Genomic DNA, 264,723 nt, shown 5'->3' with positions numbered 1-264,723 from the left:
AATTCAAACCAATAATAAAACTATAACTAAAAAAATATCATATACCATAAAATATTACACATTCAAAATAATGAATGACTTTATTATTGAAGTGTTTCAGTGTACTCAAAAGAAAACTTATATTAGTAAATAATCTTTGATTATTATTAAGATATTTAATCAACTTATAAAGTAATCAATGTAAATACCGTTTTTCACATTTATTTTTTCGATTTTGTTGCGACATGTCAGTAACTTTTGACAGTTCGAAGTTTATCAGGGCTGTTAATACAGAATACATTTGTTTATATTAACAGGATAACAAACGATTCGGGCCACTCGTTTACAGTTGCCGCAGTCTGTGGACACTTGTTACACATTGATCTTGAAAAAAACATTTCCCGACCTCTGCAACTACTATTATATATATTCCAATATCACACCCTAGGTGGTACGCATAGGTCGCTGCTGCTCATCCTGTGGAAAATTGTTGGTGAGCAGTAGTAATCCTTTATAACGCACAAAGTTTGACACAATAATTATATAACATAATTATTGTGTCCCGAGAATCGAAAACGCGACCTACGATCGCAGGTCGTAGTCCTCAACAGCTGGCCTACAACTGCAATAATTATATATATGTACTTTACCGTACACACTAAGATTTAATGGTTTCTGATATTAAATTTCATATAAAATATATATTTAACTAATCAACTTATATTTTTAACGATAAAAGTATATATTTTATAGGTTGAATTACTTAATTGTTCCTGGATGTAAAATCTGCCAATATTCTTATAAGAATAACACAAGTATATAAAATAGCTCTTATTTGCCTTTTTCTTTTTCATTTAATCCAATTGACATAAATTACAAACAAAAAACAGGGGATTTAATTTTAATAATAAAATGTAAATCGATGCCTACAGAGTGAGATAGCGACTGCTATAATATTGATTTAAAGACCAGCTTGGACTTAATTAATTAAATATAACCCATTTTCTGTCAAAACGTTTGGCATAAAATTGTATTTTTATATAAAGTACAAATACTGTTACCACTTTGATGTGCCACCGGATGGTGTCAGTTTTCTTCAAAGCAACACCCGTTCGATTCGGCAATAAAAAACTGAACATATTGCAAAATTAAGGACATTCTATTAACCCACATTGATCAAGGTGTTAGGATTATCGAGTTCCATACCCGTTATTTAGCGAACATTCGTTCTTTAGACCTTTGTCAGTAGTTTTTTATATATTTCGAAAAAATACTCCGTTTGCCGTTGTCCGTGAAACCTAGTGAGCTACTAGTCCTTTATGCGGGTAAAAAGGTAAGTTGAAGCAAAAATTACTTTACCTAAACTAATTAGATTAAAATTTTTGGATGTACATGTAAAGAAAACATGGATGGATAGATGGTCAAAGATGGACCAAGAATATTTGACAATAATAAATTGTTAAATAAATTTTTTTCGACTACTTTTTTTTAAATATTAGAGGTTAATTAATGTAAATAATGATTAATAAGACGAAGAAAATTGCAGACAATTTACAGTATTTTTTGTAGGCTACGATTTATGTAAAATAAATAGAACATTTAATAGTTATTAATCACTAAGAAAAACTGAAAAATTTAAATAATATTATTACCTTAATATTGATTTTGTGATCTTCATAATAATCTAAGGCGGATCTATTTACATTACCTCACATAGGAATTTTATGAAGATTTTTCTCTATTAAGTCTTGTCGGATTCGTTTTCGCACGGGTAAAGTTTCATCGGCAGACAAAACATTTCTAAGAGTTCTTTTTAACTACCATCTAAAGTCACGAAAACATTCCACGAGTAGTCGAGCAGATAGTAATAATATACCTATTTTTTCGGTATTAAATTGTATTAAATACTGATTAAAATAGATAATAGGTTGCCGAATTATTTTATTGAAATTTGTAGTTGCGTTATTTCCGAATCCATTTTTTTTCAATTGCGAATTTTGCAAAAACTACATTCATTACATGGTCGGTCAAACACTTTGTTCCTATTATGCGAACGTCTAAGAAGGAACATCACAAACGGATTAAATGCAAACAAACCCGGTAGCCGCGTGTTGTTACTTTAAACAATTTCGCTGCGGACACAAACAGACTCGTTTGTTCCCTATCTTTCGGCAACTAAAGTGTGGCGGAATACTTTTGTAATTCCAGTGAAGATTAGCCTTTCTTGCAAACACGGCAACAGTAGCGATACTTGGCAGATTAAAGGATTAAAGGCGGGCAGCAAATAAGTTTTACTAAAATATTTTAATAGCAAAAGAAACAAATTTCAATTTCTGATTTCTTTTTTGCAAACGGCGATAAAAAAGACAAAGATAAAACTCTTAATTGTGTTTATTTTATTCATCTGAATTAATGTAAAATGTAAAATTTTCCGAGAATAAACTTATATTTTGCCCTATTGTTGTAAACTAGCATAGTAGTATTAAATAATAAAAAGAAAAGGAAAATTTTTCGTATCTAAACTGACCTTGAACTACTATGAATGTAAAGAAATCTTAGGCTGAATTTAAATAATGATCTAGACACGCAAGAAATGTGTCACGTCATCATTTTTTAGTTTTCTTAACTAAATTTTGCTATAGAATGATAATAAAAGTTGGATGACTGTCTGAAGTGATACGAGCACTGAATCACGACAAGTTCTATACTCGTTATTAATGACACTGTGGAGCTTGATGCTTTTGTGCTCCGAAATATTTTAAAGGAAGTTATAATTGCGTTCAATGGGGGTGTTATAAAAGGGAATATTTAGCGTAAAAATCAATAATCAAACGTCTTCCTGACAATGGATGTCGGTTAACCGAGCTCACTATCAAAATAAAAGCTCCCGGGCGACACCACTGGTGAATTTTTTACTCCGCCAACACCCGACTGAAGTGCTGCGACGAATCCGCGACATCATTGCTTTTAATCCCGAACGTGTAAATAAATATTCAGGTAAATTCAGAGAGTAATAAATAATACTATGTTTATTATTAATTCTATAATCATCTATACAATGATTCATATTATTTATATTTTAATCATTTTAGTTTATATTTATTAAAATATACGATAAAACAAATATCGTATATTATGCAAAGAAAACTGTTAAAGATAAAATCGATTCATAAATAGATTTTAAAGAAAAAGTTGTGACAAAGCAATAGCACTCGACAAATCTCTGATCATTCTGTATAGAAGCTTTGCTAGAGTTTATTCCGTCAGGCTCTCCCTGGAGTTGTCGAGCTTGCTACCTTAAAAGAGGTTTTAGGTTAAACGTCTTCTGCGACCTACCACGTCGCACCTGCGGAATCGTCAAATGTCACTCGAGCAGCAGAGAAAATTAAGTTAAAAAAAATCTCGACAATTGAGACAGAACTTCAATAAAGGGTATACAGAGCGCAATAATTGATTGTTGCACATTCGGGTTTAGCCTCTCGATTTCTTGAGATCGTTGCACACGTGCGTCGCATCACACAAATACGAATAATGAAACTGTGTCAGATTCATCTGATTCATACATTTGCAAACTTCGATAGTTTCCTATTCATCCAAATATTTTTTTTGTCGATATTTATTCTCGGATTTAGTGTTGTGTCACTATTCTAAAAATTTCTTAATGTATCAACAAAGTAAATATCTTATTTCCAAAACATAAGTGCGTATAATTTCAATTAATGATATAGATATTAGAGAATAATAGTCCTTTGTTTCGGATTTTTTTGATCGGTGCGTCAAATAAAAAATATTTTGCATAAAATATGTACAACGTATAGGTCATCATTTGGAACCTTACTTTTACTCTAATTCTTGTAAATAACTTTTCCTTGTATAGGCAAAGTAATATTCGAAATAGATAAACTGATTTTCTCATGTAATTTATTTCGCTTTATTTGTTTTTTGAATGAAACCTAGAATGAAATTTGGTGTATTAACGGCGAAAATTTACAATTAATAATAAATAATATTAATTAATGTGATTGATTACTTATAGGTGTAAAAGCTTGAAAGCAGTTAATTTTTGGCTTATTTGCGGTCAATTAATGAATGGTACACCGCATCCAAAAATCAATGATTTTTGAGAGAAGAAAATCATTTTAGAAATTCGGATTATTGCTTTCTTAATTTAACTATGGTCTAGTATCTGTCCCGGCAGGTTTTCTACTGTCACAAGTTATTGCCTTTTTGCATTCCAATAGATAAACGGTGATCAAAGTAACATATTTTAGAGTGATCACATTATATGGGGTGACTAGAAATAGGTGAAAATTTTAAATCTTTTTGCTGAGTAATGAAAGTATTCATTTATAAACAACTTTTATATATGTAAGCAATCACCCTCTATATTTAGGCACATTTATGTATTTTTTATTATTACGCAGTTCGAATGCAGAGACAAAAGTCCAGCCGCCACCTGTCACTAGCGGACGTATTTTAATCAATGGCATGGTTGGGTTTCCGCTAAGACACAAAAACAAATGAAGACTAAGTTATTATAAAAAGTAACAAAGCCGAAAGTGTTCCGTGCGGCAGATTATGAGCACGTTCATTTATTAATTTATACGTAGCATCGCGGTGAAAAAACTCAACCCCTCGTGAGTAAAAAACGTAGCTCGCGACGCCCTGAAGGGAAAGGGTGTCTCGTGTACGAACTCGCGTGCTGTTTAAGTTTTTTACCGCACTCTGCGGTTTGTTTTTTCTGGTGCATTTCTGTTTTTTAAGAACACAATACCGTTGTTAAGGTATATTTTTAAGAGCGTCGCAACGGCGCGAGCTGCTGTCGACTGGAAGGCGCGATACTGTTTTTTCGGGAGTCGTATTTCCAAATCACTTCAGGCGAACGGGAGAGGAACCCTTTTCAGTGTTTAGTCACGGGTTGGTGTGGGGAAGGTGGGTGTTTTACGGCGCATGTGTTGCTTGCTTTAATTATGTAATTCCGCGACGGAGGCGTTAGTTGGGTATCCGTAAGCACGAGCTGTGACATATGGCAGCAGACGAGTCGGGCTTTAAATACGTGTGTACTAAATGATAAATAAACAAATATTCATATTTTATGTAGCAATATATAAATTTAATAATTAAATTTTAAGTGAATAATCAAATAGAAGTACAAATAAAAAAGTTAGGTACGGGGGAGCTTTAATGTTATGCAATCGTAACTTTTGATAGAGCGTCATCGGACAACAATAACGCCGATAAAACATATTTCAATAATGTTGGGAATTCGTAAGTGCGCTATAAAACATGAGCCATGAAAATGCTATTAAATATTAAAAGTGGAGAAACGGAGAGCTTAACAAGAAATAAAACATCGTTATAAGAGGCAAGGAGAGGCGAAGTCGCCCCCGGCCGGGCCAGCTATCGGCGCGCCTCAGTTAATGCCTACTTATACCTTATTATATAGCGGAGTTTGCGTTGAGGAACAAAATTAATTGGTTAAAACTCCTCTCGGTATCCAGGGCGGGTCTCCCCCCGACTCCCTCTTAATTCCGGACTCCCCCCGCAACGCCCGCGTCCCGCCAGTTCCTTTGAACGCAACCTACCTAGAGAAAAAACAGAAAAGTATAAAGTTGCGAACCCAAGTGTTGTAACTTAATTAATAATTCGCTTTTAATTGAAAGTATTTTAGACATACAATGGTTTTAATGAATTTAATTATAAATTCAATTCACAATTATACGTTCAATTCACACTTTATTTTATATTGAGATTTTTTTAATTTAGTGCAATTTAAACTACCGATATAAATGGCACTTCAAGCTTTGGTATACAAAGCGTGCGTGTATGATTAATAATATTTAAAATAAATTTAATATTTGATTTCAAAAATTATATTATATATTGTTTTTCAATGATATATTATGAATATTTGAGAAACAGCCTGGCTTAAAATTTGTAACAAAAATGGGACTTAGGATGAGGAAACAAAGTTCTTCTTAAGATATTGTTACGTGACAGAAAGAGAAAAAATTGTATAGATTATTTTGTTAAAATAAACGAGCAAGTCAAGCCTGAAAGTCTGAAAGCGTGCTTGTTTTTAGTGTGGATTGCAGTCTCACCCATTTGTATTTACTTTATTATAAATTATCATAATTTCTTCATGTCGCGTGATTTACATGGAAATAAGTAATATTACCTTTGCATATATATGTAATATTCTTATATTTCAAAAGTAAAGATTACAAAAAATATCTCTAAAATATAAGAGTATTTTTCGAGCTACAACGTTGTTCATTTGCGGACGTAACGAAGGGCGAAAGCAAAGGGTAGGTCGGGCGGTAAGCGCGGCACGAAGTGAAGCGGGAGGCAGGGTACGTTGCCACTTCTCCAAATAAATTATAATTCGCCAGCTTTCGTCCGCTTCTATATTGTGCTTCATCACTACTGTTACTAAATTAGTCGAAAACGTGTCTTGGAACATACGTGTAGTGATATAGGGAAGTGGGCAATGTTAGACTTGGTGTTGGTTTCGAAATTGATTTTTGTCAAATTTTATTTTATACAAAAGTATAACTTGCCACTATGTCTATAACATTTGTGGACTATGAGAAAGTCGGTCAGAAGATAGTGGGTTCTTGAGTTCCTCTAGCGATGTCGGCTGTCGTTACGTCGAACTGTTTAAGTATTTGATAGCGACCCGCATCCTCATTTACTTGTTTGATATTATAATGTGTTTAAAAAATTGTCAAATTTCATTTAAAAAGCGCAACTGTTCAGTTCCTGAACAGCTCTTCTCATCATAACAACATTCCGAGCCGGTGGTAGCTTACTACTTACGATATTAAAATAATCGACGATTTAAAAGAGTATATAAAGGCATACTCGAATAAAGATATTTTAAATTAGAGTTTGTGTATTAGGACATCCCATTGAAAAGGGACGTGAGACAGTGAGATGTTTTAGCTCCGAAATTGTTCACAGCCTTCATGGAAGATGTCTCCAAGATCTTGGAATAGAAAAATTTGACATCAACGATTACAGCGAATCATCGAGGTACTCAGCGCGATGCTCGAAGACCTCAATCGAGTTTCAATGGAGGGCCATAAAACTAACACGGATAAGACAAAAACTATGTAAAACAGCCAAGTTGTTGTCCACTCAGCATAAGTTGCTAGCTCGTTTCTTGAAGTTATTTACTCGTACCTGAAGTAAATAATCAAACTATGTCAGTCCAACTTACAGAAAGAAGTCAAGCGCCGATTTTAACTGGGCTGGGCAACGTTTGGGAAACTAGTAAACATCTTCTCGTCCAATGTCTCTCAGTGCCCCAAGAGGAAGGTTTGCGACCAACCAGTGCCGACATGACACTGAAAGATGGAGGTGAAACCTTTTAGGTCTTATTTACAAGTTTACAGTCACTGGAAGTATGCAAAAGGCAATGCTCAGAATTTTTTTTATGACATCGAATCTGGAATGAGGAGATCCATAGAAAGTAGTAGACCATCAAGAGCACTGCCATAGGCGGCGTTGCGCGCAGTACTAATGGCTTCCCAGCCATGGATACTTCAGAACTACGTACTTCAGAACCTATGGAGGATCCATAGGTTCTGAAGTACGTAGTCCAGAATATCTACTTATAAGATATACAGACGACGTTCTTTAGGTTGTCGAAAGAGGTTGCATGCAGGCTGCTTCCGAACGGTCCTGTAGGAAATCTATGAGGTAGGCCTGTGTTCACGGCTACACGGACGTTCTACGGCTAAAATAATTAATTTCTACTGCAACTCACATAAAATATGACCTGAGATTAAAAATCTCTCATCATATTAATACAAAAATATTCATGGATTTTTAAAATTAACGTTGATTGCATTCAGAACAGATACACTATAGCAATCGTATCAATCATGATTAGAATAAGCCAAGGAAAAACCAAAGGTTCATGACTGTGCACATGAATTCCAGTATTCTAACAAAGTCTTGAATAAACGCAAGCATTACTGAATGCTAATAGAATAGGGCTATGGGTAGGAAAACAATTAATAAATACCATTGGATTCCTGTGCATTTGTCTCTTATTATGTGGCGTATAACTATCATATGTAGAACTTAGTTTGCGGCGAAATCATTGCTATGTAGTACAATTAAGAATAGTATAATAATAGTATATAATATTCAACGCAATAATTTTATCAAGATTATCTGTAATCTGTGCTCTTAATTATTTTTTTTCCATATTTGAACTTTAAAATCGCCTCGAACTAAAATTTAGAAGTAAGCACAATATTTTTTATCTATTAATTAATTTTTATATCACGGTAATTGTTTTTACGAAAATTCCGTCGTAAAACAAGCGGTTTGATGCTTTTATTTTAAAACCTAATCAAATACTATATTAAATGCTATTAATGTTATTTAATATTATTGAAGTTACACCACTGTGAAGTTGTTACGTGATAAATTATTATTATTTGTAGCTAAAGTATGTCACGTTACACGCTACCAATAATGTGACACCTTTTTCATAAATAGAATAGGAAACAAATTCAATAATTCCTAATATTAGCTCTTTACATAAATAAAAAATTAAGCTAATTTTAGGTACAAATAATCAAGAGAAAATTATTTGTGTTCTATTAGTGTACAGTAGTACAAGTTTAACGTGAACTCGGTCTTTAAGGGTGCTTTATAAAGCACGTAATTGTCCTGTAGGCATATAAACATGAGCTTAATGAAGCTTTATTTGCTTAGTATACGAGTATGTATTTTAATAGAATAATGTAAAGCCAGCGACGGTGTGCGTGCGAGATATAATAGCCAGGCTGTCGTTATATCGCTGGGACAACTCATTACTTACGCTCGATCTTAGATAAATTACACTCCTCCCTCACTACTTAACTCCTGAATAGAGCTAACTTACCCACATCACACCCTAAACCTTTGTTATTGCTGTACCCATTTCTCAGATAAATTCTCTCTGTATTCTTTGGTAATCGATGAGTACGGGGTACTAAAACAAAACGTATTTTTTGTCTAATTAACAAATCCACTGTTAATATTTTATCCGTTACATGTAGCACAAAATATTTATGGAAATTTATAATCGTTTAATAAAATATAATTGTTTTTTTTTTCTGTTTTATTTGCTTCATGATTTTGATCCTGTCGGCGATCTACGACGGTCGACGTTTACTAGGTATTTAAATAGATGTTTCTGTTGCATATAAATAAGTACACTCTTGGCGACGTCATAGTTGTTTGCATGGACTGGAAAATTGATTCAATAATAACAATTATAATAGCTCTGGTTAATTATTATATGTCAAACCGTATTCAATAATTAATGGAAAAAATAATGTTATCTAATAATGATAATATTGTAAGAAAGAGAGTTTTCTAAATCCGGGTTAACTACATATTGAAATTAATTATTGTATGATCGGAATGTCTGTTCTTAAAGACTTTGTATCGCCAGTCGTTGCTGACCTATTGCATTTCAACACAAAAAATAAATGCAATATATTTTACAGTAATCACCTTATACAAGTCGATTGGAAATAGTGTAGAAATAAGTTTAAAGTTTTTGTCTGACAAATGCCTTCTACCCTTTTGTAGAGTGTACACCCATAGACGATCACCATGTACATTAACTTGTATTCCATGCTTTTCTATTTATCATATGTAGTATTTGTTTAATAAAACTACAATTTTTCTGTAGTAGTGCGGAACCAACTACAGTAGAGTATAAAACTACAAATGAAATTATCTCCACGCAACGTTTATCCGATACAAGTTACTTATCACACAATTTTGGAATTTTAAAATAATAAAACCTCAAGAAATTGTGGTTTCGCTTTGGAAAGACAGAACAATCAATAAAAAATCTTAGCACACAATTGAGCAAACTAAAAATAAAACAAGATAAATAAATAACAAACATCGCTCTTTATTTAATAGTTATGTACTGGACATTGATAATGAAATACATATATATATTCGTCGTACAATAACGATGTCACAATAATATCTTATAATAATTTGTACATTTAAAACATTTTTTCGAATCTATACTCGCCTTTCGATAGAAAGGACGCCTGTTTTCCGAACTTGAGGTAGTTTGTGGAGCCGACACTCGCTCGATTGTTGAACTATAAATCACATAACATCTTCCAAAGAGTTGACAACAACGCTTCACTGTTTTACATCGACTAACTAATGAATATAAACAAATATGAAAAGAAACAATATAATCTAGAAATATCAATAAAATAGGAACTCAAATCGATTGCGAATCATACAATCAAAGCAGATTGGCGCAAATTACTGCATAAAAATGATTGGCCTGGTTAAATTAATATTAAAATGGCATTGAGAGGAAATGCGGTGACGTTAAAATTGACCTAAACAGTGGTTACAAGTTAATAAAAATCACTTAACAATACCTAAAATAAAATCTATTTTATTTTTTTCTTTGTTCAATACACACATTCCAACTTCTAGAACTTGCTATTGCATTAAAGTACAGTATTTTATATAATACAGTGGAAAGCCAATAATTCAGTCAAGTTTTAGATTTTGGATGTCCAAAAGACACCTGTTACGGCTGTTTGTACATTTCAGTAATATTACGCGAACTTTGGCTTCATACCCTGACACAGTATACGATTCAAATGAGGTAGATAATGGCACCGTCTAACATTACACTAACTACTGTAATATTACAACATTTTAACATCAAATTACGACACCTAATCGAAAGTTTTAACTATTTGTACACATTTATTTTTGTACCAAGCATTTCTTTGGAAACATTTATTTCGTATGTAGATTTCTATATCAAAATTCTACGATAATCTACAGCCATTGAATACTTATGACTAAAAAATAAAATAATAATAATCAACAATGAATTCTGCTTAAATAGTTTCGATAGATCATGTGCCCGAAACATTTAATCTGTGTTGCGAAATCACAATGAAAACGAATAAAATAAACACTAAAACTAGTAGGAGACTAATACCCGTAGAACAAATTGCAATAATGCTCAGAACTCCTCTGCACACCCAGCGGACACTGTGCCGCTATATTTACACGTCGATAAAAACATAACAAGATCCATGTGCACTGAGAATTGAATCTAACCACTAAATATATACATTTCCGACATTAAAGACTGTACTTTATTTTTAATTAAAAAGAACAATTCAGAGTGTACATGAACTCGCCTTTTTATTCAGAAATAGTTATCATAACACCTATTACGGTCATACAGCTTGTCATAACTTATATAAATACCCATCTGTTAGCTCTTATAACTACCGGAAATATTTACACAAAGTTTAATCTGACCACAATATTAGTTTCATAAAACGTTTAGGTACATCTAATTGATAAATAATAAATAATTTATAAGAAGAAGATAGGCATATGTACAGAAGCACGTTGCGCGCGGTCGCCTCGGCCATGTCAGGTCCCGCTCGCCCGGGGGCGCCTCGTTTTCGACGGTAATTACCTACTGGTAAAGCTCCATTGATTCCAAATAGGCATCCCCTATAATTGTACTACGGGAAAGTATCAGTTACGCATTACTCGATGTTTGTGAAAATGAAATAAATGCGCTTTTATTAAGAAACAAGTAAAATTTGTAAAGAAATCTGTGAATTGGGTAAGAAAGGGCGAATATGAACCGGTTATCGCGAGTCAAGGCGGATAAGGGCGCGCACAATAGCGCGGGACCTCGGCCTGAATCAATACCTAATAATCACCGATTGTTAACCAGTCTCTGTAACCGAAGCAATGAGCAATGTCGCGGCCTTCCCGGTCCGCAGGCCGCTCGTACTGCGGCGGCTACAGGCCGGTGCGCGACGCCCGCCGTCCAAACGAGATCGATCAACGTGAAGCATAACGAACGTGTTTTTCTACCGTCCACGGACAAAGACGCAATAAATCAAAAAATATCTTTTGTGTAAAGTATTCTATGTTCTATAAGTTGCAAAACAATAGAACAAAAATAGTCGCGTTTTTTGCAATGTCTCGCCTTGCGATTATGCAAATGGCACAACAATAAAGTTTTAAACTGTAACACGATGAAAAAGCGTTCTTTTTATGACGTTGCAAATGCGAAGATGTAAAAAATCAATGGATGACTAGCTATCGCGTCTACGGCAGTAGTTTTAGAAATAAGAGGAAAAAAATGCCCTTTTGAAATATTTAGTGGAGCAAATGTTACAAGTAGGCAATACTTCTACAATCACGTTGTAACAAAACCGGGCGAGCAGGAATTGCAGGCAAGGTGGCGACGTTGCGGAGTCTACGGAGAAGGAACTCATATACCGGCTCGGCGGCGCGTGGCGCGAGGCGACTACGCCGAATGCACGCGAAGGTCGGTGGGGGAGTCCGGGGTGGCCGGTCTCCTAGGTAGTGATAGGTCTTCGGGCTCAGTTTGCTCGGGCCATTCGTCCCAGCGCCAGTCGGGCCCGGCCGAGGGCGGCGGGCTCGCGTCCGCGTCGCAGCGCGCGCTGGCGCAGCGGTGCAGCGCGGCCGCCTGCCGCCGCCGAAAGCGCGCTCCGCAGCGGCAAGCGAACGGGGCGTCGCCCTCGTGCACCAGCGCGTGCGCTTTCAGTTGGTTGGAGTCGGAGAAGCGCGCCGGGCAGCGGGCGCACGCGTAGGGCCGCTCACCGGTATGCACGCGGAGATGCCGCCGCAAGTTGGCGACCTGCACGAAGTGGCGCGGGCAGTGCGGACAGCTGTACGGCTTCTCGCCAGTGTGGAGGCGGAGGTGGGTCTTGAGGTGGTGATCGCGAGTAAAGCGTTTATGGCACTCGCCGCACTCGAAAGGTTTTTCTCCGGTGTGAGTGCGCTCATGGTTTTGGAGAACGTGTTTGTAACCGAAAGAGCGAGAACATACTTTGCAAGTAAAGAGTTTGTCTCGCGGGGGGTCAGTGGCTCCGGGCGATGACCCGGAAGATGGTGGAGATGGGGGTGCGGTGGTAGTGGTTTCATCTAGCTTCGGTGTGCGGCGACGTTTGCGTGATCGTTCTAGCTCTGGCGGCGGCAGCAGCGGCGCCGGCGGCGAAGGCGGCCACGCAGCGAGCAGGGCTCCCGAGTACAGCTCTGCCGGCAGCCCGGCCACCAGCGCCGCCGCGCGGCTGGCCAGCAGCCGCTCCGCTAGCATCGGCAAAGACTCTTGACGCATACTGGACAGCGGTCTTACTGACACACCTAAGAAAAAAAACATTCTATTAATAATTTATTAGAACTTTTTACTAAAGCTTGGATAAGGAATCACTTCAAATAAACAACACAATGATTTGAAACAATTAAGCGTTTGTGAATCTTAAATTTAGCAAGTAGGTGTTAATATTGAAAGTTCACATAAACGAATACCCCAGATCTAAAAAAATATTTTAATTGTCATTTCACTAGCAGAGTATAATGAAATCGCCTTTGTGCATATTATGAAAAGTTATTAATATACGTAATATTAAAAAAAAATTGTCACGATCATTTCCGTCGTGGGTTAGTTTCGGCCTAAATAAACACCCATTCGAACCTATCGATAGCGTACTTATCAGCGCGAAAGAACAAAAAATAGAGCAAAAACCGTAAGCCAGACGTCGCGGAGGAAACATTTGGTCGCAATCACGCCGCTGCAGGTCGCTTCCGCCCCGACCTGTTGCGCAAAATGCCGAACTACCCGTTTCCAACTACTGCCTTATTTCATTGTATTTAAAACTCATTATCATTAGTGTTCAAATATAATAGGAAAACAGTTCGCAACGGGCTTCATTTCGGTTGTGCCGGTTGAAATAAATGTTTATGCACAAAGAGGCATAGCGATATATTTATAAAACTTGTGTTAGATCGATCGTGTCACACATATGTGTATCATTAGCTCAAGCATCAGAAAAATTGTCATTTGAATAAACTACAGATAATTGAGAATAGATTTAACTGCACACCCACCGGTGGCCGGTGGTATCGGAAGAGTATAGATATTCACCGTGACCTTAACCTATTGGTCATAGCAGAATATATCCGTGAAACATCGTCACGCCACGGCTACTTAGCGCGGCTAACTATTAACCAGATGCGTGCCTTACAACACGAAAGTATCGAGCGAATTATAAGCTCATCTCGTCCGCTTCAGTCTCTCGGCACGAAGACAATAACCGAATCGTGCTGAACCTATCCTGTCATCTCTCAACTCTGATATTGTTTCAGAATGAAAGATCATCGGAGAAGAGGTTCACGCTTTTCTCCGAAAACCCAGTAGATATCAATAAGTCAATACTACAAGGTCGGATGTCACATCTGAAGTAGGTTTTTTTTTCAAAAGTTTCTAGCTTCCAGATTCCAAGCGATTAGTCCGATAAAGCTATAAAAGCTGGATAGGCTAACAACACCCAGCACCAATCAAATATAGCCATAGCACAGAGACAGAGGTGGCGCGGTGAGGCGGTGGAACGGTGCCGCTAGCGACCGGACCACTTGCCTACATAATGGAATTAATTATTCCTCCGGCGGCAGGCCCCGCCCGTCCGCTCCACCCAAATTATATTCAAATATTAATTTCGGCGAAGAAAAGCCTTTTTGAGAGCACTTAATTAAAATTAGACAAAATCATAATTGAAAGTTCTCCTCGAGGCGTGAAGAACTCGGAGGAGGGAGCTCCTTCCTCATATTATCTACTTAGCCGTGGAATTAATTCGGGGCTCTGAGCGGCGACTGCGCTTAATTGAAAGACGAAAGTTTTTTTGTCGTTTCTTACCGTTTTATAGGTGCGCGTAATCCCAATTAAAATCAAATTTATTTACACGTATTGTAGATGACAAAAGAACCAGAGGACGGTCATCCACGGTTCCTTAAAACTTTCACAAAATAGAACCGCCTGGAGAAGAATGGTAGCGGAGACAAATGTTTGACGACCCTCAGTCACCAGGTAGTCATTATGAAGAACATTGTATTGTGGGTAGTAAATAAAGATATCGGATGGTTGTAAGTTAGCGGGTGGCTGTATTTTAAAGTTTGTGATTGGACGAAGGCGTCGCGCGTCACGTACCGCGAGCTTATCCCATAACTTTTTAATAACATTCCTTGCCGTTCCGAGGGCGACAAGCGAACCGCACTCGTGATGTGCTTTGAATTACAATACTTGGCCTAAAATAAACCATTAAACGAGCAAAGCGAGCACGCCAAATACAAAAAACGGAAACTTATGAATATTACTTTCTTTTAAAGTGCATAATGCTGTAGATATTATATAACCAAGCCCCGAGTTTTGAAAATAGTCCTAAAGTATATTTAAATTTTACGACAGTTAATAATACACATTTCCAAAAAAGTAATAGCAAAATTTATTGATTATTGATTTATATGATATAATTGAATTCAAAATTTAATAAAAATGGATGTAGAACGACGGAGGCAAATCGACGAGGGTGGCACACGTCTTATTTTGCAACACAATGGATTTAAACCTGGGGTGAAAGATAAATCTTACTAACTACCTGATTAGTAGGTGCTAAACATTATGAAATTAAACGGTGACTAGTTTTGAAAATTATTGCAAAAAAGCTCTAAGTATTTTCATCTCGACTAGGCCTAAATAGGAGACTTAAATAAAATCACGAATAAAGAATAGTGTTGGCACTAGAGTATAAGGATATGACTCTACTACCGTAAAGTGGACATACATTTAGTCATTACGTTTATTGCAAATTTCTCTGACGTAAAAAATTATTATCCTTTGAAATAGGATTTCGCGAGTATTTTTTAACGAGTAGTGAATCTCTTTTTTCTTATTTTTTCAAGATAATATCATTTTTACCGATAATCTCCGAGTGTGGTCTAGATAAAAGCACTCTTGTTACTTACTCCGCAGTCTTTGTTAACTCCAGCTTATAATCTTTTATCATCATTAGAATTTCGTCGGACTCAAACGTCCAATGCTTAAGTAACCTCTGATGCTTGAGTCACATAAGGCCAGCTTCATTTACGGTCTCTAAAGTTCAAATCTTTAATTAATATTTCACGACATAAGCCTCAATGTTGTCTTAATTTTGCACAAGCTTAAAAATTACAGTTAGTGCGTAAATGCTGCCTTGCATCAGCATAATTATCGACTGTAACATCTTTATTCCACGTTACTATTTATTTAAATGGTAAAAACACAAACTCTTATATTAGGGGGACCGGAAAGTAATGTTTCTGTCGATATATTTTACAAAATAACCAAATAATTTTTACCGCTCCGGCATTGATAATTTGTATACTAGATGGCAAAAAGTTGCTGATAACGAAGATGAATATATTGTCGATTAGAAAAAAAAACTTGTTAAAAATGCAGTCGTGTGAATTTAACTTAAGAAAGCGTCATTGCTTTCCGTAATATTTTGCTTTTGAAGGTGAATTGTTTTTTTAATCATCAATTCAAACACTTCACGTTTTAATTCAAAAGGATTCTGTCGCTATTTGCTATTCGACTAAGTGATTATTACAACATAAATATGTAATAAAATATGACTACATTCATATAAATTACATTCTGAAGCTTTTCCATAGTTGATTTCAAATTAAATGTTTGTTATTATATATATTTCGTATCTTATTTTAGTATTTATTTTGCAAAAACAATGTTTAAGGAATACGTAGAGAATAATCTTTTATATTTCCGACACAATTTCCAATTCACTTTTAGGGAATACTAAAGACATAAGCTTTGCATAGTACCTCCTAATTGAGTAATCAGACTTCTGCAATCTATTTTACATTGATGTATCCACCTTTAAATTTAAATATCTGTGTTAAGTTCTAATATGTATTATATATTGGTTGTATTATTGTAAAGATTTTTTTTCTACATTATTTGTAGTTCTATCGATTCCGGTGTAAAAGGGAGTTAATAAAGCGGATACAAAATGCATTGATTTTATTGTTGGCATTGGGCCCGTCGGATCACAGCATCGGTAATAAATTTTTACAGTGGCGCTTAAACCCGACGCACCCTTCTAGGCGGCGTTTTTTACACACTAAAGAGTTGTAATTATCCCCTATAAATATTTGTCAGTAAACCATACTCGATACTTTTATGGACTCGCTCGCGAACGCTTCTCCATAACTCATCATTGCGTTAGCGGTTCATATAGCACGGGCGTGTTAATGTTTTTTTTCATCTAAAATTGTGTAATTTGTATTAAAAATTAAACCTACATTGTCGTCGCTCTTTTAATAGTTTTTATGGTATGGTATTGTAAAAAACAAATTACATTGCGCTCATTCATGTAAAGTAGGTATATGAATAATCAAAAAATTTAGCGCAAAATTCTTATATTGATTCAGTTTTAGAAAATATTATAGAGTTTGGTAAAAAATTGTTATTCGATTAATTAGTATATCAATTAACATATTTTTTATTTTATAAAGTGTACTTTTACAGTTGCACGAGAAGATAATTTATATATTTATTTAAGTATGACTATTTTTTTACTTATATTAAGTAGTATTTGCTATTAAGATTTTTTAATGAATACTTTTAAAAAGGCATGTATACCATTAGCATATATACCATTTATCAACTAAAGTTTTACAATTCTTTAGTTGATTTACATATTTTGCAATATTTCTAATAATTTGTGCGATAAAATTTAACATGGAATGTGTCCTTTCATGGTATATTGAAGGAACTTTGTTTTTATAGAAGAGGTGAATCAATGTGATCGTTAAGTATGGTCAGAAAATTTTAATGTCATTTGCAATCTTTTTTGTTCGTTAAATAAGTGGTTACATGACCCAAATTGGTTTAATTGGATTATTAGGCGACACGGTAAGTACTAAAAAGTGGTCAGTCTGACCAAGCACTTCGCAGATTAGAGCTGCTACGGTTTCGGCGGTTTAGGGTTAACGTCTACACGTGCCGAATCTTATGCGGCTTCATTATAATTCGTTACCATTTGTCTACAACGTACATATGTATATCACGACGTAATTACATTAATCTGGACTAGTTCCCGTGGATTAAAAACCTGTGTTCTTTCTCTGAACACCTTAGGCCCAATAAATAATGAAACTTATTTTTTTGCTTATACTGCTGTTTAAGAGACAGATTTCATAGGTTCGAGAGATTTTTTATTATTATTGAATACTATCATAGATGCTATTAAACAAACATTATGAGTCGTTAACTTGTAACCCTCATGGCTTGGTCTATAGCATAGAATCAACATTTTTGTGTTAATTATTGTATAAAATTGTTTTAAACAAGATTTCAAAAGGAACTCCATTTTTTTTCGGTGACTCTTTTGTGCCACTAAAGTCTGGAGTTATAATTAAATAACTTGAAAAGTTATTACTTTTTTTAAAAAAACCTGATAGTTTTAAACTTAAGTAGCCCTATACTTATACTGAACAAATATAATGAGCTAGTAAAATATAACGACAACAAACACTATAAAAAACTATACAAACATCAAAAGTCTTTTATAGTTACACAAATATCATAATAAATGCCTAAAGAATTTAAAAATCTAAAAACCATTTATTAAACGGAATAAAGACATGTTTTTATTAATTTCGTTACAATTATTTAAACTATATAATTATCACCATTACTGTTATTCACTAATGCTCCAATTATTATTAAACCTCATAATGTAATTTACTAAAGACCTATTCGTTTTATTCTAATGATATATGTATGAACAAAAAACAATATTTAAAAGAACTTGTTTCTTGTAATTTATTTTAAAACGATTTCCGATAACTAAAAAGTATCTCTTATAATTTTCAATGGGTAAATGTCTCTAATATGCATATATTATACTTATCTAAGTTAAATTTAATGATTAATTTAAAGGTAAACATCACACGTCCGATAACTACTCGTTTATGTGCAACTTATTACAGTATTCTCAATGTTGTATTATAAAAGTTAGTATGATATTGTTAAATTCAAAGAAAGAGTAATATGAAGGTAAAAATAAAGTTCGCCGCGAAATGCTACGACGAGACGTAGCACACCGCTACGAGTTCAATGCTTACTACGGTTCACTGAGTCTGCAAAGCTCGGGCCGAATGCAAATGAAGCATATGTGTCGGTCGCAATCGCGAGGCCCAATCCCCGCCGCCGCACCACGCATGTCGTTGGCGCTCACTTTTGAAACTTTCAGATTCAACACATCACTAGCAGACGCGGTGAACCAGTAAACAACAAAATGAAAACAAACCTCGAGAGTTCTGCGACGACTGCAGCGACAAGGCCATCTCACTTACAACTTCACGGATAAATCATTGAATTTCACTACTTCTGATGTGTACAGGTACAGCTCAATTAAATAAAAGGTTACAGTCTTTTTTTAATGAAAGTGTAAAACCGATTTCGTGTTCCGTCGGCACGGAGTCGCGATTGCGAATGATGCGCAATGCGGGCGCGTACTGTGGGACCTACCACAACACTGGCGCTGAGCGAGCAGGCCGCCCTCCGCGCGGTAAACACACCCCCACGCCCCTCCCTGTACGACTGCTGTCTCCTCTCGCCCTTCGCCCCGCATCTACCCCTATGCACTCCACGTGCACGCAATGCATTCACTTTTTATTGCCGCTACTACATTATGTTCCTTTCCTACTACACTTTTTAGCCCCTGTACCGTGGCACATAGGCACTTTTTTATTTTTACGATCGACTTCTGTCCGCAGCGAGCGCTGCTTATTTATACTAATTTGAGAAAGTTACTAAAGACGCAATGTCGAAATTAATAAATTCTTGAAACAGTATTGTCTACTGGCTCTTTATTTAAATAATAATAAAATTTGATTTATATAATAAAAGCAGGAGACTATTACGACGTGTTTTTTTTCGGGAAAGTAAAAATTAAAATTAAATTATGCAGAGAAATATTAATTAATAAAGTTGTAGTGAAAACAAAATCAACTTAAGTTTAACATTCGTATAATTAATTAATTAATCATTATTTTTGACTAAATAACTTACTTAACTTTTATATAAATTTTTATTACTTCTCAGTACGCTAAAAAAACGTTTTGTAAATAAAAAAGGTGAACCGTTCAAAACTTGTTCCAGTTTTATTGCTTCGTTCAATGAACAGAAGTTTGCACTTTTTGCAAAACTACAAATACAAAGAAATAATAAGTAATTAAAAAGCCTGCTCTTGCAACATATCTTTTGACTTTAACTTTTGTGTTAAATTTAAAAACGACCTTATTTTCTTAAATTATAATTTATTGACATGATACTAGAATCAAAGATGGTTTTCCTAAGAATAACAGCTAATTCAATGTTAAGTAACGCTTAAATGTTTAAAAGTCGTTGTCGATTTATAAAAACTCGATTAATTATTGCATGAACATAGGTATACTTTCCTGCAAAGTAAAACTAGTGAGTCAAATTATTCTTTTATATTTATAGCGAGCTGTGTTATATCTAGTATATGTGATGTTCGCTGACAGATTTGTACAATTAATATCTCTATATTTATAGAATCTTTACAAATTAGTTAATATTTTGGTTAATTAAAATAATCAGTGTTTGGTAAAAAAAAATTACTTTTTTTAAAAAAATTGTGTTTTTCTCTTTCCACAAGATACGGTATCACAAAATCTTTAGTATGGTTTTAATAAGTTTAATATATAACTTACTTAACGAGAGAATATTTAGTATATCAAGACCATTGATATACTCAAACTGTTACATTTTTAAATAAAGTTGAGTAAAGTATTTATCAATAGTTTAATGCTTATTGCTCATCCGTTGATTCTCATCATCATCTTTTTTTCGTCATCACTATTTACTGCGTAAGCATTTATTTCTTTTTTGAATAATTGTATAACATTACACATCAATGAAAAGAAATGAAAAGAATAAATCAATATAAGGGATCGATTGGCGCATAGATATGAGAGAGATTTAATGTTTTCATTAATTTGTAATAAAGACAAATTATTACAAATATATAAAATTATGAAACGATGAAAGAAATACTTTCCAAATATTTAGATAAACTTGTAAAAAAAACCTTAACTGTATTATTGGTATCTGGTTTTGATAACATTAGGAAGCTTACGTTGTAAATGCTTGTAAGATTCCACAAATTGGTTGATTATTGAAAGTTGCACGTTACTCTGGTCGCCCCGATACCAGTTAAAGATTATACGAGTATGGTCGCCAATTCTTATAGAATAAATAAATAAAAATTGGCTAAAATAAAGAATTGAAAGTTGATCACAAAACTGTTAAGATTTGATCCATTTGAAAAAACAATGGGTATGCAAAAAAGTCAATAGAGCTCGCTAAAAGAAACCTTGTAGTATGTGTATTCATGTATGCAATGAAACTGAATTTTTTGCTGAGGTTGATAATTGGTGATAAAAAGTGAATCAGGTTTGATAAGAAAGAGCCGAAGATCGTGTTCGAAGACAGACTATGACAAAATCCCAATCAACTCGCAATAAGATGATGTCGCTTGTAATGATAACAATGGAAGGATATTGTTTATCATAAGCTTTTGCAGCCGGGCAGAACTCAGATCTCTAATACCAACTGATTAAGAAAATGGTCGGAATTAATCAATGCAAGGGGTGTGTTTTATCACGATAACGCTAGACCACACCTTACACCAACTTTGCAATTAAGAGTTAGTCTGAGTGATTTTTGGTATCGCACTTTCAGATTTCTATCTGCTTAGTGTTAATTTAATATCAAGAGAAATCTGCCGAAACAACGTTTCGATTTTTTATCAGAATCCAAAAATTTCTTCTGCAGTGGCATCATATCATCACCTGCAAAATGACAAAGCCATTGAATGAAATGGCACCTACGTAGTTGTAATTTTATTATACATTAAACTTTATCAGTATATTTTAAATGTAATAATTACACTTTCATTTAACTGTAGCATAGAAACTACTACAGTTATATGTAATTAAAATAGAAAATGTACCAAATTTTTATATAAATTGTGAAAGAATCTTTTTCCCCCACTTACAGAACATATTTGACGTTATTTTATATTGATATAAGTATATTTATTAACATATCTTTATATTAGTAATTGCCTATAAGTAAGCGAGTACAAACTGCCCTCCGATAAGTCTCGTGGCATCTATTGACTCAAAGACAACAGGCATAAAAAGCATAAGTGTCGGGTCGCGGCGGCGTATCGCGTAAATTAAGCGGTTTTATCGCGCCCGCTGTAAACGCTATTTTTACCGTTTTGCTATTTTTACCTTTTTAATGCGCACGCGCCGTGCCGCCCCATCTCCGCTTGATTTCTGTCCAGACGTCAAGAAACAAGACTCGTAACACTATTACAGTATTTTCAATAGCGTTTCGTTGCCAAAGAAAACATGTAGACATTAATTATAATAACACTAACATTGCAAATTTCGAATCATAATATTTTACAACAATGTAGTTTGCAAAACAATTTTTTTAAATATAATGATTTTGTACAATGAAATAACCGGTGTAATACACAAGACCATATTGTCAATATATTATCTACAAACAGTTGATCATCACGTCAGCAAATAAACTCCCACTGCAAGTAAGCCTCCTCCAAAGATCGCCACAGTGACCAGTTTTGCGCTGGTAAACACACGACCAAATCCACGACTACCGGTTCGTGATATCCACTCGAGAAGCTTTCGGCTCCAAAGGCCCTCCTCCACCTCCAAAGTTGCACTAGCGATGTGCCCCAATAAATGTACGTATAGTTACTGAAGAAAGTGTCGAAATCATTATCAGTGAATTGGGTACACGGGAAATATATCGATTAAATCTATGAGTAATTCTAATATCAATTCTTTAAATAAATATATGAACAGCTACATTATGTTAACGAGTATTCCGCTAATGAGAGCCCATAAGTAAAGTTTATTTTAGATGAAACAACAGCGCTCCTCGACAATGCACGGCGAAAAAGATTGTTAGTTTTTTAAGAACCGCTTCCCACCTGCTGCTGTCGCGTGCCTGCGATCTTTATCGGAAACTCTACCTTATTCTTTAAGAGTATTGTCTATAATCGTTCAAGTCAACATAAGTAGGGAGGTTTTTTAAATAAAAAACTTTGAACCTTCTCTCTATTTCGGTGCATCATCATTGTTTAGCAGGATGTTTGGGTTTGTTATCTCGCACACGCCGTCGCACCTTGCCTCGGTTTCGGAAGCAGACCCTCGCTCCTGCAAGATATCTATAAATTAGGCAACAACAAGATCTTTGTCCCGCTCGTTTTCGCAGATAAACATTTGCTATACTTGCAGGTGGCTGCTATAGATTTTATCTCGTCCATACCTAATATTGCTTTGCTATTAATTAGTAAGTTTTTGGCATAGCGACCTATTCATTTGTTGATAAAATCGCCATCTTTTTTTGATTTGCTTTACGTTTTAAATTTCCTTATTTATTGTTGGATGAGTTTATTGACATATATTTGCCATAATTAGATGAATCTACCAAAAAAGTATTAAAGAGAGATTTCTGAGAGAAAAAATCATTTTATAATAATATTGGCGGCCAAATAACATATGCTGCACCACATGTTAAAATCAATAGTTTAAGAAATAATAAATAACGTAATAATAATGTATTATAACAAGTGTTTTCAAATTATGGATGACTACATCAGTATTAAAATTAATTATACTAAAATCTGTCTCTACATACTTTGAACTGCCAGAAGTTATGGATCTGTAACATTCCAAGAGAAAAATATACACATAACGTACTTCAGAGTGATCACTTTATACGTCGTGATTTGAAATAGATTAAATATTAGGTGAAATAGGTAAATTGTTTTTTAACGTAGAGAGATTTTGTATTATTTTTTTTAAATAATTACGTTTATATTATTAAAAACATGTTTATATGTAAAACGATAAATAAATATAAAAGATACAAGTTTTTCTCAATACAGTTGTGCGTACTTAACCAAAATTGCAACACGAATCCTTTTAAAAAGTAAAAAGAATTCTTTTGTTTTGTAGATAACCCTGTTGAAGGCGACACCGTCCTCTACATAGAGCCCCTTCAAAGGAGCCAACTCTTTGAAGACGCGAAACCGCAATTAAGCCTTGCCCATGCAAAATTCAAGGACGCGTCACTTTACAAACAAATGAAAGGGCTTTTCTGAAGTCATCTAAGACTTTCACTTTACTTTTATACGCTTTAATGTTTTGCAGGGGACTCGTTCACAAAGCCTTCTTGAACAATCTAGTTCTTCAACACTAGATTAACTTTTTCAATGAGTAGCGATCAGTTAAGATTTTAAAACAAAGTTATTATGCTGCAAGAAATTTATTTAACAGTGAAAAAGATAATAATTTTTCTTTTTATTTACCGAAGTATTTTGGTGACAGTGGTAGGACCACATAGCGCGCACAACAGATGGTAGCTGGTGCCATAAGGTTTTACCCACGCGTTACCCGTTACCCTACCCACAAACCTATCTAGGAAATCTATGGGAGAGGCCCATATCCAGCAGTAGGCTTTCTGTCGCTGAAATAATGATGATAATATTACGAGTAAAATAACATTACTACTAAAATTCTCGTTCCCGATACCAGAAAATGAACCTGAATCTCCTGGAGTCAGAAGCATTTGAGCTTCGTTATTTTAAAATAGGTCCTAGGCTAGGCGTCTTCTGGGCTCTACCGCCTCAAACCTGTAAATAAATAATTTAATTAATAGTATCAATAATCTGAACATAATATACGTAACTTTGTATAAAACCAGATAAATAATATGAATAAATATAAAAAACACTCATAATATATATAAAATTATCAGACGTAAGTTTTGTCATAGATACAATAAAGTTGCGAATATAACTTTAGAAACATGTTATTTTTGACTTTGTCAAAAAGTTTACTGGACGAATGGTCTAAGTATAGGAATATATATTGAAAGGGAAAGTTAACAATAACGCCTAAAACAAAGTGTGCCGACGTGCGCAAGCCATTTGTCCTATTACATTATTACTCCAAACAATGGTTATTTAGACTAGTTTCGCAAATTGAAGCAACCCGATTTTATGGCAGCGCCCGATGTCTTTGTTTGGACATAAATAAGTCTTTGCAAAACCGGTCGCAATTGCTTCCAATGCGCAGAAAAACCAAGTTGTAAAAATAAAATAAATGACACGAGTTATTTTACCATAATTTTCAATGAAATCTTTTGATGGTTGCTCGTTTTATATTTTTGGCCTTGACTGCTTCATAAAATTGGATATAGGTTTCAAATTACGTTTAATTACTATCTGTGTAAAAAGTAGATTTTCTTAATTAATTGCACCGATTAATTTGAATTGAAATGAGAATATGACTGAAATAGAATGAGAATGATCTCGATTCCGTTCCTTGTTCTTATTACTTAACTTGGTGCTATTTAATTAAAGGTACCAAAAATTAAGTTAAATAATTCGTGATGACTGTTATTAAGGAAAATGACACAAAAAGTGGTCAACTTACTTCTTTTGTCGTCAATGAATTCCTTTTTTTAATACAAAAATATTTCTTGGTAAGTTCTTTAAGAACTTGTGTTTGGCACCTGTGTAGATTAATTAAAAAAATACTTTTGTACATTCGGTAACAAAATACCTACTATAGATAAATATTTGCATGTATTGTTGTTTCCAAAATTAACTGTTATAGTATTAACGTTTGCTTAATTAATATGTGAACGAATGTTTCCAATGTTATAATATTTATTTTCGTAGAACATTGCAAATAACCTAAATCATTTAAGAATACTACTAAATAATACAGTAATAGTATTATCGTTTCATTTTTTAATTATATAACTATAGTTAAAAATTTCTATCAATTAACTGATTTAGATAGCCGCTTTAAAAATCGTAAAAAATGTTTTACGACATTGATAATATTTATTAAATATATTTCCAATAATTTAAGAGTATCTTTGTTATCACCACAATTGGAATGCTTAGAAACATAGAAATAATGTTTATTTGTACTAGATTTTTGATATTGAAGCACATGGAAGTACTCACGTAAGTAATTTTTAAATGAAAGGCGTACACAGGATGATTGGAAATAGGTAGTAAGAGCCTTAAATGCTTAATATGTAGCTCATTTCATGTCAATGAATTGATTACCAGACCATAATTTTAATATAATTATGAATATCATATCACTGTATCCAAAATTAAATGGTTTTTGGTTTCGGAATTTTTTATGTAAAACCTCGTTTATGTAGCAAAATAAAACACTGATAAAAGTTTACTTGTTATTACCATACATTAATTGACAGAATAATATATCCTATATCCAATCACTCTGTTTGTTTTATGTAATTATGTATATACATAAAATTATAATTGATATGAATAAGAAAAGGCCGTATTACTATACGTAACATGACCTTTTGGTACAAAAGATATTTTCGACATGCCTAAATCAAATGACGGGTACTATAACGTACTGTTTACCATGTTTTCCGTCAGTGTAAATAAGACGTTAAAGAAATTATAGAAGTAATATTTATCAGACAAATTATCTTCCAACATCCTCTTGTGTTCAGTGTAACAAATCCAAATTATTTGACTTAAGTCGAGATCAATTAATCTGTTTGATCATGTTTGCGAGATTTGCTGAGAGAAGTATGCTTATTATTTATTCTGCATTGGATTACACAAAGAGACATACGTAACAACTTTATTGTAGAAATTTTCGTATATAAAATTATTGTTAATAATTTTATTCCACAGATTAAAAATTATTATGGTTTAATTTACTTAAACTTCCAAACTTTCCTATTGCAAATTTTTGATGGTGGTCAATGTCCATCAGTGGATATTATACAATTGTAATAAAGATAATGACCATAACAATTAACCTCTGGCATGGTAAAATAGTAATTACAAATAGAGGATTAAAACTTGCGATTGTAGGTCGCGAGTCCGATTCCTTGACTACAGCCTAATATAATTCACACTTTGTGCATTAATTACATAGTATATAATGCCACTGCTCACAAACAAATTTCCGGAGGATAGGCAGTAGCGTTTTTTGCGTACCATAAAGCCACACCGCGATTGCTAACCCGTCTGTCAAGCGTGGCGATTATGGTATATCTCCCACATACACATCTTTGGTGGAGGCCTATGCCTAGCGGTAGGTATCTATTGACTAAAACGGCAAACAATAAAATATATTGCCGTAAAACTTACAGCGTCATAGGTTACCTTTGAATAAAAACATTATCCAGAATAACAAGGTAAAGTGTTCACTGTCTATTATACATTTCGTATAATAAAAGAATTACATTAGACGACTGATAACTTTCAACGGGTCTTTATGACTAGGTGATCTCTTAAAAGTAATGACCACATGGTGCAGATATTGCCGAAAAATTATAAAGGAAGTAATAAGTAAATATTCAATGTAAGTCGGGTAAAAATAAGGACAAGATAATAATTTGTTAATTAGAATAAAGAAAATATAGAAATAAAAGAGAAAGAGATAAGAGAAAATTCCGAAGATTAAACAAATTTGTAAAATCAATATCTGACAAAATATATAACAAAAAAGAAACTCAAAATTTAAACCGTACTGCGATATATCAGAACGGCATGTCGAAGGAAGAGAGAAGAAGAACGGAAGAGTAGAGTGATATAGAAAAGTAAAGTGAGAGAAATAAATAAGGAGATTCTTGTCCTCAATGTAGAAGGGGTCACGAGGGCCTCTCGAAACGGGGCTAAAAAAAACAGTGGTTGTCTTATGACCGAAATCATGGTGACGATGGGCACAGTAAAATCTATATTTCTATATTACATTAATTTGACTTTAATTAAATGTTAGTTCTATGGCCACTTAAGTGGTAAGAACAATTGAATATGTCAAACGGTTTTTCTAAATTTTTCATGTACTATTTTGTCGGTATATTTACTGCCATAAACATTAATCGCACACGAAATTGTTAATATTTGGTAAAATTCGGTGATCATTATTGTTTTTGCACAATAGTATCGGTTCCCTTCCGTGTGAGCGACAGCTGTGCGCTAGCGCCGGTGATATTATAAAATTCGTGAATATCTGGCTAGCGTTATTACGCATTCGGCCGTTACGAATCTATGCAACACAATAGCCCCCCGAGTTTTAGACAGTTTTTTTCTATTTGTTGGCGATTTTAATGTAAATTTTAGGTAAACTCGCTATCCGGTTTTAGCAACACAAAAGAAGGGCGATTGATCAAGAGTCGAAGCGTAAGTTATAACAATCCTGTTATTGATTGGAAACTTGTTTGCTCAGATTGACATGTTAGAAATCCGTCGTTGTAAATGTCGTCTACAAATGTTCGTTAATTACAACTTTTTTTAATTACTATAACAATGATCAAACGAGTTTTTATTTTCTACAACTTTATTTAATATCGACATTGATCGCATGGAATGTCTATTTAAACTGTGAATCGGTCTTAATGAGATCGAAAAATTAAAAATAACGTTTGCGCCGTGAGAAAATGTTAATATTACAATCTGTACATATTTTCAACGTGTGATGGAGATTTTACAACAATGATATAAGCGATATAATACAAATATGTTTGCCTTTTATTCAGGAATCGTTCCGGTACATCGCGCAGGTGAGAGTCAAGACAATGGTGATAGAGTATCGTATAAAATATCGCCTCCAAAGGATTCGCATTGAATATTTATTCCCGGCCGCGCGCATCGTCCGAACCGCCTTTGTTACGGTCGGCCGTTTAAACTTTTGATTCTGCAGCGGCAACAGTCAACTGGACCCTCGATTAATACTTGGAAAGTTACAAGCGCAAAATTTCTCGTCTTGAAATAAAACCTTAATGCGTTGAATTACGGATGAAAATGGCATGTCAGCTACCTTCTCTTAAGGGGCGATTCGCAAAAAGCGGGTGGCTATTTCTCTGCTTGCGTCACGGACTCTCCCCTTCCGGGTGTGATGAATAATTCCTTTTTTCTGTTGGAGAGAATTGTCCTTGTGAACTGTCCCGGCGACTCGATACGCACCGTCGGACTCGCATAAATGTGAGTTATATCCCGCACTATTCTACTAAAAGAGCTCCTCTTTTTATTTCAACCCTAAACCGGGATTTACGTTTTCTCCCAACCGAACATTAGGTACGTTTATACCCTCATATGTACAAATAAGTACAGTAAAAACAAAAGAATTTAGGTAGCCTACTCTGTTACTATGAGCCGGTCTCGATAAAAATCAGTCGTGCGAAATTATCTTACCTTATTACTTTAATAATTCAACGTGAATTATTTGTTTACTAAATTTTATCCAATCAACTTTAAAAAATAATTAAATAACAAATACTTGCACATTATTTACTCTTCTTGGAACGGATCTTGTCCCTTGGTATTTGCAGTGTCACCGGGTTTGAGTGACCGTTATGTATTTATTTCTCTCGATTGGGAGGCTCCCAAAATCTGACATCGCATAAACGGACGCTCTATTGAGTGACCCGGCAAAGTTCTTCAAACCTGGGTGATCTTGTGCACTCAGTTTCACTCAGTCGAATAGCATTTAGCATTCCTTTTTGAAAGTGCCCAAAGCTAAACCTAGATGCGATCGCTTTCTTTAATCGGATTATCCACACTTTTAACCCGAAGTGAACAGAAAACTTTTAAGATGTAAGACGCTGGATGCAGGCTACTTCCATCCAGTCCTTTACAAAATCTTTAGAGCAGGTCTATATTTTGAAGTGGACGTCTTACGGCTGAAATGATGATGGTCATAAATATTATTCAATCATAATGAAAATGTTATTCAGGACAAAAACCATACATTATATTTCAAAATACGGTGTGTCAGCGTTGTAAAATTGAACATATAGATAAAGACAAAATAAAATGTCACGCATGGTCTTTATAGAAGTATAAAAGGATTAATGTGACATCAAGGATAAACGAATGACGTATACAGCGATGGTCGGCCGAGCAACGGGGTGGACACGGCAAGACGCTCGATCACTCCTTCCCAGCGCCATTCAGGACGTCCCGCAACCGTCTCCCGCTCTTTGTGCCCGCCGCACTCCTTCCCCGCCCGAGCTGTCTGTCACCTTTTGTATCATATACGCGACACACGGGTAAGCAATCCTACATCAAACGTCTTGCACAAATTCAAAAATAACAACGAAATACATTTTTTGTATATCCCTATGCAAACTTTAGATAAGTTTAGCGTTTGGACTCTTTGTCCGGCGCAAACAACGGACGTGTCCTGTTTCTTATCTATTGCCATTGATCGCATGAATGGAATCGAAAAGATAACCGTGGAAGGTTAGATTATGACGGTGTTGTTGACGGTCATGTCAATCCTTCATGGACACATACTAAAAATTTCAGTGCAAACACCGGAAATATTTACTCCATAAAAACTATGGTTACGAATTTCAGCTTCCTGAGGTGAGAGTTGGTACAGATGACTTATAGTTGATTAATAAAGCTTTATCACACCTTCACGTTTATAACAATTCTTAATGTAGATAAGTTAAAATTTTTAAATTTATAAACTCTTTATTTGAATAAACATTTAAGAAATCAATAAACATTATTGAAATAGAAGATAATTAGATAAAATGCTAGGCTGTTTTAACAACATCTTTGATAATCATATAATTAGACAAAATAATTACACTTTTTAAACTACTATTGGTTACTGATGATTCATTGGGTTATTTTAAGCTTTGATTGTTATCAATGTATTGACAACATCACATAAATAATCTTAATATTAAGAATATTAATGATGATTTAGAAACCGGAATACCTAATTATCATTAACAGCTAACTCTTTCAAATATAAACTAGAGAAGTACGTTGTCTATCATTAGTCGATAGAACATTAAACGCAATTAACTAATGTAAATCACCTAAACTTGACAATATTATATTAATAGTAAAATTTTAATTGAAACTCAATAGCAGCCCATTGTGTCAAAAAGCGTACGCTTGACGTGGAATCACTATTTTTTAAAAAATACAATACTCATGAACTCGTGCCGCTGCGACGCCGCCATCGACACGAGCTATTGTGATGCACCGAAATGCATAATTTGTCGAGCACATGTCGGTTTTTTTGGGACAAAAACTTAATAAAAAGTGACCTACAGAGCAATAAGTAGCGGTAATCGTTTAAAAAAAATTAACAATATCTATAAACTATTTTTGACCGTGGACACTAAAAGAGAAAAAAAAATCCAGGTGCAACGTCCATTAAAAGAAGTGATATTTAAATATGATATTTTTTGTTAGGGTTTACGAACGTTATTTTTAATGAATTTCTGTTTTATTTTTAATTGCTTATGGCCTTATTTTCAAACAGGATCTAACACGATACTAAAATCGAGACTGTTAACCCAGTACGAATGCAAAGTCATAGACCCGAAACTAGAGTAACTAAAAAATAGAAACTCTCCGTGCATAAAAATTCGTTCTTCGTTCTTCATTAGGCTATCCACTCATCGCCTGCAATATTACTTGGCCGCTGACGAGCTTTAAGCATTTTTAAATTATCCATTACTTTTAACCCGCCTTTCCATTTAATTCAGACTAGTTAACATTTCGCAACAGAGACCAAAATGTATGCGAAGTATTTTTATACAGTTTCTTACTTATATTTTTTTTATTATAAAATAGCATGTTGAAATCCCTTATTAAATTCCTCCGAATCTTTGCAAGAGCACCAACGTTTTATTTTAACTTTTTTGCATAAAACTGTTCAAACTTGGAGTTTTGTGGAAACATTTAATTTAACAGCATATTTGGAATTACACACTTAAATCGCAATGTCAAAGTATTATTACTAACATTTATAAAATCAAAGAAATTTAGTGGTGAAAACTACAAAACAAACGGCTTTTTAATTACAGAAAAAATATTTTACGGTATTATTTACAAAACATTAACAGGTAATTTAAGTTAGTGTTCCTTGAGGTAAATATATCGAAGTAAAAGTATTTTGAATTACAATCGATGTGATATGCTGTGTATGCCATTTGTTGAACAAAAAATCTCTAATACTGCTGTTTTCCCTGGCGCGTTGAAGCAATTTACGCCCTGTGGTGCTAAAGTCGCATTCACGGTTACGGAGAAAAATGAAATTTAAATATCTAATACCACTGAAAGATTTACCCCAACTAAAGCGCGCAATTTATTTATATATTTAATTATATTTTTTGTTTTCGGTTAACATTACATAAACGGATTTTATCGTATAAATGTTACTATTACTATGTTACTTTTAAAGTGTTTGATTAGCGCTATTTTTTTATTTTATTGAATACTTATATGTTATAATAAAACAATAAAGGGATCTACTTTAACAAAATTTGGAAAATAATTTTAAAATCAGAACCTATATGGGAATTTTTTTTCCTGAAAATTTGACATTATTTTTTCTTCAATACGAAACATATGTACGGAATATGATCAAGTTATAATAATATCTATCGTTTATATGTAAAATTGAAATATATAAATTTAAGATACAAATATAAAAGTGTGAAAATCACCTTAGCAGCGGACACAGCAAATCCTTTCCGATTCGATGACGCGATGTGAGTAACGGACAGCCGACCTTTGTAGCCCTCGTTTCTGCCTCTGACAACTCCCGAACAGCCCTTGTAACCTCTCGCGACAAACAACCTTTCTTTGACTTAGAATCACAATTCCAACGTTACACTAAAATAGTAACCTGCGAAATTCTAGCACACGTCTAATATTTATTCACAGACAAACGATAACTTTTTAGCATATTTCTTTGCTAACTGTAATAAAATATCTACATGAATATTTTTTAATCTTGCTGTCCCCTATTTCGCTTGGTCTACAGTACCTTTTGTGGAAGTGTTTTCATAAAATTAAATCTTCGTAATTTTTAATACTAAAAACAATATCTTGACCTAATTTTATATTTCTTACAACATAATTTAAAAAGAATTTTTAAATGAAAGCGTCAACCACAGTTTCGGGTGGAATTTCGTGAAATTCGTTCATAGCTTACCACTACTCCGCGAAATTCTTAGCGCATTTAAGTCTCTAAGCTTTTTGTTCCCAAAATATTGCAATGTATCAATACATAGGTGATAGAAGTATATATATAAAGAGATATATATGTACTTAAGAAGACATGTGTACACAATGACAAGGAATTCTAAATTATTATTAAATTTAAATTAAGATGAATATTTGTTGTTTAATTGTAAATTAAAATATAAATATTATAATAAAATTGTTACATTTTTAAGAAAAAATGTTAACCAAAAAACTTGTCTAAATACCGGACTTGACCAAATGAAACTGTGACTGTATATAACATCACATACTGTTTCATTGTCAGGCACCAGCACCAATAGTAATTCGATTTAGGTGCTACAATTGTAACAGATGAAAGAATCTAATAGTCGAAAAAATATTGATCGGATTACCTTCCACCGTCCATCAATGTGAAGCAGCTGCGGGACAGTTCGTAAATGTATCTTTTTTTAACGCATCGCAAATAAATCCATTGCAAATTGCATCATTCGACACTGGCCATACTTCCGATCTGCAAAGTCCAATTTCAATTCTATAGGAATTGGGATAATTTTAAAATCATTAATCTTGCGTCGTCACAGCGACTCTCTTCGGATGCATCCACTTGTGCGTGGTCAGTTGCTGACAGGAAATTGATTGTGTTTTTTAACTTCTGTTAATTTTTGCCGGTGATTTTTTAAGGATTCTGGGAAAATTAAGCATTGGGATATTACTTTAATTGTATAACATTTTCCGGTTTCAGTTACAAAGTTAGTTGGCTGAAGATGATACTGATGAATTCGATTTCTGTATATGCAATAACTATAACTAACATTTTTATGAATTAAGTACTTTAAGAAATATGATCTCATTATTAGGTATGATATATGTAAATAATATCTAAATATATCTGGATAATGGCTTTTGGTATTAATAAATAAACATCAAATAACGAAAATAAAGAATATTATTAAAAAGAAAAATTGATTATTATTTGCGACAGTTTTTGCCACAAGCCGTAATTGTATTGCCCAAACGTGAAAAATAAATATCTTATCTATAAATGCAGCATCCTTTCTAAGTTTGACATTTAATTTGAAATTTACACAATACGTTCTCGGTAAAAGAGCATTTAAAACCGATTAATCATTGTGTACGTTGTATGCCCACACCTTTGTCAATCATAGTAACATCGATTGAAAATTTTAAGACTTTTGTGCTGTTTTTACATTTTTAAATTTTGGTTACAATTACGCAATACAAAAGTGTTTTGGAAACTAATATTTTTACCTGAATATCAAAAAGTGGTTACTTCTACATATTTTTTAAAATTAAATAAACGAAGTACGTATTTTAGGCAAATACATAAATTTTAACACGCGTTGCTAGTTTAGTATGTATGTATCTCTAAGACATTGAACACAGTCGCAATAAGCCTTCAAGTGTGATTGTGCAATTATTGTACACTAGAAACTTTTTGCTGACGGTCAACATAATGCTGGAATATTATATTTCTCGAAAGAAAATATCCTATTTCCGCATCTTCCCACAACAATGACTGCGCCATCTAACTATTCAAATAGAACAGCGGTGTGGGTACAGCGAAGTATTTTTTGCACGCACGAATTAATGGATAAGCAAAACCACGATAAATAAAAAGCGCATTTATTAAATGTTGGTTCCATGTAATAACACGTTGGTGGTTTCTTTCATTGTTTCCATCGACTCGGAGATATCCGGTTACAGCCGTTAAATATTTTGGCTGCGGATGAAAGCGAAATTCGGTAGTTTTTTTTTATCGAGACTAAGTTTTTGCTCGTCGAACGCGGAAGTCGCGTACTTATGCAAAAGGTGATCGTTCACAAAATTTCGCTTTTATATTTAGCAACCGTCTACCGCAAATAACATACAATTACACACACAGCTATTCAAAAATAACAAACGTTGCAATAATTTTTCTCGTAATAATTTTGAGCGTTCTTTGTGAACTTACGCGTAAATTAAAGTATTAATTGGAATATCTACATTTCGCTGAGCTCAAAGAATATTTCGCCGGGAACATTTATCAATTCCACAAAGAGAGTGAAACCTCTCTCAAAAGAAGCCTGCGCTGGACAGATTTAATTTGTTGCGAAGGCCTTTATAATTGGAACATAAAGATTGCGAGTAATTAATTTTAGCAGCGAGTCAGAAGCAAAGAGCCCGTGCATTGAGTCCGGACCGAACCGCGCCTAATTAATATTAATGACCTCTATTGGCGCCTCCGCAGCGATACCGCCGCACAAAGGATCTTCTTTATTTACCACTTACTAACTTTCGCTTTTTACACATTTGATTCAAAATTAAATTGCCACTTCAAGACAAAATTCGGTGGATTTTTAGTCATAATATAATAAATTATTCATACATACATGAAACTATAAAATATATTTGCTTCATTATTGTTTTAATACGGTACATATACAGAATGTTTAAGTTTAAAAACTAAGTTAACCATTGTGAGAAGCAAAATATTCGCCACTTTTTGGAAGTCTTTTACTCTGCATACTGAAAATGCAGCTACCGCTTCTTCGGCGGTCCTAAAACTATATCTTAAGTTATGTTTTATTCTTGTGAATAAATGAAAGTCGCTTGGTGGTCACCCAACAATTCCACGCCGGCCTTGATCATTTACTTGGTCGATCGTTTGTGGGACTTTGTTGCATGAGCGTTGGCCTCGAATTGCATGGTCTCATGCGGTACATGAAAATATGTACCGCACAACATCGAGATTTAGGACCGCAGTTGTTGGATGACACTTATCGATGAATCAATTAATAAATCAGTTATAAAATAGCACAGCAACGTTCGAATTAGTTGATACAGCTAAAAATGGCTAGCAAAGGCTAACCGAAGTATTTCGTAACTATGCTGCTGAAATTTACAAGGACATCAAAAGTCATACAATAAAAATTTTCACGTAGGAAAATCCAATAGGTTTGTTTTTAATTTACCGCCTGTTTGTTAAAAAATAATACTTAAAATATGTGGAAAAAATTTTGCAATTTCTATTTTTCAATTTTAAAATATTTTTTAACTTAACTTTGTTTAACTAAAACCATTTATTATTTTTCTACGTCTGACCGTATTAAAATGAATATTCTCGCTGTATCTTTTTCTGCTGTTAAGTGGTAAGTATTACCCTATTAATTTAAATGCTCCTCAGGTATCGAAATTGCAAAGGCTATGAGACTTTACCATCGAAAATAACTACAAAAAAGTAATCAAAAGATGATAGATACCACTTTCTGTATTGAGGGATAAAGTTTAGAATTCTGTTTTTTGTTTGTTGTTTGGCCATTGGTATTTATAGTTTCACCAGGTTTATGGTGGTCGATTGCTGGATGTGCTTTGCCTTCTAGACCTCTTTATAGCTAGATAAGCTCAAGAGCTCGCATAGGAGCGGCTCGAGCGATTACATTATTACTTGCGCAGGTCTGGGAGTCTGCGGCCGTTTATTAATAATGTACCGGAATTATCAGATGTAGATTTCTTCATATCCGTATTAGATGTTTATATCTTTTGCGAGTATAACATGTCCAGAAAGTTTCTGCACTTTCAGAAGTGATACAATATTTGGCCTGTTAAGAATAAATAGGGTTTATAATTACTAGATTATATCTAAGTTTAAGTGAAGTTCATAATTGATTTGGTTTAAACACATACAAAGTGAGTTTATTAGGTATCGTTTCTGCGAAATACTTAACAAGTGTGATTTTAGGTGTAAACATGATATGTGTAGAGGCTGCAGGAAAGGTTGTGTGGGGGACCGGGTGGGGTGAGAGGGGTGGGCTAGCGGTGACCGATGAGACGCGGCGCTAAAAGCCGGACGGAAGCCGCGGACGGAGGCTCACGTTACGGGCGTGGGACTCATGCCCAGAAAACACAGGGTTGTGCGTACTATGTTTAAAAATTAGCAATCGATCAGGAATTCCTACTATATATTCTACAGTAATTCCTGCCAAACTGTACAATATAACACAGAAATGAGCACCTAAAAAAAAAACCGTGAATTATAAAGGACAAAACAGGTGTTACATTAGTTTCCAATCCGAGAAGATCCGTGGATGTAAGAAAGTTTCTGACATCACCGAGCACTTTGGTAATTTTAGTTGGTTAATAGCGCGCAGAACAGATAGAGAGACGGATGCACTAAAAACATATAAATTATTTGAAAAGAATTAAAAGCCATACCATAATTGACATATGACCGCTGTGACCTTAAGGTTCTAGAGTGGATATTTAATGGAATCAGGCGTTACCTCGCGGAAGTCCATCCTGAGTAAGAAAAAGACCAATATTTAGCCACTTCCGCATTGTTTGCCGTATACGCATTTATCAGCGGGCTGGCGGGCGGTGCATTTCATTGCACGACTACCACTGCATGTGCAGAAGTGGCTAAATATTGGTCTTTTTCTTACTTCTAGAGTGGAGACTACGAACCAGCATGCGTCTATCCACAAACTGGACAGACGATCGTCTTAAGATCGGAAGACGCTAGATTCAGGCCACTTCCAACCGGTCTAATTGGGAAATGCCAATGCCCTGCAGTAAAATTACTACGGGTGTAATGATGCGGTTAACTTCGTTTTTAGATTTAAAGCGTCGCTCTGATTTACAATTTTATATTTCATTTCACAGTGTTAGAAATTTAATCCGATAAAGATAAAAATTTATCCAGTTCTTTAATTACGATAAATATAACTCTTCATAGCTAAATAATCAAAATGAAACTCTTTAGGTAAATGTCTAGCGTCGTAGCTAGATAAGAAAATAGGAATAACCTGTTTCATAAAATTCAAAACTAAAAAGTTTTACGATAAATATTGTTAACATATATTGAAAAATTGCAAAACGTGCCAGCCCTGTTATTATTGCACAAAGAGAATATTTTTCCGCGAGGTCTCTTAAGCGCCCATATGCGAGCCATCTCTTTCATGGATGTGTAATTATAAACAAAAACTATACACCCGACTAGATTTTTTGTTTATTCTTGATCCCGCTCTGTCTGGTTTTACCCTCTCAGGAAGGAGATAAGAATGGTGACGTTTCGAAGGACCTTTGGTGACATTTTTTTCTGCCTCAGCTATATTTTTTTATTAACGACCTTAACTCTTTTATTATATTTTATTAACACACATATATGGTGTAGTAATATTAATCTACACAACCTTTTCATAATTTTATTACAACAAAAATCTGCCGCGCTTGTCTGGTTTCAGATGTCTTTAAAGGACCGAATGTAACAAAGGTAGACGCAATGGCGGTTGAAGACTGTCTGAACTGCACCAAAAACGCCGAGAAATTCTTTTCATTGTTTATACTATACTTAATATATAGATTTAAGTGCGTTTAAAGCTTGTATGATAACTAGATTATGAAAAAATATCGTAAAGCTTTTACAACTATATTAAAATTAAATAAATAGGAAATTAAACATGCAACATTCTAAAATATGTGCAAACTTTACGATGATGTATTGTACACAAGGTATATTTGAGAAAACGTCAATGTTTAGGCATGAAACCGCGCTCATTTCCTCGCCTGCGTTGAAGAGCTCGCACACGTGCAGATTACACATCTCAAAGGATTTTTTACAACAAAACATGTGCCGCTTTTTGCTTAACCCACTTTAGCCTCGATTATAACCTTCTTACCTACATTTGCAACGCTTTATTGTACAACTGATGCAGGCGGAAAGCTACATATCTCTGATTTTTTGTCTGTAGTTATGTAACCATTGTTTGCTACTGTACTTAGTTTCGTCTTTATAATATATACATGTAAAATTAAAACCAATATCTTAAATCAAGCGCTTCATTTTATTACAGTTATGATTGCAATTTAAGACCCATCATTTAATTTGAAGAGTAATCATTTCCTTATATATTAAGTCAAGGGATAATTATTAGAAAAATGAAAATCATTTTGATTTTATTTTATTATTTGAAATTAAAAATTAACAATGTTAATATTACATGTTTTATATATCATGACATAGAAAAATAAACATGTTCTGTGTACATGTCTTGCAAACAAATTAAAAGAAAGTTCTTTGAATTGAAAGAAATCGACGAGAACATTTTATTTGCGAACTTTTTCGACTAATATGCAATTTTCTGTGGTCTAGTTGTGCAGCAAGGCGGCAGTTTACAAGGCACTTGAATCCACTAGAGTGTAAAATCATCCGTTCACCGACCATTCAATGCGCAGACCGACAAACGTACACGGATACTTCGTAGCAATCAAAGATTCTTACGGATCGTATGTTCATGCGAATTAATTTGCTTGCAGTATTTAAATGTTGTCTTTAACTGTGTATAGGTGTGTTACTAAGTCTAAGGATTATTATAACTATTTTTAATAAAAATAGCTTTTTTATGAAATAAATAACATACATTTATTTTGAGTTATGAAAAACAATTACTAAAAATATGATAGCTGTTAATTCTGTAAAAATGTACATCTTGAAACATGATGTCCGCGTTTCTGGTTCGATATATAGCATACCTCTCTCAATTGCTCTCTAGTTGAACTTCAGCCATCTTATGACTGCTAAAATGTATTAGACAAAGACGATATGTTTGTTGTATGTTTCAGGGCTTCTTAAACGCTGCCCATCAGAGTTGGATTCGGCGTGTGATCTCTTTTTCGACGTAGAATTTATCAAGCTGGATGGTTTGTCCCAGGTACATAATTGTCTACAACTTCGAGCCTAGCGCCTCCAACAACTACTTAAGTGAAATGGACGTGAACATTATACATCAATTTCGTCTTATCTGTATTACTATAAGTAAGGTAGGTAAGTCCAAAGGCTCTACTCAGATCATCGAGCACTGTCCTTAAGTCTTCGACGGTCTAAGTCATTATGACTGTATTATCGGTAAACCGAAGGAGAGCGATATGCTCGCCGTTTATGTTGATGCCGAGTCCAGTCTAGTCCAAGAGCTTGAAGATATCTTCCGGTGTTTTATTGACAAATTAATAACTACTCTGCTATCTGAGGAACACGTGAATCTTTCTCCGATTACTTTTCGCCACACTGGTCAATAAATATTATAATATAAGTACGCATAAAATAAATTATTCCTTTTTAACTGTGTTTTATTTCTCGTTTAATATTATTATTACGTTTATAAATTATCAGAACACCCATTGTTCAGCAGCCTTTTTCGCAGTAACATTATCATCGTAATTTTTTCAATTGTTTTTACACATGCGATTGCAACTTTTTACGTCAATAATGTTTTTTCTATTGTTTTAAATACATATATGTATATATGTATATTGCACATATTCATATTGCATATATCAACCTATAGGTTGAGACCAATATAAATACAGAAATAATCATTATTATAACAGCTGATTGTTGCTCACTGCTAGGCGTAGGCCTTCCCCAAACAGCAGATTTAATAATCAATGATATTTATTAAAGTTAAATTGTTACTTTTAGTGTGTGTGAGAAACAAAAAAATAACAAAACTGAACACGTGTTGTTGAAATCCAGTGAAATCCATAAAGGACGTTCGGATTCGGATTAAACGAAAGTGCAAGTGTTGCAATAACGCTCCGTTTCACTTCTGCCGAGCATTCCGATATTTTTTCTATGCGCTTTGTTTGCCCGTCGAATGTAAGTTATAAATGATCGGAGCTGCGATATCGATTTACATTTTAAAAATTATGCCACAATATTACCGATTCAAAACTTTCAACCGTATTACAAAAACAAGACGATCTAAAATAAAATGTAAATATCAGTCAAAAAATTTACCTGAATTTAAAATAAAATTTTGAGTTTGTGTTTGTGTGTGAGTAAAATTGTAAATGAAATGTTGATATAATACGCAGTCGTTAAATTTTACATATTAGTTAAATATTTCATATTTGAACACATATTGTTTAAATATTTTAATATACCACTAATTACATATAATTGTTTACATTATATGTTGATATGAAACAATAGTTTTTTTAATTTATTATTTTAAAAAGCCAAAAGTATTTTTTACATGACAGATTTTGTTTTTTTTTTTTTGTAAAAACTTATGTATTATATTCGCAAAAATTCCACCATCATTAATAATTTAAAAAGTCTGATCTTTTCATGGAATAAGTCCGAAGTCGAGTAATTAACCCGCTTTTTGTGACTACCCCATATACATTTGATTTATTTTTAGGATCCTTTCCGAAAGAAGAATTTGCAAAACATTGTTGCCTATTGCTGTTCAACCACAACTTCCCAAACTGTAACAAGCAAAAGCTTTAAATAAAAATACTATGTATTTAAAAACAATATTTTTTTAATGTTATACAAATAACTAATGTTATTATCTATTTGTTTAAATTTTTGATAAGAAATATTACAAAAAGTTAATATTAATAAAGTTTGACTTAATATATAACCTCTTTTAAAAAATTCCCTACTATTATATTAAATGCTTATCATTGTGTAAATTATATACATATCATTATGTAAAAAAGGATTATCAGCAATCAGGCGTTACAACATTGCTTGTTTACTGTTATTAAAATCAAACACAACTCGGTTATTTTTAACGAAAAGATATTTAAAGATTTCTTTTAACCAACTGGCTTCAATAAGGTGCTCTTGTAGTTTGAGAAACATAACTGTCGATCCCAACCCGAATGATTCCGGGAAGATAGTAAAAAGTGCAGGTATAAGACGAGAGTGAAAGGGTCGATGCAATTCGAGAACTAGCCCAGTTTCACTTGGAAGCCCGTCCACTGACCTTCTCTACAGTTTTTGTGGCCCTGTGGATCAAATGAACCATTGACTGGCAACGCGATATCGAATTAAGTACAAACACGTGGGTACTGCGCCTTTCATCTCTCAGATCACATATTATTATTGCACTGATATCCTTGCTGCATACTTCTAAGAATCTCCCACATTCAGGTACAATGAGGTTATATTGACAGATTAAACAGTAACATGACGACAGTAAGTGATAGAGCGACAGTTCGCAGGCTTTCTAATGTAGATTCTAAACACTGTTTAATATTCACCCAAGATCAATAGCTATAACAAGAAAATTATGATTTCATGACATTAATTTAGTTAACATCAATTATAGCAATATTTTTACCAAATGTTTTACTTTAGAGTAAAAAAGTTAAAACAAGTTAAAGTCTAAAAACCTTTAAAAAGGTAAAATGACTTTCTAGAATAAAGCAACATATTTATAACAAAGATTCACAAATTTATGTTTAAAATGTACATAATAATAAATGTATAGTTTATGTCTACATTTTTTTTCTTTATATTCTAATATAAGGCAACAAAAATATCGGCTAACATGAAAAATATACGTTTTTAATCTCAATTAAAATGTATCAATGCTTTTCCCAGTAATAATTATTTATTTATATACTAATACAATATCGAGGCTAACTATTATATGACTATTATAAAAGTCTTTTAACTTCTATTCAAATATAATGTAAAGTTAGACCGTCTTACATTTCCCACGCAACAATATCAAATCATCCTTTCACCAAACAGTAAACATGGATCCTTTTATCAAAATTTGAATGTTTGACAGCAAATTTTATTTGCGCAATATTTTTTCATCCCGTCCACGGTTGCACTTTCTACGTAATCGGCATCGTGGGAATGCAGGTGGGGAAGGGTTCTGCCTACGCGTTGCGTATTCTTTGTGCCGACTGCGACCACATCGGAGTTGTACAAAGTTAGAATTATTAGCCTTTTGTACGGACGTCAAGTGATGTTCTCTGATAGATAATTTATTAAGCTGCCGCAAGGTACGTCAGTTTCGGATCTGAAAGAGACTTAAATTATTAGGGTTGTTTGGGACTACTACGATATATTTTATGGTATAAGATTTAGGTAGATAAATTCCTTCGGCTCATTATTAATTTTTTACTTTCAGCTACCGTTTTATGTTCTAAAATATTTTATAACAAATTTAGAACAAATTTAAGTACCTTTTTTTAAAATGTTTGTGTTCAATCTGTTTGTAAGTTTTATAGCAATAATTGATTCGTACGGTGTTGACTTTCACATCTTCTAGATATAACCTTTTCTCTCTCTTTCTTTAAATCCTTGTTTATGTCTAAATTTTAATTCGCATTCGCATTGTATGTATGTAATGTAACCTTTGTAATACAACAACTAATGGAAGACAATTTCTTGTGCTAGAGAAAATAATAATATAGTGTTTTATGTCCACATTTTTCCTTAATTATTTAAATCTTTTTAATAAATAAAAAACTTTGGTTTATCTAATAAATACAAAAGATAATTTCTACAAAAATAATTTGCGTCAGTCTACGTTTTATGTTAATCCTTTTTCTCATCGAATGTGATAATAAAATATTTATATGTGGTCTAATTTCATCGGGAACATTCTTCACCGTCTTAGATACTTTTTTATCAGGTTTGTCTTAACGATAAGGACAGATTATGTTATGGTTGGAATCATCATCACTTTAGCCGAAGGATGTCCACTGCACAAGCCTCCCCCTTGCATCGAGCCTTTTCTGACGCCTTTAACAAGGTCATCAGTCCAATTTGTAGGTGGGCGTTTTACGCTACGCTTGCCGCTCTTTGGTATCCACTCTAGAATATTAAAGCCTCTGTGGCCATCTGCTCTGCGCTTCATGTAGTATGCGACTTCACCACCGATGGGCTATGGTGGTTACTTTCGTTAATCTACGCATCTCCCCATTCGGGATTCGATCTCGTAGATAAACCCCGAGCTTATAGCTTTTTCGATGGCTCGTTAAGCAACTATGAATTCGGTGATAATAGGAAACTGAAAAGTTGTCTATATTTTCAAACCAACTAACAATAATCAAAATCCAACTTGACAACTCAATCGCAGTTACGAAACGTAATCCGTTTATATGGAGATGTAAGCAACGTTGTTACCACCACGTTGACAGGCTTTAAAAGTGTAATGAAATGTGGCAAGGTGTGGCCGTAATCCCGCGGCGAGCGGCTCTCGCACGTAGCGAGCCACGCGCCTGTTTTACGACCAACAGACGCAAGCAGAACCAACAAAAGTTAAATTTAAAAGTCATCAGATTAAATCTAACCCTCTGAACATTGTGCAAATTGTAAATGCCTAAGTTGCGAAACCTTGTGGTATTGTTTAACTTCGTTCGGTGTTTCAATGTAATTGATATATATATAATTGCATATATATATAAAAATCAGTATGATTATTAGACTAAACACATGACACTTAAAGCACCATACGAACCCTCACCCACGCACCTTCGATACCTATATATCTACAATATTATTAGTCTGTTAGGTATTAGTACTGTATATAAATTAATTGTTAAATTTAAGAAAATATAAATTTAGTTGATTATTGAGATAAAGATATTATCGTATATATACCGTGTTTTCTTTCCGTAGATGGAAAGGGGTTTTTAGACGTGACTATAAAAAACTATTTTCGAAAGTTGTGTGTTAATATCAGACTATATCTTCATAAACTAATATGTTAAAAACAGTCAATTTCTTAAATCCGTATTACCCGTCAATATCATAAGTAACAAATCAACTTAAATTTATTACAATACGATTACACAGGGGCGTAGTCAAATGTCACATACAAATAACCCAACCCTTTAACTACTAAGCACCGCCTATTCAACTCACCGATAAACATGTGATTTATTTATATCGTAACCCTTTTATCCAATCGAAACGCAGGATGTGTCAATAAAAAACATAATAGCTGGTAAAAAACGTAAAAGACGAACTCCGACACCGCGCCGTGCGCCAGCGCATCCGAAGAGGGTCTAATAATAACCCTTTGGTATGGAAGGGTTAAACAACCAATAGCGAGCAAGGCGGAGCACGAACGTTCAATGTTTTTATATAATAACGACCACCCACATTCTAAATATAAATTACATGTTTTTTATTCGACAGCAATTCAATAAATATTCTAATTAAAATGATTAAATGAGTTATCCCACGTTTACGATTTTACTTTCACTTTTGCACTTCGAGGAAAATACATATTATTAAGGTATTCTTACAGTTGTTTTGTTATGAAATTCAGATACTTATTAAATAACAGTTGCAGACACATGATAAATAAAAATAACTTGCAAAGCCTAAAATTTCATCTTTAAAAAAATAACAAATCCTTCATGATCTGAGTGTACGCATGTATAATAAAGTTTCACAATATATCTTCGACCTTCTTTTCTTAGTTTTTAATCTACAAACAAAATGTTTTTTCTTTTTAAATCTCACTGTGGTTTACAAAAGGTTTTAGTTCATCGAAGTATGTGGAAATCAGTTTGTACACATGGTTGATGTTATGATGTTGACGCTAATCAATAATTGGTAAATTTCATTTTAAAACAGCAACTGTTGAGTTTCTGGCCGACTCTTCTTAGCTGATCATCATTCCAAGCCGCTGGTAATTTACATTTTTAATATTGTTACAATAATTGTCCACTTGAAAGTGCGTGTCAATGGCAAATTTAAAAAATGGCAACAATTGTAAGTTCTTTCAATAAGTATCTTTAAAGAATTTTCAAATTTGAATATTAAAATAATTTGGATGTGGAATTTTAAGTGATTTCAGATTGTAATTTTTTTAAGAAATAATTTTATTCATTTACTTAACCATCTTTTAATATTGTTTATCATCGGTTTATAATGTTAATTCGGCCCAGTTCCCTCTACAAGACAACCTAAGCCCGGTGTTTGTCTTAATAAGCAGGAACTTTTATTGCAATTTTGATTACGGGATTATAAAATATTATTATATATGTAAATCATTAATTTAGATATATTTCTTTTGTGGTTAGATGCGAAAATTTGCCTCCTTTTACATGTTCCACTGAAAGGCAATTGTAGTTAAAATGTTCCCGCATACTGCGCATTGGCTACAAATGCATTAAGTGTACTCACCCTCTCTCGCCAATCAAAGGCAACTGCCCTATGTACAGCTGGTACAGTCGGAACAAAATAATAACATCAGAATAGAAAAAACCAACTTTGAAAGATATTAGACAACGAAAAACTACAAGGTATGTGAAAATTCTAATAGGGCTATTCTTTTCTTTGTCATAAATTGTAATTAGCGATCGCCCGACATTGAGTTACAGATTTGAGTTCTATCACTAAAAGCCTAACCTATTTACTGGCACTAATTTCAAAAGCTCTCTAAGTAATCTCTGATCGACTCTACATTAATTACTTCACCAAATTAAGAAATCGCCAGTCTCTTAGGCCTAAATGGACGCTCTGTGCAGTGAGCCAGTGCGAAAAACCAGAGGCTATACAACTAAATATAATACAATACATTTAAAAATAATTACTACGGGCACTACATATAGTTCCTAAAACTTTTACCGTTAGACAAATCTGGTTGGCCCATATAAAATAAAGAAGATAAAATTTTAAACATGGAATTCATTTTTTACATAAGCCTCATCGATCGGGACTGTACCGACAATTGCTATACTCGTGTTTACAAATTATCGCTGTTTTGGTAATGAAAGTAATTTTATTTAAATTGAACCCTTGTTAATATCATATCTAGCCAATACTTTAAGTGTAACTGTATACTAAGACATTAAAATAGGATTATGATAATATGATAGTAGAATACACGAATTTCAGATGTCGCCTTATTTGGATACAAAACAACATGTAGTAATATAATCCAATATGTATTAATTTCGTTGTATGTAATAAATGAGATATTTAGAAATAGTTTTAAAATATAATAACTGTGCTGAAAACAATATTCTTTCACAGAGATAATGTCATATTTTATCATAGTTTTGAACATGAAATTATACTGAATTGGTAATTTTTTTTTTCATTTGTTCAATATCTTTTAATACAATGCTATTAAACAATTTGAGGTTTCTTAACAACTATTCCTTTCGGTCAAGGTTTTTTATTCTCTATTTTTGTCATACACGCAAGGTATCAAAGACGCTTACTAGCAGCGATAACATCAAGCCATATAGTTCACCTTAATCCGTCTTACTTTATCAAAATATATGATATAAAAGGTGATTTACAGTAATTATAAGAAAATACTAAATTGAGATGAATAAACATAGGAGTAAATTATTATCTCACTTCATGGACATGCATAATGGTATTTATAATCTTAAATACTGGTTGACTGGTAATTAGTGTTAAAGTTTTAAAGAGGTGAATGTATAACTCATTTGCAATCGATGTATGGTACACTCTATCTCTCTCTCGCTCAATCAATGTATGGTACACTCTATCCAATATTCAATGGTTTCAAAATATCGTAATGATAATACAATAGGAAGAAGCGTTTTCAAAATTCGGATTAGTATTTTTATTACTATTCTAAAATGAATTATTGTTTGCTAACTTTCCTGGCTCACCTTGTACCGCCAGAAATGATAGCCTGTTGCATGCTAATAGAAAAAATTAATGAAAGTTCAAAGTGATCAATTTATACAAGGTGATTGGAAACGGGTGTAAAAACTTTAAAGCTTTTTGTTGTCTAATGCGCTTTACATGAACCTATAACCAATAATCCAAAAATAAAACCACTTACAACGAGAAAAAAATATGTAATTACGTAAAGAATTTTTCTTTTAAAAATTTTTTTTTTGATTGTATTATATGACATACATGCATATATACATGTATACCTGTGTATAGAATTAATTAATCTTTTGCTTTTATATAAATTGCATATTAATATGAGCTAAATTTTTTTACGGTTCACAGAATTTATAAAGTGTTTCAAATAGAATCGTCAAGTCGATTCTGACACCGAATTGAAAGATATTCGAGGAAGTTTTAATAAAAGGGATATGTTTTTCAAATTACTTCAATTTGTTCATTACGAACAAAAGTGAATAACGACCTCCAGAGCGCTTGTTAATTTCTACTAAACCAAATAACTTATGTACGAAGGACACGCAAAGAGTTCCCAAACCGACAATAACATGGCAAACATAAAATTGTCCCCTATACATTCGAATTATAAACTTTGGTCTGTTATTTTCCTTTTTGTGTAATACAGTAATGAGCCTTTTAAAATATCATAATGTGTGATAAAGCGTCGTACAAAAAGCACTACTTTGGACAGATAGGGGCGTATTCAGAGAACTGTTATGGGGGCGATTGTTTCATTTCTAATTGGTCAAGTATCACGATCTAATTGCTCCCCAACACGACACTTTCGCTGTCTGATTTTGGGATTAATATAAAGATCCATCATTTTAATTGACAGTATTCTGTTGGATCCTATAATTGTAACATGCTTTAGTTATTTAAAAACCCAGGTGTATGTAGCTACAATCACATATTTTACTACTAAGATAAAGTTTATCTCCCCAAAGTAAATTTTTGGACTTTAAGTGTGCTAAGTTATTGGTTGTAGTTATTGTGGCCCCTGCAACCTTAAAAATTATTTATGTATAATACGTAGAGGAAAACGTATATTCGCGCAGAAAAGATGACCGCTGAACTCTTAAAGTTCTAGAGTGAAGACCACAGACCAGCCTTCGCAATGTACTGTGTTAGTCTTTAAAATAGACAGACGTTCTTGTTAAGATCGTTAGAAGCCTATATTCAGTAGTCGACCTCTTATAGCTGAAATGATGATGACGATGTCGTTATCGACGCCTACTATGAGGCATAGTCCTCCCTCAAAGATATCTATGGGTAGATGTACCGTAATCACCGCGCTTGGCAGTCGAGTTGGCGATTGCAGTGGTGTGGTACACAGAGGACGCTGCTGTCCATCCTCTGGAAACTTGTTTAAGAGCAGTGGCAATCCTATATAATTAATGCACAAAATATGAATTCTATAAGATCGCATTACGGAAATCTAATCAGCGACCTACTGCTTATGTTGATGATGTATGTATTACTTACAAGCGATACATGCATGTAATCGCTTGTTCGACAGCGAGTAGTTGGGTGTTACGTGTCGGCCATATTGTCGCGGAATAATCCGCTTCAAGTCGCATTAGTCAAATTAACAAGGCATAAAGTTTGGCGCGGCCCTGATTAGTGGTAGGTAGAGCGGGTGCGACTTTGCCTAATTGACCTAAAAGTGCTCAGCACGAATCGGTCGAAATTACTGTTTACAATCCGCGAGGGCTGCCCAAACGGTAGTAAAATATATAACCTACACCGAGTGGCTATTTCATTAGTTTCCTTCATATTTTAATAATTCAAATAGCCATCACTATACAATCGGTTTAATTAAAGACAAAACCGTTTAGTAAAATATCACATTTAAAACAAACTTGAAAAAAACTAAACCTCGAGTCGCATAGTATCAAACTTTATAAATCTTAACAAAGTTTTTTATGATGTACGAGAAAATTTCATTAAATAACAAATCTTTTTATTTATTAAATTATTTATCGCACACCGACAATAAATTTACATACATATATGTAAATACATGCCAAACGTTCTTTTTGGAAAGCAAAAGGAGAGGCCTCTGTTCAGCTGTGTGAGTCCTAGGACTGAAATGACAGATTATGATAATGGTTTACTTATGTTATAAAATGTTACAATATTTAAAAAAAAACCATAAGTTCAATTCACCATAAATTCCTTTAGATATTCGCTTGCAAAGTGGCTCTCTAAACAATAAACATATTATAATTAACTGTGACTTTCGCCATTTAAAAAAAAAACTCCGATTACAAATTTTTAGTAATATTAATAGAGGTAGGTAAAGATCGTTATACTACGTATGCATTATAATACGATATAGTAAGGAAATAAGAAAGTATTAAGAAATAGTGTTTTAGCATCCTAATTTCGGAAGTATTTTTAGAATTTTATTTGTTATTATTCAATGAACAAGCAGTCAAAACGTATGTGCACTATGTAATTTTTTTACAGCGCCAATTCTTCCTGAAGAATCAAATGCTGTTAGTTAATAATATAACAACACTGTTGTGTTTATTCAGCCATTACTCTATTAAATAAACATATGAGCGGGGAAAGACCAGGGAAGTGAAAGGTTTATATAATAAAGCAACAAAAATGCAAAGGTAGCCCTAGCAGTCGATGCGGGCATGCTAATGTGGCGGATTGATAGCCCCGCGCCCACTAACCCTAATCAAATTAATGCGACGAGCTGTGATTAACACCATCGCGTCCGCGATACATTTCCGAGCGCGGAGGTGCGCCTGATTTATCACCCGCCCGCTTCTGTGCCCATTATCGGAAATATTGGAATACTAAAATACCATTACTCAAATGTTGTACCTCAATTCGCTATTGCACCGCATTGTTTAATTACCTGACATCTCCTCCTTACGTCGTATCATTAAGAACCGTGAATCTTTTTGAAAAGTTTGTCGCGCACTATGTTACGCTATCTGTGCCGACCTTTGGCGGGGTGTATTGCTTCGGTTACTTTCGTATAAAGCGTGCTTCGGACCTGATCGGACAAGCGCAAGGAGCTAAGGCCTCTTGGTCGCCGTCCACCTTCATTTTTGTTAATCAAATTTTTCTTCAAGTTGTCACCAATTTTGTTGGCTATGTGTAACCGCATAACATTAAATTCCGGTTTGTGCATATAGTGGAAAGGCGAGTGGATACTCCGAGATCAATCAGCATCGATGCGTTTGTTCTACAAGCAATCCACAACAGGTCTCAAAAGCGATAACATTAGACAACATTACAATATATTTTTTAATTATTATATATCCGAAAGGTATTTAATTACACAATCCGGTAATAAATGAGTATAGAGCCAACCGAACCAAAATTCCTGAGAGGGCACTCGCGCTTCAATTCCAAAAACGAGGTGTAGGCCAGTACCCTCAAAAATGCCAACAGGGTAACAGCGACGGATAGTTAAATAATGATTTGTTGCCTTTAATCAGTTTTTTGTCATCACACATGCTAACGTTTGAAATTAAGGCATTTTAACTCAGTAGATAATCGCTACAAAATATTTCATTACCATAAAACATAAAGAATTTTTTTCTCATAATACACAAAACTATATTTCGAAATCAAATTTAACACTGCTAACATAACATAGTTATTTAATTTATGTAATATTATATACTTTAGTCAAAGTAAAAAATAAAATTGGTCTTCAAGAACTAGTATTCAACAAAATAATTGCCTAATAAATTTTAGTCATAATAATTATTTTTTATTATATTTTATTTCTTCATAAAAAGTTGTGCGTCCGTTCAAAGCGTGAAGATCATTAGAGAAGCACATAACGAGCGTCTGATTGATACTTGTGAGTTGATATTAACGCTATCGACAGACGTCAAGTTTCCGCCAACTTTGTTTGACGTAATTAAAATCCATCTCCCTCAATCTTGGCAGTATAGGCGACGTGTAATTTTCCTTTCAAAGAGAACTTCCGTTTTAGTTCCTCCCCGCCCTAATGAAAGATTACTTTTCTCAGCCTAAAAAGGCTTTTAAGCAACGCCAGCAAAATGACCGAAGTTTTTATACTTTAATGACTTAGTGCGAAATTCGCCGATTTTCGAAGAAATTTTAAACTTAGATTAAGATTTCGACGTTTGAAAGTGCGAGATGGCTTCCAGATATTTACGGAGAGCTTTTAATTTTTTTTATAAATCTATGAATTTCAAGCAAGCGAGTGTAAATGGTTTTTAATTACTTTTCACTTTGCGTTTGTAGAACTTGTCGTGTATTTAATCTTACGTTATCGTTGTCTTGTTTAATGGAATAAAATTCAAATATTTACGGAGATTCTTAAGACCACGACAAACTTTAAGTTTTGTGTGTACAACCGTACTGTAAACACATAGTGACATGGAAGAATAATAAAAGGTAATAAAAAGCTATCAGGTAAACAAGAAAAAGGAGTGTTCGAATGTGAACAATGCGTTGACACTAGGGTGGCCAATGTTCCAACCAAAAATTTTATTCCTAGTAGCATATTTCACACATTATTCTGATATATTATCTGGTATGATCATTATTATAAAGCAAATATAATTACTGTATTATAACAGACGAAATATTGTACATTCTGTCGGAATCTATGTAAAAACTAATTTCAAGTTGTCAATTTCACCCACACAATGTAAGGCCAAAAGTCACAGGCTAGATATGCAACAATTTTGATATAAATAAATCATGTTTGAAATTAAATTAAATAAATTTAATGAAAACAATTATTAATCTTTGTAATAGTAGTCGGTATAAATATAAAATACATATTATGAAAACCTATAAATTATTCTTTTATAGTATTGTCAAAAAGTTAAAAATTTACTTTTAACCTAATAAACGTGACCTAGAGCATTTGTAGTCAATATTCATCCGCAAATTCACAGTCGCTCAACGAGCCATGAAGAAAGCTCTGGATTTCCTCACGAGATAGAATCAGGAATGAAAAGATTCTTAGGCAAACGAATTGTTACGTTAAAGTGTCAGCATGCAGGCCACACAGCACGCAAAACAGATGACCGTTGGAGCCTTAAGGTTCTGAAATGGATATTACGGTTCGGCAAGCGCAGTGTAGGATGTAAGCCCACAAAGTGGACGGATGACCTTGTTAAGGTTGTTGGAGCATACTGGAGATTGTAAATCTATAGGAAAGGCTTATGTTCAGCAATCGTCGTTCTACGGCTAAAATGATGATGATGATCATAATAATTGATACAAAAATATTTTATATGATATTTGGTCAAAATCATCAAGTTTTAAATTTTAAAATGGTGAACCTAGTAGGAGCGGGCAGCAACTAGCACCGGTTTCCACCACCGCACTTATTAATTGCTCGATCCCTTCGTGTAGCGTTGCGAGGGCGCAAAAACGTCCTCCCGTGCCCTGTCAGCGAGGGAAAAAATCAGTGAGCGATCGTCCCCTCGCGAGAGAGTCCATCATATTGATTGAGGGAGGGACCGCCGATGGCCAGCGTCCCCCCAATCGTTCATTTATTATAGACACCGAGATGCTGCGGCAAACGCGCTACGAGAATTCGGAACATGCAACCCATAGAATAACGTACGTAACTACGTCCCGCTCTTTCCTTTTCTAACTCCCTTTATCTATTATCGCATTATTTTTATTATTTTTCTTTGTATTCAGTAATATCATAAAGAGATCTATAAATAACAATCAATACATTATAAAACTTTCTAATGATATGAAAAAAAAACATAATCGAAATAAACCATTTTATCGCAATAACTTTTTACATTCTACATAACACTTTTTATATAACCAAATACTTAATCTTACCTTATAAATAGATAGTTAACTAATAGACGAGCTTAATATGTACTAGAACTAAATTATTGTCATTAATTTTCGGTAAAGAAATTGCTTTATGTACTTCACTCATGAAAAAAGTATAGTAATATTACATCACTGGTAATTATGATCACGTTATTTTAGCACGAAAAAATATAAATACTTAACATATTATATAAAGTATTTACATTTCCATCGAAGAAACAAGAGGCTTATATCTTTTACCCGTATAAATCCCGATTGCTATAAGTTAATAACCTTATTTATTAATATTATTTTATACTGTAAAGTGCACAAAAAGAGATGTTCATGTAAAACATTGAAAGTCAGAACTATGTACTTGCATTAAATCAAAATCAAAACACATCTACAATTCTGGCGCAAATACCAAAGCGGGTGAAAGTTTTATTCTCGTTAAAATATGTAGAGAAAGTGAAAAATAAGAGGGGAGGCGAGGGTGGAGGCGGCGGTCAGCCGGGGATGATGGATCGCCTCCGCACCCGGCCACGGCTCTCTATACTTCTTTTCTCAATTACAACTACAAACAACTTATTTAGAATACAGATTAACTACTCTTGTAATGCTCTTTGAGAAACGTATTCTTTTTAAAAAAATAAATAATTTCGCAGAACAGTACTTCCAATTTTAGTACTTCACACGCCATATTGTTTACCAGTTCTGGAACGACTATTTATGTGCCAGTATTTTTATATTATCGTCAGCCAGGTCTAATAAATAGTATTATAGTCGTACATAATTAGATTGTTTCTAAGTAAAACGTTGTCGGGTGAAGTCAACCCCAACCAAATTTAAAATTAATCAATAATTATACTGATACTTTAAATTTTTTATGTAGTCTGCAATCAGTCACAAAACTATAATTAAATGCATAAACAAATAATGCATACAAAATGCATAAAAAAAATAAACATATCACGAGATTTGTCTTTTCAACCTTTTCATCACATTGGCATCGTCAAGTTTTCCGGATGGTTGAGCTCGGTCACCAGTCGAAATTATTTATATTTTTTTATTATAATATATCAGTTAACTTAACATTATATTATTAACTTAAGTAAATACCGTGTTGACACTGGTTTCTAATTGTTAGATGAAGTACCCAAAGTTATAAAAAAGAAACGTTTAAAAAGGGGGAGATGAAAGACAATTTACGTGCTATGTTATATTAACGAAAACTATTAGCAATTTCCATAACCGAAGAAAAAATTTAAGAAGTTAAAGTGAAAAGGTTTGACCTTTAGCTTTACATGTCATATATAGAGTGCTCAATATTGTACTACGTATCACACTACAATGAAGATCTGTCTACGGTAAAATGATATGTACATAATATCCATATGTCCTTTACACTTATTCTAACATGAGTTTTGTAACAGCAGTGAGGTTTATTTAAATGTTCATTTTTAATATGTTCCATACCTGCTACATTTTATACAGAGATATAATACACGTCCTCTCCCGCAAGCTACTCTGTGTATTTATAAAATAAGTGAGTAAAGTTGTGTGTCATACATACGTGGGGCCGGTTGATGCGGTAGCGGGCCGTGTGGGAGCTCCCGCCTCCACCCCGTTGCCTAGCAACCGCTTGTTTTCGCGCTGCCGGCCGACACTGGGCGGGATAGAAGGGGTAGGCTCCATGATTGATCAGCCTATCCCGCCACCAAATGCCTACGCGTCTCCTCGCATAAAACAAGGGTTTTCTTTTAAAACTTTCTCCTCGGAGTGTCTCCGTGTCCATTATTTCAAATCGTGCCGAGCCGTGTGTCCAGTGGGACTACGCTATTACTTCGAAGTGGTTTTTAAGGTTTTAATACTTTGGACACAATTTGTAACTGACTATTTTCATTAGAATACAATTGAATTTCACACCATAATACGTTATTTAGCACATTTCTACATTATTTAACTTCAGGACTATTGTACACGAAATATTGTTTATATTTCATTCCGATTTTTAATAATTTACGGACTCACCCCAAGAATTAAAAAAAACTAAGTAAAATATTCATGGACTTTTCCTAAAACAAAGCAATGCTAGGAGTACTGCGGCCTCCTCTTTATGTCCTGTTGTATGGTTTTATTAATAGGAGATTTGGGTCCTAGTTCTCGTGGTAAATCCAGTCTGGCCAAGCTGATCTAAGTTGGCGTTATGTCCAATACAAACAAGACATGTACGAGTATGTATCTAAAATCCTTTTTTTTAAATACTGCGTTTATATGTTATATATACCGCTAACAAGTGAACTTCGAGTATTATTGTATATCACAATATGAAATGATTGTTGAAGAAATTTTATACTACATGATATAATAGTAATAAAATAACATATAGATAAATATTTAACGTAAATTTTTACGTATATATTGCTACTTAGGTTTTGCATAAACGAGTGATTTACAACATTACGTCAACAAAAAATTGTTAGCACAAAGGATTTTTAGGAAATTTGGCAATGCTTTAAAACCGTTACTGGCCGCATTTTGCATTGTTTGTGCACGAAATGGTAACATTTCCGTAATAACTGTGCTCCGAGCAAATCATACCTCCCTTTTTTAATTTTTTTTATATATTGTTAAAACAACTACTACGCAGAACCACGAAGAGACAAATTTTTGATGATAAAAAACGAAGTGTTGTAAAATGTTGTTTATGATAAATAATTTGGAAATACTACATAAAGAGCAGCGTATTTTGAAAACATGAACGTTTCCTAATTGATGAATCCAACGTAAATTTAAACATCAGTATTATTAGTCCATCAAATATACAAATGTTTCAATTTCATACTTTATGTACATGATAACGTTTTTGAATTACTGTAGGTATTATGCAGACATTTGCCATTCAAATCAGGTAATTATAATATACCAAACGTTGGGTATTGAATACATGTTATTAGACTGAATTTAAAGCAAAGAAGTAGAGTCGCACTAAAATACTTAAGGATTATACGCAGAGTTATTGAATATTATCATCATATTTAACATAAACACAAAATGACAAAAAAATTTACTCGTAAATTTAAGTAAGGACATATTATATTTCACGAAACACCCTACTTACGCTACTTATAATTAAAAAAAAAACAAAGTTACAAAAGGTCGTCGCAAAAAACTCACCTTAATGTTTTATAACCAAGGTTTTCAGAGGTTTGCTCTAAAAGCGTGTCGGCCATTTTGCGAAAATATAGTAATAAACTTACATTTAAATGTTGTCCTTTTTGGATCGCCTTTTCATTGTCCTTACTGTCCTACATATTATAAGCCTACAAAAGAGTTCGTCCTGTATGTACAAATTCGCAGAAAGAATTCGCTGGGCTTGCATAACCATTTTCTAATTTTCTTTTGTTTGTTGAGCTCATTGTATTTTTTACTGTCATTAAATTGTCATTCGAGATTGCTTAAAAATCAGATCAGAAAAAATACAAACTAAATCGCTGTGATACAAACATAAAATAAAAACATTAGTTTTTGTAAAGTCGAGGAATGAATTTGATTAAAATTGAATTCACTAAATCATTACAGTGCTGGCGAATATACAGCATTACATACATTAATTTTAACTAAAATTATATTATAATTTATAATTTTATAATTTATATATAATATATATTTGAATAAATACTTTATAACCAAGTTAAAATTAAAATTTATTCGGTATTGTAAAATTGATCTTAGTTTAACAGAGTAACACAAAAATTAACATAAAGAAAAAAATCAAAAAGAGATAAAAAATGCGGCACACTTTTAATAAAAAATATAGAACTCGACATATGTATAATAAGCTTATAACAATCAAATTACAGAGTAAGAATTAATTTACATTACCGGCTCCGACTTTAATAGTCGGAAGACCGGGAGAACTAACAAGTCGTAATTACTGTCCGTCTAATTGCCGCAATTGACATCATTCGAGCACAAAAAAATTCTTTAATAGAATCTAATGATAGGGTTTCCTAAGGGCAAAAAACCTACAAGCTAGCTACTAAATTTCAACATAACCCAGAAAGGTGTCCATAGCGATAACACGTGGTCAGTTTACGTAATGACAAAATTGATGCTTTTTACGTTTTTCAAATAACAGTTGAAACAACCGTACTATTGTTTATTCTTTAATATAATAATAATAATGTAAATATCCATTGCACGCAACACAATTATAATTATGTAACTGATTAAAAGTAATAACGCATAGAAACACTAATAATAAATATATGCTTTTTTACAAAAACAAGAAATTATATTTTAATAATTTAATTTTTTTTTTGTTGGTCTACAACATGTCATGATTGCTTGTCATTATTATTGTAAATAATCTTTTATTTTTTGGATTGCATGATATTTGTAAGTAACATTGTAATTTTGTTAACGATGCTTAATAATCAAAAAAAAAATAATAATAGACTTATCAGTTGTCCTGAACGGAATATCAAATGTGTACGTATCTGTTAAAGTATGCTTTTGTGTGTTCGTATGTTTTATCTATATGAATGCAAGACCTAAAGGATGAGCCACGACGCACTATTCTTTCACATGCCCGTTGTGTTGAATGCGCAAGGTCGTGTCACATTAATTGAATATTAAAATTGTAATAATCAAACAAAAACAATGACCGGCGATAAAAATAGACCACCGTCTGACCATTATGTCCCATTTATTATATTATTATTCATAACTTGTGTTGTTTCCTGTATTTTATCAATATTTCGTTAAGCCTTGATCTAGAAAGTTGTAAAAGCTAAATTAATAAACGTAATTTATTTAGTTATATTATATTCAACACTTTTTATACAATTTATGTATAACAATGAACTTGTTCCGAGTATATATTACATTCCAAAAATAAATTAATGAAGGTAGATGAAACAAGAAAATATCATAAAAGAAAAAAAAATAAAGTGATCTCAAATTTTAATTTAACATTTTAAGATAATATTGGAATAAAAAAATCACCTTACGCAAATATTTATGGCTACTACTTACTATATTGAAGTATACTATAATTACTTCTAATAGCTGACATACGAAAACCAACATTTTGTTATCTGCGATAAACAACTGTAGGTTACTCTCTATAACGTTAACGATATATAACGTCAATTAAATCTTTTGTATAAAACAGTATTGTCTTATCGAACTAGAATCCGGGCAGAACTTGGGAAAAATGTAATAAAGCTGAATTATTTCCATGCATATCTTATCAAGACATTCCTGAGAGAGCGGCCAACGGACGCGTGCCACCCCAAATTACTCCTATTATTTTATAATCCCTCCTCTTTACGTTTCGAATATTAATGACATTCCAAGGCATTTTGCACGGGATATTCCTTCAATGGAATTTACGTTACAATCGCTTAATTTCTTAATTCGATAAAAATAATAATAAAGTATTTCGTGTTCGAAACATTGGTTAGGTTAGAATAGCTGCTAAACTGCCTTTAATACAATTGTATAGTTTTAATCTTCCCTCTGAGAGTTTACTTTTGTAAAATCGTTTACATATATAGATACCTGTGTTGAATATGGTAAAAATAATTGCATTACAGCATAGAAGCTTTTCCCTAGAAGTTCTACCTAAAAGTTTACATCATAAGGGGGAGATAATACGGCGTTAACTGAAAATATGAAATTGAATATTATGTAAGAACTACACCACTCCAATTCTTTAAACAGTATGATTAAATGATTTACAAAATAAAACTGCAAATTGAATCTTAATAATATAATCTCATTTTTAGCTACACAGTGACAGAAATGACTATAGCCGGTGGCACGTCGTATGTTCTAGTGTCACTCTATATTGTGAATTATTATATATTTATTACTTATAATATTATACAGAATGATTGGTTATAGGTTTAAAAGCTTGCATTTGATGTGAATCTTGTTATACTTCTAGCCGATTCAGGCTTTGTGCAACTTCACAGAAATTGAGTTCGCGGACCATACGTTTCGCATAAAGTGTACAAGCTTTAAAATGCTGAATGTATAGCTCATTTGATGTCAATTAATGTATGTTACACCATTTAATAATCAATGGTTTCAGAAATAATAAATAACTTAATTATAATATAGTAAGAAAAACAGTTTTTAAAATTCAAATTACTACGCATTAAAATAAATAATGCAGCAGCGTCCTTTGCGTATCATAATAGCACACTGCGGTCGCCAACCTGCCTGCCAAGCATGGCGATGATATTACATCCACCCACAGATATCTATATGGGAAGCCTATACCTTGTAGTGGGGGTCTGTGGGATAAAACGGCAAAAATAAATAATTGTACTGCCAGAAGTTATTGGTCTGCCTCCTTCCAAAAAAAAAAATGGTGTAACATTTTTAGGGTGTAAAACCGCATTGTTTTAAAGCTTTTCACTTATAACCACCCTTAATAATTAGGTAAGTGAATTAAAACTTACCCTATATGTTTTATTAACACCAAGTTTTAATTAACTAATGACTAAATCTTTTCAACACATCGATAGAAAAAGTGTTTATCAATGTAATAAATACTTTTTTTTTACTATAATATTACTAATGCAATAAAACTTTTCAATTAAATACAATTGGTATATAGAAAACAAAGACGTGAATAAATTTAAATAAAATATAAAGCAATTAAGAATATTAACGTGCAACAAAAAAAGAAAAAGATCTAAAAAGAGCCTTATTGCTTCGTAATACAATTTTATGACAGGTTTTTACGTAGAACAAAAATAATAGAGCTCGTGGATGTTATCAATGCGCAACGGTCCGAGTTAAATTATTCCAGCAAACGCGTACAGGAATTCAAACCACGAAAATAGAAGGGCAATTAATAGATTCACTTCAAAGCTTAAGAATAGACGCGTAATTAAAACATTCACCAAGCGCGATCCGACGGAAACTTATAAAAACGTGACCCCAACGGTCGCAGTAAGGTGGATACAGCTTTTTATTAGTTTGGACAAAAAACGCTGCGCACGCGCCTTACAAATCCGATTAAAAAGGGGTAAGGGCGCGTCTTAAAGAAAAAACGGAGATATCGTATAACGTTAATTCGAAGGGATCCTGATAGAGCTATTTAAGCGCTCTCAGGCACGAAACGGTCGATTGTTTCGATATCTACTAATTGGATCATACGGTAATCGATAACCTTTCCATAGCAATGTGTTTTCACATCTGTCGTTTTAAATATTCTGAATTATTACCTTTTTCAAAGAAATAGACACTCCTCGCTAATGGAACCTAAACTAATAATTTAGACAATATCAGTTATTATGTATTACTGACTATTTACAGCTAACTGATTTCAATTTGTAAACATATAACGCCGTATCATGCGTTGTGAATAGCACAGCATTTGAGAGATATTTTCACATTAATATTTTTTTAGTTATTAATGCTGTAGTCTATAAAGTTGATTATGCTCAATTTTATATAGTATGGCCTGCTCTAAATGCCACAATTAGAAGTCAAGTCAAGATTTTTTTCATGAAGATGCATGACTATTTTGATAACTAATGTCCACATCAAAAAATCCTTGTAATAATATTTATGGCTAGACTAAACCACTCAACGTACGCTAACTATAAAAGATGTTACGTTGTAGAATTTTTTCCTGCTTCTTCGCCACAACTTTTGCCTTGCGAAGAGAAGTGAACTCAAAAATCAAATAGATTAAAAAAATAAGTTGACGATCAATAAGAGTTCTTTTAAAAGTTCCAATCATGAATAAATGATTTTTATCTTACTATGATATCTTAAAACAAACATTATTATCAAAGAACTGCGCTATACATATCAAGTTAACTCGATTATACAGCTTTTTGTAACTTAGATTTCATTTGACCCAACTAAAATAATTCGTTGTTTGTGGAGGTGATGGATTCTTCTACAGAGCCTTCTCTAGCTGTTCTCTTCATAGTTCAGAAGTGTCCGGTGAACTTTTATAGAACACGCCAATGCTGCTTGACACAGACTCTCTCTCGTTGCCTGACCTGCATTAACATGAACAAAATTCGTGATATGTTATTCTGTCGTTCTGTTTTAGTGGATGACGTTGACCATGAAATATGTAAAACAAAAGACCTTTTCAGTCGTCTTCTGCGACAAGTAGGAGCTTCCATGAAAACAAGTCTGTGCAAGGAAGCCTACGCTTAATGTACAAATGTACTTCTATTACAGTATAGAGGATCTAGGATATTTGGGACCTTTGCAAGTTTATGCAGCAACGATGTTAAACTTCGCACTATGTGTACATATTACGAAGATCCAATCGGTAGTTTACATTTCTTTGTACCGTCTACATGTACAGTGGTTTTAACATGCCATTCTTAACAAGTCCACGGCACTATCTTTTAATAACATAGACATTGTCTACTTAATTATAAAACCATATATTTTATCGTTTTCTTAATGAGTCTTATTTGACAATAATCTTTTATTGACATAATACTTGTATTTGTTTTATTTCGTAAATAACTATGAACAGGTGACGGTTTATAAAAACACCGTGACCACAGAAAGCTGCTCTCTTGTCTCAACTGTCACGCATATCTGATGTTTTTTACGTTGAAAAAGACCTTTTATATTTGTAAAGGGTTTGAACAAAAACATTTTTGATATAAAAAAATATGATTATACCACTGGCTGTAATGTGGAGATTGATATATAAAATTTGAAAAAATAATCTAGTTCATTTTACGGCAAATAATGTAAGCATATGTTAATTAAAATTTACATAAATACCTATTTAAGTAGTAGTATGTAGGAGCTAGGGCCGACACTTTTCCGGAAGCCTCCGAGTTTCGGTATCTTAAAAGAGATCTTAGCCCAGGTGCCTTCTGCGCTCTGCCACCTCAAAAGTACGGAACAGCAGTTTAAGTTCAAAAAAACTATTGTTGTTATCAATAGTTTCACTAGTTGCAAAGTACCGGTGTCAAAATAAGAGGTTAATTACTTAAAATTAGGTAGCAATCGAGCTGATAATTCATGACAGGTTCCCACTAAATATTAATAAGGAACAAAAGTTGAAAGACGTTTATATAATTCAATATAAAGGGTTCATAAAGCAAGCACTTTGAAAAAACTATTGGCTATAACATATAAATTGAGCAACCTAATCGAACACTCCGTGCGATGAAATAAATTAATACATATGTAAATCATTGAATCACATCTCCAAAAATAAATCTTTACAATTTTCATTATTATAACTACAAACAAAAGCTTTCGCATTTACTTCATCTAGAGAACTAGATGTTTACGTTTTTAAGTATTATACATTGTATATCTTTCTTCGATCATCTAAAGACGAAAATAAATGTAATAAAAATATTTTCAAATATCATTTTTAAAAACGAAAACATTTAATCATAATTACTAGGTTATATGACAATACTTTAAAATTGTTAACCCGTTGGTCTAAAGTAAGTGTTAATGACGAAAAAATCTTTTAATTTCATAATCATCACTTCAGCTATAGGATGGCCATTATCTGGCCACAGCTTCCCTCATTGGTTTCTTATGAGGCTGATACGTAAAGGCCTGGACCTAGCATCTTTAGGAGAAATAATACAGAACCTATTACAATTTTTTTTAACATTAGTTTTCCTAAACTTGTAATCCTTCTTGAAAATATATAAGGACCTGTATTAATAAAGTCCCTTCTGCCCCGTGACTTATACATTTTAATAATTAATTTTTAATTAGGTGATCTAAATTAAATAAAGGCTAATATTTGATGAGCAGGATGTTATTAAATAATTTTAAATTAAAAAGAAAATAGATCCTTTTAAAACACAGTTGCATTGACATTAACAGTTTAAAACATAAGGTGTGCATAATGCAGACAGCCCTTACCTGCCAGTTGTGGTATGTCTGTCTACTTGTCGATCGCAACTCAATTACAGCCGTCCGGTGAACAAGTGTGAGCGTAAAAAATGTACAATGGAAGGGTTGGGGAAGAGTTGTATAGGCATAACATCCGTGTAAACATCGTGTAATTGCTTAAAAGTGAAAGGGTTCTCTTTCTGTAATGTAATAAAATAGATATTATAATATACCGAAGTAAAAGTTATTTATTTTATTAAAAGTAGTGATAAGTGTCAATAATTGTACAAAAAGGAGAATTGGAGTTAATCTTTTATTTTAAAAATACGCATAAAACGTGTTAATTAGTCTAGTTTTTATTATTTCGTAATAAGTACAAATCTTAACATCATCATACGCCTTCCCCAATACTCGCCATGATGACTAGTCTTGCGCTACCTGCATCCTTTGACTTTCCGCGACCTTAATTATGCTGTCGTTCCACCAAGTGGAGGGCCTATCCATGCCGTGTCTACCGGGTCGTGATCGCCACTGCAGAATCTTTCAGCCTCAAAGTCGTCAGTTGTCCGAGCGATATGCTCCCCCCCACTTAACTTCAGACTTACAATTCTTGAAGCTACGTCGGTGACGGTTCTTCTGCGGATATATTCATTTCTATTCTATTTGCAGCGAAGCTTCTATTTTTATAATTATTAATAATAAAAAATCTATAATTTTTTTCAAGTGATATTATTTTTCTGTCTGAAATATAGTATATTTTTATTAGATACCGTCGTGTTAGCGCGTTTGTACATATCAGCCAGTGCTTGATAGCAAACCCACTTTATAAAAACCAGCATAAAGTGCATTTAGTCTGCATAAAAGTAAATTAAAGTTTGTATAATAGTGATAAACTATTCACTCTTTACTTAAAGGCATCTGCATTTAACTTGAACGGAAATACCGGCCGAACATTTCCATTTCTTTACTTACCTTGTAAACATTTATTTTACGAATTATAATAATCATCATTTTAGCCATAAGTCATACACTGATGGAAATAAGCCCTCCAATAGATTTTCATTAGAACTGTTTGGAAACGGCCGGCACAGCCTTTGCCGATCCGTCTAGAACCTGAAGTCCCTAACGGCCATCAGTTCTGCGCGCTAAATACACATAATGATGAATGCATACCGCATTCATCATTATGTATTAGTTCGAGTTTGTATATTTTGGACTAGTGTTAATTTCTGAGTTAATATTAATTAAATAGACGTAAATTGGAACGTTCAAAGTAATAAATTTGATAATAATTAATTACACATCATTTAATAAAATTATAACGCGAATAATAGAACTAAAACCATTATAAGTTCTATTTTAATTCACCCAAGCGAAAAAGAAAAAAAAACCTAAATCGTACGTACATCATATACGTAAAAAAGATAAGAAAAAAACATATCCGCTAACAATTAATGCGTACCCTTTTATTGCGGCACATTGTGAAACCGATAAAGGGATGAATCATATAACTGTCCACGGAACTAATTTATAAATGATTGAGTTTTCACTATTTGGGACACATGCGGCAAGAAATTAAATGTTTTCGAAAAAAAATATTGCCTATGACGCAATTATCGATTGCCTATAGCATTGCATGTATTTGCATTGTAGTGACTGGTTTAAAACAATAGGTTATCATCAATATTTTAGCAGCAGAATGTCCACAGCTCGACAAAGACCTTAACATTTCCAATGATTACAGTTGAGAACGACGTTCATCCTTCATCTTCCGACGATCTTAACAGGGTCGTATATCTACCATATGGGTGGACGCGCTACGCTGCACTCGCCGTCGTGGTCTCCACTCCAATACCTTAATGTCCCACTATTTAAATAGTTATATTAATGTTATGAATAGTACATATTTGCAGTGTAATTGAATAAACTGTATGATAAGATAAGGATCTTTACATCCGCCTTAAGAAATGCACGGCCATATTTAAAGCTCATCGTTAATAAGCTCAATGCCCGTTATTATAAAAAGCAGTTCACAAATTATCGAACTCAGACCATTTCTGGATAATAACGGCAATCGATCGATGCGAACCAGTGATTACATGTAACAAAAGCACCCTTTCTGACCCACTTTTTACCCGTTTTTAACAATTTTTATGTTCACTCTTCAAAAAAGCTCCCCTTGAAAGGCCGGGCGTGAACGAGTTGATGATATTACGATTTTTTTATAAAAAATCATGAACAATCTACTGTATTAACAACAAAACAGCGTCGCGCTTATTGTGAGAACTTTTTTTAGGATCGCGTGCGCTTGCGCGTTGGCGGACCTCCTTGCGAACCCTTCCAAAGCGCGGATTGAATGTGGAACCCTTCCCGTTTGCGCGCACTATGTAAAGGTTCCCCACACTAACCGAAAACGAGAACAGAAATGTTCAAACATCCGTACGTTGCGGAGGACATGTGCTCTTTCAGATCTGTCGTTCGCGCGCTACAATTCGCATGTGTGCCGCACGACAGCTGCATGCAGTTTTTATATACATACTCTCTCGTACTTTTTCACAATGGACAAACGCAACGCACCCTTGAAACAGTTTGCGTAATCGATGACAAAACTAAACATTCCGCCCGATAATTTCCGCATTTCTGATAAATTCTAATGTCGGACTAAAATGTTTAAATGTGAATAAAACTAATAAATTAAAAGTGTTACATTTTTAGATACAAACGAGTTTTGAATTTTAATCACAAATTTGAAATTAAATTACAATACATATACTGTATTATAAGAGAAATCTATTAATATTAAGTTGATTTTTTAGACCAATGAGTCAATTTTAAATAGGCACGAAAAAAATATATGCAAACGATTTACAGAACAAAAGCGGATTATTTTAAATAAAATATATATTTTTCTTCGTATGCATAGAATAAAATAGATCGAGATAAAATTTTAACACATCGACAGATTCAAAAGTGTTATTAATAATGCATTGTTTAAAATTAGAACGTTTTATCCTAAAGAAAAATCTAGTGAATTGTAGCGGATGACAAATATGATGGCGTCAAGCGGCATAAATTAAACATGAATAAACTCGCAATCGAATTCTAATGTGTAAAAAAGCAAGCGATATCGCAATATCCGATCGATATTCCTAGAACTTTGAACACCCGTAATCATTTCGTAGCCATGTTAGCAGGTACCATACAAATCGCGACAAGCCGACTGTATCGAATAAAATACTACAAAATATTGGAAATGTAACAGAGTTAAATTTTGTTAAATTATAAAAATTGAGTGGGCTAGAAATCAAAAATGTTAAGCTTACATATAATGTGCATGCACACAGAAGAAGAATTGCCTTTACAGCAAAATTACTTGATTAATACCAAAGATATATAAATGTATTGTTAAATCTACAACTTATATTTTTGGTCAAAACGCGAAAACAAGGATAAACATATAAACATCAACGGGTATTATCAATTTCCAAGTGTTTATGTGTGTGAACTATTAAATTGACAATAAAGCCATCATTTAAACGTACACACAAGCTTAGTTTTGTAAAAATTCTGCTTAAAAGTCATGCCAGTAGTTTATTAAAAAGTTATCGAACGAAATGTTAAAAAATTACATATATTCTTGCTTTAATAGAAGAGAAGAGAAGCTCTAGCTTTAATAGAACAATAGAGAATTTTCGAATCTGCTTATTAATAAAACTGGAATAAAAGTATAACGCAATTAACTAAAAGAAAAATCATGTTCTTAAAGAACCGCTTAAATTTTTAGATCCACTTAGTGAAGCGGTACATAGTTCAGATATTATTACTCTGCATCACTTTATATCCCAGTTTTATTTACTCCACCCTAAGATCGTACTGTACAATGGCCAGTGGACCCATTGATTTATGCAAAGCAACAACAGACTGCAATTGTCCACTTTTTTTAGAAAAGGGACGAAGGGTGATTGCAACCAGGGGAATCTCTCTACTGCATATATATATATATATATATGTTGTACAATTGTACAAATTTAAGAAAAGCCAACATTGTCTGTTATAATTATAACTTTTAGGATATACTATGGTTTAATTTGTATAGCAGTTTAACATATTATTTATTTACATCTCAAAAAGATCTTTTGCAGTTGATACAACAAAATTTTGCAATTCTTTTGGAAGTTAAATACCAATATAAAAAATTTTGAATGAAAAATAGTTTATGGTTTGGAAACTAAACGCAAAAAAATTATTAAAGACTGAAGATATGAAGCGCAACGATCGCTAATTGGTTGATTATAACATAATGGTCGTCGCGTCAGCCGCCGGATTTCGGGGAACGTATCGATTGAAAAGACACAATTAAAGTTAGAGTTAGGTAACTGCGCACGTTTGTTGTCTCACACATACGTATGTGTTAGTTGCGTTAACCCCACAAAACTTTCATCTCCGGAGACCCTCCTTGCCGGGCGGAGGGAGGCGACCCTCCCTACGAAGGGAGTAAAAACTTCTTACGACTTGTTCACCTCTTTCGGTGTCGCCCTTAGCTCGCCGCACTATTTTTTATTACGACGGGTTGCGCTATGTTTAGAGGTTTTTATTTTATATACTTTACTAATCAAAACATATTACTTTATTAACACTTTTTTAATACAGAACATGTGTCTTAAGAATGCCTGAAAGTTGTTTTAACTGTATTGACCCTGACTTTATGAATATTTGACTTATTTGGGATAATGGCTAAAAAAATTAATTATATAAGCTCGAAACAGATATCTATAAGATTTTTAGTGTTTTGTAGTTAATAGAACTATATGTATTGTGACATTTAAAGACAATCCAACGCCCATATACAAATATTGTTAGCGATTAGCAGGTGATACGTAATGTCACTGCTGAATAATAAAACATATTCCGTTTGTAAGTATTTATTTTTCTGCAATAGCAACAAAAATAAATAGATTTACAGATGTCGTTAAGGAAAAGCCTGAGGCGAGCTAAAACACAAAGCAATGACGTGAAAAAGGGTTCGTGCCACGAGACTTATATCAATAAAGTTTCGAAAATAAGTAAAGAATGACAACGCACGGGCCACACCGCACGTAAAAAATCCCTATTCTTACGTAAAACACGAACGCGTGCTCGTCCGATACGCAACAATTGGATTCGACTGCGGGGACACGTTTTTGGCTACAAATGTGTAATTTTATTTTTAAAAAATACTCTTCCCTCGTTTTAAAAAAGCCATAACGCGTCCCTGAACGACGTGCGCGCGCCGGCTGAAGATTTGACGCGCTCGCGCATGTGTTTATGGACTTCCCCTCGTAATTTCACATTTTTTAAAAAAAATTTAAACCATGCATTGAACCGTTTACCGACTATCTATACTTTGAAAAAAGTACGCGATTTTTTACTAACTGCGGACATCAAAGGAAGAAAAAAATTCGCGGCTGGACGTTATGGAGCCGGCTTAACGGTTTTTGTGTGACCCTCAATTTACAACACAAGGGACACGGTCGTACCTTGACATCTTGGCGTGCGTGGAATCTAATGTAAATTTGCTACGAAAATGGGAATTTAAATAAGTGTAGTGCCCCTTCGAGGAGAATTGAGCCCTTCACATAAGCGACCGTTATTATTAATACCGGTCGTCCAGGAGAACGTAAAATAGGGCATCGCCGATGGAAACGGGATTATATTAAATGAGTGTGAATAATAATTGAATTTTTCGTCCAACAAACTTTGACATGGGATTTTTTTTGTCCCAGAATTATTTTACTGACCTTTACTATGTATAACGTTCGTACGTTGTCGTTTTTTCTTACAAGCGAAAGCGAATGAATTAATCAGCATTGTGTTGAATGCATAAATCGTATAAAAATGCGTACAACTTTCAAACTTACTTCAAAGCAATCATTCTCTACGGAACCAATCACAAAATATCATAAAATCTTTTTCAAATTGTTCTATTGAATTAATAAAGAGTGCGTTACATTTTTCTCGAATAATAGACTGCAAACGTGCATACTTACAATTACATATTACGTATTTGCCCACAAAACATGATGGCTGAACATTACAGGAAATTAACATCATAGGATTCGTCGGAGCAAAGCTCGAGATATCGGCAATAAATAAAATTGCCAAAAAGCAGAGTCCATATCGGCCGGCGTCCGGCGGACGGCGGATAATGGGAGGGAACCGGGTAAAAAATCATCTAGGGAGGTTACTTACACCGAAGTTTGACGAATTATAAATTATATCGATAAAATCATGTATTTTAGAATATTTTCGTTAATGATCTATGACTACAATAAAAAATTAACAAATGAATAGTTATTCAAAGTGTAATAATTTATTTCGAATATTTTCAATTAGGTTAGGGAATGTGGTAAAAAATTTACATGGTGATCTAATTTTTATTTACCATTTTTTTTTTATTATTTTAGCGCATATTGAGGTTGCCTATCACTAAAGTTGCTTTGAATTTACGTCTGAAATTAATTTTATTCACGTATTGCAGCAAATATATATTTCGAAGTCTATTAATAAAACATTACTTTTTCTTTTTTAAAAAAAATATCATTATTTCAGAAATTAATCATTCGTGATCAATATTGACTACCAGAAGGTGTTCAAGTATGCAGTTATATTAAATTTATGCACATTGTGGCTAGGAGTCATTAATATACGTACTTTCTTTACTTATTTTATCTTTCTTTCCTTTCCATTTTCTTTTTTTATGATTTTCTTTAATTTATCTTCATTGTGTTTCCGCAAAAATAGTTAACTAGTAGGAAATATCTTCGGCGATATATTTGTCGTTATACTTTGAATAGTTAACTTCATCATAGTTAACTTTTTCACTTTCACGTTTATTTAAAAAAAAAAACTTAGTAATATCGATATTATAGCGTCACTAAAAAATTAAGTTTAACTACATATCTGTTCGGCCAGAGGGCGAAGGGAGGCGCGTCGAGCTACCACGAGTGCCGCGGCGTACTTCTCCTTCAGGGACCGCATTTACATCAAAGACTCGTTATATCGGTCTTGCGCGTCATCGTCACTGAGATGCTTCTCAGGGGAACTACTGTAACAGCTAATGAGCAATAACTGTTAGCATTCCTGTGATATATGCACTGTTTTCTGTTGCTCCTTCAACTTTTATCTAGGGAAATCTTCAAACATCTAATATCTATCATAACATTATTTTTGAGGATCATCAACGTCGTGTCAGTTGAAAGACGCCCGCGGCAAGCTATATAGATTTCTTCCAAAAATCGCCACGATGACCGGTCTTGCGCTGCCTGCTTCCAGCAACCACCCGGACCTTAGCTATTAAAATTTATTATAAATATGATTCAGAATTTATCAATTTTCTTGATATTTTTCCTAAGAGGTCAAAATAATTTAGTTATGTAATATATGAGAGATACACGATCCGCCATTTTTAAAGTCCTTACACATAGGCTCCGTCAAAAACCAATCGAGACTTATATTAGCGTAAAATGCTTATATAGTGGCACGCGGAGGGTTAGTTACCCTAACCCTTTACCGCAACGGGTGAGGGCGAGCTGAGAGGCGGGCAGCGGAAGGGTTACCGCCCGATAGCGGGGGGTCGCACCCCGCTTTTACTGCGAGCTTTTTTATCGTGCGTGCCGTCTTTTCCTCTTCTATTTTTTATGTTTATTTCCCCGAGATCATAAATTACGTTTGAAAGGAGGGAACTCTCGGACACACGGCGACAGGAACCAGGGTGAGTTGAAGCAAGTTTTCTATGTTCTGTTTTTGTTTTTTATGGCCTCTCGTGGATAAGCGTGGGGCTGCAGCGTCGCCATGGCGACTGCATCGCATTATTCGGAAGCGAGGGCGGCTCTCCTTTACGTTCCGATATAAATAAACAAGAATATTTGTTGTTGTAACGCGATCCGTAAGAACACACGCTTGTCTATATTCATTCGATCTTTGTTTGTGGACAAACTAGCGGGATGGACTCCGCGTCTTTGTTTACACTCATTCTAGTCTCGAGCGCGTAATTTTATACAATAATATGTATGTTTATGCTGCGAAATTTATCTCATAGAAAATAACTTACTATTCTGGAAAATTACAATTAGGTCACAATTGCAATAATGTAAGATAAGCTATTGATCCGGGTCAATATAATACTAAAAATCCAGGTGACGTGTTGCTACGCAGAACTTGTAATTTATAACCTCTTGCAGAAATACTGGTATGAATATGTAGTCACTTACCAACATATTTTAAAAAGTAGATGTATAGCTTATTTGCCAGCAAAAGGCTTTAAAGCTTAACATGTATTACCAAACAACCTGCAGAAAATGATTGCTGAAATACGTTACATTAATTTATAACTTTTAGCAGTACAAAATTTAGAGGATAAGATTAAAACAAAAATTTATGTAACATGTAGCAATCCTACTTTCAAACGCTTTTCTTACCATTTTATTATTACGTTATTTCTGAAACCATTGATTTTGGACAGAGTATTCATAGTTTAATTGAAAGCAATTATACTAAGTCTCCCTGTAGTGAAAAAAAATTGAAAGCAGAAATGGAAAACTTTTATAAACTTTTCAGAGAAATTACAAAAAAAAAATTAAGTTTTTGATACGGGTGCGAATTATATTTAAAACTCAGAATATTTTAAATAGCACAAAATTGTACTCAATAATGCATTGTGAATTTTATAATTACAACACGCAGGTATTTATCATTGTTAAATAATTATGTTTTGAGCGTGTGTGGAATTATTATCGACCATTACAATCGAAGCGACCGCAAAAAGGGAACAAAGCCGGAGTCGTATCCAGTTAATTGCTTACCCTTGCCTTCATAAAAAAAAATGCGCCATATTGCGTCCAGCGGCCTAACCACCGCGAAAAAGAAATTTACGAATAAAAGGCGGGATAGTTACACGCTGCATTGGAAATTAGAACCCTTTAGGGCGCCACGCCGGCAGACAAAGGGGCAAATGGCAAATTGTCGGCAGGTAGCGAATATGCCGAAATAGTTTCAATAATTACTAAGGGCTCTCTAGTTTAATAAATGGCTGTTTTTTTCTGTATTATAAAGGGGCGATCGCACCATACGGACTTACCTGACGCGAACCCTTCTCATAATGAGTAGAGTCCACTCGTTGCCCGCTAATTTTTTATTTCAAATAGATAATTTATTACAATTAACGAAATTTAATAGAAACCGAATGAATTTATTTATTTTATTAAATTATATGTAGTGGTATCAGAAGTTAAAGGTAGATTATTTGTTAGAGGCCGCCACGATATAACACGCCGCATTTTCGACCGCATTGCTTCAAAAGAAATAATTATTTTACTTAATGCTATTACTGTAAAGAACTTAAATACATCTAAACATTTGCGCTATCTGTCTTTGGTTGGTGGGAGCTTGCTTCCCGAAGATTATACCGACGATTAACATTCACATGTTTTAGTCTTGTTAAAGATAAGACTACGGGTTAACTCTACTGCCACACGGACGATAGGTTATTCAAGACCAAGTTTGATCTAATGTGAGCTGACTACTACATGGTGTAATTTTTGCCCTATTTTGTTGGTATACGCTACTGTGTGTTTAATTTTAAGAATACTATCATTCAGTTTAAGCAAGAGACGTGTTGCTACGCAATTTTATATTATGGCTGTTAGCTGTATTCCAAAATACCACTGAATTCTCTTGAAATATTATACGATTTTGTATTACAAAGCTCTGTTTGCCGTACTCTTATGGACTACATAAACGAAGATGTTAAAAATTCACGAACATTCCGTTTCGCTCTCAATGCTATTTTAATTTGAATTATTTATTCGTTTGTTTTAGACACATGGTAGTATATCCCATATTCTCCCAAAACATCTATCTGGAGCAGTTCGCGTGAACGCAATAAAAGAATTCCGACCTGTATGGTAAAATATTTTTTTATTACTGTATGCCAGTATGTTTTTATACTTCTTTACCAGAAATATGTGTATATATATAGTCATATACCACATTTGTTCTAAATAACGCCAACTAATATGTGCATTAAAATCCTTCCTGCTTTACCAAGTTTTAAAGATTTACAAAAACTTTCCGTCACAATAAACGATATCTTAAAGAATGGAATTGTATTGTTGGTTCAATGTTTAGATTAAACAGTATAAAATGAAAGGGTAAGATGACAATAACACCCCTTTGGCCGGAGGCAATGAAGTGGATCATAATGACTTGTAATTCCGATGTTTTCACTGTTAAAATCGCATTTCCTGAACGCGACATTTAGTAAATTCGGTGATGCGGACACCAGAGATGTGCGGGGACAAAGCATGTCTCCTATACAATACGTTTCAGAGACTATTTAAAATCAATCTCTCACCGACACCTACGCACATAGAAATTTCCGCATGGTCCATGTGTAAAGAATTTAACGACTACGAATGAATTACATTACTTCAACTTTCTAATCATTACACGTTCTAAATTTCTACAGGACTTCAAAAATTACGGTTAACTCTTTTGGACACGATGGTACTAAAAACGTTCCACCGTTTTGACGCGTTATAACGTATGGTGGGACATTTGTGACCCACCTCTAAATATTGAAATAACTGTGCGGTCATATCTGTGTGATCCTTTTTATTTAAAATATTTGGCAACACCTTAAGCATTTGTTATAAATATATTCGAGTGCAATGGCAACGTTTATCATCATTTTAAAGGTTCATGGAGTATTAAAATCGAAATTTTTTGACAATTATTTTACGGGATAAATTAACTAATAGACTTGAAACCGAAAAATCAACGCATGTGGTGTATTTAATAAAACGAGAAAAGAAATTGTCTAATTTTAGTTAAAAACGGACTTTATTTTTTTTTTCAAAACGGATGATGGTCATGAAAAAACTTTGTTGGAAATTTCATTTGATTTAAAACTGGTCATATTACTATATTGGCCTAATAAATCGAATAATTTTTTTCAGGTTTTTACAAACAAATACCGTCTAATAGCGCATTGTAATCGTCGTAACATTTAACATCAAGTAAGGACCTAACTCGCTTAAGTAGTTTCTCACATCGAATACAAGAACTTTATGTAAAATCTAGTAACGCTTTACTCTAGTGACTTAAAGCAAGAACACGGAAGCCTGGAGAACGTATAACGCCCGCTCCGTACGGCATAGCGGCACATCCAAGCGTAAAACTGCCAGTAATCCTTTCTCGTTAAAGCCTTTGACGAGCGATAGGGTAGATACAATTTACAACAATAGCAATATTTAGCGGCTCTCACTTTGTTCTTTATCTCCTTACGGTTATTTCCCTAAGCTCGCATTCGGCGAAAACTTAGACATTAAAAAAGTTTATTTTCATTTTCACTTCGATATTTTAAACCTTTACATTGACGGAATTAAACTTTATCAAAGTTAATTAAAAACGTTCCAACTCCACCAATTCGGCTAATTTGTTTGGCATATTTTCATTAAGACAGTAGAAATGTTCTTAAAAAGAAAATAATTAGAAAATTGAGAAGAAAATTGTTAACATAAGTTTTTTCAATACAAGCCACAGAGTATATTTTAACAACTGTCCTTAGCTGTCAATATTAAACATCGTTTAAAGAAGAATAAAGCGTTTAAAATGTTATCGAATTGAACACTGAGAAGTCTGCCGGAGAACGTAGTGAATAAATAAAAAAGGTTAATATCTTAATTGCTATCACTTTGCTGTTAACTTTGTTAGTGATTTTGCTATTTCTATAATAATACACCAATACTATTGTTTCTTTTTGACATTGAAAGCAGCGAGTGGACTTTTGATTAAAGTAGGAGCCCATACAGAGACCCATGGACACAAATGTCCCTCATTAATACACGTCAAGCAGAGGCTGCGAGAGACATTTGAACTAAGATCACATCATTAATATTGAGCAGTACATGAAGGCGGTGTCGCCGGAAAAGGATAAATGTCATGAAGAGATGCTTTCACCCTTTATAACTCCTACCTATTTGTCAATGTAAATACGTTGTAAAGAATTTACCAAAGTAAAGACCTATTATGTCCTACCATAACTTTTGCAACATCTATTAATATTGCACAGGTACATACATACAAAAAACGATCTGCGTTAATGACGCTAATTTCGCGCTTGTCTAGTACGTTTTATTAACATATATTTAGATATCTCAATTGCGTTCGAAATTCATTTGAATTGTATAATATTGGTAACAAATCGCTTATATAATGTCAGTAGCAAATAAAACATGTTTCGCCAAGTAAAACAAATGTATTTAATAATTATTACGAAAAGCTAAAAGATTAATTAAAAAGTTAATTATTACAATACGTTACTCACCCTTATTTATTGTTTATGGGTACGAGGATTGGAATGCAATTACCAACAGGAAGGCACAATTATTTGTGGCAAAGACAACAATTTTTGTGTGTGATTAATATCTCATAATATTTTGTTTAAACGGTAGCTTATAATAATAAAATAAATATAAAGAGTTCTTCACTTTATTTACGCCTCATGAAAGGTATCGTTTTGAGACAATAACACAATTTTCTATTTTAGTATTTATAATCTGTTATTCGTGCAAATTAATGAACTAAATTTATTGAGTTTACCAGTGAAAATACGAGTTTTACAGGTAATAGTAGAATTTATGTTTTGTATTAGAATTTATTACCCTTTCACATGTCCGAACTGCATTCAATACAAAGCTGGACGCGGGTCGGCCAACCCATTAGAACTAACGCGACGGGGGCTCATGATCACTTTGCTCTTGTTAATTTATGTGCTTTGTCACATTGTATGCTCACAAAAGACGCATTTTATGGCCTGCTGCCGGACACCCAGATTAACATCGACGTATGATCTTAGCTTTCTCTCGTTTTGTGCAAAAGCACAATGGCCAGTCAAACTGGACACCTGGCATTAATGGTTTTAACGAAAAAATCGAGGTAGCTACCGTTCATTCCATTTTGTGCAAAGGGTTTCTTAAACCTACACCTGCATATAACATAATACAATGCGCCATTAATTATACAGCAAATTAATCATTTTTATCGTTTTAATGCCGGCGATCGAATTACCGTCTTGCTTCAATTACCTATAAAATTTAATTTTAGATTTTAACCTAGCTTTTTTATCTAGGAACTTACGGATGCAATCTTCTGAAATATTTAATATTTTACGTAATAGCGATACCACTCTGACGCGTTTTTCTGCCACTAAGCAAAAGCTCAATTAGCTAGCTTATGAATGTAATGAAATTACATACCATTTTAAGTCAAACAACACAAAATATGTCAATTACAACAGTGTCTTTGGCAATTAAAACATCACTTATAGTCAATAATATGGTTAATAAAATATTCTCCGCTTTAAAGAACTGATCTCTAGAGATCTTTCAGTTTTGGGGTTTTAATGTCGCGATAAATCGAGTTTGGAAATTGTATATAATTTAAACGCACCTAATCATTAGCCTAAATATTAAATAATAATAACTGACTAAGGCATCAGTGTTCAGAAATCGATACGTAGATAACTGACGTAGGACACTAACTTTATAAGATGAAACAGTTTTTTTTATAAATAATATTGAAATACAATTTCCAATTTAATATTACTCCACAATTAAAAATAAGCCTCTGAAATTGAGTTTTTAATTATGGTTAACTTTTCCAATACGTAAATATGATAGATCATCGCTTTCAATACTGGATAAAAACTAAATCCGGAAATATTAAAAATCACGATAAGACTTTAGAGAAATTTTACAAAGTTCTCTACAAGAAGGCCTCAGAAGAAAATAAAATAATATAGTTATTGTAATATTCGTATATTAAATTTTAAATACGAGATTAAATGTCTAATTTTAATACTAAAATAATTTATATAATACCTATAAACTGAAATTAAACAATATTTTAAGGGCTTTTGGTAGACAAATTTATCACAAAGAAAACCAATAAGAATATATTATTCACGATTTCTAAATAAAAAAAAAAAACTTACAAGATTTAACGCCTAATGTACTAAGAAATAATAAAAATATTTTAACGATATAAAATTATAAACAGTAAAGCTAAAAATTTCCTAAAATGTTGTATTTAAGTAATTATGAATAATATAATTAAAAATATGTGAACCTATAAATTATCTACTAAACTAACCAGTAATACCTTTCCTATATTAAATAATTTCTTACTTTTGGTTGTACACACAAAACTGAAAGTACTTTTATATTACAAAAAAGTTTAATGTAAAGGCATGGTATCTTCATCGGCGATCGACTTTTGTGGAGCCTGTCCAGGTGTTAACTCCCCATGTATCCTCACACGGTATACACAAGTGTACAGGGAATGGCCCCAGTTGGAATATATTTTAACTCGCACGAGAGGATAACCTGTGGTCGCCGGGTGCTGCACTTCGAAGTATTGTATCGGCTTGCCCTCTTTGTCATACTCGAAGCTTCCGAAATCGTGGGGGTATAGATCGTTCCGGCTAGCCAGGCCTTCAAGTTGGAAAAGACGTGGTGCGGAAGAAATTTCTCTGTAATACATCTTTTATTGCAATAAAACAATATCTTTATACATAAATATCATATTATACTTTAACAGTTGATAACCAATCTACACATTCGAATTTATGAAATAAGTATATTATATACGTACTGTTTGCATTACTATGTAAAAATTACCAAATTTCGCACGTTTCTAAAGTTGTTAATACATTGCTGGAATCATTTATATTAAATGCACACATTAGCTAGCACACAGAGTTTTGTCTCTAGTATTTATGTTTTCTAAGATTTAATGAACAAAATATTTTTTACCTTCAAACAAAGGTATTATACGTAACAATATTTATCAGGCTCTTCAAATATATAATAGTAAGAAACAATTAAAACGTTACCTAGTAGGAGAAATATGTGGAGGGATGTGTTCGATACTGACACCAGTGACATGAACAGATCCTAAAAGGCGTATTGTCGCTTCTCCCCTGGGGCCTTTAAATGCCCAACATTCACCAGGCAACGCACCGGGGCGAAGTATCACTGAAGCCCCGGGACATTCACGGCAGAACAGAGAACTCACGACGTGAAGAGCCCATCCAACTGATGATTCGTAGATCATATACTCCTTAGTTTCCCCCGTATCAACTATTCGAGCACCGGCAGACTCCAACGCATAATCCGCTATCTTAAAATTACAAAATCAAGATGTTTTTAGATCGACATTATCGGTATAATTAAGACAAAATTTATTAATTAAATCTATTTATAACAATAACATAAACATTAAATATGTAAGTGGGAATTAAGCATGAAAAGTAGCTGTTATCACCTGTCGATCATAATCACCAATGTCGACTAATTGTCGCGTTTGGGAACGTCGCGAAGGTTCTAAAGCATCCTTAACTCGACCTGTTGCAGCTGCCATTGCCGGTAATGCTGAAGACATTCGCTCTAATTCATTACGGATGCGTTCGTGCTCACGGTTCATCTGAAAAATAATATTGTTTCAAAATGCTCGTAACCCGTACTTTTGTGAAAGGTATGATTCCTTAGGCGACCCATCAGTCACATGGAACTCTCCTGATTTAAGATATTAGAATTATCACTTGGAATTTTAAGACATTTAATAGAATAGACACTTAAATACAAAGAGACGCAAAAATATTAAAATACTCAATTACTTATGGGTTGTTCATAATTCACTAGCTTATTTTTCACATTTCTTTTTCTTGAGTCACACTTTCCTCGTTATATTACTGCCACTATCATTAGCCGACAGAGCATTTTTAATGACAATACTACTACGGTATAGAATTTCCTAAATTTTCTTATTTACATTTGTCTCTAGAATTTCTTGAACGTTTTGATACCACTTAATACTTTCTATACCGTTTCGGCATATCACACCCCGAGGACACTTTGGTCAATACTTGAACCTCATAATAAAATCAGTGCACTGACACTCAGGAGGAGGAGACGTATGTGCTAAGTTGTCAGTAATACAAGCTTTATAGAGGCAACGGTAAAACAAAGAAACCACCCGGTTCCATATATGATTTTCTATTTAGAAATTCTAAAGGAGACAAACTCAGGTTAATTAAAATTTCGTCTATTACATTTTGTTGTTGAAGAATCGGCGGTTAATCGGAAGAAGTAAAGAATTATTTTCATTGAGTTTTAATGTAGTGACTTTTAACTGTATTGTTGTATTGTTTCTGATGATGTTCATGCTGTTAGCCCTAAGGCTTTTACAGCTTCGTCGGTACTGAGTTCACAGAACGGAAGGGTCCGTGAACTAGATGACTTTTAACTACTTTCTTTTACTTACTATTGTAAAGTACGTATTATAAAAACTGAATGGATAGGAATAACCTCCGACAATCCTTGTGTGAGTTGCATGACGACATATTTTATATCTCCAAAATCTCCGTCAATTGTGTCCTGCGAACCCATTAGATAAGAATACACGTGTAATCCCAGCAACAGCGTTAAAGCGACGCAAACGAATGATCGGAAGACATTGCGCAAGCAACATGCATCATCACCGTCATAATCCATTAATCAAGGTTCGAAAAATATATATTGAAGAAATTATAATCTGTATAGAAATAAAAATAGTAGAACGACCCTATAAATAACAAATTTTGTTAAAATCTTTGTAAGCGTAATCCCAAGTTTACATAAATAAACAATCATGTGTCATAGACTAACTTCTTACACGATGACATTATTAATCTCTCTAATATTTGCTACAGAGGTTCGTTAAAATATAGTCTGTTGGTGAAAATTCTCACAGTAAAAGTCTATAACATATTAGCAACGCTTTCACAAAATAATTGACAGTTCCTAACGAATGGAAGAGTGTTGTTAATCAAAGTACTACTCTTATTACCATCATTAATATCACCGCTCAAAACAATGTAGCGAATAAAAAATTAAATTCGATCAAGCACCGTACTGATAAAGCTGAACGGCTGAGCTTACAGGCGAATAACCTTAGTCAGACTTTGTACTGTTATTGCTCTGTCGCAGTCCTATAGATAAAGTGAATAAATGAAATGTATTTCAGAATGATCACTTTATTTATTACTTAAATATCTAATAATAAATTATTGATTACTTAGAAAAAACGTTTCCGAAACTGCAACTGTTCTAAAAATATACCTACTAATATAATAATGCATGCAATTAGTGCATACTTCGGTAGTATTTAATTTTTTTAAAAATTTTTGTCCTGGAACTTCCTGTTTCTTTTTCACAACTACAACTTGCGAAGCAGAGTAGAATCAAAAAATAAAATAGATTGATAAGGGTTGTGGATCAATAAGTCCTGTTTCAAGTTCCAATATTGAATTTTATCTTTTTAAGTTATACTCTGAATGTAATAACTTTTTGATACACAATATTTTTTAAATTTTATACATCGCAACTTTTTTTTAAATTTATTGACGTCAATATTTAAGTTATGCACAGGTTTTAATTTTCTCTGTGGTTTGCGTAGGAAAATTAAAAGTTGAGTTTTAATTTTTTTATTTAATTTTATAATTTCCCAAATTTTGATATTTTAATTCCAAAATCCTAAGCACCTTCTGTAGATTTTGTATTGTGTGAAAAAACAAATTAATGTCTCATTTCTCAGAGTGGCCACTTTATACAACCTGATTGGAAATGGATGTAAATAAAATGTTACAAACTTTTTGCTAACAAATGAACTATATACATTCACCCCTTAAAAATTTTACGCCTTTAACCAATCAGCCTGAATAAATCGAACAAGACTGATGAAATAAATAAATCAGGTTCGTAATTGTAGAAATCGTTTATTGCAAGTTATGCTTTTTGCTGTTGCGCGTTGTAGTCAAGCTGCGCAGCGGCGACGGACTTCATCGATTCGTGAGCCTGGTGCACGTTGGCGCGCCACGCGAGCAGCACGGTGCGGAGCTGCTGCCACTGTGCGCGCCCGAAAGTGCGGTGCATCGTACTCGTCACGCGTACGTTACGTTGCGCTTGGTCCATCCGCGCACGCACCAGCTTTGTCTTCAACACTGAGAAAATTTAAACCCAAAATTATGTAATAAACCTATGTTCCTTAAAAATATCCATAGAAACGGCGTCGGTAAGCCTCCCGCTAGGTGGCGCGAAATCGTTGGATGCGGACAGCGCGAGACCGGTCAACGTGACGATCTTGTAGGCCTATGCATAGCAGTGGGCGTTTATCGGCTTATATGATAATGTGTTTTTAACCAAAAATACTGTTTACACATTGTCCATCCTCTAGAGATGGAAGAGGTGAGGGTGCTTGACATAAACCATCAGTACTCTTGTGTCTCAAGGTGAATCAAGTCTGGCCAAGGTTATCTAAATTGACCAATATATTCCGATTAATAAAATATTCTCCAAATATTTACTCAAACATTATAATACTGATCCTGGGATAAATTTACATTATTTATTCCTAGATTTCTTCCATACCCATAGAAAACTAGACAATAAAAGCAATCAAAACTGTTATTATTCAATTAGTATCTGCATTAAGTTTTTTTAATTATCTAGCTTAGTCCATTTTTTAAATATTAAATTCAATCAGTACAATCATTCTAGAGTAATAACAAAACAACTAGAATCCAAACTCAAAATTGGACAATATTGTTGTTTGTTGCATGTAAAAAATGATTACTTTAATTTTACCTTCAATGATAAATGCCTCCACATTCTTCTCTTCAATTTGTAATTCAGAAATCATGTCATCAAATGTTATTTCAGGATTTGACTCGGCCATTTGCATAAACGACAATATTCTCATTTTCTTGACATTTTGCTCATGGTTGAGCCCTGAAAATCAATAATTATTAGAACAACTGTATTAATAAACAAAAAGAAATTGATTATTTCAGTTGAGCTGTGAAAACACCATAGTCTGAATTAATTTTTTTTCTTAATACATTTATTAGAAATCGGCTGAGGGTGCGGTAGTAAGTTTAAAAAAAATGCTTAAGTAACTTAAGTATCATGGCAAATAAACATGTTTTACTTAAAATATTAATATAGTATAAATCAAAAATATAATAATAAAATATGTAAACAAAATTGATGATTTTAGGTCAATTTTGTAAATAATATTGTTAAACATTATATTTACTAAAAAAAATTTAAATGTGTTAAGAAAAATTAAAAAAAAAATTCATAGCCCATTTTCATGGGTGCTTACCTATGAAAATGGTCTAGGATTTTTGTTACATTTGGTTTAAGTTATGTAGTTGTGTATATATATATAACTTTTATCATCAGTCTCATAACAGTATAGCATTTTAAGAATTATAACAAATTGGTCTCTATTCAAAAAATAAATTATAAGTAACAGAGGAAACCTACCTTGGGATTGGACAAACTCTTTATGATTTTCATAAAATGTTTGATAGCTTGATAGTTTTTCAGACACAAAGATGGTGAGCAGGTCATGAATGAGTTCACCTTCAAGGAATCTTACAGGCTTTAATGATAGTAGAGGATCCAACAGGAATGTGTTTGGATCAGCTAGTGCAGTTACTATGCACTTGATAGCATCTTCTCTAGCGTATGAAGCATTCTCATCTGTGTATGTGCCAAGTAGTTCAATCATTACCTTTGAAGCTAATTCTCTGTAATGAAAAAAGAAGTATGAAAAAATTCAAACAATGTTAACAATTTAAATAACATAAAATTGTCTAGTACAAAAGGTAATTAAAGGTTCTTGAAATTAAACCTTTTGCTGCAATATACCTCTAAGCACACAATATTTTTTTTAATTTACATGCCCTAAAATCCTATACACTATTAAGATAATACAATCTTTAATCTACATAAATTATTAGGTGTTCAAATATTATATTCAGTAAGAAGAAGTTGCTCCAATAAAATGCATGACAAGAAGTGACTTTTAATGATGCAGTTTTGACAATAATATTAATTCAATTATCATTATTTAACATTAAGAAGTTTTTCATCAAGTTCAAAAGTGAAATAATTTCATTTGACCATAACCAATTTTCAAAACCTTTTTCAGTCTTTTCATTTGGTTTCATAACCAATTTTAATGTCAGTTAGATAGAATACACAAAGAGTAACTCATTTAACATTGTAATATCAATTTATATCCACTACTTTTATAATTGTGTTAAAAGATACATACGTATTTTGTTCCTTCAACACTTGGTGCAATAGTCTGTATAATTTTTGCATCTGTTCGTTGGAGGGAGGGCAGTTTGAAAATTCTTTTCTTAGTTGATCCACACCAGTGAAGACATCTTTAATGGCACCAACACGGGCTGCCAACTCAATGACATGGTAGTACACATGGTATCTCAAAGGTGAATTTGCCTCCAAATTGTTATACAAGCGCCATAACCTAAGAGTTGTAAAAAAATCAAAATCTAAGATTTGTAATTTTAAGGTTACAAATTTTAAATGTGGGTATTGACACTTTACTGACTAGTAGCGGTTTGAACATGCTATGCCCTTTTTACCACCTACTCAGCCACAGATCATCCAAGACACCGGCTCTGTTTTAGCTTAGACAAAATATATGTGCTATTCTTAACCTCTGGTAAAATATTATGCTTCGTGTTATTGAAGAGGAACCAAATTTAATAAAATCTTTTACTTTAATCATATTAGTGTTAATCAATATTTATTTTATCTATTACAATCAGTTGTCTATTTTTTAAATAAAATATACCGTAATCCATTTCACAATATGTGGTGAAAAAAGAAGTTGTTTAATATTCATCATCAGTACTACTTGCTATACAGCAGTCAAGACAATCTGACAGGTTGTCAAGATAAAACTCCCCAACACTATCCTTTTCATTCATTATCAGAATAAAGAATGCTAACTGCTTACTGCTTGCTACTTATCAGCCTAGCCTAACCAAATCCAATGGAAAGATCAAAAGTTGATTAATCAACAATCAGTTGGTAAGAGCTGTAAAGCAAAAGTCGAATAATAGGTGGCCCATCAGTATGCACTAGAAAAACTGTCAATTAATTGGCAACCGGTTAATAAAGTGTTAATACTCCATATCAAATAACTCCCATTCCCAAATTTTACTTTATCTCTCATAATATGCTATAAGCATTGAAGAGAATTGATAAAAATAAACATTCCTATTACACTGCCTTAGTGAACTCAGAAAACAAAATGCTCATTCACTCTCCCACAGCTATTATATTGATTGTAACAAGATTGTAACAAGACTATTAAATACATTGAGGGTGTTTTTTTTAGATATTTTGACAATAATACACTAACACTCAAAACATCAGAACATTAAATTAATACTATATAATAAACATTAAATTAATATTTAGGGATACCAGTATTCTCTCTGAGAAACAGTAAAAATCTTCTACTAGAGATTCTTAAGGCATACCTTTGTTTTAGTTCAAAGATCTGAATATTTTAAGTTTATATCTAAAATACTAGTTAGGTTTTATTTTTACACTTACGACTGAAGTGCAACTAATCCTAGTTTGGGTCCAGGTGCTTTTGTGAGCCTTTGACTAAATGCCACAATAAGGTTTTCTCCCCTTTCCAAAGGTATCTGTAATATTTAAAATAATTCATGAGTATTTCAAAATGTTAATAGGTTGCAGTTTTTATTGTTTGGTTCACATTTAGGAAATTAGACTTTTGATGAGCAAATATTACCATCTCCTTAGTTCTCTGACGTCAATATAAATCAATCTTTCTTCGTTTATAGGTAATTATATTAATATTACAGCACTAAAATAACATACATAGTTACATCCAATTTTAAAATATTTTAAGACACTTACTGAAACCATTATAGACACAATGCTGTTAAGTATGGCTTCAATATCTGCTTCGTTAGGTTCTTTGAAGCACACATCACACACTCCAACAATTTTATGTAAATCATCTTCTATTCCCTTTTGAGACTTTTCTTCCGAAATTTCTGCTCCGAGGCTTTTAAAATATTTTCTTAATTCTTGAGCCTGTAATAATTTAATAAATGAAGGAAGTAATCAGAGAAAACAACATGTATGCAGGATTACAATTCATGTAACACTATATTATGAACCAATTTTAGGTTATATTAACGTGACTTACTTGATCTTCAAGCGATATGTCCATAAAAACAGCAGGACCCTGCATTTTGAATGTTTTAATTTGGCCAAAGTTCGAAATATATCAAACAATATTATTATAAAACAAAATTCAAAACTTAGACGTGGGCAAACTAGATAGGCAAACAGAAAGAATTTTGTATAAACTGTATACACTAATCATACGTCAGTTCACAGAAAACACAAAATAAAAAAGCACGGATAAAACGTGTTATAACGTATTCGCCATTCGATTCATTTTTATAATTTATTTTATAAAAATAAATAAAGACTTTGGGGGGAAAAAGTAAAAATAAGAGAAGTGGTGTACTGACATGGGCCATTTTTTAGACGATCTGTTGCTTTTTTCGTACTTTTTATGTAGAACAATTTAAAATTTGGCAATTAGCTTTTACCTATCATTTAATTCCTGTTTCAATTAGTTAATCTGACATATTTTTCTCGGTTTTGTTCAAGGCTTCTCCAATTTCTTCAAGTTTTTTTCATAACAAATGGGCATTAGTAGTAGTATTAAGTACTCAACTAAAACTAATTACCCTCTCATCTCAAATGTAATATATACAATTTATTGGCATTTACATTTAAAAGTAGAGACAGACACTTTCTTTTTTTTGGCTGAACTTTGTTTATACTACCCTTAAAGTTATATTTCTTTTTTCAAGCGGTGTAAAATTAAAAAAAATCTATGCGAACGTTCATTCTTTTAGGCATTAGAGGAGAAAGAAAGCAGCAAAAATAATTTAATATTTGTTCCATACTATATCGTTTCGAAGATGTTTGTGCTGTTAGCACTAAGGCTTTCACAGTTTCGTACGATATGAATTCATGAAGTGGAAGGGTCTATAAACTATAATTTGTTCCATGGAATATTTATATACGTAGTGAATAAACTTTGTCTATGAACTACTCTTTAAATATGTATGTTATGGTATCCCACTACAAGTTTTTTAACCTACATTGTTATTAAATTTTGCAAAAGTTATAAATTCAAGGAGAATAACTTTTATTTTGTTATAATCATGTCTAGTTTCCATAAAACTTCAGATTCACCATATAGTATAAAAGGAACTAAACTAAAAAATAATTTGCCTTATGTATCCTCTGGTATTCCGTCATTAGATCATATTATTGGTAAGTTTATGAGAGTAACAGTAAAATATATTAAAATGCAAATAAAATGAATTCACTTTATGTTTTTAAAGGAGGTGGATTACCTTCAGGAGCTGTCTTTGTTGTTGGTGAGATTTTAATTTATTAACTATTATTTTAATAATTACCAGAAGTGTATATTGATTTAGAAAAATGTATAATTGCAGAAGAAGACATATTGGGCAGTTATACCAGAGTTCTTACCAAGTATTTCCTCGCAGAGGGAGTCATATGTAAACATGCTATTTTCATTGCCTCAGCAGATGAAGATCCTCATGAAATTGTAAGTGCGGTTGAAAACTTGGGCATTTAAAAAAAAATTCTTCACCTTTCCTGTTTATTAATACATGTCTTTTTGTTCCTTTATATTAATCAATGATTGCATTTTTATTTCTTTTCAGATCAATGAATTGCCTCAACCATGCACAGAACCCATAAAGGAAGTTGCACCACCTGATGCAAATGTTGAAATGAAAATAGCTTGGAGATATTCAGGCCTTGGTCAAGTCGAGTCATCTTTTGGCAGCAATACAAATTTTGGTCATAATTTTGACCTTAGCAAATGTATGGATAAAGATACTGTGCATAATAGTGACATAACATGCATACAGCTTAATGATTATGAAAATGATAATGTTACAAAAGGAGGTAGATGTGACTGTGATTTTTAGAATAATATTTTTTGCTATGCAACATGAATTAATATAAATCTGGTTTTAGGGTTTAAAAATTATATGTTTTTCAAACTAATTAAGGATATCAAAGATATTGTATCAAAAGATGATTTCCAAACAAGCAGTAAAAATAAAAATATTTTACGTATAAGCATACAGTCTTTAGGCTCGCCAATTTGGATGGCGGCTGACTGTGACAAACAGCAAGTTGATAGTGACTACGGACAGGATTTAATCAAGTTTTTCTACTGTCTCAGGATAATTTTAAGGGACACTTTAGCTGTAGCATTTATTACTATTCCTTCACATTTATTTGATGTAAGTATATTGTTTTTTTATTCCTCTGAAGATTGAATATTCAAATGCACCTATAGAACTGAAGCTGAAATATTTGCTAATTATATGAAAATCATACAATTTTTTGTATCTACTTGAGCTTGTTAGATTTATACCTTCTTTTAGCTGATAGACAACCGCTGTAAGGCCAGGAGCCTTCCTCGAAGATCACTGTGATGACTGGTCTTGCGCTGCCCAAATGCATTGATATCTTGTAACCTTAACTATGTTGTTGGTCTGCATAGTGTCTATGGACTTATGATTTAATAATAATTTTTTATGTGTTAATTTTTTTATTTTATATTTATATGTTATCAATATAGACATCCAGCATACTCTTGATATTTTCTCAGATAAAATTACAAATTACAAGGGATATGAATCATAAGTAAACCTATAGTAATAACCTACTTTTTACAGGATGATAATTTAATGCCAAGAGTGTTATTTTCTGTCGACAATGCTGTCAGAATAGAGTCTTTTGCTGGCTCCAGCCGGGAAACCAATCCAGTTTACAGTGATTATCATGGGTTGTTTCATGTAACTAAGCTGTCAGCAATATACTCACTTGTGCCTTTTGTACCACCTAGTCTTGATTTAGCATTTAAGCTAAGAAGAAAAAAATTTGTTATTGAAAAGCTCCATTTACCACCAGGTAAATATTTTGTGTTTTAATATTATTTACTTAACTACCTCATCCCAAATTTTATCTTGTGCTAAGAGTGGACACCAATATCAAGTATGCTTACATACATTTGTCACATCCATTGATTTACTGCAAGGCTAGATTGCTGCAATGTCCAGTATTATACTGCCTACATCCAGCATTTTCAGGGACATATATATTACTGTACTTTAATTTAAAAGATGGTATAGTAAGTAACATTAGAGGAGGAGAATAGTTGAAACATTAGTAACCCAGTTACCTTGTTTATCCAATTTAACTAATGTGATATATGTGTATGTAAACTTAAATTGAAAAGATTAATTATATTATTAAGTAAATAAAATTCACTTGAAAATTTATATGAATATTATTATGGTTAAGTATAATGTTTAATTTTACCTTATATAAAAAAATAATATGACAAAGTATGTGGAGTATTTTATATCGCATTTTATTAATTATTAAATTTTCTATAAGAAAGTTATGAAGCATTTTTAGCAAATTATTATTATTAATTTTAATTGCTATATTATAAGTAATATATATATATACATAAACATATATATATATGCATATATATATATATATATATATATATATATATATATATAAATGTGTGTGTGTGTGTGTGTGTGACATTACTTATAATATAGCAATTATATTAATATATAATTTATATATATTAATTTATAACAAATAACTATATTTTTCATATTTATTCTTATTCATTAATTTAAGAGGTGCTTTTGAAACTTGTGTACAACATAAGCTATCTATAGAAGGGTTGCTGTTATCAGTGCTGCAAGGAAATTTGTTTTACAGATTACTAGTAAATATAAAGTGTCATCAAAGCTTACATAAGATTTATATACCACATAGAGTAATGCTAATTGCTAAATGTTGTTATTTTTTAGTATTTTACAATGTAATAATTTATCATTGCTTTTGCTTTCAGAACTGCAAGAGTCTAGTGAACGTGAACAAGATGATATAACAGCAGTACCTAAAGCAGTTACATGTGGAGGATTTAGAAAAAAGGATATTGAATTTTAAATATATTTGTATATAACAAAATAAATATTTTTACACACAATCCAATGTTTTAAAATGATACCGAACTTTTATTTGCCTACTTTGAATGACGACCGCGTTTAGTGTGTGGAAGTAACTGATGCATTAATTTTAAACAAAACTGCCTTAATTATTAGTCACCCCACCTGTTCATCGGAGCGTATATCCCTTAAACCGTCGAATCTATTCATCGTACAAGCTTGCACATCGGCTCAATATAACATTCGCTTGCATTTTTCTATTCTCGTTACGTGCGTTTATTATATAGGTTAGTTAGTGTGAATCTATAAGAAAATTCAATACTATCGATGAAGCTCAAAAAGATCGCCAGTGCGAAAGTTTTGTTTGGGTGTTTTAATACAATATTTTTTGTAAGAAATTTTAGTAAATATACAGAATTGTACTTTTAGATGTGGCTATTACTTAATCTAGTGTTATTTTGTTTAAAGGGATGTGGTTTTGCAAAAGTGGTATGCGGATTTCTACTGTTGTGCGATTCGCAGAGAATTCTATTATCAAGGCTATTGGCGGTACCTGAAGATGGTTTGCCCGAACCGCCGTTTTATTACGTTTCTTTAGCATTACTAGGTAGTGGCCTAGTTATTTGTTTTATATCAACGTTTGGTATCTGGGCTACATACATGCCTGGTTACATTTTATTAACTTTTGTAAGTTCTATTTTATTTTTGATTATTTAGTTAATTGTTTAAAAAATACTCAAAATAATACAGCAAATTTACTCTTTCATCACTTCTGCTGGTAAATTCGCAGCTGTTAATATAATAAAAAAAACCTTATTAATATGCAAATGATCAATTCATTTGATATATATTTTAAATTAATTTGTTAACTTTATAAGCCATTTAATTTTACTTTTAATTAGATATATAGAGAATGATATTAATTAATGGCCAATAGTTCACGTTTATCCTTAACAATGTTTACATAAGTAAAACCCAAGTTCAATCTTTTGTTTTATTTTAGTGTTTTCTTCGATAAAAAAATGTAATTAATTTTCCTCTACAAAGATAACTATAGTCAGTAAGAGTAAACAGATTCAAAGATTCTTTTATTGGGTAAACGATACATCAGAATTTATTGTATTTTTAAAGTTATTGAATCACATATTACAATACAATTTAAAATACTTTTCTCAATACATTACTATATTGTTTGTTGTATTAACTTTGTCTTGTTTTAAAAAAAAACAATGAATTGTGTACGAGTTATAATAATTGATGATTTCCAACTAGAACACAAAATACATTATTTTTAATTTATTTCAGATTTTTTTAGGATAGGATTTGTCTTATTATTATTTTTATGGCGAAAACGATGTATACACTTATATGATGGTACTCACGGTTAAAGGATTTTATGTTACATTTAGAATTTGATTACAATAATTTTGCAACGCGCAAGTGGAACTAAATGAATAATTAAAAATGAAAATAAACACAATGTTCTTAGGATTTTTTTCTATATTAATTTCATTTCTTGTACTTTATACGTTAATATTCCTTCACGAAATTATATTGTAAGATATTTCAGTATTTCTTGGTAGTGCTGTCGCTGCTTTTATGTGAATGCGCGAGCGGAGTGTTGGCGGCTATATGGCCACGCTGTGTTGGTCTGCAAAGTGCGAGGGGCGGGGCAGTAGGTGCCTTGCAGGCCTATTATGCTGTACCTGATTATGAGGAGTTCACTGCTGCTGTAGACCTCGCTCAAACACACGTGAGATTTTTCATTACATTTTACAAGGTGATCACTAAAAAGATGTGTAGTGATGGAGGAAGTTTTAAAACTTAATCTTTTGCAATAGCAGCGCTTGTTAAAGTGCACTATTGTTTATCGTTTGTTATATTATTAAATATTTGATTTAGTTGGATTAGTTATACTATTATGAATAGATGCCACAGTGGCCATTTTCTCATTATTCGGTGGAAAGAGTAATCGTTATAAAATACTCTGATTTCTTTAGAGAAGAGAAGGTTATGTGATAGTATTTTTCCCAAATAAAAAATCCCTCTGTTGTCGTTCTGCTCTCGAGGGAGTTCGGATTGTTTTGCTGAAAACTGTGTAACCCATCTTACTTAATAGAACTACGGCCAATAATTTTGATAATAGTACCCTAAAGAATAATAGTTAGCTAGGTTACAATTTTTTTTCATTTATTTGATTTCGAATATTACTATAGTATTCACAACATTTTATTTTATACGGTTTTCCAGTGTTAGGTCAAAATTTTAAAGAGTATTAATTATCCTTTTTGCGCAACAGTTAAACAATCTATAAATAATCGATATCACTTAGCCAATCCAAGTTAATGTGACATTAGGTAGACCACAGCGCCCATAACAGATGGCCTTTGAAGTCTTTAGCTTCTGGTATGAGATATATGGATCGAAGAGCGTAGCGCAAAATCCTACAACATGGACAGATAATCTAGTTAAGGTTATCAGAAGATTCTGAATGCAGGCCGATATAAATACAACGCAATCCAACAATGCACTTCCTACGGCCTAAATGATGAAATTGATCTTTAATATACTTATCTGTTTTTAAATACAGCATTAATATTAGAAATTTGGTCAAAACATACTATATAAATAATTTAGTTCCTTAGTAATTTTGTTAACGGAGAATATTGTTTCTACTACTTAATAAATTCTTCCTAATTCCAGTTAAAATGCTGCGGGATGAGCGATGCGCGCAATTATGACATGTCCGTGTGGCAATTACGCAGACTGGGCCCTCGCGGCCTGTCGGTGCCACTTAGTTGCTGCGTGCAAGCCGAAGGCCCGTCGTACCTCAACCCGGTACCTCTTAATCAGTCCCGATGCCAGGATATACAGCCTAATCAATTGTACAGACACTCTCCGGTATGCTGTAATGTTTCACTGCTTTTTGTGATATGTACATGTATAATTAAAATTAACATAGAATAAGCTCACTTTCTGAAGTGATAGTAATGTTACCTGGTAATAGTAACCGACCAAGTCGCTGTGTGGCCCTCTCAGGCGCCTTTGTGGAGGAATGTCAAACGGCTATCATTGGGTGACAGCTCAAGTCAAGGCCCCTTCAAGGGGTCGGTCCCTAGAACCTGGTTACTTCATAAAGCGTCTGCATGAGCGATCTAGGAACAACGGCTTGCCCTTCCAGTTAAACTAATAAGTAACTGTTTGAGTTTTGCTGCCTTAAAAGAAGTTTTATGCTATGCGCCCTTTTGCGCTCTGTCCTTTCGAACCCGGGAAATATGCAGTATCACTTGGGCAGCAGCAAGTCACATAAAATTTGAATAGAATCAGCTACTAGTAAATTTAAAATCAAAAAAGAGTTTTGACAATGAAAAATAGTAACTATATTTTTTTTATTATAGGCAAGTACTGTTCGCGCCTTTGCTTTTACAATTTACTGGATTTGAGCTGGAAAAGCGGAGATGCCTAACCTTCTACACAATATTTTAACAGTATTGCTGCCCTTTAAGGCAGTTATTTAAATTATTTTTTACTAGGTTGGGAAACCGCCAAGCTCCGAGATCGCATAGGCCGGCGCTTCATAGAATGACTGGACGCAAGAGACCCGAAGGAACTTCAGCACGGGCTGTCAATCGAACATATTAAAATTTCATTTCGATAACGGAGCGGTACACTGCCATTTCTAAAAAAGTTAGAATACGTCTTCGCATTAGGGTTCTCTATCGCGATAATGCGTCCGCGCATTCGGACAAAGAAACAACCAATTATTTGACTATGACAAGTGTGGAATTGTTTGTTAACCTTTATATGTCAGAAATTGCACCATACGGCTTTTATTTGTTCCCAATAAGAAATAAAATAAACTTCGTAAGTTGCAGTCTCGTGATGAGTTCGAAAGAGCCACGAAAAAGACCTTCTAAGAGGAATGAACCCATAGCTTCTTTTAGTGGATTTACAGAATGCAATGATGCGTATATTGTCAATGGGATATTTCGTTATTTATAAGTTGATACTTAATTTAATATTTGCTATGCGAAAAACTTTCTGTTTGTTACCTACGTAAATATAAAGATAGTAGAATTCTATTGAATTATTAATCATATTTTTTATGCTGTTATAAACAATTATTCAACTCTACTTTTAAAACTGTGAACTAGCAATGGTGTTTATTTATTTCAGGGTTGCTTGAACAAACTCGAAGATTGGTATCAAGAACAGTACATTATTTTCATGCTGGCTTTGTTCGTGATGGCTATTTTTAAACTAGGTCTTCTATTAACTACAGTCTTCTCTTGTATTCGTTTACGCAAGCGGAACCGATACGCACGTTCTTACATCATGAAGTCCACAGAAAATAAAACAAATGAAAACATTTACGAGAGACAAATGGCAGGCGCTTACGATTCGCCGATCACCAGAAAGTATATCCAGCCAAACAATTACTACAGCCCGAGACTGCGAAACCCGAAAATATTTCACGAAAAACCCAATGAAATCATATGAGAATTAGCCGTGGAGATAAACACTTTAGAAATGAAATTGGAGAAATTCTCTGATTATTTGTGTAAACATCAAGCAGATTCAATTATGTGGTAAAAATATTAGAAGTGTAATTTTTTGAAGGTAGAATCATTAATGTAACAAGGAGAAAAAAATCAGACAAGATTTAAAGGATTAATTTAAACAGTAAGTTTATTCTCCACGGAATAACTTATTCTCTTCATCATTTATATGAGTATGATTTAGGTAAAAGTATTAATTAATATATGACGCAAAAAATTATATGTATTTTTGTATATTTTTAAAAATTGTTTTTATTGCATAACGCCGTCCGCCGTTTGTGTTCAATATTTTTTTTATATGAAAAGTTGCTGCACTAATCAATATTCTAAGTTTTTTCATCGCTTTGGGGTGAATAAAATAAAAAGACTATACTCAATATGCAATATTATTTTCAAAAGAACATTCAAAAATTGGTCCTAAAGTTAAAACAGTGTTAACAATCGCTCTGGAATGTTTCTATCATTCACAATGGCTTTTATAGCTGTAACAGAGAGCTAATTTATTGGATTGCAGATTTTTCATTACAAGGGACACTACCAGTAAATTTTATTTAAATCTTAAATACACTACCCAGTTATAAATACAGTAATGTACTCATAAATTAATCGAAGTATCATAAAATATAAATGTTTGTTATTACATAAATTACAAATTTAATAAAAAATAATAATTAAATAAAATGAAAGTAAAAGGATATCCTGAATACTCAAGAATCCCATAAATCCCTTTCTAAATGATACATGAGATCCTTAACAATAACAATAATCTATCTATTTATAATAATTGATACTATATTACCTATTGACCATTGAGACCGACATCACAGTAAAATCTACTAATTACATCTTAGGTTCAGGAATGATCTTAAAATAATAATCTTACAGTTAATAAGTAGATAGAATTTACATTTGCTCTATGATTAGAAAATAGATTGGGTCGTTCTCAGGCGGATAGATGAACCTCATTAACTAAGAGTGAAGTACGAACATTAAACCACACTACACAGACTCTCAGTCTGTTTTTGTGGAAATTGTCTTTTACGGCGGGAACGATTTGTTTTTATATTTTATCATGTATTAATGGTATGACTGGTTTGCGGATATTTCATAAAGTAGTTTATACAGTAAATAAGTAGTAAGTTACGAAAAAAAATATATAAAATAAAGACATGGTTAACTGAGGAAGTAAATTCAGAAACTGTGAAGCACAGTAGTTTGGTTTTTTATTTTGATGCAAATGGCCACTAACAAATGAAATGAAATGTAAAATAGTTTTAAATGAGTGTGAGTCCAGAAAAAAATTATATAACGGTTAAAAAGATAAAGTTCTAACAATTATAGACTAACTAAGAAAGGAACTAATATCTACTTCAGCTATGCAAATTATAGACTATTTCAAAATAAAACAAAGGTAACTAATCGCCTGCGACACTGATTTTAACCAGAAATATAAGTTCCCGCCTTTAGCTAAGTGAGGTTTCAATAAGCAAAAATCTATGAGTGCAAGTTTGCAATAACTATATCATACAAATTCATATAACATAATTGCTTCTCGTGTATTGCCCCAATTCATTCACTCTTCATAAATACGTTAAATAGCAAATAAATAATATTGTTGAATTGTCTTTTGTGCTCTATAATAGTTATGAGAATATTTGCAAACTGAATATACATAGTATATTGTTACTTCTATAACCTACGCCGCAACAAAACCTGCTTCATATAATAAGGACAAGGAGACGCAAGAGTAACCTGACTACGGTTTATATTATCGGTTTGTTATTAAACAAACACCTTACAGCTACAAATATAATATTTACAAACGTATTAACAATCATAAATCCTATAAATACTTTGAAATGGGTATTTAATAATAAATAGTCTATAAAACAATGTCCGAATGTATGGAGTTTTCGGAAAATTTGCAATACTTATTTAATGTTCCTCTGAACACATTAAATTCTGATGTTAAATTCCTGTTTGATAACTTTGGTCGATATTTGCTTTCACATTGGTCGCGAAATTTGGATTACAAAAAAGTATGATAATAAAATTAGAATTGTCTAATTGACTACAAAAATGTGTCTATAAAAGAACTACGAGGTGAATGGAAGTGTATACATACGACTAATGTTTATAGAATATCGTTTAAGAAAGAATTATCTAAAGAGTTTAATAGTTCCTGAGCGGTGAGGTTGCTCGCGTCCGTGGAAGGCATGTTATCTAGGAAGTCAAAGTTGAAGTCGGCCCCTGTCCCGGTGAAGGAAGACGTGTGTAGAGAGGGGAAGGCGTGTTGCGCCGCGCTGTTTGCTTGCATCGGAGCGTTCTGCGTCATCATGGAATTTTGCTGTTGCATAGGATTGCTTTGTGCGTGCATGGGCCCCGGTTGTCCTTGCATGGGATTACTCTGCATAGGGTTGGTTTGATGCGTTCCTGCCATACCACCCATTCCTGCTTGTTGCATAGACATGGTTTGTGACTGGCTCATGTGAATGTTGGGCATCTGTAAATAGCAAAACTTGTTAATATACGTTAACATGTTTAAAGAGTAAAATAAAACATTTGTATATAATTTTTTAAAATATCAACGTAAAAAAAAATGTGAATAGAATATTTGCAGTGTAAGAAATAGAAAACTTATTTTTTCAGTAGTACTTTTTAAGTCGTTTAATCAATAAATAAAGTGATTACTTTGAAAATGGTTTTATTAACTTCCTTTTTCTGTTGGAGTGCCATATAACTTATGAAACTTAATATATACATATGCATCGAATATTTCGTGATCTAAATAACAAACGAAGTTTAGACGTTTCTGTAGTTTTGACGACCGTCAAAGAAAATTCACACAGGTTTAGCCTGTAGAAATCAAAATCGAAGATAATGAACATACCTGTCCCTGTACACTCATCATTTGGTTCTGCTGCATAATCAGATGAGACATCGGCGATTGCTGTTGGTTTGACGCCCTACAAATAAATAGTTCCAGTGAGTATTACAAGGTAAGCATTAAAGGTTATCGAAATCGTAACAATGATAACTCGACAACTGGGTTAATTAGCCAACTAAAACGCTAATTGCTTACGTGTTGACTTACGTAACGTTAATTACACTGTTATTTAATGTTTAATATTGTGCAAATAATAGTAATTATTTTCATTTATTTAAATATACCAAAAATTATAAGTGTTAATACAAAATAAACATAGAAAGTGTCACGTAATTTCAATAATAAACAAAATTGTGAGATGAGTACATGAAAAATTTAAGTAAAAAAGGGACTAGGATAAAGCTACTTCCGCTATGCAGCAGTAGTCGTGCAATGAAGTGCACCGCCCGCCAGCCCGCTGATAAATGCGCGTGAGGCAAATAATGCGAAACGCAACTACCACCTTTAATTCACTCAACACGTGTATCACCCCTCCACGGGGCATTCTCGGGAGTTATCCTCAGGTTAAAAATAATAAAACACGGGCGTATTGGAATCATATTTAACTAGCCGGTGAATGTTTCCTCCTCTCCATTATTAGGAATTTATCGACATACTCGCTTAAATCACTCATCTATTACGTAAAATCGAAAAAAAACTCCTGAGGATGCCCCATAGAGGGGTAAAACACGTGTTGAGTGAATTAACGGTGGTATTTGTGTTTCGCATTATTTGCCGCATGCGCATTTATCAGCGGGCTGGCAGGCGGTGAACTTTACTGCACGACTACTGCTGCATAGCGGAAGAAGCTATATATTAGTCCCTTTCTTACTTACTTCCGCGAGGTAACGCCTGAATCTGTTAGATATGAAAAATATAACTAAAAGTTACTATCTAATTGTATCATTGTAAATACACATTGACTTTTTACTTCATCACGCGACTTTTTCTAAATTACTGCAACATTTAGCTCATCGATAAAATAGTTCACAAAAGTTTTTTTGTGCCTAATTATACCAAGGCAACACAAGTAGTTAGTTAGTTGTACAATATTCACTGTACTATACTAGTTAAAGCGCTCATTCAAAGGCACTTTTGAAGAAAGTTAAAGGAGCTAATTATTGTAGAGGGCGTCATAAAATGTAAAGTTGCATTTACAAGTGATTATATTTCAACGGTATCACTGAAACATTTTTTATTTAATACAAACATGTGTCATTAACCGATTCCTTGCAAGTTCCTTGCGTTAATAAAAAATATAGCAGTTAATTTCATGTCTATGACGTTAATTTATAATTTTACAATTTAAACGACATGTTTCAATCATAAGTTAAATACAAATCAATCCTAAAACACGGCAAGTCGCAGGGTAAACAGAAACAATCAATCGAAAGTCAAAATGCGTTCGCAATTATGTAAATTTAACAGGCCGCGTTGATCAATATGCTAGGGTCGCTTTATTTGTATATTTGTTACTCAATTTCGACGATAGTTTATGTAAGTAAATTCTATTGTTACCTTTGTTGTTGATGTTGTTGTAAAATTTGATGCTGTTGCAGTCGCGCCTGTTGCAACTGCATTTGTTGTTGCTGTTGTTGTGTCATACCGCCGCCCATGCCGGCCATACCAAAACCTGCTGCACAAATTATTAATTAAATTACAATATTTGATATCTGCATAGAAATAAATTATGAAGGAACTCATGTAGCTTGGGAAGTCAATTACATATTGGTTTCTGTGAAAATGGTCTGCCTTGGTATTTTTATCTTCGACTCAGAATGAAAAACAGAGAATAAATTTCGATTCAATAGATAATACTATTAAATGATTGAATGGTATATAATAAATATTATATAATTCTATAACAATTGAGGAACAATTCTAGAGAAACGGATAATGATAAAAATATAGCAATAATTATTTTAAATATGCGGAACGCATTATACGTTCTTTGATGGCATTCATTTGTCAAAATCATTAGACAATGGCTTGGTAGGGATCATCATCATGAATACAATTTTAGCCGAAAACATGCATTGGATATGACCTTCCTACATTGATTTCCTATGAGAACTGATGGAAGCTGTCTACATCCGGCGTCTTCCGATGACAAACTTTGAGAAAGAGCTCAATCGTCGAATCCACTCGGCTGGGCAGTGTACCGAAAAAAACGAAACATATTCTCGTCCAATATCTAATAGTGTCTGAAAACGAAAATCTACGACCAAAGTATGTTACCAGTGTTGACTTACGGCACCGAAACGAGTTCTCACTTCGGGCCTACTGGCAAGATCACAATCACTCAACGTGCCATGGAGAGGACTGTACACGAGATTCAATTAAGGATAAAGAGATGCGTAGGCAAAGAAAATTACTAACCCAGCGGATTGGCAAGTTTATGTAGTAGTAGGTAGGCTACATAGTTCACAGAACAGATATCCGAAGGGGCCTTAAAGTTCCAGAGTAGAGACCACGAACCGGCAAGCGTAGAGTACTTTATTGTAAATTGAATAAATAGATATGAAGGATGCTTACTTTGGTGATGATGCGGAAACTGTTGCCGGCCTTGTTGTTGCATAAGCACGTGTCTCCACTCGGGTGCATACTGCCGCGCGTGGGGGGCAAATGCGCGGGGAGCAGGCGGGCGTCGCGGCGCGGGGGCGGCCGTGAAGCGCGCCTTGTACTCCGGTGGCGGCGGGCGCATCTGCTGCTGTTGGGCCCGCAGCATCTGTTGCTGCTGCTGTTGTAACATCTTCGCTTGCTGCTCGCGGGAAATGCCAGCTGCCGCTACACCTGACATATGTACATCAGTGTTAGACACTGTCTATAGTGTTATCTCCCAATTTTTAACATTTTTATTATTAACTTTTTGTACTTTAATATTTCATACTACATTTACATTTTTTTATATAATGCATGGTGACTCCTAAGACGTAAGATACACATGGTTTTGTTTGTTGGTAATCAATTTTGGAGAACATAAAAATGTAATAAAAAAAGAGGATACAATAAAATATAGGCATGTATATTAAGGGCCTAACGGATACATGAGCGAATAGGCGAAAGGCAAGTCTATGACTAGGTGGACCGACGAAATAGTCAAGTCGATGGGTACCACACGCAAGACCAGGTCATTGTGGCGATTTTTATGGCAGGCCTAAGCTTTTCAATGGTTATCTATTAGCTGACATAATGAAAATGATTATAAAAATAAATGTTTCTAATGCTGAATCGATTTCTAAACTTGTAGTATCTTGAATACAGAAGCACTAGAGTATCTATTCAATCTCGTCTTTTCTTATTACACTATTTATATCAAATACCAAAATATTTTATTACAAGTTGGGGCTGCTTGTTTGTTTATGTGAATACATATATATTAAGCACACGTTCTGTTATACTCCAAACCTGTACTTCGCTATACTACGCCATGCTAAAGTGTAGTATAGCAAAGTATGAAATCGGTTATTGCATGCGATCCTTACGACTTTATTGAACAGAAACCTTCTGCATTTAAAATGCGAGCTCTAACGACCAATCAGAATCAGTCTTAATTCAACGTAGATATGTTGATGATATAGATGACTTATATCCCGGATCGTTACGCATCTCCGTTCACATGCAAGTTTACATAATCGACTAGTAAACATGATAATGTAACATTAAATTATTTATTGACGCTATCGATGTGAAAAAAATACATTATTAAATCATTATTATTGTTAATATAATTACTATTGTGTTAGTTACAATTAAATATCTCGTTTTAATATGTTTTTCATCGACTATCAACGTCATCTAATACCGACTAGTGATGATAATTAAATAATTCTTGTACATTATAAATATAATTTAAAACAACCATTTTTAATGACTTCAGCGTGTAATGACGCGGGCAGCTTTACAAACTTACAATTACTATCAGCAACACGGACAAACAATTATTATTTATAATGTTTAAAACATTACTCAATAGCTCTCTAAATATTGCCTTTTACTTTTTTGTGTATAATTGATAATAAGTTTTATTACTTTGGCCGCCTTAAGATAACGAACGACGACACTATATAGATACTTGTTCACAAGGGCAAGGTAAATATCCTAGGATCCAGAGGTCGCCCGACATTACGATAGATAAATATGAAAGCCCTGAGTGAATTACCCCTGGATCTGAGCATGCGAGACACCGGTAAGAAAAAATGGCGAGGACCTTGAAAGGGTAGTTGAACAACATTACCTCCCAACAGTATACAACTATACAGAATAAAAAGTCTCGTCATCATTGTCATAATTTCAGCCATATGTAGTCCACTGTGGGATATAGGCCTTACCCATTAATTTCTAATAGATCCGCCTCTGTCTTCCATTTTTGGTTAGCCATATTTAATTTTAACGTTAACCCGTATTCCTTGACGCTGTAAAAAGGTTTATATAAGTATACATGAGTGTGACTTACCGAGTGGCGGTTGCTGGGAGCCGGGCGCCTGCTGGGGCTGCGGCCCGTTTGGACGGCTCCTCATCGCCGGCGAGAAGTTTAGGCTCTGGGACTGAGACACAGAATACGTATCGCAACCGCCACCTGTAAATGTTGTTTTTAATTACGTTTGAGTATTTTTATTGACAACGCTTGAAACACAATCTCTTTATACGAACAATGGTTGCAGAAATAATGAACAACGAAATGATAACATGGTAAGAAAGAACATTTTCAAAATTCGGATTACTACTATTCATTAAAATAAAAAACATATAAATTACAATAATTATATTGTTCACGATCACCTCCAGACACTTTGTACTATCAGTAGTTATTAGCCTGTCGCATTCCAATAGAATTTCAGAGTGACCACTTTATACAGGCCGATTGGAAATATGTGTAAAAGATTCAGAGCATTTTGCAAACAAATGAGTTATACATGCCCGTTTTAAAAAATAATCCCGTATATGTATAAAAAAATTCCATCGATATATTATCTCATCACCATATCTCTAGAACCATAAATCTTAGAGACTTAAAATTTGATAGGATTTCTTTTGACGAATAAAGGTGAGCTAAGAGCGGACTCTACGAAATCCCACCCGCAAAGGGGGTTGAGTGGGTGCTTTTATTAACTCCAATAAAACATAAAATTGTAATAAATATTCTCAATAAAGACGATCAAGTATAAGTTAGTCTTAATTAGTAAATAACCGGTAGTTTGATATCAAACGATGCGATCGATTATGTAATAAACATTAATAGAATAAATATCTCTGGCTCGCGATGATGCCATGTTACCGTCGAACAGTACAACGTTGTAGTTATATTTGTGATGGCCGGTTGGCCAACGCAATAATTATGCTAGCAGACGACGTTGTCATGACATGTGACATGTCTGCATAAAGTGTAGAATATAATGTCGCGTAGCATAATTATTGCCGAACCTCAAATAACATCACGTTCACTCGCAAACCGGCTTGTGCAAGGCAAAGGACCTCAATGGCGCAACATCTGAAACCACACTGAGAAGCTAGCCAACTAAGATTGCAACAATAAAGATTTGAAAATGTACGCATGTCATCCCTGAAGCGCGCGGCCTGACGCATTCTCTCAGATCGTCAACCTCGACACCCTACGCGTCTCCTAACCGCAAATACCGACCGCTCGGAGTTGAGCTCTCCTGACGCTGTTCTGCTCTACTAAATAAAGATCAAACCCATGTTGCACCTTACACTCACGCGGCAACTAGGAGTACGCATATTCTGCGGTACATTGTACGCATACTCGCGTTATGAAAAATAAACTTTGCTCGATTGTTTATGATAGCGACAGAGCTGGGTTCGCAGCGACGGATAACGCGTGATATTTCTTTTTGCATATCACTTTGCTGCCTGAATATATAAGTTACAAGTTTAAAATCGACTTTTTCTTTATAATTTATGAAGTTTTAACTTTGCTACTGTTCGTAAGCAATTGATGTTCTGTAAAAATGATCAGCACCATATTGCGACTAGTCTCCATTGGTAGAAAAATTAACCGAACTTTGAATTGAAATATTTGCATGTAACAGAACAACCAAAATTCATCAGTGGAATTATTATTGAAGTTTTGGTATTTTTTTAAATGCTTAAATAAAAAAATATTTACAAGGCCACCGATTACTTAAACTATTAATACTACTGTATGTTTAGGCAACGATTATGATTTCTGAATGACATATTTTATAGTTATATTTAAGTAGTTGCCTTTTTGTAACATTTTGATAAACAGTCACGTAAAAAACGGGTAAAGTATTGAATACATAAGGGTATTTTGTGTAATTCCGCACATGGCCTATTGCTTAAAATATTAAACCCAAAAAATTAACAATTGTTAATTATAAGGAAAAGGGTATAAAAAACTCACTTTGATGATGTTGGGGTGATGGTGTGCTTTGGTGTTGGAAAGTGGCGTACATGCCTTGCTGTGCGGCCACGGATACGTGCCCGCCGTTCCCGGCACCATTAACTTGCATATGCTGGGCCGCCGATACCTGGTTATCAACATAAAATTGTTTAATTCTGCTGAAAAAATTTCACATCATGCGAGCCCTATGAAAGCAGGTGCACAATATTTGTTTCATTGCATTCTAACCGATTTACATTTTAGTTTTGATTAATAAGAAATATTTGACAGCCTGAAACAGATGTTTTAATTTGTAAACCTATAATTAGTTCTGCATTATTTATAATCTATCATTCCTAATTAATCAAAGCAATTATAGAGCTAATCTATGCTATCTCATGGCGATGATATTATTTGCTTGAATAAAAATAATTCGCTAAATGTGTTGCCTATTTTGAAACTCGAAAAGGGCTCCTCAATTTCAGCTAATGTTTTATTTTGTATATCCTTTAAAATGTGTAATTAGTTCTTTTGAAGAAAAAAATATATTAAAAATAACAGATTCCTTTCAAAACAGTAAAACCACAGAATCAATAAAAACAACTATCCCCAGCTGTCAAGCATAATTTCAATAAAACAATAAAAGGGCGTGTTTGAATTATTTCTAGTTAATCGCATTATAACGAAAGCTTTTCAACACAGCAACAACTTATCTTCTTTCAAACCACAGAGCATGCTATAACACCTCTTCAAAGCTGTCAAATATTTATTATCAATCAAAACCAAACTACAGTATGAAAATATAAGCGAATTACTTCAATAGTCTTGCAAAACAAAATTATTTTTTGTATTTATATTACATTATTATAACAATAGTATTTAGTTATTATAACATTATTAACACAAATGTAAAATCCTTGATATATATATTTTTTTTTCTTTTCGCCTGCAACTGGTCATAGCTTTACATATTTCTAAATCTAATAGTAGAGCTTGTTATTTAACTTTTGTTTAATTTCATTTTAATCAAAGTCAAAGAAGTAGTTTAAAAATAATTAAAAAAAATTCTAATTACACTAAGTTAATTTTTGTCGATAACAATAATTATATAAAAATTATCTCATGGCTTACAACTTTTTAGTTCGTTATTGTATTAAAATGTATGTGCTTAACAATAAAAGAGCGACATTTAAAAAATTACAGGAACAATGTGTTAGTTTTTTTGCGATAACTTTGATGAAAACCACAGCTCTTAAACCGGTTCGCGCGGGACAAATGCATTAAAGAAACTTTATTTTCTCATGAGTTACAAAGAATTATGCAGTTTTTAACGCTGGCAATACAGGACACCGTACAGACACAATTATAACATGTAAGTTAATTTGAGATTATAAATGTTATTTGTTTATATTAATTGCATGGAACGTACAAATATTTTTTTTTTGCCTTAGTTTTAATGGATTAAAACAATTGATTATATGAAAAAACAACACATATGTGACGAACAAGTTGCATCTACAATTTATATTTCTACACACTTTTTAGTGGTTTAAATATATATCAAAAGATATAAGATTACAAATTCCACGGACATCATCACAATCATTTCAACCAAAGGACCTCCACTACTGGACTATTCCTTAGAAAAAGCAGTTTGCACGACGACTTTAATAATTTATAAATAAAACCTTATATTGACTTTTTTTTATTATTATCTTTTTAATACAAATTTTTGTAATTAAACATTTAACCATGCCGAAAATCGTGAACTGCATATGAGTGTCCTTAGCATATAATGTTTTTGCGGCGGCGTTGACAGCTGCCGTCCGGAGACGAGTGTTCGGACTGCGACGGAAACCAGTTTCGATCACGAACCTCCTCCCACTACCTCGATTTTGCCACTACATATTAATAAACAAACGAGTAAGTTTGTCCGTCCGTATACCTACCAATATTTATTTAAAAATTACCACATCCTGTCTCCATAATTTAAAAGAGTTTAATAAATATTAAGAGCCAGTTCGGTGTCAGAAATCGGTTGCTTTCACCTTATCACTGCTTTTGCTGTATATACACGAAGATTAAAATTAATGCATGCGAAATACTGATTCCGCTTGCATTGATTTCGATTCGGACACTATGGACTGTAATTCGTTTATTCAAAAAGTATTAATAATCAAATGATTGATATTACGTCGGGAAGTTTAGAAATATTCTTATATTTTCGTGTTTTGATTTGAAGCAATGATCAAATTTGTCGAATTACAATTTAATCAAAAATCACATACACTTTAAAAATAATCAATTTTCCGTATATATCGTAGCTATAATGTAATGTTGTGTAAATTAAGATATCACATGTACTTGCTCATGTTGAACGCCGAAGCGATTTACAATTCTAATTCGTAAACACAGACGCTTGTAAAATGCTACAAGTTTATAAACAGGTTAATTCGATTGAATCTAACTTCTGGTATTCGATTTAAAACTAATTTTATGATCTATTAATGATAGGTAATGTAAAGTAAACGTTAACTTTTTTTAAGTAACCAAATAGTCTAATTAGTTTTTCATTTTACATTCAGGTTTCTTAAATTATGATTAAAAATGTTGTCTTTATGATTTTTAATAAATATCACATATAAGCCGATAGACATAGCGTGTTTAGGTCACTCGCTAGGTGGACTAACAACGTAGTCAACGTTGCAGAATTTTCATATGTCCAATAATAACATTTTAAATTTGGTAAACAAAACCGGGAGCAATCGCATACACATAAAAATGCACTAAGCAGAGAGGCATTGTTAACCCAGACGGAGTAACGGCACAGCCGGTATCTAGTCGCGCATCTTTTGAACCAAACGGCCAGTATTAGCGGTCAGTCGCTTGAAGGGCATTATTTAACATTCAAAAGTTATACCTTCATTAAATACATAGTAGTGATCTATGTATTTAAATTCTTACATAATTTTATTTCTTCTTTCCATTTTTTGGTTTTTCTGTAATTAGATCCACTGGCGATAACTTACGAAAATCTAATATAATATATATACCATAAAGATTGACTATAAGTATAGTAGTTTCAGCGTTACAATTAAAATTTTAAATGTTTATAAAATACATAGTTACAATATCTATTTTTAGAAATAAAAATTGTTAACAATAATATAGTAATTATTAATACTCGAAAATTATTGCAAATATCAAATATATCAATGAATGGAAAAGTATAATAGCATATAAAATAGAATTTTTATAATATTTAGTCAAGTGCGGTTGAAGTAACTCGCCATCTCTAATAAAAGTATACTTTATGGATGATTAATGATGTCGATGAATATACCCTTCGAAATATATTTTGACTCGTAGATAATTAATGGATTTATAATAATATAAATCATTCCTTACGAAATTTTTTCTATTATATAAACAGTACTATAAAATAAATGGTCAGTTGTATCACAGTATATTTATAATAATATTATACAGGATATTGTTCACAATAATATAGAAAATTTGGAAAAACAAGAGTACCAATATTTTAATACACTGTTAAAAATAAGCTTGTGACACTCAGTTTACGTTTACATAAAGTAGATTCATCTATACGCTTCTAAAATAAAATACCCGTAGCAATTTTAAATTTGACCGCATAAAAAATTCAAAGCTTATTTAGAAGCCCAAATGAAGGCACAAATCAATAAAGCGATAAATATTAAAGGCTGCGTGGGAGATAAATATGCATGTGATTAAAATTGATTCATGAAAATTGTGTCATGCTGATTTTCACGTGAAAAATAGACGATTTCTATCAAATCAAAAAAAGCAAAAAATTGAAAACTCCAGTTAAAAGATTAACTAATAGAATTTTGTCAGGGTCCTACCACTTATAAATACTATTATATTAGTGTATTATGTTATACATTAATTGTTATACACCTTCTAGGTATACAAGTTAGCTATATGTGTTTGCTTTAAAGGGGTGAAATGTCATGCAAGCTTTGATGCCTATTTCAAATAAAAAGTGATCTCTGAAATATTTTTTTTTTTTGGAATGGGCCTAGTCTATAACTGTTTGCCGTATAAAACCTGTAGGGTCAGATAGTAATTGATAATTAATTTTAATATGTAGTTACCCGAATTTTGAAAAGGCTTATTCTGACTATATTATCTTCTCGTTATTATTAATTCTGAAACCATTGATTATTAAATAGGGTAAACCATATATTATTTGATCGCAAATAAGCAAAACTATGCCTTTAAAGCTTTTAGACCTCTAACCAATCACCCTGTATGTGAGTATTGAACAGCGCGGAGGGTGCGGGAAGATTCGCGCCGCCGCCGTGACCCTCGACATCGATCATGGCTCGCTTTTTACATTGCTACACATTCTCACTTCACACACAAAGGACAAATGATTATGGTTTAAAACACACGAAGTATATAATAGCACAAACTTTTTCGGCATAATAATTGTACTAAAGAATCATTAACAAACAACAGATTTTGACTTCTATTGCAAATTATAATAGGTCGATAAGTTCATTCGCATTTTTATGAATATTTATGATACCGATATGTTTATTCAAAGTTCAGTTACATTTAACTATACTATAGTTACAGTTGCCATTTTATACGATGACTTATTGTCATTTTGTGGGTGACATGATGTAGAAATTTTGCGACTTTTGATTGAAAAGGCGCAGTCCGGCCAGCCACTTACACTTCCTAAGTAATTCTCAACATACATAAACAGATGGAAATGCAGAAGAAATCTAAATCATTATTCGAAAAATTTACGAAACTATTTTATTCAAAATATTATTAAAAAAATTGAATAAACGTGATTTTTAAACAAAAATACCTAGTAGAATATTGCCGTTATATACACTTATTCCTTTAATACATAACGACAGATGTAAATTTCAATCGAAAAAAACGTTTTTGCTAAAGTAACATTACTATGATTTGCCATTTTTATATGAAATGCGAAAATTCATTGTAATTATTTTAATGCACGTGCTTCTGCTGGATTTCCTTTTGTAATATTTAGATTGATAAATAAAAAGTACAGGTTGAGTAAATCTTACGTATGTCTTTATGTTTAAGGCCAGTAAAAAAGAGGTTTGTTATAAAAAAAGATTTCAAGACCAAAGAGCCAAAGTACACAAAAACCAAAAATATCCTATTGCCTTAACAGTATTAGCAGATATTATGTAAGGTAAAAGGGTTAATTTTATATAAAATCCATTCATTTTCTTTGTATTTTCAACTAATATAAGCCCTCTGGTCTCCTCCAAAGATCGTCACGATGACCGGTCTTTCTTGCTCCAGCGATTTGACGCGACCTTGACTATGTCGTCGTTCTACCTGGTTAGAGGCTTCGCCATTCGAGAACCTTTCGTCCCCAATAGCCATCGGCAAGAGGGATGTGCCCTGTCCACTTCACTCTTGACGAAAAATTCTTTAATCAACGTCAGCGACCTTGATTTTTCTGCAGATATCTGATTCGAACTTGCAAAAATCGATAAATTCATCTCAATAACACAAAAATTAAAATGCCACAACCCATTTTATTTGAAACATAGAAGACATGAATAATCCAGAAACTTTTAATAATAATATATTTTTTAAAGGTACAATACGTATAGTTTAGATACAAATAATATTTTTATCTTTGGCTTGCGTTATATGTATGTAATGTTTACCACGTTGACGATAAGCTAATGGCTCTGTTGTTCGTTATATTTTTACTCCAGTGTAATAATCAACGTTTCAGACGTCAGACGTCCACTGGTGGGCATAGGCCTCCTCCTCATTATTTACAATATGATCGGTTGGAAGCTGTACATCCTGTATTCTCCTACGACCTTAACAAGGTCACTTGTCTTCCTTGTGGGATGTTCTACGTTACGCTTGCCGTGCCGTGGTCTCTAATCCGGAAGGCTCAGTGGTCGTGCCTCAAGTGTAATCGATAAGGATAACAATCAATCAAGCCGTGGTTCAAACTTTTCGGCAATCTAGATTAGGAATGCAAACGCGAATGTCAGCCCATGCCAAGTTCCGCTTTTGGAGCCCTGCGCCCAGACACATCATGGAACATGCATCTGGTGGCCTCTCAATCATAAATTAAAGTAACGGCCTGAGATGATCTTGGAAGCTTCCATCGAGGCCATCTTAGTTAATGTAATGAGGTGCTATGCACTTTTGCTTAGTCAGATTAAATCTGACGAATGCCAATAGGCATATACCATATTTAGTTTTAAAAAAGTATATGAATAGGTATAACTAATAATAAATTATTATCAAACTAAATCACGACAAAAAAAGAAACATACTAATAGAAATATCAATACTTATCTTTAGATAGAGGCAAGAAATGTATTTCATATGAAAATGCAGAATGGTAGTCAATGCAACAAAAACAAGTCTCTTTCAATTGGAATTTACATCGGTCACTATTCAGCGTCTGATAACATCGCTATAAATACAGTTGGGTTTTCTCACACTGACATTGCCAGTGCGTTACAATTTGCGATACATTGAGAGTAACCGATGTGTTATCGCGTAAAGCACTCGCGTGCACACTTGCTTCATTTTAGATCAATATATTGGCGAATAAAAAGGACGTCATTACAAGTTTAATGTACTTTTATAACTGCACAAACTATACTAAAATCCATCGATCATTTTTGAGGTTTTCCCTACAACTTCCATACCTCTAGAGTCTAGAATAACATTATTCTTGTCATGAAACGAATGTGTTTAATATGAAAGAAATTAATTCAATAACACAATAATAATGGAACACTCCACCTAACGTCTGATGGCTGTAAATTTGCAATACTCATTATTATTTTTTTGTGACGGAATGTAATCATTCTCATGGACATTTATATTTGGATAAAAAACATAAAAAGCGCTTAACCAAAGCTTCTTTTTGAAATACAGTAACAAGTCTTGAAAGTTTATTTCGAAATTTCGGTTGGAGCTTTTACGTTGAATATTTGACTGGAATAAGAAAACACAGAACCTTTAAGTAGTTCGATGACTTGAGCATCATCAAGTAACAAGATGCGTAAAGGCTCTATAGATACCAAGTAGTATCAGTAGTTATATTAGGACTGAGCTCCTTATTACACATCGAATAAAATGTATATAGACTTCATAATCATCATTTCAATCGTAGAACGTTCACTGCCATACAAAGGCTTCTACCATAGACTTCCAATAGAACTGTTCGGAAATGCTGCGCTTGCCGGTCTCTGATCTCCACTCCAGAATCCTAAAGCCCCCCCTTCTGTTCTACGCGTTATATGGCCTGACCTCTGCCATTTCAACTTACCAATTCGCTAGGAAATATCGGTTATATTCGTCCGTCCACGTATCTCATCTCCAAATTTATACGTAAATATCGATAACAATCGATATAATCTAAATAGGATATTGTGTAACATCTGTTTTTTATTCGTATTTATGTAATATCTTTTCCTATAAATATATTCATGTATGTATTTGTATTCTTGTATGTATACATGTGTGTATAGTAATGTATCGATTTGTATGTACGTACGTCATAAACTGCCCTCTCTTTCATGTCTCTCATCTGCATCCAAAAGTTGTCTGGTAGAGATCGCCTCGAGCGATAAGACCGCCACTTTTACCATATAAATTGTCTCTTTTTCATTGTTCCTATATTTATTGTGCATAAAAGAAAAAAGTACACAATAAATTGTAAAGAACGAATGAAGATATAGTATAAGAACTTGTGAAAGATGACAGAAGAGAACGCTAATAAAAAAATGTACTGAGAAAAAAGTCCCCGTCATAGATTTAAGTAAGATAGGGTAATTATATATAAAAAATGTAAAATAATTCTATTTAATGCAGCGTATGCGGACGTACGTTGGTGATACTTCTAGTCCGTTATGTAATAGCGATAACCGTACATTTAAACTCTAACGTTACATTGTCGCGGTAATTCCACTAGCAACATTGTGGAGACCAAAACAATAATACTTGTATTATGATATCACCTTCATCAGTGATACCTTTTACTGGCAGAAGATAATATGTATGCTGCTATCATTGGCTCCACGTACGCAGCGTGCTTCTGCACCTCAGAAACCTGATAACATAGTATCAAGTGCATTTTTAATAACAATTAGCTGCTACGATATGCTTCTTAGAAATAAAAATATAACGTCTGTTTCGTATATTTTTTCCTTGTTATCCTGTCTGGTAAACTCATTCTTTGATTGCCCCCACACATATTTTACACTATGTTCGATGTCAAATGTTTGGTTGCTAAAGCAGTTCGTTAATTGACTTAGTATACGAAATGTAATATTTTTTCCCTGCTCCGCGTACTTATTTGATTTTTCTAGACTGTCAAAATGTGTTAATACAAAGTTTGTGCTCTCAGACCATGACGTCATAACCGTTGTATGTAGGTCGCACCAACACGTCATTACGGGAACGGCACAAGCACTCAAATGAGTCAATTGAGTAATGAATTGACATATTTGAATGCACAATTTTAAGTGCCCAAATAAAAGCAATAGGGCGTATTTGAAACCGTATAACATTGTCCTCTAATACTACATATGTCTTGTAATCACAAAGTGGCAAAACATGTATTGCTTCAGTTTCAATTCATTGCTACAATTTAGTTTATTCGCCGAATAAAGTTAATATACCGCTATTTCATCAAACCTTTTATAATTGAAAGGGACAGATCATTGTAGCGAGAGTCAACTATTCTAAAGTAGTTTGATGATGGTGCGGAAACTTTTTTAAAGAGTGTCCAAATGACAAATTATTCATAACCTTTTTTAGTTTTTCACGCCGGCCAAACGTCTTTGTTGCTAGGTATCCCGATTATGCCATTCAATTTACAAATCCACAGATTAAATATTTATTTACTACGCTTATTGGTGGCTTTTGACGAGTTCACTTTGTTTGTTATAATACATGTTACATTTATACATATAAAGATAAAAGATGACGATGAATGAATATTTCATTTATTTAACATTGGAACTTTTAACAGATCTCTTATTGATTGTGATCTAATTATTTTTTAATCAATTGTATTTTTGATTTCACTCTGCTTTGCAATGTGGTGTTATAGTTGTGGAGAAGAAGCAACAAGATAGTTCACAACAAACTAAAACTCCTATTGCACCAACCGGTCCTATTGCAAGACTGTGGGGGAGGGTTGTCCAGTAGTGGACCGTTTTAGGGCTGAATGACTGTGTGAGTGTGACGACACGAGTAACTTATGTACTGCTTATATCCTCGTATTGAAGTATGTGTTTAAATAAAAGTGTGTATATAACAATAAGTTGTAAGTATAAAAGTTTTTATGGTTTGAATGTATAGCTTGTTTGTCAGAAAATATCTGGACACCTATTTCCAATCACCTTGTGTAAAGTGATCACTCAAAACTGTTATTTCTGAAACTATTGGTTTTTGGATACGGTGTACTATAAATTAATTGACAGCTTTAAAGCTTTTAAACTTTTAATCAAACATCCTGTATACTGAGTTATATAATAAAATATGGTGCGCAACGTCACATTTACGCCCGTCACCTTGACACATATGAATAGTACATCACATGGGTTGCTTGCTTCCGAACAGTAATGCGGGAGTAGAACTATGGTTGCAGGTTTAGCCACCGCGATGAAACCTACATATATGGTGTGTTTCGTTTCTGCCCAAAAGCGCCCACTGCAAGACATAATCCTCCCCCAAAGATATATATCCCCCATATATCTTAATCGCTACGCTTGGCGGGCGGGTTAACTTATGCAGTGTGGTATTATGATATGCAGAGGACGCTGCTGCCTATCCTTTGGAAACTTATTTACGGTCGGTGGGAATCCTATATAATTAATTAACAAAGTGTAAATGAATTAAGATTGTATTCAGGGAATCGATCCCGCGGCCTACGATTGCAAGTCACAGTTCTCTACCTCTGGGCTACCACTGCTCATAGTTAATAATTGTTTTCTGTACGGTTACCCAACTATAATTTACAATATTTACTAAGAGTTAAATTACTTAAAATGCTTGGTGACTTGTCTATGTACGGTGATTGGATAGAGGTGTAAAAGTTTTAAAATCTTTTGTTGAAAAATGAATTATTCACTTTAAAGCTTTTACACTTATAATCGTCTTGTTTAACGTTTAAATCTGTAAATAAACTAACAATCGAATAAAAATAAAAAATCTATCTTCATCATAATTCCTTCGAATTCATATCCCAAATAAACTAGAAATTTATCTTTTTAATGTATTATAATAAGTGTGTATTGCTTTAAGGAGCAAGATAACAATGACTTTATTAATGTGTAGTGGAATAGTTTAACAGTTTTAAAATAAACGCTACTCTTCGAAAGGGATCACAACAATGCTAACACGGTTGATGTCAGAAGCAAGCGATGAGTCGTCTATAAGAAAGAGTCTAGGTATACTAGACCAACACCTGGAAATTAAGTTTACTAAACGAAACCTTTCAATTTCGATTACAAAGAAGCCAACATTTTTACCAATCGTTGCCGTAATATTTTTTATCATTGTTCAATATCTTATATTTATTATTGTATAAAGTTTAATAGAACTTTTGTTTTACCTCAAATTAATAAATATAACTGAAAGCTTAATGCAATCAAGTTACTTAAATTATATCAAGTTACTATAATCAAAGAAGAGGACTTATACATTTCGAGTTTAGTTTTTTAATTAGGAATTAGTTTAAATCCGCTGAAGAACCATTTGCAATTACAAATTGTAAATATATAATAACGGGCTATTTGCGTGATCTTTGACATTCAGGGCTCCGATCAGCAGCGTTACAGCGGCCCTTACACGGCCGATATAAATAGCGCAGCCCACACTTTGACGTCACTAACGCCCACCATACCGTTCAGGTCAAAGGTAAACTTGAGAACTGATTTAACTTTGTACGAAGCTTAATATTAAAAAAATATATGTCTGTACATAACCTTAATTATATTCAATCAAACTAGAGGTGTTAACTAGCCATTACACTTTAAAAAACAAACCAAAATCTTTCAATTCTTATATCAAATGCATCATTCGCGCTCTACTAAATTTATGTAGTGCATAAAATTACGGACATTTAAAAGACATATATGCAAAAATTATTAATAACAATTATGTTCGAACAACTATTAATGAAATACAGAATTTTAGTATATAAGCGTTTTGTCTGAAAGTCTGTTAAGAGTCCACGTTTTTTGATACCTAACCAAGTAAAATTTATTTACAATTTTTTTTACATTCGTATCGTGTTGTACCAAAGATTTGAAGTTGAATAATCCCTGTAATGAACATAAAGAATCTATTCGGCCTATCCTTATCGTGACATCACTCTTAAAAAAACACTACTGTGGTTATTTCCACGATATACATATTTAGATATAAGCAAAAAAAATACAACATTTGTCTATTATTTTAAACTAAAACTTACCCAGCACATCATTTTCCAAGATATTTTCAAAAACAAAAACTTTATAAATGTCTATTAATTTAAAATGATTATCTCTTGCTGTCAAAAGACCAACTAATTTTTTTTTTACAACCGTATATCAAATAGTTACATTTGAGAAGAGTAAAACATTCCTTTTTCAATTACGATAGTATAAAGATAGTTATGGATCAATGGACACGTGTTCCCAACAGGAAGCAATCATGGTCGCAAGATGGAAGTTTACACTTTTTATTTCATTTAAATAATTAGTCACATCTGATGTCAACGGCCTAAAGTAATATAAAAATGGAGTAGATTAACATGTACTATTAAAACACCAAAAAATATAGAAAATAGTTTTCGATCATTTAACTGTAAATTATTGAAACGTATAAATGCAAATGCTAATGAATAAAAAAATAATTTTGATTTGGCATTGTCGATGGTTTTTTTTTTATATTAATAAGTTGCGTCTATAAACAAAGCTAAGCATGTGGCTCTAGAAACATCTGCGTTTTGCAAACTCTGTATTGTTGTGTTTGTACTATACAAGGAGTGTTGCGTCGTATCATACGTATGCTGACTACGTAACATAAGTTACACGTAATATACTATTTATAGTCTGTACGGCATAGTATGGTGATAGGGTTTTTTTTCTATGCACTGTTCTAATTTTCTAATATATATTTGCCGAAATTGAATAACGTTAATCGTTAATAAAATAAAATAGTATCTAAAAATGTGTTACATACATATCTAATGAAAATACTTATAATATTATAAATAATATGGTATATTAGTTGTAAATATTCAAACTACGTACTTGATTCTTGGAAAGTTTATGTAAATTTCGAGAAATAACTTAGTTATGATATTCATGTAGCAATCTTATATATTTTAGTTCAAATTTGTCACCTATATCAATGCAAAAGTTATTGAACAATACCTCGTTAATTATTGTAATTTACAAGTTTATATACAATAGACTTTGAAATATATAAAATGCTTTACAGAATGATATACTGAAATAATGATTAAATTCGAAACTGTTTTTAAATTTAAAACCTGGTTTTTAGTTAAATCATTATCGACATTTCAGTCGCAGAACATCCTCTGCAGGACATAGACAAGAGATTGATCATATACGTTAAATTATAGACATAATTTTTATGTATGTTTAGTTATATTTCACTCTAGACTGGAAATAACCTTTTTTTATTTGCAATACATTCGTGTAATGTGTAAACACAGAAACACAACAACAAAAGTAATACAGAAATGAATAATGTTATACTCTAAAGACTATGAAGCAATCGATCAAATTATTTTAAATAATATAGACACATATATACTTGTATAGACACATGAAAGAAAACATTCATATTCTAAAGACTGTAATTATTTGTATACAAGTATTAAACAAATATTCTTTAATAACCTTAGTATAACCAAAAAAAACGTAGTGTAAACAGCGCAAGGAATATAAAGAGATTTTGTCCAATCTTAGTACGTGTTCTCCTCTATCAGTTCCAACTCTAATATGAGAGTACTTATTTCGTAATTTTAGCTGACCCTTCTAAAGATTTTACAATACTTTTTACTTAAGATGCCTCAACTGAATACACTGCCTTTCGACGTGTATCTAAAGAATTTGCACCACAACGAAATGTCCTTTTTTTAGAAATTGAACAGTTTCTCATCGCCAATAATAAAATTCTACTATTCAGAATATTTAGGTATCTTTTCGCTTCTAATACATAACAAGCCTAAATGGTTTTAAATTTCGTAGTAAAAGCTGTACCGTACCAACTCCAATAAATTATAAATATCTTTTTTTTTAAAACAAACTATTGCTTTTATCGTTTAAACGTTTAGATTGAGATAACAGATTCTGATTCCTAAAGTTAAACAGGATTGTTGGTGACAATAAACATTTAATTTCATCTTTTTAATTTCAGGATGGTTTCAAAGTGTTACAGCGTGTATAGTTATTTCCTAAAATTAGTACACGTTAGTACTGGCATATCTATCTATTACTCTTATATCAGAAAAAATATCACTTTGGCGTATCAAAAATGTCTTATAGTGGGAGGATTAGAGAGGGGCATTAAATTTCTTGTTTAAATTAAAAATCTTATTGCGTTATTTCTTTTAAGGACATTTCCCGTAGGTTCCTGCAAGCAGCTGTATGCAAGAAGAAGACAGTATGGATGGACTAGTCGCACTTGCGACGCCAAGTCGACACCCTTCTTTCTAACTAGGGTGTCCAAATTCGTTAAGTTTCACGGGTAAGTTAGTTTCCCTAGTTTTTTTTGTTCATTAAAAATCTTATAATATATTCTGAGATTTGTATAACACACACAAATAATATATATTACATACAAATAATAAGTGTATACAAAGAAATGTTGTCTTCCTCAGAAAATTTATTGTTCAAACTTCCAAATCAATTGAGACTTAAAAGTTTAGATATATTCAGTCGTTACGGATTATTGGATGAATATTGATTAGTTGTTAACTAGGAGCCTATAATCTGCAAAACTTACTCATATTTTAATTTAAATCTAGCGCTGAACAAAAATTAAGAGACATTTAATTGAATGTTTAAGTTTTCGTATAACTTTTTACTTACTTCTAAAAATACTGTAAACTCTTTGCGAAGCTCAAAACTTGAAACAAAATGTCTGGATACCCTAGCAATACCCACGGAGTGGAGGGGCGGCGCGCGCACAATCCCCGGGTCGATACCAAACCAGACTCCCATGTTTTTTATGTCCTATCATGAATTACCCAATAAAGAACACTTTCTAAATGTTCCTATACGGTATATTACTAAACGAAATTTGCCGTTCATGATGCCACTGCTGCAACATATACAATAGAATTCTTTCAAGCAGTTTACAGACTCCCAAATGTTTTCGTAAACGTGTTTCCGTCGTTGCGTAGCTAGCGGAAGCGCTTTTGATAACTACCTGCTTGTATTACATTTTTGGCGGGAAATTCTTAAACGTTTACTTCCGTTATAGGATGTCTACGAAGAATATTCAATTAGGTTTTTATAATAAAAAGTATGTGTTGCTTAGCTAAAATTAATTATTTCCAACTTATTCCATTTTTAAATCAATGATATCATGTTGGATAATGGAAACATAAATGCAAATAATTGTTCCATTATTTCAGAACTGAAATTAATTACGATTCCTGTAATATACTACTGTGATTAAAATATAAGGTGAAATTGTCATTTAATACTCCCGGGCATTATGAAGGTAGGTAATTTTTTTCCTAGGTTAGTACGACTGTCTGTAACATTTCCAAACGTCCGTTTGTTACAAGTTGGAATATCATTTGGCTCGATCCAAAACCCATATTGAAAAATGTTTCGTGCCTCAAACGTGTTAAATATCGATAGGTGCCATAATTTTTTTGGAATAAACGCCAAAAAGTCAACTGATGTCGTTCAACAATCTCCGTATTCGCCAGATTTGGCTCATTGCGATTTTTGGCTAATCAGCAAACTCAAAAAGCCAATTTGACGAGATAGTAACCGAATCGAAGGTCTTGAAGGCTATACCGGAAAGACTATTCCGACTGTTTCGAGGACTGGAAAAAGCGCTGGCACAAGAGCGTTTTACCGGACACGGATTACTTTGAAGGCGGTAAAATTGATTTGGTAGAATAAATAAATATTTTCATTTTATAAACAAATTCACCTTACTTGATCACAGTTTTATGTGCAACACGTAATATAGTGTTTAAAACAATATTTAGACCTGTTTGAAAATTGTATAAATATATTTGTGTTAAGGACTTAGTTAAAATAAACAAAAATAACCAAAAATTACGAAAAGATTTTCGCCAAAAAATGTTGTCGATGTGTTGTTCAGGCTAATGATTTGTGAGATGGACTGTATTTTTAATCTCTTTTCTATTCAATATATGTATTTATCTCCAGACCCCATATAGCTGAAGTTTAAGCGAAAACTATTCGAATTTTATTTGCAGGTCGATGAAAGAATACTTTTTTAAGTAAGGGAGACTTTAAGAATAGTCTGACGAACTTGCAAACTTACCTGTAGATTGTGATGCGGTTGAGTGAGGTGTAGCTGCTGTTGCTGCGACATGTGCAAATGATCCATGGTCGGCGGCGCCGGGCGAGGTCGGTAGGTATTGTACCCACGATATCTCGCCCAATCCCCTCCGGCTGCCTGCTGATGCTGTTCAGCCATGTGCTTCAAAGTCTGCGCCGCCGGGGACATCTCTCCACCTGTATAAGGCCTTGCAGACTCCCCTTCATTTGGTTCCAAGCCGCTCGCTAATCCTCCTCCGCCGTTTAGCTTCCCCGCGTCGAGGTCAAAATCTTTCATAAACTCCGGGTACTCTGATATTTCTGTGATAAGATCTTCAAAGGTATCATCGCCATCTTCTTCGCCAATAAGATCGGCTAGACCGGGGAAAGCAGAAGCAGCGTCTCGCTCTAGAGCCGCAGCGCACTCGTCCAGGCCAACGAATTCGTCGTCGGCTACTTCCGATTTGCACTCGGCTTTGCATTCTCGTTCGCAATCCAAAGGCGATGGAACCCGAGGTGGCTGAGGCGGAGGAGGAGAGCCAGATGTTTTGACCGCGTTTGCGAGCGCCTTAACGGTGACGTTGGTAGAAATTTGCTGAGGCTGTGAATCAGCGGCTGAGGTTGTGAATTCTAGCTGCTGCACAATTTCCACGGAGAATTTGGTGAGACCTTCACCGGCACCGCCACCTCCGCCCGCGCCACTGCATTGCAACTTAGCCGGTGGCTCGTAATCGCCGCATCCGAATTTTTGTTGCTGTAACAAATACATTGAATTAGCGTCGCAATCATTTATATAGGCGAAAATTAAAACTACTCTCATTTATGTGTATTTTGTTTATTTATTACTACCAACATATATACACGCGATAAACATCGAAAACAAAGTTGTTAAATAAACAGGACAAAAAGCATGATTGAAGTAAACATGTTAAATAAATAATTTTGCAAATGATATTGTACATAAAACGGATTACATTTATAACAGAATTCGCTCACTGGATTGAGTTACGAAATAAAACATCCTGGCGGACAGTGTGTCTGTACCGTGCCCCGAACGAATGCGTCGCGGCGCGAGCAAGCCCGCGCTCGCTGTTAATATCCGGCCCACGGCGAGCTTCGCTTCCGCGGCGGAATGGACTTACGACATTCGATTCGCATACACTGCAATATTACGAATTCACTACACAGACACAACTACGCGTGTCGAGAGAATTGATAGGAATATACCGAAGGTTTTAATTTTCCCTTCACAGAAACAATAGCATACAAAGTATAGAGACCTTGGCGTATCACGTGTGCGAACATAGGAGGTACTGCGTAGTTACGATAAATAAACGATCTACTAAGACACATGTTCGCACAAAGTTTTACTTTATCATATATTAAGAAAGCTTATTAAGAATGCATCATAACGTTTTAAATTTGAACATTTCACTTATGTAAATTAATTACATGAACTACTGCCTTGCTCTTAACAGAGAAAAAAGAAAGAAATGATGACGAACATCGTCATAATATCAGCCGAAAGACGCCCTCTACAAGGCATAGGCTTCCCTCAAATATCACCACGAGGACGGGTTATGCGCTCCCCGCATCCAGCGACTATGTTAAAACGAAAATGGAATCTCTCGCCGATTCGAATCTAACTCACTACTTTTGTATATCTTAACATAAACAGACAGTCTATTAGCGCTTGAAATTTAAAATAAATATTTGATAACCGTGCAATAAGCCCATATCTATAAGTACGTCGATCGATCACGCATCAAAATGTTGTAATTACATGTCTACAATAGAGATACGTGATTTTATCGCAAAAACAATGCTACATTACATGTAAATGTCGCATTTAGAGTTGTCTCACACTATTAGACACATATAATCTGGAATAAGTTGGTCTCAAATTGGGTCCAAGATTTATTGAGTAACCATCTTAATGATAAATAATACAATCTTTATAAATAAATGATTCTATCAAGATTTAGTTAATATCTTCGCAAAACGACTACTTATAGTTTTCCAACGACTAAATGAAAATACTTGTATGTTGTATAAAATTGTAATTGTATGTAAAACATATAAGTCTAAGTAATATAGTCTTTGATTTATTCTAGTCTTAGAAATTGGATAGATTGTAGCCCATTTTAAGTGTCTAGTCTGTTTTTAGTGTCTATTCTCTTGAAAATTTACAATTAATACGGGGTAAAAACTATCAGAAATTTGTTACCTTAGCTGTACGTATAATGAACGTGATATTGATTATAAAAATATCTATAAGCTAAGGAAGAATTCCCGCAGTATAGAACACCGCGAATACAACATTAACAAACCAATTATCAAAGACGTTTTCAATTGAATCATTATTAGAACTCATATGACTAAATAGATGAACCATGAAATTTATTCGGATAACAGTGACATTTAGAGGAGTTTCATTTAATATAAAAATAAATACTCAAGAAATTAGCTTTTACTCCTTATTACTTATCTAACGTATTATTGGCATGCCAAAAATTAATTAAGGCGACATATTTCTGAATAAAAGAATAACTGAATCTATATTTTAATACAAGCTAAACGACTGCATTAACCTGTACACTCTTTAAACTTCTCAGTGTACGCTGTTAGTATAGCTCATAAACAAATGTTGTGAACAAAATGTTGGTACATATTCGATATATATACAATGTAGTCTACGTGAATAAGAATGTTAATAGATATAAGAAAAATATCGATGTACGTAAGGTTAGCACTAGAAATAAAGATATGTTTCTTATGTTGTATATCATGATAAATTACGTAATACATTTAAGAAATCCATTAAACGAAAAATAGTATCAAGTCTTATTATTGCATGAAAAATTCTTAATAGCAAAGCTTGGAAATAAATTACTCTTCTATGGTATTGATAACATTGTAAAAGTGACGACAAAAAACCGTCAAATTATGATGTGGGCTCTTATGAGATCAGTGCGCGTTGGCAAGCCCCATAGTTTGTATGATGTAGGATGCCATTACTGAAGAGCTCAATTTCATTCTAGTTTCTATCCAACTGGACTCATTAAGAATATTTATAACTACACTAGAGGTCACTGTAAATGATCTGCCTCTTTCCTACGTCGTATCACTACTGGGGATTGTGACCCTTGTTGGAAAGTTTGTCGTGCTTCATTACGCCATATGTTTGCAAATAATCTTATGAAAAAAAATAAGATGAGCAAATGTTTATTATTGAATCTTGAAGGCATATAGTAGCCGATCAGCTACAGAAAGCGCGCTCCGGCGCACAGTACTAGAAGCGCGGAGGTCGTCGCAGTGAACGGCGAGAGACAATGCGAGGCGTTCGTTGCGAAACCAGCGGTTTGCACAACCGTGCCCTGCCACATTCGAGCGACGCTAAATACGCCCCACATAACAACTAAACCACTTTACTGGTTTAACCAGGAAAACAAGCGTTGTCTAACTAGAAAAACGATTATTACACTAACACACTACGTAATGAAAATCATTAATAGCTTTTTTTTCAATTGGCAACTCTAAAACACGTCACAAATGTATGTAACAAATCTATTATTTATGAAAATAAATAATTTACTAAATATTTTGCTCAGCTACAAACACAATAAGACTCGACAAATTCAACTTTCTCATGTTTTCACTACAGCGTAAAGTACCTTACCAAGCAAAAAATGAGTTAAAATCATCTAAAGTAATGACACAATTTTTTTTTCACTCAACAGTACAAATATAATCATACTATTTCTAGTTTCGCAATTCACGAAATTGACAAGATAGTTTTTAAACTTTTTTTATTATTAAGACATTAAATTAGTAAATTAAGTGATCATTCTGGAATACAATTTTTGTGACCGCTTATGCCAGTAATTTTTGACAGTACGAAGTCTGTGGAGGCTGCATTTTTTAAAAACACTATCCAATGAAACTGTCTATTGTACGTATGACATCTGTTCAGCGGGTTTATAAAAAAAAACTTTCGCGTTGCTCACACAGAATAAAATAACCCGTTAAATTATCGATACACATTAAGACAATGTTTCATGTTATACTGGGACAATGGCGTCGTATGAGGCACGGGATGCGGTGGCAGGGGGTCAAGTCAATTGAAGTCGAACTACATCCGGCGACGGTCGGTACATACGCACGTGCTTACAACTAATTATCCCCCGCAACCTATGCCTTGTTGCACGGATTCTAATTAATTTCATTATGTTCAACTAAAAATGAATGTAAATGCGGATTTAACACGAAAGAGATAGCTTTATCGAAAAACCCAATAGGAACGAAATTCTTTAATCATCTGCTAGGTCCAGAGAAAAAAAACAAGAAAGCGTGAATGCAAAAAAACACCATTACTGGAGAATTTAAATATCTTTTTAATTGAGATGTTTCGGTAATATATGACTGTGAAAGTTTAAAGAAAACAATCAAAGAAATCTATTAATGAATGATAAAATTATAATATACTGGATGACCCTCACCCAACCCCCCCCCCTCAACCCCCTTTTGGGTGGAATTTCATAAAATCCTTTTTTAGCTGACCTTTAATCGATGAAGGGAATATTCTTATCAAACTTTAAATCTCTCAGCCTTATGGTTTTAAGGAAATCATGATGAATCCGCACATAAACCCCATAAACCATAGCCTTTGCTTTTAACGATTATAATTTCTGAGGCTCTTAAAACTCATTACTCCCGATTACTAGTAACATCACAAAATTTATAATTCAAAACTTTTATATTTAACTAAAAATGACACACATAAGCAATTTCTGTAGTAAAAATAAATTAGTTTATCAGTCGAGTGTATAACTCCAACATTTTATTGATATCGGTAGTAGAGTAATAATTTATATATGAAACATAAACATTATAATTTGTATTCAAGTAAAATATAAACATGAAGACTGTTCATTAACACATGTAATATAAACACGAAACATGTAAACAGCAATTAGTAGAAAATATTAATATTAAATATTAACCCTCTTTAACCTATATTGTACTGCTTGTTGAAATTTCATATGTTAGTAATATTGAATAATAAGTTTAATTTAGTGTCTCTAGAAACTTAAAATTCAATCTACACAGAGGATTTTATACAAAACTATGAGCTTTATAGAACAAGGACAAAATTAATTACAAATTATGTGATGTACTTTTAGTTTAAATCTCCTCGTGGTCACTGCCTCAACACACCTATCATAATCTATATAGTTATAAAAGATCAAAACATATGTTGTTTTATAAAATACGTTCATACTCTGCTGAACAAGTTGTCCTATAAATCAAAGTCGAACTCAAACTAATGAGAGGATAGGTGCTAAGTCCAAAATTTGTATAATTTTTTTTTTATGAACACTGTCGGTTAAAGTCACATATTTTTAATACAATGTTTGACTTAATTTTCTATTTTCTTTAAAAACAAGGCTAGGATGGTATAATGTTTTATCTCGTAAGAAGGGTTACTAACTGTGAAAATAAATAAAAACAATACATATTAGTAGTCATAATAATAGAAAGAACAAAACGTGGTGCATAAATTTAATTACTTTTTGATAGCCGTTATTTTTGAAAATAGAGCACATATTTTTTTAAACATAATTTTTTGGATTCACTAACATTATGTTCATACCCTTGATAGGTTCAATCACTATACTAAGACACTAAGAATAGTCATTTAGTTATGTCAGTCTCTTTCTCTCCTTCTTTCTCTCTCTCTTTCGATTGTTGTTGACGCTGAATTTAGTCGAAATGAGTTCGCAGAAACAGAGTGGTCAGCGAACTATAGTAATGTCAGTGATTTCACAAGTTACAACATCCCTTTAATCTCATTATACAACATGGGAAGGGAGTGGAAATCGTCGTCACGGTTGTGATCAACTACACGAAGTGAATGTAAATAACCATTTAAACACAAAAAAACAATCCGCTAATATCTAAGAAACTAGAGACTAGAGAGCCAATTATTATTACATATTTTTAAAAGCAACAAATCTCTTTTTGTTGAGTGTACAGACAAGGCAGATAGTTCACGATTCAGTTCAAATTGTCATTCAAGTAACACTCGGTGATCACGTTCGTGTGCTGAACCGGTGCGATAAGCGTTACATCGTCGCTAAACGGTTACGTAATTTAAGTCTTGTTAGTGAAAGTATGGCTGCACTTAAAACAAATTGTTACAATATATATTTAACGCTAATTATTGGCGCATTACAACCGAATACTATATACTCTGCTATTATGAGACGTTTTTTAGTTTATCGATCAATTCCTGGAGGCCTGTATCCACTACTGGATATAGCCCTAGGTTTGAGCGGACTGTATCCAGTGTTTTCCATCAACCTCAACAAGCTGCATTTGAAGATCATGGTCTCAACTCCAGAACCTGGCTCCAGCTGCCGTCTGTTCTTTACGTTCGTACGGTCTGCTTGTTGCCGCTTTAACATTTTACCCGTTGGATTATGTTAGTCACTATCGTCCGTCTACAGATATCCTCTTTCTTGATTTGATTTTTTTTCAGTTAACAGTACCAAATAATAAGTGGTGAAATATAATTTTCACGTTTTAAGAACCGAAGAGCAAGTATAATATTATTTTCAATTTAATATTTATTTTGATAAATAGCCATATTTGAATCTAAAAGAAATCGATTAGTTCGTAAATAATTATCAAAAACATTATCAGCGCGATCTTGCTTATCATCGTATTACATAACAAGATAGATATTTTAAAATTGTTTTATTTTTTCTAACGATAAATCTTACGAATGAAAAATATGTGGAATTACGAATATTTTTCTGACCTGACTTACACTGCTGCCTAAGTGACATTTGCAAATTCTGTGGCTGCGAGTGGGCAGGGTGCTGTGTGCGCTCATTCTTAAACCTCTTTTAGGATAACGAACCTCGAGCACTCCTTGGAGACCCTGGGCTCGGGCCACTACATACTACAATTTCACCAAATTGAGGTTACGATTACTATGCACACTATAAACCAAATCGTCATTATGTCAGTCAATAGACGTCCAAAGATCGTCACAAACAATATCAAAAGTTTTGTAACACCTAGACGTGGCTGCTTTTCAATAACATGGTCGAAAATCAGCAGTATCGTAAATCGTTATCGTAAGCCGTATACGCAACAGTGCAGCACGTGCAACACGTGCAATACGTATGCATATTGACGCGACACGTGCCGACGACAACGAGGAAGTTTACTCAACCGTGGCTCTTTATTTAAAACATTCACCAACACTTCACACGTCGAATTGTGTAACAATTATCGCGCATGTGGCCGGTGAAATAAATTTTCAGTTTTAAACCTAAAGTAAAAGTATATTACTCAAAAAATATTATTAAAGCATTCAAATGTTTTTCGTTGATAGAAATGTGTGGAACTTGATTTATTAACTCTTATTTACATGGTTGCTATTAGAAGATATACATCAAACCTTTTAAAACTTCATCTAAAAAGAGTTACTATTGAGTTTCTTGCCTGCTCTTCTCAGTGGATTAGCATTCCGAGCCGGTTACTACTTTAAATATTAAAATAATTGACGATTTTAAGGTCTTATAAATGCCTATTTGAATAAAGATATTTTGAATTTTCAATTAGTGAACGAGTGAGTTGGTTGGTATGGTCTTGTTAAACGACATCCTATTTTACATATACATATGCTTAACTTTGCTAAATGCTCAGCCTAGCGCTAAACTACGGAATAGTTTTACTAAAAGTCCTCACAGAGAGAAAGGACTAAAAAAATGCGAGGCAGATAGTATAACTTTGAAATGCGATATGTGTAATCAACTGTAACTTTTGAGAATACACTGTCGGATCAGTATTTATAAAATTTGAATGCAAGGCGACATACACAGGTGTGTAACAATGAAATTGACGAAGAAAAAAAAACTGCAATCGAAAATTATTTTTTAAGAAAAGTGTACTTTTATTATAAATATTATTAATATATTTGCCAAAATTTAATTCGAAATTATAGACACGTCTTTAAAAATAATTTCTATAATTACCGATTACGTAAAAAAAAATTTCTTGTTATGTAATGACTAGTATTTCGCCGATTGATAACAGCTACTGCCCAGTCCATTCGCGGAGCGGAAGTTGAATCAAATACCGCAAATAAGTGATGCAAACTACATAAAGAGGAAGATGAAAATAAACTGAATGGTGACGTAATAATAACCCACGTCTTAGTCATGTACATAATCTGCTAGGAATAAATATAATAAAGTGTATAATGAGCCCTAAAAGTAAAAACAAAAAACTAATAAAATAAAATTATAAAGATGCAAAGTAGCTCACACAGCTCACATGCACACTGCTGTGCAGATTGCTACTGATGGCCGGTAGATCAGGTTTGCGGTCAGTTTTCTTGGCCTGCCTCTTCGCCTTGCCCTCGAGGAAGCGCTTCTGCAGGGCACTCGTCTCCAAATTCTGTTGCTCGCATGCGCCGCTAAAGGACTGGTCGAACCTAGGCACGCACTCGGACTGGCGCCGCCGATATGTCTCTATTCTGCGCCTGTTGACAATAAAACAAATCTATTATTTAACTTATAAATAAAACATTAATTATGCATAATAGATGTAATATAATCTACGCCTCGACAATGGTTTTAAAGTAAATATGATAAGAATTAAGAAACATGATATTATTAAAACAGACTAGTATAAATAGAATTAGTGATACGGTCACATACGTGAAAATAAACATACATATTTTATCAGACAGTAATTAATTTCACAGATCAAAGACAACAAAGAAATTTATTAAATTATAACTACATAGGATTTAAATTAAACTTTCGATATTGTGGAATAGTGGAATCATACAGGTGACTGTTCATAATTGTAAAAGCCTTAAAGGGTTAATGTATCATCTCATTTGTAAGTATAAAGTTTCAAAGCTTTTACATCTTTGCCTCGAAGATAAAATAATAATAAGATGTTTATGTTAATGGTAGAACATAATTAAAATTAAAAACGTCCAGACAGCCACATAATTTTCTCGAATAAAATATTGCAAACTACTGCTACTACAAATGTTACGAGTTATAAACCTATTTCTTTATAGGTTAACGTAAGGCCTCTAAATGGAATCTATGCCCGAAACTCCTGACTCATCGGACAGGTTTACATCCGCCTAAAACTAAAACGGGTGTCCATACTAATGTATCCACGTTTGTTTTTGAGGCTCAAATTAATGTCACCTAATTTTAATCAGTAATACTCGTTTATTTGGTTTCATATATTTTAACTTTTTGATCATTAAAATTGGTTTCTATACTTTGCTAACTTACACACACTTCTTAATATAATTTATAAATATAAAGTATGAAGCTTATAATTGAAATCAAAAACCTTTTATTCAATATTTAAGTAATTCAACAGCCAGCTATATATATTGCATTATAGAAACTAGCTAATGCAAGTTTACTTTCTATTAGAATTCAATTTAGGAGGGTCTATCAGCTTCTACATTTTATTGCATTTATTAAATTTACGATACGGTTGTAGTCCATATTTACACAAACATCCAAGAGTCATAATTTATTTTCAATATTTAAAATATCATATCGCTTATCTGAACATCCCATTAAAAATGAAACGAAAGACAGTTGTTTACAGTTGTACAGTTGTTTAGAACAGAATTTCAAAAAGCACAAAGAGGTACCATAGTAAATAGATTACACCGTTTTTGTAAGATTTTTCTTTGTAAAAAAATGTTTTCAATCCAAGAAGTAAGCGGAAAATTGATGGACGATAGACAACAATAAATCTTACGTGTTAGGTATTTCTATGGATTAAAAATCAATCACGAACGAAAAAAACTTCTGCGGTGGAAAGGTGGGAAATTTAGACAGAGTTATTTAAATTCAAAATATCTTTATTCCAGTACACATTTATACGCACTTTTTATCGCCATTTATTTTAAAATACTGATCTGCGTAGAGGAGCCGGCCAAAAATTCAACAGTTGCTCTTTTTAAATGAAATTTTACAATGCTTGATTTATACATAACAATATCAACCATGTAAATAAGTAAAAATAAACATTATTATTATTAAATATTTCGTTTATAACTGTGTCGCGTTTGAAATGCTAAACAGTAAACAACTTTCATCATTTGTTGTGACAATAGTTGGGTAAAGTCGAGAAAAAATGTATCTCTTAGACTAGTATCATTCATATTACATTTTTTTATGTAGAATTGAAGACAAAATACCGGTTGTACAATAAAGATAACTGGCTAATCGCACTTGACAACGGATATACACACGCCGGTACAAAACCAGGCGAGGCGCGCGGTAGGTGCAACACGCAATATCTCCGATGCTCAGTCAGCTGCGACCCGAGCGGTCACCTTGGCCAAATGTTAATACCGACTTTTCGTATTCTCCGGTAAAAAATCATTACCTACCGAGTTTTCATTTGTTTCGACGCTATTACGGCGGCGCCACTCGACGATGAAACATTCAAGGTTATCGCCTATCGAGCAAAATCATTTACATTTTTCACAATATGTAAAATGATTTTTCTTGTTGTCTCTTACCCCACTTTATTGTTTCAAGTATTTTATATAACTATATTTTAACAAATATATGGACATATGAATTCCATTTTATTTAAATATGTAGATTATTTGTTATATATTTACTTGTCTTTACTAACTTATGAATATTTAAAACATGATTGTATAAGTACATATTTTATAAAAAATAGGATCTTGGAAATCTATGGGAAAGCCGTATGTTGAGATTAAGGTGTGTGTTATGGGTAAAATAGTGATAATGATTATTACATTCAAGCTATAGCAGACTCTGAGCATGACAATAGCGGGTTCTTCATTAGTTTATAAACAAATAATTTTAATACATATTACAATATTTGCATTCGAAATTAATAAAACAATTGCTTTGTCGCTAAACTTCTGCAGCGATTTCGTTTTATTGTGACACATTTTTGGATGTCTCCTGAAAAATATTTTTATTCTACGATATATTCTTCTGAATGTATTCTACAAGCATGGATACAGGGGGATTCGATGTTTACGTAATTATTACATAATCAAAAAGCGTTTTCAAAACTCTATTTTATTTATAATATCTACGTATTCAAATTATTTGCTTACTACCTGTCCCTGCAGACAACTACAAGTTATTGCCCTGTTGCATTCCTATAAAAAAATTCATACTTCAGATTGATCACCTTATACAGTGACATATAACCTATCACAGTGTATTTATTACATAATAGATATATAATAAATAGTTTGTTACGAGAACGATTTGGCTATAAATTTTATTATCTATATAATGAGCATCCAAAGCATGTCTGGACATATAAAGCGAGCTAGTAAGTGACAGTGTCTCCGTTCAGATGTGAAGTTATACTTTTCTATGGTGCACTTTCCCTAGAAGTGCATCGGTACGATGTAGCGCCGTCCCCGCTACTCTCCGTAGGGTTGCCACAACTTAAAAAACGTAATATCATTTTGTAAAAAATGTCAAAACTAGTATTTTGAAATTGTATTAGTGCTAATGATTAAAATTACATTTTATTTAAGTTATACTACCAAAAATATTACAAGATTAAATTAATTTTTACACTAACCAAATTTTAAATTTTTCACTAGAAATTAAGCAGAATAAACGAATGTTACTGAACATACGTTAGCATCACAGCAGCATAAACAGAATTATGTGTGATTCACAAAAAATCAAGCAAATTCTATTCTTATCTGTATTACCCTGTCTTGCAATAAAAATATATATACAAATGAACAACCCTGATTTTATCCGGTGAAACTAATTACGTGCGATGTTACCCACTTGTAACTCCACTTTCTCTGCGACTATTTAGTCAGTATTGAAAAGTTTGTTGTACGCAAATTTGAAAACACAATGATAAATAAACTCAAATAGGCACATACAAAAATCTTTCGGCTTTCAGAGGAAAAGTGACCATTTGCCAACCAGTGTTTGATGATTAATTCAGTGCAATAATCATACGTTATACTTGACTAATAATTAGTATATTAATATAATAATAATAGTATAATGTTCCTCTATGTGCAGGGTAGTTGAAGGTAGAGACAACAACCCACTATAAATAAATAGAAGCATTATCTCTCATTCAAACTCTATAGTCTCATTTGGACAGTTAAACACTAGCTTGATTACTGCCCATGTTAGTAACCGTATTGAATAATTAGATAACATTTAAAAGTTTTAGCTTGTGGTTATTAGTATTGAGTGGTTACACTTGGGATTCCCAGAAACTAAGAAATATTTCCCGTGATTTCTGGAGGAGAACCCCGAGTTTTCGAAGTACTTTTGTTAATTATTATTACCGTTACGAAGAAAAGAATAAAGTTTGCATCAGTAAGAAGCAAAAAAAATCCATTACTAAAAATCAAACAGCCATCGGTCAACGTGTTGTTTTTTTTTTGAATGAAATTCGATATCTATAGTTTACCACCAAAATTTAATAAAATTGTAAAATTTAAAAAAAATTAAAAACCAAAGAGTTTTCAAACTAGTTAATCCAAAGAAAATTCTCAAAATCCTAATTTTGTAGGATAACTTCTAACACCTCCTTAAAACCGTTATAAGATACACTGTGTAATGTAATCGAATAACAGGTTTTATAACAAGTAGACGCATTACACTAACATACAATTGGACATTTTACCCTCAAGTTCCGTAGTGCCATTGCACTTGAAAGAATAAAAAACATATTCAATGTATGTAAATGCAACTTTATTTAAATAACATGAGCTTCGTGCGTTCGTTTTTTAAGTTTAAATTATTTATAAATATCCCAGTGGTTTGAAACATTGTGAGTTTTGTGACATACCAATTTGACTGACAGAATATCCGCCCGTAACTAAAAATTAGATATAAGCAGATCGTTAGGCGAAAGATAGTAACCGGCATAGCCCAGCAGACTGGCAAATTGTAGTGGCAGTGAACATGTCAGAAGCTGGAGCTTTAAAGTTCTAGAGTGGAGACCACGAACCGGCAAGCGCAGCGTAGAACGTCCACTCACAAGGTTTATAGACAACATTGTTAGTGTCGTGGGCAGACCATGGATACAAGACGCTTTCAACAGGTCATATTAATCATCAATTTCTATGTGGGAGGCGTGTCCATCTATGGACGTCATGCGGCTTAAACGATGATGATTGACTAAAAAGTTTTTTCACTTTCAACTCAATCACCACGTTAGATCAGTTTTAGCATCACTATCTCTATTTTCAATCAGTGATATGAATATAAGAATAATGAACTCTACATTTCAACTTATTCATTTACATGTCACAAGTCGTGTACATAATGAATTTTCATTTAATCAAGGTCTTCACCCTTTTTCAAACACAATAAAATAACAATAGATATGTAGTACAATTTCTGCAGTTCATTAAAGTTGGGTATCCCCGAACCAGCCACGGTGATTGGTTAGGTTAGGTGGTAGATGAAAATGAATGTATAGTTCAACACTCTACTATGAGGTTTAAAGGTTTTACAATCATTTTCGATCGTCCTGTATAAAGTGAACACAAATTCGATTAGAATATGACAGGCCAATAACTTGTGGTAGTACGAAGTCTGCAGTGGCAGATAGTAAATAACAATTATTTTATTATTTAAAAACAATTTTTGATAATGTTTTTTCTTACTCTGTTATCATTACGTGGTTTATTATTTGTGAAACAAATTATTTTTGGACGGAACATATAATATATTAATTGACAGCAAATGAGATATACATTCACCCCTTAACACTTTTATAACTTATCGATCTTATTATCTATATATATCTTTCATATTATAACCTGTTTCTTACAATGAATACATCGACTACCACTCTTCTGTTTCTATTCTATGGCTGTCTATAAGAAATAGCCAGACGAATGATAACGAATGAAAACGAACGAATGATAAGACCGCTCATTATATGTTAACATCGATCTATGTTATTCTTTCCTTTACGTGTACAATAATGAGTATTAAATAAATAAAGTGATCAAAATTTTGTGGCATAAGTAATCCCGGCTGCGTGTAAGGGCGTCATCGGAATCGGTTTACGGCGTACAGTGTACTGCAAGCTCGTAGGTGTTTTTGTTTAGTTCATTGACCAGGCGCGGCGATGTCGCGCTACGCAAACAAGCGTCGATAAGTCCCGATTCTATGTCACGCTGTGTCACTGACTCCGAAGCGCCATACCTTCTCCTTCTCTGGTAGCCTATCGCTGCACGCTTTCTCGCACTTATCTCCAAATACCGAACGCGTATATTCAAAACCAAAAGTTGTACTATTTTTCTTAAACGATAACTAAAAAAGTTTACTCGGCAACTTTTTATGAACTTAAACACACAGACACAACCAAACTTCATACGTCAACATATAAATATATATTTATTGCTTATGTCGTAACACGATTTTTAACTTAATTATGTTATACTTATGTATATTTAATATAATTAATTAACCTTATTAAAGAGATAGATATTAATAGATGTAACACAGATTATAACTAGTACAGTGGTCAATGTATCTTCTAATTTAAAATAAATAAGTAAAGGCATTAAACCTTTGTTGTACTAATTTTATTCACAGACCGGAGGATTATACCAAAAGGAGATATGTATTTAAAAAAAAAAAACAAGTCTCAGTTTGTTGTGGGCACTTCATAAATCAGGGCGTATCTCTACTCGTAGCTTTAAGATGATAGATGCCATCATAGAAGTTCAATTTGTGTTTATTTTCTGTGAAATTAGGCTATCTGGCATTATTTCTATAACGTATAGTGGTTACTATAAATTATCCTGGGTAAATATTAAAGTTGAATAAATCAATATACAAAAGTTTTACCTAATATCTTAGTAAATCGATTAAATCTCATAGTATATTCAAGAAATTCATTAAGAAGAGGCTCTGACAAAAGGCTTATTATTCTATTTCAAAGTATGTTGACATAAGTAGTAAGTTTTATAAAGATGTAAGCGCCTTTTTCTAATTTTAAGAATATTTTTATTAATATTATCATCCAAAAAAAAATTACAAACCCTACCTAGTGCCTTGTTAGTGCCTCGCAGGAGATGGCGCGTTACGAACTAATATAAACTTAATTTTAAGCTGTTAGTTACAGGTGATTGTAATGATTTTATATAATATAGCTATTTTGACTTTGACGTTAAAAACTGCTATGAATGAAAACAACTTTATAAACTTCTCCACTCAAAAACTTTCTTTTTACGATTTAAAGCAGACAACGACAAATGGTGCAGTGAAACGGAAGTGGTCTAATCCGAGCAAGCGTCAGCGTCTTGTTTCATATTCTCAGCGTATGATCAAATGAAATTCTGGGCGAATCACCCGCCACTTATTAGGCAAAAGATCTTATCCGTATTCCACGATTTGCTACTTTCTCTGCGACATGAGATACAGATAAATCTAGATAGTGGGTTATAATTTCAACTCTCACAGTCTTGCCATGCCACCTTGTTATCGTGCGCAAACTTGCTACCTTTAATAGTAACAGTAAAAGCGTGAATGTTTTACTGTTTTCTTTATAGTGCCATGCCGATTAACATGTTTAGAAATAATAAAAGAATACCAGACCAAAGAGCTATCTTGTCAAATGATATATTCAAAATGCAATAGATTATTTATGGGTACTGGTAAAACGTTATAAGAAAATATTAGGCTCCACAAGCGATAGTAAATTTTCTCTATTTATAATTTCAATAAAAAAATGTCATTCTAAATTTAAATAAATAAATCTAAATTTAAATGTTGACTCATCGTCACAATTTCCTCCGTAAGATATCCACAGCTGGACATAGTGCTCTCTTATACTATTCCGAAAAGACCGGTAGTAAGTGGCCCGCGTGCTGCGTTTTCCGATGACATTATCAAGGTCAGCTTTCCACCTTGTGGGTAGACGACTTACGCTTCAATTGTCGCACTGTGCAGAACCAGCAGATTGCCGAGTTAAAGTCGTGTAAGCACGAAACAACATGCAGAACAGCTTGGCGTAAGAATCTTAGCCTTTTGGAGTAGAGACTACGGACCGGCAAGCGCAACGTAAGACGTCCACCCTGAAGGTGGACAGACAGGCGACCTTGATGATTTCCACTTCCAACCGGTATTGTTAGATACACAGACGGATATATAAGATTCCTGGCCGTTTAATAATTCAAAACTGGAATATTTTATAATATCGTCGCACTTTGTTCCTGCTCGGAAACCTAAAGATGAGAACAAAGTAAAACTCGCGATCGAGTTAATCAAACTACAACTTTCACTTTTTATTATAATGAATGAAAAATCACTATAGATCTGAAAATATCTTGAGCCATACAAATATAGCAATAAGTAACGATATTATATATTCAATTTTAAAAACAATCGAACAATTTCATTGTTATTTATTCACAAAATATGTATTTAGTAATTATATATCATAATGAACAGTGGTAGCCGCGCGGTAGCGAACTGAAGCTTGTTATCGCTGGTCGCGAGTTCGATTCTTAGGATACAATGTTATTATACAATTCACACTTAGTGCGTTAATTATATAGGATTGCTACTGCTCACATACAAGTATTCAGGGGGGCAGCGGCGTCCTCTGCGTACCATAATACCACACTGCGATTGCCAACACGCCTGCCAAGCGAGCTGATTATCATATAACCCCCCATTGATATCTTAAGGGAAGGCCAAGGCCTAGCGGTGGGCGCCTGTGCGTTGAAACGACGAAATTAATTACAATAGACTTGTCCAATTATTATTTTTTGTCTATCTCTTCCTTGATTTTTTTTCACGTAATAATTATGAATAGTCGTCGTTCGTATTTGTTTGTTTTCGCAGAAAGAGTTTGTTAATTGGTGTCACAAATACTTATGACATAACACAACTCGATTTACTGATTTATGGCTACGAGTTTATTTCGAAAAAATACTTCTCATAACTCACACAGGTCAGCGGGATGACAAGTTAAAATAGCAGGGGGTAGGCCACCGCGCGCTGACCCTTTGTCCGCTGGGCTTTAAGTTTCTGGAGTCGAAAACACGGACTAGCTAGCGAAGGATTGAACATCATCAAAAATATATACGGGCTAAATGATGATGATGAGTTCATAATCAAATAAATATACCAACTGTACTGTAAATTTCAACTACCTTATTTGAAGAGATAAGTGTTTCAGGTGAGCTCATAATCCGCCGATTACCAGTAGCTTAATTATATTGGTCTAAACTATCTTTCTGCGATAAATAATGAGTGTTGAAAATAATATTACAGTGTCATTCTGTAGGTAAAAATGGTTAATATTTATAATAAAAATTATTAATATTTATCGCAATATTTTAGCAGTTATTATTTAATTTCATTACCCGACCGTGTGGAAAAAAGTAAGATATTTTTTATTTAATTTTTTAGAGTTACCACTGCTTGCCATATCACGATGAATCGGCTTGAAGTTGATTTATTTAACACCCTGTATAAAAAATGATCAATAAAAATATAGAAAGGGCTAATAACCTCCAGGTTCTTTATATCATAAAGCAAATACCGTCAGGTCAACGTCCTGCTCCTATCGTCAATCAATACGCCCTATAAATAACATTGTGCCACGAATGATTTTGAAAATCCTAACTGACACTGCGTTTACGATGATCATTTTACGGCTTTATAAGAGGTCATGTGATTTATCTAAATATAGGCATGAAATTCTGAAAGTGAGACACGAAAAGTATCCACGCTGTCGCCGGGCGCCATTTATTGAATAAATATGAATTTATAAGTAATTATCTCTTCTGCTACGATTCACAGAATATACATCAAGATCACCTTCCATGGAAATCAACAAAACGTATACTTTGTCAATGTGGCATTCTTTACTTTTAAAGGTACAGTTATCGTATATTATGCCAATAATATTATTTTATAAATAGTTTAAGGCTGTGTCTTACGATTTAAGATAAATAGTTTAATCCCCGGAGGAGGCGTATGTCCAATAGTGGCCATCTTATGGTTATACATCTATGTCACTAGCATACAGAGAATACAATGAATAACAGTGAAAATACCTGCCTCACAATTACCAGTACGCACTGGGCCCGCGTGGTGTTTTGCAAAGTGGTTGCTCGATCGACAAGAAGCTTAAGTACCATTTATTTATTTACTTACTTCCTTTTTCTTTTTGGATAATTTATAATATATAATATAATTTTAACGTTGAGAGAAGAATAACAGAAGAGCTCAATTTTATAAGAAATGTTATCTATTTATACCCCTTTAATAACATTCCTCTGTTATGAATATATAGCGGTGATAGATGTAATAAATATCCATGGACGATAGACCTGTGTTGCATTCTAAAAACAGAGTATGATTTGAACGGCTTTATTAAAGCAATTAATATGGACACCAAATCGAAATATAGGCTATGAAGCATTTTATGTATCACTGAAAAAACACAGATTCTATTTTTACCAGTGGACAATTGATAACATAAGGTATTCAATATCCAAACTATTTGCAAATAAATATAGTTTCTAAATCTGCATGTAAACTCTTTCATAATAAAATATTCTTTATGATTCGATTGTTAAAACTAATCATCACAATTATACCCAAAAATATAAGCGATACAAGACAAGTGAACGTAAGAAAAAAGTAGCGCATTACATCACAGAGTCTATCGAGTAATAATTGCGAATGCAATGATGTAACCCGAACGTGATGTCGCGTTTATCAAAATTGTTTGTCGCATACGTACAACAAACTACTACAAACTGTGGATGACTAACCTATTCTTATCTGATGTACAAATATTTCGACGAGGTAAGTGTGAATTAGTACGTTAGGTATTGTTTATTTTACCATGTTAGCGACAACAACAAAATTAAAATGGTGCATAACATTATTTTACACACATTCAGCATAAATTCTTAATAAATATTGTTATTGGTATCCAAAGAAAATGGATATAATTTTTTTTTTCAAACGGAAATTGTTTGTCTCGCTGTGATTTACGGATTTCGGATTAGCAGTGGCAGTACCCTCAAGATGAAGCCAAGTCTAAGCTTAGTTTTTGTGTTAAACTTATGGTCTTCCGCGGAGACTCGACTATTGCTTCATAGATTTTTACTTGATTGAGAGACCGCCGAGCTCTAGGGTTACTTGGGTCAAAGTTCAGTGCAGTGATTAGACGCAAAGGAGGCAAACCTGGTCGATGTATACAGACTACAACAACAGATGTGTTTACGTACTAATCAATGTTCCCTCAGGGGTCCGAGGATCTAGTCTAGATAGAAACCACAAGTGGTGGTTCACGAAAATATGTCTGTTTTCGATCGAACGAAGAATTAATATGCTTGCTAGACTTCACTTATCTATGTAGGCAAATAATAATTTAAAAATCTTGGGGATAAATCACATTTTTATTACTTTACATGTATACTACACATTTTTGGGTATATGGTAAAAGTGTAGCTACAGGAGGTCCATCTCAACCAGCTTCATGTAGAAAGTGATATTTGAAAGAATAGTCTGAGAACCTCTGCACTAGATGGTTAAATTCTAAGAAGTGAAGGTATCCACTTATGAGCCACTTGCAAGATTTCAATCACTGTAACGGTTTCAAATGTCGAGTAATAAAATATTTAGCCTACATTAGAGACTGATTCTTTTTTTTAATAAATTTTCAATTAATTTTTATTATATTAATGTAATTAATACAATTTCCATCAATATAAAAAAACATAAGCCGGAATTTACGTTGTTTTTTTCTAAAGGAGACATGGCAAGAGAACAGTTACAGCAATAATTTCCAATTTAACGCCAAACTGTGACATTTAAAAATATTATTAAGTTGGAAACAATGATATCTTAAACGTATGAATGAATAGGCGGGCTTACAGTCGCAATAAGACGAATTAATAAATATTTTTTGAATGTAAAAATTCAAATTAATAAAGATTAGATTCGACCCTGAACACCAGAGACGTTTTTCTATTACAATCTAAAATATCAATTGCTTAAAGAATCAATAAATTATTTAAGCTTAAACAGATGGGGGGTTTACAAGAAGTTCACATATGTATTACGCATCAACACAATTAGGGATTTTATTATTATACAGGTGATTAATAAAAGGTACAAAATCTTTGATAAAAAAATATAAATGCATACCTGCTCGTTTGTGAGTAATAACGTTTAAAACGTTTATATTTATTTCTAGTCAACAAGTTTAAAATAATCACTCTGAAATATCTTACATTAAAACCTTTTTTTTCTTAGAACGCGAAAGGTTCTTCTGCTAGCACAAAGTTTGTATCGACAGATAGTATACAATGATTAATTTTAATGTGTATCCAGAATTTGAATACGCTCTTTCTTTTTTTTACGTTATTTATAGATTTTTAGAAAAGGTGTACTATACATTTATTACCATAAAATGAGTTATACCAATCATCCTATACACGTTTTTTTTTTTTTTTGTGGAAACTTTACTATCTTTATGGGTTTGTAAATACGGTAGAATTATTTTTATCAAGATGTTATAAGTCAATTGTAATGTTTTCTATTGTGGTAAGCATTTTGACATCAAACAATACAAAAATCTTCTAAATAAGAAAGCTGGCCACGTTAGTTCGGCTTAGAAACGTAACTGCAACCTGCAGTGTAAATAGAACGGGCCGGCGTATGCACCGCCGGGCCGTTCGGTACCGTTAGGTTTAGCACCGTAATGTTGATAAGTGCTTGCACTATCTACACTTATATGAGATGCAGGTAGCTGCAAACTTTATGCATTGGGTCATTTATTCAAAATTTGTAAATAGAATATTTAAATGTTGATCTACATGTATGTATATATATACACATAAATATAGAAGATATCCATCTATGTAATGACTTATCATGATATCTCAGGAATTTAAGGCTTAGACTTGAAATTTGGTAGGAATATTCTTATCGTCGACTAAAGGTCAACTAAGAAGGGATTTTACTAATTTCCACATTTAGGTGGCGTCGACAGTTATCGGGGCGTTCGTCTAAAAAAATGCGTTTCTCTTATAGGCATAAAATTTAGCCAGAACAATTTTTTCACATGTTATAAATTTCACGGAGCTTCGCTGCGGAATCGAATCTAAAATGATAAATAACTACAGTCATGAATGTAGCTCGAGAAATTGCTGGTCTGAAGTGGGAGTGAGTGGAGCAAATAGCTCACGCAAACGACGGTTGTTGGGGCTGAAAGGTTCGTTGAATGGTGAGCACGAGACAGTAGATGCGGCGAAAGTAAGCCCCATATAGGTGAACCGGCGACAAGTCAAGGTTGGAGGAAGAAGCTGGTTACGAGCAGCGAAGACCAATCATGGCGATTTTGGGGGAGGGCTATGCCATGCAGCGGGTGTCTATTGGCTGATATGATAATGGTGATAAAAATTACCAAGAAAAGATTTTTAAAAATACACTTGTACAAATGATTTCCTTATATATAAAAATTAGCTGTAAGACAGAACAAATCATTGTGTTGGAATGGGGCATCTTATTAAATATTTGGATGTGCTTCTGATAATTTTGAAAATTATGCAGTAATATGATACTATGAAACAAATGTGTGGTTTTATTTTCAAAGACTATGCTAGAAGCACATAACCTTTTAGCATTGATTTACTAGCAGTTCATGGATGTTAAATATTAGTCCTTCAATTGGGTTCTAGCAATGTAGTAGTGTATCAAAAAAGGACCTGAGACACCAAGCTTATTGACAAAAAATTGGGCCACACATTTATTTGATGTTGAAGAGATACAGCAGTTCAGTCCAGCCTAGCTGATAAAAAAAACATTTTAAGCTGAAACACAATTATTTGAATTTAGTAGTTGTTGTGTTCAGATATTTTTTACTAGTCCTTTAGTCAACTGAACTAATTTAAAGAATTTTTTGTGTTAGAAAACTAATACTGTTTTATTTTCAGTTTTAAAACATTCTGAAACCTGATTGTCAAAACCTCTATATAAACAGTTTATTTTTGTTTTTTTAGTTATTATCAATGGTGTACAAAAAAGTATAAATGAATAAATAAACAAATTCAATACTGGATAATGGGTATTCTGCAAGATCCAATATTAGTTTATCAGCCAGCATGCATGCAAATCTGGGTTATCAATGATGGTGATGTAAACTTGACTAACGGCATGGCATTCTATTGATCAGCACATTGATATTTTAAAGCATCCATAATTGAACATTAACTTCACTGTAGTAAATTGTTAAAATTAAAAAATTGTTCCTTTATTATAAAAATAATATTATAACATTTTATATTTATAGCAGGTAATTTGTAATAACCATAAAGTATATTTTTACACTTCTTTGGACTGCTAGTGTTTTTAACCTATGTGCAACAAAACTCATTTTTTTATTAATAAAAATATTTCTGATACAAGTAAATAGCCATAATATAGAAGAACAATAATTTTTTGTTTGTCATAATAAGCAAAGTACATAGTTAGGTCACAAAACAATTTACAACTCTTAAACTACTAAATCCAAGAATCTTTTATTACCTGCCATAAAAAAAGTAATGTAATTATTTCAAGGAATAAATCTAATTAAACAGTAACAGAAGTCTGTTCATGGATAAAATATGACAGTAACAACTTCAACAAATCATTACTGTAGTAAAATGACACATTTCTATCAACCCGGGGTTCAGCTTAATACACTTAAAAAGCATATTAATTTAATTACCAATGATAATCTCATCAATTTTAATGAGATGAGTTATACCCACAGTATATAAAAATATTCATCAACACATTTTCCTGGTTTATTACATCATTTTTAGGGAAGTAAATATCAGTAATTAAATCCATAGTTCCCAAAGCTTCACCTTTTGCTGTAGCCAGATAAATTTTTAAGAATCTTAGCAATTTTTACTTATTAAAATTTGTGTCTCTCATATTCAGTACTATCTTTGGTAATGGTTTGGGAATATGGTAGAAGTATACTGGAGGGCGTCAAAAAGTCTCAGAGAACCTCTGCTTTAAAGTATTGTTTGACTAATCATACCCACGATGTGTCATCATTCATGTCCTGTTACCTAGTCTTTTCCTAAAATGTTTAAATTAAAATCGGCATTGAAAATTTTTAAATAATAACTTACCGCAGTCGATCAACAACAGCCTGGCGTTTTGGAGGAAGAATCATTTCTTCCATGGGCTGAAGCATGTTCGGCGGATGCTGGGCGGGCGAGGCGCCGGGTAGCAGCCCGCCCGCACCACCGCCTCCCACCAGATGCTCCACGGTGACTGCTGATGATCCTTCACCTCTGATCTTTCATTTTCAGTCTTAGTTCAATACTCTTTACAATTCAAGTACTGCAACGCACATGTGATAGCACTATAAGAAAATAACAGTTCGTCCTGAACACTCTGAGCTCATTTTTCATATTGACACTCTAAAAATCTCTTTTTCTTTTTAAATCCTGAAACCTGACTGGTTTATAAGAAAATGTACAGTACAATTCACTCACAAAATATTCGCGAGACAATTTAAATTCACAATTTATATAATTCGTATTGAGACCATTGAAAATGTTTTGGTATGGAACAAGTTATGAAGTCACACACTGTAGTTAAGATTTTCTTTCTTCAATGTCAATAAAGAACTTATTAAAAACAAAGTATACTGTCCTATAAATTAAATTTATTAAATCTTGAACCACTTTTATTTTTATTTACTATTGTATCACAAACAATTTAGTTTTGCTTTCGTAAACGACTAAACAGAACAAGTTCTCAAACATCAACTGACTAAACTGACGGACAGCGATCAACGACGCTTACCGTTCCTAGCGGTAAGTAGTTGACATTAGCATCAACAAAGTATACTTGTCTTTTTGCCATAATACATTTTAACTAACTTTGAACGAATAATAATTTTTAACACTTAATAATTTTACCGAATCTTCTAACAGAAGCATAAAATAAATTATTTCAAAACTTCATATTTATCAATACCTCGTTGATTTGAATTTACGCTAAATCATTATAGTATAAAAAATTTACACCAATAATGATATATTGAAATTCAGAGCTAAGATACTAAAATAAACATTTCATTTTAATTGACTAAACATCTATTAAAATGAGAATTCGACTACGGAGGCGATGTAGCTATACGACTTCTTTGGTGTAACCTAAACATAATTTTATTGACATTGACAGATACTGAAAAGAGTTTGCACAGGATTAATTTGAAGTTAAAATATTCATAATAAATTTGCAACCTCTAACTCGGAATAGGAATAACTTTAAACAAGAGTTTGTATTAAACCGAATATAATTTGTAAGTTAGAATGTCTGCACTAGGTGCAAGAACAAATCTATCTATTCAGTATGCTAGGAGGTTACTTTTGCAATCCATTAATAACTACAAAAATATTGATAGAGTCGCCGTTTTAAGATATAAACACTATGGTAAGTTAAGTATAAATTATGTTCAATGATGATTATTTTTGTAAGTCAAACAAAAATGGGACTTGATTTGTTTACAGGCCCCAGTTTACTACAACCCAAAACTAACTTCAGTACTGCATCCGACCAACATCAACCTAAAGTTTTAAATACAAATCCAGAAAAAAAAGAATTTCAGGCTGAAACTCGAATGTTACTCGACATTGTAGCTAGATCTTTGTATTCTGATAAAGAAGTAAGTAATTTATTTTACGTAATCTTAGTATTATTGATTGTTTGAAACATTTAATACAAACTATATGATTTATTTCTCTAATTTTGTCATTTTTTTATTAAATAATTGCAAATTTGGTTTAAATATAAAATATCCATTTGTAGAAAAAGATTATTATATATCACACACTTCTACCTTTTCCATACTGTGGTTGTCTGTAAGAGATTGCCTTATGTGATAAGACTGCCCATTGTACTTTTTCATTTATTATTATAAAACTATTTAAATGTATCCTAGCGTGTACAATAAGAAAAAAAAAACAAAGATTAAATCCTAAAACATTCACATTATTTTTTTTTCATTACATATTTAATTTAGGTTATTTGCAAAAAAATATGACATAATACCATATGGTTTATAAAACATCTATTATAGGTATTTATCAGAGAGCTTATATCCAATGCAAGTGATGCCCTAGAGAAGTTCCGATATTTGAGTGTAAGCTCTTCCCAAGATGCTCCTCAGTTAGCGAATGTTGATAGAGCACTGGAAATCAAACTTAATACAGATAAGCAAAATAGGACTATAACATTCCAGGTAAAATATACTTTGTTCTCTGTTAAATGTTACATATATTTTCTATTTTTTTTTAAAAAAAAAACTTGATTATATCATTTACCATTGGTTAAAAACAATTTTTTATCTAAGCACTGTTTAAATAAAAAAGAAACTTAAGGAGATCTTACGGAAATTATTTAACTTATGGTCTATTTACATTGATTCTAGGACAATGGCATTGGTATGACTAAAGAAGAACTTATACAGAATTTGGGCACCATTGCCCGATCTGGTTCTAAGTCTTTCATTGAAGAAATTAAAAAGCAAGGTTCCGACCAGGCTAACTCTATTATTGGACAGTTTGGGGTTGGTTTTTACTCTGCATTTATGGTGGCAGATAAGCTAGAAGTGTACACAAGAAGTAGTAAGACTGGATCACCTGGTTACAAATGGTCTTCTGATGGGTGTGTATAATTAATCAACAATTAAACCCTCAGGTATTTCATAAAAAGAAATGATTGTAAAGATGTCTAGAGAAAGTGTACTTGTAAGTTTTAGTTATTATTTTTGTTATAGTTGGCAATACATTAGGGAACATTATTTTATAAAATAATATAGACTTATGTTAATTTAGAATGTATTTTTCATAATAAGTTTCTATTTTTATAAATGCATAGATCTGGAACATATGAAATTCAAGAAGTAGAAGATGTACCTATTGGTACTAAAATAATTGTGTACCTTAAGACAGATTGCAGGGAGTTTGCAGATGATGGTAGAGTTAAAGGTATGTAAATTAAGGTCATTTCATAGTTTTTAACCTATTTTACGTTTCTCAATAACAAATATTTAATGGAATCAGGCGTTACTTCGCGGAAGTCCATCCTAAGTAAAAAAGGACCAATATTTAGCCACTTCCGCACATGCAGTGGTAGTCATGCAATAAAGTGCACGGCCCGCCAGCCCACTGATAAAGTGAGAAGTGGTAAAAAGAAGAGTGGTGCCAAAAACAAGACTCAACAAGTGTTTAGCACTAATCGGTGTAACATAACTCCTGAAGATGCCCCATTGAGGGGTGAAACACGTGTCGAGTAATTTGGCGGTGGCGGTTGTGTGATTCGCATTGTTTGCCGCATACGCATTTATCAGCGGGCTGAAGGGCGGTGCACTTTATTGCACGACTACCACTGCATGTGCGGAAGTGGCTAAATATTGGTCCTTTTCTTACTCAATAACAAATATTAATAGTGGAGTAAGTATGAAAAAAAATATACTGATACACAAATGTATAAAAACATTACACATGATTCCAGAAAATGACTTTTATTTTGAGCTCTTTTACTTAAATGTCAAAGATAGGCTGTAATTCATGTATAATTAAGCCATGTAATTTAATAAAAAAAATCTATATTTTTTCAGAGATAATTAAGAAATATAGTAACTTTATTGGAAGCCCTATTTTACTGAATAATGAACAGGTCAACTCAATAAAGGTTGGTAAATATAAACTATATTTTGAAATAAAGTCATGTTTCAATTTTATTTGTTTGTTGAGTATATTTCAAGGATGTATGGTTATTTATTTTATATGATGCATGTGTATAATATTATTATTGCATTGAAGTTTTTCAGATTTCTATAGTCTTCATTACATTACCTTACATCTTTGTATATTTAGGTATGAAATCTTTAATAAAATACATGATGGAATTGATAATTTTTAAAAATTTTATTTTCAGCCGCTGTGGTTAATGGAACCAAAGGAAGTGACACAAGAACAACATGTAGAATTTTATAGGTTTATTAGTAATTCTTACGACAAACCACGTTTTACACTTCATTACAAAACTGATGCACCCATTAGCATAAGGTCTATTCTGTATGTGCCTGAGGGAAAACCGGGGCTTTTTGAGATGTCTCGCGATTCCGACGTTGGTGTTGCTTTGTACTCCAGAAAGATACTAATAAAAAGCAAAGCTGATAATATCTTACCCAAGTGGTTAAGATTTGTTAAAGGTAGGATTTACATTTCTCAAAGAAATATAATTTTTTTGTACTCATATCTAATTCAGCTACTATTAAGGTAATAAAAATAGAAAATTTTGAAGAAAAAATATTTTTCACTGCACAAGCTAATGAATAATTATGAATAAATAGGTAATTATCACTGTTGAATTCAAACAGTTTTGTCAAAAATTTGAATTAATTAAGCAAAGAAGACAAGTACAAATTTTCAGCTATAAATCAAACCATTTATAAAGTGTTATATAGGTAAAATAAACGCAATTTAATAATTAATATGTTAACAATTGCATAATTGGTATCATTTATATGTAAATATTGCACTTTGTTACTTAACATATTGTTATTAAGGGCACATATATTTTTGACTTATTTTTTTTTATAAGGGTATATATATTTTTTAATCATGATTATCTGTTGATGATTCCACCTACTTTCAGTTAGAGAATGTTTTCAGCATTAAATTTAACTTTCTTGTGTCTTTTATAGGTAGGTAATAAAAGAAAAGTTGTACAAAAACTTTTCAGAAAAAAATTGAAAAAAATCTAATTATTGTTAATTTTGCAGGTGTAGTTGATTCAGAGGATATTCCACTCAATCTTAGTAGGGAACTTTTACAGAACAGTGCTTTAATACTGTAAGTATCTTATTACCTATTTTTTTTACTTTTTATAGTTTAACGATTTCTGATCTTCAAATTACTAGAAATGACACTAATTGAAAAACAAAATTAAAAACTTAAAGAGTAATCTAGTGTAAGAACGTAAAATACTTTTATCTCTTCAATCTTCTTTGTTGCTTAAAAAGAAGAAAGTCTTAAGGGCTATCTCCAAAACAAAAATATACCTTTATTGCAAACAATAATTTGTCCATCAGGTTTTGGCTAAAGACTAATTTGAATGAAAATCATGAAACTTCAACTGTTACAGTTTTAATTAAACTTTTTTCATTGTACATTTCGATTAAGACATTTCTTCTTTTGTAACTGAACATTCTTTACAAGTTATAATTATTATTCCAAGTATTTTTTTCGAAATTTAGGGGCCATTTATTAAATTACATGTTCCAAAAATTTGTTTTTTACAATTGTCGAAATAAATAAATTACTTTTAATTTTAGTAAATTGCGTACAGTATTAACAAATCGATTCATCAAGTTCATGTGTGAAATGGCGCAAAAGGACCCAGTCGGCTTTGATGCATATTACAAGGACTATTCATTGTTTTTGAAAGAGGGAATTGTTACAAGCCAAAGTCCTCTGGAGAAGGTAAATTTTTGAATAATACGTTATGGAGGCCATTCCAAAGAGAATATAATATTTACTGGAAAGTTTTTTCTTGTTCATATTAAAACTTAATAGAAATTGTTACACATTTTCATTAAATATAAATGTTTTAAGTATTAGATTATCTTCCGAGATGGTGTGTATATAGGTCCAATAGTAGTAGTAGTACCTATTTCTATTTCTGGCACTTATTATGAAACATTACCTTTGTTCCTTATTAAAATGTACTACAGATAGGGTCATTTATAAAGATGACATCTTTAATTCATGTGTCTTTGGGACTAGGATTTGTTATTTTCGTATGATTATAGGATATGTCATTTACAACCAGGTGATTTATTATTAATCGATTGTAAGACATATGAGAGCACTACTTAAGATACTGTATTTAAATCATTTTTAAAACAAAAAATTGTTGTCCTATCCAACCACAGTTTGATGCCCTAATGTTTCCAATATTATGTTTTTTCAGGAAGAAATTGCAAAACTGCTGCGTTTCGAGTCATCCAAATTGGAAGCTGGGGTTAAAACTTCTCTAGCAGACTACTGCTCGCGACAAAAAGAGGATCAGAGATCTATCTATTATCTAGCAGCACCTAGGTAAGCTTTTTTAAAATTGATTTATTATAAAAACGTTTTTATAGAATCAGGTAGATATGGTAATTAAAGCTAGAACTAGCCCAATAAATAATTATAGTAATTGTGAAACATAGTACTTAATTGTTATTAATGTGACATTATTACTTAATCCATGAGATACTTAATGAAAATCAATACAAAGGCGAGTCATACTGTCCTCTAAAATTTTAATTATAACGTCATAATAATTTGCGTGATTACAACTAGATAAAACAAATAAAATCTAGAATAATAATACATTCCTAATGTTATATAATGAAAAGCTCTTTAAATTTTCAGTCGTCAATTGGCTGAGACATCCCCATACTACGAATCTCTCAAAAAACGCAACCTAGAAGTTTTATTCTGTTATGAAATGTATGATGAATTAGTATTACTAGAACTAAAAGAATTCGGTCGCCGTTCCTTGATTTCTGTGGAAAATGACATGCAGAAAGATTCTGCCGAAAAAAGTGATTCTGTTATTGGTAAGGTTTTAAACTTCAAAAGAAAATGTCAATGATTAAGCATCAGCATCTGGAAATAATAGAATATTGAATTGAGTAGGTTTTGTCACATCTTCATTCAATTAAACATTAAAATACGGGCCAGTATTTTGGACTGATTTAATAACAAAGAAATAATTTATAACATAAAATAGGTAGTTGGAATAGGAGGCACCACAATTACTCACCACAACACTACTATTTTAAAACTTAGTAAGATTTATTGTGGATTTTGTAAGGTACTATTCTACAGAAAGTTTTAAAAAAAATTCTGTTTTTTTTTTAAACTTTTTTATGCTGTTTTAACAAGGTTCTTTTCTATGCTGTTTTAACAAAATTTTCAATATTGAAGAAAAACTACAATAAAAAATACAAAATAATACAATAATAAGAGTGAAGATCTAAACCTTCATTTATAGTATAATAAGTCTTATATTCATACTTAAATAAATTATTATTCTTTGAGAGATAAAAACCACTGCAGGAAACTAATACTTTACTATTCTTAAATGTTAAAGAACATATTTCTTAATTAGTATTCAAAACAAGTCACCGGGAGTCTACTTTCAGATGTTTTCCAACATTAATCACACAGTTATCAAGGTCATCAGCCAAAAATACTTAAAAATTACACTTGTAATTAACTTCTTCATCACGTGATATGCTTAGGTCAAAATTTAGTTTATCAAAATGTGAACTTCAACCTTAGTTAAACCGTCGATTTTGTTAAGTACTTCACATCCATTACATTACATAAACTTCAATCTATCTCACAAATTATGGCTTAACTATATACAAAATAAACATTATTTCTAAAAATTAATAATACACATAAAAAGAAATCTGTTAGTTTAAAACCTAAAAATTATATTCATTACTATTTTTAACAGGCAGCGACGACTTGCAGCAAAGTCAAATTAATGACCTAATATCGTTTTTGAAATCAAATTTGGATGGAAAAGTGTTTGAGGTGCGCACAACACAGAAACTAGACACGCATCCATGTGTTATTATTATACCCGAAATGGCTGCAGCGCGGCATTTTATACGCACACAAGCACAAAACCTTAGCGAAGAAAATAGATTTGCCTTGTTAAGGCCACAACTGGAAATTAACGCAAAGTATGTAAATTTTAAATAAATAAATAAAAATTTGGTTATAATGTTACACATTTTATATACATATCTATATTTTAATTATAATATACCAACACTACAAGCGGAATGGGCAGTTTTAAAGAATTATGCATGGTATTTATTACCAAGGAGAAAATAATTTTGCATATAGCAATAAACTATGCACTAAATTTTAAAAATGAATGTAGGATAAAATTTAATATGAACCCAATTGGTTGATAAATTATTTTAATTATTTTAGTAGTTTATATATATCATGTTTTATTAATGTGTTTTTTCTTTTCATAGGCATCCAATAATAAGAAAGTTACATAAACTTATTTCCACTGATAAAGAACTTGCCAACATGGTTTCCCAGCAGCTATTCTCAAATGCCATGGTGACGGCGGGACTAGTGATGGATCCGAGAAACTTAGTTAATCATATCAACGATCTTTTGGTGAAAGCTTTAGAGAAACATTAATAATGTTCAGTTATTAAATTGATTATTTCGTTGTTTGTATTTTTACTTCTTAGGTTGTAATTTTATTTGTATGCTTTAATAATAAAAGCCAAACTTCCATTACTCATTAACCATTTAACAGTCCATTATACATTTTGAAATAATAATTGCTTACATATTGGTTTATGTAATCATCAATTTAAAAAGTCGTGTCAAAAAGCTATTACGGTTTATATTTGATAAAGTAAAACTTTTTTCACAAATTGTGTAATTAATATGTCGAGAACTGAATATTTACTGAATAAGAAAATGATCCTGTGGATTTTTCCCAACTTCTTATAGATATGTCTGATTAGAGCAATGAATGGGCTCTCAAACATAGTTAAAATTGATATGAAAGAAAAATAAACTTTAGAAATCTTGCGCTCCAAGTAAAATCTAAGCAATAAAAGTTTGCCAATTTAGTAAAAAAAATTAGTCCTGAGCTGGGACGCCCGTAGAGTATTTGCTGTTTAAACTAGGCTCTCAACGCTGCAGTGTTGAGAGCTTAGACGATGTAAATAACGAATGTCAATCATAAAAATATAATATTTTTTAATAATTTAAATATTAATTATTATTATTTTATTATACAATTAATAAAAGTAAAAACTGTTCCGACATTCTAACAGCCTTTTTTTCTCCTGTTGGGAAATCCTACATGGGATACCCTTGCGCTGCGGGGGCAACGTAAAGATTATGCCGGACTCCAACCGGCTAAAACCCCACGGACTTCTTTTGTAAAAACTACGAGAACGCCTTCGCATACTAACGTAGTTTCAATGTCGTTGGTCTAGTGCCTCAACTCCTTAGAATTGAGTCAGTCCCCCACACGTTACCATAAATACTTGAGGTTTAGCTCGCGCGCTTCAGGTTCACGACTAACGTGCGACGAATCACCCCGCATCCGTCACCAAGGCCTATATGGAAAAGGTTTAAGTTTAGTTAAGTTAAGGAAAGGGATTGGAAAAGGACGCAATATAATACTGTCCGATGTTCAGTTCTACAGCTGCGAATGGGGAGCATGGATGCTTATTCTCTCTCGCCATCCGCAGCCTCCTTTTGCAAAATGTCGCAGAAGATTTACACATTGTGTACCTTCGCCTTAACGAAGCTTGGCAACTAGAGATAATTCACTAAAATGCCTGTGAGTTTTCAGCGCAGCTCAACCCAAGCTGTACACTCCTCAAGCGCGTGTTAAACCATATCATCACCTAAAAGAGACATACTAAGAACCCTTTATCAATAAATATCAACAGACATACTGAAAAGAGCAGTTATTTGATATTCCTATAATTATTTTGTGCTTTAAGATTACATATCTCATTATTAAAAGAATTAAATTTACACGAATATTTACGTTATTTTCATAAAGATTCTCAATTTTTTTAATAAATAAATTTATTAGTTTAAAAATGTCGACACCTACATTTTCACATTGAGTCAAAGTTATTACCTTATTAATTAGTTTATTTAAAATCGATGAATCAAAAGTAACTACTGTTTTTATTTAATTATATTATAAGTAGTCATTTTATCTTACATAAAGATACTCAATAGAAAATAATACATTTTAAATATTTTAAGATCCATATTGGTTTTTATATACCGAATAGGCAACACTGACGTCTCGGGGAGGTGAGGCGCGCGGTATTTGCGGTTTGCGCCATTGATGTGCATTTGTGCGTTTTGAATCGTTTTTATAATCTTATTATAGCGTCTTTTCGAAATGATATTTTATTAAGATTTATTTTTATTAAAACATTTACCCTACTAAAAATTGACCACTGGATTGAAGTTATCAGAATAATCGATGTAAAACATTTGTCGTTTGTGTACACTATTTAATAATTTAACCATGAGTACCACCGAAATTAGTCAAATGGATTCAGAAATCGACAATAAAACATTAGATAAAAAGCAAATTGAAGCCGAAGAAAAAGAAGTGATGCTTAAAACTGTTAATGAAAAATCAGACGATTCTGATGACAAAAGGAATGAAAGCGAAGGGCCGGTGAGGTCTGCACTCGCGGGCGAAGTCACTGAACAAGGCCGGGAAGTTAAGCCTAAGTTTATTCCTATAGGAGCGATAAAAATGCCCGGATTTTTTACGAGAAATTCAGATAAAGACAAGCCGAAGGTATGGCAGTTTTTTATACTACCTATAATTTCAACAGAGCATGAGATATATCATTATGCTATATATTAGATATTTTACTTAGTTCAGTTGCAGTTTGTTATAAATTACATTAATGCCGCAACACTTCATTCTTCATTACTTTAATTTTAATATAGTAGTACATTGTATTGAATGATTTTCATAAGGCGATTTAGTTTAAGTGTATTTAATGTTACAAATTTTTTTCTAGGAGGACGAAAGTGGTATAGAAAAAGATTTAGAACTTGAAAAATCATTAGATAAGACTGATGAAGATATTAATCCTAAGCAACATGTTGGATTTTTACAAGCATTTACAAAGTTATTGCAACCAAAAGATAATGGTATCAACTTCTTACAAATGTTGATTTAAATTATATAAGTTTTTATTAAATTTTACAATTTATAATTGATTTCTTTCATTATAGACAGAGATAATAATCAGCAAAAACGTTTGGGTCTTTTTAATGTTAAATATCCCAAAATGTTTAAAAAACGGGATCCAAACCAGGAAGTAACTCTGGCTTCTATGGAAACTTTGGAAGATAAGCTAGACACACCTAATGATGGGATGGAAAATATAAAATTAGATGTTGTAAGTACTATCACTATGTTGAAATTTATTATTGTGATGAAAGTAATCTATGTAAATACTACGGTTAGTTGTTTTACATTTTTCATAAAATAGGGATGTTGTAAGTATATAAATATTCTAAAAACATCCAAGTAGTCTTTAAGGAAGTATACCTGAAAGTTGTTTTCTAAAAATTTTGTTATTACCACAACTTATTTGTAAACTTTATTCTTCATAAAATAACTACTAGATATATGTAACAAACAGAACAACCTTTAGTTGTACATATAATACAAACCATAAAGATTTTCTTGTCAAACACTATTGTTTTAATTATTTAAATATATATAAAATGCTTTGAACAGTTTTCTATGTATGTATTGGGAAACTGGTTTGTAACTGCACTATCATCAATAAACAAGCATTTTATTTTAGGATCAAGAAGAAGGTAAAGTTGCTACAAGACTGCCATTGAAAGAAAGGATCAGACAAAAGAAGTTCATCATTGGTAAATAATTAAATAAATTTTATTTCATTAACTTTATTTATACATTACATCGTAAATATATTTTTTAAACTTAAATAATACTTGTAGAGTTATTAATTTAAGCTGTTTATAACTTTTTTGTCATTTTTAGTTTCCAGAGAAAAGTATTACAGTTACATATATATGTTAAAGCATTTTATCAATATGAAACATCTTTAATATTTTAAGACCAGCTCATTACACAAAAGTAAATTACTACTTTGCAAGTGTGTTAAGTGAAGAAATAATTGCTATAACATTCTTATATACAGTACTATCTTTGTGGTAAATTTTCATCAGAAATCACTTTTTGTCTGTGAGGTCATATTCCTTTTTCGCATTATTTATTAGTTACTTGCTTTTAGCTACAGAATAATGAATTACAAAACCTGAACTACAGATAAAGCTGTTAAAACTAGAATGCTAACTGTTTCCAATCATCACTTCGGTGGTAGAATGTTTACTGCTTAGGACATAGGCCTCCTCAATAGATTTCTAAAAATACTGGTTGAAAATGGCCTGAATCCAGCATGTTCCAACAATCTCTACAAAGTTGTCTGTCCATAAGGAAGACATACTAGGGTATGCTTACTGGTCTGTTGTATCGACGAAAAAACCTTGAGACATCCATCAGCGATTAATTTTTTGTGCTATTTGGCCTACTTACTACCCCTTAAACCTGCACACTCTCCAATCTACTGAACACATAGCTCCTTTAGTTTCATTGTTCTAAATTTCCTAATTCCGTTTTTCTCATCTTGTCTTCAAATATTCAATCATAATCAGTGATGTTCGATAACCATTGCCATCCTTTTAACCATTGCAATGTTACCAGAATTGCTCAGCTTTATCATACTCTTCAGTTTCTGCGAGCTAAAAGCAACCATATAGATTCTTGGGTACAGTTCATGGTTATCACCCTAGTGCTTGAACTAGCATATAACATAACATCATAACAATTCTTTTAGTTGCCTATGATGACCATAAAGGCTTAAATAAAAATATATATTATTTAATAATCATTGTCTGCAGATGACATCATGGTGTGTGCTGTCATCATATTGGTTCTACTTGCTGTAATTATCGGCATCGTGATCGGTTCCCGAGCCGGACCTCCGAATGAGCGTCCGCTGCGTTTGGGACGCTTTATTACAACTTTAACCACTTGCGGACCAGTGGAAGGGTAAATTAATTTGATCTATACATTATATCTATAACATATCTATTTTCATAGTCATTATTCATCATCATTATTTTGATCACCAATGCTAACTATGACTTGGTATTGAATATTTATATATATACAAAAACAAATAATGTTTTCGTGAGATTTTGCATAATTTTTTTCGTCATGTCAGACGATAGACACTCTCTACAAGGCTATCCTTAAAAATCTCTACAATGACTTATATTGAGCTGCCCGCATCTAGCGCGACTTTCTATTGTTAAATAATAAATAATTGCGTGAATACATTACTAGTGATAGCCTTTTTGATTAAATGTACATTATGGCTATAGTCATTATTTGCCTTTATGTCAATAAGGGTATTTACGGTAACATATTAACGATTTTTCTTTAAAATGAATGAAGAATGTTTGATTCTGAATATAACAATAATAATTATGAAATTTTTACTTATATTTAATATACAGGGTGGGCCTCGGAGTTTTGCGAATTTGAAAAATTCATAAAAAACAAAACAAAGGTAATACTAAAATAAATTTATTTTTAAATTAAAGTAAACATTTGGGACAATCATTTTTTGAAAATAACATCATCCAGATGCGCACCATCCCGCTGCAAACATTTTTTGAATCTCGTCTTCAAATTGCCGAAAACTCGTTCGCATATGGCGCGCGGAATCGCAGCCATTTCTCCGTGGACATGGCCTTCAACTGGGCAATTGAGGTCGGACTATTACTGTAGACTCTACTTTTCATGTAACCCCACAGGAAAAAGTCTAGTGGGGTTAAATCCGGACTCCTAGGAGGCCATGGAATGTCACCTCGGCGCGAAACGAGTTTTCCAGCGAACTTCTCCTTTAAGACCGCCAAACTCTCGTTAAATGTATGGCATGTGACGCCATCTTGTTGAAACCATGTCGCACTATTGTACCCTTGAAATTCTGACAGCTGCGGGAAAAAGAAATGGCGTAAAATGGCTATGTATCGCTCAGTATTTACTGTCACAGAATTCCCTCGCTGGTCTTCAAAGAAAAAGGGTCCGATGATTCCGTGTGCTGAAATAGCCGCCCAAACTGTCACTTTTGGCGAATGCAAAGACTTTTGGTGTTTGAAACGTGGATTGTCTGAGGCCCAATAACGACTATTTTGTTTATTTACGTGCCCATTTAAGTGAAAATGGGCTTCGTCTGAAAAAAGAATATTGTTGAAGCGCCGAAACCGCTCAAACATTGTTTTGACGAAATCACGTCGTAAATTGTGATCATTCGGCTTCAAATCTTACACTAGTTGAAGTTTATAGAGGTGCAATTTCAAATCTTTCTTCAAGATTCGACGCAAAGTCGTTCTTGATACAGAGAGCTCTGCTGATCGCTTGCGAGTTGATTGCCCAGGCGGAAGCTCCGAATTCGTTTATGTTTTCCTCTGACCTTGTTGTCCTTTTGGGCCCCTTAGGTTTCTGATTGAGGGTCGAACCGGTAGCCTCGAACTTCCTGACCCACGCCCTAATCAAACTTTCACTCGGACATTGTTTTAAGTCATGCAATCCATAGTGAGAGCGAAATAAACGTCGAACAATAACGCCCGAATCGGCATTTTTGTAATAATTTTTAACACAGAACGCACACTGTTCACCCTGGAAGTGCTATATGGCGACAAAATTTCCGAGAACCGAGCTACAGATTCCCACCTCCCGCACTCCGCTCCCTTACCCCGTTCCAACGCTATAGCGATTTTAAATTCGTACGCATCCGTGGCCCACCCTGTACTATATAAAAATACTATTATTTAATATTAACACAATACATTGTTGAATAATAGTAAAAATGTGGCTATGAGGGCATAAAATTATTGTCATAAGACCAGATAGATAGAATATTTATCAAAACAATATCAGTTTGAACATGCTTGTAGTTTTAAACGATAAAAAATTTCATGTGTAGTTGTACAATTATATGCATGGATATAGTTAGTTATAGATGTTATAAATAATATAATTTGTGTATATATGGTATAAAGAAATAATAGACAGTGAATGGTTTACATTTGAATGAATGCTAGTTTATGATCTGTAATTACATAATAAAAACGTAAGATTATTGTATTTTTCGGATAAAGAGATGTTTCTACAGAGTCAAATGTTAAAAGAAATCTATAGTATAAAAAGTAATGTAAACTGAATATTGCTGGTATGATATTTCAAAGTTTTAAAGTGGTGAATGTATGGCATATTTGTTGGCAAAAAGCTTTATAGCTTTTACATCTTATCACCTGTTTTCTAAGCACCTTGTATAAAGTGATCACTTTGAAATATGTTACATTAATATATTTCTTCTATTGGAATGCGACAGTCCAATAATTTAGATAGTTAACAATAATTAATTTTAGATGCAGCAATCTGAAATCATTACGTTATTTATTATTTTTGGAATCAATGATTTTTGGATAAGGTGTACCATACACTGACAACAAATTAGCTATGCATTCATCCCTTTAAAGCTTCACTAATAACCAAACGCATGTATATATGAGATTTCCACCTATATACTGACTCATTGTGGCATATGTGGGTCCATAAGGCTTTGAAATTTGATAAAATCAATTTTGGTAGGAATATTTATTTTGCTGCGAAGAAGTCAGCTAAGAATGAAATTGCACCTTCAAGAGCGGGCAAGTGGAAGTTAAATAAAAATAAATATTTTTAAACTATAGCTCTTATGGGTATAAAAGTTAGACATAAACATTTTGGACAGCACGAAAACATGTATATTTTTACTTGAGAACGTCTACACAAAATTATAAACAGCAAAAAGAAATAATTAAAATTTACCTAAGCTTTCTAAAAACATAAAGCATAAAAACAGTGTCAACAGATTGCCGTGTGTGCATAAACCGCTCATGAATAGGTAAAGCGCAATTTAGCAACGACAGCACTTACAGCGAGCTATCCTCGCCGCTTTACAAGTGGTTCACAAGAGGCTTCACTCACGAGCCCTGTACATTGCTTAGACGTCCTTACAATAACGAACAATTGATTTCATTGAGTGCTACTTAATGCCCGCCGGTCTCATACAGATAAACCGAGATCCGGTGTCGATGTCATCCGTGGAATGTGCTTTCAAAAGGAATTTCCATAACTATAAAACTATTCTCACTTAAGACCAAAATTCGTGTTTTTTTAAGGATTATTTATTATTGTTGTAAAATCTTTATTAACATTTAATTATAAAATTCTAGTTTCATGGCGATAAGCATCTAACCTGTAGAAACTTGCTTGTAAACGGTGGCATCTTAAATAATTAGTACACAAAGTGTGAATTATACGAGATTGTATCTCAAGAGTTGAACCCGAGACCTGTGATTGCAAGTCACAGTCCTTATTGCTAGGCTACCACTGCTTTATTAGTTCACTTCACATATTAGCACAGGAAAAATTGTATAATTGGCTTTAAAAAGGAATTATCGAGTTTCTAAAAAATATAATAAAAGAAATTCTTATCGATAGAATGAACGTTCCGAATCTGAAAATTCGAAAGTTCTTACAAAGCCTATTTAAATAAATAAATATTTTTTTCATTACCTTATTTCAGAAACCATTGATTTTCGGATAAAGTGTACCATACATTTATTTATTGCAAACGAGCTGTACATTCACCCCCCTAAAGATTTTACATTTAATTTTGATTCAATACTGTACACATATATATATTTATATCCAAGAATAATATTTCTGACGTACCCAATCAAAAGCCGGATACTCATATGTATATATATTTACGCGAAAACACGACAGATAACAAGACGATAGATTATAGTACAAAATTAGATTATGTATATAACAAATGTATGTATAATGTGTTATATTACAGGGTCTACGATGAAGGCGTTTACAAATTTTATGGCATCCCGTATGCAGTTTCACCTGTTGGAGAGAGAAGGTTCACGTATGCACAGCCATTGAACAACTTATCACTTTGCTGGAATGGAACTATGGAGGTTCACGAGCCCACTGCTCTGTGTTCGCAGCTCTTAGAGAATAGCACCATTACGGGCGACGAGGACTGCCTTACTCTAGACATTGTCACTCCTCACGTTCAATACGATTACCCGCTGCCTGTCGTTGTATTGATCGGTGTGAATTCATTGGCGGGAGGAATAAGCCCGGCTCAACCGTCTGCTCTGTACGCTCGCACGAAAGAGGTTGTCTTCGTACGACCAAACTTCAGATTGGGAGCATTCGGTTTCCTAGCTTTAGATATTTTATCTAACTCGAAGTACCCGGCGACTTCAGGTAACTACGGACTGAGTGACTTGCTTGTTGCATTGCAGTGGATCCAGTATAACATTAAGCATTTCGGAGGCGACGCCGAATCCGTCACTCTACTCGGACACAGGGCGGGCGCTACTTTGACTGCAGCTTTGACCACGGCCACCAAAGCTCAGAAGCTTTACTCCAGAGTCTGGCTTTCGTCTGCCTCTGTCATATTCCCGGGTGAACCCCTGCAGCAGTCCCAACTTAATAATGAACAGTTTAAACAAATAAGTAAATGCAATGACGCCGACTGTCTGCGTCGTATAACCCCAACGGAAATTCTCTCCGCAACTCCCGACACCTGGTTGGGTAATAACATTGACTCGTTACCGGTGACTGACGAATTCAAGCGGTCTTGGCTGGTACTGGACGGTGACTATTTGAGGGTTCACGCATACGAAAGTTGGGACGCGCAAAAAGATGCCAAAGAAAAGGGTAAGGAAAAAGTTTTTAAGCCCATGGTGTTTGGGTCGACCATGCACTCGGGTCATACTGAATTGTTGAAAATGAAACACTTGAATTGGACTGCAGATGTCGTGGAGAAAATGGTGAACGATAGCTTTATTGGCGAAAAGAACTTGACTGCTGCGGTATTCACGCATTTTAATAAGACATATGAAGGCTTGGTTGAATTGATTTCGTCGATACGCACTCTGTGTCCTTTGGTGAGTTTGGCTCGATTGCGTCTTTCAGCCCCGATGTATGTTGTGAGCGGTTCGGGCGCTGGTGGCGGGTTGGTGGGCAGCGGTATGGCTGATGTCAATTCCGACGTGGAAGCCATCTTGGGGACATTCGACTCTGAGATGCCCGAGCAACGCAGATTCATGGCAGCCATGCAACAGTTGTTTTATTACTATGTATGGCATGGCAAGCTTCCCGGACCAGAGACCGGTTTAATAGCAGTAGGCCAGGACTTGCTCCCTCTGCACGGCCTGCCAGCCTGCGACCTACTTATACAAGAGGACGTCGTGCCAAGATATGCTCACGTAGATTAATCCATCAAATCGATTCTGTTCAAATTATCTGAATTGTGTGTTTTTTATAATAACCCTTAATGTTATTAGCATTATGAAATTTGTTTTGCTTAACACTCCACCTTTTTTATAATGTTTTTTTATTGATATCGTGTATATGTAGTTATTACAGTTTGTACTTATTGAACACGTATTCTTAGATTAAGCGCTTGATTATTTGTCGCGTTAGTATGGAACAATTGTTTAAGTATTACTTCTATGGCAGTTAATTTTTGGGTTGACGACAGATCTGATTACCGTAAATAGTATTATAGGCTTTTTGTGCCGTTTTGGGAATTCGTAAATGAAATTAAAATAGTTTACTTTGCATTTTAATAAAAGATATTTCTAGCTCTAAGACTAGTTTTAAAAACGAATATCAAAGCAGTGATCTCCCCCAATAAGCGTTCTGAGCTAATGGTTTATTGCTGTAAGTTTTGTATATTTTCTAATTTATGTATAATTTCATTTAATTGATATTGAACTTATAATCAAATAATATTTACAAATGTACTGATGTAATGTAATAATTAATACTCATTGTAATTTTGTTTGAATGTTGTTTTCAAACATGTTCTCGCATGATTTTAGAAAATTAAGGCATGTTTTAGTCAGTGTCTGTTATTGAAATTGTGATTACTTTAAAAGTCTGATTATTCCAAAGAGTGATCTTGTCGATATATTTCCAACCAAACAATTTTTTTATTGTAAGAGCATTTATACCAGTATTGTAACGTATTTTAAACATTAGCTTTATTATACCTGTCTTGCCATTAATGTAATAATTGTAATGCATTGAAGAGTAGGATACCAAAGGATTATAGTTTGAAAGAACAAATATCAAAAATTTTGTGGTGGTTAATTTAAAAGCCACTTCCCACCGTGTAATACTTGGTCTAATATTTTATAACTAATATACAAGGTAGTCATAGTCACAAAGCTTTTTTGTAAATTGGTACCTAGAAATAAAAAGACTGGCAGATATTATTATTTCATTTTCCTTCAGTTCTTTTGTGTATTTAAAATTAAAATATTTATGATTTTTGAAATATGATATGATCACTTACGAAGTTGTCGCTTGCAATAGGCTTCATAAAGCTCAATGTCACCTAAAGAGCAATGAAGAGGACTACTATGCCTGCAGTTTCGAGATTGAATCAAAAATGAAAAGATCTGCAAAAGAACCAGGATCATCAAGGTGGCTCGAAGAATTGTTCGTCTGTAGTGGCAATGGGTGGGGGACACATCGCTCGCTCTCAAGTGGCGAGCCGGTAGACAGCGTGGCCTGCGCGAAACAAGATCAGTCATCGTGACGATCTTTGAGGCAGGCCTATTCCTTGTTCGTCTATCGAAAACTATTAAAAAGGAAAATTTTTGGAAAATATATTCTTCTGTATTGGCCGTCAACTACATTATACCCATATGCAGGAGACAATCAGAAATAATTTTATCCATTTCCACATTTTATCCATAGTAAGAAATCTTTTCGAAACAATCTTTTACGTCGTAAATAGGGATCGCTTGAGGCCTCTCGACTTGTAGCGACGCTGTTGGGTGTCCGCATCGAGAGTCGTGAAGCGGACTCTAGCTAGCAATGCTCGGTCCTCCTCACGCGCCACCCTCCCTACGTAATCTACCCGACGCGATGCAGCAGCGCGTTGCGAATGCTGCTACCATACTTTTGTAGCAATGCTATCCCGCGTTTATTAAATGCAATAAAATATCACCTACGTCTCACGTAGAAGATAACTCAAAATTTTATGAAATAACTAGGAATTGTACGTAAAACCATAATTCTTCGTAGACTGATAATACGCGAGCTTTCTTAGGTTAAACTGGGTCAAAATCGCTTTCATCACTTGAATATACTACCTCTTATTCGTTAAGTTGATCAGCTTTTGCGACCAGTTTTGTCACTAGACGCATGTTTCTCGGCTAAAGGACTTCGTTAATTTTGAAATTTTCCTATATGGCACAAATATTCAAAAATGTACTAAGACGGCCTAAAGCAAATTATACATATATATATTTGTATAATTCTTTTATAAAGGTTGAATTTATCAAAAACATCAAGCAAGCATTTTGTAAAGTAGCAGTGCGCATGCCACAGTGTACAGAACATAGCGTCCAGGGTAGCCAGGCGCAGTGCAGCACGTGCAGCCAGGAGAAGAACAGACATCTATAGGTCGGAAGATCTTGTATGAAAGCAACTTCCAAATGGTCTTACTGGAAGTATATCGGTGAAGTCTTTGTCCAGAAATGGACATGGACGACCTATAGTTGAAATGATTTTTAATGTGACTTTTGTATTATCGGTTATGGGGGAGACTCTTTCTACCGTATTATTGTTATGTATATTGTGTTCAGAAGTGTGAGTCATGGCCTGAGGTATCTGAAAGATGATACGGAGGAGGACGCGACTGTCAAGATACATATGAGATATTGTAACTTGTATAGTTTAACGGATTGACAAATTGAAGTAGCAGTGGGCAGACCACAAACGGGGAGAACAAACAATTACTGGGGCCTTAAGGTTTTGGAGTGGAGACCGGCAAGCTTAGGACGTGCGCTCACAAGGTCGACGACTTTGTTAATGTCGTTGGCAGATGCAGATTATAAGCAGTTTTCAACCGGTCCTACGGGAAATATATAGGAAGGCTTATACCCAGCAGTGGACGTCTTATGTGATGACATGAAATATTTGGGAACACTACTACTTGATATTTGTCTGCCTCCTTTGCCTGTGGCTCATGTACTTAAAAAGTCATTTGAGTGTAAAAAAAGGCTTTTATGTTATTTTTAATTAGTGAAATACATAATTTCATACCGCTAATTGTACAGAAAACAAATGTGGTGTAGAGCAGGATTTTAAATTATATATTTTGTGTAGTATGTGATATTCTAACTATAAAATTATAAATATTTATAACAAGGTTAGGGCGAGAATAAAAGAATGGAAAAATTCAGAAAAATTGTAATAATAAATATAGTAAACACGATATGCATCACACAGATTTCAATGCATTATACCAAACATTAATAAATTAATAATATACACAACCGGTAATAAATTAAAACCATCAAAGTTCACAACTTTCTTACATATTTAATAAATTAAACGTTTTGTAATTCTAAAATTTGAATTTTGATTAAAAAAATTAATGATTACGTTCTCTCAATGGAGAAACTACAGTTTGTATGTTTTCCTTGCCAATTTTGATTGTTTTTCGTCCAACAGATGGAGATTTTGGTGTAACTTGCAATTGTTCCATTTCTTTCTTCATTTTATCCATTATAGAAGACTGCTTGGCCATCATCATAGAAAGTTCCTCGTTTTCTTGCCGTAGTAAAGACAATTCAACAACAAGCGATTGCTGATCCTGAATCTAAAATGTAAATATACAACTGTTTAGTTAAAACACTGTTTGATACTTTTAAACTTAACTGTATATACTTTTAAAACATCGTATGTGACTTCTACTTTTATTAGTTAACTTTATTTGGTGCAGAGGTACGTAATTGTAAATAATTCTAACCATTAATTTAAATAATTTACTTTCAAAAGATGAAAAATTGAACTCAAATTTTTGTTAAAATGCCTTTTATCGAGACAGCCAAAATTTTAAGATACTGTTACGTACCGTTGGTAGTCCACCTATTTATACTAAAGAGAAGGTAAGTTCGCAATAATACTTGATTAGAATTTCCGAGAACCATACACAAAAATCTATAAATAACTTCAAGGTCACGCGTGTTTACGGCACTTCTTGATCCTAGGGTTCCGTATTTAATGTAATCAGGCGTTATTTTGCAGAAGTCCATCCTAAGTAAGAAAAGGACCAATATTTAGCTACTTCCGCACCTGCAGTCGTAGTCGTGCAACAAACTTTGACTCTGTGTTTGGCACTATTCAGTGTAACATAACTCCTGAAGATGCCCCGTGGAGGGGTGTAACACGTGTTGAGTGATTTAACGGTGGTAGTTGTGTAATTCGCATTGTTTGCCGCATGCTCATTTATCAGCGGGTTGGCGGGCGGTGCACTTTGTTGCACAACTACAACTGCATGTGCGGAAGTGGCTAAACATTGGTCCTTTTCTTACCTAGGGTCACGTTTTTTTTGTTTAGAGGGTTCTGTAATTCGTGCTTTGTAACAATACATATCAAAAATATTTTGCAGGAAGTCTACAACTGGTAATGTCACACAAATTTAATCTATGTATCAGATAATTATATCTGCTAGCCAATAGAGATCATGGATATCTGATAGCTAAAAAGCTATCAGATAACTAAAAAGCTATCAGATAACTAAAAAGCTATCAAATAGCTAAAAAGCTATCAGCTCTCTGATGGTTAAAAAGCTATCAGCTGTCAGATAGCTAAAAAGCTATCAGCTATTTGATAACTTATAGCTATATATATGTATATGCTCAAGTAACTATTGCTCGCCTGTCTACCTTTCTGTATAAAAAAATTATAGCCATATGACAATACCTGTTTTTGAAGGCAACTATTTTCTGCTTCAAGTCGCGAAATCTCATTAGCAGCGTGTGATAAAAGAGCGCGAGACTGTTCAGCGGCCGCCGTGGCCTGCCCTGCATGTTCAGTGGCTAATTCACAAAGCATTCTTTTTTTTTCCACCTAAAGTTTATTTAATAAATTATAAATCTGAAGTTATATAAAAAAACGGTCTAGTCAAGAAAGTTGGGTAAGCAATTGGATGTAGACATAGTTCCACAAGATATAACAGACCTTCTTTTTCTTAATTTTAAATTCATAATTAAAAGGATATTATAAAGTAAATCATATTAAAGCATTCCAGAGTTTTTGATTGATCAAGATGTGTCAGACTTGGGATTGTTAATTTATTTGCAGAGTTGATATAATAAAGTATACATCAAACATTATTAAATTTCATTTAAAAAGAGCAACTGTTGAGTTTCCAGCCAGCTCTTCTCAGCAGATCAAAATAACGGTCCCATGACAGTTTCCTTCTTATTATTTTTAAATAAGTATCAATTCGAAAGTGTGTAAATGCCTATTCGATATATATTTTTGGAACCTCATGTCTAAGTAGTTCCAAGCCCTTATTAGCCTTAGGGATACTTTTGTCAAAAATTACTTTCCCAGATTAATCAATGAAAGAAAATTTAACTTTTGATCATTATTGCATCAAGGATGATCCAAGCATATAAATAACAGTTTGTTCCATTTAAATTTAAGAATTTTAAATTCTTAAATCTGCTACTTTGTATTAAGCGTTTTCATATTAAAAATATTAGCATAAATAACTAGTTTCTGTAATTACAAAACTATGTCTTATTAACAAAGTAAAAAGTTATTTTTAATTATGCTTTTAATCATTTAACATTTAGGAAATAAAATTCTACCTCTTCACGAAGCATTTGAATTTGAGAATTTGATTCTTTCTTCAATAATTCAACATCTTCTATAAGCTCTGTTTTAATAGTTCCAAGTTCACGATATGCCTCCTTTTCGACATTTTGGAGACTTTCTATTAGTGTTACATTATGTTCCATAATACGAGTGTGTTCCTTTGCCAAAGCTGCTTTAGACTTTAGAATATTGACGAGAGCTTCTTTATACTCATTGCATTCCAAAACAGTATTGTCCAAAGTATTTTTGTATTTAAGAAGTTCTGATTCTGTAGATTCCTTTGAGTTAGTTAATGATTGAATTTTGGCTTCTAAATGTTCTAACTCTGCATCGGACTCCCTCAGGCGCATTGTTAGAACTTGCACAATATCTCTAGTAACTGATAATGACATTTCAAATTTATTTTTTTCCTTGATTGTCTTTTCCACCTCCACAGTTAGCTTGTTTATTTTATTTTCATATTCAATTACAGTCTTTTTAGATTCTTCCTTTAATTCATTCAGTTGGTCAGCAAGTCGTGTTTTTTCACTTTTTAAAGATTCATTTTCTTTTTCCAAACAGATCAATTGATTATGTATTTTTTTATTGTGATCCTCACTAAGACTCAATTTGTATCTAAGTTCTTTCATTTCACTCTCTAAGCATTGTATTTGATTTTCCTGCAATGACCAGTGCTCCTGAATACTCCTACTACGCTCTTCAAACTGAATTTCACTTAATTTTAATTTTTCACATGTGGCTTCTTCAATTTGTTCCAATTTTGCTTTCATTTCTTGATCTTTTATTGCTAATTTATCATTCAATTCTGCTATAACTACATTTTTTTCATTTACTAATTCTTCACTAATTTTGGTAATCAAAGATTTATAATGAGACTTTATACTTTCTTGCTCTGTTTTACTTTTACTAATAATTACTTGCTTTTCTTCTTCCATTTTGTTTTTTAGAGTTTCTAACTCAGCCTTGTATTCCCTTCTAATACTTTCATTTGCTTCTAAAGCTAAGGCATGGTGACCTTTTACCATTTCCAGTCTTTGTTTAGTTTCTTCAAGGCAAGTATTCATATCAGTTAATTTATTCTGTAAATCTTGACATAAACTATCTCGTATAACTATGACTTCTTCTAGTGCTGTGAGTTCTACTTGTTTGCTACTTACTTCCTTCTCTAATTTGCTACACAAATTTTCTAGTTTTATTATATCTTGGTTTAATTTATCAATAGTATTTGATTCATTTGATTTTTGAATGTATATTTTATTGTTTGCAGCATTATCTTTATCACATAAGGTAATTTGTTGAAATTTATCATCTAAATATTGTACATCATAGTTAGTGTTGATTGTTTTATCACTCAATTTCATTTGTAGTTTAGCTAGTTCAGTCTTTAAGTCTTCAATTTGTTTATTATACTCTGATATTGTTTGGTCTTTATTTCTAAAACATCAAGAAATATTTAATTATAAAATCAAAGTTTTAATTGATTTATTGAAATTTACTTTTAATTTTGTATTATATAGTAGGTAGTATGAAGTAATAAAGTTAAAATGTAGACTTTTAGCACTTAAAAATTAAATACATTTGATTTTTGTACTATACTATAGCATAAGCTAATGTATAGATAGTATATAAATTCCAGACCTTCAACAAAATTTCCCAATTTTTCTCATGCAACAATATAAAATAACTACTCTGGCATACATATAAACACAATAGTTTAAAGAAGCTACATTTTCTTGTGGAAATCTGCAACAGTTGACAATTTCTGAAAATTAATGTTCCGTATAATAATTTATTATTTCTCTTAGTAAAAAGAGAACAGTAGGATTTTAACCCCATATTAACTATCCAAATATCTTCATCATTCATTATTATCATTTTCAACCTTAAGACAGCCATTGCTAGACATAAGCCTTACTTCAGAGATTTCCATTAGGACCGGTTGGAAGCCACCTGCATCCAATATCTTTCAACAAATTTAACAATATTGTCAAAATTTCAGCTCTTGCTGGTCCCCACTCTAAAGCCTTTAGGCTTTTGCAACCATCTGATCTGCACATTATGTATTTTATAACATATCTTATTGAACAATGTTAGTTAATAAGTAGAAACATTAACTTACCTTATTTCAACTTCCTGTGCTTTGATAAGATCTGGTATTTGACATGCTGGTTTATGACTAGTTTTGGTTTGGACATTTTTATTATGGTTTACTGTCATCTTTTTTAAAGAGTTTGAACTTTTGGTTTTAGCAGCTGTGTAGCTTTTAACTGGTTGTGGCTATAAAATTAAATGCAAAACTATTATTTAACCAAAATTTCTATCTTTTTATTACCTTTTTGAACAAGGCATTAACGGGTATAAAAAGTACGTAGTGAAGATTTATTATTATATTCAATAAAAATAAAACTTACAGTTATAAATGATTTCGCACTAGAAGTAGAACTGCACTGTGATAGTACATCACTATTTACTTTACTTGGGGTATCCAGGGGTTTCTGCCTTGATTTCGGAATAGGCGCTGATTTTGTTTTCTCTTTAGTTCCATTACTTAGTTCGCTTTTATTAGTACCTGAAGTAAAACAAGCTTTTTATTATCTTAATTCTCCGACCTTTTACATTAATTTGATAAAATTAACATCATAAAACTGTTACCAAGTTCTTTGGTATATTGTTATAATAATTTAGGGTCTTTATATTTTGATAAAAACTTACCCAATCTCAATATTGGTTCAAATCGCTTAGCTTTTGAAAACATAATGAATAAAATTTTATTCCTCTTAAATAATAAATATTGGCAAAATATTCATATAAAATAGTGCTGTATTTTCAATATCACTGCTGACCACTTAAGTATAAATTCATTGTTGTACTGTTCGTTATTCAATAGATCGCGCGCGAAAGCAACAGTACCAGTACAATGTCGTCGAATAACCGTTAAATTACATTCCTTTTCAAGCAAATATTGAATGAAAAACGTAGGATGTCAAGTAGTCTTTTTAAAAAAATTTACGTTATAAATATCATAAAATGTATAATGTTTAAGAATTATGAGCAATGATTATTAAGCCTGATTTAACTATTTAGCTGCTATATTAAGATTCTAATACAGATATAAAATTACTATGAACTATTTCTTCAATATTACATAGCTGAATAATTTTTAACTTTTTACATTATTAAAATGTATTTGTTTCGTAAGGTAAGGAATTGGAAATGTATTCAATCAAAAACTAGTTCAATTTTTTTTCCTGCTTCGTTTGCCTAGCAGACTACTACATTACAGTATTTTAAAAATATAATAAAAAATTTTGATGATTCGTGCATTCTTGGCTTGTACATTATTAAAATGTACCGAATATCATCGTAAGCTTAAAATTACACTAAGGATAATGATTATAAAATAGCTTCGTCGATTTTTGAGTCTTCAAATGGTAAAATTCCAGGATTAAAGCTTTGCCTTTTATTGAATGAATTAACCTCTGGATTATTACAAACACAACACACACACAACAGTGTATATCAGTTTTCTATAAAATATATGATACATTTAGTCAATAACACAAGATTGTTATTTGAAGTGTTTTCAGTAGCAAAAGTGTCCAGTAGCAATACCTATGTATAACAATTTTATAATAAAGTAAAAAACAAATTATTTCCATCCATGTTTTATTACTTCAAAGGACTTAAGCATAAGTTTTAAAACAATTCATGTGTAAAATTCTTTATTATAACATAAAATCTCCATATTTACATAGATGGTGGAGGAGGTGGTACTGGTAATAAAGGTGGGGGAGGTGGTACTCCCATAAGAGGTGCTCCAGGTGGGGGTGGTAATCTGATGCCATGATTCTCCCACATTTTTGGAGGTGGGGGAGGCATTCTTAATGGCTCAATTTTAAAAGCAAACTGCAAAAAAAACTGTTTTGTGTCTTTGTTCCAATGAGTCCAAAATTTCGAGTCATGCTTCTCAACTTCACGGCTGGGCACCTTAAAGGCTATTGTCTCATAGGGCTCTGCTGCAAAGAGTAAATATTGCCATCTGCGATCTGGAGGTTCAATCTTTTGTTCATAAGCTGACATGAAGCGATGCCTTGGTTGCACTCCTTCTGCAATTTCTAAAAGAGGAACAGGATGAAGTAATTATGCATTAATGAAGACTTGTGATAATATACAATATTGGGAATAAAGATGTAAAGAACTAAATGTAGTACAATCATTTAGAACTAATGTTCTTTCTAGAATTCAAAATAAATATAACAGAAGATAAATGAAAAATAGAATGTTACTTAATAAATGTTAACAAAAATACCTGGATAGTCGACTTGAAAAAGTAAACTCTGTTGGCCATTATCAGGGTCTTTTTGTTTTGTCACTCTGTAACCAGGACGGCCAATTTTAACAAACTTTTTAGGTTCAATTCTTGGTTTTTCAGGCGCCAGTTGCTGAGGTGCTTCTTTAGCTTCCTTAGCAGCTCTTCGTGCTAAATTAGCTTGATGTTTCTTCCCTTGTGTATGAGCTAGATAGCTCCCTTCATTATTATGAAGTGTTAAGCAAAGTTTACATTCGTAAGAACCTGTAAAATTTCTTAATTAGAATTATGGACGAAGACTATGATATAGTATAAAACATTTGTATACCTAAATGAAGTATATTGAATATTATAAGAACTGTTTATACCTAAATGATTTTTCATGAAATAGGGATCTTTATTTAAGTCTATAGTTTCCAAAGCAAGTTGACGAAGCCTTTCACGACGATCTCGGTTGCTTTCCGACCAGGAGGCTACACCTCCGCCGCCGGTTTTTCCACCGGGTCTGTTTTGGAAATCCATTATTATATCTTACTTTATTTTTTTCCAAATATAAAGAAATTAAAACTTTTAATCTTTGAGCATGTTGCTATTATACACTACATTAAGATCCTACAGATAGTAATAAAATAAGACATAATTGTCATAGATAGCATATAATTTAGCAATCTATAAAATGTTTCGTCTATTTTATTTAAGTCATAGTTTAACGTGTTTACGTATAATAATTGTGAAAATAAAAATGAAAATATTTCTACAGTCGTAATAAGGTATTATTTTGTGATATGTAACGAATATTAATTATGAAATTTAATTCTACCTTAGAAAGGAATTTAATTGCTTTTGAATAAAAAAATAATTATTTATTTTTTAGGGCAATGTCAAGTACATGATTGTTTATTTGAAAATCAGTGCGAAAATTTAATAAGATTGACAAGGTACATCAAAGGCAAATATTAATAACGACTTTTTCTCAAGAATTTTTTTCTTTTAAAAATAACGAAGATTTACATAAAATTTAATGTGAAAATTAGAAACTTGTGACTAAATATTTTATCTAATATTTAATTGATTAATATTAATTGATTTTAATTGGGGATGAAATGTTGACAATATTTTATATAATGGCAATAAAAATTTTGCGTCAAATCAGAAAGATCTGAAATTTGTCTTTTCTTTCAAGTTGTCAAAATAAGCGGAAGGTAATTTTGATATATTAAAATCTTTGTTAATTTTGTTAATCTCTTTTAATAAGTGCAATTGTACCATTGAAAATTTCTGCGATTTAATTTTTGTGGATGATGTTGTAAATATTTTTGTGCGATTTGGAAATTATAGGTGTTAAAAACTTGTTTTAGGTAGGCAGTCAAGATGTTGATGCCAAAACAAAACCGTGTTTCCATCTATGAATACTTATTCAAAGAAGGAGTGATGGTAGCTAAAAAGGACCACCATGCTCCTAAACATCCAGATCTTGAAAAGATCCCCAACCTTCAAGTAATTAAGGCAATGCAGTCCTTAAAATCTAGAGGTTATGTTAAGGAACAGTTTGCGTGGAGACACTTTTACTGGTAAGTTTAATATAATATCAACTAAAACATGCATTACTTTATAATCTTTTAAAGAGAAAGTCTTTAGGAAAAGTTTACTTAATAAAAACATCTTAAACTTAAATTTTATCACCCAGTCTTTTAACTTCTTGAATATTTTGTACCAACAAGGTTGGATTAAAGTACGTAGTAAAGTTGACTTCTGTGTAATATCCGAAGTGTTCAAGTTACGTTTTTGTTTAATTTCTGTTACATATCAATAGAGATATTTTAAACCTATGTCTTTAACACTAATCATACCAACAATTACTAGGTACCTATTTCTACCATAGCGTGTCAAATGACCCCGCTTTATGTTTACTGCTTGAATGTATAAAGTATGGTTATTAAGAAAGAAATTAAAATTAAATTTATTATTATTAAACAAAATAGTATATTGACCATTTCGTTTACAAACGCAAAAAATAATAATTTTTGAGCCATGGGTCATTTGACCCCTTGTGGTATGTTTAGTGTTAAAATAAACCAGATAAATTACACTAGATCATCCAAAGATCTAAAGTTTCTACAGGAATCTAAACAATGCAAAATACTCCACATACTTCAAATTTGGTTTCAAGTTGTAAGAAGAGTTTTGAAAATAAGTAATACAAATTGCAATAATAATTTGCCATTACACTGAGACTGCCTTAATTATGTTTACATTATTTTTATTACTTAGGAGCACATACTGCATATTTTTGTAATAGAAACATAGTATTTTAATTTTTTTTTAATAAAGCCCAAATAAAAACTTTTAATATCAATCTATTTACGAAAAACTCTCTTAAAAATAGGTCTTTTAAAAATATATATGTACAATTGAATAATAAATTTCAGGTTACTGAGTAGTACTAATGAATAGTTTCTGGATAGATAGTAGTCTTTCTAACCTGTGATTACCAGGCATTAATGTATTTGATTTCTTTCTTAATTCAATAAAATCAAGTAACTTCTCAACCAATTTCAAAATTTGTTAAAACCTATTTACAGGTATCTCACAAATGAGGGCATTGAATACTTGAGGATCTTCCTCCACTTGCCTCCTGAAATTGTCCCTGCCACCCTCAAGAGATCAGTGCGAACAGAGACAGTTCGCCGTGGTGCAGTGGGTAGAACTGATGCACCAGCTCGCACTGTTGAAGATCGTTCTACATACCGTCGTGCTCCCACCGCTCCAGGGGCTCCACACGACAAGAAGGCTGATGTTGGTCCTGGCTCTGCTGATGTTGAATTTGTGAGTAACTAAATGTTTTTATCATTAGCACTTATCATGGTGATGTTTGTGGGAGGCCCCTGCTTTGAAAGTGAGCATCTATATGCTGATATGTTAAAGATTATGTAATTATTGTCATTCCACTGTAATATATTCAGTTTTTATAGACATTCTACTATATAATTTACTTGGTCCTCTCACTGTATAAACTTGATGGATGGCCTCTTTAATCTCTCATGCTGGTGGAATATTTTCTGACATCTATTGGGCAAAAGGAATATAGTATAATGGTATCTGTTATGTGTATCTAGATTTATGCTCCAAATATTACTTTATTTTCTGATTGTAATATCATGACAGTACCTTATACTATCACTATACTGTGTTAGAATTTCCTTGTTTATTCATGTATAAAAACATGTTTTTTTAACCCTGCAATTTTAATTTGTTACAGAGAGGAGGCTATGGACGTGGCAGGCCCGCTCCTTGAATAAGATTTAAATAAAAAAACTTTATCACATATAGCATTTTCTTTTAATTTTTAGTATCAACAAGTGTTTAATTACCATCAATTGTTTATCAATTGCAGATAGACTATTTACAATATTCAATTATTCATTTAAAAGAATGCAAAATGTTTACCTAAAATTATAATAGCTAATTAACACAATATTAACCTAGAATTATAAATCTGGCACTGTGTTTAATAATGTGGTAATAGATATGAAGCCATAAAATTAAAACACTTTAAATAATGGTAAGTTTGTTATTCTCTGAGATTTTTGAAGAATTAAATGATTACTTAATTTTTTTTTCATATCGAAAATAAAGAATTTCTTAATTGTCAATAGAAAAGGGATAAGATAAACAGGAACAGAAGGAATAAGGTAAACATTTTACTTCTCAAAGAATTTGTTTATTAGCATAACTTTAGCTTTTAAAAATAAATAAAAGATGGGTAAATGACATGTTTACATGTCAAGTACCCCAGGCATCTGATTAAGCACGTCAAAAATATTTTCTTTTATAAATCTTTTCTTCAACTGCATATACAGTTTATGTATATAAAATAAACTGATGTTCATAAAAGATTGATATTACTGACGTCAAATTAAACGTCGGGTACTGTAATCTAAAGCCTATCTTCATAAGTAGAATACTACATTATTTTTAGTAACATTTGAGACTAGTAGTAAAGTATATTTTATATTGTATACAAGGTGAGTATTGGACAAATTGAGTAAAAATTTAAAAATAATAGTTCTGAATATATTTTCAGTATAATTAGATTTCTTAATTGTCAGTAAATAAGCTTTTAGCTCACGATAATTTATAATATAGTTTAATTTTACAATAATAAACTTCTACATAAAATGGAGAAGGTGGCATTGTAAAGTTGCCAAATCAACAAATAACAAAAAAAATACGTTACAGAAAAATAAATTCCTTTTCTACATTTATAAAATTAAGAAACTAAGCTACTAGAGAGAATAAAATTCAATATAAATAATGACCATAATTTATTGCATTTGTCTATGAACAACATTGATATATATAATTACATAGAGGTCTTCATTGACTGGAAACTAACACTGGCTACTTCAGGCCTCTTGCACTTTGGGAGGTGGAGGTTTGGGGAACTCTCCAATTTTGTCATAGTAATATTGATAGGCACGGAAAGGCTTTAGTTCCCATGGTACTTGATCTTCCATATGAGTTAGGCACACACCCAAGTCTTCTAAAGTTGGAACCCCATCTTCAGGCCGGTCAGTAGTGGATTCCTGTAATAATTCACTTAATTAAATGTCTACAATAAAATAAACAGTAAAAAATCGATATTTTTTACTGTCACTATTCAAATGTGTGATTACATCATACTGTAGTATAGTTTGTTACACTAAATCATTATCATTGTTGTGATACAATTCTACTCTGAGAGGGTGTGTATCATAATCACATTATGGACAATGTATGAATTGGTGATAACACATATTTTTTTATTGGTACTAATATACAAACAAGTTATCCAAATTAAATACTACACTATTTGTGAGGAGCATTGGTAATATATAATTCAAAATACATATAAAACAGTCTTAAAAAGACCGATTGAAATTTATTACTAGGATACTTCTGCTAATATAAATTAAATACTTTATTAGATCAAAAATATATGAAGCCCATGAATTTCCTGTATAAATATTCCTTGATATCATATGATTGACTTGATTATATATTCTACTCATAATATTAATTCATTAATTAATTTGATTTCTGTTATGTTTTTATGATGAAATAATAGTTAATAATTCTAATAATTTTATTTAGGTATTGTTGACATTGTAATACACAATGACAAATTTTATTTACTATTATAGTAGTATTGTTTACTATACTATGGCAATTATACATACATTCTTTCCACAACTAGATAATTTTAAATTCTAAAACAGCAGGACCTCCTTCCAACAAAAGGCTCGCCATCCCACACATTCAATTAATTTTTAGTAGTAGTAAAGTGAATATTTAATGAAAAACTGATATCAGGTAGAGGTTTTGTTGCCACATGATATATGATTATTTAAAATCTGCTCAATTTAATAAGTAATTGTTAATTTTTAGTATTTTAAGGTTTGATATTTTTATTAGATTTATATTATTATTTTGATATTTAATGTATTTTATTGTTTGCTTATAATGTTGATGGTTTTATCATTTAATCAAATTTTTGTGAGTTATCACTAAGTGGCCTAAATAGACAATCATCTGTTTTACTTACTTTTTCCAATCCTTCCCAATGCAAACCACCAAATGGATAAGCAGGGGACAATATGTTGGCGGCGGCGACTCTCAAAGGAAATATCGGGTCGTATTTCATGTCATAGCGCTTGTAACCTAACTTCCCATCTTTACGCATTAGCTTGTAGAACCAGTCAATAAGATCAGCCAGAAGGTATCTTTTTGGTCTAGAAAGTTTATTTATGTTACTTGTTAATTAAACTAATTTTCATAATGTTACATAAAAATTATTTGCATATAAGGCACAATTAGACACAGTCAACGTGTCAGGAAGATGCGGATGTCGGCTGCGCAAAACCGGCGCACGGTCATTGAGGCGACTTTGAGAAAGGTCTATGCATTGCAGTGGGCATCTATCAGCAGATATGATAATAGGATAGCATAGAGGCATAACTTTATATCTTTTAGGTGTTTTTCAGGGTTTTTAACGACAATTTCTTTCATTAGAATAGTATCAGAAACTTTAGCAAGTATATTAATTCACATAAAAAAATATAAAAAAATTATTGCACTATACCCTATAGCCTGGTACACCTGGCAACGAGTGTCAGGATCGCGGACAGCATTCACTATTCCTTGGGCGACATCAGAAACAAAAACTGGTTGTTTTACAGTTTTCAATCCATTCTTGTACAAAGGAAAAAGATTGCTGTGTGAACGCCAACCTGATGCTATGGATCTAGTGGTAAAAGTAAACAAAATTATGATATCATTAATGACAATAAAGTACAATTACACCTAATCAGATAATCAAATGGGTATTTTTCAACTTTTGAAGATGCTTGAAATAAGTTACTGGTATGTAGTAATTAATAAAGAAACACTTTTCAGCCTCTACTGGTGTACAAGCATATGTAGCTTTTTATCTCACTCACAAATGCTGGTATTGTTATCTAATTATCTCATTTTCCTATTAACAAAATGGTTATCAACTCCATAGAGAAAATTATTCACTAAGGCCCGAAAATCTCCTTTTAAGACACATTTTACAACTTAATCAATTTTAGTTAATAAAAATCCTGAAATTTTCAATTTTTTCAACACTAAAGTGCTTCCCATTCTGAACCAACATTATAACTTTAGGTTTATGTACATTTAAATATCTAATCTCAGCTAATGTTTTCGTCATGAATCACAATTTTAATAAAAATAAATTTGTTGTTAACTTAAAAAAATAATTAATGGCATTGTACCTAAGGAATCTATCTTCAGATCCATAGATGTCAGAAGCACGAAATATAGTTGCAGTAGGAAATTCTTCCTTTATGGCGCATTCTCCTAAGTACTTGCTGATTTTGAACATGGATGGTTTTTTCAGAACTAAAGGCTGTGGGTTCTTTTCAGCATTTAAATAAGACAGATGAATAAATCTCTCCACTCCCATTTCCCGACATATCCTGTAATAGATAAATGTAAGTCTGTATTTCAAGATGAATTAAATGTATGTAACATAATTGATACCTGTAATAAAAAATCTTTGAGTGGCAGAAAACATCAAATACTAAGATGGTGCCTTACAACTTTTTATTGCTCATCATCTGTGATTCATAAACAAATAAAACTTGTTAATTAACAGCTATACTTACAATTTTTTTTTTATAGACCACTTGGGATCCCCAAGAGATTCAAAAGGGTCTACATTAAAGTGATAAAAAATGGAGCAGGAGTTAAAGTAAATTTATATGCTTTCGATAATCAAGATCTAATATTTTGCTTTTACTACACACTATTATTTTTAAAAACTTGCATATTCTATATTTCACCATAGATGTGCAAAGGGTTAGGCTTGGGCTTTGGGTTAGGCTTGAATTCTCTTGTGAATTTCTTCAAAAAATTGCAGTTGGATAAAATAGTTTTTTCATTAGTTTACTTATTTGACATCCACTCACGGCAAAATTATTTGATTCTCACTTTTTTTAAAAAAATATTGACGAATCTCAACCACAATGCAAATTTCTATAATAAGATCTGATTTTCATATTTTTGTTAAGTTTTGTCTTTATAATCTAGCTTTGGAGAGTTGACGGGAAACAGGTTAACTTTGAAAGTGGTTTATGAAAAACAAACCTCACATATAAAAACTTAGTTAATTCTGCCTGTTCTCAGTAATTGGGTTTATTAACTATTTATTTCTTTATTATTATTATTTATGTGGTCAAAATCTCTATCTAATCAAAATCAATTGTAATAATAAAAATCTTCAAAGACCTTGCTATACGCCTAGGACCATCCACATGTACATCCATGTACTTAAAGTTTTTGGTTTCATAATCACGACCAACAAGATTGATAACAACATTAGAGTACTTAACCGCCTTCGCTATGGATTCCTCATCTCTAATATCATAAGGCGTAAAAAGGACTTGGCCTAAGTCACCACAAACTTTGAGCCTGTTGGCATCATAGAAGTCACTTCTGTACGGTAAAATCATCTGGAATACAAATAAAGTGATCTCAGCTAGTTATTACTAAAAACTCTTTTTTTTATTCAATGGCTTCAGGAGAAAACATAAGCATTGTTTAATAATTATGTTAAATAAAAATTGAGTTTTATGTACTTTTCAATTCAAATCTTATGTTAACAAGTTAGTAGAGAACGTTAAGATCGCACAAAACCATCCATAATGTAAATAATATGCTAAATTAAATAAGTTAATAAATAAGGAGTTCAGCATTAAGATTTAGATTTTAACTTACTTGAGTTCCTATTTTGCCAAGTTTGTTACAAACATATCGGCCCACGAACCCAGTACAACCAAACACAGTGGCTACTATTCCATTGAAACTACTGCGGCCTCCGGTACCCCTTTTGTAAGCAGCAATGTTAGGAGTGCCATCGGTACTATAGGACGCAGACTTTACGTAAATAATGCTTATAACACCATGTTTAGCTGAAAGAAATAAACTTTTAACATCCTAATATTTTCAGCACCCTGTATTACCAATTATATAAGACATTTTTGCGTGTATTTATTTCGTATAATACTGAGAATACGTTTACTTACTAATTATCTTATTGGCCAAATGACCAGCTAACGCTACTGTAGCCATTTTCAGGCTCCTAGTGGTAGTTATATGAAATACAATACAATATCTAGTAAATTTTGCTAAAAAATTTCACACGCAGATATTGTATCATTTGACATATAAAAACAGATTACCATAGATAATAATAACGAAGAGAATAAATCTTAAAAATGACATTAAGAAAATTAATTTTTTACGTAATTAAATTTGTACGTAGCAAAAACTGGTATTAATCACTTTTTTAATGTTAGTAGTAGTCTATTCAAGTATCAATAATTGCTAAGAAATTTAGTGGAATCAAACGTTGTGGTAAATAATATCAGGACATAATATTCACGAGAATTATTTAAAATATGTAATTCGTTTTTTGTAGTAGTAATATTATTTTGATTATTATTTAATTATTTAAATATTACTTCTATCTAGTAATGTTTAAAAAGTAGGATTTAATGATTATTACAAGAGAATAATTATTGCAGGTAAAAGAATATATAACAATTTATGAGATCCTTATGAATCACTTTAGGCAAAATATTTTTAATCTGATGATAAGTAAGTACTTAGAATGAAAATCAACGGTATTTATTTGTGAGGGAAAAATTGATGTTATATTGTTGTCATTTTGACATTTACAATTTATATCCAGTGGTATTCGATATAACGATTCCTAATATAAATATTTACTGTATGATTTAACGTATTTCTAATTAACATTTCATGAAATAAAACAGCGAACATGTCTAGGCTGATTTAAAATCAGATTTTTAAAGTCATAGTTTAATACCTGTTTTATTGTAAAACTAGCAAAGGGGATTGTCAGGCAAAATGAACGAGGAGGAAATTAAACATTTAACTAGTGGTGATAAATCTGAAGTGTCAAATATTTTAGGAAAATTTATGAAAAATGTAAGTTTTCTATTGATAATTTGTTTTATAGGATCTAACAAAGACATTGTAAAGATTATATTTTCAGAATGAAAATGTTTTTACGTTTCCTGATTTATCAAATAATAATGACAGAGTGAGCCTATGGGCTGCGTTATTTCAAATAATTCAAGAAAAATCGTCTGATTCTTTGCACAGCTTGTGTTTATCGTCACTTAGAATATTGAGGTATGTTATAAAAACCTACAATTATATTACCTATTATTTCGATAGGCTTTCTTAAGGGAGAACATAAGCTTTTGAAAATTTTTATTGCGAAATTTATTTTATTAATTTTAATTCAAGTAAGTTTAAGTCACAAAAGTTTATTGCAAAAATAAAGATAACTTATAAACATTTTATTTTAGCCGAGATAAAGTGGAAGTGGATACCCTTATTTGCGAAAAATGGATTACAACACTGATTGAAAAAGCTGGACTTTACAACTTTCTTAACATAGATAATGAGGCTATGTTACAAGAACCAGTGCCAAAAAAGGAAGAAGCTGTTGAAGCTTTAAAATGTTTATGCAATTTAGCGTTGAACAGTGAGGTAGCAAGAGCATTGTGTGCACATACTGCTATTGCTCAGGGTTTGGTGGCAAGACTGAGGTCTTACAAAGACATACCATATAAGGATGATATAATGTTGTTTGATATGAAACTACTATTTATTCTGACAGCCCTAAGACAAGATATTACTACTAAGATTAAAACTGAGTTGCATGGAATGGATTATCTAATAAGCTGTTTAAATGAAATTGTTTTGGAAGCTTCATTGGAGCAGGATGAAGCTGGGGCTTGTGGGGGTGTAATTGGAGATAACCACTGCTACTTGCAAGTTAGTGCTTGACTTTATTAAATATAAAAAAATACAATTTTCCATTCAAAGCAATTAATATTGTTATTGTAATTATTTAAGGACAACCAACAAGCAATTGTGTGTGAAATATTAAAAATTCAGTTTAATTTAACTCTTCAATCTTCTTCTGATGAGCAAGTTGATGAAGAGGAGGAAGCAGTATATTTAAAATTAATGCCAACACTTACAACTCTACTAAGTGCACATACTACATCTGAGCAGAAGTTGATGGAGCTGCGAAGCAATATTACTAATTTATTATTAAGGTTTGTATACATTAAATAGAAATATAAAGCCCTATCATAAGTTATTGTGTAATATTAAAATCATAGCACATAAAAAATTGTCAGGTCAACTCTTCTCCTTATGTCTATGTGGAGTAAATGTACATGTAATATCTTCTAATATATAAAATTCTCGTGTCACAGTGTTCAACTTGAATTCCTCTGAAACGGCTCGACCGATTTTTACCAAATTTTATATGCGTATTCAGTAAGTCTGAGAATCGGCTATTATTTTCCATACCCCTAAGTGATAAGGGTTGTTCACCCTTAAAAATTTTTTTTTAATTTTTTTTTAATTTTTTGTTTTTATTTTTTTATGATACAGCATACAAGAATACATACAACCATAAATTTTCACCCCTCTACGATCAACCCTTATTTTTTATTTGTAAATTAAAATATCAATTTTTTTTTGCAAAACAACGTTTGCGGGATCAGCTAGTATCATATAATATTTCATTTGGCATGATATTTTTTATAAATATAGTCAGGTTTAACTACTCTTTATATTTAATATATGTGTTGAGTAATTAAACACATAGACACACATATTATAGTACTGCAATGTTATGAAAATATTACTTATACTTTTGGTTTCTAATTGCTTTTATTCAAAATATATATTAGTGGTTGGTCTGGTGAAAGATGTGGAAAAATAATTAAAAATAAATTTCTGGATTTGAATTACGTAAATTAATGTTTTCTCCCATGCAATTATTTATTTATCTGTAGGAGTCTTTGATCCTGTCTCTATTTTAGACAAACGAAAATTATAATTGAGTTAAATTATTGATAATTCAAAAAAATTAACTCCTATTATATGTTAAAATGATGATGATATTGGCTTATAACTGCTTCAGAAATTTAGATACTGAATTTAAGAGAATAGTGCATTTAATTGTTTGAAACAATTTGCTTTTTTGTAATTTTTATATAATGAAACTGTTTTACCTTTTAGTGTTCCCTCAAAGTTTTATCCGTATTTAACACCTGATTTAAATGAGGGAGAAAAGTCGCTGTACATTTATGATGGGAAAAATATGGATGCTTTGCAATCTCTTGTTCAGTTTTTACTACACCGTTTGACAGTGACAACAGTAAGTTTTTATGCTTTTAAATGTACTTCACAGTTTTAATTTTTTTACTTGTATATATATCAAATATGTATAACTTATTGGCAGTAGCAGTTTTTATATTATGATTCTGTGAGCTGTTACACACAAATATCAATTTAGGTATGGGACTCCTACTGTTGGACATAGGACTTCCCTTTAGATTTCCAGTGGTCCATGGTAGGGAGCCGCCTGCCTCCAATGTCTTCTGACTTCATTAACAATGTTGTCGGTCATATGTAACTTTGTTAATTATGTTATAAAGTACTAATTTCGGTTCCATTTATAGGTTGATTAAATATGCAAAACCTATTGGTTTTTAAGGTAAATTTGTAACAGACACAATGCTATCAAAAATATTTGTTCCTTATTAAAAATTTAATTTCTCTAATGTACAGTTCCTTCTGCTTAGTCTGCTGAGCCTTACGTTTTTTAAACTTATTTAAATTTAACAAGGTAACATGTTTGATAAGAGAGATAAATGCACATATTTATAAGCTACAAGGGTTTTATTAGGAGTACTCATGAATTAAGCAGAAAGCTTTGCTTACTCTTTCTTCATCATTAACTTTAGACATTCTGTGGGATTGGCATATTTTTAAAAATAAAATGTGTTAATATTAAGTTAAAAAACATGCTACTTACTATTTTTCTGTAAATTATTTATTATGTTTTCAGAGCACGAAGAATCAGTATGAAAATCTGTCGCCAATCTTAACAGTTTTGAATAAAAGTGCGCGTGGTTGCCGCGCTCATCGTAAATACCTCCGTCAAGAGGTGCTTCCTCCACTACGAGATGTGTCTAGGCCACCTGAAAAAGGTTCGACACTCCGCAATCAACTTTGCAGATTGTTGACAACCCCAGTAACTTCAATCAGAGATTTAGTTGCTGAGTTTCTGTTTATATTGTGTAAAGAGAAAGGTAAGAATTTTTATAGTGTTACAATACTGTGTTAAATAGTAGGTTCTAACCATACTATTTTATCCCATACTAAAACAAATTTTTGACCGTTAGGAATGGGTGTTTTAATTAATTCTGTTGTGAGTATGGGAAAAAAATATAAATTTTCCTATTCTCTTCTGATTATTTTTTCCTAAAATAATAACTAAACTACTTCTCCTACCACTTGTAACATAATTAGCCATTAATTTTTAATTTGTGTATATTTGTTAAAACACTGGCCTGATATTTTTTTAGTTTTGAATATAAAAATTATTCGCGTGTTTAAGTTTTCGTAAATTTTATTTTAATAGCTTTACAGGAAAGATTATATGAATAGTTCCTTTTAAAGATTAAGGTTTTATCTTGTAACTAGCAGAGTATTTGAAATGTATGTAAATGTAATTTGGAATAGGCTTAAGCAAAAATGTTGCACCATCATCATCATCATTAAGACTTAACTTAGGATGTCCTGCTGGACATGGGCATCCCCCATAGATTTTCAATAAAACCGTTTGGAAGTCGGCTGCATCTAGCGTCTTCCGACGACCCTAACACGGTCGTCTGTTCACCTTGATGGTGAACGTTCTAGGCTGCTCTTGCCGATCCATCATCGCCACTCTAAAAAATTAAGGCTTCTGGGATCAGAGCTGGTGTTCTGGTCACTATCACTTTAACTTACCAATCTGCTGGGACGGTGACTTTTGAAAGATTCCCTTATTTCTGATTCGACCTCGAAATACACGTTCGAAATCTTATGCCTTCATGGCTCGTTGGGCGATTGTGAACTTGTCAATAAGAGTCGAATGGAGAGACCACGTTTCATTGCTGTTTGTGGGTATATCATGTCAGCTTGCTGAGATTTATTTTGATTTTCATTAAATAATTTTCGCTGAGATGTCATTACTGTCGACATTTGCCTTTCAGACATAGTGAAACTAAACGCACATATATTCTGTTTTTTTTTTGTATTAATATTCCTTTCTTGTAACTACTTGTTTAACAAAATTTTAAAAAAATATCAAAAAAATCTTTTTAACGTATTGGTTTTTACAGTTGGGCGCATGGTAAAATACACAGGCTTCGGGAACGCAGCTGGGCACTTAGCACAGAAAGGCCTGTTAGCCGGAAGCCGTGGTCACGTTGCGTACTCCTCAAGCAGTGAGGATTCCGATACGGAGGAGTATTTGGAGGCGCAGCCACATATCGATCCCGTGGTGGGTTGCACAAGACCGCCGCGAATCAACCCCTTTGAAGGCATGACAGAGGAACAGGTGAAAGTAGTAAAATAATTATTAGACCTAATAATAAATTTAAAGGCTTCTAATATAAATAAATAGATAAATAATTGATACGATTTCTATTTCGTCTGCCAGACTTAAGTGTCACTAAAACCGCTGTACCGCGCCATAGGAAAGCATGGCAATGCGGGTAGAAAAAAAAGAGCATGAGCGCCGCCACTCCGAGTTCTGATTGACGGAACGTAGAACCGGTATTCGCCTAGCGTACCTAAGGCGCGGTACTTCGGTTTCGGTACCACCATAGAACAGGTCGTTATGATTTTTATTCAAGGCAAACATTTGAAAGCTAGTGATCCATATTTTAGCTTACTCTGTGGTTTGTTTCTGAAGAGTATTGTTATTACTCTTTTCTTAGTAATTTTTAAAATAAGAAGCTTCATTATGTCTTAATGAACAGACGACAATTACAGCCGATTTGGACGAGGTCAACGAAAAACTCTGATTAATTCTTATTTATGTTTAAATATATATAGTTACTCATCATTTCAGCCATGGAACGTCCACATCCTTCTCCAAAGATTTCCAATAGAATAGGTTGGAAGCAGCCTCCCATCCATCGTCAACAATCTAAATAAAGTCGTCTGTTTTCCACTTGGATCCACGTCTTACGCTGCGTAGAGCCCCAGCGGCCATGTGTTCTATGAGCTATGTGATCTGCCCACTGCTACTTTACATTCTAAATATTTGAATCTTCTCTGCGGGGCTGAAGTAAACTTGAACTTGAAGTAAACTAAGACTATTTAAGTGCTGAATTGATTTTTAATTTAACGTAATATTTTACAGAAAGAGTTCGAGGCGATGAAACTGGTCAATTTGTTTGATAAAATGGTGTCCAAGGGTGTGGTGAAGCCAGCGCGCGTGGGACCGGATGGTCGCCCTCAGCCCGTCGAACACGTGCTCGAAATGCGCGAACATCCGCCAAATAGACCCCAGTCATAGACAATCAATTAGAATTCCGGCGCTTTTAAACAATATTATTCTTTATTTTAAGGAGATTCTTATACTCATTGTATGTTTTTTTTATTACGTCAAAAGTGTTTCTAAAAAAAAATTAAGTTTTTTTTTTATAACTATAAAATGTATGTTAAATTATGGACATAAAATCTATAGACACCGGTTTTTATTGATCGCTCAACTACAATTATAAATAGATGACGCATAAAATTTGACTTATTTTACTTTGCTGCTATATCTGCAGTTTGTCAGTTTATATGAGTAAGCTTTAAGAATATTGTTTAATTTAATTTTATTAAAGTATAAATAAGTAGAGATTAATTACGTGTAATTTTCTTATGTATTAGTATTATAATAATTAAAGTTACTGTATTTTACATATTGCAGGAGTCGGCAAAATTGCCATTCATAACAAATACAAAATTTTAAATTAGAAAGGTAATTTTTAAATATGTATACTTTGATGTTGTAAAGCCATAATCAAATTTGATCTTATCTAACGGTGTTTTAAATAAATCTTATATAAGTATAACATTCAGCGGGAGTAACGTAACTAAGGGTTCGATTCCCAGGATACAATCTTACATATTTCACACTCTGTACATTATACAGGATTGTCTTTGCTCACAAACAACTTTCTTGAGGATAGGCAGTAGCGTTCTCTGAGTACCATAATACCATACAGCAATTGAGAGCCCGCGTGCCTAGCGTGGCGATTATGATATATCCCGCAATAGATATCTTTGGGGGAGGTTTCATGCCTTGCAGTGGGCGTCCATATGCTGAAACTACAAAGTATAACATTATTGTTTAAGAATAATATTATTACTCACAGATTTGATAAAACTCAAATTCATCTCTAACTTGAATAATATGTCCTTGTAAGTCTTTGGAAACTACAATTCGCTTTGCCCTTATTTAGACAAATTTCATCATTTAGTTTGTTAGACTACTTCCAGCAAATGATATTTATTTATTTAAATCCACAAGCGATAGTTCGCAATATTATAATCAATCAGAAAACATAACATAAAATCAAGTATTACGAATAAAATATTATAAACGTATACAGCATTAAAATAATCCAGATATATAAAATATTATAACATTAATTTGATTGAAAATAAACTTAATGAATGAATTAAAAATTTAAATTTCCGATTTCAATATAAAAACAATTCATAATGATCATAATATTTTTGAAAATATGATCTAAAGGTAAATAATTATAAAATGTAATTATTGAAAAATCACTTTTAAAGTTAATATTATATAGCAATTATTTGAACATAATATAAATAAAAGAACATTGCAGAAATTAAATCCATCAATTAATTAACCTAATCTAATGATATCAAAGACCATTATTGTTTAGATTAAACAAAATTAAAGGGACATGTTTTAGTGCAATCTAAGGGATGTCAAGGAAAATAGTCGAAATACAACGAACAAGCCACTTTAGTACTTTCTTTGCTTTCTTCAGTTTTTGAAGGAAACATATCTTGTGTATAACATACATTATTAAGTACACATACATGTATATCCAGAAGAAGTAATCTATTATAGTAATAGGATTTAACTTTGTAGCTCTGTGAATTTTTCAAGAAAATATACAATCGTATCTGAAATTTTCTATAAATATTATATAAGTAATAATGAAGTTTTAGCAATTTCTTAATGGTCCGTTTGCAATAACCATTAGCATATGTTAGTGTGACTAGAAAATAATTTGTAAGGCTTTGAGTATCTTTTGGTGTAAGTTTGAATGCTACTGTTATATTTAATACATATAAATCATTGTTTATATTATCAAATACATTTGCATTGACAAAAGTAATGAAATGTTGAGATTATGTTTTGTTTTTATATTTAAAATATTACTTGGTTTTACACGCTGAGTTATAATGAGTATGTTTATTACCAAAGAATTATTTTTAAATGTGTATGGTTTGTTATTGTCATACGAATGTTTACTATCACAATGTATGAACCAACGTTTCAAAGTCAAGATTTTTATATACACTATTTCCACTAGAGATTGGATATCGGGATGCCTGTTTCATTTATAGTTACGCAATTGTTCAATAATTGTCTTCGTTCGTCGTCTCACTCACACATGGTGGTATAGTAATCCTTCTTTCGCGCTCATTTGCAATCCCGGGATTCTATGGACATGAAAGTGCTTTCTATGATATGCTGGTCTCTTAGCTACCGAATATGCGATTTTTAATCATCACTTATTACTATTTACTATAGTTGATAAAACCTTTTATTGTTGGAATCAAAATTTTGTATAATAATTGTTAGAAAGTTTTTATTATAGTGCTACCGCAATTGTTATATGCCTTTAGAATAGCGCAGCGAGGTGGGGGTTGAGGAAAAAAGAGCATGAGCGCTGCTATTGCTAGCATAGATAGCTGATTGACTGAACAAATCGACAGATACTCCCCGTCTCGCCGCGCGCATACCTAAGACGCAGTAAAGCGGTTGTGGTAGCACTAATACTGGTTTTAAAAAGAGAAAGAAATTGAGTACAATTTTATTATAATATATATTTTGAGTTATAAATCTTTTTAGTTTAATCGCACTAAATTTATCGTAATATTTTAAATCGCTTTATTGTGAATTTCAAATATTCGTCTAGATATTCTTGGTGTAGTGTGTCGGTGTGAATTTTATATAGAAAAATTAATTAGCGAATGTTTAACTGTTACGGAAATTCAAAGATATCTTTTTAAAATAGATTAGTTAAGGACTTGATTGTGATGTTAGTTTGAGAGGCCGGTTACGTCTTTTAAATGTTCTATTTTTCCTAGACTTTCTACTCTTTTCCCTTGTAAATTACATCTCTTTTTAATTAAAATCTTTTAAATAATACATCTTGTTTAAATTTGAGCTTGCCATCACAGATATACATACGAATAGACGACGGTTGAGATTCATCATCATCCTCATATTGACCGATAACGCTGACTGCGAAGCATATATCTCTAAAAATCCCGCATCTAATTCCTTCTCGCGACCTTAACTACACATCGTCGGTCCAGCTAGTGCGGGCCCAAAGCGATAAAAGCGAGAGAAAGGATAAAATAGCATTAACGTTTAAAATATTAAATTTGCGAAAATGAAACGTCTACATAAAAAAAATACGAAGTCCAAAACGCATGATTATGTTACTTTTAAAGGATCGTGTTCACATTTACTGAAAAATAAAGAATTAAAGTTACGATAACAATTGAAACGAGTAATCCACAGGTAATTCTTATAAACCCAACGTCATGATTAATTTAAAAAGTTTTATTTGTTGTTTCATTAAAAAAAACAGCAGCCAAATACAGAAATTCTCAAAAAATGATAAATTAAGAGATAGAAATTAATATTTTTGACGTCGATGATGATAATTAAACTATTTAGTATATTACAACTAATGTACTTATTTATTTGATTTATCTGGGGTGAATTGTATTCAATACTTTTTTATTAAAAAAAATGTTAAGTAATTGGTTTGTATGGGTCCATCTTAGCCTTATACAACCTTACTAAAACCCATCAAAAATCAGCACATATATTTCGATTAATTGGTAATTTAAAAATTATTATTTTCATTTCGTACATTTTTAAGAGAAAATTTTGAAAATGGTGCATAGTTTGCTGTATTATTCGTACAAATTTCTATCGTTTTAACCGAGTTTTTTAATGATGAAGCTTTCAAGAGAAGTAATATTAGGTCTTAAGTTTTAATTGTGGTTACACTAATGAAGCGATTCTAGCGATGTAGTAGACATACTGGAATATAAGGCTCTACGTCACGTTTCCCTGACACAGTTGAGGCGGCGAGGTCGCGTAGGGCGGGCGGGTTATCTCTATTCGTCTCATGCGATAAAATAGCTAAATATGTGAATTATTGTTTAATTTTCAGTGAAAATATTTTATAGGCGAAAATATGACACAATCTTACTGTAGGATACGTTGAAATAATTGCAATACAGTAAGTTATTTTTCTTTGTTCGCTATCTTCGACAAAGCCAATGTAATTTCGCTAACCCTTTGTTTGTCGGAATACTGTAGCGTTTAATTAATTAATAAAAACTTTAAACTTTCATTGATTAAAAAACAATATTAATCTATTCCGATGCATTGTATTCACATAACTCGTAGATATGTTGTTTTATTTACCATTAAATTTATTGTAGACTGTTCGCAACTCTTCATTATTTGTAATTTATATATTTGTGTGTTTGTAATTAGACGGTTCTTATTTTAGTATTTTAGAGTCTGTCTACGCATAAACACTTAATAATCTAACTAATTAAATGTTCAGTTTCTATAAATGCAGTAGAAATTGGACAAACAATTATTCAGGACCGGCGTTCTTTGCAGCAAAATATTAACGATTGATTTTCTTCGTTAAATTTGGTTAAAACGTTTGTTATTTCTATTACATTTAAGTATATTTATACTGATTCTTTATTTTAAATATTTCGGTTTTACAAAAGAAATTTTCGTTTAATTTAAAATTTTAACGAAGTAGAAGTGATTATAAACATATTTATTATTTTAAATTGTCGTAGAACAAGGCCTTTTATGCACGGGGATCGATTATTAAGAAATAATTGAATTTAGGTTAAGAATTGATATACAGTGTAATGATTTTCACAGTCCACAGACACAGATAGGCGAGTTTATCAAGTTCAACTTGGTGTCCTTGAATAGTATGCTAGCATATTTTATTCAGATTTCTCTATTTATTTTTATTCTTATTCTCTATTTATATATTTTTTAAAATTTGTACGATAGTTTTCTATAAAATCAACATTAGAATGTTTTTTGTGTCAGATGATGCTGGTGGCTGTTCTTTGTTGGCTTGTAGCCGGTACCAGTAGCTCACCGGTGCCCTCTACAAAGAAATGTGAACGTGCCCCACCCCATGCACAGCCAGCCGATCGTCACTACAGGTTGAGCATTGCTGGGGATCCCGATTTATATTTACCAGGGGAGCTGTATACGGGTATTTCTTCTTTAACTTTCTTAAAAAATTATACGCATTTATATCAACGTCCTAAAATATAATTAAAATGGTAAATAATAAATTTGCCTTTAGTTTAAAGGTTTTTGATTTTTCTTGTTATATTAGAGGGACCGAAAAGTAATGTCGCTTTCTTTAATTAAATTCACGTGATTACATTTTTAACAAGTTTTTATTTCTTATCAACAATACATTCACTTTCGTTATCAACAATCTTTTGCCATCTAATATACAAAATTAATGCCGGAGTGGTAAGAATCCATCGGTGTTTCTGTAATATATGTCGAAAGAAACGATATTACATTCCGGTTCTCTAATATTCATCACTGTATTAAAATGTATTATACAATCGCTGCCCCTTAAATCTTCATGTTTTATTGGCTTATAGGTCCCAATCGGTGAAAAGATTTTAAAAATTGTCTTGTTGACAGACGACGAAATTTGAGGGACTATCGGAACTTCCCATTATAATATTTTCACAGTTGTCTAATAGCCATGTAACTTTGACAAATACAGGAATTCCGTAATGGCGTTGCGTATGGAGCAGCCATTCGGTTTATTTCCCACAAAAGTCTTTATTTTATTTAGGAGAAAAACCTCTCTATCTCTATTTCCAAAACGCCGTTGGAGCTGCCAAATAAAGGTTTAAAATAATTATTAAAAGAGAAAGGTTTATTACATTATAAGCAATTAATTTACTATTATAATAAATTACAAAAAATACATGAATGTAAAGGAGAGAGCCTTTACTTCTAAATCTTGTGAAATAGTTCCTTGGTACTCTGGGAACATTTGGTATCTATGACCGTAGCTTTACCGTAGCGTTCTAAATTGGTGGCTCTGATATTGGAAAGACTGATAAAATAACTGGATTCAGCACTTCTACAGTGCGTTCGATAGGGATAGCGAGTTAGTCAGTTCAATACAATTGTAAAATATTATTCATTCGTGCCGCATACAGGTACAGTTTGTTTTGTCGTTGGTCGTGACCCGCGGGCTAGCTAATGGCCGATAAAATATGAATGCTTAAGTGGCAGGTACATTTTATTTTGGCGCCAGTCAAGACCCGCGGGCTAGTTAGTTGCTGATAAAATATGAAAGTTCAAGTGGCAGATACAGTTTATTTTGGCGCTGGTCGTGACCAGCAGACTAACTGGTGGCCGATACAATATGTAGGTTCAAGTGCAGCTACAAAACTTATTTTCTCATGAACATAATTATAGTCATCACCGCAGGACGTCTACTACCGGGCATAAGCCTGCTCCACAGATTTGCAATAAGACCGGTAGGAAGCGGCCTGCATTCAGTGTCTTCATATGACTTTAACATAGCGACCATAATTTATTAATTTTACCTATCGCTTATAGTGTCTTTACAAGGAGTCGATAGCGGAGAAGGTGCCACACCGTTTACTGGATTTACAATATGGGCAGAACTCTATGAACAAAATGAGCAAAAACAAGACATTACTGATATTCATAAACTAAGAAATCAAACCCGCGGTGCGTTTCAGGCTTATGACGCACAAACTAAGCTATACGAAGAATGTAAGCCTGCCGTAGGCAACGCTACTGCACACCCCAAAACCGAAATACAGGTTAAATATTTTCCTCAGTTTTTAGTCGGTAAAATAGTTTTTAATTAGGCTTATATTAGACTGCAAATTGGTATATATTGTATATCGCACGTTTATATGTTTCATGTCTAATAAATAAATAGGTGAAAAAAATTTGAGTTTCTTCGTCAGGTAATTTGGAGCGCTCCACCAAGTACAGTCGATGGATGCGTACGTTTGTGTGCACGCGCTATTCATGCCAAGCCAAAGGAAGCTAGTGACGAAGTTGGTACCTGGTCCGTACTAGCGCGCAAGCTTTGCCCAGCGCCCGTGACCGTTGTCGCAGGAAATCGACAGGCACCCATTGTAGAGCCTTGTTGTGCTTGTGACGAAGCCAAGTACGAGGTAAATGGAATGGAATCTTCATTGTAATTATATGCTGCAATAGTTTTGCATGTGAGACCTCCTTTATAGATTTATACGACTGGTTATAACGACCTGCCTCCAGCGTCTTACTGTAACCTTATCAAGGTCCTAAGCTTGCTGATCCGTGGTCTTCATTACAGAAACTTGAGGCCCCAACGACTTGCATACTTTTCCTTGAACTTGCCTCTACTTTTGTTCGTCTACCCTCATTTTTAATTCGATCTCGTAAAGAAGTCTCGGGCATAATTCTTTTGTTGGTTCTTTGAGCAAGTGATAGCTTGCCAAACAGTCCAGAAATAAGTTAGAAATGTTGACTACTTAAGATTAATTAAAAGAACATAATGAATGTCATTGCTTATTTTTCATATGATTACATTCAATAACCCGTTGATAGCAATGGTTTGCTTCTCGTGAGTGAAGACGATAGGTAATTATTGACAATTTGTGTTTAGGTAACTTTTGAAGGACTTTGGTCGCGGAACACTCATCCCCGCGAATTTCCACCGGAGTCAGCTCGGGCACATTTTGGTGATGTCATCGGCGCTTCGCATACCGCTCAGTACAGAGTATGGCAAGAGGGTAGAGTCGCTAGCGGAGGTCTAAGGCGATTGGCTGATGATGGAGTTACAACTGCCCTTGAAAAAGAGCTGAAGGAAGAAGTAAGTCTAATATTGTAAAATTATAAAAATTACGATTTTTATTTATTTTATAAGTAGGTTTTTGTTATTAAATTGTAGGTATTTGTTAATATCTTTCAAGGTTTTTTTTTATAAAGAATTTGGTTTCCAGCAGTTGAAAGCTATTGACAAATCTGACTACTCGCAGAAATGGCGGCTATAGTTCATTGGTCGTGTACGAATTTTTTAATTACCTAACAAATTGTTGGAGACAACCGTTGCGTTCGAATGTATGCCTGTAACTGGTCACTGGTTTTTCTAATCCAGAACATTTTGATTGCTAAAGATGCGTGGTTAGTCCGACGAAAAATGATTTCTTAAGAACGCACAGTATTCGAAAGAATCTAACTTTAATGTATTTATTGTGCTAAGAATATGAAAGATCATAAACATCGAGGTGGCGAGGGCAAGTGAGTTGAAATTTGAAATGTCCGTCAAAAGTCTTCGTAGAGCGGATTAGTTATAGACATGGCCAATCGTCTACCGAAGAAACTGCTCGTGTCTATATTTAAAAGTATATATAAAATACTTAATGATACCTTTGGGTTTGCACTATCATATAAACTGCAAAGATCCTATAACCGCAGTTATTCATTGTCATCATATCAGCCGATAGACGCCCATTGCAAGGCTTAGGCCTCCTCCAAAAATCGCCTAAAGATCCAGTCTTGCACTGCCCGTATCCGGCGACTCCCCGTAACCTTGACCATGAACTTACTGTGTGCTATGTAGTTATAGTTCATTAATAGTTTTTATTTTGTATTAGAGCGACCACATCCGTACAATAATCAAGGCGCGTGGTATCTCATGGCAACAAGTGTCTGGAGGCGGTATACCGAGCACCTTCGCGGTGTTCAGAGTCGACGCTAAGCACCACTTGATGTCGCTAGCTGCTAAGTTAGCACCCTCGCCTGACTGGATTGTTGGTGTGTCAGCACTTGAGCTTTGCAATACAAATTGCACTTGGACTAAATCCGCCACTCTACCTTTGTACCCTTATGACGCCGGCACTGACAGTGGTTTGGGCTATACGGTAATTATTTAACTAACTTACATTTATTTTAAAGACATAAAATGTTTACAGATGTTAGAGGCGGCTGTAAATTGTTTTGAAATTAAAACATTGATAGGACATATAAAAAGTAAAAACCACGTAAATCAGAATTCACGCGAATAAATTTAGAAAGGTTTTTACTAAGTTTTGAGTTACTATATCTTTTGCTAACGATTTATTACATTTATTAGACTCTTTTTATTGAAATGAATTCAAAATTGTCTACATAGTTTATTTTCGTTTAATAATCACAAATATATTAGGATAGAATTTTAAAAAGAAAGTTTTTAGATTTAAAAAAATTCTAGTATCGAATTCTTTTTAGTATTTTCTAGTAGCCTTGTTAGTAGATCAAAATTATTTTTACATTTTTCTTGTAACTAAGAAAAGGACTAATATATAGCTACTTCCGCTATGTATAGCATATCATATACGCATATCGGAAGTAGCTATATATTAGTCCTTTTCTTACTTAGGATGGCAAAGTAACGCCTGAATCTATTAGATATTTTTCTTGTAGGCACGACGGCAGCCAACTTCTCCTCCGGCACCGGTAAGGGCTTTGCGGCCAGATTGGCCACGGGATCCTCGCTCTCCATTCTATAATCTAGCTGGTGAAATGCGGCCCTTTGCACGTCTCAGACTGACGCGGTTGAGACTTTATGAGAAAAGTTGTGAACCATCAGGTAACTGGTACAGAATTATTCAGTTATATTTTGGAAATACCAGAAATCGGGGCAATCAGAATATATACAACGTGGTTGGTTATAGGTGTAAAAACTTTTAAGTGGTCAGCTATTTGTCAGCAAAAAGTTTTAAAAATTTTACACTTATTTCAAACAAGCTGTGTAAAGTGATCACTTTAAAAGTTAGTTTATCTATTGCAATGACCATGAACTTCTGGCAGTACAAAGTCTGCGGGATCAGGCAGTAAACAATAATTAATTTAAAAAAGTAGTAGTCCGAAATTTAAAACATTTTTTCTTGATGTTTTATCATTACGTGTAAATGTTTTCTGAAACCATTATTTTTGGACTAGGTGTTCATTAATTATTTAATATATTTATTTTTATAAATATAATTATTTAGGGCAAATGAACTAAACATTTACGTCTTTTAAGATTTTACACCTATTAATCAGTCTGTGTAAGGTGTTATTAACATGCAATCTGAACTAATAAAATGAAATATTCGACACGCCTCGCCCCCTTCTACATGGACCAACGACTGCACAGTGGCAAGAAGAGGGTAGATGAGAAAAGTAAGGGCATAGGCCTCGCCCTATGTCTCGTTAGATAAGCTTACGTGAATATTTTACTGATGTAAGCTTATTTAGAGGCGCTACATACATCCCTAGACGCAGATCGTTTCCAACCGGTCCTATTGGGAACATGGGTGAGGCCTATGTTTAACAGTAGGTGTGTTATGGCTGAAAAGATGATGATTTGATGTAGGCCTGGATGGTCAAATTAGTTTCGTTTTTACAGAACCAAGTGGAGAGCCTATACCGGAGGCTGGCGGAGGCTCGTGTGCGACCCAGGCGTGGGGCGCGTGGGGTCCGTGCAGCGTTTCGTGCGGATCCGGGCGAGCAGCGCGGCAACGGCATTACCTATGGCCAGGGCGCGCCTTCACGGACGGTTGTCGGGCAGTTTTAACCGACTACCGACACTGCCACGGACCGAGAGCTCATTGCAGGTGCCGTGTGAAATGCTTTACGAAAGAATTTTACTTTATTTATAGCCATAATAAAATGACCATAACTTTTTTTTTGCTTAAAATAATTTTAAAGTACATTATTATTCTTATTATAATATTTAAGAGTTTTTTGTTGATAGAAATCTGTGGAAGTTGATTTGGTGACAGTTGATAATATTATGTCGATTAACACGATGGTAATGATGGTGATGGATTGAAATGCTAGAGTGGCGTCAGAGTACGAGGTGGACCCCGCGGAGACGTCGGGGCCGTGCGCCGTATCGTCGTGGGGTGAGTGGTCGCCGTGCGAGGGCTGCGGGGTTCGTGCACGCACGCGCCACTACCTCGCGCCACGCGCCCGCAAGCGCTGCCACGTCGGCTTCCGCGCCCGCACCGTCATGAGTCAAGCCATGCCGTGTGACGCTGGGCCTTGTACAAAGTTAGACATTATCTTAATAAATTCTCAATTTATTTAAATGTTTTTATTTATGTGTAGCTGCCACTTGAACTTGCTAACCTGCGAGTCCCGGCCGTGGCATGTGTAGCCATCGCACTTTGATATATACAAGTATTTCTTTATAGCGTTTCGTGAGGAATAGTCATGCAATTCACTTCCCGCAACAGTGTTTCATTTCAGTAAGGATAGAGAACTTCTCTCGTTCTCGTTTTCCGGTTTTCTCGGTACATGGCAAGGTGTGGCGAAATTCCTTACTAACTTAAAATTGGATACGAAAAAGATTGCGGAAGACTTAAAGCCCAGTAATAAAATTTGTATAAAGTCAATATACGATTGATGTAACTATTTTATTATATTTTATATTTAAAAAAAATGTTATTTAAAGAAGTTAATAGTGTAAATTAAGTTAAATAAATAGTGTTTATTTTATTGATCACGTTTTATCATTGTCATTTATAAATTTTTGCAGGCCGCCCAGCAACCTTGTTAACGTGACCAACTTCGACTGGTTTTTTGTGGTATGTTACTTATGAACTATTACATTTTACCGATCAATAATTCTGCTGTTGTTCTTTATGTTAGTAACGTTAATGTTATTAAATAATATTTGGTTAATATACCTTTGGTATTTGATATCTATTCTCATACAGTGCAAGAGATATTTTGATTTATTTATGTTGACTAGTGATGATAGCCTATTAGTAGAGCATTAAGATTTGCAATCGTAGATTGCGAGTTCGATTCCCGGGATACAATTATATATAATTCACACTTTGTGCATTAATTATATAGGATTGCCACTGCTGACAAATAACATTGCAGAGGATGGGCAGCAGCGTCCTCTGCAAAGTAAAATACCATACTGTGTTTGATAAACTGCCTGCCAAGGATTTAATAAGTATATCCCCCATAAATATCTTCGGGAAAGGCCTATGCCTTGCGGGCGCTTAATAGCTGAATGAAACGACGGTTCTAAGTTATTTTATTGAGTAAATCACAATTTTTCATATTTTCTCTAAGGCGCAAGTGAGGTTCTTCTTGCTAGGGAAATTAAAAAAAATCATATCCACTTTTAAACACAATGTAAATAAAAGAGGTCAAAAAGGCGTTTTAGTCCGTAAATTCATACAAATATCCTATACTATAAAGCATCATAATTAAATATAATCAAATTATCATTGAATGCTATGATGTAATGTAAGAAACATAAACGCTCGTTTAGTAAGTAATCATTGTTTATAATTAAAACATTAAATTGATAAATACAGTGATCACTCTGGAATACGTTATCCCTTTGAACAGCAGTTTCTCTTTTCACCGAGTATTAAATACAAATGAAAATTGCCTCTTAAAATGTTAACCCTTTTTTATTTCATGTGGGCAACCCTCTTTAAAAATTTTAGCTATATAGATTTTTTAGTGATTTTGCAGTATACAAAATAGATAACCTATTTTTATAAGTAATTGTGGTTGTTGTTAAGGTATTATATTGAACTACCAACTGTCCACAGTCCGCTTTACGAACTTAGTATTAGCCGTCTCCAATCCCCTAGCGGATGGAATTTCTCAATGTTTTTTAGCTAAAGTCTACGTGGAATTTTGTATATATTATATTCTTAAACGTGCAGGACAACCCCCGAGGTGAGTGTGAGGTGACCACGTGGGGCGACTGGTCCCCTTGCTCGGTGCGCTGCGGGCGTGGGCGCAGGATGCGTAACAGGCTGTATGTGGCGCAGGATGCACGTGTACAACGGCAGCTCACTCGACGCCTCTTGCACGATTGGAATCAGCGATTTGCTGAGTTACAGGATCTGGTAAATTTTTCAGAGTTCATTCAAAGGTCCGTCTCATCAATTCAAAAGTCACAAATTTATAAAAAATTAATCGACTTAATTCTAAGCAAAAAGCCTTGCTCCTAAGGCTTTTTTTTAAAAAGAAAACCAGCTTTTGTTTACTTATTTTAGGAAATAATATATGTTTATGGGACATTCTTTACTTTACTTTTGAACAGGATTGATTTTTAAACTTAATTACCCCATAGTGTTTGTACTGTTTGTATTTAGTTGTGAAACTAGTACAAACCAGTGTGTATACAAATATTTCTTACAGCGTGTATACCAATATTTCCTATCATAATTGTGAAATTGACAATTATAAGTATACGTAATTAATTGAATAAAATTTTTCCAACGAACCATCAATAAAAACTTATCAAATAAACTAATACTATATTTATTTTAAAATGTATTAAGGGCGTTCTTAATTAAATAAAAATCCTCTAGAGTGAAGGATGTTCTCGTATTTTATAAGAACGTAGTAGTTATTTAAAAAAGTTAAATTCGTTAATAGAAATTTCCACAATATTTTCGTAACAATACAAAACACTTTGATGTCCACCCACAATATGGATAGATGATTTGGTTAAGGTTGTTGGAAAACCCAGGTTGTACATCGCTTCAAACAGGTCCTACAAGAAATCTTTGATGGAGGCCCATGTGAAGTGGTAGACGTCTTGAGGCTGAAATGATAATGTCGACTTCTATTGTATTTTGTTAAATGTAATGTAATTTTATTAATATTATTTAATATGCTACTCATTGTTCTATGGTATGATTTGCGTAGGAAGTAACAGTGGCAAACATAACTAACGAAGATCCAGAAGTGGAAAGCAAAGTGCAAGATCATCTTGAACGTTGTCAGTTCACGTTGACGCAGCAGGAAGCGCTCTGCGACGGTGACGATAATTGCCAAGATATTATCACTCCCCAAGGTATGGCAATCATTTTCTTATTGTCGGTAATACCAATTTGAGTCAGTGACAGGAATATTATATTTATTATTTCTTAAATAGATATCGTGTACACAGTGTGTAGCAGACTTTTTAAGAATTCAATTGAGAAAAAAAACTTACGATACAATTTTAAAAGACAATTAATGTTAACAAAGCTTACGATGACACAGAATTTAAACAATCGAGCCAGGAAATGTATACAATACACAATTGTATTAAGTATATCATTGTAATAATAACATGCAAATTGATTTTGTAGTTACAACTTCTTCCTTAGTTCTCGTTTTAATTTAAAACATAATTTTGATGTAAAAAGGAAGTTTGGCGCCTAGCTGTATAATTTTAGTCATATTTTATATAATTTTGATTTGGCTAGAGAGTAAATTATCATAAACGAAATTATTTCTATAAATTAATATCATTTAATTCTTATCATATATATATATATATATATATATATATATATATATATATATATTTATTACACAAATGAAATATTGCTTATAGAATCTATCTTTAACAAGTATTGAGGTACATCAGCATTTCATTCTAGAGTAAGTTTTATTTCTATAATTTAGCGCAGTGTACTAACGAGACGACCATATAAAAGTCATTAGAAGATGCTAGATGCGGGCCGCTTCCTACCGGTCCTATTGAATATCTATGGGAGAGGCCTATGTCCAGCACTGGACGTCGGACGGCCATAATGATGATGATGTCTCATTAATTAATTTTAATTTACAGCTACTTTTATTTTTCTGTTTTAACAAATTTGCGAAGTAGGTCAAGTGGAATTACTATGACTCTGCTATAATAGTAAACCTTATTTTAACAGAAATATGTTCACTGCCTTCATCGGTGGGACCTTGTCGGGGATACGAGGAAAGGTGGTTTTATGATAAACCACGTGGATCATGTGAGCCTTTCGGCTTCACTGGTTGTGGAGGCAACGCAAACAACTTTCGTACCAGAGAAATCTGTCAACGTCATTGTCTAGGAACTCCAAATACAACTGGTATGACGAGAAATTTTACGCTCCTTTTATTTATTTCTTTCGAATTTATACGCGGGAGAACATGGTTTTATACAATTATTTATTTTCATTGCTGATAGCCATAGAACTATTTTAGTTGTTACCGAGTATCTCGTTCGATACTTTTTCATTAAAAACGATAGATATAACTTTAAAGTATAAATTATTTAATGATTTTAAAATTAACTTTAATATTTAAATAAAATGTGTTATAAAAGTAAAGTTAATTTGTATTCTTTTCATTCCAAAAAAATTAAGATTTGTGTTACTTGAAAAACTCTAAACATAAGTAATACTTATTCCTTTTCATTATTGAATACGTGTGTTAGAGTTGTGTGAACGGAAACCGTCAGTCTTGAAATAGTGGATAAATTATTTAAATACATATGCACAAGTCATAAACACAGACTTTCGCTGAGTTGTTCAAGTGTTATTAATGATAACAATCTATGTGTGCGAGAAACCATACTAAAAGTGTGAAATTTGTTATTAAACTTTGTAAATTAATATAAGAACTTTCTTATTTGTATTATCTAATCTGTATCCTATAAAATAACACAGGATTGTATTTTTAAGCTAATACTCATAGCATCGCCGAAACGATTTTCAAAAAATTAAAACCGACACCTTCTCATGAAGACAACGAAGTGATGCTGAACGATATGCCCGTTTTAGAAGGTGAATATACATTTTAAATCCTTTAAGTATATGTTTTTACATATTCATGGGTCTCTTACTGAAAATCAGCGCTGTAGTATGTGTTAAGTTGTACTAACTGGGGCTTCCATTGTTGGTACTCTTATAATATCTTGCCTGTGTTAATTGTAAGCAAAGCTAACTTTAGCTTTTTTCATTTTTTTATTAATACTTATGATGTTCATCTGTGGTAAATTTATAAAATAAAAAAAACACTAAATAATTAGCAGCAGAGGTGTCAATTTTTTTTATTTCTTTCCATATATATATATATATATATGGTCTGTGTATAAGTAACTATATTTTTTAATCTTTTTATAGTCCTATAATGATTACAAGGGCCACAAGGTTATAATAATGCTATATTATGTCTTTCTAGAGGACATAGATTGCGAAACAGGTCCTTGGCTGGGTTGGAGCGACTGCTTTGGCGATTGCGATTACGCTATTAAACTCAATTATCGTCTTATTGTGGTATGTATCTATAATAGCCCTTGCAAAAAGTATGCATATTTATTTTTAATTTTTATTATTAGAACTTTTTAAATTTAATTAAACTATTGTTTACTGACTGACATTGACTACTTTAAAAATATACTATAAAATTTAGTTGTTTTTTTTTTCTGTCAAATTACCTATTTATATATTTTCAGAGCTTAACAGATTCAAAATGTCATATTTAATTTGTATTTTTTCAGCAAACTCCATCGGGAACGGGAAAACCCTGTCAGAAATTGATTAAGAGCCGGACATGTCGACCTGGGCATTGCCGAAAACTTTTTTCTAATTAACCTTTCCTTTTTTATCTGTTAATGTGTAATTTAAAAAAAAAAGTTAATGTTACAATTACTTGAAAAGTATTAAAATTTGACAAGACTTACAGATATAAAATTTGTAGAATAGAATTTAGTGTTAGTATCTTTACTGTTTAATCTTTTAATTATACCATAATAATAGTTAGATATAATTTATTTCTCTTCTAAGAAACTTATCACAAGTTATTTAATTCAAATGAAATTAAATAATAGCTTGTTTATCGTAAAGCTTCGACAAATTCTAACTAAAGTTTTTTTTATACCTGTATATCGCCTCAATGTGATTAGATATTATAAATCGCACGCAATAGCGCCTACATTGTGATATCCAATGATGTTCAAATTCTTTTGCACCTAAACTTTTACGGTTTATTGATAAGCCGTAAAATATTTTCTTTAGAATTCTGTAACTTAGGGAAATAGGAGTAAATAGTGAAGTAATAAAAAAGCAATGTTTTTGAAACTTGTATTTCAATTGACAAACAAACATCGTCAATGCTTTGTACACTAATTTATAGGCATTTATATATTAACTTAAATACTTGAGCATATAATCAAGTTTGTAAGAAGTAACCCATTTAATACTGTCAAATCATTCATTATGTATATCGAACCATTCTTAATCCAATTCAATCTTTAATCGTTATCTAATTTTTTATACACGGCCTAAAACTTACGTTTAAAATAAATTTTAAATGTCTAAATCGTGTTTTAGAATTTGACATTAATATGTTTATCGGATGTTTATAGAATTTCTTGAAATAACACTTCACATTCTTTTCTTTTTCGGATTTATTAGTAGGTAGTAACTACTATAGTTTTTACTGTACTTCGAAAATAATAATTTTAATTTTTAGTTTGACTTTTGTATGACAAAATGTTTTGCGAAAGCGTGAAAAACAATTCAATCGTGTTAGATGAAATGTTTTAGTAAAAGTGCTTCAATTAAAAGAAAAGTTTATTAACTAGAGTTAGATATGTACTTATAAAGTTGGATAGTATGAGGTACTCAGTAAAGCTATAACTGTGATCATTAAGCGCGTTAACTTTTTAATTAGGAAGTAATATCAATAAATTAGGCCTGTTCGTAGATATGTCAACGTAGTGTTAACCTTCAATCAAGTATTGTATGTACCTACAAGTTTTCTAGTTTTTCCCTAAAATAAAAAAGATTATATAATATGGTGTTTCATTCGGGCTGTTCTCTTTTTAAGTGGTTCTTTTGATGTCATAATAATTGTTGATAATAAAATTATTTTATAGGACTCCGGGATTAGTTTAATATATATAAAAAATATTACCTTAAATAAATTATCACGATTTTTTACTTCCAGCTTAACAAAACGTGAATAGTGCTATTAGATAGTCTAGTTAAATAATTAATTTGATATATGATTTAAAAACACAATGCAAACGTTGCCTCTTAAAATTTTCTTAAATTAATTGATAATGTTTCCTTTTTTCATAATATTTATGGGTTAACGTTTTTTTAGATAATGTGAAATGTTTGTCGTTGTAAAATTTAACGTAAAAACATATTTAATACTTTCATTCATCAATTCATTTAATTAATATGGCGCATTATCTTATAATTTAAAAAGACAAATAATTCGGCCATAATAAAAATTGGCGCAGTCGGTTGTTTATTGATTTAAGTATTTTAATTGATTTTATTCTGTTTCGACATAACGTTATCATAGAATTTAATTTCATTACCATTCAATAACGGAGCAAAAAAACGCGGACTCATGCCGAGTTTTTAACACTTTCACTTAATCGTTCGTGGGTTCTTCTTTTACCTTGTGAATAGAAAACACCTTTCATATCGTGTAGCAAGTCTTTGGTTGAACTAATATGTATGTAAAACTCTTAACCTAATATTTAAATTCACTTGTGTCTCTTTATTCAACTATCACCGTTTCTAATTCGCGCTATTAAATGCGAGTTATCAAAGGCTTTAAGGGTGTTTCACAACAGCGTGGTGCTGTACATTCTTTCGCGCAAGGGCAAGAACATGCTATATTTGCAAAATCTATTAATGCCTTTTTCTCTTCTTCTGTACCTGCGAAGCATAAAAAAGTCATATTTATGTTCTCTTTTAAATACTATTTAAAAAAAATTGAAGTGTTTCTAATAGTTTTTTTTTAAATCTGTTTATAAAAAATTTAAATTTAATTTTGAGCGATTTCTTAAAAATTTCGCAGTAAGTTACTCCGCTAACTTAATACGTTGCCGATGATTAAACCAACTGTATATCTAATGAATTGTAAACGGTGCTTTAGTAATAATTTTTACGAATAATTATAATCAAAGTCCATAAAAGTATCCATGAAATTCAATGTTCAGTCATGCCGAATATTGACATAGATTAAAAATTTATTTTATAGATTATTATTCGGATATGCTTACCACTAATTGAAGATAGAGTGAACTCCGGCTGTAGTGTTACCAGACCAATACCATGTCGTTTGAAAACATCACAAACTAGTTCAGAGTTCCGCAAGTAGTCCTGAAATTAATTATTCCAAATCAGTAATTATGTTATATTACCATTACATTAAAGTATGCAATCTATTCTCTATAAACTACTCCATCACTTGGCTCGCATTGCCTTTTGTAAGTCTAATTCCATAAAATCGATTCTTGGTAATTTTAAACATAAAAAGAAGAAGAGAAGACCTTTTAGATGTAAAAGGAGTTAGACAATTTATTTATTTTTATATTACTTTATTATTTTATTACTATTTCTCATTAATTCGTGTTTTTATACGTTAATTTAAATTAACAATAAATTTAAAACGATAATGAAAGACTTTTTACCTTCAAAAAAATTCGTGATATAAAATAATATGAATTCAACTTACTTCATGTGAACCGTAAGCTATATGAGCTGTGGCGACAATCTTGTCGCGGTCCAGTTGCCACACGTGCAGTTCATGTATAGCGAGCACGCCGGGCACACGCATGGCCGCCTCGCGTAGCTCGCATGCTCCCAGACCTTCAGGGACCGTTTGCAGAAGAACGAGCCCAGCAGAACGCACTAACGAGGAAAATGATAATGACATTAATCCCACTCGTCGCGATGAATTAATAATAGTTTTCTTGTAGGAAATATGGATTTTTAAAGCTATCATTTCGCCAGGAATATTTAAATCAAATCAAAAGTATTCGTCAAAAATTTACAAACGATTATTTGATCGGTAGTAAAATAAAATAGTTTATTAATTTAATATTATAAGTTACTACTTATAATATTACCTACCACCGACATGTACACGTTATAATATCAATCCTGCAAATGAGTCAACAAACCAAGTTTCACGCACTTAGGTCAACTAAAACTCCTTAATGCTATTACATAATAATATATAAGCATATTATTAAATAAATAAGTTTCATTTAATAATGTACCTGCAATTTCAAATTTAAAAGCAAGAAAAGGAAAGCCTAATAATATCAGTAATCGTCTAGAATGAATTCGTTATGCCCTAACTGCTTTTGCGAGTTTCACAATATTCAGAAATCTGATATAGTTATTTATCGATCAAAGCGTGAAAATCATATACCAAAAGATATGATTAGATTCACTCACATTAAAGTTATGATACTGTACTGATTTGATTCTGTTCACTTTAACTGGAAATTTCAAATAATATCGGGCATCGAAAACAACAATTGTTTTCACAGCATTGCATACTTTAGTGAGATCATTTTTATGTAATTTGAATACAACACGCATTCGTTTTGTTTCGGTACTTATTTTGTAACGCTCGTAAATCACGCGATGATGGATTAGCAGCAGCCACTTCCTATTTGCTGTCTTAAAAGATTTATATAACGATTCATCTTAAATTTCAAGTTTCCAAGAACTTACTGACGTAAATATTAATCTCCTATATTCTGCACGCACTGCGTGTGTCCGATGAGTCTTGTTAGTTGAAAAGGGTAAATGACCAAGTAGTCATTTTGACAGATAACTTTTGTTTCATTAAGACGCCTGAACTCCACTTCCATTACTCGGACCTTTAAAACTTTTTATATTTACAGTTCGAATTTTGGTATTACAAAATTTACTTGATTTAAAATTACTCCAACTTTACCTAAGATTATAATCACATTAGCCAAAGACTACTACTCACTTTGATTTGACGCCATTTACAGTATAGTGAATATTTTACAGTTAATATTTTATAGAAAAAAATTAATCGAATTGATCAGAAAGCAAAAATAATGAAATGAGTATACAGTCGACAATATTGGTGTTTAGGCGTTATACTTTTAGATAAAGACAATTTTCTGCTCATAGAGAAATTCTCCATCCTAAATTAAAAGATTGGTTATTGTGTGAAGTAAATCGCAAAATTACTCTATGCGGAACGCTATTACGGAATATCATAGCTATTTATACACCTGCTGGAATAATATCATAAAAATAATCAGTGTTAATATAAGTAAGTTTAAGTACGCACATATAAGACAAATACTTAATTGTAACATTTGTTAATTTTTTTACCTTTCCTGTAAACAGTAAAAGGATTTGTTTTAATATTAGTAAATAAACAATATATTTTAAAACAAAGAGTATCAATTTGCTTTATTCTCGAAATAAACTAATTTATGATCGATAATCATGCGTGTGATCCGTAGTTAAATTTGACAGCTGAAAATATTGAGTATTGGTGTGTAACGGAGATACAAATTGACTTACGAAAAGGCATTACAATTTTAAGAAATAAGTTTACCAACCGAGTCAATTTAAGAAAAAATTCTACTCAATGTCGTAACCGCTCGAATGCTGAATTATAAGTCGATTTGGTAGCCTTTATGGTGGCTTTTACAACTTCTTCGGACTCCGGAATCCGCGAGCTAATAGGTTTTTATACAAAAGAGGATTTAGTTGTTATGGCGGCCCGATATTCACATACCTTTTGAGATCAATAGTGCAACCCATATTTTTTCCTTATTTAAAAATACACAGGCTGATTGGTACTGGTATGTTGGTTATTGTTATATTTATAATTAATAACATAATTTAATAAGAAGAAGCGCCCTCATTCCACACAATTCGACAAACACTAAAATTCGAGCTAAATATAAGAATTAATTATTCTTCACTATCTGCTGGTGGAGACTGTACTGCTAGAAGTTATTGGCCTGTGGCATTCCGATTACAAAATAAATGAATGTAAAATATTTGTTAGTAATCACTTTATACAGGGATGATTGGAAATAGGTGTAAAAGCTTTGAAACTTTTGTACCATCCACTTTATATATATACGAAGTAACACGAAGAAAGGAATTTACAAGTAACTTAGGTCTAAGCTTAAAAGAAATAGACGTTCTCGTATTTAGAAATATTTCGTACTCGTGAGAAACAAACAAGGCCTATTGTAACAATAGGTCGTTAATGTGATTACGTTCATTTCAGCTGTTTTAATCTTACACGCCAAATTTTTCTTTAACGTTCGTGAGTGTTATACTTTTATTAATTGCATATTTATCGTAAGTATAATGAAAATATTAATTTTTTAATTATTTTCATGGCACTTTTTTATTAACATTATATCACCATGATATGGGTCAAATTGTAAACAGAATGTTTGGTAATAGGTGTAATAGCTTTAAAGGAATTAATTTACTGCTCGTTTGTCTGAAAATTAGTTATAATTTTACTCATTTACATAATTGGTAATGGATGTAAAAGCATTATAAATGAGGGAGCTGTTCTTCAACTACATTATACATTAATTGTCGGTAAATTCTGTGTGCTATTCATTTACCTCTTTAAAGCTTTTACCCTAATAGCCGATTACTCTGTATATACGAGTATAATGAACACATTAGACGCCACATGTCATCGCACAACTATTTACCCGTGCGTCAAGGCTAACGGCAAGCTTTGAACAAAGTCTACTTCGTATGACCAGTCGTCTTGTTTGACATATCACCCGCCTCCAAAAACGTGGCAACAATGGACCAGGCGTTGACCAATGTCGCCACAACGGGCCATTCGATACGAAACCATTATGATATTATTCCCGCGAGTGTATAAATAGCCAAGTAATTTTCATTGCTGTTTCATTTTTACATGTGTTTTATTTCTGTTAATTAAGAGCAGCAGCAGTTTCCCAAAGTGGGGCCCACGCCCCACATGAGAACAGTTTGAATGTTAAAGGAGGCAATTCGTTATTGGACTTGAAATGTATTTAGTTCTTTTGCTTAATCTAAAAATTGTGAATGTTACATAGGTAGGGGACATAAGAATTTTAGAAAGGCTAAAGATATGCACAAAAATGGTGAAAAATTCTGCGTTCGAGAATGATTCTACTTCTAAATATATTTGGTACTTATCTTTCATAACATATGACAAATTCATTCATACCTATAGTTGGGGCTGAACGGTGACCACAAGCAGGTAAATGCGGCTTGTTTATGCCTGCCACTGGGTGGGTCGACGTCATAGTCAAACACGCGGGAAGTTGCTGAATACGGGCAGCGCAAGAATGGTCATTGTGCCGAACTTTCGGGGCCTTGCAGTATCCGCCTATCGGCTAATATGATGATGATGGTGATGTAGCTACAGTATTTGTTTTGTTCCAAAGCTGTACATACTAAAAGGATAGTTGAAGATCACAAGCACGATGGCTGCGCACGCTGACAGCGCCGGGTCTGCGATGCGAGCCACCTCTGGTTCCCATTCCGAGGTCAGCCCAGCGCCGATTGCAAACAGGCTACCTGGTTTAAAAAAACTGTTATTAGATCCCTGAGTTTTGATTTATATTGTTACCTGCTCGCGACGTAATGCACATTACAGAGAATCGTGACTCCCTCATAAGGAGAATTTCCTTAGGAAATTTTTAAGCGGAAACCTTCTACTCTCAATTTTTTGTGGCCGTTTAGTTCTTCTAGGCTCCTGCAACCGCTTCTTTATTAATATGGCGGCGAAGTTATTGGTCACATAACTGCCTTGCGATGACCGGTGGCAGGCTTTAGAGCTTCCCTTACCAACCGTCATCCTTTTGCACCAGAGCATGGGACTGGTATGGTAGATACTGTATTAATCGCCTTTTACAGTAGCATATTTATTAAATAATTTTCGGTTGTTAATAGCATACAAAGGGTATCCGGTAGCAGAAAAATTTGAACGAATAGTGATTACAGAAAAACTTTTAGAAGCAAAATACGGTACTTAACGGAATATTAACTATTCACGCTTGACAAGGTTTTATTTGCAATCGCACAAAACATCTGTTTATAAAGTAAACAGAGAAAAACATTGAATGAACATGAAAAGAATTACTATTGTTTACAAAGACCAGGTGACATTATTTTAAATATTGAATGAAAATGTTATTGAAATTAAATAAAAGAATTATAACCATCATGGGAAACAAAAGAGTTTGTTTGAATTTTTTAATTCGTCGATGTGATTTTATTGCCAACTTATTTGAATACCGATTAATATAAGTTAGATTGAAATGCGGAACTCTTGTTTAAATTTAACATGCTTGTAGTGTCGATTTAATAATGCTTTTGGATATTCTACATATTTTAATTAAATTGCTGAAAATAAACGATATATATGTTAATGAAAGTAATTTCCGTCAAAAAACTTTAAAAAAAATGTGTTAACTGTTGTTATTCCATCAAGCGTAACATTCATTCAGACTTTGATAAAGACAACTTTTTTTTGGGAAAATAATGTTAATACGTAAAGTATTATGAAGGTTTTTTCTCATAGAGGGTAATATCATACTTTAGAAGTTTACACGTTCATTAATACGGATAACAAGGGTTCAAAGAATTTATTCTCATGATACTAGCAAATTTTCTAAAAATGAAACAAATTCCATTACATTGTATTAACGATTTTAATACCGCTTAGATATATAAACAAAACCATGCACACATGTTTGTTTTTAATGTTACAATATCTTTATATTTCTTCAAATCTTTGGGTAGTCTATTGTACAGATGTGCTGTTTTAAACTACCAGATACTTGAGATGACTTATTGGCAAGCTGATAGTCGCCAAATGAGATATGGAAAGGACTATGCACGGGGTTATTCAACTAGGTCGTATTGAGACAGGATTGGGGCAATCCGTAGATAAACATAACTGACATATCCCAACAGACTGGCAAGTTGAAGTAGCACATTGCGTGCAGAAGAGATGTCCGCGGGGTTTGCCGCTTAGGGCACTTCCAAAGAGTGTTATTGGAAATCTATGTAGGAGGCCTGTATCCGTCTAATTCTAGAACTGGTGTTGCTAAAAAGATGATAAACTATGAAATGTATATGTGTTATACCGATAATGTATGTGTGAATTGTGTTAAAAAGTGATATAATGTGTAGGTCATTAGTCTGGTATGTTACCTTTGTTTTACCTGATTATTTGTACTTCAAATATAGCGAAAAAAATAATAATTGTGGAGGTGACCTACTGACGATGTCGATCGGCGCGTGGGCCAATACTGGCTCTCCTGAACCTGTCTTCAGCACCACTCCTCCTCCCTCGGTCATACTTAAGCGACGACTGTAGCTCAACTCGCGACCTAAGTCATTTAAACATAATTTAAAAAATGCATGATTTCATAGCTTATAAATAGTCTTAAGTTATCCGGAAACATTTTTAACATTAGTTAAATGACAAAGGCATGATACTCACATCTAACAGAGAAACTTTCAGGAATATAGCTACTTGAATTTATTACATGTTTTTGCTGTTATTGTATTTTAATATTTGTAATACACATACGCCCACAAAATCAAGAATGCAAGAACTTTGAAAAATATAAATAATTTATGATTAAATTAAAATTTCTCATAAAGTATATTACATAAAACTACAAGGAAGACCCTGTTAAAGTTGTCGGAAGACGCTGGGTGCAGACCGCTTTCAACTGGTCCTATTGGAAATCTATGAGGCTAGCACATGGCTAATTGTGGACGGTCTAAGACTGAAACGATGATCTGTTAAATCCTCAAAGGTTAGATTCAAGACTGATTTGACCAAAAATGGCGTCATATATCATTACGTGTTTGATGTTTACTTGACTGATTTCTTACTGGAATTATTAAAATAGAATCATGCATTATTTCTTTGTAAATTCACAAAATTGTCAACACCGTATGTTAAGCTATAATGAACCGGGGAAATAAACAGTTTTTTGCCGTCAGGAATTTCAAAGGTTCCATTATTTTCAAAGGTTATTTCGCACGATACTTGTATAAACCACGAGTTATGTTAAATATGTACTTTTCGAAATAATATTTTATTTCATGTATATTAATTAGTTACGCTAATATTGTTCTATTTTACCAAAAATCGTTGGCTACATACAATTTTAAGTTTTCCTATAAAATGATATAGTTATTTATATTATTTTAGTAGTTTTAAGATTGCGATCACACTTTTTTTTATTCATTCTTAAAAAAAAATTATCATTAAAATTTCTGATTGATAAAGCTAAATTTCTTTAAATAAAAACATAATGTTTTTGGGTATACCGTTTAAAATTAAAGATTTTCTTTTATAAAAACTACGTTCTTAAAATATGTTTCAATACTAATTCATATTACTGATTGCGTCAAAACTAATATAAAAAGTTAGATTAATATGATTATTTTTATTGCCTTTCGCATGACGTGAGGTATTTTGTGAGATACTCTCATTCGAGGTAGGAGGTATTTTTGGTTGCTCACACATTGCCTCCCAGCCCAAATGCCTAGACACAGTTTTATTTTTATAACGGAGGTTGGCGTCCACTGTGTGTACAATATAGTTTTTTTTATCATCTGGTAATATCATGTTTGTTAATATTTGAATCCGAAAATGTAGGTCTGTGTAGGAGCAATGTTTAATAAAGACAAAAAATATTATTTACAGACTGTCATACAGTGTAAGTCAGAGCCTTGATCAGTGAATCCAGATAAAAGATTTGGCAGAGAAAATTTATTAGTTTTCAAATTCAATATATTTTAAAAATTAAACTTTTTTATTAACACTTCTGTTTTAATTAATAAAAAGCATTCACTAAACGCCCGCGAACGCATGTTGGTAAACAAAAATATAAAAAAACAACTTTGATTAAAAACGGATTTTAAAAAAATTAACAAGACTTAATGTAATTTTTAGCTTACTATAGATAAAACAAAAGTCATACTTAGTTTATTCTACCTGAATATATAAGAGATTTCCACTTGTGTACTGACATAGATCTGCTAAGAGCGGATTTTATGAAATTCCCGTCGTAATAGGTGTTAAGCGAGAATTCCTCATAAAGGCTTAAAAAAAGGCTATCTTATTAACCATAGCTCTCATAGGTATAAAACTTGGCCAGAATATTTTTTAGCATGCTAAAAATTACCAAGAATGCATTTTATGTAATTACCTAAATGGTCTTGCACTCGAAGCAGGCGTGGGACAGCCGGTATGTTAAGTCCATATATATTACATATTATTAAATAGAGAAAATATATAAATATCTCACCAGCCAATAACATGTAATTTATTGTATGTAGCAGTAAACCCAATACAGCGCTTCCGACAATAACTTTTGGGTAACGAGGTGGTTGCACATGTGACGAGTGTACGCCGAGCTGCAACGCGTTGACGACCAGCGCCAAAGCAAACGACGCGAACAACACGTGGACCGACAAGCGGCCGACGACTTCAATGCGAGCCCAGCCGAATGTGTTGCGGAGTCGACCTTCTCGCCCTGCGCCTTCATCAGCGCGCTCGTACTGTGAAGAAGGTTAACGAGTATTAAAAGATGCTGTCCAAATTTATATACAGTATGATTGCTTGTAGATGTAAAAAAATTAACAATTACTGTCCATAGAGTAATTGTAGAGAGTACCATTACTCTGCGCAAAAACCAATCTGCCTGATCCCCGAAAACTTTGTACCGTCAGAAGTTATTGGCCCATCGCATTCCAATAGCAAAAATAATTTTATGTAAAACATTTTGAAGTAATTACTACACATAGGATCACGAATCACTGTATAACCACTGTTATAAAACATAATGAAGGTACTCATAGAGGAACAATAGAGAAAATTAAGGAAAAACATTAAAAAATATTTTGTTTTCCCATACAAACTTAAGATTAAATTAAAACACCAGATTGGTGTCATACATTTGACGTTAATCAAAACAAAAAGCATAAGTGTAAGTGTGATAAAATATAATGCACAATAAAACAGAATTATGTAAATATTACAATATTATACTTTTTTTGTAATGAGTCGTTAATCGTCGTCTTAATTTTATAAATGGTTCTTTATTATTACGACTTTAAATCACTTAATAAACTTGATCATTCTGAGATAAGTTTTAGTATTTTTTTTTCTATAGAGACCATCTTTTTATTTTCTTGTTGCGTCTGCGCACAACACAACATTTGAAACTGTGAAGTCTGTTGTGACAGCTAGATGCTAATCAGATAACTAGAAATATGTAGATTTTGCTGGAAATTACATGGATAACGTCGCAGCGTTTTCTTTTCGTTTAACGCCACCCGACCTTGATAATTGCTATTTTTAGCTTGCGGATTTGAGCCCTGAGTTCGACGAAGTTAAAAGCATCAAAGGTTGACGGCACCGAACTTCTCCGAATATGAATGATAGCTTTTTTTGTACTTGAGAAGTTACGTGGTACATTATTGTTGTCAAGCTTATTTATGATATTTACACTACAAAATATACAACCTATGTATAGTACATTTAAAAAGCCATTTTTTGCAATAAAAACAAAGCTATCTATTTAGATATGCTTATTACCATCTCAGTTGGCACGGGTACTCATTACTTTTTATTATCCAAACATGATGAATAAATTGTCAAAAATAAAAGTTACAACGTGCTAAATCCGGGTACTATACTCATTCATTTGTGTATATTATATATTAAACATAATTCATATTTTTTTTATTTACAACTCGTTGTGTTATATATATATATATATATATGTATACATATATATATATATATATATATTATATTATGTTTAATATATAATGAATATATATATATATTTATATTGGCATTGTTTTCTCGTGTACATGAACCGTTTATCCGAGTACAAAAAAAACACAACAAAAAAACGGAGTAGAAAAAAAATAACAGCTTACGAAAGAAGTTTTGTCAATAAAAATAAATAACCTGTTGAATTCAGCTAGTCAACATTAAGGTGCAAATAAACAGGCAAACATTATAAAATCTTTAATGTCTGCGTGGATCTGTTAAAATGAATAGTTAAAATTAGTAGCATAGTAAATGTTGTATTTGATTCATCTTGAGATTATTTATTGATTTTTTAACCAATCTTCTGCCATATAGAGAGGGCTTATTAAAATTATTTCGTAAGTTTAAATATAAACATATTTGTTCACAATGTTCCTGTTTAATTTGTTAAAATAATTTACGTAAAGCTGATATAGATCCATGTATTGACGATCAGATACATCATATATAGTAATGTACGTATGTGTCAATGTTTTATTGCTTTTTAAAAATAACATGGCTATTTACTTTGATTACCACTTTTAAAGAGATCGAACTGATAAAAATTGAATAGCTATTTAAATATTTTAGGCTACGTGTTAGTGGTTTAATAACTCGTTTAAGATGTGAAGAGTTCACCTATAAATATGTTATATACGAGTATATATCTTCCGTAGAATAAATAACTGTTGAAGTGATCTTGATAATTTTATAAAAAATCAACATCATTTCAGCAATAGGACGACCACAGATCTATCTGTGCTTAGGACTATCTTAAAAGTTTTTAACAAGACCGGTTTGAAGCCGCTAGCATGCTGTGTCTTCTGTCCCTCTTGTTGGTCGTTCCTTGCGCTTGCCGATCCGTGATTCCCGCTCCAGAATTAAGGTTACAGAAAGTTAAGGACCCAGTGGCCACCTAGCTTTCTTGCCAAATGCCACTGTTGTACTGGATACAAATCTGTAATTTATAACATACCTTATAGGAAAGCAGTGTGGTGATGAGCCCAACAAGCCTGCACAGAGCATGGCAGGTGTCCACAAGAAGAGTGGGAGAGTGAGTTACGTAAGAGGCGAACAATCTGCTGCTGAATCCGGTGACCGCAAGCAGTAGCGCAAGCAGTGACCTTGGCGGTGGTAACCACTGCAACCATTCCTTCATGGCCATATCTATAAAGAAAATAATTTCTGTGAAATATATTCCCTTTGTTATAAATAGTTAATCATTAATAAAAGAAGTAGGAACCTCATACTACAATATCATTTTTATCAATTCGATAAATGTACTCGTAAAAGACCCTCGTGAAGGAATAAGTATTTCTTATAAACATTATATACAATATCTCAGTCTTAGGCCTACCACTACTGGACATAAGTTTCTTCTGACGACCTTAAGAAAGTTGTCTGGTCTCCTTGTGCGTTTACGTCCTTTACCTATCCTCCTATCCGTGATCTACATTCCAGAACTTTAAAGCTCTGATAGCCTTCTGTTCTGCACTATGTAGCTTGCTTATTACCATTCAAACTTGTCAATCTGCTGCGCTATGGTGGTTACTTCCTTTTTTCCATGCATCTTCTCGTATCTGATTTATCTCGTAGAGAAATTCAGAGAAAACCCTCCATGAATCGTTGAGTGACTGTGTGGTTACAGGTTTCACTAATAACGTGATATAGTTGACAAATATGACTTTGTTGTTCGGCGTGCTTGAATTTTAAGAACGATGCCTTGCAAAAATCGACATGAATTATTTAAAAAAAATTATTGGTTAATTGTTTTTTTACCATAAATGATCAACTCAAAATATAATGATCCATACAATAAGCAGATAGTAGTGTTTTACTGTATCATATGATGAATTACAAAATCAAAGACAAAATGTCTTTTAAAATCTTTTGTTAAGTTGTAGCAATTGACAGGTTTTTTAATGATAACTTTGACCTAAGCTATTGTATATTTATGTAATTATTTTAAAAACCTGGAGTTCATGGTCCTTTTGTTAATACACCCTTATTATATTATTTCTGTAATTATTTTATCACCATCATCATCATATCAGCCAGTAGACGCCTACTGCAAGGCATAGGCTTCCTCCAATGATCGCTATAATGACCGGTGGTGCACTGCCCATATTCAGCGACTTTCCGCGACCTTAACTATATTGACGATCCACCTGATTGAAGCCTAGGGCAAGAACGTCAAATTCGTTGATGTACAGCTTGTCATGGCATACTAGCTCATACTGTTCCGCGAAGTCGACACCGGGAAGGCCTTGTGTCATTTAAGAGTGCTATTATATGTAAATATGGTTTAAATAATTAGGTACAACGTTACACAGGAATTAGCCATGTCAGGTGACACCATTTTAGTAGTTCTGATAGAAATCTATGATTTTTGCAAACATATATGGGTATATTATATATCCTATGCAACGTGAAATTATGTTTTGATTATAAAAATGGAAGCTTATAATATAATTACAAAAAAATCTTAGTTCATGTACTACGAATCGAAAGTTGTTTGGCTACAAAAACAAAGCAACGATATGCTAGTGAACCAAGAAAGGCGATGCTTGCGCTCTAGACGGGTTTGCTAATAGAACCGCGCCTCCATTCGGTTCGGATTACTGTATTACGATCTAGAAGCATCATTGCATTTGCTACGTATAAAAGGCGATAAGTCCTCTTAACAAAGCTTATCTAAAATAAAGACTCAAGAATTGCTTACATTTCACTACAAATTATAAAAAACAAAGAGTTTTCGTTGATTTTCCAAATTTAAAGAGTGATTGGTTTAAAAGAATGTCTGGCTCACTGGTTAACAAAGATATTTAAAATTTTTACACTTATTTCCTATCATTTTCTTTAAAGTGACATATATTAATGATGTATTACGTAAAGAAATATTTACATTAATCTATTTTCTCCATCGGAATGCGACCGGAAAATAACTTCTAGCTGTAAAAAGCATGCAGGGACAAATAATAAACAATTATTAGTATTATACACATAGTTGAGTAGTGGTAGCGTAGCAGCAGAGGACTGTGAATTGCGATCGTAGGTTGCAGGTTCGATTTCCGGGATACAATCTCATATAATCTACATTTTTGTCACTAATTATATAAGATTCCCAGTGTTCAGTTCAGTTTTGAGAAGATGCGCAACAGCGTATCGCCAACCCGTCTGCCAAGCATGGCGATTATGGTATATCAGAGATATATGTGTAGAAACGAGTACAATGACAAATATGTAGTAATCCGAATTTTGAAAATGACTTTACTTACTATATTACCATAACGTTATTTATTATTTCCGGAACTATTAATTTTTGGATAAGGTGTAATATACAATCATTAAAAGCAAATGAGCTATAAATTCACTTTTTTAACGCATTTACATTAATATGCAATTATCCTGTATATGTAGAACTAATCTAATATCATCAGAATGGGAATGCATATTAGTCAACCTGTAGTACCTTTCTTTTTACGCTTGTGAGTTTATTTCGTTTTACAAAAGAAGTGACAAAAGAGGAATATAATAACAGTGATTAAATTTAAGCTGTTTTCACTTTCTATGCTTTATGTTTAAAAATAGAATGTCGTAGTCATCGAGTTTGTAAGCAATGTGAGCTCTAGTTGCTTATTATAACAATAATATTTTGTAAAATAACATAAACTTCCTAGATCGCTGGTGTTGCATCGATGTCTTTCAAATATCCATAAAGCGGTCCTGACAGAGTTATAAATTTTCATTCATTTTACAAATTATCATAATATACATATAAAGAATTTTTTATAATGCCTTAGCAAACGCTAATGGCTATAGGTGTTTATATCATGGATTTTAACCAAGATTAGACTTTTGAAAATGGCTTAGACGATTATGATATGGTGTAAGTATGATTAATTATTTTTTTTAAGTAGCAATAGTAAATCTCAAGATTTGCTCTTTCTCTCTGAAAGACGCTAAGCTGTTTTTATATATATAAAAAACAGAAGATTGATATCTAGATTTTATTCACAATATTTTACCGGTACTCTATAGTCCGTCTGTCAAAGTAAGCAGGATTCATGATTTAATCAAATGAAAAATATTTTTTATTATGAACAAACTACGCTATTAATAATAACATAGAAAATTGATAAATATATTGAGGTAAAGCATACATTGTAATGTTTACAAATCAATTTATCTATTCACTATACAAATACTTATGTGTTGTATTTGACTTGCACTTAGAATGAACTACATTTAAAATTACAAGCTGTTGACCGCAAATTAAAAGCGACGACTTTCTTTTATTAATTTTCTTCTTCACAAATTCTTTACAATTTTTTTTGGTAAAACCGATGAGGAACAGTTAACGTTAGGTGGTCACAGGAACATGTATGTACGTATGTATACATGTTACTGAGCTCGCAGTTTGAGGAAGATCGTACTCAGCGTATAACAACCAATCTCCGGCAATTGTGTGAAGTGAATAAGTCTCTCACGATGCACTATAGGTCCATTCATCGCACACAGCATTCTCTCGGAGTATCATTGCTTACTTTACGTAACAATCGACGACTGAGCGTACAATTAACAATTGGAGGTTAATATTGTATGAAAGTACTCGTAGATTAATTATATTCTTTTAACAAATCTATACAATTTAAATTTAAGTGTCTGTTTGTTAAAATAACCGCTTTTTATTACATACATAAGAATATATTTATGGTACATATACCAAAATATTTTTTTCTGTCTGTCTGTTTTGTTTCGGCTAATCTCTAAAAAGGCCGGTCCGATTTTGACGGATTTTTACTGGCAGGTAGTGGAAGTCACAAACAGTAACTTAGGTTATTTTTATTTAAGAAAAAATATTTTGATATAATTTTTTTGTTATATTCCACGTAGACGAAATCACGGGCGCAGCTATTATTAACTATAACATGTGCGTGTTTATCAAGAATATGCATTTGACAATTGAGTTAGGTTATTAAATATGTTATTTGCTCGTAATTTGTTTATGTCAAATTTTATTTTTCGTTTGTTTCGGTGAAATAAACATAGACAAAAACAATGAAATAATGTTTTGAAATAATGGTATATTAAAGCTTGACTGCGACAAATTTTATTTTTATTAATTTTACTTGTTTTAATTTTATCATGAAAACATTTTTTGTAAGCGTTATTGACGTAGCCGGTTCACGATTGATTACTACTGTTATCAGATTTTTTTCACGATTTTCATATATAAAAACTAGCCGAGGTCTTGAATTTTTTGAATTTGGAATATTTTTTATATATCAGGTGTGAAAATTTGTTCGTTTGCGGTAATTTTAACATAAGATAATTTATTAATTCGGTATATTGATGAAATCAAATGAAAAAATCACATTGTCCTGTTAAATTTACAATACACGGAAATATGACAGATGAAGAAACCTGGATGTCATTGGGTCTGAGAATGTTGATTTATATGTTTTGAAAATAGAAGAATTATCTTAGCGCAGTCAAGGAAGTGTTATAGTCAGTCATGCCTTGTTGTTCTTTCTATCGATTGATAGATGATAAAGGATGGTAGAGGAGTACTCCATTAAAAAAATTGTGGGTCTCTTCGCGTATTACTAAAGTAATACTAGCAATCAAATTAAACTCCACATCTAATTTAATCTAATGCGATTCATTGATGTGAATCGAAATTATTTACAATTTAAACGTGGATCATTTTAATAAAAAAATGTACTGTTTGTTGCATTCGATACATAAATTTCGATATAGTACAATGAAACTAGAGCAACGATTTCTGAACGCTGTCGTTATAAAGAGAGAAAAAGCGAGTTCGGTTATTAACCTATTTATTTTTTTGCGTCGTTGAACTTTCAAAAACATTTCGGTATGTAGGTAAAGGAGGCACAGACTCTGTTGAATTAACTATAGATTTGAACAATAAGAACTTTGTGAAATAGGATTTTACTAACTAATCGTGAATATAATTTTATCTACCGTTAAAATTATAGTTTACTTATTAAATAGAACGTTATTCAATTTGTGTGGAATATACGAAAAAAGAATGAAGAAAACAAGTGGGTGAAAACGAAATGGGAGTTTCAATGTTTGCTTTGCACGGATATCTAAATAGATTTATTACGTATCAGTTCAATGAACTCAGGTTTATCGTGTTTTTGAATCTTTATATCTACAATATATTGATGTGGTAAATATATTTTTTATTAAACGATGAATGCATTTCCCGCACGTTCTAACTTTACATATTTTTCGTGTGCAAATATAAAGTATATTAAAACGTTTTATTATATTTATATTGTAAGTGGAAATTGTTTTGTTCAGAATTTCCGTTGGACATTCGATTACTTTTAGTGTTGCGGAATTGTTTTGAAATGCTTATGAAATACCAGAGTTGTCTGAAACGGTCTAGAAAAAAATCATTATTTGTTTACCTTTTTCTAAATTTTAATACTTCGCAGAGCAATTATACAAGATTTTTGGAAGAAGACTTCAATATTCAACGATTACCATTGCTTATGGTCTAATATTTTTATGCAGTATTTATGTCGATTTCCACCTCATTTTTTTTCACCATAGAACGTGGTAAACCAATTTTTAATTAAAAAGTTTGCTTTGTCTTTAGTTGGTGTTAAATGAACAAATTTGTTAATTTTTCATTGTATTCGCTTTGTAATATCCTCACTGTTGGGACAATTTGAGAAGATTTTTTAGACATCGATCAACTTACTAATCTAAATACTTATCAACATATGGAGCACATGCGGAGTACTTTTATCATAAAAAACTAATAATGATACAAAAATATTATTGATAATTTTCTCCTTCGATATCCGGTTCAGTAATAAGTATGTATTTTATTTTAACATGTTATGAGTAATATTATGTTGTAAAAAATACTATAAATACGTTTTAATTACAGTAAACTGTTAGAACTGTTTGAGTGCTTGAGGCTGAATTTAGTGAATTTAACAACATTTTTGCAACACAAAAGACTACATTTGCTAAATTTAAGTAATTAAATATTTAAAAAAAGATTTAAATAGTAAAAAGTCCAATATTACTTTTTTAAAGCTAGCCACTAAAGAATAATGACTAACTCAAATTATTGTATTATCTGTGTTGTTAACGCAATGATAAACAAAAGAGAGCCCCATAGATTATTTGCGTATATGTAGCATTTATTATATAAAAGGCATGAAGTAAATTATGTATAAACTAAGCGATAATATTTTTTCGTTCTGTCTTAGTAATCAAATGTCTTCATATAAAAATATAAGTATATATAGTAAATATGATACATGTACTTTAATTGACATATAAATGTTTAGAAACCGCAAATTTGACAACTGTTGATTCGTCCATTTATATATCGAATCTTCGGGACTAAAAATGTTTTTTTTTTGTATCAATTCGGTCGGGGTTGTAATTATGTATTATGATCTGTCATGTATAATGTTTTTAACATTTTTTTAAAATTTTAAGACAAAATAATATAAACGCTCTTATTAACATAATTAATAAAAAGTATATAGTATATGTACGAAATGTATATATATGTAAAAAAAGCATAATTAGCTATTTATTGAGATATAATTGCAATTAAAGTGATAATTGTAAAAAATTCGGTGAAGCTGTTAAAATTATTTATTTATACGTGTTTAAGTAGTGACTTACAATTCAGTGGAAAGGCTTTTAGTTCTAAATTTAGTGAAAATAAAGGTAAAATCTTATTAAATTACGCCACTCACCAAATAATTATTGAATTGCTTCCGTTGAACCGCGCAAGTTAAAATAAAAGAAATCCTTGTCACAACACTGTTTAGTAAACAACCGCCGGTTACGATGTAGGCGCATAGCAGTTGTATAATATTGTTTATGTTTGTGGACGTCGCGGCCGCGGTGTTGCGCCGGCGTCGAAGGCGGCACTGACTGACTGCGTGAGTGTGCGCGCTCTTATCGACAAGTTTTCCAGCCCGATAAGCGCTCTGTTAACTCGTTAGCTACCAGTACACTAAGCTTAGTTGCTGCCTAAATTTTTTCGTAATCCGATTGTTCTTGTAAAGTTAAATGATATGCTTTATCTAATCTAAATGATTGGTGCCCCATGCTTGTGCCCCGTTGCCCATCCTCGTCATTTATTCATATTATTATATATCCACTGCCTTATATATACCTTAAGGTTCTGGATTCGAAACAATGGACTGGCACGCTCAAAGTAAAACTTCGTCTCACAAGGTGGACCGACAACACAGTCAAAATTAGCCAAGGACGCGACCCTGAAGAGCAAAAGACGACCGGGGTATGAGAGATGCCCGTTTCGTTTGTCAAGCGATAGCTTAGGTTACAGTCGTTTGACAAATGGAATAGGAGGTATACGAAGAAAATATGGCTACCGCAAAACAGATATTTTTCCCGAGAGTCACGTTGGTCTACAGATTACTGCGCAAAGTCGAGCTGGACACGGCTTTGCACCAGATGTACACAGAGTACAAGGGATTCACAGGTTTAAACTCAAGAAGAGTCCCTCGAGCATCTGTGACTCTGCGGTAGACCAGACCTTGTTGCACCTATCCCATGTTTACAGGGCTTCGGTTTGTCTGTGAGACTGAATTGGGTAAAAGTATAGAGGCTAGGAACAATGCCTCTCTACTAAGCGACGAAGAAAATCGCCCTGTGTTCCTGAGGTTTTTCAAGGCAATTATTCAAAGTTTAATACACAGAAATAAGTCCTAGTTACGTAAGCATGGTCGGGCAAGCCCCGACAATCAAGAAGGAAAACTTACTGTGACAAAATTGTATAAAATTCGAATTTAAAGAAAATAAGGAGTTTCAGACAAGAAGTAAAAGAAAGACACGTGTAAAATAGTAAGTGAGACTGTGATAAAATGTATTGTCATTTTTAAAAATAAGAAGCCTCAAGAATAACGGTGAGGGATGAATGGAGGTGTCTGAAAGAAATGTAAAAAATGTAGAGAATGTTATAAAAATATAAATGGAAAAAGAAATTGTGAAGTATGAAACGAAAATATAAAATAAAAAAATATATTTAAAAAAAATATTAAACATCTTTAAATAAAGTCCCTATTCCACATGTATACCCCAAACGAGAGGTCCCCAAAATCGGAGACCAATATAAAAAAAATAGTCAAGGTCGCGTGAAGTTGCGAACTATATTTATTTAATCGTACGTATCTTTAAAATGTTGTGGCACTATGTATGTGTATCTATTACAATGTATACATTAAACACAGTGTATACATTCATACGTAACCACCTATAGGTGTATACCTACCGAACATGTATTCAGATTCGTGTATTTCTACAAAAAATAAGGTACACTGTTCACAAACCTTCTTATCAGTGCTCATATTTATTTTGGTTATTGAACTTTATTATGGTCGTGAGAACTTTTAATAAGTATAGCAGTAGTCAGAATTATAAATTAAAATTGATATACAATGCAAAATTCTTTCATTAAATTCGACAAGACAATTATCTTAAAACATTAATAAAATATTTGGTAATTCTTTGTTTATAATGCTAATATAAGATATGGGGTCACGGCCGATTGTCGGAGAAGCGATATTTCCGTAGCGGCGTTGTACTCTTAAAATATCTTCTACTTTCATTTGAACGTTTCGCGCTAGATTCGAACAGTTAGCACTTTAAAAAATTTGTTGGAAGATTCTTCGATTATATATGTAAGTATCAATACAAGATTCATAAACATTGGCATTATTTAAATTCTTTCACTGTACAAGTAACGATGCTATCGTTTGGTAAATACTGTATCGAATAGATAAAGATGTGTCTAATGTGACAACTGCATATTAGTTGTTGTATATCACTATACTATTAAATGCACATAGTGTATTTGTCAAGATCAACAAACAATAAGATATCTCTTTGTAATCTAATAACGAGCATAATGAATTTGTTTCATATTGAATAAACAGTCGATGCTTTGAAATTAATAATTAATTACCAAATTACCTAATCTCCTTAAGTACCAGCATATTTAACAGTCTAAAAGTTTTTGTTATAATAATTTTTAAACAGTTTTGTTTGCATTTATACTTAATGGTTATTATCAATAGGACTTTTAAGCGAAATGGACAGATGCAATCGTTCTCTTCATCATCATTTAAGCCATGGGAGGTCCATTGCTAAAAATAGATCCCCCCTAGATCTCCAATAGGACTTGTTGGCAGCGATCTTCTCCCAACGTCTTCCGTCAACCTAAACATACTCATCTGTCCACCTTGTGACCGGGCGTCCTGCCGGTCTCAACTCCATACCTTTAAACGTAAATTACGAAAAATAACATGATAAATTAAATAAAATGTTACATAATTGTACTTAAAAAACATAGTTTTGTAACGGTAATCTTTACATGTAGAAATTATATAATTCCTGTAAAAATAACCAACCTTATTCTATATATTCAAAATCATAAATAATTGGAGATCCGTGTATTTTATCACAATGCGACATGCGTGAAGCATATAATCAGGGAGAACAATACAGCTTCCTTGTACTTGACTTATGTATGATTAACAATACCATAAAAATGACGTGGACCTTCATAAGACATTTCATAGACCTCGTTTATGTTTTACCGTATACCCGCACAGTGTTTGGTTTTTCTTCTTTTTCAGCCAATGGACGCCTACTGCTGAGATAGGCCTACCCAAAGATCGCCACGGTGACCGGTTCTGCACAGCTCGACTCCAGCGACTTCTCGCAACCTTAACTTTGTTGTGCCTATAGGGGATTTACTCATGCTGCGTCTACCGACTCGGAGTCACCACTCGAGAAACTCGGCCCCAGCGACCATCGGCTGCACGAGCGATATGTCCCGCCCACCGCTTCAGGCGAACAATTCTTTGAGCTACGTCGTTGATCTTAGTTATTCTGCGGATTCCCTCATTTCTGTTTCGATCTCGTAGCAGAACTCCGAGCATAGCGCATTGCTCTCTGGGTGACCTTCTTATGAGGCTCGTCATAAGTGACCACGGCTTCCTTTGTCTTAAAACATTGTGGTATTTAGGATGAGTTTCAGAGCTCCCCGAATGCTGCCCATCCATCATGAGTTGGAATCGGCGAGTGAACTCTTTCTCGAAGTTTGACTTACCAAGCTGGTCGGTTTGTCCCAGATATATATAGTCGCCTACAACTTCGAGCGTAGCAGCACTGATAACTACTTGAGCAGACACGACATGGACATTAAACATCGCTTTCATCTTATACGTGTTTATTTCAAAGCCTTGCTTGCTTGTTGATGAGCTCTTTTGTTTACGATCACTTCGCATCATTCATTCTCTTTTTGATGTGCGAAGGAAAATAGGTCCTTAACAGAAATTATAGATGTTTAATAACCGATATTGTTTTAATAATATATGTTTGTATTTATTTGATCATTTAAAAGTTAAAGAGATGTGTCTCTTGACTGAACTGATGTTTAAAATTAATAAACGATAATTAAATTAAGAATTGTGAAGTATCTTGTTAATTAATTTCACTCATTCATTTAATCAGCGTTAATCATCCATCTTCCGACAACTTCAACAAGACGTTGACAGCTTGGTCAAGGTTGTCAGAAGAAAAATTTTAACTGTCATAACTGAATAGGTAGACATATCAAAATTATTTATAGGTTTAATTTAGTTAAATTTTTATAGATGCGTCGAAATTTTGTTTTTGGTTTAAGAATACAGTACACATTTTATTACATATCTGTTTAGTAGTCTTATGCGTTAATTTCTAAGATCTCTATCCTATAATACTAACCTATTTTCGTAGGAAATATTTACTATGCTTCATTTAAAGCATAATATTTCATTACTGGCGTAGTGTTACTTTTTCTTTGCAAAATAGGAAAGAGCGATTAAAAGTAACATGTGGCGGAAAGGATTCATAATTTATTGCACCACCGTGCAAGATTGTGAATAGATGTGGATAATTTTTGTATTGCGCTTATTAAGCAGTTAACCTCTACTTTATGAATAGTAGACAATGGATAAATGTTTGCAATTTTATAACGTATGTACATTTATAATGTAGATTTTATCAAATTTTCGTAATATTTGTTATCCGTATCGGTCGGTTATTCGCTTTTCAAAGCAACACTGAACTATGTGTGAAAAGATAATTTATTATAGAAATGTTATTTTTATTTATTTTTGCAATGTTAAGCATGGAAGCGATAACCTTTGGCTGAATTAAATCAATATTCCATGATCTAGTTGTAAAGGCTATTTAAGAAAACTAAATTTTATTACTACTTTATAAACAAGGGAGTATTCAGGGTACATAGCTTTGAAAAATATCATAAAAATGACTTCTTTATACACTCTTAAAAATCATAGGAAGTACATATAAATGTAAAAAGCAGATAGACTAGTAAACTAAGATAGTTTATATATATAGTAATAGCTTAAACAACTAAAGCATCTTTATAAAAAAATCTTGGAAGATTAATTAGAAAAGAAAGAAATTATATTTGCAAAACTAATAAAAGTTTAGGTAACAGGTTCTTAGTTCTATAAAATTAATGTTAAATTAAGTTTTTCTGTTTTGTGCTTTTGGGCGCTCTTGGCCGATGTGATAGTCAAGATTGTAGAAAGTCGCTGAATGCAGGCAGAACAATATCAGTCATTGTGGCGATCTTTGGAGACGATGCCTTATAGAGGGCGTCTATCGGCTGACATGAAGATGATAATGATTTTGTACTCGTTAACTTAAAGGTAGTAAGAAGATGAAAAGTAAACAGTCATGGCTATAACGACATTATAGGTGCCTCATTATTGTCATTATTATTAGTTCAGGCGTAGAAAGTTCATTACAGAGTATGTGCCTCCCTAAAGATTTTCAATAGCAAAGATACGGGCTTTTATTCACGAAAATCTTACGTTATGTGTGTACGTGTAGACGTAAATATTGAGAATTATACTACTTTTGTTAATCAAAAAAAAATTAAAAGTCACTTGATCGAATTCATAAGATTACAACGTAATCCCAATATTGGTCATGGGTGTACTGTTATCATTTGAGATAAAAGTATTAGGTTTAAGCAATTTATATATCTACATCAATGTTTACAGATAAAATGTTCGTCGATAGTAAATACTTAAAAGATAAATGATATTTGTGGCGTAGAATTTGACGACCTGTATTCTAGCTAACTAGTAGAAAACAAATGTAATAGGAGAATCTAATCATTAGAGACATCTTTATTAGGTAAAGCATCGTTAGTTGAAGCACCATTTGTTGAAGCATCATTAAGTTTAGATGTCAAATAAGTTAGCATTAATGAGCTTATGTCTTAAATACAAGCGATACCAACAGAACAATTCATAACAATTTAAAAAACGTTGCATGGTCAGAGATATAGTCAGTGTGATGTTTTAGTTATTAATATGAGATCGTTTCTTTCTTTTTTTTTATTACTTCTTTTACAAAGTATAAAGTCGAACGTAATTTCGTTAGCGTAATTTTCTACTTTATTAACCTTTTTTTTTAAATTATTTCTGCTATTATTAAATCTTCTTTTTTCTTAAATTAAGTAAACTTCATGAAATATTATACAAAAAAACTTGGACAGATGAAACATACAAGAAACTTAAAAAAGTTGATATTAATACACTAATGATTACTGATAATTGGTCCAGGAATATACTGACTACGATGTACTCCTAATCAGAAACATCTATGACGGAACATATAATCCGACATTTTATTTAGAAGAGCAAGATTTAAGACAACTTGGTAATTGCGATAGAAAAAGCTTATACTTTGCTAAGCGGAAACTAGTTGAAAACGCGATTTTTTTTCGACATTCCAAATAAAAATGCCAGGTACAACTATTCGACTGCCGAAATAGGCGGGTCCAGTTTTAGCGCCTTTTACAAAAGCATTTCTCGAGTTAAACTACCTAATTTTTTATGTGATATCGATCGCTATTTCAATTCAAATAACGTAAATTTTTATTACGCGTATACTTTTCTAATCTAACATCATTGTTGTTGCAAGTATTGTTTACTTACGTACATTTCACGCCGACTTTTATGTGTATACGTTACTGACTACTAGTTGTATTAATTTCCATTGTTACTTTAGATTTTCAAAATTTATAGTAATTGATTTTTAAAAACAACTATTTTCAGAATAATCTGTTTGTACGATAGACGATTTCTACCATATGACAAAAATTGTTTACGAATATTTCGCATAGTTATCTTTAACGTATACTTGACCCACTTAGGTATTAAGTCAAATTATCAAAATATTATCGTGGACATACGATTCCTCCTGTTATTTTTAATATATCTAACATTTGTTGTGTACATATATATTGTCTGCTTTAATACGTACGGCATAATGGCTCTATTTTTGATTTTTTATTACGCGAAGCAAAAACATATTATTCAAGGTATTACTGGAGAAACGAAAACCCTAAAAATATTTTAACATAATTTTTCTGTAGTTCTGTTTCTAAATATATACAGGGTGATTGGTTATGAGTGTAAAAGGTTTAAAGTGTGGAACGCTTACTAAGCAGCAAAAAAAATTCTGCTTTTTCACCTATTTGTAATCATATTTTCTATTGGAATGCGACAGGATAAGCTAATTACTTCTGGCATCATAAAGTCTTCAGGAAATGATAGAAACAATAATTAATTTTAATATGTATTAGTCTGAATTCTGAAGACGCTTTTTCTTAATATATTATCATTATATTATATATCATTTATGAAACCATTATTTTTGGGTAGAGAGTAACGTATAATAATTGACCGAAAACTGGCTATTCATTCTCCCTTTAAAGCTTATATTAAAGCATATATGCTAACTATTCTAACTGTCCACTTGGGTGTGAAGATGGAGTGTCTTTCTTAATAACTATTCCTTTTAACTATGCCTCTGGTCACGTAGCGTTGCATCAGCAGTTAAGCGTTCCCATGCCTTGAATGTCGGGATCGGGTTGCATAGCGAGATGATTCTTCGTAAGCAAATTCCTTTTAATGTACGTATGTAAGAGCTTAGTGTTTATTGCAAAATCAAAATAATGGAGAAATAAATTACTTTTGTGTATTTTTTGTATAATACTTTTAGATAATACTATTTTAAACTTTTGTCTATAGTTTAAGCATTTTTATGAGTAAGATTTCAATAGCATCAAATAGAGAATACTAAATAATTATTGGCGAATACACGGGTAGGCGCATTTGCATAGATTCTTAAGAAATTTCGTTAAAATCGTTTTTTCAAAGTTTTCTTTTAAATAGTTTAGAATAAAAGTTAGTTTTAATACAAGTTAAATTAAATACACGTGGAAAATATGCACATGGCCTAAAGAGAGATTTTCCTAATAACGGATTACTTAATGTGGCGGTGTCGTCGAGCGCGTTTCGGGAAGTTGATCTTCGAAAGCGAAAATTAAAGTCATTTTTATCTCTATATACAAGGTTGTGTCTGATTTGATCCATTTAAAAATATTAAAATAAATGTATATAGAACTTTATATTTGGCCTTATGTACTTGTTATTTTTTTATGAAAATGTCATTCTTCTGACATGACGATTGAAATAAAACTATAAACAATTTTATATTGCATTGTTGAATTGGGAAGAAGTAATCAAAATTTTTGTACGCATCTCAAAATGTCTGGGTGTAGTACCCCTGCACAATCTGGTAAATGTGTTCATCTGTAAAAAATGTTTCAATATTTACTATTATATAATTTTTGATACCCTTAATTCCCGAGTCGGAGTAATGAACGAAATTTGACCATGGACTACTTCTAGATGAAAAGTCGCCAATCATCAAATCTTGTGTCAGTTGTTTTTAAAGCTGTAAATACTTTTATAAAGTTCTTTTAACTGTTACTGTATCTCGGACGTGATGGATGTAGTCATTATTTCTTCCAAAACGAATCTGCAAAAAAGAATATTAATCTCAGAGTTAAATAACATTGTTTTAACTTTATATAATACATGTTTCTTTTGATTATATTTTTCTTGTATTATTATTGTAGAATTTTCAAGCTCATATAAAAGAAGACTGGAACCCCCTCCGAAAACTCTTGTAAAGCGATCACAGTCAGCAAGTCCCACTTCACTAAGAACAAAGGTAAGACAAAAGATATGTTATTTTAAATAGAAGTCAGCTTCTATGTACATTTGTATTGAATAACGAAAAATATGTTCATTGTAAATGTCGCGAGAACCAGTAAAAATTTATTTACCAAGATAGTTATTAGTAAGTTTTTATATTTTTCCGATGCTATGAAAGCCACTACAGCTTATTTCTGGTAGTAAAAGTCTCCAGCTAGAAAATTGGAGTTGGGTGGTTTGGATGGAGTGACTGTTTAGAGAGACTGCATGCAATGATCTCCGAAAGGGAACCTGTCCTTGGATTGCTAGTTTGTTACTTCTTATTGTTCCGATTCGAGGGAGCCGATCCACAGTTCAAAATAATGCGCATCGATGTGGCGTTGCAGGGGATATGTATATTTATCATTTTTTATATATAATTAAAAACTATCGACAAATGTGTTACCAATCGGGAATAACACTCGCTTCGTTATCTTAATCAGAATTCCACTTTTTCGTTGGAATTTGAAGAAAAAAACCGTAACTGGTAACTTTACTACGAAGAAGTATTATTCCTGCCTAATTTAGTCTCTAAGTGTCATAAGAGATGTCCACCGGTGTAGGCGGTAATCTTTTGTACATATGCAGTATCTATATACTAAAAGAGGAAATAACATAAAACACCTACTTTTACTTCACTACTATACATTTTTCTCATAAAAACTTTATTTATATTTGTCTATGAGTAAAAAAATAGTTCTCATGAGAATATTTATAATACAAGAATATTGATTATGCGATAATGTAAATGTTTTTAAATTATATGGTATAGAAGTACAATTTATTTTATAACTTCTGAGCCAGTGGTTGACCGTAACATTAATAACATTACATTATAATACATAACCAAGAACCTGGTCTGTCCAAACCAGTCCCGTGGTAGCAAAAGGGCTTAACTTTAAATAATTTCGACATTTATATACCCAAATCGACATTCGGTAGGCACGTTACCAACATTATATTGAACCATTTGTAATTGGATATTATTCCAACAGATAAAAATTGTATTTTTGATAGAAATTTAACTTCTGTATACTGTCTAAATAATATCATGCATATGACACAAATGATTAGATTAGATTGTCTCCTGGATTAAGCTGTTTCGGATGGCTGATGTGTTGTTAGTACAGTAGATCTCGCAAATTCAATACATATAAAAATGTATCCTAATTTTTCTTGAAAACACTATAACTTTAAAATCACCGATCTTTCTTTTTCTATTATAAGTTTCCTGGTACTTTTTAGAAGGTTCATATGAAAAACAAAATAAAAATGCACTAAAAACGTTTTTTTAGAGAATATGTTTTCAAATGAAAATTCGTGCGTTTTCCAGTTAAACATGAAAAATATTATAATTTACAGATTACGCAATATGAAGGCCGCTTCTAATCAAACCTATTGAAAAATTGGAAAAATGATGATGAGTAAATGTAGTCGCTTAACAGCTGGTATTTATTTATCAATGTTTAACGATTAAAATATCATTTTAATCAATAATTAAATGGACGAAGTTTATTTTGATTACAGGTTTTTAAATAATTTTTAAAATTTTCTTACGTACTTAATGTGTATCAACTGATATGATTATGGGAGAGTAACTTTCATGGATGAAATATTTTATACCAAAACAATAGTATAAATAGACATTAATTTAAAATTAAATACAACGATGTCTTCTGCGATAAAACCTTTCATTTTTTTAGGACATAATAACTAACCAATATTTTAAAAGACGAAGACCTACCACTTTATCAACAGCAAATATTGATCATAATTTTTAAAAGTTCCTTTAAAGTGTCAGATGTAATGTTTTGTAATTAAGTTTCGGATTTATATCCAATATGAAATCACTACACTTATATTTAATAAGAAAATAATCTATCACGTTCTCTGACAAGGACTGTCTCGAGCTGACATTATTTCATTCATATTGTTATTGGTGTCGCTTTGTTTGTATGGCGTTGTTGAGGTGTGACTGATATTCCTGCTGTTTAAACATTGTTAAATTACATATTGTTAATTAACAGGTTACGTATTAATATTTGGTCTACGTTTTTAAATACCTAGAGGAAGTTGTTTTTAAAATTTTGTATAATAAAATAGTAAGTAATATTTTCCAGTGATAATCTTTAAAGCAAAGATCTGCTGACTAGAGTATATTACAGATAAATAGGTTTGAATGTGGAAGATAACGACTTTAAACAGAACTTTTAAATCAGTACAGTCTCGACTAGATACATTAGATGCTACTTACGAAGCTCAGTGACTTGATTACGGGTAAAGAAGCATTATGCTTAGACCTTATCAGGTTTGAATCTATATGTCGAAATAAATATTGGAAGTCAGGTAACAAAAACTGTTTCTAATATCAGAAGAGATGATAGCGTTGATTTTTAAAATGACTCCAGCTGATTATTGATGTATTATTAGATAGAAAAATATTTTATGTGTACTAAAGATATAGGAAACGAGCTTAGGGAATAATTCCTTTGTGGACTTTTTAAGTTTTGATATTAAAGTCACCTATAATGCTGTTAAATTGGTATACGATGATTTCATTTGATTTGGATGGAAAAGTTAAAATTTTACTATAATGTAAAGAATTTTTAGTTGGTAATAGCTTGTACAAAGTGATACCAAAAAATAACCCGTGTGAACACTTTGCACATCCGTTTGGCATCGCGAAGCTTTAAGTTAAGTCATGTTATTATAGTGAAGGTCGCCGACGTAATTCGAAGAATATCTCGTCGAAGCAGTAGTGTGCGGGGTACATTGTTCGTGCAACTGATGGTGTTTGGGGCCGAAAGGTTCTTGAGTGGTGACCACAGGCCGATAGCCCACTAAGCCCACTAGATAGACCGATGATATTTTCAAGGCTTATCGACCTGCTGGGGAGGCCTATTTCTTGTAGTAGCCCCTTATTGCCTGAAATGATGATGACAATACTTGTTTTGAAGTAGCCTTAATAAAGATACTAATTTCTATAACATTAAGTTTTTCTAGCATTACGCGTTTAACAAGTGATTATAGTTATTTATGGAAATCAAAAGAAAAAAAAATAAGAGAACAAAAGACGTTCACCAGTTTACAGGTGCTACGAACGTCCATAATAATGTTTTTGAAATTAACTATCCTGCATTCTATCTCGTTTGTACTTTCCGTTCCGCAATTTCAAAAGCTATAATACCTTTCGTAAATAATACGTTATAATGCTTGTTTACTTCATTTACTTGACTGAAATATATACCAGTTACCGCTCGCGCCTAGGCGGCTTTTTACTAAAGGGACTACCAGTATCCGGGGTAATTGGTTTTAGGTGTCAAAGCTTTAAAGGAGTGATTGTACAGCCTAATTTCTGTAAATTATTGGATCGCACACACTATCTTAAAATCAATGGTTCCAGATACAATAAATAAAATAATGAAGACAAAGTAAGAAAAAGCGTTTTCAAACTTAAAGGGGGGAGGAATTATTTATTGTTAACTATTTGTCACTATGGACTTTGTACTGACAGTAGTTAATTGTCTGTCGTATTAAAATCGAAAAAAATCATTTAATGTATCATTTTTCAAAGTGATATCTTTATAGGTTAATTTGAATTAAGTAAAAAGCTCTCAAAGCTTTTTGCTGACACTAGAGATACACACATTTTGTCGTTTCAAGTTTTTACAACCAAAACCGATCAGCCTGTATGTTCTGATTACCAAAAACTTTTTAATCAAAGGATGAAAGATTTTTAATCGTGTAAGCCTAACTTATACAACCAATTATTATTGCCAACTTTTACAGTCATCGCAATGGTTGTAAAGGTTTGAAAATATTAATAATATTTCTGGGAATCGGTTGCGCCTCGTATACCTAAATCATTACTTAATTTATTTTTAGGCACATCGGTATGCGAGATACGTGTTGAATAATCTGAAGATGAGATGTTGAAAAAGGAATTGGAATTATCACTTTTTTTTTCTTTTTTTAGTGCCCAACTGTACAGAAAAAATGTGTTGCAGCGAAGAGGCGTCGTAACAGCCTGTCACCAAAATCAGAATTAGTCGTACGTTCGTATATTGTTACTGTGATCAGACGGTTCCTTTTTACGGGGAAACGATTACACAAATATTTTGTAGCCGTAACTGTTTATGACAATAATCGTCCTGTTTAAACACGAATTGATTATATATTATGATATATATATATATATATAGATTTCTTTTAAGTGTGTTCAAAGTAAATTTATGTTAAGTCACTTGCTTCTGAATAATATCTTAGTAAGAATTTTAGAGTAGAGTTTAAATAATTAACTAAAGTCAGTCTGACGAAAGAAAATTGAAACGAACAGCCTGCATTCTAGCTTCTTGCGATATTCATACTTATAGTGAGAGTACGAATAATTTGATTGAAAGCAAACTTTCTTTTGTTAAGACAATGGAAAAGAAACCTGACGTGGCGCCTAATATTAATGATTCGTCTACCCCTGATAATTTACACATCGACAACGATTTTCTCAGCGTCGAGCCAGGTGAGCAATTTTCATGCTAAAGTTGTTTTTAGTTAAAAGCTTTATTTGGTTTAATTTTATTAAGATATTTACTACCAAATATTTTTCTCAGCGTCGAAGGTACCGAGAATTTAATAAATAAAATTGGTTACTGGATCCATTCTATAGATGCTAGATTTTGCTAATGCGAAGTAAAACCAATGTTAAAGGTGCTTTAAGGAGTTCACAAAAAAGCTCTTGTAGCTATTCTTACATAGGATTTTGCTGATGTTTGCATACTCTGTGTGGTAGTTACGTAGTAATAGCAGATAAATGATCCTTGGTTATTAGTAAGTATAAAATATCAGTTAGATACACCACCAGAGCGCACTCGGGAGTCGTTACATTTTATCACTGTATTGAAAGTAAATATGATAAATAATTCTATTGTATATGATGTTTCCAGACAAAGAAGTAATGATGCCACAGGGAGTTGTCTCGAAGACAATGCGTTCTTACGCCACGAAGAGAAGAGAGTTTATGAAGTTACGAAAGAATATAATGTCACAACAGGTATGTAATAGTAAAAAACGACGGACTACTTTATTATTTTGCTTTATGTTTGTTCTACTTAAACGTTTTACAGAATTAAATATTATTATATATATACACACAAACACGTATATATATTTGACTATATTTTTTTATTATCCCTATAATAGACTTGATAAGATCTTAATCGATCTTAAGTATAAAGTTTGAGAAAGGGTAATAAAAATCCTGGTAATATTTAACCACAAGAATCTCGAATTCATTCTTTGTTAAGAATAGTGTTTGTACTTGGTGTACTTTATTAAATATTGTTTAAAATTTTATAGAACATCCTTCTAGAAACATATATATCGCTAAAAGAAATGGAAGCAAGGGCTGGTATTAACGACAACAATTTGGGTGATCTCCGACTTATTTCGATTTCCGGTTGGACAGCGCACGATCTGTTGTTACTCATGAGAAACGACACCAACTGTCTACAACAAATTGAATTCCATGAAGGATTTGGTACGTTATATCATTTATCTCAAATATTAACGGGTAATATTAGGCTATTACATCAGAAATGACGAGATTCGCAGAAGAACCAAAGTCACCATCGTAGCTCGAAGAATTACTCGTCTGACGTGGCAGTGAGAGGGACACATGACTCGTAACGGACGAGTTTTGGGACCAAAGGTTCTCGAATGGCTACCTTGAGGCAGACCTGGCCACATAGTCAAGGGCACGGGAAGTCGCTAGATGCGGGTTGGGTATGACCGGTCATCACGACCATCTTCTGGTCGGTGTCTGTCAGCTGGTTTTATTTGTTTACGAGCAGGCTATAAAATAATTTTGTAGTTATTTTATTTTCATCAGTTTTTATGTCTGACACTATGGTATTTGCATAAATCAAAATATGTTAATATTTTATACATATTCTATCAAGATTCAGGATATACATCCATATCGGTGAATTAGCTTATAGGTAGTAATTCTTAATAGCGTGATGTCACTAACGTTATTTTGTCGATTGCAATAAACTTCCAAAATTACACAGTTTCTTAAGAATGTTTCTTGTATAGACTAATAGCGTAACCGTCTGTTTGAGCCGCCGGTGCGTCTTACTCAATTATCAAACATTTTACTACGCGGTCACGCTGATATATCCATAATTTTGAAGAAGTGTTAGGTGAAAGCCAGTTGGATTTTAAGTGTAAGAGTAACCGAATATATAGTAACCGACTAATCGACTAATCGAGTTAGTAAATTTTCCTTTGGGCAATTTCAAAGAGATACCAGGTAATAATCAAATAAACCTCTATAACTGTATTTTAAAAAAAACGTTAAAGTTTAACGTTAGTTTTTGTGCGAAGAGTTACTATTCTGTTAATGATTTCATAGAAAATAGGTCGCCATGGAAATTTTAAACTATTTCAATATTCATTATATATGTAATTTTTCAAACTTTAAAAATAAACCCTGGCCGAGTTACTTTTGCCTGTTTTTCTGGGGTTAGGCATTATTCATTCAAACAGGTGGTGATAGAATCATATTTGCGTCAATAAGACATATAATCTAACCTATGTTGAATAAATAATTTTTGTTTTTGTATATGTATAGTAGGCTCAATGAAATGATTATTAAAAAGTTTCATTAGAATCTGTCTCTTCGCATTAAATGTTATATGTGGGAATATTAAACTTAAGTTGTTTTTGATATGTTATCAATTATTTGATTAAAGAAAATAGACCTTTACTCAAATCGAGATCATATCACAAACCATACTAATACTAGAAATAAGGTAAACATTCTAACACTACTAACAAATATGAAAATTAAAAAAAGTGTTATGAAATAAAGAAGTACTTATTATTTAACGTAACCACGTCTTTTTTTGTTTTTATAGCTTCTCAAGTGTTTCGGCAGCTGCATACTATATTGAGCTTTATCCCAGAGGAAGTGCACAACGTTAATTTAGAAATAATGAGTCGTCGAAACGAAGTGCTACAGCTCTTGCGTACAAAGTATCGCATCGATCGGTCAACTTACCTTACGGTTGGTATTCGTAATAACGGCTAACAACTGCTTTCTTCTTCCGTTTTTGATAACTTAATATATCACGGTAATTTAGTTATTAGTGTCATAATATTTACTGCTGTCCAGCTGTAGTAAAGTTATCTTTAAGGACGTACGCCTGATGGTGGTCAACTACCACCTATTTTCTATGGCCTAGTTTTTGGGGTCTCTTGCCCCGTTTTGACCCCTAAAATGGTGCAAAGGGTCTTTATTTATATAATCTTTTTCATACTCTAATAACATTGGACCAGGATTGTTAAAAGAAAATATCTGCTTCCTTCGTTCGTCGATGAATAATATCTACATAGTTCAGCGTATTGGCAAATTTAAATGGTAGTATACCATATGGCCATATACCGCACAGAACATAAGGCCGCAGGTGCGTCCTGTGGAGGCTCTGGAATGGAAACCACATTTTGGCAAGCGCTGTTTAGGGCGTCTATTATAGACGATATTAATAGACACTATCGGAAGATGATGGATAAAGGTCTCTTCGTACGGCTACGGTAAGTCACGTCGTACGGCTGTAATGACAATAATGATAAAAATCCACTTTTCTCTTTGCGACAGCAAAAATTTGCGATAGAAAAAAATAACGAATCTTCTATATTTAGGATTTGTAATTGAAAGGATGCTAATATCAACATTTATAATACAAAATAGCGAAATCAATATTATTCTATAAATGACATCCAACTAAATGCCTTTGACGGAAAACGATTAACAGTAGTAATATATCATTTGTTCAAGGACTGCAGTTGGGATGAATAGCATGTTTTTTCTTTATAGGCTTTTTTGGGCGTTTTTTAAGAGTTTACTAAACATTGTTACTATAGCGCTTAAAATATAGAATTTAGATAAATTGATTACTTTTACTTGTTGACTGCACAAGTAAAAGTAATAACGATATTGTTTATTTTATAACTGGTGCGCCTCTCAATTTATTACATTCACCAAAAATGTTTAAATATTTCTAATACATAACATTTGCACACATTTTTTTACAGAACATGGAATGGAAAAATAAAAATTTAGAACTAGATTCACAGACAGATAAATTAAATAAATTAGCGGCAAAATTGACGGAAGACATTAAGACAAAGATTGGGCAGGCGTTCAAAGTGGCCAAGTAAAAACAGTTACTATACAAATTAACTATTATTTTAATAAATTTTCTTTACAATTTGAATGATTATTATTTTAGGATGCCATGGATTGACCGAGAAACATTAATCAAAAAAATTGATCGTTTACAAGCTGAAAATTCCGTTTTACAATACAAAATTGAAGAAAGCGCAAAAAAAGCTAATGAAGAAATAAAAGATTTAGAAGGTCCTAAATTTGAGGTAAAATAAGAATTCTTATATGTTCTAATACGTTGCTTAGATTTAAATTTTGGTGATTCTTGTTGATCTAAAACAATCTAATATTTCTTTTATCTCTGCGATGCCTCAAGGCGCTTTGCATATATTTAAAAATTAACATAGCCGAGTTCTTACTCGTCTATATTAATACTGCGAGTACACTATGGTTTAATTTATAAACCAATATACTCGTATAAATATATCAAGAAATTTCAATACCTGTAATAACATGTACTTGTTCCGTATTAGCTGATTCAAATTTTTTTGTGATGGTTCAGGTGCTAAAAGAACAATTGTCGAAGGAGCGAACAGCTAAAGAAGCATTAAAAGAAGTTGTATCAGCTGCTGAAAGCATGCTGAGAGTAGCACGAGCTCGTATTGTAACTTTAGAAAAGCAAGTTAAGGAAAGCAAAATGGAACTGGAGGCAGCAAGGCGCAAGCACAAGGAATTAGAACAACTTGTAATTAAAAAAAATTCAATATTAATTTCTTTGCTGTTATAGAACAGTAGTATACTTTACTCCGGACGAATGACACTTAAGAAAAAAAAAATTACGGTTAAGTTTTCGGTATAAATTATATAAATTTATTTGTGAAATAAGTATCTTTATTATTTATGAGGTGTCTTTTTCTAAAAGAGTAATTTGTCTGCTTCAGAGCGGTTATTTTGGATGCCTTTTGTCAAAATTACGTTAACGATTTTGCATACGACCTTAGTTTCGATTGCTACAGTCTATTGCCTCAACGACTTAGGGAAGAGATACAGCTCTTCTCCCATTGTGATAAAAATGCGCACATAATGAGCCGACGTGCCACCATAAGGCCCGAAAATATACACGTGCGTGCACGGTTCACCTCTTAATCGCTAGCAAGGCTTTTTTATAGGAATGTATGAGAGTGTGATGAGAATAGGAGTAATTATGTATTCCCTATTGTTAACTCTTAAATGCAGCAAAGACCTATAGCCCATTGCTAGATATCGGATTTCTCCATAGATTTCTAATTAAACTATAAGGAAGCTGCCAACATCCAGCCTCTTCTGGCAACTTCAATAAGGTGTCCTTGTCGGTAGACATCTTATGTTGTGCTTCTCAGTCCGTGGTCTTCACTACGGAACGTAAAGACTCTAGCAGCGAACAAAGTACTCCGCTTTGTTCATTTCAGCCTATAATATTATGAGATAGTCAGCTATTATATTTACACCAAATTTTATCTGGAATAACGTGCAGTAACGAATTTCCGTACAGCAAAGAATATACAGTTTCTTTTATTGCTCGCAAATTGTGTGCGTGACAAAATACTAAATAGTGTATATTTCTTGTTATTAGTTCCGACACCGGGAGTTAAGTTATGATGCACGATCTAAGAAATTGGTAGAACTTTCCAAAACCGGAGAAACAACCATTGAGACGCTAACACAGCAGCGCGATGCCCTTGAATTAAGGTAGAGTTTTATTTTACTGTAAATATTGCATGGTTTTTGTTTTGTTTATTTAATTTAAGTGTTTTTATATTTTTCTTGCATTTTAGTGTACTTATCTGTGAGATCAATATATTTTTAAGTGTAAATAACTGTCATGCATTTAAGGGTAAAGTTAATCATGTGAGTAGTTAATAGGCGAATTTTTGTGGATAGAAAATCTGAAATCGTTAGGTCCCATATTTTTTAAGAGAATATTCATGTTCCAAAGTATAAAGTAGACGTAGAAGTTGAAAATTGTAGTAATCTTTTTCTTTTCCATTTCCCCTCTTTTTATTCTAATTACACTCCGTATATATTCCATTAAAATTCTTGTTTTAATAGAGTTAGAGAATTACGGGAGCAAATAGCAACATCCGATAAATTGGTGTCGGATCGGGAAGCTGATCTACAGATGCAAATTAATGTTTTGCAGTCGAAGCTAGCAGAAAAGGTGATATGTTTTTCCATAAAGATTTTATGAATAATGTTTTGTGATACTAATATAAGATTTATAGTATATTGTTATATTCATATTATTATGTCATTTAAGCTTATATTATTATTATCCACATAGGAGGAGAAAGAAAATTCTTTTATTTAGTGTTGACTCACAGACAGTCGTACACTAGTTTAGTTCCTAGTAGTAGATTAATCGTTCATAGCACGATTGTTGTTGGTCAATGTCTCTTGTTCGAAGATCTACATATGGACATATGTACAACAGGAATTGTTCTGTTTTGCCCTAATGATAGGGAACCGCTTCGCTAATGACCACCCATGTTAAAAGGTGCTAAGTGCCGATGTGGTGTTATACAGGATTTCGTAAAGGGTGGGCCATAACAAAGTTCTCTTTTCAAAATAATGTAAAATTCATATGGTTTGATGAATATTCATTTTTAATAAGCAGAATGATATATGTAATTATTTTTTGAAAATTAAATTGTCAAGGTGTCGTTCAGATTTGGAATTTTCTTCCAAACGACATTGAATATTTCCATAAATACCCCACTGTAAATTTAAGTTATTTGAAGTTCGGAGGGCTATAAAACATATTGGTCTTAAGATGCCCCCATAAAAAACCATGAGAGAACATGATGAGGCTTCTCACTTTTGTTGAAAATATTTTTCGTACTACCTCTATGGTGGCAATAATTGCCCCGTTTTGCAGGAACCAAGTTATGGAGTTATACTCAAGCTTTAGTAACATGAAGTTATTAAAAAAACAAAAGAGGACTTTATTATGGCCAACCGAATAATAAATTTCTCTGCAGAAGTGACACTTTTGGTTACATAAAAGAGGCTTGGTCTTTAAATGCTCGGTTTCGAAATTACCTTTCGAATACTTTTTTCTTCAGGAAAAAGTGAAAACGGAAACTGAGTTGCGTGTCATAGAACTTCAGCAACAAATAAAAGAATCAGAAGAGCAGTTAGCTTTGTTCCAGGATCGATGTGCTAAGCTTGTTAGCATTGAAAAAGAGAACTGCCTCGATTATTTACCATCTAAAGGTAAATATGTTTACATAACAGCACATTCAAAATCAAAATTCACACATTGGATAATACTAATATTATCATTCATATAATTATTAGAGGGATCGGAAAGTAATTCTTAAGTTAAATTCATACGACTACATTTTTAACTAGTTTTTATTTCTAATTAACAATATATTTACCTTTGTTATGAATAACCGTTTGCCATCTGCTATACAAATTTTCAATGCCAGAGCGGTAAAAATCAATTGGTTTTTCTGTAAAATATATCGACAGAAAAGTTATTACTTTCCGGACCCCGCAATTCTTAGTTTTTTAACGCTTTTAATGTTTAATTTATTTTAAAATATTACATAAGTAGTTTTGACTAAACGACTTATAGTTGTTACTAAAAAAAATTACGTTAGCATATGAATCTTAATAATAAAAAGTAGATAAATATGAAGTTCTTATTCGAATGAATTTTAATTATTGCGATCAACTTTATAAATTCTAAAGAGAGAAAATGATCATGTTTCTATAAAGCATCAAAGTTAAAGATTTCAATGGCGAGGTAATTATTTTATAGAATTATCGCACCTATTTTTAGAAGGTGAACCTACGGACAGGGAAACTGAACTTTGGAAAGAACTCCAAATAACTCGTGCCGCTTTATCAAGGGTAGAAGATGAACTTCGACAGAGTCGCGCTGATAAAGATAATTTCTTAAATTCATTATCAAGGATTGCAGTAAGTGGATATCTGTTTGATGTTATGCTCAATAATCAATAGCCTAAACTTTGTATAACCCTTTTTGTACGTAAATTTTATCGTACTAATTATTATACATACTATGCTAAAATATAAAATTTAGTTCATTAAAAAAACTACCGTAATTAGTTACACTAATTTATTGTAATTATATAAAAGATTTCTACATATGTACTGAGCCATCACGATATGTTCGTTACCATAAGGCTAGGGACTTAGATAAAGGTTGTAAGGAACATCACTTTCACATCTTTTTTAAGGAAGATTTATGAAATTTCACACGCAAGGTATAAAGGTTGTTCATTACAAAAAATGTACATTTTCATATTAATGTGTATAGGCGTACAACTTGGTCAGATTTTTTTTGCTGTGTTCAAAATACCAAGAATGGATTTTGTTTACATTACGTTTAGAATCGATGTATAATATTTCTTTTTTAAAACTAAAAGTTGTCAACTGATTTGACAATTATTAACAAATAGGCGTTGATTGGCCAAAGCAAATTAGAATTAATAAATATATCCTGCCAACATTTTCATTTCAATATTTTCACTATGTTATAATGAGGACGTTAAATATTTTTTTCTTTAGCAAATAGAAGGAGACAAAGATGACAGAATGGCAACCGAGTTATTAGAGAGGGAGCAGAGAATAGCGAGAATGCAAAGCATAATAGAGGAACAAAAAGAAAATGAAAAGATTATGTAAGCGTAAACATAATCCTATACCGCTTCGCTTTAAAGGATTAAAATTTTATTTTGGAAATTGTTTTTTTTAGTAGTATAGAAACTCGAGTTCAGTTATGGCTCTTGAGTTCTGTATAATATTTAAAATTATCTATAGTGTTTGATCCATGTTTCTATGTATTACTAACAATAATTCATTTACGGTTTGGAAAGTTGAAGTGACTGTGGGCAAGCCATATGGCGTGCAAAGTAAATGGTCATTGAGGCTTTAAGGTTTTGGAGTGGAGACCATGGAACAGCAAGAGTGCCGTAGGACGTCTACTTATAACGTGGAGATACAACTTGATAAGGTCGACGAAAGACGCTGGATGTAAGCCCTTACTAATCGGTTTTATTGGAATTCTATAGGGGAGGCCTATACTGTGGACATTTCTCGGATGTTCCTGTGTACACAACAATAAGTTATTTTTTAATGTACAAAACAAATAAATGTTTTTTTTAAATGTTTCTACTGGTATACGATAGATTTGCGAAAAAATTATAATAAATTACCTATTATTTATTACAGGGAACAAAGTATGACCGATTACGAGAATCAACTGGCAGCTTTGCGCCTCGAAGTGAAACGCTTGAGAAATTATGACTGCTACGTCAGAGACACTCCATACCAGGATCTTAAAACAGAGGTAGAAACAGATTTATAAAATTCTACCAAAATACAGTAGAACATTAAATGACTCGAACACCGAGATACTCGAGGTGGCCTTCGAGCTTATTTACTGTGAAGAGAATTAGGTTTGAACTTCTACTGAACGCCAGCGGTCTACAACATATATAGTTTTAGTAGAAAAAAAGGAATGTGAACATTATTTTAACTTATTTTTGTGTGACAGTCTGCTAGAATCATATTTACACGTACTGTTACAAATTACAACTACTACTACTACTACTAAACTAATTATAATTTTACGCTATAAAAGTGCAAGCGTAGATAAATAGATAGTATGATGTGTATATGAATATTGAGTCTACATGGTTATTTTTTGTATGCACATTACCTAGCAAAGTGTAAAAAAAAATTTATTCTGTTGAGATAAAGCTAGTTACACGATTAGACTACGCGTAATGTAGAGCTGAATAAGTCACAAGTACAAAATAGTGTGTAAACGGTAATATAGTTGATATTTTACTTTAGTATTAGTGAAAATTTTACCGCGCCTTAGGAAAGCGTGTGGGCGCTATGTTATGGTAATAAAAGTCAAGCCATGGTAATAAAAGTAGGAGCACCTGTGAATTTTGTTGCGCGCGGTGTGCGTGGTAAATCGGTATCGGTAGCATAACTAGGCACGAATGCATTTATCAAAAAGACGACGGTAAGTAATAAATTTTGTTTATCTGATTATAGTTGTTAGAGATGCAAATGCAAGTGGCGACTCTGAGCCGCGAGCGTTCGGCCCTGGTTAATGCAGCGGCGTCGCGCGCCCTCATGCTCGAGAGACACGAACGCGCCGCCGATATGTTCGCAAAGATCACCAGAGCTCGTCGGGAACTTGCTGCACAACTGAAGGGACATAGTTCACACAAAGATGTGGAAATGAGTGCCGAGGTTTGCCTTGTTACATTCTTATTCTATTAAACTGTGCACCCCTGAAATCCGGGATGTCATGTGAAAAAATAGGAGTTATGTTGATATACATTAGTAAGTTTTCTTGGGATATATCTTTCGAAAATTTTTATACCTGTTAACTTGTACAAATAATAGCGCTTAAAAATAAAACATTGCAGACATATTAAGTCTTTCTTTTTATGACACTTTTAACGTGCTTAATAACCCGTTTTGAAATGATGTGTTTCAGTTCACGCGATCGTTGTCGTCTTTGTGCATAAACGCAGCTGAAAACTGGTCGGCACTACAAGCTGAGAGGGACCGGGTACTTCAATTAGAGAGCGCAATCTTAGTGCAAAGCTTACAGCTGGAGAGGGAAGGCCGTGTACGCACGCAGTTGGAGAGACGCAGATCCGTACTAGAAAGAGAAATTTTACGCCATCATTTACCAACGTCTCAATGCTCACTACTGACAAATAATTCCGGGTTGATGATTTAACCACAAGTTACGATGCAAGGTCTTAGACTTGGATTTTCGTACGAAACTAGATTTTATTTTAAACGTTTCTGTTAAATTAACTGACATATTAAAATCGTTTTAGTTGTTGAACTAATTGTTTTATTTGAATTAAGGTGCATTTGAAGGAGTTTTCATTATTTATTCTTAAAGTCATAATAGTCATTTTAACAACTAATAATAAAAACAACTCATTAAGACATAATTTGGGTTTTAATTTTATAATTAAAGATTTGGTGGAAGTAGTGAACATTGACTAAATAAATAAAAAAAAATTTTGCTTCATTTTGACCTAACTTTTCGTATACAAATAATACTATAACGAAATTGTCAAGCTATTTATTAATACTTTAGATGGATAACATAATTGTCATTATAGTGAAATAAAAAAAAAAATTAAAGCCTGTGGCCAGCCAACGCAAACATTTTCGCTTTCTTCTCGTTTTGATATTTATTACGTATCAATACTTGTAAGTTTTTCATAAGTATTTTTTCGTGAGATGACTCTGCATTTGCCTTACATTTATCGTCATGGAAGGAATGCAGTTTAGAGTTACTCATGTCTCGGGTAGGATAGTTAACAGTTTGAACGTTCGTATTAGCTTGTTTACGATCTACATTGTCACCTTTATATAAGTCGTTCGTAAGAATTTTTTTCTTATGTGAACTCTCTGTAACGACGGGTTTTTTAAGCATTGTTCTTTGGTCAATTACATTCGAAGGTCTTCGATCATGGCATTCAAATCCATGGAATTGATTTTCATCTGTTTTATCTTTAGTTGGACTCATATCGTTTTTGTTTGTATCCGATTCGTCTTTTTTATCTTGCGACTCAATGGGATTTTCTATTTCTTGTTCCAAAAGTTTTAGAAATTGATTTATATTGTTTGAAGATGTTTGAACTGGTTTGTAATGAAGAGACTCATAAATTTCGTTTTTAGTTTCTAGTAAATGTAATTTTTCCTCATATTTCTTTCTTATTAAGTTAGCTTTTTGTAGTTTATCTTCTAGGGTCAATATTATTTTCTCCAATTCCAATATTTGATGTTTTCTAGTTTCCAAATTCTTAACTAGAGAGTTAATCTCTATATTGTTTTTTTCGAGCTGTTGTTTAATCTAAAAATAATTACAATTTCTACATTTTATTTTCATTAACAGAAGCATAAGTTTTATGTAAATTTATGCTTCTGCAGTAAAAACAAAATGACGAAAACATTGTTCACAAAAGTCATGACATTTTTAGGTAACCAAAAGTGTTTAATTACATCTCCTTTCTAATTATAATGTATATTAAAGAAAATTGAAGCCGATTTTCATTTACATGTATTTTTTTTTGTATATGTAAATAAATTTAACATCTATAATTATTTTGAATTATGTAATGAAAGAACGAAAAAAGAGAAAAATTATATGATTATAAAGAAGGGAGCAAAAACTTTTAAATTACAAATTAAGAGTTGTCGTAATTATATTTTTCTGCTAGTAAATAGTACACTATAAATAAATAACAATAGAAAATAGTAGACAGCATAAAATCAACATTTATGGAGTTTTTTTTAAATTTAAGCAAATGCGTAATAACAAAAAATAAAAAAAATAAGTAATTATATTTTTTTCACGTCATGATTTAATTAATTTTTATTTAGATAATGATTTATTATATAAATTGAGATATTTTAATGAAACAGTTCGAACACTGTTTAAAATACATATCGTGCATCACTTATAATATTCCAAACCTTAAAGTTGAAAGAGAAAAATACTTTTAAAACAAAATAAGTAAATAAATTGTGGTGATTACTTAAAAGCTTATATTAGCATGTTGGTCAGGAGACTAGATAAAACAAAATATTTACATCAGTGTCTGCATTACTCCGTACTTCTAAATTATTTCTTAGTTGTTTAATAATTAAACACTGTTCTTCAGAGGATTTTATTAAGGTTTTAATAAGATCTTCCTTTTCCTGTAAATGTTCATTTTGTATCCTATTTGTCTCCGAAATTTCCATCAGCTTTAATTCATTATTTCTTATTATATCATTTAGCTCATTATTGTGTTCAGAGGCTTGACAAATTTCCGCCTTCTGTTTATCTATCTATAATAAAAGAAACAATTAAAAATCCTTTTTTTAAAGCAACAGGTTTGAGTAATAAAAATAAAGAGGCTTTCTAATTTTGCGTAGAACTGTTTGATCTCATTCCCGGACTTTTTCTGTTAGTGTTGAATCTTCCTTTTTAAGGGTACATAATAAAACGGAAAAATCACGCTGCGTACGCTTAGTAAATAAAAGTAAACTTTTGAGCGAAAAAAAATTGAAACATTTACGGAAGACAGACATAGACATAGACAGGGAGCAAATACACAGCAATGTTCATCTATTTTTTGCCAAAGACGTGATTCCAATTTGGAAAGTAAAACTCCTAAGTAGCTGTGAAATATTATTTTTATGTCATGGAATATGTACGACGAAAAGCAAGCTTATATGCATACGCACATTTTAATTTAAGCCTTAATAATTGGAAATGACGTGTTAAAAATCGAAAGCTTTACCGTTTCATGTAGTACATTAATATCATCAAATCCCACAAATTGTTCTTGCAATTGTGCTATACGGTCTTTGAGAAGTTTCAACTCATTTGCGTAGTATTCCATTTTAGCTTCACTGTAAGAACGTTAAAAAGTAAACAATGTTTAGATTGAAAATTAGATTAATTAGCAAGTGACTAGGTGGTTGGACCGACAAGAAAAATAATATAAAAAGTGAAAATATGATGTTAATTAGAATATGTCTGAAGGAGATGAACGAAATTATATGAAAACTTTGCTTTTGTGAAATATTAGGGTAGAAGTGGACGTAAAGTTTTTAGCGCCAGGCGTGTATGACATTAGGAAAGGAAGCTAGAATGACTGATATTAAGGAATGAATAATAAAATTTCTTATTAAATTACTTCGCGAGGTCAAAAAAGTATAGTTGCATATTTATTCTTTTCGATGATTTAATTTGCATTTATATGATATTTAAGAACAAAATTTACTTAGCTACTTATTTTTTAAGCTACAAAACTTATTGAAAGACCTTACCTATCTTGGAGTTGAGTTTTTAGCGATTCTTCCTCTTTTTTTAGTTCTTCAATATGTTGTTGGTATTCTAATAGTTTTTCCTTGATGGTCTTATTTTCTTCCTGAGTTGTTTTTAAGATGATCTAAAGTAACATAATTCAATATAAATAACCGGATAAGTTAATTTTTATTCATAGGAATTTACTCACCTCCATTTGATTTATAGCTTCGGTTTGTTTTAGCGATTCATTTTTATAGTTGTCTATTTCTAAATTTGCTTTCCTTAATTCATTCTTTGTGTCTTCATATTCATTTTCTAAATCTTTTGCAATAGCTGTAAAAGTGGGGATGGTTCATCTTAATGTGTATTGGCTTCGATACGACTGAGTAATATCGTATTATAATTAGTGAAGGAAGCAGCTAGTCGATTAGTTTTGTATTTGTTGAAGAGTATTAATATAAGAGGATCTAATTAGACGCTAGTTTAAAATGCTGTCTATGCGAAATATATATGTATGCTTAGTTTGTAGTAATTTAGGATATTAGTAGGTTTTATATTTGCAAGATTTTGTTTTTAAACATATTTAAGATTATTTTTTAAGTGTCAAGAAAAATTATGATTGTGACAGGACAGTTCGAAGACCAGCAGTTACTTATTTAATCCTTTTATTTTTGAACAGACAAATGCTGTTGGCAAGGGGCTGATACCTTAATAATTTACAGTAACTAAGCTCGAATTATGTGATCCGTAGATAACTAAAATAACCGACATAGCCCAACGAATTGGCAAGTTAAATTGGTAGGCCACAAAGTGCAAAAAACACCTGGTCACTGAGGATTTAAGGTTCTGTAGTGAAGATCACAGACTGGCAAGCGCAGTGTAGGTCATCCAAGTACTTAATGGCAAGATGACTTTGTTACGGTCATCGGAAAATGGTTGCAGACCGCATCTTCGTCTGTCAGACACAAATACTCATATCCAGAAGTGGACAGCCTATAGATGAAATTATGAAAAAAGACGTTAAACCAAGCTCGATTGATCCCTTGAGAACCTTTGCCCAGGCAGGTTTAAAAATTTCACCTGAATGAATGGTCATGAATCTCTGAGATTGCTTTGGTGGAGTAAGACAGTGACTCGTGCCGAGGTCCCCTCTTGGTCCCTTGTCCCAGAGGGGACCTCGGCACGGGTTTCTCTCTATGCCCATTTAACAACGAAGCGTTGATGAGATTGTTGAACCACGGCTAATTGCTATTTCGACTCATGTGCATATAATTAATTCATCTAACCTAATACTCGTATATTGCACTAACCTAATTGTGATTCGGCTTCGTCCAATTTTTGTAAAACCTCTCTAGTACGTAACTCAGCCTCCAACAATTGTTCACTAAAATCTGACTGTAGTCTAATTTTTGCTTCCAGTTCTGTATTATACATTTTTTCAGTTTCCGCTAGTTTTGTAATATTTGCAATTAGTTCCTTCTTATTATTATTAAGGGATTCGTTGTAATACGACGATAGCTCAACCAGTTTCTTTTCAAGTTCGTCTTTTCTGTTTATATAACATGAATGTAAAAATATATAATTAAATAATGAATAATTACAAACATTGTTTACTGGCTTTTACTTACTCATTTTGAAGTTTTTCACGATCCCAAACAATCTGTTCTAAGTTGTCAGTGTTGGCTGTTACACAATCGTTTAATCTTTTCAACTCTTCATCGTTATTTCGTTGTAGTTTTTCGTTCTAATTCCAAAAAAAGGAACAAGCTGTTATAGTTAATGATAAAAAATAAAGTCTTTTATACAAATAGTTTATTTCGTACGATACTGGAAAATAAATGCTTTAGTTATAGAGTAAATTAAAAAAAAAAAAACAAATTCCATGCTTAAATTTGGATAAAAATATTTTTCATAATGCTACACTATTTTAGGAGAGATACATATTTATTTATTCAGCTAATGCATAGTATGTAATAAATTGAATTTATTTATAACATATTGTTATAAATATATTTAATTTAACTAAAAAATTCATAAGGTAAGAAATACAAGACGTACTGAGAAGAGAAGTAAGACATTAATAAAAATTTGTTTAAATAATGACGTCGAAATAAAAACAGTTTTAGTGACTAAACTGCTACATTTATTAATGATAACTTTTATTATGAACTATCAAAGCGAGGTTTTCTAAGAAGGTTTATAGCAATTTACATATACACGGTATTGTATATTATGTACATTATTGTAAATTTTTGTTCATTTTAATGCATACACAAATTTCATTTAAGCTCCTCTTAAATCAATCTCAATTTATGAGTTTATGGTCGGCTCTTCTCAGAAGGTAAGTATTCCGTGACAATGGTAGTGCGTGCTACTTTAGTGAAAAAATCAACATTCAATAGTACGTGTAAATACTAACTTGAATAAAGATTTTGAATTTGCGGTATTAACTAGAAAGTGTATTAAAACACCTCTATAAAAAAAGTAAAAAGTCCGATCGGCAATTTACACAGTTATACACGTTTTGTTCCCTTCATAAATGACTCTTGAATTAGTTACCTGTTCTTGTAATTCTTTAATTGTGGCTTCCTTAGATTCTAACTGCGATTTTACTTTATCTAGCACAGCTTCCAATTGAGTAGCTCTTTCTTTACTCATTCTCACTTGGCATTCAGTTTTGGACAATCTTTCCTTAAAGTACTTTTGTTTCTCTTTTAACTCCTTTTCAAGTTCCTATATAATTGGCAAAGAAAACTTTTTATTGAAAATAGTTCATTTGATAATTTCAATATTCTACTGTGAGTTTCAAATAATATCTCACCGTTATTTTGTTTCGAGCGGAGGACGTCTTAAAGTTTTCAGCGTTGTTTACTTGCTTGCGAAGATCAGCGTTTTGTGAATTTAATTCAGACAGCTTATACATTAAAGTTTCAGTTTGCAAGTGCATAGCCATTTTTTCGTTAGTATCATTTACGCTTTGTCTGGTAATAAGAAATGTTAAAATATTTCAAATAGAAGTTTTCTTATCTAAATAATAATCATATATTACCTCATATATTGCTCGACCTCTTGTAATTCCTTCATACATTCATTTTTCATGTCATTTAAAGCAATCGCAAACATTTCATTTTCGGAGTTAAATTGCTTTATTTTTTTTGTTAAAAGCTGAACACTAACCTGTTAAAATTTTCTAAATCAGAATTAAATGTTTTACAGTTTCTGCGTATTAAATTAACAACATTTAATTATTTTAATATTTCAATAATTTTCCTTGTTTTTAATTGATTTAAATAACCCAAACAAGCTCGTCTCCGATTTTCTTTATGCGTAGTGATCACATCCATCCACAATAACAGACTAAACGAAAAAAAATTTATACCTGTGATCTTAAAGAGTCAAGCCAGTCAATAATTTCTTTTCTTTTACTCAAAGCTTGTTCACACGTTGTAACCAATTTACACGGTATATTATATAATTTCGTAACTTTATTTATTATTCCATTATTCGAAGGTAATTTATCTAAAATATAAAAAGTTTTGTTAATATACTATACTTTCATTATTATTGTATGTACAGGAATACAATGATCGATGGTTAACTAGGTGGTTAGCATTAATTTCACAACAAGGCTAGCTAACGACCAGCACGTCCACTGTTGGACATAGTCCTCCCTTATGGATTTCCAAAAGGATCGATCGGAAGCAGCCTGCATCCAGTGTCTTCCGGCAACCTAAAGAAGGTCGTCTGTCCATCTTGTGGGCGAAGGTTCTATGCTGCGCTTGCCCGGTTCGTGGTTTCTATTTTAGAACCTTGAGTTCCCAGCGGCCATCTGTTCTGCTATGTGACCTGCCCACTGTCATTTGGCCGTGTCTAAAAATTATTTAATTTCGCTACCTTACGGTCTCTTCAACGCTTTTACCTGAACATGACCTACTACTCACTAGTGAATTTTAAGAATTGTACTTTTACTTATATTACTTTAGAGCGCTGAGCAAAGAAATTGCAAACTGAATTCCTAATAATCCACTTTACGATATTGACCGTTTTCTTTCTGTTTACGCTTTGAAGTTTCGGCGCACAGCTTTAACAGTTGGTCAGGAGTCATTTTAGCAACATTCATAATATGTAGATCTTCTGTTGATGGCAGGTCTGCCTTATGCCCGGCTGCAACCATTTTCTGATGAATAACGTTTAACGATGCGTAGAAGTCCATAATAGATCTCTGGAAATAATAGGTAAAAGATAAAAATAAATTACGTTTACTTAACATAGGAACTTTTAACAGAACTCTTGATTAATCATCAACTTATTATCAATTTATTTCTTTAATCTATTATTTTTGACTCTACTCCCTTCCGCAAGTTGTAATAGTTGTGGTGAAGAAGTAGCTTACATTAACTTCGTTCCAATTAACAGTCACTGAATGTGAAGAATTCGCATTTCCAAATTTACACAATTATTACGTTTAATTCTTTACACTGCTTGACTGATATTTTGTTTGGTGTTTTTAATTATAATTTTTTAGTTGATGATATCATATTTTAATGAATATTATTCTATTTCAGTGATACAACTCACATAATATTTTTATTTATTTTTTTGACATTTCTTGGAACTCTAAACTTTAACTGGCTTTATAGTTTTTTCTAACAACTTGGTTCAACAGGAATAGAGCATTGTTATGTGTCCATACTTATTTGATATGTATTGCAAAGTTGTAAAATTTTCGCAGGCAATGGTATCTCTATAAGATACGTTAATTTGTTTTCTTCTAACAAGTCATATATTATTTACTTGTGTCAGTAGATCCCCAATAATACATGTACGATATTGACAGGTGTTTTACTATTTCGGTTAATTAATGCAAAGAAACGGCTCAGCAGAAACGTTTCCTTTAATCAAATCCGTATCAATTTGAGTGACATATGCTTTAAAGCTTAATTTGGTAGACGGCACCTGTTACTTTATTAACTCATACAACCGGACTGTATGATCCTTAACATTACACGTGGATAAAGTGTCTGTTTATTATGCTTAAAATTCTAAATTGTTAGTATAAGTTAAGTCCTATGTAATTTAAATGTCTTTTACATATCCCTTACCTGTCTATTGTTCAGTTCATTTTTCATTCTTTGAAATTCGTTACTTTTTTTCTTCCATTCGTATAGAATATCTTCTTTTGGTTTTTTATCTGGATCTAAGAAACGAAATTGTTAGATAAATATATTAAATGACACATTTTTATCCATAGCTATGCAGTAAATGTATTTAATTAAAATTAATTTCTTTTCATTCTCTTTTCATGAAAAACCATTTTTAAGAAAATTGATTTCTTTTTCTAAAATCTTGATCTAAAATGCGTTCGTTTATTATTATTTTAATAGTCACATATATAAACACTCTTGGCTCTCTAACAATTTAGTAGACGCTTGTTCCGTATTTCACTCTAAATCCTAAAATAAAAAAAATACCATTCACTTAAAACATCGATAATTAGGATGAAGAGACTTACCGTTATCAGACAGGTCGGTATATCCAAGAACTTCGTACGACTGATCGCTTTGCTGCACTTCTAATTCTTCATATTGATTTATTGTTTCCTATCAAAACGTCTAGTAGTAACTCACGCATGGAAAAATAATTAAAGCAAGAGGATAGATTTCGGAAGCCTATGACTCGTCGAAGTTTGATATAAAGTAACTGTTATGTCCTTCGTTATTATATAAGTAACTAGATGTCCTTGTGTAAAAATTCGTACATGCCCAAAAATATTATTTGAGAGCAAAAGTTTTAAAAAAGGAATTTTTCAGGAATTTTTACATATTGGTTAGTCACTTTTGGACGAATAATTCTATATCCTTTATGAATATAAACATATTGTTACTGCTAATTGAATTTCATAAATATTTTCGTTAGCATTTTGCTCAAACAATTACAATTTGGCTCCATTAATTTTTATTAACTATATTACACCAAATTGAAACATGCTGTCTGATAAATTTACATTTATGTATCTTATTGCAAAATAAGAAATATTTCGTAAGTTCCGAACAACATTGTTAATCAATATAGACTTTTTAACCTATAAAGTAGATGGTGACGAAGGTATTTCTATACAATAAAAAAAAGATAAACGGATTACTTGGTCAGGTAATAGTCGACTGTTCCGGGCTGGATATAACGTTTTTACTGGCTTCTAAAATAGTAACAGTTGAATATAAATAACGTTTTCTTGGAACAAAGAAGCATATTCTTTAGATTTTTTTTTCATAATGATATCACCTGTTGGACGGGAACTGTAATAACTGGTGCGCCAAGTTTACTTTTTTGATTTTCATTAGAAATCCGTTTTGAAGTTGGTTGTCTCTGTAATTATTTGTTTGAATTATTCCTTCTGTTTGTAAGAATCCTTCGAGTTCACACCAATTTATTTTATTAATTAAAAATCGACCAGTTGATTTTAGACGAACACTTAAAGCTCGTGCCTTGCTACGCCATCAAGTTGTGCAATTTCTATGTTATACAATTACTACAAATCATTAATTGACAGTTACAAAAATAAAAAGATGCAAAATCGTTATATGCTGTGATTAAATCCATTATGAAAAATGTCAATTTTTTTAACTTATAAGACAATTTATATCTACAGTTTATGTTTAAATCGTTAGGAAACCTGTATCTATTTATTTAAACTTAGTGCTTAAAAAATTACAAGCAAACTTGCCTCAGCTGGTATAAGAAATTCGTGCTGATAACATAGTTTCAGGGAGATTACTTACAGATGTAAAAGCTTTAAAGGAGTAAGTAAAGCTCATTTGCTATTGTCAATTAATGTATGGTACACTCTATCCAAAAATCAATGATTTCAGAAGTACCGTAATAACGAAATAATAATAATATCGCTCTCTCGATTTGAATTAGTACATATTAAAATTTTATTGTTGGTTGCTGTCGCTGCAGTTTTTGTACTGCTAAAAGGTAATGACTTATCACATTCCTATAAAAACAAGAAATTAATGGCACATTTCAGAGTATTCACTTTATACAACTATGACCAGTCATAATGTCTAACATAAAAATTAAAATGTTTCTAAATCGTAACTTTACATTCTAATGTATTTAAGAAATTTTTAATTAAATAATGTATATTCACAGCATTGCGAACGGACTGTACTGATGTGACTTTTTTTGTTAAAGTCGACGCTGGTAGCCTTGAGAGCTATCACGGCTTGGTCGAAACGAGTTTGCGGAAACAAATTTTTCCGTAAACTATAACTATACTAATATGCAAATAATATCTAATGTGAAAATATCAAATGAGAAAAAGACATTTTTGATTGCAAAATTTAACACCGTGAGCGCTGAGCTCTCCGAAGTTGTAAAAGTAAAATTAAATGTACTGGTTTTTCTATTGCAGAGTATGCGATAATACTACTTTACTTACTACTTTTAATCCAAACGGTGCTCGGTCTCGATCCGATCGTACGGAACGAGTCGTATCATTTATCTGTAACTTATCAGTTCGTCCACGACTGGTAGATCTTGGACGGGCCTGTAATAGATTATAAATAAAATTAATATGTAATTATTACTAATGTCACTATATTTATTTATGACCAAAATTTACATTAAAATTTGTGTGTTTTTTTTAAACTGTTTTATAAAATTTTACTGGAAAAACTCGTTTATTGTCTAGTGTTATGTGGAAGAAAGAATAAGAACATAAAACTACCAATAATTTCACACAAGGTATACTAACAGAAGTACATTAAACAAAACAAAACATTTAGGATATAATATAAAACATTTAATAATCTGGTAGAGGTCTTTATCTTTATTTAATTTAAGCCCACCTCTCTCTCTCTCCATATTCTTTAAACAACAACTGATTTTATTAAGTTCTTTATAAAAAGGCGTCAAACATATTTACAGTCAACATGCACTGTGGCAGCAAACTCGCTGCTGCTGATGTTATATAAAGTTCGTTAAACGCTATGGTAATTATATTAATGTAATAACATCCATCAAAATTCAAAATATATGGTTACCTAACAGCCGCTTTAGTTTGTATTATTGGGTAAAATGATATTTTCTACGTTATCATAGTAGTTTCGGGCTATAGACGCCCGCTGTAAGGCTTAGGCCTTCCCCAGAGATATCTATAGGGGGTTCTATAATAATAAACACGCATGGCAGGAGTGTTGGCGATCGCAGTGTGGTATTATAGCACTCAGAGGACACTGCTGCCCATCCTCTGGAAACTTTTTTGTGAACAACGGTTAACCTCTGTAACTATTGCGCAAAGTGTGAATTATATACAAGTTTGTACCCTGGAAATCGAACCCGTGACCTACGATCGCAAATCTTAATTCTCTACCACTAGGCTACCACTGTTAAATTGATATTTATCATTAGAAAATATTAATAACGGTACATTACATCGTTATTGACAGTTTTGCTTTTGTTAGCCAACCCTCGTCTCTCCGCGTGTAAGCTACGCGGAATTCGACATTTTATTGGCATTCTCACTGCGTCTATTATATCTGGAAAGGTAAAGTACTTTTTAAACTTAAAACCAGTAATTTTTTTATATAGTTTTTGTTACTTTATGCGATCACAAATTTAAAGTAATATAATTTAATTTCAATATAATTTAAAGCTTTAACAGCTGTAGCTAATTAACCTGTATAAATTATTACAAGGAAAAATTGCTTCGCTACTACTGCAATTACTTCGGTCAGTCTGTCGCGTGTGAAACCGCATGATATTTGAATCGTCCAGGCGTCGAATAACTTTAATATCTAACTCGTCCACATACAGACCCTAAGTACATCTAAAACGAAATATCTAAATTTTTTAAAGGTTCGATGGACAAAAACTCAAAGATTCTAATCCTCAATGGGCACGCACAATTCTATTTGGTTCATATTTTTTCTCGCCGAGGCTTTCTAACCTATAATATTAATTAAATAAAAGTAACTATAAAGTTTGAACTTAAATTTTTTCGGCGCATTGACTAATCGATTAAGACACTAAGAGGAACAGTGCATATGGATTTCTCCTAGCACTTAAGAATATAAAAAATGTTTATTACTGTATTTCTTTTCTTTCTATTATCTCGTTGGCATTTATAGATTCTACGAGATTGAGGGACTAATGTAATGCTCTAATGTAAATTAGAGCAACTTAATTCGAGGGGTCCCTTCAGAGATTTCATATCGGGACGTTCTATTTCATGCACTACATTATCTGATATGTTTAGAATGGAATAAGATAATTGCTATAAAATATCTTTAATTTATGCCTCTTGTGTTCATTACTGCTGAACCACATCAGATGGATACAAAAACTTCACATAAGAGTTATATTCGATAAGATAAAAAAATGCTGATATGTGGTACTTTTACAATTTGAGTAAACCAGGTGTTTGTGATAAACATTTGAGTTGCGATAAGAACAAGAAATCTGCAAGTGATGTTAGCTTTCAATCATAAGTTTACCTTGGATTTTTGGTTCATCTGGTATCTCTTGGGACATACTCTTTTACATTATCGTAACACAATGAATTTTTCGCAAAGTATTAATTCAATGGCGTATAATTAAAAGTAACGCCTAAGTAAAAATTCATTTACAGAAATTTAATTTACGAGAACACCAAAAAGAATATTACGATATGTCAACAGAGATAGATTAAAATAAAGATCGTTATGGCCAGTCCAGAATGTTGATGTTTACATACAAAGTAGTGCCTCTATCCTCGTTAAATTTAAAATAAATAAGTAATTAAAATTTAACTAAAAATGATCACACAAACAATATTTTTTTGCCAACATCGGCTATGTTCTTTGTAAATATTTCAATAAATAAATGTGTGACTTTATTAAAAAGAACGTTATAATATTTGGTATTAAATTTCAAATAATTTTCCTTTATTTTCGAACATCATATGTGAATAATATATATAATAATAAAATTGATTGTAGATTTAGCTGTTTAATAGATATATCTATTGAAAATGACGGCAGATTTCTTTAAAACATGAAACACATTAACAATTTTAGTTGAAAACTATAATTTGACTGAAGACTTTGAATTAAGATTATTTATTAATTTTCTATTTATGGTAATAGAAGAATTTAGCTAAACAAAAAAATAAAATAATATTAATTTAAAAGAGGGCCATTAAGTTTATCGCTATAGTGTAAAATGCAAAAAAAAAATTTTTGAATTTGGAACTATTTTCTAATATTTCAAAAATAACATTAATATGTCATAACATCAAAATTGAATAGATTGTTGAAATAACTAAATTTGTTCTTGTACATTTTCTTGACATTAAATTAATTCAGACAATTATGACCAGTGCGGCTAAATTACAAAAGGACAAACTTCGTAAGTATTTGCAATACAATTATATGCCAAAGGTTGGAATAGTGGAGTAATTTTTTTTATTTTTTAACTTTGCTGTCGTTCAGATGGATCAACACCTCGTTTTGCGCCTCGTGCCACAGCAGCCTCAATGGCACGTGCAGCGCGCAATGCTAACAACAGAAGTCCGCCCCTTAAGTCAAAAGCATCCTCTTCGCCCCCCAAGGTATTTCGTAATATTTGCTAAACGTAATACGTTTGTTAGTAACATAACTGTGTGCGGTATTACAAAACGTTTCTTGCAAAATCTTTAAATTACCGCTCAATAAATTCAAGAAGTTCATGAAATTAAGACTTCTAAGAAAATGTTTATAGTGTTATATACCGATGTAGCTCCGAATTAATTACGGAATAACGATGTTGTAAAAGTGGAAAAAAAAAACTTGTTGGAGTTTGTGGTTTCTTACCAGATCAGAGGGTGTTTGGAACAGTCGTAGTTTATTTAAGTGCAATCTAATTTTAGTCTCTTTCGAATTGGACTCTTCTGGAATACTTTTCATGACGTACCCCTTGAAATAATCCTATGTGGGTAATAAGTATGAATAAATGTTCAAACCAAAAGTCATATACAAAATTTACAATGCATGATACTAATCGGAACACAACAATGTCGAAGTGTACGAATAGTTTAGCGACCAGTTACGGGTAACGCCCTTCTGTTGCGTGGGCTCTATCTTACACAGAGACCTTCGTTTAACAAATTTAATTTCACTTCACGAAAATTTAAATACAAACATCAATATAATTTCACAAACTGCATAGTAAGATGGATTTAAAAGAAGTTTTCAATTCATTAATACATTAATGAAGTGATAAGTTTTTAAAAACTATTGAAAATTTCAAGGTGAAGAGAGATTAAATATTGCTCAGTTCAGATTGGATTTTTAAAACATTTTATAATACCAAATATTTTTATTCTAAAACATCAATGTAACGAAAGTACAAAATTACTCATAATTAATTTAACATAGATCGTTCGTGTCTATTACTTAGACTTACTACTTACTTAGAATTACTTAGACAGATTATTTAGACAGCCGATTAATTCTGTTATTTATTTCTTAAAGCTCAGATATAAACTAGCATAATTATGGCCAGGGCTGTGTACGTCTATAATAGGCTTTATTTAATTCAATAATATACGATACAAATGTGTATTTATTTTAGGTTTTGCTCTTGATGTACCTATTTGGTATGAATAAATAACAAATGTACGATGATACGATCAGGTAGGATTGGCAATGCAATGCTATCCAATAAAATATCCGACACAAGATTGCGTTGTCGTGTTCACATAATTTAATACTTACTATACAAAGAAATGGGCTTTGCGCGTCTATCAACACCGAGAATATTTCTTACAAAAAAATCTAATAGCACCAATCTTTTTCTACCAATTCTACTAATCCATTTAATTCAAATATCTGTATTAAACAAATGATTTTTTATCAATTACTATTTATAAAAATGTATGTCTTTTCTAGAGTAATAGAAGAAAACCTAATGAACTCTAAGTTCATGAGTATATATTATAAATGTGATATAGAAATTAATGTTTTGAAATACATACTTTTTAAACGTTTACACGTTAATACAACTTAAAGTGTAATTGTTTGGTGCGTTTGCAGTCTGAGTGTAGTCCAGGAGGTGGAGTACCACACGATCCCCAACAACCTGAATTGATAATTGAACAAAAGGTACATTTCCATAATTTACAAAAAATATCCCTTGAGTAACTAAAAACGGCCAAAATGTCAACGCGATTTTATTACAGACTATTATGCGACTGTAAATGTTACAACAAAGAAAACTAAAATTTTAAATGAAGTATAATAAAGATGCTAATTTGTTTCTGGAATACAGATCATTACTTTAAAAGCTTTTGTTCTCTTACATAATTTGTACACATGGTATATACAGGGTGATTGGCTATAAGTGAAATAGCTTTAAAGCAATTGAATGTACAGCTCATTTTCTTAAAATTAATGTGTATCATATTCAAAAATCAATTGTTTTTAAAATGCTAAAATAACGTAATGATAACATTGTAATAAAAGCGTTTTCAAAAACTAACTCGTTAAAAATATTACTAATCCCCATGTAAAAAAGTGTTTTGTCTATAATGAACATCGCTAGTATGTATAATAGTGTTTGTTACACCAGTTATCTTTCGGCTGAACCTGTCTTGCGTTGTACTATGCAAAACATATTACTAAACGTAACCAGTTTAACTTATGTAATAAACAAAAGTATATACAAGTCTTTCACATTGATTACACGATTATAAAATGTGTCACGGAACAGTTCGTTAATATTATTTGCACCTGTTACCCAATATCATTGAAGAATTAATTATAAATTTATCCAAAATATATAAGTTATTGTGGTACGGCCAATATTCACGTAAAATATATCATATTTAGAAAACCGTTTTCAAAACCAAAGCATCTTTGAAAGTATTTTAAGCGGATACTATATAACAGCTAGTTTTTAATTATGCAAAACGTGTTTTCTGACAGGATAATCAGCCTCCACAACAAGAGAATAATGAATCGAAAGAAGAGTGCAAAAATGACAATAAAGAAGCGAATATAGATGAAATGAATTATTTTGGTGCAGAATCTGTGGATGGACAAGACACTTGTGTCGACGACATAAGTAATTTTAATTGAGTTAATTAATGTTTTATCGAGTTCGACCTGTTATCGGTTATATAAATCTAGAGACATTTATAAAAAATAAACTTAGGCCTGTTAAACATTTCTTGGTTTCATAATATCCGTTTTAGTTATTATTAAGCTCGGGAATTAACGGCTCTACTTCTGTATTGGGGATATTGTAAAAGTGACCACAAAAAAACCGATCACAGATCAGGACGCGTTTGAAACCCTCGTAGCTTTCGAGTTGAAGTATTCCATTTTAATGAAATTCAGTCAGATTCTATTCAAATTTGATAATTTGCAATTGGCAATCCTCTCATGACTTAATGATTCTATGTGGAGTATAGTGCTTTTAGTAAATTTTTTTTAATTATTTTTAACATTATTCTAGCCATTGAAGAAATTAAAATCATTGATGACGTCGAAATAAATCGGGCATCAGGTAAGAAACTCCCTTTATTAGAAATCTATTCGTTGATAAAGTGATTAAGTATATTTATTTCGTAGTTTTAGACAATGACAAGACGGAAACGGAATCTTCACACAAATACAGCGTGAGCAGTCGCCCGCAAACTCCAAAAAGTGCACAACTTAATCCGTCACGATCGCCCAAAGCGCAGAGCCGTCCGGTGACTCCTGTTAAACCGTCATCGAGACCCGTGACAACTAGCAGCCGCCCAAATAAACCGACACAGTCATCTCTCCCACGACCTAAGACGTCTCCTACGAAATCTGGTGTACGGACACAGCCGCAACCTAACAACGATCAATTAATAGTAAACCAAACAAGTGCTAACAGCGAGCCCGACGATGTTTCTGCACAATTTACGACTAAACAAAAGGAGTTTCATCAAATGAAAAAAGAGTTAGATTTAAAACAGGTATTAAAATTTATGGATCTTATCATCATAATACCTGCCAATAAACGGTTATGCGCTGCAAGTATACAGCTGCTTGCTGCATCCTTGATTATGTATGTCATCGTTTGACCTGTGGCCAACAAATTTTTCAGTTCGCCCTCACTTGAGACTTATTTAAACGTAAAAGAATAATAAAATATTCGTAATAAAATAACATTTAAAATTTACAGCAAGATCTATTGAAAATATACAATAATCTTCAAGTTTTGTGGGAACGTATGGTCAAAGAGGGGAAATATGGTGAAGGTGAAGGATTCAATAATCAGGAGTTAGTGATGTATAACGTAGCTGATTGGACAGCTGACGAAGTGTCTCAGTTATGTCATAATAATGATCCTAGTGCAGAAGGAGCAGGAGAAATAATTAGAACAATAAGACCAATCGGTAATATTTTTATTTACATTTATTTAGTCAAAATAATTTAAATTAACTGCCTCTAGTATAGATTTAGACTGACTTTTATGGCATCTTTTGTCTTGTTACCAGGTGATGAAACTTTGTCAGAATGGGATACAAAAGTGTTGAATTTGCCGGGAAATTTTGCAGATTTATGTTTGCAAGCATTCACTGCACGTCAAGAAGTTATAGATTGGGTTAAAGAAATAATAGCAAACGTAATTTTTTTTGCTTTCGTATATTGTCACACTTAAATTATGTACACTGTATTAAATTAACAGTTTGTATGCTCATAATTTATCATCACTCCAATCCAATCTTATTTTGCTAAAATTAGTAAACTATCATAATAAAGATTAGCGAAGAACACTATAAAAATGTATTTTCATCATAGATCTAAAAATCACTTTTAGCAAAATATCACCAAATTTCTTTTCTTGTATTCCTAAATCAGTTTATTTGTTATGGAATATAATTTTAAAAAATAAATTAATTGTATTAAAACATTATAATTCAACAGCAAGAGGCAATAAACGAAGAGGATTTGAGCCGTATAACAATCTATAACAAACAAGGCCTTGAACTCTGCGACATGCTTCGGGAACTCAAAACTTTAGCGGATGAATGTTTACATGGAATGACGCAGCTTCTAAAGTAGTCTTACAATTTTTTTTATCATTACTACTTTAGATCGTCAGTAAAATACTTTAAATTGGTCAATACTTCTATTTCTTATGGTTACTTTTTTACTTCTGTTTGGAAGTAGTTTCTGGCATTCGAATATTATATTTGGGATATGTATCCCATATTTGGGAACTTTTTGTTTCCAAATTAATGCTATTACATCATTAAGAACATTACAAAATTTTATTAAAAACTTTCGTCATTATTATTTCTGCCATAGTACATCCGCTGCTGGACATATGCCTCTCCTATAGTATTCCATTAAGATCGGTTGAAAGCCTCCTGTATCAAATGTTTAAAACTTTAGTAATTAGTAGTATAATAATGTTCATTTCTCGAGAAAGAGAAAAACTGCTATAAAAATATAATTCGATATTGTCAAAATGTGTTCATAGTTACTGTTTACATCTTATATAAAATGTAATTATAAACCAATAAAAAATTTCAATCACTTTTTCAGACAAGCATGCCACGAGCGAGGGGTATTATTAACAGTTGGAGAATCTCTAGTAAAAGAGGTAGCACGCCTGAGACAAGATATAGCATTGCACATAGACATGACTACGGAATTAAAGGCTTTAAATGCAGCGGAATCAGACGTGGCTAAAGCGCTTGAGGTATTTTTTTCTGATACTAAATATGGTAAAGTTACTAATTTAACGGTAAACCCTAGGAATTCAAAAAATATTTAAGCCAGTAAAAAATATCGCTATTCATATTTATAAAGACGTATTAATGTTTTTAAATACGGATGAACTACCCCATATCATGTCGAAAGAAGGTACTATTGAGTTCTCCTCCTGAGATGAAATGATGCTACATTATAAAATATTCAAGTGACCATTAGTATTTTTCCTCTACAATAATAGGAATAATTAGATATTTTATGAAGAAATTACCGCAATGTACAGGACACTCGCCGTGAGCTAGAAGAGGAACGTGCTTCCAAAGCGACAATTAAAGACAAGTTGACAACGACTGAGACACAATTACGACAAACTAAAGTAAGAGTTGGTAAAATGGATCGACAGTTACGAGAAGCAGAAGCAAGTATAGCCAGTCTTACAATGACTGTTAAGTCGCTCGAAGACCAGGTGAAAATATATAATTTTTAAGGTATCTTTGTTACACCAATAAATAAGATAATAATTGACATTTTTTTTAGAGTCGTCAAAAAGAAGTACAATTGGAAGCACGAGCACGAAAGTTGAAAGAATCTTTAAAAACCGGTGAGATGACTAACAACCAAATAGCTCAACAACGTGACATATTACAGACTGAGTGGGTATTAGGAATTTTTCAGGATTCATTATCTTTTCCAGAACTAAAACTTTCAAGAGTAGTCATTTTTTTAGTAAGTTCCATATTAACTATTTATCCTTGAATTTTAGGTTAGCTCAACTAAAAGAACAACTGGAAAGAAATGCCATGGAGAGTAAAACTATAGTACAAGACTTAAACAATCAAATTAAAGAACTCCGATCAGCCTTAGAAGTAGAGAGGAACACAAAACACGAGGAAATGGAAATGAAGATAATGTTGGAAGATTCTTATAGGGAAAGTATGAACACAATTGATGAATTAAAAATGCATATAGCTGAACTGGAAAACAATAAACAGAACTCTGGTATTTATTTTAAGCTTTTATATTGTATTATAGCAGACATAAGCCTCACATGCATTCTCTAGCTGTAAATTCAAGTTTATTTAAAATTAACTTTGCCAGCGATACATTAGATAATTGCTAAACTTTTGTGGACTTCGTATCGTATAATAATTCCTTAGTAGATGGTTATATATAGAAGTTTTTATTTTTACATGAAATATCTTTTGTTTAAATCAGTTAAATTTTTTTGACCTTTTAAAATCTCTTTATCATCATCATCGTGTCAGCCGTTAGACTCCCTCTGCAAGGCATAAACCTCCTCCAAAAGATCACCACTATAATCGACCTTGCGCTGCCCGCGTACAGCGACTTCCCTGCGCTATTTATATTATTACAAATGTTCTTAAAATATCTTTTTCAGATCTTCCAACTGAACAAGAATTAGAATTGAGAGCTGAACTACTCGCTACTAAGGACACTTTGCGAATAGCGGAAGAGGAGATGATTGCATGCAAGCGCGAAAAAGTTCGCTTTTTGGAAACGCTCGCCAAAATCACTGTGATTTTTTCAATATTAATAAGCATAGAGTTGAAACCATGTCCATTAAAGAGTGTTATAAAAATAATACATTTTTAGTAGACAATTTGTCTAGAAATGATATAATATCCGTGTATCCTCCGACATTGGGTCAAAATTGATTATTATTACAATACAAGAACTTTTTTTTTAATTTTTCATGACAATTTTTCAATTCTATTCAAAAATTCAAAAACTATGTTTTATTTTAAACTAACGGTTATCAGTCAAAGATGTTTCGGTAACAACAAAATCTCAATCTAATCAACAAAATTTTAGAAATAGTTACTTATTTTGTAAAAAAATTACCCAAAACAATCTTTCTATGTCTGCAAGGAATATAAAATCATAAATAAATATCTTGTTTAATAAGATTATAATGTACGAAATACAACTTAAATGTTATATAAAATATAATAAATATTTTAATTATTGAGATCATCAGATAATTTTTAATTAGTTTTTTTTTCCCCGTCTGATTTATTGCCACATTTATGAAAGGTAGCTTATTTTGTGTTTGTACTTAAAATATTTTTTTTCTTTTCAGTCGTATATACCAGACTCGTTCTTTTAATATTTATATAAAGGTGAAAATTGCATTAAAATGATATACATCTAACAACGCGATATACGT

At 32.6% G+C, this 264,723-nt stretch overlaps 19 protein-coding genes across 23 annotated transcripts in view; 9 read left to right on the top strand and 10 right to left on the bottom strand.

The window, feature by feature from the left end:
• Positions 1-9,887: 9,887 nt before the first annotated feature.
• LOC137928697 (protein krueppel-like) lies at positions 9,888-22,309 on the bottom strand. Of its 2 annotated transcripts, none has more exons than XM_068771636.1 (2): positions 22,201-22,309; positions 9,888-13,182 (listed from the first exon to the last, which is right to left on the bottom strand). In XM_068771636.1, exon 2 carries the CDS (start codon positions 13,154-13,156, stop codon positions 12,323-12,325), a length of 834 nt encoding a protein of 277 aa, XP_068627737.1. In that variant the 5' UTR covers positions 13,157-13,182; positions 22,201-22,309; the 3' UTR covers positions 9,888-12,322. The 2 variants fall into 2 exon arrangements, with proteins under 2 accessions (XP_068627737.1, XP_068627736.1); XM_068771635.1 differs by lacking the exon at positions 22,201-22,309 and adding an exon at positions 19,185-19,407.
• Positions 22,310-77,385: 55,076 nt separating this feature from the next.
• On the bottom strand, positions 77,386-79,703 carry LOC137928956 (SUN domain-containing protein 3-like). The gene is made up of 4 exons (XM_068771963.1): positions 79,518-79,703; positions 78,475-78,633; positions 78,044-78,330; positions 77,386-77,680 (listed from the first exon to the last, which is right to left on the bottom strand). The coding sequence occupies exons 1-4, from the start codon at positions 79,701-79,703 to the stop codon at positions 77,386-77,388; spliced, it is 927 nt and encodes a 308-aa protein (XP_068628064.1).
• A 1,242-nt stretch (positions 79,704-80,945) lies between these two features.
• eIF3m (eukaryotic translation initiation factor 3 subunit m) lies at positions 80,946-85,426 on the bottom strand. Its single transcript, XM_068771509.1, has 7 exons — positions 85,255-85,426; positions 84,960-85,139; positions 84,630-84,724; positions 83,314-83,529; positions 82,518-82,783; positions 81,834-81,977; positions 80,946-81,190 (listed from the first exon to the last, which is right to left on the bottom strand). Exons 1-7 carry the CDS (start codon positions 85,297-85,299, stop codon positions 80,976-80,978), a joined length of 1,161 nt encoding a protein of 386 aa, XP_068627610.1. The 5' UTR covers positions 85,300-85,426; the 3' UTR covers positions 80,946-80,975.
• Positions 85,427-86,211: 785 nt separating this feature from the next.
• Elp4 (Elongator complex protein 4) lies at positions 86,212-89,178 on the top strand. Its single transcript, XM_068771828.1, has 7 exons — positions 86,212-86,402; positions 86,474-86,509; positions 86,588-86,703; positions 86,822-87,068; positions 87,141-87,412; positions 87,851-88,085; positions 89,053-89,178. The coding sequence occupies exons 1-7, from the start codon at positions 86,291-86,293 to the stop codon at positions 89,148-89,150; spliced, it is 1,116 nt and encodes a 371-aa protein (XP_068627929.1). The 5' UTR covers positions 86,212-86,290; the 3' UTR covers positions 89,151-89,178.
• Positions 89,179-89,476: 298 nt separating this feature from the next.
• Positions 89,477-93,795, top strand: Tsp68C (Tetraspanin 68C). Its single transcript, XM_068771976.1, has 5 exons — positions 89,477-89,539; positions 89,618-89,836; positions 90,720-90,902; positions 91,853-92,050; positions 93,326-93,795. The coding sequence occupies exons 1-5, from the start codon at positions 89,477-89,479 to the stop codon at positions 93,647-93,649; spliced, it is 987 nt and encodes a 328-aa protein (XP_068628077.1). The 3' UTR covers positions 93,650-93,795.
• A 1,233-nt stretch (positions 93,796-95,028) lies between these two features.
• On the bottom strand, positions 95,029-142,418 carry LOC137928589 (neurogenic protein mastermind-like). 3 transcript variants are annotated; one of them, XM_068771469.1, is made up of 9 exons: positions 141,789-142,418; positions 126,908-127,124; positions 118,572-119,321; positions 103,020-103,146; positions 101,091-101,213; positions 99,170-99,427; positions 98,153-98,270; positions 96,599-96,674; positions 95,029-96,211 (listed from the first exon to the last, which is right to left on the bottom strand). In XM_068771469.1, the coding sequence occupies exons 1-9, from the start codon at positions 141,851-141,853 to the stop codon at positions 95,843-95,845; spliced, it is 2,103 nt and encodes a 700-aa protein (XP_068627570.1). In that variant the 5' UTR covers positions 141,854-142,418; the 3' UTR covers positions 95,029-95,842. The 3 variants fall into 3 exon arrangements, with proteins under 3 accessions (XP_068627570.1, XP_068627571.1, XP_068627572.1); XM_068771470.1 differs by having other exon boundaries at positions 98,153-98,267; XM_068771471.1 differs by having other exon boundaries at positions 126,917-127,124.
• A 443-nt stretch (positions 142,419-142,861) lies between these two features.
• Trap1 (TNF receptor associated protein 1) lies at positions 142,862-149,934 on the top strand. Its single transcript, XM_068771480.1, has 13 exons — positions 142,862-143,103; positions 143,181-143,335; positions 143,750-143,911; positions 144,101-144,336; positions 144,550-144,659; positions 145,292-145,365; positions 145,612-145,888; positions 146,462-146,531; positions 147,014-147,161; positions 147,652-147,779; positions 148,098-148,285; positions 149,194-149,425; positions 149,729-149,934. The coding sequence occupies exons 1-13, from the start codon at positions 142,983-142,985 to the stop codon at positions 149,901-149,903; spliced, it is 2,076 nt and encodes a 691-aa protein (XP_068627581.1). The 5' UTR covers positions 142,862-142,982; the 3' UTR covers positions 149,904-149,934.
• A 1,645-nt stretch (positions 149,935-151,579) lies between these two features.
• Positions 151,580-160,668, top strand: Nrt (Neurotactin). Its single transcript, XM_068771500.1, has 6 exons — positions 151,580-152,061; positions 152,291-152,423; positions 152,508-152,674; positions 153,089-153,161; positions 154,212-154,362; positions 158,231-160,668. Exons 1-6 carry the CDS (start codon positions 151,780-151,782, stop codon positions 159,666-159,668), a joined length of 2,244 nt encoding a protein of 747 aa, XP_068627601.1. The 5' UTR covers positions 151,580-151,779; the 3' UTR covers positions 159,669-160,668.
• A 2,018-nt stretch (positions 160,669-162,686) lies between these two features.
• Positions 162,687-167,962, bottom strand: LOC137928788 (putative leucine-rich repeat-containing protein DDB_G0290503). The gene is made up of 6 exons (XM_068771760.1): positions 167,794-167,962; positions 167,493-167,650; positions 167,201-167,358; positions 165,075-166,515; positions 164,179-164,325; positions 162,687-163,072 (listed from the first exon to the last, which is right to left on the bottom strand). Exons 1-6 carry the CDS (start codon positions 167,834-167,836, stop codon positions 162,845-162,847), a joined length of 2,175 nt encoding a protein of 724 aa, XP_068627861.1. The 5' UTR covers positions 167,837-167,962; the 3' UTR covers positions 162,687-162,844.
• A 768-nt stretch (positions 167,963-168,730) lies between these two features.
• Sf3a2 (splicing factor 3a subunit 2) lies at positions 168,731-170,000 on the bottom strand. The gene is made up of 3 exons (XM_068771730.1): positions 169,759-170,000; positions 169,391-169,654; positions 168,731-169,196 (listed from the first exon to the last, which is right to left on the bottom strand). The coding sequence occupies exons 1-3, from the start codon at positions 169,910-169,912 to the stop codon at positions 168,829-168,831; spliced, it is 786 nt and encodes a 261-aa protein (XP_068627831.1). The 5' UTR covers positions 169,913-170,000; the 3' UTR covers positions 168,731-168,828.
• A 522-nt stretch (positions 170,001-170,522) lies between these two features.
• RpS10b (Ribosomal protein S10b) lies at positions 170,523-172,715 on the top strand. 2 transcript variants are annotated; one of them, XM_068771502.1, is made up of 4 exons: positions 170,523-170,592; positions 170,749-170,961; positions 171,973-172,216; positions 172,650-172,715. In XM_068771502.1, exons 2-4 carry the CDS (start codon positions 170,762-170,764, stop codon positions 172,683-172,685), a joined length of 480 nt encoding a protein of 159 aa, XP_068627603.1. In that variant the 5' UTR covers positions 170,523-170,592; positions 170,749-170,761; the 3' UTR covers positions 172,686-172,715. The 2 variants fall into 2 exon arrangements, with proteins under 2 accessions (XP_068627603.1, XP_068627604.1); XM_068771503.1 differs by having other exon boundaries at positions 170,543-170,592; positions 170,753-170,961.
• Positions 172,716-173,698: 983 nt separating this feature from the next.
• On the bottom strand, positions 173,699-178,142 carry ND-39 (NADH:ubiquinone oxidoreductase subunit 39). Its single transcript, XM_068771633.1, has 7 exons — positions 178,000-178,142; positions 177,692-177,885; positions 177,203-177,426; positions 176,188-176,391; positions 175,512-175,673; positions 174,975-175,161; positions 173,699-173,976 (listed from the first exon to the last, which is right to left on the bottom strand). Exons 1-7 carry the CDS (start codon positions 178,043-178,045, stop codon positions 173,797-173,799), a joined length of 1,197 nt encoding a protein of 398 aa, XP_068627734.1. The 5' UTR covers positions 178,046-178,142; the 3' UTR covers positions 173,699-173,796.
• A 539-nt stretch (positions 178,143-178,681) lies between these two features.
• Positions 178,682-184,623, top strand: ric8a (ric8 guanine nucleotide exchange factor A). Its single transcript, XM_068771584.1, has 8 exons — positions 178,682-178,927; positions 178,995-179,134; positions 179,314-179,785; positions 179,867-180,072; positions 181,049-181,187; positions 181,881-182,124; positions 183,199-183,416; positions 184,227-184,623. The coding sequence occupies exons 1-8, from the start codon at positions 178,847-178,849 to the stop codon at positions 184,380-184,382; spliced, it is 1,656 nt and encodes a 551-aa protein (XP_068627685.1). The 5' UTR covers positions 178,682-178,846; the 3' UTR covers positions 184,383-184,623.
• Positions 184,624-189,236: 4,613 nt separating this feature from the next.
• Positions 189,237-200,696, top strand: LOC137928887 (spondin-1-like). Its single transcript, XM_068771892.1, has 15 exons — positions 189,237-189,405; positions 190,791-191,020; positions 191,171-191,383; positions 191,857-192,063; positions 192,848-193,114; positions 193,656-193,821; positions 194,623-194,830; positions 195,057-195,269; positions 195,757-195,805; positions 196,916-197,101; positions 197,910-198,057; positions 198,914-199,093; positions 199,688-199,789; positions 200,187-200,281; positions 200,506-200,696. Exons 1-15 carry the CDS (start codon positions 189,237-189,239, stop codon positions 200,596-200,598), a joined length of 2,526 nt encoding a protein of 841 aa, XP_068627993.1. The 3' UTR covers positions 200,599-200,696.
• A 442-nt stretch (positions 200,697-201,138) lies between these two features.
• On the bottom strand, positions 201,139-220,590 carry ZnT77C (Zinc transporter 77C). The gene is made up of 8 exons (XM_068771836.1): positions 220,391-220,590; positions 213,607-213,797; positions 211,117-211,369; positions 209,068-209,178; positions 207,236-207,358; positions 203,487-203,662; positions 203,032-203,131; positions 201,139-202,684 (listed from the first exon to the last, which is right to left on the bottom strand). Exons 2-8 carry the CDS (start codon positions 213,793-213,795, stop codon positions 202,557-202,559), a joined length of 1,080 nt encoding a protein of 359 aa, XP_068627937.1. The 5' UTR covers positions 213,796-213,797; positions 220,391-220,590; the 3' UTR covers positions 201,139-202,556.
• Positions 220,591-223,432: 2,842 nt separating this feature from the next.
• Positions 223,433-223,885, bottom strand: LOC137928955 (uncharacterized). The gene has a single exon (XM_068771962.1). The coding sequence runs from the start codon at positions 223,883-223,885 to the stop codon at positions 223,433-223,435; it is 453 nt and encodes a 150-aa protein (XP_068628063.1).
• A 4,789-nt stretch (positions 223,886-228,674) lies between these two features.
• Positions 228,675-243,823, top strand: LOC137928953 (early endosome antigen 1-like; the record flags this gene model as incomplete). Its single annotated transcript, XM_068771961.1, has 17 exons — positions 228,675-228,773; positions 232,773-232,847; positions 233,216-233,312; positions 233,737-233,843; positions 234,149-234,329; positions 235,711-235,859; positions 236,888-237,009; positions 237,085-237,212; positions 237,494-237,705; positions 238,573-238,688; positions 239,049-239,157; positions 240,062-240,212; positions 240,787-240,926; positions 241,539-241,651; positions 242,202-242,319; positions 243,039-243,239; positions 243,490-243,823. Coding segments are annotated over 17 exons (2,367 nt in total), but the record flags the coding sequence as incomplete, so codon positions are not given.
• Positions 243,824-244,152: 329 nt separating this feature from the next.
• On the bottom strand, positions 244,153-256,356 carry LOC137928952 (putative leucine-rich repeat-containing protein DDB_G0290503). Its single transcript, XM_068771960.1, has 18 exons — positions 256,320-256,356; positions 255,259-255,362; positions 254,264-254,371; positions 253,102-253,185; positions 252,332-252,419; positions 251,922-252,016; positions 250,861-251,041; positions 250,199-250,338; positions 249,869-249,996; positions 249,641-249,800; positions 249,379-249,552; positions 248,448-248,563; positions 248,130-248,368; positions 247,028-247,152; positions 246,840-246,961; positions 246,308-246,419; positions 245,613-245,852; positions 244,153-244,872 (listed from the first exon to the last, which is right to left on the bottom strand). The coding sequence occupies exons 1-18, from the start codon at positions 256,354-256,356 to the stop codon at positions 244,153-244,155; spliced, it is 2,973 nt and encodes a 990-aa protein (XP_068628061.1).
• A 6,108-nt stretch (positions 256,357-262,464) lies between these two features.
• The window catches only part of LOC137928951 (paramyosin-like), a 4,538-nt gene continuing 2,279 nt past the window's right edge, over positions 262,465-264,723 (top strand). The window contains exons 1-5 of the mRNA XM_068771959.1: positions 262,465-262,524; positions 262,819-263,001; positions 263,073-263,188; positions 263,299-263,534; positions 263,935-264,038. Of these exons, the coding sequence (XP_068628060.1) occupies positions 262,465-262,524; positions 262,819-263,001; positions 263,073-263,188; positions 263,299-263,534; positions 263,935-264,038 (699 nt within the window). The remainder of the gene's footprint in view (positions 262,525-262,818; positions 263,002-263,072; positions 263,189-263,298; positions 263,535-263,934; positions 264,039-264,723) is intronic.

This window comes from Battus philenor, unplaced genomic scaffold, assembly GCF_028537555.1.
Source record: "Battus philenor isolate CCGP_79_NKW_IND1 unplaced genomic scaffold, ilBatPhil1.0.hap1 SCAF_4, whole genome shotgun sequence".
In the NCBI taxonomy this organism is placed as follows: Eukaryota; Metazoa; Arthropoda; class Insecta; order Lepidoptera; family Papilionidae; genus Battus; species Battus philenor.
Note: the sequence above shows the minus strand (reverse complement) of the source record. Positions and strands in the feature narration are given on the sequence as shown.

What these genes read in the sequence shown, in the direction of transcription:
- LOC137928697 (XM_068771635.1), bottom strand. Translation starts at nt 19,221, where the DNA reads ATGGCCTTGTCGCTGCAGTCGTCGCAGAACTCTCGAG. An exon ending in GTCGTCGCAGAACTCTCGAG is followed by an intron (nt 13,183 to 19,184) that starts GTTTGTTTTCAT and finishes TTTTTTTCTTAG; the next exon opens with GTGTGTCAGTAAGACCGCTG.
- LOC137928956 (XM_068771963.1), bottom strand. Translation starts at nt 79,703, where the DNA reads ATGGATTATGACGGTGATGATGCATGTTGCTTGCGCAATGTCTTCCGA. An exon ending in TCACACAAGGATTGTCGGAG is followed by an intron (nt 78,634 to 79,517) that starts GTTATTCCTATC and finishes ATTATTTTTCAG; the next exon opens with ATGAACCGTGAGCACGAACG. An exon ending in CCACATATTTCTCCTACTAG is followed by an intron (nt 77,681 to 78,043) that starts GTAACGTTTTAA and finishes GATGTATTACAG; the next exon opens with AGAAATTTCTTCCGCACCAC.
- eIF3m (XM_068771509.1), bottom strand. Translation starts at nt 85,299, where the DNA reads ATGCAGGGTCCTGCTGTTTTTATGGACATATCGCTTGAAGATCAA. An exon ending in ACATATCGCTTGAAGATCAA is followed by an intron (nt 85,140 to 85,254) that starts GTAAGTCACGTT and finishes AAATTATTACAG; the next exon opens with GCTCAAGAATTAAGAAAATA. An exon ending in TTGTGTCTATAATGGTTTCA is followed by an intron (nt 84,725 to 84,959) that starts GTAAGTGTCTTA and finishes TAAATATTACAG; the next exon opens with ATACCTTTGGAAAGGGGAGA.
- Elp4 (XM_068771828.1), top strand. Translation starts at nt 86,291, where the DNA reads ATGTCTAGTTTCCATAAAACTTCAGATTCACCATATAGTATAAAAGGA. An exon ending in AGGAGCTGTCTTTGTTGTTG is followed by an intron (nt 86,510 to 86,587) that starts GTGAGATTTTAA and finishes GTATAATTGCAG; the next exon opens with AAGAAGACATATTGGGCAGT. An exon ending in ATGAAGATCCTCATGAAATT is followed by an intron (nt 86,704 to 86,821) that starts GTAAGTGCGGTT and finishes ATTTCTTTTCAG; the next exon opens with ATCAATGAATTGCCTCAACC.
- Tsp68C (XM_068771976.1), top strand. Translation starts at nt 89,477, where the DNA reads ATGAAGCTCAAAAAGATCGCCAGTGCGAAAGTTTTGTTTGGGTGTTTT. An exon ending in GTTACATTTTATTAACTTTT is followed by an intron (nt 89,837 to 90,719) that starts GTAAGTTCTATT and finishes AAGATATTTCAG; the next exon opens with TATTTCTTGGTAGTGCTGTC. An exon ending in AATTGTACAGACACTCTCCG is followed by an intron (nt 92,051 to 93,325) that starts GTATGCTGTAAT and finishes TATTTATTTCAG; the next exon opens with GGTTGCTTGAACAAACTCGA.
- LOC137928589 (XM_068771469.1), bottom strand. Translation starts at nt 141,853, where the DNA reads ATGCTTCAGCCCATGGAAGAAATGATTCTTCCTCCAAAACGCCAGGCT. An exon ending in GCAGTGTGCATGTGAGCTGT is followed by an intron (nt 119,322 to 126,907) that starts GTGAGCTACTTT and finishes TATTTGTTACAG; the next exon opens with CAACAAAAATTCGGATGCGG. An exon ending in GTTTCCGCATCATCACCAAA is followed by an intron (nt 98,271 to 99,169) that starts GTAAGCATCCTT and finishes TAATTTGTGCAG; the next exon opens with CAGGTTTTGGTATGGCCGGC.
- Trap1 (XM_068771480.1), top strand. Translation starts at nt 142,983, where the DNA reads ATGTCTGCACTAGGTGCAAGAACAAATCTATCTATTCAGTATGCTAGG. An exon ending in CTTTGTATTCTGATAAAGAA is followed by an intron (nt 143,336 to 143,749) that starts GTAAGTAATTTA and finishes CATCTATTATAG; the next exon opens with GTATTTATCAGAGAGCTTAT. An exon ending in GTGGTTAAGATTTGTTAAAG is followed by an intron (nt 145,889 to 146,461) that starts GTAGGATTTACA and finishes TTAATTTTGCAG; the next exon opens with GTGTAGTTGATTCAGAGGAT.
- Nrt (XM_068771500.1), top strand. Translation starts at nt 151,780, where the DNA reads ATGAGTACCACCGAAATTAGTCAAATGGATTCAGAAATCGACAATAAA. An exon ending in ATTGCAACCAAAAGATAATG is followed by an intron (nt 152,424 to 152,507) that starts GTATCAACTTCT and finishes CTTTCATTATAG; the next exon opens with ACAGAGATAATAATCAGCAA. An exon ending in AAAATATAAAATTAGATGTT is followed by an intron (nt 152,675 to 153,088) that starts GTAAGTACTATC and finishes ATTTTATTTTAG; the next exon opens with GATCAAGAAGAAGGTAAAGT.
- LOC137928788 (XM_068771760.1), bottom strand. Translation starts at nt 167,836, where the DNA reads ATGTTTTCAAAAGCTAAGCGATTTGAACCAATATTGAGATTGG. An exon ending in GTGCGAAATCATTTATAACT is followed by an intron (nt 167,359 to 167,492) that starts GTAAGTTTTATT and finishes TTAATTTTATAG; the next exon opens with CCACAACCAGTTAAAAGCTA. An exon ending in ATAGTTGCCTTCAAAAACAG is followed by an intron (nt 163,073 to 164,178) that starts GTATTGTCATAT and finishes TTTACATTTTAG; the next exon opens with ATTCAGGATCAGCAATCGCT.
- Sf3a2 (XM_068771730.1), bottom strand. Translation starts at nt 169,912, where the DNA reads ATGGATTTCCAAAACAGACCCGGTGGAAAAACCGGCGGCGGAGGTGTA. An exon ending in TTTCATGAAAAATCATTTAG is followed by an intron (nt 169,655 to 169,758) that starts GTATAAACAGTT and finishes GAAATTTTACAG; the next exon opens with GTTCTTACGAATGTAAACTT. An exon ending in TTTTCAAGTCGACTATCCAG is followed by an intron (nt 169,197 to 169,390) that starts GTATTTTTGTTA and finishes TTCCTCTTTTAG; the next exon opens with AAATTGCAGAAGGAGTGCAA.
- RpS10b (XM_068771502.1), top strand. Translation starts at nt 170,762, where the DNA reads ATGTTGATGCCAAAACAAAACCGTGTTTCCATCTATGAATACTTATTC. An exon ending in GCGTGGAGACACTTTTACTG is followed by an intron (nt 170,962 to 171,972) that starts GTAAGTTTAATA and finishes ACCTATTTACAG; the next exon opens with GTATCTCACAAATGAGGGCA. An exon ending in GCTCTGCTGATGTTGAATTT is followed by an intron (nt 172,217 to 172,649) that starts GTGAGTAACTAA and finishes AATTTGTTACAG; the next exon opens with AGAGGAGGCTATGGACGTGG.
- ND-39 (XM_068771633.1), bottom strand. Translation starts at nt 178,045, where the DNA reads ATGGCTACAGTAGCGTTAGCTGGTCATTTGGCCAATAAGATAATTA. An exon ending in TTGGCAAAATAGGAACTCAA is followed by an intron (nt 177,427 to 177,691) that starts GTAAGTTAAAAT and finishes TTTGTATTCCAG; the next exon opens with ATGATTTTACCGTACAGAAG. An exon ending in CAGGTGTACCAGGCTATAGG is followed by an intron (nt 175,162 to 175,511) that starts GTATAGTGCAAT and finishes TAAACTTTCTAG; the next exon opens with ACCAAAAAGATACCTTCTGG.
- ric8a (XM_068771584.1), top strand. Translation starts at nt 178,847, where the DNA reads ATGAACGAGGAGGAAATTAAACATTTAACTAGTGGTGATAAATCTGAA. An exon ending in TCGTCACTTAGAATATTGAG is followed by an intron (nt 179,135 to 179,313) that starts GTATGTTATAAA and finishes ATTTTATTTTAG; the next exon opens with CCGAGATAAAGTGGAAGTGG. An exon ending in ATTACTAATTTATTATTAAG is followed by an intron (nt 180,073 to 181,048) that starts GTTTGTATACAT and finishes TTTACCTTTTAG; the next exon opens with TGTTCCCTCAAAGTTTTATC.
- LOC137928887 (XM_068771892.1), top strand. Translation starts at nt 189,237, where the DNA reads ATGCTGGTGGCTGTTCTTTGTTGGCTTGTAGCCGGTACCAGTAGCTCA. An exon ending in ACCAGGGGAGCTGTATACGG is followed by an intron (nt 189,406 to 190,790) that starts GTATTTCTTCTT and finishes TATCGCTTATAG; the next exon opens with TGTCTTTACAAGGAGTCGAT. An exon ending in TCAATTATCGTCTTATTGTG is followed by an intron (nt 200,282 to 200,505) that starts GTATGTATCTAT and finishes GTATTTTTTCAG; the next exon opens with CAAACTCCATCGGGAACGGG.
- ZnT77C (XM_068771836.1), bottom strand. Translation starts at nt 213,795, where the DNA reads ATGGCCATGAAGGAATGGTTGCAGTGGTTACCACCGCCAAGGTCACTG. An exon ending in AAATTACATGTTATTGGCTG is followed by an intron (nt 209,179 to 211,116) that starts GTGAGATATTTA and finishes TAAATGACTTAG; the next exon opens with GTCGCGAGTTGAGCTACAGT. An exon ending in GATCTTCAACTATCCTTTTA is followed by an intron (nt 203,663 to 207,235) that starts GTATGTACAGCT and finishes TTTCCTCGTTAG; the next exon opens with TGCGTTCTGCTGGGCTCGTT.
- LOC137928955 (XM_068771962.1), bottom strand. Translation starts at nt 223,885, where the DNA reads ATGAAAGCGATGTTTAATGTCCATGTCGTGTCTGCTCAAGTAGTTATC.
- LOC137928952 (XM_068771960.1), bottom strand. Translation starts at nt 256,356, where the DNA reads ATGTCCCAAGAGATACCAGATGAACCAAAAATCCAAG. An exon ending in TACCGACCTGTCTGATAACG is followed by an intron (nt 252,017 to 252,331) that starts GTAAGTCTCTTC and finishes TTCGTTTCTTAG; the next exon opens with ATCCAGATAAAAAACCAAAA. An exon ending in AAAACTCAACTCCAAGATAG is followed by an intron (nt 246,420 to 246,839) that starts GTAAGGTCTTTC and finishes ACGTTCTTACAG; the next exon opens with TGAAGCTAAAATGGAATACT.